Source organism: Pholis gunnellus, assembly GCF_910591455.1.
Source record: "Pholis gunnellus genome assembly, chromosome: 8".
In the NCBI taxonomy this organism is placed as follows: Eukaryota; Metazoa; Chordata; class Actinopteri; order Perciformes; family Pholidae; genus Pholis; species Pholis gunnellus.
In genome coordinates this window covers 18,815,546-19,103,903 of record NC_136534.1, presented here as the reverse complement: position 1 = coordinate 19,103,903, position 288,358 = coordinate 18,815,546, and the positions used below count along the sequence as shown (strand labels likewise).

At 41.9% G+C, this 288,358-nt stretch overlaps 16 protein-coding genes across 19 annotated transcripts; 7 read left to right on the top strand and 9 right to left on the bottom strand.

Annotated features, from left to right (window-relative positions):
• Positions 1–64,123: 64,123 nt before the first annotated feature.
• Positions 64,124–67,039, bottom strand: LOC306700266 (uncharacterized protein). The gene is made up of 3 exons (XM_079165233.1): positions 66,940–67,039; positions 66,262–66,705; positions 64,124–65,983 (listed from the first exon to the last, which is right to left on the bottom strand). The coding sequence occupies exons 2-3, from the start codon at positions 66,668–66,670 to the stop codon at positions 64,599–64,601; spliced, it is 1,794 nt and encodes a 597-aa protein (XP_079021359.1). The 5' UTR covers positions 66,671–66,705; positions 66,940–67,039; the 3' UTR covers positions 64,124–64,598.
• An 802-nt stretch (positions 67,040–67,841) lies between these two features.
• Positions 67,842–87,818, bottom strand: megf8 (multiple EGF-like-domains 8; the record flags this gene model as incomplete). The annotated part of the gene is made up of 43 exons (XM_079165535.1): positions 67,842–71,038; positions 71,701–71,833; positions 72,202–72,332; positions 72,458–72,625; positions 72,722–72,914; positions 73,044–73,212; positions 73,348–73,543; positions 73,638–73,852; positions 74,043–74,253; positions 74,350–74,476; positions 74,989–75,220; positions 75,303–75,438; positions 75,573–75,736; positions 75,901–76,072; positions 76,171–76,408; positions 76,914–77,032; positions 77,135–77,245; positions 77,521–77,771; positions 78,062–78,194; positions 78,322–78,562; positions 78,683–78,896; positions 79,024–79,208; positions 79,348–79,587; positions 80,019–80,102; positions 80,303–80,416; positions 80,656–80,787; positions 80,905–81,023; positions 81,141–81,401; positions 81,595–81,792; positions 82,004–82,207; positions 82,443–82,606; positions 82,993–83,140; positions 83,333–83,434; positions 83,575–83,726; positions 83,825–83,935; positions 84,270–84,415; positions 85,641–85,824; positions 85,918–86,131; positions 86,457–86,545; positions 86,725–86,905; positions 87,074–87,283; positions 87,365–87,528; positions 87,641–87,818. 43 exons carry the CDS (start codon positions 87,816–87,818, stop codon positions 69,533–69,535), a joined length of 8,640 nt encoding a protein of 2,879 aa, XP_079021661.1. The 3' UTR covers positions 67,842–69,532.
• A 1,409-nt stretch (positions 87,819–89,227) lies between these two features.
• On the bottom strand, positions 89,228–93,805 carry trim35-28 (tripartite motif containing 35-28). Its single transcript, XM_079163969.1, has 6 exons — positions 93,157–93,805; positions 92,055–92,150; positions 91,402–91,632; positions 91,266–91,288; positions 90,754–90,872; positions 89,228–90,535 (listed from the first exon to the last, which is right to left on the bottom strand). Exons 1-6 carry the CDS (start codon positions 93,583–93,585, stop codon positions 90,000–90,002), a joined length of 1,434 nt encoding a protein of 477 aa, XP_079020095.1. The 5' UTR covers positions 93,586–93,805; the 3' UTR covers positions 89,228–89,999.
• Positions 93,806–100,160: 6,355 nt separating this feature from the next.
• On the top strand, positions 100,161–103,775 carry cxcr3.1 (chemokine (C-X-C motif) receptor 3, tandem duplicate 1). The gene is made up of 3 exons (XM_079165087.1): positions 100,161–100,222; positions 101,886–102,281; positions 102,393–103,775. The coding sequence occupies exons 2-3, from the start codon at positions 101,895–101,897 to the stop codon at positions 103,128–103,130; spliced, it is 1,125 nt and encodes a 374-aa protein (XP_079021213.1). The 5' UTR covers positions 100,161–100,222; positions 101,886–101,894; the 3' UTR covers positions 103,131–103,775.
• A 113-nt stretch (positions 103,776–103,888) lies between these two features.
• LOC306700163 (C-X-C chemokine receptor type 3-like) lies at positions 103,889–108,997 on the bottom strand. The gene is made up of 3 exons (XM_079165088.1): positions 108,931–108,997; positions 107,460–107,813; positions 103,889–107,164 (listed from the first exon to the last, which is right to left on the bottom strand). The coding sequence occupies exons 2-3, from the start codon at positions 107,808–107,810 to the stop codon at positions 106,415–106,417; spliced, it is 1,101 nt and encodes a 366-aa protein (XP_079021214.1). The 5' UTR covers positions 107,811–107,813; positions 108,931–108,997; the 3' UTR covers positions 103,889–106,414.
• A 1,135-nt stretch (positions 108,998–110,132) lies between these two features.
• On the bottom strand, positions 110,133–112,655 carry cxcr3.2 (chemokine (C-X-C motif) receptor 3, tandem duplicate 2). Its single transcript, XM_079165077.1, has 2 exons — positions 112,290–112,655; positions 110,133–111,899 (listed from the first exon to the last, which is right to left on the bottom strand). The coding sequence occupies exons 1-2, from the start codon at positions 112,323–112,325 to the stop codon at positions 110,796–110,798; spliced, it is 1,140 nt and encodes a 379-aa protein (XP_079021203.1). The 5' UTR covers positions 112,326–112,655; the 3' UTR covers positions 110,133–110,795.
• Positions 112,656–116,855: 4,200 nt separating this feature from the next.
• On the top strand, positions 116,856–123,088 carry tlr21 (toll-like receptor 21). Of its 2 annotated transcripts, none has more exons than XM_079165200.1 (3): positions 116,856–116,923; positions 117,883–117,955; positions 119,528–123,088. In XM_079165200.1, the coding sequence occupies exon 3, from the start codon at positions 119,663–119,665 to the stop codon at positions 122,567–122,569; it is 2,907 nt and encodes a 968-aa protein (XP_079021326.1). In that variant the 5' UTR covers positions 116,856–116,923; positions 117,883–117,955; positions 119,528–119,662; the 3' UTR covers positions 122,570–123,088. The 2 variants fall into 2 exon arrangements, with proteins under 2 accessions (XP_079021326.1, XP_079021327.1); XM_079165201.1 differs by having other exon boundaries at positions 116,872–116,923; positions 117,883–118,009.
• Positions 123,089–127,266: 4,178 nt separating this feature from the next.
• Positions 127,267–130,609, top strand: pafah1b3 (platelet-activating factor acetylhydrolase, isoform Ib, gamma subunit). Of its 2 annotated transcripts, none has more exons than XM_079164750.1 (6): positions 127,267–127,334; positions 127,795–127,888; positions 128,246–128,335; positions 128,490–128,606; positions 128,773–128,895; positions 129,157–130,609. In XM_079164750.1, the coding sequence occupies exons 2-6, from the start codon at positions 127,808–127,810 to the stop codon at positions 129,415–129,417; spliced, it is 672 nt and encodes a 223-aa protein (XP_079020876.1). In that variant the 5' UTR covers positions 127,267–127,334; positions 127,795–127,807; the 3' UTR covers positions 129,418–130,609. The 2 variants fall into 2 exon arrangements, with proteins under 2 accessions (XP_079020876.1, XP_079020875.1); XM_079164749.1 differs by lacking the exon at positions 127,267–127,334 and adding an exon at positions 127,471–127,505.
• A 2,159-nt stretch (positions 130,610–132,768) lies between these two features.
• On the bottom strand, positions 132,769–140,531 carry LOC306699900 (cell adhesion molecule CEACAM5-like). The gene is made up of 13 exons (XM_079164695.1): positions 140,379–140,531; positions 139,875–140,165; positions 138,640–138,921; positions 138,256–138,519; positions 137,236–137,511; positions 136,882–137,133; positions 136,219–136,494; positions 135,680–135,931; positions 135,290–135,565; positions 134,915–135,166; positions 134,530–134,817; positions 133,842–134,093; positions 132,769–133,349 (listed from the first exon to the last, which is right to left on the bottom strand). Exons 1-13 carry the CDS (start codon positions 140,431–140,433, stop codon positions 133,261–133,263), a joined length of 3,105 nt encoding a protein of 1,034 aa, XP_079020821.1. The 5' UTR covers positions 140,434–140,531; the 3' UTR covers positions 132,769–133,260.
• Positions 140,532–149,239: 8,708 nt separating this feature from the next.
• LOC306699902 (uncharacterized protein) lies at positions 149,240–152,113 on the bottom strand. The gene is made up of 5 exons (XM_079164698.1): positions 152,043–152,113; positions 151,363–151,620; positions 150,528–150,821; positions 150,164–150,439; positions 149,240–150,057 (listed from the first exon to the last, which is right to left on the bottom strand). The coding sequence occupies exons 1-5, from the start codon at positions 152,107–152,109 to the stop codon at positions 149,966–149,968; spliced, it is 987 nt and encodes a 328-aa protein (XP_079020824.1). The 5' UTR covers positions 152,110–152,113; the 3' UTR covers positions 149,240–149,965.
• Positions 152,114–153,422: 1,309 nt separating this feature from the next.
• Positions 153,423–163,331, bottom strand: LOC306699901 (cell adhesion molecule CEACAM5-like). Of its 2 annotated transcripts, none has more exons than XM_079164696.1 (10): positions 163,234–163,331; positions 162,099–162,419; positions 161,136–161,408; positions 160,541–160,807; positions 159,313–159,585; positions 158,887–159,135; positions 158,462–158,570; positions 157,692–157,747; positions 157,086–157,126; positions 153,423–156,116 (listed from the first exon to the last, which is right to left on the bottom strand). In XM_079164696.1, exons 1-10 carry the CDS (start codon positions 163,277–163,279, stop codon positions 155,889–155,891), a joined length of 1,863 nt encoding a protein of 620 aa, XP_079020822.1. In that variant the 5' UTR covers positions 163,280–163,331; the 3' UTR covers positions 153,423–155,888. The 2 variants fall into 2 exon arrangements, with proteins under 2 accessions (XP_079020822.1, XP_079020823.1); XM_079164697.1 differs by having other exon boundaries at positions 155,914–156,116; positions 157,091–157,126.
• Positions 163,332–164,588: 1,257 nt separating this feature from the next.
• Positions 164,589–170,976, top strand: LOC306700504 (cell adhesion molecule CEACAM5-like). Its single transcript, XM_079165534.1, has 10 exons — positions 164,589–164,688; positions 165,103–165,348; positions 166,039–166,308; positions 166,545–166,811; positions 168,180–168,452; positions 168,601–168,849; positions 169,256–169,361; positions 169,748–169,785; positions 169,910–169,992; positions 170,101–170,976. The coding sequence occupies exons 1-9, from the start codon at positions 164,643–164,645 to the stop codon at positions 169,987–169,989; spliced, it is 1,575 nt and encodes a 524-aa protein (XP_079021660.1). The 5' UTR covers positions 164,589–164,642; the 3' UTR covers positions 169,990–169,992; positions 170,101–170,976.
• A 1,706-nt stretch (positions 170,977–172,682) lies between these two features.
• Positions 172,683–183,918, top strand: LOC306700502 (cell adhesion molecule CEACAM5-like). The gene is made up of 16 exons (XM_079165531.1): positions 172,683–172,832; positions 172,920–173,246; positions 173,394–173,660; positions 173,784–174,029; positions 176,792–176,935; positions 177,503–177,832; positions 178,299–178,574; positions 178,677–178,946; positions 179,125–179,403; positions 179,719–179,985; positions 180,079–180,360; positions 182,491–182,745; positions 182,857–182,977; positions 183,185–183,216; positions 183,342–183,422; positions 183,526–183,918. Exons 1-16 carry the CDS (start codon positions 172,784–172,786, stop codon positions 183,528–183,530), a joined length of 3,231 nt encoding a protein of 1,076 aa, XP_079021657.1. The 5' UTR covers positions 172,683–172,783; the 3' UTR covers positions 183,531–183,918.
• A 3,879-nt stretch (positions 183,919–187,797) lies between these two features.
• LOC306700501 (cell adhesion molecule CEACAM20-like) lies at positions 187,798–190,719 on the top strand (the record flags this gene model as incomplete). Its single annotated transcript, XM_079165530.1, has 6 exons — positions 187,798–187,805; positions 188,215–188,543; positions 189,069–189,344; positions 190,084–190,332; positions 190,502–190,588; positions 190,680–190,719. 5 exons carry the CDS (start codon positions 187,798–187,800, stop codon positions 190,573–190,575), a joined length of 936 nt encoding a protein of 311 aa, XP_079021656.1. The 3' UTR covers positions 190,576–190,588; positions 190,680–190,719.
• Positions 190,720–195,427: 4,708 nt separating this feature from the next.
• LOC306700321 (uncharacterized protein) lies at positions 195,428–197,505 on the top strand. The gene is made up of 5 exons (XM_079165313.1): positions 195,428–195,547; positions 195,773–195,875; positions 196,717–196,751; positions 196,843–196,898; positions 197,044–197,505. The coding sequence occupies exons 1-5, from the start codon at positions 195,463–195,465 to the stop codon at positions 197,218–197,220; spliced, it is 456 nt and encodes a 151-aa protein (XP_079021439.1). The 5' UTR covers positions 195,428–195,462; the 3' UTR covers positions 197,221–197,505.
• Positions 197,506–209,052: 11,547 nt separating this feature from the next.
• Positions 209,053–235,503, bottom strand: grik5 (glutamate receptor, ionotropic, kainate 5; the record flags this gene model as incomplete). Its single annotated transcript, XM_079165325.1, is given in 21 exon segments — positions 209,053–209,682; positions 210,967–211,088; positions 212,383–212,511; positions 215,214–215,439; positions 216,592–216,757; positions 217,570–217,743; positions 217,967–218,076; positions 218,673–218,786; positions 219,769–219,972; positions 221,133–221,240; positions 223,741–223,845; positions 225,110–225,229; positions 225,232–225,264; positions 225,671–225,820; positions 225,823–225,831; positions 226,608–226,661; positions 227,337–227,515; positions 231,324–231,489; positions 231,886–231,983; positions 234,502–234,666; positions 235,347–235,503. Coding segments are annotated over 21 exon segments (3,174 nt in total). The 5' UTR covers positions 235,459–235,503.
• Between the last annotated feature and the right edge of the window lie 52,855 nt (positions 235,504–288,358).

Genomic DNA, 288,358 nt, shown 5'->3' with positions numbered 1-288,358 from the left:
TGCTTTTTAGACTGTGACTCACTTTTAGTTTGTCCTCGTGTGTAGGAAGAGAGATCCAGCAAGGGACAAGTGGGCTGTACAGCAAGTAATGAGACCGCGCGGAGGAAGGAGACTGAAAAGTCTGCACTTTGTGCAGTTTTGTGCACAATAAACATTCAAATGAGTAGCTATAAACGTCGCTGTCTTTCAAGTTCGACCAACCTCAGTTTTGCTTTGTGCGCAAATGCACCCAGTTTCAGCCTTACTATTAATTAACGTAATAGGCTACTAATTAGCCTACAGGTTATTCCATTTTAAAGTGTCAAATAACTCAGACTTAAGTTGATAAATACAACAACAAAAACCTCCCTTTTACCCATCAGTTCCGTAAACAACTCTCTCTGAGAACTGAATTAAAGGTTTAATGAGGGCGAGCTGAGTTATCGCGATGTTTAAGAAAATAGCGTTTTGGAGGATGGGGGCGAAAGTGCAAAGATGGCGTGATGAATTAGTGTCTTCAACTATTCTGAAATGAGCAAAGATGTATGTTTACAGTAAAGTCGTCTCTTATGGAATTTGGCTGAAGGCTCCGCTCATTAAATAATTTCACTGTGTCTACTTGAAATAATTGGCCCTCACTCTCATTTGAACTTTGAAACATGTAGTTTTTATTACAAATGTGGGAGAATCACCCCCTCAGAAGTTAGCCTTTAGCTTAGTTGTGTTTGTAATGATAATTTGGAAAATTGCAATAATGTAATAATAATTTTAGGTTATAATACAACAGCACTCATTCAAGGGATTCTACAAAGTGGTTCTATTGTAAAATTCCAAAGATAAAAAGTTGTAGGATAGTCGAATCACATAAAAGTGTCTTATATTTTGCTAACTTCTTGTTAATGAAAAATGAATCAATAAAACCAGGAGTAAGAACTTGAGACGATCACAAACCAATAGTACTGAATCCCCTCGGAGTCGGCTTAGAGCTGGAGTTTGATGAACCGGTGGAAATGTGCAGGTGTTATATGAAGCAAAAATAAAATAAGAGAAAAAAAGTCAAGTAAATGCAGTTAGACTCATATGGTTCAGTGTGGTCTGGGCGGGACTCGAACGCGACCTGGGACTCAGCGTGGAGCATTTTGATAGTTTAAACAGTTTAAAACACTTACAGTGGTAACCGGATTTGTAGCCTTGCGGGGTTAAGACCGTGATGAAATCCTCCGTGCCCACTGGGACGACAGAGGGGAGCGCTCACATACAAATTGCCACTGATAAAGAGAGAATGGGAAGCCCCAACATCACAAACCTTAAACCCCATCCCTCTCACACTGGTTCAGACAAAAAAAAACTATCCTACAGAGAGTGCAGTGCAGCTGACACCACCCAGGGCCCTGGGGGGAGGTGAGATTATGACATTATTGCATAAAAATGTTTCTGCTTTGTAATCGTTTTCAATTGATCCATTTAGTTTTTAACTGGGGATCACCCTACCACAATGTATGCAATCAATATTGTGTGACATGGGGGAAACATTCAGCTTTGTTGAACTGCAAACGTACCGAATGTTGACCTTTGAGAGTGCAGTGCAGCCAGTGAAGGTGCCATCAATAATGGAGGACAAACTACAAGCCCGTGTCTCCGATTTTCCAGACATGCATTAAGATTAATTGTTGTCATACAGCAGCCACACAAAAAGCATTTGCGCAACAAAATGCCTTCAAATGGAACAAACAATCATGGTGACATCAGGACAGTTAATTAGGACTCAGTATAAACCATATCGTTTAACCTCAATAATATTTAAAATCAAAGGATAAGGTCATATCTATGGTAGACAGGGCAATATTCGCTTGTTGTGCGCAGAGATTTGTTTGTAAATAAATAAACAGAGACAGAGGAAGATGAAATAAGTACCTGCCTTCAGGGATCAATCTTATGGATCCAAACCTTCTGCATTCTTACCAAATCTTGAACCACCATCAACATTGTACCTAAACTCCAATTCATACCTGCACTTGACGATTTCTCATAGATTCTTATGGTTTAATCCTTTTTATCTCACGTCTAGTCACAAACTTTGGGTTTGATGGGCTCATCATGGCTCTTCTACATAACCCTGTGAGATCCATCATTTTTACATTAGAGTGCAGAAGTTAATACTCTTGCATGAAGCCCACCAAATGAAGGCACAGATTGACATTGTTTTTGTAGATTTGTTGATGAGAGTATACTGTTATACTGGTCAGTGAAACCTCCTGTTACATCCCCTAATGGTGTCTATAATTACTTTCCCTTTAGTCCATCATTATTACTGTCTCCATATGGACTAAAAATGTAATGTGGGCTAAGTGGCTTTAGGGTTTAAGATGCTGACCACAAAAACACAATGTCCCCATTGTCCTCACAAACAAGACACAGCAACATCCAACTTCCACAAACACAGATTCCTAATGAATGGATATAAAGCCTTCGTGATAATCTGCTGTTCAAAAAGAACATGCTTTTTGAAAAAAAAATCACTTCTGGCTCTCTCTAATCATGACTGTTTCCATATTTACTACGATTCCTAATGTCTTTTAATGCTATGTCTGTCTCTTCCCATTACACAAACCTCTTGGAAGTCATATGAGCACACACACACACACACCTACACACACAGACACACACACAAATTCAATCTCTCCATCTTTCTATCTGTGTTTCCATCTCCCACTCTCTTTTATATACAAACACACACACACACACACACACACACACACGTGTACACACACTCAGCGCCCGGCCCCCGTCGGCCCTCTCGCCTGTGTGTGCGTGTCAAATCGAATCTCCACCTCAGTGCGTAGTACACCTGCTGTGCCGGCATATAATGCGCTGCATACAGTGAGTGCACGATGACGGATTACTGAATTAGACCAATAATGACAAGTGACACTTCTGTTACCGCTCCTTGAGCCACTGCAGAGTCGGGGAGAGGTGTAAATAAAGAATAGATGCAGCGACAGAGAGAAGGGAGAAGGAAGAAAAAAAACAATAGATCAGAGACAAAGGAAGTCATGGAGATGGATTGGGAATTTTCAGCTTGTTCTGTAAATAAGTTCGGCTTCATTCGAGTGAAACTTCAATGTCCTGTATCTTTTTTTTTTCTTTCTCCATTTTTACAGTGACACTCAGTTGTCATGGACTCACGATGGCAGCTCAAAATAGATCCATATCACAAACACCAGGTGTGGTTTAATACCTTATTCCAGTGTAAACCTTTGTGTTTTTTCTCTCTTAATACAAATTTCAAGCCATGGTCGCACCTGGACTTGAACTGGTCTTGAAAGTGTGGTCAATGCACCAGCCAAACATTGCAGCAACTTCACATGTTGGGCCAGACCGAACTGCTCCGAGAAGTTTTGATGTGTTTTCTTGATGAATATACATGAAATGTAGAGCGAGGTAATTTGTGAGTGTCCACCAGTTGTAGACCGGGGCAGTGTATCTGCAGGATGTCTGGCCCCCCCCATGGACCCGGGTCTCCGCAGGCCTGTGTCAGGATACTAAACCATGCCAAATGAGGAAGAGGAGGTGCAATCCTCCCTGGGACCACATGAATAAATCAGCCTACCACCCGGTGCTCCTGTATCGGGGCAAAGACTGACTAGAGGAGTACGCATACAGAGAGTGAGAATGTACACAAACACATGCATTCATTCATGCGTGCGTTCATGCAGAATAGAAACTGGAAAACAGGGACCATGTAGATGTGATATAGGTGTGAAACACCAGTGGCTGTCTGCATGGTTTTGGGGTTAGAGACAGACTTTGACACGAACATCAATGAGAATATTTGCGTTGGCGCAATGTCAATGATGTCAATTTAACTGCAAGGCTCTTCGTGCTGCCTGTATTGTATCATAATGGAGACTCAGTGGGGGATATAAGCCTGCTGCCAAGCCCTCGAGTTGTTGTGCCACAGTCGTGTTTCCCTTGCAAGCGAACGCTCAGAAAGGCGCAGACGATTTCCAAAACTTACACCTTCTGTTTATCTGCACCCACTGGATAGAGGAAAGACAAACAAAGATGGACAAGGCTGCTGTGAAGAAGAAGTGAGTACTTAAGTGGGACACACACACACACACACACACACACACAAACGCATAGACAGAGGGAGTGGAAGCACAATTGGAGTTGGAAAAAGAGAGCACGGGAGCGAGAAGGCAATGGGGAGAGCACAGAGGAAGGAAGACAGAAAGAAATATTGACAAAGCCTAGATATACACATAAGTCACCCGACACGACCCGCCTGCTCCCTGTATTTTATAGAGCTGCTCTGCGCTGGCGGAACAGCGTGACAGGCCAGTTCCTTCAACGGAAAATATGGTCCCTCTCTACCCTCCCGCCTCTCGCTGCGCTATCACTCCTGTTTTCTGTCTATCCCACCTGATATCATTCTGTCACCTCTGCGCCAGGCTCTTTTTTCCATCATCCCCCTCCCTATTTCTTTCCTCCCTGTTCTCGCATTTTTATTGGTGCTCTACATTCCGCCCGTCATGTTTCACTCCTCTGTTCCTATCCATCTTCATGTCGCTCTCTTAATCCCCTCTCATTTGCTCTCCTCGGCCCTCATCCCTCCCGTTTCTCTTCCTGCTCTCCCGGAGCCGTTTCCGCGTGCTGTCCCATTTCCACCTACTCCTCTCCATTTCCCCTCATTCTTCCTGATTCATTTCCTCTCCGCTATCCTTTCCATTCATCCCTCTCCTGCTGCGTACATCACCATCCCTCTCCTCCCTAAGCTTTCCTACTTCCATCTTACACCTTTCCAACTATATTTCCTCTGACCTCCATGGTTTTCCTTATTGGTTCATCTGTCAATATGTCTCCCTGTCACCCCTGTAAACTTTATCCATCACTTCTTTAAACGGAATGCTTCAGCTTGGCCTTTTCACTTTTCCTCTTTCCTTTCTTCCTGCAGCTTATTTCACCTCCCTTATAGACATCTTTTGTCTCACCCCTCCTTGAAATGTAAGCACATGCATTCACCAAATGTCCCACTATGTTGCCGTTTACACTGTTGTCTTCTTTCTTTCTACCTTTTAATTTCTTTCCTCTCGTCTTCTCCTTTCATTCTCTCCCTCTGCATTCCAGCCGGCCCTCCCTCTCTCATCCGCAGCCCGAGCACAGAGCCCCATGTGTCGGAATCAATTAGGGCTGAGAGCCGTCGCGGCCGCTCTTTCACGGAGGTAAATATTAAACTGCACCAAGCACCGAGGAGGAAGAGAGGGAGAGAGAGGAGGGGAGAAAGGGAGCCCTCCGTCCCTAATCCACCGCATCGATCAGGCGGGGATGAGGGTAATATATTATTTTGACAAGATACGATTCTCCGACGCGCACCGCTATCCCCGGCGATCGATTTCTTTTTTCTCTCCGTTTTTTCCCTTCCCTTTTCTCCCCCTCAGCGAGTGGGACAGGGTTTGTGTGTTACCGTGTGTGTGTGTGTGTGTGTGTGTCAGAGATAGGGTGCGCACGCGCGTGTAGGCAATTTGTGTGCATTTGTGTGTTGTTGTCGGGCGTCTCGGCGTGTGCATGCGTGCACCGGAGTGTGGATGGGTGACAATAGGAACAGCATTAGGAAATGTGGGGAAGAGATGAGGATGGTGCTGCTAGTAGGTCTGCGCTTTTACAAACAAGCTCCTGTCTAAACAGCTAAATCACGCGCTCGTCCAGAGACGGATCGTTGAGAATCGCATTGTGTTTCTTATATGCACGGCGCAGCAAGGCGGGATGCCAGGGTTACAGTTAGTCAAGTAGGTAGAGCTGACCTATTGTAAACTTAAATGTCCTCCCCCGCACAGTCCCCTCTGCTCCCGTACCTCCCCTCTATATCGCTTTATAAACTGTGTCTAAATGCTAAATTCACAGATCAATTTTTTTTATTCAACCTCTCCCCCCATCAACGCGCTCCCTCTGCCCCCTGCCTCTGTCCTCCTCAAACAGCCTCACATCTTGCTGTCCTCGAGTGATGGAGAGTGTCCTACCAGCCTTATTCGTGTGTGTGTGTGTGTGTGTGTGTGTGTGTGTGTGTGTGTGTGTGTGTGTGCGGTCTGCATGTCTTTGTGTGCAACTTATTCTCATTGCTGGTCACAGAAATTACAAAAACAAAGCTGAGCTTTTCACATCACATGGAAAATGAAAGATGCTTAATTTTGGCGTACCATCAGAAAACTACAAAAAATACTGTGGAGGCTATTTCGGACATAAACCTTCACTGAAGTGAATTTGTTGTGTCAAACCCACAGAGGATCAACAGCCAACACTTTCAGCAGGTTTTAGCTCATTGTTTTGTTTCTCCCACCTACATGTACTGCATGTGGTTGAGCCTCATCGCTCATGAACACCTAAACAAAATCATCAGAAAATATCTATCATGCTTGCATAATGGTGAGTGTACCCTCCTAACATGGACCAGTAGCTAGAAAAAGAAGTACATCCCATAGGGAAAAGAGAGACGTCATTTTTTTTCAGGTGGAGACCAAAATGTAGCAAAAAGTCCTGTGAACACTGGACTGAGATTTATCGGGGGCCCAGAAACATAATTCCACTGTGATGCTCATGCATCTCTGGGTCTGCTGGATGTGTATCAAAGGTTTGCTAAAAGTTTAGCTAAAAGTTATTACGTAAGTGGCGTTAGTTAAGTTAACAAAAGTAAGGTAAAATCAGCACATTCTCACTCCCAACTCATCAAAAAACGACCGACGAGTCCATCGGTCAATGGCCATAAGCTTCAAACTATGGCGCTCTTGGTACCTCTCTTGAGTGTTGGACACGTCAGGGACAGCGTGTCAGTTTTCACTTGTTACATGCTGTCTTTTAAAACATTTAGCTAAGCTGAGGAAAAGAGCGTGATTGACATTAACTTGACTGACTAACGACTCATGTGATTGAGAGAGACACGGGACACCAACAGCGTTCTCCTGCAGGTGAAATTCTTGTATTTGTTTGACGCATCCATCCAACACTTCTTGCGTGGACTATGTTGCTCTATATTACGTCACCTGACCTCCTTATCAGCAGCCGTGCACGTCCTGGCTCATGATTATGTTCTATACCAATTACAGTGCTTTGCTTTTCATACAGGTATACGTACAAAAAGTGAACAAGGACAGCCTGTACATGAGGACACGATAATCCCGGCAGAATTACAACCCATATAGGACACTGTGTTGCAATACAGAGCACTGACTATCAAGTTTACACAATCTCTGTGAGTGTATCAAGATTATAAAAACAATTGTATTGTACGTACGTAAGAAAGCATTATTTTGTGTGTGGACGACACATTTCAGTCCCAACCTGTCCTTTTAAGTGTGTTGTGGTGATACAAACAAGTCATGTCTACATGCACACACACCCTGGCACCCAACCGGTTTCCTCTCTCAGAAAGCTCTGTCCAAACAAGCACGACACCACCCGCTGGTGTCTCCTCCAGCTCGCTCCACTCTCTCTTACTCCTCGTCTCCCACTTTCTCTGTTTCTGCCTGCCGCGACTTAGTTTTCCTCTTTCTTTCTATCCGCTCTTGCCTTTATTGTGCCATTTTCTGCCACTTTGGTCCAAGAAAGGGAGGCCGTAATGCAATCTCTCCCCCTCTCCGTCCCCTGCTGTGAGGGAGAGAAGCTTGGCCTGTGTGCTGGGCCGGGGAGAAGGGGGAGAGACGGGGTCAAGGTGAGCTCTAATACACTATTGATCCGCCCCAATTGAAAACCTGATGGAAATTTTACCCCCCTCCCCTCCCCTCCCTTCCTCCTCATCCTTCCCCTGCACCCCTCTCTTTCTCTCTCGCTCTGTTTTTCTCCCCCCTCCTTTCGTCTACCGCCCCCCTCTCCCTTCCTATCTCCCACTCTTCTCTTCCCATATGTCTTCTTTCCTTTCCTGTGTGTATCCTCCCTGGTGTCTAGAGTCTTCCTCTTTTTCTGTGTCTATCGCCGTTCACTCCAATCTGTTTTCTCTCCCAGCTGAATGTCTCTTTCAACCACTGACCACTTTCTCTCCTTTGCCATCTACCTCGGTGCCGGGCAGCACTCTGCCTCCATGTCTTTTAAACCGTGCCTCTAATCATTTCCTCTCTTCTCTTCTCCTCCTTTTGGTCTCGCCATCTCCCCTCTTTCAAGCCCGTTCCTCTCCTCTTCCTTTAAATCCCTCTCTACCCCACCCCTGCCTGCTGTTTCTGTCTCTCTCACTCGTTTTTTCCTCATCCCCCTCTCTGAGTGTGCATCAGATGGTCCATTTCTCTCTAACCCAGTGCATATTGATCCCTATGGCAGTAGCATGCAGTGTGAGGGCTGTGAAGACCACTGCTACAGTGTATTAAACGCCACAAACGCTTTGGACGTGGGGCCCGAGACACGCCTCCCCGGCAGGGCCCCGTCAATAGCTGCTCCCTCCTGTCAACAGCAGCCAAATGGCCTCTCAATCTGGGACTTGTGATGGGCTACAGATTGGTACGCAGAAACGGCAATGGATGCGCCACAGAAAAATAGACAGAGTCTTGATGGGAGAGAAAAGCCAGGACAAAACAAATGAAATAAAATAAGATGTGCGCACGGTAATTTTCCCTATAATGGTGAGCTTCTTTTGAAAAAAACATGTATTCAGCATTGATGTAAGTGAATGAAATCATGTCAAATCCTTTCCAATCAGATGCCTAACATGTTGCACAAACAAAATCTTATGACCTCAGCTTTTAATTTGCTCCATTCTTTGCCTTAACAAGGCTTCATAATAACACACTCTTGTCCCGCAGTTATGTGGAACGGCAATTATGGACGCAGTCGAGTGTGCTACACACTGTTCAAGCACATCAAACAAAAGAGGCTCAAACACGGGGAAGGCCACAACAATAGAGATGGCAGACACAGAAGTAAACCTTTCACAGCTCCCCATTACTTTCCCACTTAACAAGACTGACCACAACCTCTCCCTCTCCCTGAGTCTATGCAGAGTTTGCTGCTATCGCCGCGCCGCTTGAGTGGGAGATAAATGGAGTGAGTGCGTGCATGTGTGCGTTTGATTTATGTACTGTTGTGTACGTGTCAGACGGCCGAGCTATCGGGACCACCATCTCCCAATAGACATAAAAATGCTACAGCAGTGGAGGGACCCCTCTGTCGACCCCGAGACCTGCGATACACATCTGGAACAACAGAGCACACCGAGCGGGGATTGGAGGGGTTTGTTGGAGGAAGAGGAGGTGGAGGAGGAGGAGGAAGAGGAGGAGGAGGGGAGCTACCTACATTGCTTCTGAGCTTTTTTCCATTTTCATTCAAAGGAGATTCGCCTTTACTTTGTCCCTCACTCTCTTTTTTTCCTCCTCTCTGCCCTTCTCTGTTTCGCGTCGACGAGAGGGAAGCGGCCTCTGTGCCTTCACCTTAAACTCAACTTTACAACTTGGGTCCGCTCTCGGAGGAATAATCTCACAGGCAGCAGAGCTCCGACATGCAGACTGGAGGTCCTGGTTGGTTGCTTTCACATTAACAGTGTCAGGAGTTACTTCTGTGTGATCTTGATCTCCCGGGAAACGTCTTCTATTCAAAGGATACCAGTTTGTTAGAAAAACACGAACAAAACCGCGTGTGCAACCATTTCAAGAAATATACAGCTTTTTTTTAACCTCTCACCTTATCTTCTCTTTGACCGTCAACCGTTTCACATGTAGGTTGACTTATTTTAAGTCATATCTTGTGCATGTAATAAAATATGACAAATGTGTAAAACTACAGCATCTCTAGTTTGAAATCGGTCCTCATGTTTTCTGTATATATTTCCATGCTTCCATTATTTGTCCACTAACCGGCATTCAGAGGTCAGACACCTGTTTTATTTTCCCACTTTTCTCTTTCAATCACTCTTTTCTTCTCTCCCTCGCTGTCTCCTCTCTTTCTCCCCCCTCTCTTCAGCCTCTCCATCTATTTCTTTCTCTCTAGGAAGGAATCAGTCTCACCTTAATTGCTCTTAAATCGGATTAATGACTGACCGGGGACAACTTGACTTAATCTCTCTTCTAGTAAATCTCTTCCTCTCCGCTTTTCTCATACATCACTCCTAAACATTTTATCCTCTCTGGCTCCCTTTAGCTTTTGTCCTCTCTTTTTTCGGTCCTCGGCCCTTTCTCCCGGCTCGCTCTCTTTCACCTCCTCCTTCCTTCATTTCGTCTCCGTCCTTCTTTCTCCTCTCTCCGTCACTCTCCCTGCGAGTCAATCATTCTTTCATCTTTTTGGACGCACTCTGTCATGCTTCGGCTCTGCTCGTCATCCGGGTCCCTTCATCATTTTTCCCCTTTTCTTTTCGCACTCTTTCGACAACTTTCTATCATCCTTTAACTTCATCATATTGAGATTTTGCCAAAACCTCTTTGACTTGGCTGTCACTCTGTCTCTCCGTTCCCCACTCTGTCTCACTCTCTCTCTCTGAGTTGTTGTCTCTCTACAAGGTTGGCCAGTCGCAGGGGTGTTGTGTATGTGTTAGAGCACGTCGATGTGGTCCTGTCATTGCCTCCTAAGTGCTTTGGCAATACTAGGGATCTGCTGTCATGCCAGTGCAACTAATCTCAATCGAATTACACTGAACTTGTATTGAGATGGAGATAAAGGACACGAGCGTCTGTCTGTGTGATTGCTCAAGCAGCTCCCTCGCACCCATGTGAGAGAAAAAAGCACACGTACGTAAAGCACACATGGCCGCACACACATTCAAGAAATCAGTTTGGGGGAAAACGAGACCATTTTGATCATGAACCTAAATGAGAATAATGAGAATAACACCACGACAATAAATAAAACATGCATTACAGTTCAATACAAACCAACTGCCGCCATGTCAGTCTGGGGTGATCCTTGTTAAAGATATAAGGGCAAAGAAATTGTGCCACCTTCCAAACCCCTGCAGTTCAAAAAAAAAAAAAAAACTGAGAGAAAAAAGCGGCCAGCCTTCTGGACAAAAGCTCATTTTCCTCTTGGTTGCACACTGCTGCAGGCGGGCTAACATGCCACAGGAGAATTCAACCACTCATACACCTTTGTTTTCCTCGGGTTTTTCTCAACTTTACACACAGCAGCAGAGCCATAACTGAGAGTGAACCAGGATTTCTATGTCAACCCAGAAGGCATGTGCTTGTGCATGGCTTGTCGAGCCTGGGGCGAATTCGATGATCTGAGAGCCACAAAGTCGTCCTTTTTCTCTTATTGTGACAGTGAAAGGGGGAATCTGTCATTTCCAAATGCGGGCACATTTGTTCACCTTCCAGTTGTGCTTTGAGCCACTTCCACGTCTTTCTCACATTTCTCTCCACTCGCCAACTCCTTCCAAAGACCCCCCTACACCTCCCACCCCCTTTGCATGTCCACCTTAGCACGCTGCTTCACAGCGCTCCTGTATCTGTCCTCACTCTCTCTCACTCTCTCACAGTGCAGTCAGGATTAAGCATTTATCTCGGTGGTCCTCCTCGCGGCCCTAAACGCCCGTGAGGATGATAAGAGTCGCTGGGATTTGTCAAATTGTGCGCCATTGATTAACTGACCTTTCACGCCTGCAAGTCTCTCAGCCACTCCACTAACTGCCGACAGGCTAGATAGAGAGATAGATGGATACATCTGGCTGTTATTATTGTGTACAAGTTTGTAGTTACCAGGTGTGGCAGCGAGAGACGACAGGGGTATGAGGGCCACGGGGGGGGGGGCTTGGAGATGGGGAGAAAAGATACAGAGGAGTCCTTCAATTGCCCTATAGGCTTAGAGTGTAACAGGTAGAAGTGTGTCTACAACCAAACAGTAATGCGAGTTGAATAATGAATAATGAAACGCAAATTTTAAGGTGCGCCAAGGGGCTAATATCAGACAGGAAGGATTAGGAGAGAGCAGAGGAGCCGGAGGGAGCATGGACACTTTGACTATTCACAGGCAGGTCTGTGCTGCTTCACCGCAGACCACAAAGGGGGGTATCCAAAAAGGACAAAAACAAACCCTGAATCCAAAGCATCTGACAGAGAATATCTGGCAGCGCTCAATTTTTAAAGCTATTATATCTCAATCAAAATGTCTTTGTTCATACCAGTTTGAGAGAGAGTCTCACAGATGTCATGTTGAGCAGTAATAAATATATTACATTCCATCTGCAAGTGTCACAATTTGTTCTATCTCCACATGGACAGGCTTGTGGTCTTCAATTTTAAATCAACCACACATGACTTCCTCCCATTGAAAAAAAACATCCTGACCTCAAGTGACTTCACCTTTTTTGCGAGTTAATGAACATGGTTCTAAAAGACAAATGAAGGCAGGTGTAAAAGAAAAAGAAAAAAACAGCGAGGAAAGCAAAAAGGAGACAGATATTAGCAGGCAGGTTGAGGAAGAAGTTCACCCACCTGGACTTCTGCGTCAGCCCGCCTCAGAGATGCACCTGAGGCCGAAGCCCGATCTCCGTCTCTCGGACCGGAGTGAAGCTTGTTCGCCGCTACGCGTGTTGTTCCGACCCGGGAGGAAGGAGACGAGAGAAAGTGCCGCTATTGCACTGCACGAAGGCGTCACTAAAACAAAAATAAAAAAAGATATGAAATGAAAAATTCTCATTATGGACACACAAAAGACGAGTCCGTGGGACCCGGTGACGCGTCGGTCCCGCTGAGGAGCCGATCCTGGGGCTGGAGAGTTGTGCCGTTTCTTTTTCCCGCAGGACCGCTGCTGACACATCGACCACAGATCAATCACCTTATTTACTCTTTGCCGTGATACGGTGGCGGAGACAGCGAGAAGGAGGAGATGTCCGACCAGGATGACGAAATATCATAAAACCCCTCTAATGACTAAACTTGTGCGTCTTTTGCGAACTTAATAATCACTTTATCGCACTTAGTGGTAGTCATTCCTTGAGTTGATGTCTTACAATATACAAACACAATCCCCAGAGTGATTTATAATGTTGCTGTTTTATATTGAAGTCTTCAGCATATACGAGGTTATAGGGATTTTTTTTACGCACGGGGAGCGTCCGGGTTTATCGGCACACAGCGCGGGTAGAGAGGCCTGAATGCAGCTCTGCGAGAGGCTCTGCTGTCTTGTTATCGATATAGGAGAAGCTTGCTGGAAAGGATATTGACCGCACTAACTAGCCGCACTTTGATCATACGAAATTGCTTTCCAGATGACAACACATTAAGGATGAGAGCATTTAAAAAAAAAAAAAATCAAAACCCGCCTCTCGCACCAGTCAGAAGTTTCTCTTCCGAATGAGTTGGCGATGAGGAGAGGTGAGAGCTCCCATAAGTCGACTGCCTTAATGAATAAAAGAAAACCGATAGTCCATTTCCAAAGAGAGGAAAGGAATCCAAAAACAAAGAAAGAGAAACGTATTAGGAAGGGAGGTTACATAAAAAAATCTGAATTCCTCACCAAAGAACCACGATCATAACTCGGAAAGTAAGTTTGATTCGAGGCATTTATTGGACCTAAAAAACTCGGGTAACATCGACGAAATAGGAATCTATTGTAAGAAAATAATTACAGTTCTTTCAAAAAAGAAAGCAAAAAAATAGATACACGGGTGAAAAAGAAACAGCAATATTCATAATTTGACGGCGAGTGAATAATAAGTGAACGGCAGTGAATTAGAAAAGTATTTTTCATTTCTGAAAGTTGAAATCAAAAGCATTAATCGGAGCAAATTGAGTTGCAAAACAATTATGAATCTAATATCAAGTGGAAAATGTGGTTACAAGTTTAAACCAGGATGCTTTGAAAAATAAACTATTGATTCCAGATTATTTGTTCGATATAATAATAATAATAACAATAATAATAACATTTTAATAATACTTAGAAACGAAATAAATAGTATGACAGAAAGTCTAATGCAACCGATTATTATTATGATTTTGTTATTATTATTACCCCTGTAAATAAATCGAGCAGTGCAAATCAGTGGCTGGAGAGGTATTAATAATATCTGCCTGCATAGTGTGTGCTGAATAGCAGCAGCGTTAAAGCGCTGATATTATAACAAATGTATCTGGATGGGTTAACGAGTTCAAAGGCAGCCGTGCAGAGGTGAAGGATGAAGGGAGGGAGGGCGAGTGACGTGGGGAGAAATTTCCCCAAATGCCATTTAAAGTCGGAAATATTTCCACCATGTATTGACAGCAAAGAGACGGATGAGACGGCCGGCGAGAAGCGGCACAAAAGCAGGGGAAATAATCCAATTAAAACGGCCTGAGCTCAAAGACGAGACTGGAGAAGAGGGGTTCAACACGTTGGCCTGAAACTTCACACACACAGGAAACAAACTGTTTCCACGGAAGCAGAGAGAGAGAGAGAGGATGTCTGATAAAGTTAGCCTACGAGAAGCCAAAACGACTTTTAATGATGCCGAAAAAAAGCTATAAATTATAAATATTAGGCTGTATTTCAGTATTATTTTATTTATTCTCTGTACTTATTTAAAACAAATACATTCAGAATCGATAGAAAACATTATTTTATAATTAATGTTATTGCTATTTTTTATTATTATTAATGTATTTGTTATCAACTGTAAATTAAACAAATTAACCTTAAGCTTTCTTCTCTTGTTTTTCTGTCCGAAACACATGCACACGCACACGCAAAACTTTGTTGAGGCAGGCTGATGTGTAAAGTTAGATGTGAATAATTGACGCCAGAAAAACAACATTGGTTGGGTTTAGGGTGGATCCATTGATCGATCTCTTAATCTGCAATAGTTACATGCATGTATTGATTTACAAACACTGTTTATCTGGAAATATACTGGCCCAAATAATTGATGGAGTACACCCACGGCGCACATAAATATGCATCCAAGTGGTAAGGGGGTAAACATCTAAAAAGAAGATGAAAAATAAATCTGAGGAGCAACCACAGATTATTATTCCAAATATATATTTTTTTCCAAGTTTGGCTCCGCACTGTATCGATGCGCCCACTTCTGAAACAAACTCCCATGCGAGTCTGAAAACACACAAATCACCGGCTTCACCCCAGTTAGAGTCAACTTCGGCATTTTCCTTTGGTGAACACATTGGTTGATAGTCTAAGAGCTGGAGCTGCTTGGTTGATTATTATTATTTATTTTTTTGGAGGGGGTGGGGTTCTTGTGTAGAATTGGGAAAATAAACTTGAAAGATAAAAATGTTGGTATATATGGCTAAGAAATTATTTGAAAAACTCAGGCTCTTCAAGGCAGGAGGGTGAACTTGAGAAGTCGAGAAACTAGAACAAACAATCGATTGATTGATTCATTAAGTAATTCAAATTAAAATAACAAACCAAAATGTCAGCAGGTGCAATTACATCATACATCTGAGGACAGAGCACAAGCAGCATGACACAAAAAACAAAATGCACCAGAGTGCAAATATCTCTCTCACACACACACACACACACACACACACACACACACACACACGCACACACACGCACACACACGCGCGCGCACACACACACACACACTTTGTAAAATATTTAGAAAGGTAGATTAAACGGGGTCACTCTCACTCTCTAGAGAGAGAGGTAGACCAGTGAGAGAGAGAGAGGGAGAGAGAGAGATGCACCGGCTGAGGTCTCGTGCAGCTCGCCGTGTGTGAGTGGCTGTTTAATTGACTGATTGATACGGCGGTGTGGAGGTGAGGGCTGGACGCTTTAACAAATAGAGACACTTAAAGGCTAATCCGGGCCAACGCCGACAGCTGAAGTGCTTCGGTGTAGCCGATTCTTTCACAACTGCACAAAGCCGGGATATTTATTTCCCTCTCATACTGTGTGTGCGCGAGCGTTTGCAAAAGACTTGAACTTGCGCAAAGTTCCCGAAATGTAAGAGGAGAGCTAACAACAAAACAAAAAGCAAGCTTCCAAATAATAGCAGCGAAGACGAGGCTGCGTAAACTACGCACGGCTCAACTTTTTGTTGGTCAGGTTACACTGCAATCCTCAAAGTGGCAGTAATGCAGGCCAAACAATCGTAATAGCAACATTATTACAATAACAAACAATAATATCGCCAGCACAAATCAATCATGCCACATTTTAAAACACACTCGCTCGTGCACAACCACAACTTTTTTTTTTCTCGTGAAAAAAAACACAACTGAATCCCCCCCTCCAAAAAAAGAAAACGATTTCATGTAATGAAACGTACAAAGCGGACAACATACCTCCGGTTTCTATTTTCAGGAAGTGCAGTTAAAGCTCTCACCGGCTGAAGTGCGACCAGTCTATCCACACGCATTCACTCTGACGGCGCAGCGAGCAAGCGACCGGAGAGGCAGCACTACAACCAACCTGAACCCGGGGAGGAGAGCAGAGGGAGGGAGGGAGGGAGGAGGAGGTAGGAGAGGAGGTGTGTGTCTCTTTCTTTCTCTCTCTCTCTCTCTCTCTCTCTCACCCTGTGTGTGTTTGTGCGCGTGCGTGTGTAAGTAGTTAATTAGTAAATCCCCATTCGCTGTGCCTCGGGTCGGTTTGTTTTCCCCGGTCGACAAGCCGAGAGGAAAGAGAATTTGAAGGAGGATTCGACCCGTTTCCGCTGCTGTGTCTCATATATGAGGATTGTGTGTGTGTGTGTGAGAGAGAGTGTGTGTGTGTAATGATGTGTGTGTGTGTGTGTTTTAGGGCTCTCTTTGCCACCACCATGAAGTCTCTCCATCTTCCCTCCTGGTCACCAAGGAGTCACCAACATGTTGACCACAAAAGTTGCTCAACATGGATCAAGGAGGAATTCCCCAACGAGACAAAGGAAGTGGTCACAGGAAGGAGTTGCTGGTGCCAGAGCAACTGAGGTTCATTTTTCCTGACCGTGTTTTCTATGACAGAAAACTTCAACCTCAACCCAAAGGTGGATTTAAATTGGAGACCAGAGGAATCACTGAGATTTTGTCACTTTAATGCAACCTGGTCACAACAAAATCATCTTTTTCTTCCATGAATATAAAGGAAATCTAAAACGCCACTCACGAAAGGTCGAGCTCTACCTGTCAGTCTGGCTTTAGTAGACTACGAAGAAATTCACTGTTGTGTCAATATTTTCCGTGCTATCCCTGCAGCAAAATCCACATTACGATGCACACATTATCTGTCTTCAACTCAATAGCATCACTTCTATCAACTCATCATCACTTCTATGCATGAATGAACTCTCTCTCTCTCTCACACACACACACACACACACACACAGCGGAGAAGAGCATGCCCTGGCTCCCGTGCCAGTAAATCGACCTTGCCCTTAACAAACTTTAATTATTTAATTGATCCCCAATCAGCAACTTAATAATCAATTAGGTAAACCTATGGAGCTCACTCAGGTGCGAGAGCCCGGACTCTATGACAAGGGAATCAAAAAAAGGAAAGGAGAGAAGAGGTGATGGGAGAGTGGGATGGGGAAAATGGAACTGAAGCTGGAAGGAAGAACAGGACGCTGTGTTGTCTGGGTGTCTAGTTGAAGTAACTCTGATTTATAATGACTCTGACAGTGGAATCAGGTCAAATTCTTGCACTGATAACAGGCTATGCACCCACTGCTAAAGAGGGTAGGGGTCATATCAGCACTGAACAGGTGCTGGAGGTAAGAAGCAGCTTCGGGAGGCGATCGTTTTTTGGTATCTCTTGTTTTAGTCTTGAGCAGCAGGAATAACGTGCGGATAAGAAGTATTATATGGTATGTATTTATAATGGGTTGACTGGAAGTAGAGTTTAAATGATTAGTCAACTAATCAATTACTCAGAAAATCAATTAGCAAATATTTTGATCATAGATTGTTTTTGTTTAACTTTTTAATGCCACAGTCACTGGTTCCAGCGACTGTGGCTCAGTGGTGGCCATGGTAGCTCCCTGCCATCAGTGTATGAATGGGTGTGAATGGGTGAATGATGACATGCAGTGTTAAAGCGCTTCGAGTGGTAGGAAGACTAGAAAAGCGCTATACAAGTACAAGTCCATTTATCATTGGATCTGCTTTTTTCATTTCATATCATTGTAAATTGATTATCTTTGAGGTTTGGATGGTTTCTTGAAGACATCACCGTGGGCATTCTTCACTATTTACTGACATTTTATAAGCCAAAATGTTCGATCAATAAATCAAGGAAACAATCATCAGGTTGATCAATGATAAAAAATAATCATTAATTGCAAACCTAATTGATTAAAAAAAAAGGCAAATTCACTCTTCGGCCTTCGGCCTTCACTTGCACGCCTCATGTGTTTAAATCTGTCCTTTTTCAAAATAAAAAAATGGTACTCTAAACAGTTGGGAGCCAAAAAACGTTGAATGCATGGAGCAATATTGGTAGAACATGGCCATGGCCACAGCCATACACATACATCACCACGCACCCAGACCCAAAACATGCACCTCTATATTGCCCTCTAGCGTCGACTGCTGATCTCAGCCTTCACTGCTTGCTAACCCCTCCACCCCACACTTTCTCAAATCTTTTCCCCGGATTTTTGGGTTGACATCTATACAAAGCTGCACTGGGTGCAGCTTTGTTTATTTGTTTGTGTGTATGGCTGTTATTTTTATTTTCTTACTGTATGTGAAGCTTGAGTGTGTGTCGGGAGTATCAGACGCTCACACACTCAGCAGATGAAAGCTTTGCCAATACTGCGAGTCCCCTGAGGGTCATGGCAATATTGATGTGACCACTAGTGTGTGTGTGTGTGTGTGTGTGTGTGTGTGTGCGTGCTGCCGATGCATAACAGTATTTGCACATGTATGCAGTGTCTGTTGCATTTGTGCATGTCACCTCTAAAATCCAAAAGGGCAAAAGCAGAGGCAGACACACTGAAACGTGCCAGCAACCTATAACAACTGATCTCAGACCAGCGCAGTCCAACATCCACAGCGGGAGTGTTTTTTTCTTCCCCGCTGATCCCTGCTCAGCAGCTGGAGCGTCTGTGCCTCTGACACCTGGGAGGTATATGTGACAGAGTGGGGAGGCGCTGGAAGAGGATGAATAACTGACCTATCACATCCCCATTGACTGAGTTAATTAATATAAGTAGAGCAGGGGATTCTTAGCTCACTTTTCACTGTATGGATTTGCTGTCTCCTTACATTTGGTATGTTTTATGTCTATTCAATGCAAATCCAATGTGTTCTGTCCCGCAGCCCGATCATGACAGCTAATTTTGGCATTCGAGCTGTTCTGATAGGGCGGATTTTAATTGTGGCACAACACAGCTTGGCTATGACTGATTGATATAAAATCTCATGTGAATGGATGTCAAATTGCAGCAGAGTGAATCGGTAAAAGGCTCACATTCCGTGCGTTGTATTTCCGCTTGAGGCTTCTGTATACTTGTTGTCAGTCTTCATGCATCTTTTAGATTTGATGAAGCTAAAATGTAATGTTTTAAGAGAATAGTCTTGTCGGCGCAGAAATTAGGAGAGGGAAGCAGTGAGAGCAAGAGAGGAGGGACAGGGAGGCAGGACAAGGAAATCCTCATAGACTCTTTTAGACTCTCTTATACATGCAAACACTCTTTCTTCTTCTTTGAGGGTGTGAAAGACAAGAGAGAGGGAGCATGGGTGTGTGGGGGGGGGGGCGAGATGACACAAGCAGGACAGACAGGAAGACAGGCAGAAGAAGATGGGAAATGGAGAGAAAACGAGGGGAAAGAGAGCAAGAAAGAGCTCCACTGCCTAGTCTTAATCTGAGCTGTTCTGATCAATAGCCCATTTCCCATTGTTGCCAGAGCTGTTCGATCGCTACACCACGGAATTAACACACCCACTTTAATCTAGGGGGAGAGGAGCGAGGGGAGGGGGGGAGGGGAAAAGGGGAAGAAGGGGGTTAAGGGGGTGAGTGGGGAGCAGCTGTGGAGGCATTCTCAAATGAAATCAAATCTAATTGTTATCACTGTAGCCGCTGCACTTATTACTACCACTGTTACAATTATCCACCCACTATATAGCTCTGTTTTCTCCCTCTCATACCTTGCGTCATGTGGTGTAAACTGGATGTAAATAATCTGAATTAGTGTTTATTTGTTTCATTTTGCTGGCTGTAGATTGGATTGGGTTGGGAGGTTGAGGGAGGGAGGGAGGGGGGGAGAGAGGCTTGGCTCATTCATCTGTGACTGAGGAAGGGGTTTGTGGTCGGGTATATTGTGCCGGATACACTCTAACATCTGGGGTGTCTCAATTCTGCTGTGAGACTGTTTCAGCGAGGTTTCACGAGGTAATGCTGTTATGTTACGAGAATGTGTTCACTATCGCTGCGAAACCTTATTAAATGTAGGAGGGTTTGTTCTGGGGGCAACAATCAGCCATTTTATTTCTGCCAGTCATCTCAAATCATGTGTTTTTTTTCATGTCTTTGAAAAGTCATTTCACATAAATTACAAATATATATATATATATATATATATACACACACACAATATATATTGTACTTGTGTATTGAAAGTATACAAATATGTATGGCCATGCTATAGCGGCTTTGTAGCTTGACGGATGGTAATGTTGGCTGCTGTCACTTTGGTCCAAACTAAAATATCAGCGCTACCATCAAGTCACAGTTTTAATCTGTTGTTAATCAGCTTCTGCTGGACTTTGTGTTGAACGCTAATAAATATGTTAGCATTGTCATTGTTAAGTCAGTATTTAGCTCTAAGCACCACTGTATTTAAGTACACTGTGTGTGGCTGTAGATACTTGGTCAGATTAAATGTCATTTAAATGATGTGGGCAACAAAATTGTAATTCCATTCACCTCAACTGCTTTGGAATCGAGGCAGAAATTTCAGACACGGCTATTATTACGGTATTATTACGGTTATTTCAAAACCCTGGGCGAATGAAACCAAAAGCATTTGTATCGCTAGATACGGAAGTTACAACATTTAGTTGTTGTTGTTTTACATTTGGGTGAATTGAAGCCTTTCTAAAAAAAGTATATGTCCGTATGAAATGTGTTGCGTTGCAAAACCATGGTTTTCCAAACCCTTTGTTTATGGTCACTGGAAACAGAAACTCATCTTGGGTGCAATATTGTACATCATAAACACATTATATTTGACATCAAAAGACCATGGCATGCACAGAGACAACAGGTTGCCACTTTCAACGCATGAAATGTAATAAGCGTCAACTTGGAGACTAACCGTAATTTCATATCATACAGATTGCAGGCAATCTTTTCAAAATCCATTGGTCACACCAGCAGTATTCTGGTCATGAGACATAATGGAACATATTTCTTTAAGTGAGATATATGAAAACTTAAGATATACTGTATGTCTAGAACATAAAGAGACCAAACAGGCGACCAAAGTCGTTTCCCCGCTCACAACAAAGCTTCAAAATAACTAATTCCATTACTAAAGTGAATAATTGTGCTTTCTCAGTACCAACACTTGGCTTTAGCTGTTGAATATTGTAGTCTACAGCTTTGGGTGTTGCCAGCGGAGTCTTTGCTTACTGCCTTCCACTGAGACAGCTTGAGGGAAAACACAGCACAGAAGCTCTTCCCTGCCACCCGAGGCTATACCCAACTTTTCCTCCAATCCATTCTACTTACTCCAGTTCTTTTGAAGTCATTTCATAACAGAGCAATTTTCTCGTTAGCGTTTGGCTTTAATTGTGGGTAATTAAGCGTGCTCCAGCAGTAGAGAGAGCGCTGTTCGGAGGACTGGGGGGAAATTAGCCGTAGTTCAGCTGTGAAATATGGGGTTAAGTGGGAGACGGGGCAGGGAGAGGAGAGAGCTGAGGGGGGTCAGTGACTCCAAAACAAGGGGCGCGCTGTCTAAAAAGGAAATCTGCTTTGAGTGTAGCGGAAGATGGAAAGGTAGCAGAAAGAAAGTGGGGAACACAAATTGGTAGTTTTCGCAAGAGACACATTTCAAACAGAAGCTCAACAGGGCTGAAGGAGGCATTGTGGGGAGTGCAAGACAACAATGATGATGTAGAAGAGGAAGGAGAGAGAAATGAGTGGACACAAGAGTCCGAGAGCTTACATTTGTGCCAACAAACTGTGAGACAAGACACATACAGAAAGGAGAAGGTACTTCAGCATCATACTGGAATCTGAGCATTTTATGCATGATTTAGTGCAATAACAGCAGTGCATGTAAATGGCATGATGTTGTTAACTAACGCAGAAAATCGGAGAAACACTTGGTTTAAAGAAAAGATCCAAATTCTGCATGAGAAAAGATGTACTATTATTTCAGAGAAATTTGACAGGTGCAATGGGTCAATAAATTATTTTGGTCTTTGTGATGATACGCGATGAAGACCTTTGGACCAAATCATTAAGTACATTAAATACAAGTCATCGAGAGTGTGCAGGATTTTATTTAATTTGTTACGTTACACTAAGTAGAATGCATTTCATTTCATCGCCTCCTTTGGAGCAACAGTGTCTGTACACAAGCAAAACCCTGGGGTGGCACTAACTCTCACCAAGTGGATTATGGACTTTACACAGAGTGACCCTTGATTAAATCCATCGCCCTGCTGAATAGAGACCCTGCCCTTCACATCCATTAATGCTTTTATTTTAACCCCATAACAGCTATAAACGTCGTCGTGGCCATAAAGCAGATGAGGAATGATTCGAGTCATTGACTGTACTGTCAAATGCTCAGTGGATGGGGACGTACTCCGCCGGACCCTTCAGGAGTGCTTCATCCCTCGGAGGAGCCATCCCCACTGACTGTAATGAACCTGTTAAAGCCTCTATAAATATTGGCTCCCATGCTTAGTGATCGTTTGAATACCTCTGAAATAGAGCACCGTTTGCAAACAAGTGGCTGGGCGTTGGAGGTGGTGAAGCTAATACCTAATCAATGCAGCGACGCTCCCTTGCAGTGGGCCCTCGCGGAGCCTTGATTCATACAGAGGGTGTGGATATAATGTGGTTTAGAATAAGCACAAAATTGCCGTATTGATTAACACATTATCAGTGTCAATAGGAAAAGTTCCTTCAGGAAGAAGTGGAAACTGCTGGGCACCATGGGCAGGGCCATGCAGACAAAAAAAAACAAATCAAGACAGCAGTGGGCACTAATCATCTTCCTGCCAGTCTCAGGCAGGGTCACTCTCTGCATGTTGGGTGCCGGTGTTACAGATAAGAGTTCTGGTTCTGTGACGCCTAGAAATCCAAACATTTCCCGGTTGGCAAGAGGAAGAGCCTCTCCATGTTGAAGGGAGGTATTTAGATTGACAAGGTCTTAAGCAAGGCTACTCCGCTCCATTTCAATTACATAAAAGGAGACTAACACTGAAATTCAACGCTGATTTACGTCATATGAAAATGTAGATCTATATTAACCTGCGTTGTCCATGGGTGTATGCCGGGATGGGTCCTTTACTCTCTGCATGTAATGTCATTTTTGACATTTAAGAAAAACTGAGATTTAAGATAAACTGATAAAAGGATGTCTCTTTACATTTAGTCTAAAAATGGAAATATCTTAACAGCCTTCTCATCAGTTGCATTGTAGATGAGTGAGTAGGAGGCCTATTTAAGTAATGCAATAACTCAATAACTCATTCATGAAAGATGTCAAAAAATGAAAGGCTGCATCTCCTGTCACCGAAATATGGATGGCCTTTGACAACTCACTGTAGCTTTTGAAAAAGTAAATATTAACGTTGAAGCTGCAAAACACAGGCGGAAAAAAATCAAACCGACAAAATGAGTATGACTCTACTAAACTACAATCCATCTATACACAGGGCTCATCTTTGTCAACCTATTCACAAAGACGGTTTTGCACAGCAGTAGTGTTGCATTGTCACCAACTGACATTTGTCATCTATAACTGCATGACTAACTCAAACAGAGAAGACACTCCTCATTTCCAAGCACACTTAGAGCAGTACAATTTCATGCTGCACATTGGATTTTGATCTATAAATGAGAAATTCAGCTGGAGCCATCTCAGTTTTACAAGTTATGTTTTTGACCTCGTGTGACATCAACTTGAAATCAATGAAAAGGTCATGCTCATGCTGACAGTATCGGGGGGGGGGGGGGGGCAAAAACTGCAAATGTTTAGGTTCTTGATGGTGCAAATATATCTAGTCGGCGCTCTGCTCAAGGATCTTATCCATATGTAGTGTGTGTGGTGAAAGAAAGAGCCTATGTGACCTTGACCTCTTGAGCTGCATTCGCTTGTTCTGAAACTGACATCATAAAGATAACATGAAGCTCGCAAAGATGTACAAACTCAACCAAACATTGTATGAGTTCACAGAGTCAGTCTCCCATTCTGTATCAAAGCAACAGCTCCAGAGTGTATATATCAGCTGGACATCAAAGATTAGAGTCTCACTGCTTTCTCTGGAGTTCTTCATAATCACAAAAACTGAGCACACCACCCCAGGCCACAAGAATATGATGGTGAGATCTTAAACTGAGTGAAATTCCCTTCTTTCACAGCATCCGCAAGTTAAATATGACCCTGTTTGTTATGTTTAGATATAAAAACAGTATGTGATATAAAAGCTGTAACATATGGATTCATATTATTGCGGTTAAAGAAATATCAGCTTTAAGGATATGATTAATAATAAGAATAATTAAGTCCGTGGGAATGCATGTTCATGTATTACTGAGAACAGAGACTCCAGCTTGGTCACCTCTCTGCATATGCAGTATATTGTGTTAATCCCCCATAGCCCATACCATAAACGTGCCTACAAGTGATTTCAAACCACCCTGCGCACGCACATATGCACGGATGGCCACCTATGCCGTTTTGACTTTGACAACTTTTTTTCGAAGTGAATATCCTTATTCGCCAAGTTCGTGTTCCACTTCCCCGACCGTCTCTTATACTTTTCATCACACATTTGTGTGGCATCAGCTCCAACGTCCGTGTCCCTGAAGCCACAGTAGGATGTAAATCACAAATGCAACGCACAAACACGTTTTCAGTTTAAAGCCGACGGCTTTTAGGAATTGTTGCCGATCTATTTGGAGGGAGACGTATTGCGTACCGCGCGCTGTTCGACAACTCTCCGGCGCACAAGCGTACACAGCCCCCATCAATCAATTTCTGCAGGAGGTGCGCATGTTTCCCTCTCACCAAAGAGCATTATATGTCTCACGATAATCTTATTCCTGACGCATTTCTCAATTATTAATGCCACTTGTCCGTAACAGAATAGGGAAGTAGGGTGCTTACCTTCACCGATGCACCTTCATTGGCTTGACCAGCAGCTCCCACTTGGGTTGTTGGGAATCCTGTCGACGTGCGCAGAGGACTGATGGTAATCTTGGGAATTCAACAGATCGCACCGCGCATCCTTCCTTCTGCATTAAACTACATTGGTGAAGAGTTACACTGGCATGATCTATGAGTGGCAATGGGAGTGAGCACCGCCCGCAGGGAGAGGGGGGGGGGGAGACAGGGGGAAGCAGCGCGCAGGACTATAGCGAGAGAAAAGTTGTCCTCGGAGCAACAGAAAGTTGACAGGAAAACAAAAAGGGACTCCTCTGCCACCAGCGGCTGTCCGAAATTGGTATGATATAGTTTACATAAGAAATCTAACCCCCAAAAAAGGAAAGCAGGAAGAAACAGGCAGGTGTGAGGGGAGAGATCCGGGCGCAGGGAGAGATGAGAGGATGAAAGCGCAGAGCGACAGAGAGAGAGAGAGGGAAGGGGGGGAGGGAAAAAAAGAGAAGGTGCCGAAGCCTGACCCTCCACTTCACATCAGCCCGACTGCGTTTAAGTTTCTATCAACTGCAGACTGTGTTGTGCACGTGTTCCCGTGGACGTGTGGCAGAAAATTGACCCGCACAGTGAAAGAGACCGCACAAGGAAATATATATGTAGACGGGTGGTGGCGAGAAAGAGGATCGATCGGCTTATAATTTTGTCCGAAGTCGAGTGAAAATAAAGTTCATGGAGGAATGAAATTTGAAAACAGATGGCGAATCCCGTCGCCCCTAAATAAGATTCGATCTCTTGGAATGGAGTGTAGATACTATTTGGTTGGACGTTTGATGAAAATGACGGATTTTTCATTTTGGACAGGTGGGGGTAGCTGGAGTGAGTGGAGGAAGAGGGACAGGGTGGAGGTGAAAGGGGGTGGATATGATGTGTCTAGGGACAGAAACTAAACTTGGGAGAGGAGGACGCCGTGTCCCCCCCCCCCCCCCCCCCCCCCCCCCGCCTTCAGATTCCATCCAAGGATCTCATCCCCTTTCTCCATTTGCCCCCAGTGCGCACACAAGAAGCCCCCCCGCCCCCCACACACACACCTCCCCTCACTTTCCTCCACCTCACCCCGCAAAGAGGGGCGCCGGGTGGAAGGAGGAAAAGGAGAGAAAACAAGAATACCAAATAAATGAGAAATTTTCGTACAGGCCCCGCTTCCGTGCGTTCCATGCTAGCAATAACAATTAAATATCGACCGCTTTCCCGGCCGGAGAGAACCTGAGATACCCAGAGACTGCCAAGTACCGAGACCCCCCTCCCCTCCATTTCTCCCCATCTTCCACGTATGCACTCACTCACTCCCTCTCCTCCTTTTCTCGTCATCCCCTCCCTATATACCTCTTTTCCTTCTAATCCAAGTCCATCAAGCCAATCTCTTCTAATTTGGTGTATCTCATTTCTCTTGATTCCATCCCACAACCCATTTCGGCTCCACTTTTATCATTGCTGATTTGGGGTAGCCTCTCGGACACGCTCCCATTTTCTCTCAGCGCAAGAGGACTTCCTCGCACCATGCACGTTAGTTTATCAAAATCAATTATGGGATTGAGATTCACGTTGCTTTCCCTTTTGGACGTGAGAGCACAGGCTCGTTGGAGCTATACTGCTACTTCACTCTGACAGTTGATGTTTCATTTTTCGCACATCTGTGCGTCTGGTTCTCAACACAACATGCTTACAATGACACTCATTGACCCAGCAGTGTATTATTAAAATATGGTGTGTTTAAAAAAAAAGGAGCACAATTACAGACAAAAATGTGAGAAAAACTAGCAAAAAATGTTGCACAGGAATGTTAAAAACCAAATGGGGAAAAAAAGGTAAAGGTAATGTAGGTAAATGGCTGAGCTGCTGTGATTCAGTGATTCTTTGGGAAGCTCTGGACTGTGTTGTGTTTTCCTTTATGGCACCCTTTTCTTTTATCATGGATGAATTCATGTTGGGAAATTTATCCGTGAAACCTGCAAGACTTGTTGTAGATATGGTGAGCTATGTAATTGGATGGTTTGTTATGCAACAAAAATACACCAATGGATTAAAGTGCACACGTAAATGTTGCAGAGATCGGTCACAAGCAACCAAACTACAGAAATGAACCCGACAAATGGAATCTTTTTGGCTGTGAGTTGTTATATAATGGCAAAAAAATGATGAGCTCCTGTGAGATCCACTGACTCTTTGAAAACCTCTTGCCTCTTACTGGACTGTACGGTTTCCTTTTATGGCATTCAGTTTATGGTGGATGAATGGATTCTTGGCATTTTATTTGTGAAACCTTTGAGGATCATCGTAAAATATAGTGTGCTAATTTGGTGGGACTAGTCTGAAAGATAAAAGTGCTCATGCATTAGCAGACTATGTTGTTTCTTGACCTCTGGCTGGATTTTTCTGTGCAGTATAATTGCAACCTGTGTGGCTCCTTGTTGCAATATGATGATCTACAATCTAGTGCTCTATCCAACAGGGAACAATAGAGTCTGGGGGGGGGGGGGGGGGGGTTTCAGACTTCAGACCAAAAGACAAACAGGTAGACTCCATTCCTTTGCAACAACCCCCTTTTGTTGATTGACGGGCCCCCTGGATTTGTGCAACTCGTGACAAGACTGCCAGAGGAGTGGCATTATGTTGGACTTATAAGTCCTGAGCACGCCAATGCCAACTTTCCAAACGAATCGCATAACTATCAAAAGTTTCTCCATCATTGTCGTTGTGTCTTCTCTCACTCCTCTTTATATTTTTTTCCGCCTCAGAACTTCTCTCTGCTCGCACCCGAGCCATTCAATTTCTATTTATTTCATCCCCCCCACCCCACAACTCCTCTCAGTCTCCCTCATCCTCCTTCTCATCTCTCCTTTTTTCACACCTCTCCGCATCCCCTCGCTCGCTATTAAAACCCATTCTTCCCCTGTCGTCGCCCTAATTCTCCTCCCTCCATCCCGCCGTCTTTTCCCTTTTTCCTTATACTTCCCTCCACCTCGTTATCTCCCCCGTTTGACTTTAATTAGTTAATGCATTAATTATCTACGCCCCAATACCTGCACTATTAACATAGCCTCTCCTCCCCGTGGCTGCCTCTCTGCCTCACCCCGAGGCCTCTGGGCTGGAGATGCCGTACACGGACATGAGACTAGGCGCGCGCGCGCACACGCACGGACACACAAAACTGTTCTCTCCGTTTCCCTCCCTTTTTTACCCCATGCCTCTTTTTCACTCTATTTCTCGCTCTTCCACTCTTTGCCCCCTACCTATTTCCCCCCCAAGTCATCTCTCTCCCCCCGTCTATCTTTCTTCTGCCCCCCTTTACTCTCCTCTTTTTCTCTCTGTGCCTTGCAGTCGCCTCTGCCGGCTGGTCTCTCTCCCCGGCGACGGAATTATGAAAAATGCGCCCATCGACAGAGCGCCTCAGCTTCGATTAGCCGAGATGGGACATGACAGGCCGCGATCAATACTTATACCGTCCTATAACGTGTCAACTAATGAATCAATCTCGGCTAAATTTTCCATTTTTCAAAAGCCGACGCGAGAGACTGGAATATCCTCTTTTGTAAAGATATTATTATCGATTTCGTCGGCAATTTGACATCGGGGGTAGTTAATTCCACTCTAGAATAAAATTGAAAACACTTGAGATTGAAGTGAGAGAGGGAGAGAGAGAGAGGGAGGGGGAGGGAGGGGAGAGGAGAGGTGGGAGGCAAGGGCAGGCAGGAGGGGAGGGGGAGACGGCTGTTGACTTGATAAAAGAGAATGGGAAGATGGAAGGAAGGGGAAAGGGGATAGGAAGAATAGATACTACTGGCAGTGTTGCAGAGACAGAAGCAGTCTATCTATCTATCTATCTATCTATCTATCTGAATAAACAGAAAAACAGAAAGATAGCCTGAAGATGCTATATGTTAGACTATGATGAGGGTGGACAAAATAACAGACCTCTGCACAACACCAGCAAATATGACCTTGCACTAAAACCCACTACATTTGTGAAGCGTACACAGCTCTATTATTGTTGCAACTGTGTCACAGGGGTGTTGAATTCACTCGTTTTTGAGGTCGTAGTTCCTGTCTGCATCTATTTTTGTCTTACTCCATTGGTTAAAGCATACACTGAATAAATGCTCTTCTTGTGCATTTCAAAAAGCTGTTAGCGGTGTTTGTAATGGACTTAAGGACCATTGGACTATAAAAATGTTACGTTATATGCTTAATCCTCATTACACAGAAGTTAGTGTTCAGTCATTAAACTAGTAAGTTGGTGAACTAGTTCAAAGCTTGAGATAACTTCAATAGCACCGTAAACGTGTGCATTTTACGACATATATAAAAAAAAAACGTAAGTTATGATCACATCACCGTCCGGGAGTTTCTGTGCATGTACTTGCACGCACACGAATGAGTGTGTGTCGGGAGAGAGAGAGAGAGAGAGAGGCAGAGAGTCAGCATGTGTGTCAGAGTGAAATATAGATGGAGGAGGCCGGTGTGTGTGAGGGTCAGCGAGGTGCAGTGTAACTGTCGACAATCACAGCCTTATTTACCTGTCAAAAACACTATCATCCCACACAGCCCCAGCCAAGCAATTTCTCCTGTCTCTTCCTCCCTCCTCTCCCTCGCTCTCTTTCTCTCCCTCTCTCTCTGCCTCCAATTACAACCTAGAGGGCTATTTCTCTCCAGGACAAAAACACTCCCCACAAGCCCTCCCTCTCCTTTCCGAAAGACCCTTCTCTCTCCCCATCGTTTCTACCCTTCTCTCTTTTTTTTCCCCCCACTCTCACCCGTTCTTTTCCTCTGTTGAGAGTTGGAGAGTGGAAATGAACAAGCTGTAAACACACACCACTTATCGCAGTGTATGCTGTTGTGTATTTGTTGGCGAAGCCTGGTGAGGTGAAGGCTGTGGTATATGAGGCCAGAGGTGTGGGCTACTGTACCAGACAGAGAGATGTGAAATAAAGATGCACCACAGGTTGAGAGGCAGTTTGATCAATGCACTGTTGGCCGCTCACTACATCCTTGTGCTCAAACACTGCAACTGCTGAAATGTGCACAGTTACAGAGCACGTTGAGTTTTCAGACAGACTAGAATAAGTCCTGTGTTGTCTGCTCTCCCACACTGTTGTGAGGCCTTGCCGTCCCTAAAGGACACGGCTGTCAATATCCTAGATTTTTCCTATCGTCAACAAATCCCAAATAAAAGACAAAAAGCATAATTGAATTGATCCTACTAACGAGATTTGTTGGTGTAGCCGGATACAGCTTATTCCTGTGTGCCATAGAGCTCCATTGAGAGACACGGTCGCACTGGTGACATGACCCTTATCATAAATACATTGCAGCTTATTTGAAGTAAATCCCACCCTGCTGCCATAAATAAATGTGTATTTATCTGCAGCTAAAAATAATCTCTTACAAAAACTATAATGTTTGAGTACATTTAGCTAAAAGCTACAGTCCCCTTTATTAAAATGACAGAATAACGCATTGTGGGATTCAAGGGGTTTGTTGACAATAAGACAAATAAAGAATAAGCCTCATCCTCTAAACACATGGAAACTGCATCAATACTTTCCACATAAATGCCTATGTATTTATTATATTGGTTTATTAGTGTCTATAGTGGAGAGCATATTAGAATATCATTCTAGGATATTTCTGACTGACAAATCTAGGACACCGTTCTGTCTGTCTTAACCAGATTAAGACAGAAGGTGCCTGATTTCATACAGAGAAATAAAGGATTTCTTTTTTAAATGACCAAGAAAAAACAACAGACAATAAGCCTTCCATTTGGACGTTTTTGTAATGTCAGTGAAACACCATAATCGCTGTCCAGAAAGTAGAGCGCTGAATACTTTGAGCGTGGAGCTGTCCGTGGTGGTGGTGCTGAAGCGGTCTTCCTTCAAAAGAGAGATGCTTAATGTTCATCTAGTACAGAGCCTACAAAGTCGCAAAGATAATATCTTGTGTGAACAATATAACATTTCTGGGATGTTGGAGGCTGTATAATGTTGAAACCAGTCTCATTAGATATTATGAAGAGGTATTTATGATACCCTTTGCTTATAGCATGACCTATTAATGCTTAACTTTACAAATCATTATCTCTCCTATTGAAGGAAATACACACACATTGTGCATATGTGTGTGTGTGTGTGTGTGTATATACATGTGTTAAAGGCATTTATACCTGTGTACCCTATACACCGTATAGCAGAGATGTAAAATTGTCTTGATGCGATGTTGGTTCGTTTAGTGAATTCTTCAGGATATTGCCAGTAATCACGTTTCTATGAAACAACACATCAGACAGATTATTGAGTACGATAGCATGCTGTATGACAGACAGTGACAGATTGGAACGACTGCTCTGCTGCCTGACAAGAAAGCCACTCAGAGGAATTTCTGCTGATACATGACTGTGGCGGATACTCGGGTGGCCTTTTTATTTCCTGAACTGAGTCCTGATGCCTGTGACTGAAACATACACATGAGCACACACACACACACACACAAACACACACACAGACACACACTCTCACAGACTGATAGCAGTCCGCTGTCTGTCTTCGTGACTGGCTCTGTGAAAAGGCCATCTGACAAAGCCATTAACAGGGCGGTGTAATACCTGTGTCTGTAGTGAGCTGAGCGTCACAAAAAGACATTTATGGGCACTGCCATGACAGGAGAAGCACTGTGACATCTGACTGACTGACTGACTGACTGACTGGATTGCTAGCTGGTTGACAGATAAAGGCAGGCAGAGACACCAACACCACTGAGAGACAGTGATGGAGACAAGTAACGGGACACGAATCACGTCAGCGCGAGCGATGGAGGATTCACATGTTCTACAAGACGGTCTGATAGCTACACACGGGAATATGTCACCATAATTTCACTCACTGTGTCGACACTTCAGCCCGCGACGTTTTTTCAAAATGATCAAATAGGGCCAATATTTTACACAGCTAGGGTCAAGTTTGAGGTACACAAGCAGTACAATTAATGGAACACTGAGCATTGTATTTTGATTTCACCCCAAAAAATTGTTTTCATTATGAGTAAGTGTAGCACTCTGCTGTAAATTGTGGGGAATGGAGATGCCATTTTAGGATTCCAACCAGTGAATGGACGCACCACTGTAAAGAGTCAAAAGGAGCTAGAGTGAGTTAGAGACAGTGAGACAAAAAAGAAAGTCAGAGCAGAAATGTAAAGTGGGAGACAGAGACAAAGCATGAGACCAAGAAAGAAAGAGAAAGAGAAGAATGATGTTGAATTGAGTGTGTGTGTATTATGGTGTGTGCAGCCAGGGCAGCAGGCAGAGGCAGCTAAGCAGAACCAGCCAGCCCTCACAAACCAATCAGGCCTTCATTAGGCTGGGCGGGAGGGATCGATGGCCAGCCCGCATCAATTAAACAGCACCCGCACCACACTATATATACACACACACACACAGCTATTCTATACACTGCCATCACCTTCACATACACAGGCCGTTAACACACACACACACACACCTATTATGTTTCAGTAACACTAAACACAAACATTTATAGAAAATATCACAAAATCACGAAAAATACTATAATATGAATGTTTCATACACATGTTGCTCAATGCTACTATATCCCAAGCAGCCAGACAACATACAATAAATACAAGTGCTCTTCTTAATACACTAAACTCCACTCTGCTAATATGTGCAATAAAACATTCACTGATTTCCTTCGTCAACGTATCCATTTCTGTAGGTTTTTAAACACCTTTGCTGATGCTGTAGTCGCATAAACAAAAACTAAATAAAGGTTCTTGGTGTTAGTGATGTCTCTAACAAATTCTACGACTTAGTGAGGACAGCAAATCAAAGAGAATTAAACAGTATTAAAAAGAATTCCTGCCTTAGAAGATAGAAAAACTGTGTACTTTTGAAGGCATTTTCCAAACTGCAATCACAGTGTAACCTGTCCGTTCGCTCTTTCAACCCCGACATACACTCACAACATCGATAACACCCAATTACACACAAGCTCACACATGGAGGGTCTTGAAAACACACAATTACATGCGCTCCGGACACACTTTTTATTAACACTCAATTACACACACGCATAAATCACTGACGAGCCAGTGCATCCACGAGAGCGTAACTGGGGATGGCCGTGAGAGGGATGGATCGTTTTTCTTCTGGCCATTGCGTCCACAAAAGGCCAAAAATTATTTAGAGCTATCGCACAGACAGAACAAGGTATGCTGCAGACCGTTGACAGGGAATACTGTATGGCATGAGTTAGTCAACAACACCTTTCATATGTCTTTTTTATACAGCCTGGTCTTGGTTTTCAGATGTAATTGCAGAACCACAGACATCTAACAAGCAATTGTGTGTCTCAAATACAAAGCAAATGAGTCAGATATGTGTGTTCTACGGCGTCCACACAACAAAAAAAGTGTTGGGTTTCGATCTCCGGTAGAGGTTGTTTGTCACACGAGGAGAACAAAATTCTCTTGGATTTTAAATTGCTGTGCTCAATAAGTTACATAATTCGTTAGAGCCTTCATTAACACCTTCATTTTGTGTTTGATTATTTAGTACGACACTACAGCATCAGCAAAGGTGTTCAAAAACCTGCAGAAATGGATTTGTTTGACAAGAAAGTCAGTGCACGTGTTATTGCACATATTAGCAGAGTGGAGTGAATTAAGAAGATCACATGTAGTTATTGTATATTGTTTGCATTAAGGTCAGGTGAAAACAGACTCTAGAAACTGCCCATACAGACGGATACTGACTCACTAGCTGTCTGTAAATCCAGCACAGCATGCAGTGATACAATGTGATGTGCTGTATATTGCAGTACACGCTGAATGTAAAACACTTTTTGAAACAAGTAACAAAGTGTAGCATCACCACCTAAAGGCAAAAACACTTGGTATACATGTAATCGCTCCTATCTGTGCTTTTATGTGTAAGCCTTTGTCCGTTTAGCTGTCTGCATCGGTATCATCCCGGAGGTTCTCCTCTGCTCAGCGTTTAAATATATTGGGAGCTACTGAAAACTGGAGTCAAATTCCTTGTATGCGTCAACATACTTGGACGATAAAGTTGAATTTAAATCCTACTTTCAATTTCAAATTGAGTAAGAGGTCGCTAAATACATGAATTAACTCAAGATAACAACTAAATCATTACATACATTATATCATACATTTTCAACCATGAACAATTATAAAGGAATACAATTCAAGTTAGCTTGTAAGTCCAATTTTTCACATATGCGTGTTGACTTATAATTCATATGGTCAAAAATACTGACTAGGCTTTCAAGATAGAAGTCCTAAATGGGTGTTACAAATGTCACAATCTAATATCAACAACGCAAGACAAAGCAGAATTTGATAAGTTGTTGTTACATTATATTGATTGATCTAAAAATGACTCAATTCTGTTTCAGTACACAGAAACATCATCATGAAGTATATTGAGATCTATAGTTTAAACAATATATCTGAACAATAACCATAAGATGCATTGTTGTAATTCATAATGGCCTATTTTAGCGGTTTAGTTTGAAAGTTTACACCACCTAGATAAGATGCCTCTTCGGTGACCGGCCGACTGACGCAAGTTCCCCCCTAAATACCCGCAGGTGCTGCGGCAAAAACAGCGTGGTGAAAATATTCAACTCTAAAATAAATGTGTCTGTATTGGGGCGATTACCGGGCCACGCTTCCTGAGCCCCGCGCGTCACCTGCTCGCCGTGGCATTGACACGTCAGTCTCCCGCGGCTAACGCAATGTGACAGTGTTGAGATTATAATATCTGGCCCGTATTACCGGGCATTAACGCCATTACCGCGCCCCGCCCGCTCAGGTGGGCCACTCCTGGACTAAGAGAGAGGGAGAGAGATCAGGAAATTGAGAGAAGGCATTGTGGAAAAGGAGGGGGGGGGGGGGGATAGATGAATGAATTTGAGAAAATGGGAGAAGCTGTTTAGCTCCAGTAAAAGGCCTGTACAGTAGTGGAGAGGAGGTACAAACATCAGAAAATCAAATGAGAAACGACGGGGCGTTTCTGTCCGATTTTATGGCCTTTCAGGAGGATGCGTTCAAGGAGGAACTGTGGATTATTGTGATACTGCGAGTGGAAAGTAAACCATTTACTGAATAATGATGCTGAAATTTGCCATTTGCCACATCACCAGAGTACAACTGTGTGTGTGTGTGTGTGTGTGTGTGTGTGTGTGTGTGTGTGTGTGTGTGTGTGCACGCTCCTCGTGATAGAAGAGGGGCCGCTGTGTGATATGATAACAAAGAAAAGGGGTAAGAGGGGGCAGCCCAATTGGATAAAGCTATTCTAATAATGAACAGCTGAACAAGCGCCATCACTTCACATGATTTAATGTTTACACCACGGCACGCCTGGTTTCATATCGCTTTCCCAGGGCCTTCATTTGTTTCACCCAAAAAGAAAACACTTCTATTCCACAGCCTTGTTGTTTTAATTAGGGAAATTAATAAATAAGAATGAATTAATGTGGCCTCCTCGCCTCCTCCTGTACCCCCCACAACGATGGCAGGCACCGCCGCCTGCCTCCCTGCTCGCTCGCCTGCATGGGATGTATTTGCGTGCCATAATTAACAGTTAATAAGTAAGTGATTCATTATGATTAGCGTGCGGATTCGCCGTAATGGCCCCTCTCTGTGCTAGCAATCAACCTCACTCTGTTTATCCACACATAAGCCCCCTGATCCATCTCTGTCTGCGCTCCCCAATCTACATATCTGCCACTGTACTCCATTCCTCTGGTCCTGATGCCGGGCCATTTGTTGGGCTGCTGGTGGAGGCCTCTATCAATCTGAGTGTCATTAGGGGTGAAGAGGAAGAAGGGGCCTCGTAGTCATAAAAAGTGGGGGGATCGTCATGAGACGGGAGAATCGCTCATTTTGGTGATGGGGGAAAGATGTAGAAGTGAAAGATTTGTTTGTCTGAGAAGGAATTAATAGGTTTGTCAAGTGCAAGAATAAGTTGGTGCGAACAAGGCTTCATGTGTCAAAGGATCACTCGTTATCATTCATCAAATAAAGTATATGTTGATGGGTGCTTAGCACAAACCCCAAGAGTGAAGGAGATTCATTCATTATTGTTGTAATTTTTTGGGGGTGGGTCGGGGAAATGCTGAAGTACTGTGACTCTTGTAACTCATTTAGTTAAAAAAGTCTCTTGGGGGCAGTTTGTTTATGGCTTTGCATTGACTTACACCCCCATGAGGGTGATGTTAAATGCACCAGTGGTGGAGCGATTAGAAGAGCAATGCCTGCGATGACGCCAGAGGCCTTTGTGAAAGGAACCATTGATGACGCAAAATTAAAGTGAGAGCGTTTTGAGAGGAAAATGTACCAGTTTAGTGAATAAATTCTGTACCAATAAACTGTTTTGGAATTCAAGCAACTTTAAGGTTAGGTTAATATGTTCCATCTTAATACAAGACTATACTCAGAAGTCATATATGGACACTGAAATCAATCTGGCCGTGAAGATTTCACTTCCTGGTGCGACTCAAGGCCGTTGAATGAAGGCTGGGACTCGGTCTTGAGCTGTGGAGAGTGACACATGCGCTGTTGGAGGGTCACAGAGAATAAAGGGATGGCGTTCGCTCAGGTGCTCTTTGGTTGTGCTCGGCCTGACAGAACGTTTGGGGTGTGCTCTAAAGGATGGCGGCCGATATACAACAGAACATTTTAAATAGAAAGCGTTTGTTTATGGTCATTTTTGAAAGATATTTCCAGTAGTTGCAGAATTGTAATTCTCACCCATAAAGTAGACTACTATGACACACTCCTTACGGACGCTTCGGTGGCATGAATCAATCATCCTCACGCTCTATGATTGTGCTCGAGCTAATGACAAGTACAGAGCGGATTTCGACATCTCCTATTTTTTACTCTTCTTGGTGCGACTCTGGTGTAAAGATCGCCCACATAAAGCAAGTGTTTATAGCTGTTCCGGACCAACACACTTTAAGGCTATAAGTGAAAAGTCTGCTGTCTTAACGGAATTGAGGGATTTATAGGGTTACACTCATTTGTACATATAAAAGTGATGGAAATGTTTGTATACAAATTGGAAAGAGAGTTTGAGAGAGAAGCTTAAATCCTGCCTACTTTCTCACTCACACACCTGGCCAGTCGCTGCGTATAGAAGGTGTGATTGTCAGTTTCCGAAAGTAACAGACATCGGTGGACACAAAGCCCCCAATCCTGATGTCAGAAAGGTACTGAAGAGATATGGAACAAAAAGAAAAGTCCCCTGTTGCTCCAAAGGATTAATGATCTGCAAAACATACGATCCCATCTATGCTTGGAGACTGTCAAAAACAACAATAACATTTGTTTATGTTGAGTGACAAAGACTGCTATCGGCTGTAGGAATTAAGAGTCTTTATTCCAACCATGACCATGATTGTTGCAAAAACCCTAACCAAGCTGTTTTTGTTTCTAAACACAACCAACTTAACCATAGTGGTCATCCTGACAGTCAGGGTGTCAGATCAGAAAATTCTAATGTGTATGTTTTCTTGAGGGCATTTACAAAAGCTGTATTTTACCATTTAAATGTGTTGCAATTTAGACAACCTATATCCTTTAATTGGAGAATTTTCCAATCACACACCCCTTCGTGTATGTTTGCACCAACATGCACTAACAACCCTCAGCTGGCTCGGTGGGGATCTACCTGAAGAACAACTCAATGAGCTTTCTCACCAACAACTCCACTTGACAGCAGTCGGCTTGAGCCATTTTGTACCCTGTGAGAAGGGTTTGCACTTTCTCTCAGCTCTCTCTCTCTCTCCCTCTCCTCCCCCCCATACCTCCTAGCATGTTCATTGCCCAGAAAATAATTTCTCTAGTCATTTCAGCGCCTTTCTGAGCGGCAATCAATTTCTCTTCTCTTCATGATGGTCCCGCGTGTGGGCACAGAAGTTTGACCTTCTCTAAAAGATCTATCAATTTATCTGTCCATCCTGCAACCTATCCATTAATGTTTTCATCTTCCCCCGTTGTTTTTTTTCTCCCTTTTCTCTCATTGCTCTGACTGTTGGGTGGTAAAGTGGCTTTAAGCTTATGTGCTCTTCAAGACCCGTTTGTGCAATTATACCTCAGTCTTAGAGCTGGACCAAAATCAGCCGGGGTAGAAAATGATGGTCATTTTGAGGAGGAGAATATGCACTTGAGACAAAGGGAAGGGAAGCCCATTTTCAGCATGGTGATGGTCGTGAACCCTAGGAGGGGACAGGGTCGGGCTAAGGCTAAATGACATATCACATTACCAGCATTGGGGTCACCCAATTTCTTCCAATCTAGTAGCAGCATTTCTGTGGCAACAGCTCTGTTAAAAGCTAACCTATATCGTGTATCTGTCTGTCTCCTTCTGCTCATGCTTTCATCTGCTGCTCTGTAAAAACATATCTAATATATACTGTAGTGATTGCATTTTTTGACTTGTGTACTTATTTGGTCAAAACCATAATTACAAAAAAGACAACATTTTCAATTTAATCTATTTTTCTGCACCAATAACGCTACTAATATCCATATTTTCCAGGAGGCCAGAATTCTTAGTCGTGACTTACAGTGTCCATGCTTGTAATTGTACATGTCACTTCATGTTGTAATTCAAAGTACGCGTTAACACACAGAGCGCTGAGGTCCCAGGACTACACGTTGCTGTGAGCTTTGACACTTTGGTCATTTGCCATCAAAACAAGTGGACTGAAATGAAAGAGAGACTGCTAATGCTAGCTATAGACCGCCCTCCTTTGTTTAACTACTCAGCAGGTGTGAAATAACTGGAAAAACAAAACAAAAACTAACATCTAGTGGGAATTCATGCTAACATCAGCATGCTGGGCTAATCAACGACCACTTTCTGAGTGTGCAGCGTTGACAATGTGTGCTTAAATTGCTAACAGCTGATAGCCTTCGCTATGTGGGCTTATTTAAAAAATGGGGGGAAAAACACATTTTATCATCATGTCATGATGACGCTCACCATGGAAGTTGGCAGCACATCTTCTAGTAACACCTGCTCTTAGATGTCAGTCAAACACTGCCTAATGGGAAACACCCATCTAGAGGCATAAAACTAGACACTGATATGTTCGAAAAACAGTTTTGCTCTCTTGCAAAAAATAAGCACAATAGCTGCAGTTTCATTATAAAGAAAATTCAGTTCAACATTAAAATCAGACGACCAAGCTCTTTGAGCCAGGATTTTTTTTTCCGCACCGAACAGGCATGAACAAAAAACAGTTTGGTTTGGTTTGAAGAATCAATCATTATTATTGGGTGGGTGTTACTCATGACAATATAAAAAATGTCTAGATCTGTTTTCTCTGGCTGAGGAAAAACTACCACTAACAAATGCTGATAAATTCATCAGTCGACGCATCTGTGAGCACACAATGATGTTGTCTAAAAGGGTGCGCGCCTGGCTTTCTGTGTCAGTACCACTGGGAGCGAGCTGACAACATAAGGAGGTTCCAGGATCCGTGAGAGGGGTCACGACCCCAGGAAGTAAAACCAGCTAAAGGAAATAGTGACAACTGCCTCCTCTCTTCCCGTTTGGATCATAAAGCCACTCAACAAGGACAGACAAGTGACTTAAACCTGCATAAAAGAGATTAGTTTTTTGGCTGCATCTGTGTGAGGTTCAAAAGAGAGACGGTACGCTAATTGTTAAAGTGTTCCTCTCTTTTTAAGACTGACATAATCCTTTTAAACTGATGCTGTTTAATCATTTTGCTTTTTTCCTCCGTCGGACTGTCAGCTAAAGAGAACTTTGGCTCTGCGTAGCTTCTCTCTATGGGCCTATTCTCCTGTATCCTCTCCATCTCACTGATCCCTTTCTCTCTATTCCTCTCCCCCCCGCTAACCCTTTTCCCCTCCACCTACCCAGAGCCTTTCCATTCTCATCTCTCTCCCTCACTCGTTTTCTCTTTCCCTCATTCACACTCCTCTCTCTGTCCCTTCCAATCTCTCTCCTCCTCCCGCTTCCCCCTCTCTCTAGCTCACAGGACAGTATTATATATTCCAGTCTCATGCTTTGCATGATTTGGGCAATAGATGAAGCCATATCCCTCTCTCCTCTTCGGGCTCTCCCCTCCCTCTCTCTCTCGCCTTGTTGTTTAATGTTTCAATTTGGAGGAAGCAAACATTCAATCAGACAGATTAACTGTTTAATGCATGTCATCAGTCAAACTGTCTACGAGAGGGGGGCCCCTCGGCCTGGCGCTGCCTCCCGCCCCCCCAACTGCCGCTACGTCCTTCTCACTCCCCTGCTCTCCACGCGCACACTGTCTACTCTCATATAGATGGGCCCATCCAGGCTCGAGCCCAGACGCAGAGGCGTCTGTGCACACACACATACACAAACACAGACATATTCATGAAACGTACACTGGCAAGCACGCATGCATGGACACACGGTCATATGCACGATCATATACTCAGACAGCTATATGCATGAAAAGCCTCATGCTGATACCCATATAAATATAGTTTAAACAAAGCAGAGAATGCATTGGGACACCTGCAACCGAAGTAGAAAATGGTACGTGGATTACACGAGACATTCCATGTGATTCCAATGCCACATAAACTGATGTGCTAAAGGATGCATCCACTAACTCACTGACAATTGTGAAACTGCTTTACACAATTAAGTCATGCTCTCTTAACAGACAACACACATGCTCACGCACACACGCGGGCGCGGTCTCTTTCTCCCTCACACACACACATCCCACAGACCAGTGGATAGGGAAATCAAAGTGACACGGAGGTAGAGCAAGGGAGAGTGAGAGATTAGAGGAAATGAAAAGAGTAAAGAGGAAAGAGGGAAAGAGGGAACAGGAGGCCGAGCGTGCCGCAGATGGAGTAGACTGTAAAATAGGGAGTGACGCTCACACTGAGTTTATAAATGATGCTGTATGAATTCTGGACGAGGGTGTACAGAATGACATCTATATTGACAGGCTGAGATTGGGGTTCTCACATCTCCTCATAGAGCGCTGCATGAGTCCTAAAACCCAGAGACGAGTTTTTGACCCTCAAGTTCCCTCTTCTGAAAGTCAGTGGGTTTTTATAAATAAGGTCTGTGGTTAACACAAGCTTTTGAAGCTTTTGCTTGCCTTAAAACATTTGTTTGCTAACAAGTGGCTAAATGCGACTACACAACGTCACCAACTAGTCTGTTTGCGCAGCCTTGTTGTGTACACTTGCGTCTATGTGACCGTGGTGTAGTTTGTATGTAGCATAACATTAGCTTTTTACGTCCACCCATTTGCATTCACACTTCCAATATCATAACAGTGGTGTTCATTTGTGAAGGTTATCTTGCTGAACAAAACACGCATATATCATCAACGTTTGTTAGCCACAGAGCTTATTCTCTGCAATTATCACAAGTTCTATGGAAAAATCTGTTTGGCTTTTTGTGGAGGAAACCAGTGCTCTGATAACTTCTGGGGTTGGCCCAAAAAACGATTATCATCCCTGTCATCCCTGCAGCACTCTATCATTGTTCACCTGAGTGCACACTGTGAAGATCCAATACATCTATGTTTATCAATAAGCATGAACAACACGTATAAAGCTATCAGCACACTAATCCTAAATTTGTCATGATGCTTTTTGGCTTTTAGTTTGCGCACACACATATTTTTTCAGTATCTAAAGTTTATTTGTACTCTGACATTATGATACATGGAGCTAATTTATCAATAGAGATGTGTTTGCATGCATTGCGAAAACATGACCGTGACCCATTGTTTATAACTGAAAAAAATAGGTTATGAGATAAAAAGCTGATCAAGGGCTCCGACACCTCAAAAAGACCTTAAGTCATTCAATCATTGAATCTTGATGATAGTAGCAGGGACCAAAATCAACCTAATTATAAACCTTAGAAATACAAGACATGAACAGTCAATCAGTCCAATGAAAAGATCAGTAAAAGATGATATCATGAATAAATTGACACAATATAGTTCTAATCGTGATGATTTGATGAGTATCAATGAAACATTTTTATTTCATATTTTATTATGTTTTATGTTCTTACTTGACTGTTACTTATAAAAGCTGCTATTAACTTGTGATTTGTATATTCTAAGTTGTAACTCTTCTTATTATCACAGACATACTTGAGGATTTTGCTGTTATTGTGACTTATTACGGTCCTATGATGTTAAATGTGTTACTGTATTGTATTCTGTATTTCTATTGGTTTTAAGAACACCTTGACAAAAGACTGCCGTTGAAATTGAATGAAAAGGAAAGATATTACATCATCAAAAACATGAGGATTCACCAAGTCGATGCTTTACAAGCACCAGTGATGTAGACAGAGTTTAATGAGATAACATGATCTGATAGTAAAGTTTTATGAAGTTGAGTTTGTGCAGCAAATGTGTGTGAGCTACTGTTTATTCCTGAATAATGAGATGTAATTTAAAACTGTTCGTCTCAACTTGCAATAGCGATGAGGTAACGCTGCAGAAATGTCTTATGTTTAGTGAGAAGCTGTTAATGCAGTTACCATTAACGTTCATCATTCAAGTAAAGAAGAGTTAGAAACACAGACTGGTTAAAACAAAGAATTGTATGTGATGGCTGCAGAAATCTGGGGCAGCTAACGTTGGTGTTACACTCTTCATGAGTTCATACACTGTCGAGCTCCACATGCCCAAAACCAAGAAGGCTCTACTAAAGTGGAACAACCTCATAAGGTTGCTGACCAGCTGCTTCACACACTGCCTCCCTCCATCATTTTCTTCTCCATCCCTCTTCGTTTTACTCTCCCTCGCATTCATTTCTATTTTATCTCCCGGTGCTGTGGAGCATCTCGTGTATCTCCCTCTCTCCCCCCACTCTCTGACCACAGCACAGAGGGTGGCCAAACCTGGTAAGTATTGACAGGGAGCTCCAGTGACACGGAGAGAGCCAGTCAATGCCCAGACACCCAGGGCAGGGGTCAATGACAAAAGGTAGGCCGCCTGGAAAGAGGGAGGGAGGGAGAGAGGAGAAGAGAGAGAAGGGGAAGGCAGTTGATAGATGGCGAGGCAAGAGAGATATTTGGCGAGATAGTATAACTTTGAGGCAAGATAAATGCAAGGTGAAAGAAGAAGAAACACAAAGGCACATGCCAGAAAGAAGAACAAAGAGAGATGAAGAGGCGAAGGCGTCAGACCGACCAAAGCGAGACAGTATTTAATGATGGCTTGGTTGCGAGGTATAAGACATTCAGCGATTGTTAATATAAAATAGCCATAGATCAAACTAACGTGAACAGTAGTTGACAAATGTAAAAAAAAATAATAGAAATTGTAAACAATCAAGTCAATTTTAAGGGGTGATCGGAGAAGGCAACGTGGAAGTTTCAAGACGAACTGCGACGCAGGGAATGACTGAGATTGACATGAACGTTCCTTTGAGACCGCGGATGGGACAAGTGGGATCGGACGCTTGACTAGGATTAACAGAGCTATACCAACACACACACACACACACACACACACTCACACACACACACACACACACCTACACACACACAGCGTGTTTGTGTATTGACACAGAGAAAGAGTGTCAGTATATATTGAACGGCGGGCGGTAAGTGAGCCCTCCTCTCCCGCCCATCCCCTCCTCCATCTCTCCTTCTCTCTATCGGATATCAGTCCCTTCTCCTCTAATCATTTCCTTCCTTTTGGCCCCTCTCTTCTTTCTAATGCAATTAGCTCTCATTCCTCCTTTCCTTCCTCTTCCCTTCTCAATCCCTCTGTTTCTACTTCTTCCATCCTTCTCTGTGGTCCTTTTCTGTTTCACTTTGTAAGATTTTTTTGGTTTATTTTTTCCCCCTTTTTCGTTATCTCTCCAGTCATGTTCTGGCTAACAACACTGTGTCTACCATTGTCAGTTGTACTTATTGTTCCTCCTTGTTTGCTCTTACCTGGCTCTCTCCTTTGTTTTGATCTTCAGTGATCAGTCTCCCGTAGCCTCGGCGTGTGACAAAAAGGTTCTCATTAATCAATATCACTCTCCAAATGTGATAACATTCTTCTTCGAGACTCCGCAATATGGCAAAGACATGACAAAACATACACAATACTTGTGAACAAATACAGGGGCTGGAAAAACATAACCATTTTCTCAAGACTTTGTAGTGAAAAGGTAAGATGTATATGGTTGCATGGCCATTAGCAGCATTTGTTTAAAGCTGTAGAAATTATAGATGTCAATATGCTATCATTTCTTGATTTAATTGGTGTTTGGTATACATTTGTGCAGATTTTGAAGACTTTTCCTCTGAATTTTGCAGTTTTGTTACCTGATACTCTTGCACAAATTACTTACTATAACAAAAAACGTACTATAATAATAATAATAATAAGCTCCGCTAGTTCTCTTATGTTACTTTGAAAGCTCACAGATCAAAGCGCTAATTGCCAGACATGTTCCAAGCTGACGATTGCTGTTAATTGGCATTGTATGTAACATGATACACCTTTGTAGCAGTTTGGTTTTGTGGTAAAGTTATTTAAAGATTAAGTCCTATTCCATAATTAGTTTACTATTTTTCCTAAACCGTGTGCTTTCTAAGCTCAAAGAAAACATGCTAGAAGTGAGTACCGGTAAAATGACTTATTCCATTTGTGTATCAAACAATTTTCATTATTTTATAAATTACGTTCTGTCAGATGGTGTTCTGAAAAATGTTTTTAAAATGTCTACAATGTCAAAACAACAATTCTGCCTGTGTGCATTTTACCAATACATTTTGCAAAGCTTTCACTACACAGCTATCCACCACACGGGTGAATGTATATCATGAAGATGCAGTAAATACAATCGGGAGAACAACAAACACAATGGAGAAAGATGATGTCCTGCACACATGAACAGAGACCTCTTTCCTGAGCCTCGGGCTATGATGCTGTTAACACTCACCACTCACTGTGAAGTGTCTGCAGATTCCTTTGGTCTCAGGTGATGCATCCACAGGCCCCATCATCTCACCTTTGCAGGGGTGGGAGAAAGCACGCCCCCTATAGTGGGAGCAAGTGGAGATCTCATCAAATTTCCAGATCAGACAAAATTTAAATTTAAATTTGATTACAACTAATTTAGTAAAAGTAAAGTAGAAAGATGGAAGGAGCATATCCTCCCCACGGTGCAGTATCACAGTCTTTGCTGCAAATGCCCAGGGCACTTCTCATCAGAGAGGTGGAGATTGGTTTGTCTCTCTGCCAGTTTACCTTGACACTAACTATCTTCCCCCCCCCCCCTCCTCCTCCTCCTCCTCCCCCTCACACACACTTGCCTGAACACCTGTTATGTGTTTGCATGGACCAGCCCTAACTTCCATTAATAGTGGATTGTGATGAATGCACAGGTATAGTGAACTGTACCACAACCAGTTTCCTGCTCCCTTCATCAGTGATATCGACAACGCACACTAATTTGACACCCTCTCCACGCGCAGAATTATTAGTTTGTTGTTCCGTTCTGTTCTGTTCTGCAACACTTCATTTTCCCCCGTTAGGTACGACACGGCAGTTAAGAATTCAAGCAGAGGGGGGAGGGCGATATATCACAACAAGCGCATTGGCAGACAACCACCTTTCCTCGCAAATTTGTGAGCCTCGCTTCCTGCGTGCCCCACGCCCGGTGCTCTGCCGGAAACAGATGGTTCCCGGAATGTCCTCGAGCAGAGTTCTGAAGAGCTGCTAGTAGCCCGAGAGGCGCGTGAAGGAGGGAGGGGCGCGCGTTATCTCTCGGATAAACTTAACTTCATCTATCTCTGTAACCCCACTGTCTTCCTGTTCGATGAGGATACTTAATAATAGTTCAATATAATTACACTGTCAAGCAGTGGAGCTCTTCAGCGGCAGCTAAAGTGGCTTAATTTCACTCACTCCACGCTATCACAAAGAAAAAGTACTACATCAAAGCCTAATTGTGCCGATTTTGATGAGCGGTTCTGCTTTCTTGATTTTACAGTAGGCCAATAAGCATGATATACATAATCTGTACCAAAGCACGTTTTAACACTAAATCCCCTGAGACTGGATGACAAATTTGTCAATTGGGAATATGTGCTTGGGGGGGGTCGTTGATATGACAAAGCTTGGGAAGCCCTGAGCTGAGCGACATGGTTGCTTGTGACCTCGTCAGGATGAACTGTGGTTTTCGGGTTCCCTCGGTTATACGGATGGGCGTTTATACAAATTGTGGCTAGAACTGGTGAAATAATTGATTAAAAAAAAGTGAATTTGGCTCAGGGAGGCCTACAAAGTAATGAAAAGGGGAGTTTGGTTGGCCTTCATTGACTCAAAGCAGAGAGTGCTGCTCGGGATGGTTTCAGCACCTTGGACAGAGGACGTGGTGCTGTGGGTCAAGCAAATTCAGCACCCTGGACAGCGAGTACGAAAACACCACGGCACGTTGCTCTGGGTCAAACTGGACCACATCCAAGCTGATTTTGTATGTGATGCAAATAATACCTCATGCGTATTTAGTTAAAAGGCCAGATGAAGAGAGAGGACACAACAGTATAATGTAACATAATCTAGTTGAATCATTTGTTGAGAATATGTCAGAAATATTTGGACCTTTTCACCTTTTCAATATTATAATAAATATAATGCATTGTAGATTAATTTAGCTCCACCGCGACCAGCTATGTTGCTTATATGTTATTCCATTAACTAAATAACAATCATTCTACATAATTCATAATGGTGACTTCTATTTAAAACGTATAGTATTGAGAATACATTTGTACTTCTAGTATTTTTACAGTGTGGTATTGCCACCTTTATAAAGTAAAGTGTCTTAGTATATTTCTCCTACCATACAAATTACCCCAAAACATTTTGTGTAAAAGTAGATTATAATTCAATTAAAAATCTTGGTCAAAAGGGAGAAACAACCGTTACTTGAGGACCCATTAATGGACTGAAAGCATCCTTTCCGATTAGTCCGCAGTAATCCGCTGCTCATCCCTGTTTTACGCCCCACTTGTCCTACACCCGATACTTTGATCCAGACTTTGCAGCACCTGACGATCCGGCCCTTTGTTATGGAGCACGCCGGGGCTAATCTCACTGACCCGGCGCAACCTTGACCACCCACTCCCCCGGCCTTGAGCTTGGTTCATCGCCGTCCCGGACACACAACGCTTCCCGGGAGAGAAAGAGAGAGAGTCCCCTTGATCGTTTCATCAAACACGTCCCCGCTGCGAGAGCATGTGCGCGCCGCCGACCTCCCACTCGTCCCAGCAGCGGGGATAAGAGGGAAGTCGATGCAACAGCGCCAACACAGTCAATGATCCATAAACAGGAGCCAATAGGCGAGCGGGTAATGAGGGACTTCATTTGAACTTTATGTAAACAATCAGGAGCAATACTTGGCCTGCTGGAGAACGGGGGCAGATATGACGGTACTAACTAACCTAGATGGATGGACAGCTAAAGCGTGAAATGAACGGATCTGGGGTCTGCTTATACTCCTCGAGAGATACAGAGATTAGTAGGCATATGGTGCTGTCTCATTTGCTTATGAATGCATAAAAAAAGGAAACTGCTCGCATAAAAATAAACATCCAATTTCAAGACAGATGCTTTTACTCTGAGTCCAAAGCAATGGGTCCTCAAGCAAAAACCACACACGCACACACACACACACAAACACTTAAACTCAAACAGAGAGAAAGAGAGGAGAGGAGAGCGAGAGAGAGAAGCACCTTTCACCGCCCCCCTCCTTCCCCCTCTATCTCTCGTTTTCACCCCCCCACTCCCACCCCAAACACCCCCCCCCCCCCTTCTCTCTCTTTCTCTCTGGAAAAAAAACGGCAAGGAGGCGCGACTCGCAGGGCCGCACATAGCTGATCAATATTCGATTTAGTTGCTAATTTAGGGCCTTTCTATAGCTGTCATCCCGTGATGTATGAGTCCTAACCCGAGGTCGCCGCGGAAAAGAAGAAGAAGGAAAAAAAATAAAAATAAGAAAAAAAAAAAATCAAACACCAGTCAACTTTTCACTTAACAATAGAGCGACTTGAATATTATTTATGGGCGAAAGACCCACTTTATGGGTGAATTGCTCCTATCGCTGGTGGGATGATGAAGCGCCTTGTAAGTACATGCCACACAGGCTCTGACACCGGCGTAAACAGACGTGCAGGCAGGGGGAGAAGCATGTAAACACACGGGGAAGCAGGCTGCTTCTAAAATAGGCCAAAGCCGTGCAAAGAGGGGAAATATTCATATCAGGAGACGTCAATATCTCGGTCTCTAGGAGTTTACAATGCAATTTCAACGCATACATTTGATTAATGGCGTTTGTGTGATAAAGAGATAACCCCCCCCCCCCCCCCCCACACACACACACACACACACACACACACACACACACACACACACACACACACACACACACACACACACACACACACACACACACACGTAATTGCGCGCACACACTCACACGCACGGACCACGGACTCGCACGTGCACACAGGCAAGTTTGGAATGACACAAAATATATCCTATTTGTCAAACGGACTAATATTATGTATTATGGACCTAATTGTTTTTGCACATTGCTACACAAACAAACACACAAACACACACACACACACCCATCAAATCTGAATGCGGCTGTTTTATTTTGCCACTTAATGTCTTCACGATCGATCACTGTTCTAAGGATGTTATCAATAATGTGAAAGCTTGATTAACTTCAACGTTTCCATAACAATTCTACCGCGTAAATCCTCTCTCCATTTTTTTAATTAACGCTTGCTTAATTAGTTCGAGATCATTTGGGAGTGAGATACTTTATTTTAGGGGGAGGATGGGAGGAAATTAACATAAAAATCTCTGCTGATAAATTGATATATTATCAGGAAAGAAATGTTGTAGGAATTCCTAGGCGGAACGAGTCATAAACAGACATCCATCAAAATAAGACAGCTTGAGACAACGTATAATTCTTTGGCAGTATTTTTTAATTATTTAATGACTCTACTCTTCTAATTTCTCCAAATAATGAGGGCGTAAATTCTTTCTGCCTGAATCATTCATAGACAAAGAGACCGATTTATAACATGCAGCATAAACAGGAAACCAATTTCCTCAGGTGACAAAGTATTTTAGGGAGCAGTCAGCCTGGCAGCTCATTGTAGTCTTGAACTCGTTCAAACCAGTATCATCCTGCTTAATTAAAGAGTTAGTTGTTGTAACTTTTGGAGAAAAAAAAAGGTACATCTGTACAAATGTAAATCATTGCCAAAAACAGTAGGCAATCCACTGAAATTGTTGATGGAAAAAATTCTGTATATTTGTGTGGCAATTGATCTTTAAATGCAAGTAATAGGCTGCCATGTAAACCATTGAATGAATAAAAGGCATTTTAATTAGAGTGATTAGTTAAGGAATCAATGAGCTGGCACAGAGCAGGGAGAGGCCTGAGATCAGCTAATGGAGCAGTAGAACACTAAAGTAAGCTTTTACACCCCTGCTTTGACTTGAAACTCCTTTTGTTGTTGTCTGGTTCCTGCAAGAGTAACCTTAAAATGTTGGAAGTTTTAAGCACTCTACAAAACTAGCAATAATGGTTGACATCCTGCTCTTTGTTTCCTTTCTCTAATGTATTTGAGTTAACAGATCATGTGGCTGTTTATAGGAGCTAGATGTGTGATTCTCACTGAATTCAGAATATTTACGCAGGCCATACATCCCAGATCCAGTGTGTTTAGGAGTCTCTTTGCATATCAACTAGGACACGGGGAGTGGGAGTGTGTGTATTGGCTGCTGCCAGCTGCCATGCAGCCTCCAGGTTGTTTGGTGAAAGTGAGAGTGTGATTTCCCCAGACCCTGCTCTCCGGGGACGCCTGGCTCCCCCTGTCTTCTCCCCAGAACCCCAACGGTTAAACGGACAGGTCATTGATGCGCGCACGCACACACACACACGCACACACACAAACAAACAAACACAAACACACACACACAGACAGCCCCACACACACACACACACACACTCCGCCTGCTTTTCAATCTGCTCTCCCTATGGGCCCCCACTGCCATATAAAGGCCACATTTCCCTGGTCATTACCGGCAAGTCACAGAGAATCTCTCACCTCACTGTATACACGATAATCGGATCAAACCTGGAATTACCCGTCATTAGAATTATTGCAGGAGGCGAGTCATAAGGAAACGACCTCGTGAATAATAGCCTACACTGCCAATGAGAGTTGTAATTGTAAATCTGATTCTACCCCTCAACCACATGCTGTAATGAGCACCCGCCATTGTTTAAATGACTCAAATGAAATTGGTGCTGACTTACCAAGCATGAATGACAGCTCATATGAAGATGTGTGCCGGGAATGAGATATGATGGGGGTCTGCGAGTGTGTGCACATTCTGGTTGCGTGTGTCTGCATGTGCGGATGGTGGCGGCCCTTGAATGGGGTGTTTAACAGTGGTATTAATAATCTCCATGATCTATGAGCTCGTCTGGTGTCACTCAGCCATTAGAGACACGGTCTCTCTGTGTTCTCCACACCTCGTTTCCTCCCCCTTGCCCGTGTCGGCCCCCCAAAATAATTGTGTGTTAATGGTTGAGGAGGAGGGGTATAGGGGGGGGGAGTGGGAATGAGGGGGATTAGAGCCCGAGGAGGGAGGATATAGAAGAATTATGGGTCAGCGTTAAAAGAGGAGATGATTAGGCGTGATGACTGACCCTTCCTGGTCGCAGACAGTGCAGGAGATATGTGGCCATAATTAGTGGACAAACACTGAGCAGGTGTGGGAAGAAATTACCCAAAATAAACAAAAGCAGGAGGGGAGACCTCACAGGACAAGATGGATCTGAGTGTGTGATAATGAGAGAGTGAAGGTAATAGTTTGCCTGCATTCCTGTGAGATGGGGAGATCCAAAGCCAGGTAAGGTAGCCCAAAGCCATTTACAGGTCCTAATCTGGGTGGAATGAGCCATGAGAGGAAGAAGGAACTAAAGTACACCGACTAACAGGTCTCCCCTGACCCCTCTCCAACTCCCACTCTCCCACCTCTACTTTTCCTCTGCCTCGTTTCCTCTCTCCTTCCAACCCCGCTTTCCACCACTTCCATCTACAAAACAAAGTTGCCTGGCATTGACGGGACCCTAGAGGCCGACAGCGAGGGGAGGTGGGAGTCACCCTCATCCAAGAGAAAGAGGTAAGAAAGCGAATACGGTATAGAGAGAGCGAGCGAATGGAAAGGGGTGGGGGGGGGGGGGGGAGTGAGGAGATTGAAGCGTTTCTAATTTAAATAAACCCTTTGGCAGACTGAAACTGGCAGCGAGCTTCCCCTTTGCTCGCAAGGAAAAGAGGGAGAAGAAAGGAAAAGGGGAAAAGAGGGAGGGCAAAAGGAAAGGAGAGATAGATAGATGGATATATAGAGATGTCTCCATGCTGCTTTGCTTATCCGCATGGGAGAGTTAGAGGCCAGAGGACGGAGAATGGGGGAATATAGAGAGTGAAGTGGAATAAGATAGGGAGCTAGATGGAGGAGAAAGAGAGGGGACACAAATAATGGGGAAAACACTGACAAGATACAGAGGTTAAGGGAGGGGGGAATAGGAAAGAGCTGTGAAAGTTAGGTAACATAGAATGTGTGTGAGGTGTGATCCATATTGGGGAGAGTTCATCCATCCTCACACACAAACAAACACACCCACACACACACACACACACAAAAAGAGAGAAAGTCAAACAGCGTCTCTCAGCAGTGGGTCCGATCAGTCTCATCTCATCAAAACTTGGCTGAAGTTTTTTGGATGGATCCCAGCTCCAATCTAGTGGAGCCGCCACACTCTTCTCCGTCACACTGTCTCCCCCTGTCTGTCCCTTTGGCTCGTCACAGCAGCAGCCTGCTCACCGGTCTATACGCTCCTAATGGGCTGCCTTGGAGAGAGGAGCTGCAGCAATACAGGCTATAATCTAAAGCCTCACTATACTGAACGCCAGAGGATACCCATTTTGTTTGCCTGCTGTTTGTCATGTTGGATGGGTAAGAGGTGACAACAGCTCGGAGATTGAGAGAGGAGAAGTGGCCGAAGACGGCCCCCAAAAACACTGAAAAAACTACGAAACAACAAATCAAAACAAGTTAATCACAGCTGTGTGGAGGGCAAACCCAGCAGAGACATTTTATTTAAAAAACAACTGATTGGCCTTTTAAATCTACAAGGCATCAAACTAATTAAACTCTATACAATATAGCTCTTTTAAGGGAGGAATGGTTATAAATGCCTGACTTTATATTTATGGTTTGTCTTATGTCGTCTGAAGGTCATCAGGAGCCTTTTTTACTCCCAACACTTAACATAATGTTTGATTAGGTGCCGTGTCCATATGCATATAGACCGGCTATTACAAGTTTATTACTGAGTCAACAAAAGACTCCGGGTTTGAGAGCCTGTTGACAAAAAAAAAGTGACAAGATGCGATTACAGTGTCTGGACTAAAAGGTGCGCGTGTGCGTAAAGGCGCGACGCGCATGTTGTGTAGAGGCCCACAGGTAGGGGCAAAGTCTATAGGGTGGATGGTGAGGGGGGGGGGGGCGGGCGGAGAGAGAGCGAGCGAGAGAGAGAGAGAGAGCGAGAGAGAGAGAGAGAGAGAGAGAGAGAGAGGCGAGGGGGGAGACACTCCGACCCCCTCCTTCAAACATACGCACCGAGAACTGGCTCCGGCTTCGCTGGAGTGGAGAACCATAAATCTTCATATAGCGGCTGTTTTGATTAATGCAGCCGAGTCGAGCTAGGGGGCTGGACCTATCCCATTACGGCCTAATGGAAGATGGAGCGGCGCTGTCTCCACCACTAGGCCCCTGTCATTTGTTCCACTTTGCAGTCCATTTGGCCGAGAGACTACAAGCCACTCCATCAAAAATATTTTCAGAGTTAATTTCCGCCCGCTTAATTCGCCTTGATTCGGATTGCGTATCGAATGGCAGGATCGATTTTCGCCTGGCGTCTAAATTAAATAAAAGAGAGGGGGTATACTTTAAGTCTGCGTTTTCTTTCTTTCTTTTCTCTTTTCCATTCCATTCTTCCACCTATTTTCCAGACATCCTTTACCGTGGGCGCGCTCACTCTTTTTTTTTGGCGATGCATCTCATTTCCTCCTTTCTCACAGATTTTGATAGACCCGTGTTCAGAGGAGGAGGAGGAACAAATCTGATTGTAGTTACAGATGAAGGGAAACCGATTGAAAGAGGAGCTGAGGTGGACGGATTTATGGATTTGTCATAAATTACAAACCGATACATAAAGACTTGGACATGGGGGGGGGGGGGGGGGGGGGGGGACACCTTTTATGACAGGTGCGTTAGAAAAAACAAAGAAATAAAGTATAAGATCATATTCAACACAGACAGGTCCACAATGTGATAGTGAAGAATAGATTTGGAAAACACGGAGTGAAGAATTGGACAGGCCTACACTGGGAAAGTGGGGTAAATTAGGGGCATCGGGGTTTTGAGGGGGTGAAAAATAATAGGGGGGAAAAGTAGCAAAAAAAGAAATGAAAAGAGGCAAAGAGCACAGTGACAAATTGGTCGAGTGTGTCGCGAATTCCCTTTTAGATTTAAAGCCGCGTGTAGCCTATCGTCATATCTTTCCAGAGTAATTTATTTTCTCATTTCTCTCTCTCTCTCTCCCCTCACTACTCTCTCTCTCTCTCTCACTACTCTCCCTCTCTCTCTGTGAATGTATCTGGTAGTCACGTGGACAGAGGAGAGAGAGAGAGAGAGAGAGGGGGGGGGTCAATAAAAGTCTCTGGCGACAACTGTTTCCCCCATCGGTCTCTTGTCTCCTTCTTGCATTATCTCTCCTGCTTTGCTTTCTATTTGTTTATTCGCTGAAGCTGCTTTGCTCCTCCCTATTTCCTCCTCCATCGGCTGTGTTTCCTGTTTCGAATCCTCTCTCATATCATAGGACTACAAGCTATACTCCTCTCCAGAGAGGCCTATTGATTTTATTCTCCCACTAACAGCAAGCCCCACGCTTTGAAATTACTAAATCAGGAAGCTGTAGGATCCATCTCTTGTATCCACCTCAGAAATGCTTCGATAAGCGCCAGAAAGTTCTCAGAGGCTTACAAGTTGGAGATGAAGGCCGGCGAGCTTTGGCCCGGACGTGAAGCCACTTGTAGATTGCTCAAATCAACAAAGGCATTACATTTGAATCAATTAGATTTGATTACTCCCCCGAATCTATATCTCAGTCTAGTCCTAACAGGCACGTAGATCATACAACATATGAGCACTTAGGAAGATCTGGCTGAGGAACAAATCCTGAAACCTGGGCTCCACACTCAGCGCAGTTTCCTCTCCAATTCACTACCACACACAACATATCTTTCACAATCTCGGGATGGACAGATGCCAACCTTTATATACCAATGTGACGCTTTTAAATTTGACAATATTATTCTCGCGCAGATAATCAAAAAATTCAGAAAATGGTATCTTGCTATAACACAACCTTTAAGACCAGAGCTCCAGTATATCACAATATTAAAATGATATTCAATCATTCAGTGTCAGGAGACATATTTAAATCCTTTAGGAAAAGAAGCACAAGGGAAAGTCTTTCATTCAACCGTTTACTTGAGAAGAAGTGCATTATGTACTCAAAGAATCCAAAGTAATTAAGATAATTTACAACAAACTCCACATTTTCAGACATAATCATCAGCTGAAATTCCATTATCGGAACAACAACAATAATAAAATGTTTTCATTTAATAATCAATAATATGTTGGCCACCGACATATCGTGTATTACTGATGCATGTCATAGTAGAAATAATTTAAGCTATATCCTATAGAGAGCTATATATCCCGCTGATATTATCGTAGTGTAGCTTCGTATCAGTGCATATGTCAACTGATAGCAAATTACACAGTTTTCACAAAGATATACTTGAGGTCATTTAGAAACAGTGACGCCGTTTGTCCACCAGATCACACTTAAAACTATAAAATGTCCCACTCGATACATATATTGCTAACAATGCCTTAATAAAACTAACTTAAAACAGGTGGAATGTGTAAGATCTGCCCAGAATAAAAAAATATAGAGAAAAAAAATGGAGGGCGGGAAAAACACTTAGTAACTATATCTGTCAAATACATTAAGTGGAGTTAAAAATACAATATTGGTTCTGAAAAGTGTTAAAGTAGAACTGCAGAGTAGAAAAAAACGAAATTAAATGGCAGCACAAGTAGCTTAGTCTTAGCTAACACTCACATTTGGCAACAATACGACACAGTGGACAGCAGCTCACGGCCCGTGCTACTGAACCGTGCTACTGAACCGTGCTACTGAAGGGGTTGATCAAATTGAAGGGTCTCCGGGTATCCTTGGGGGGTTTACACTTCCACAGCAAACAGGACTGATGGCCGACCCACCCGGCAATATGACCTGTTCACTCAGCCCCTCCGATATCAGTGTCTCTATTTCAGTCGCCACATCTGTTATTGTCTGATTCTTAAGAAAAAAGTGGCTGAGCAGAGGATAATGAAATCAAAGACCAACACACACAGTCAACAAGCCCCTGGTAAGAAACACACCGTGTCAATATTAATCTCCCTGACAGAAAGTCGAAAAATGGCATCTGTCACACATCATCTTCCCTCTCTCCTGTCTTTCTGCGGAGTGGAAAAAGATGGAGAGGAGGTGGTTTTGGTGGGAGTGAAGAGGGGGAAGTTGTTGGAAATTGAGGACATGGACCGGAAAGGGCAAAGGACTTTCAAGAAATAGTTTCTTGTTGTTTTTGTCTCCTTGCATCTGGTGAGGCCCGCACCGCAACATTCCGGCCTTTAATAAATACAAAAGTACATTTCAAGGACAGTTCTAAGTGATGGCATATGAAGGGCACTTCTAACAAAACATATTTGTTTCAAAGTACTTGACAGACTGATACTGGACAAAAGTAGAGATCATTTTCATTAGTGTTTGAGCAGATATCGGAGAACCGGACTACCAATAAGTATGTAATAAATCAAAGAACATAAGCTGCAGTTTCAATGTCCATCTTTGTGACCAATCTCTGCAACTAAGACTTAGAAAAGCTAAAGTGATTTACTGGGGGTGAGTCAATAACCAATACACAGTAACAGTTTTGTTACAGACACTGGTCTGTAACAAAACTGTTCAAAACTAAATAGTGAGCCACACGGTTGCACTGGGTGACCTGTTCTTTCATTACAACATGGGCACTGTGGTGTATTTTGAGCCAATCCCACATGCACACTTGGTGCCGTAAATACTCTATACTATAGGCACAACACGCACTTTTTACTCGTGTTTGCTAATAATTACAAATTTAATATTCCGGCATTAATGGGTTCTCTGCCAGCATGTGCGGCTCTCAGCCTGTGAGTTATGAAAAGCTAACACATTGTTGGTTTTAGCCTTTTCATGGGATTCTCTAATAACCTCCAGATCCTCTGGTGTATATTCAAGGTAAAAATGCGAAAGGCAACAAGTCAGCATGAGACATGAGCTTCCTAACTGTAGAGGCAGCAAAACTAATGTCGCTCCCGTAACAAGATGCTCGAGGGCAGCGATCGCAACACAAGATCTCTTGGTGATGAGATATAAAATGTCCTCCGATATTTCATTAGTTTCCCCATGCTTGAGGTTTCTCCTCCTCATGCACATCCGCCATCCTTTATTTCTCCTTCAATCATCCATCTCTTCCCCTTTTCAGCCCGTTATCTCCTTCTCCCACTCATTTCACCCAGAACACTTTCCTTTCTTTCATCCTCTCTCCATCTGCTTCCTATTCCTCCCACCTCTCTTCATCCTCCTCTTCTTCTTCCTCCCTCCCTCCCTCTGTCTTTTGGACATTTCTCTTAGTCCTTTCTGTATCCCTCCACCCTGCCTCTCCACCCCCCCCCCCCCCCCCGCCCCTCTTTCCCCTGTGATGAATGAGTCTGTCTGCTCGGTGCAGTTCATATTTACTGAGCAGGGGAGCGCACACTGTCAGTCTCTCTCGCCCTCCACATCTCTATCCCTCCACTAAAGAGACAGAGGGAGCAAGAGGTTACGGCGGGATGAAAGGAGGAGGGAGGCCTCGGTCAAGAGATCCACTCCAGGAGTCACCACGGAAGCAGCATGGCTTGGTGGCGAACACGTTAGTCTTGGACCAGCTGAGTTTCTCAGTGCAAACATTACAGGTGGTTAAGAGAGAGAGAGAAATCTTCCTCACCTCTTGACCAACCTGTCAATGTGGTGATACTAATAGGGAATAAACAGCGTTTTTTCCATCCTTTTATGTGCAACTCGGCAGCCCACTCTCAGCACTCAATGCAACACAATTTAATGGCGTTTTCGCTCTCCTTCCTTTGTGTGAGCTATGCTTTTAGGCACATTTGGACTTGAGAGGGAGAGAAGTAAGAGCCGCTACCAGCTGCAGCTTACCAAAGGCCCACAAAATACCCGGTTTCATCTACGCCCACACACACCAGTGTGTTGTGGGGAGTCAAACGGTGTGTTTTGACCCGTGTGTTGACCCCTTCATGAATAAGAGGAGTGGATGTGGGCCTGCCGGAGCCCAAAGGGACAGGCCAAGCGCTGCTGCAAAGCCCTGCAGAGCCACCATCTCTTCCCACACACTGACCTCCGAGGCCAGCCAACACCAAAACCGCCGGAGCGTGACGACACCAGTGACACCCAGCGCCAACGCACAAAATGTGTTCCTCTGCCAAATTGACAAAAATATAGACCGTAAATACAAGGAAAATTGGATAGCTCAAATTACATCACAAAAAGAAAATCCCCTCAACTGGACTTTTATAAGATTCAATATGGGGTAATTCAATTCTCAGACTGCAACCTGAAACACTACCGACTGTCTGTCAAAGGGGGCAGATTGAAAATGTTTTTGCCATTTGGTTGTGGGATAGAGAGGGCTAAATAAATGTAAGGTTTTATGTTTCGATTTGCGGATGATTTGCAGTAGACTATCAGCCGTCGTAGAGCATCTATATCTGAGCTGATTAAACATTATGTCACAGTAAACATTCATGTGATATTGCTGTATGGCAGAATCTATGAAGAAGAGAGAAAGAGTAGCAGGGGAAAATAGAAGCAGGAGAGGAAAAGAGTAGAATGCTGAAAGAAGGGAAGGAAAGCATCATGCCACAATCATCTGAATATTAGGGAAAATTGGACACAGGAAAGGCGAAAATTGGATATGGGAAAGATTTCTGAGCAGCAGAGAAAATGCCTGAATGCATCAAAACAATGGCCAGTATCAAAACGGATGGAAACAAATGCAGGCCCCTCTGGATAAATCACTGCCGTAAAATATCCTTCAGAGGTTCTAAAAAGCCATCGTCCACAGACAAATGACAGGGTCAGAGGTCTTACAGAGGGAGCACTATCAGCTGGAACAACACTGTTTGATGGAGGAGAAGGTATGATGGGAAACTTTACAAAGCAAAAAAAAAAAAGAAAAGAAAACCATTTTCTATATGCAATGCTGACCACAGACTCATTCCATATCATAGTTCTAGCAAATTGCCCAAACTTCTGAGCGAGACAGACATTTCCTGAGCTCCCCTATTCCCCGAAGCATCCTTTTCCACAGCTATCCATTTCCCCCTGGTGCCTCAAGAGAGGAACTGCTGCTGAACCACTGCGGCCTTTCAGGGGGAGAATTCACCGGCCGACTCATGTGCTCCAACGCTGATGAAAGCCTAAAACATGCGAATTATCCCGGCTATCACCCTGCTAGACGATGAGATGCACGCACACTGCACGGAAAAGGGTAAACAGTAACCCCTTTATTTGTCAGGATGCATTCTCTGCCACCCTGTGTCTGTGTGCTGCACCCCCCCCCCCCCATACCTCCTCATCCCCGGATCATATTTGTCCATCTGCCTGCTACGCCGATGGAACATTCCAAAAACGGCTGCTGTGCAATCTATCTCAATTTTCCAAATCTATTAACTTTCTTTGTGTGGCCTGCCTCTCCTCGAGCCCGATCTTTAAAATCCGTGGTTGTTCAACAATTATGATGACTGCAACAGGGGGAATTAGAGAATCCACCCATTCATCTCTCTGCCCCTCCTCCGCACAGACATGACGCGGCTAAATGAAAAATGGACACGCTTTAAGAAGTATTGATTCCAGCTTTAAACAAAGGTACAGTCAATATTATTTACTCCTAAATATATCTTTGTTATCTGCACTGGAGTCGTAGTTACTGCTCTGTCCCCCTAATTGCGGACATAAAAATAATAGACCAATTCCCTCCGAATTGACCGAGACAGGTTTGGCTGTGGCCCTTGTCCTAGTGATGCATATCCTGGGTGTAAATGAATGTGTGAGCAAGGTTTTCCTCTGACGACTGCCCCACTAGAGGAAGATATATATTCTGATCCAAACAGAGAATGAAAGGCAAGTGACACGGTGAGATTAAAAAAAACTGAAACTACAATTCATTTCAAAGGTAATCTGAAACACTAAAAAGGCAATTATCTTCTTTCCATTGTTGCTTTTCGTGCCGTTTATTATTTAAAAAATTGTGTTTTCCTTCTCAAACACTTGTGTTATGTAGAGTTTTGGGTTTGTTTTTGTTTTGTGAGGGGAGGGGGGGGGGGGGTTCTTTTGAGAAGCCCCCTGTGGTTTCTTCTCCCATGTGGAAAATCCAAGTTTGTTTTGTTTTTTAATAGTATATTAATTGTTTCTGCCAAGCCAAACTTCTTCCAGGCAAACATGCATTTGAGTTTCTTTTGTAAGTCTGTTGTTCGTTTTGTAGACACACTACAAATACAATGACTACATTACTTTCGCATTTATTGGCAATGTTCAGAATACAATTTTACAAAGCCAAAAAGGAGTAAAGCACCACTTGCTTGTATCTCCGTTTTGACAAATCTAACAGTACAGTTTTTCATATCTGCCATATCCTACCAAAATATGATTCTCAGTACTTGTAGTGCATCGTGCTGTGCGAGCAGTAAGCACCGGTAAAAAAAAAGAAAAAGGGAAACAAACAAACAACTGAATGGATCCTCGCGTGAGCGTTCAGGGTGCACACGGCTCGCACATCAGAGTGTTTCACACTGTAGCTCATGAAGCATCCCTTCACAGATCAACCTCAAATTACAAGCTGTGCACTCACTGCGTCTTCCCCAAGTGTCTTCTCTAATGCTCGTCTCCAGATTACACGAAGCTCGCCTCACGCTGGTCGTATTTGCGCGGCCTCTCATCGGCGTGGGTGTGATAAGACCTTTCTCCAGCATGTCATCGTGCGTGCGCCTCCAGTACGTGGCCAGCTGGTACCACATCGGTACTTCTTTCGATGGATCCTCTGGTGATATTTATCCTTGCTGATGACACTCTTAACACATTCTGTACAACTGAAGCCTTCCCCAGAATGCAAATTGTTTGTTTGTGTTTGCTCTTAGATCATGGACATTATGCTGGGAGCTGCACCAAAGTCTGGCAAGCGGAGCACTGAGGATGGTTAAGTACTAGAGAGTACTTTGGGGACTGATATCTAGAGGACACTTGTCTAACTATACCATAGTGCTAGTCCCAGTGATGATACTGGACATGCTGCTGTAGGAAACCAGTGGAGGAGATGATGCAGTATGGACAAAGGTGGAACTATGGACTGTCCTGCAGGGACAAAGCTGGAGAGAGAAAGAGTGCAACGATGAATAACTTGGTATTTAGTGGCCTTGACAGAATTTGAAAGGCAGGTCATAATTAATGAACACGAGTAAATACCAGGTAGATAGCACATCGCCCAGCCACACACACACACACACACACGAGCCTTACCAAAAACTATAAAACCCTTTTATCCATGCTTTGCTGGAATCTTTCAGTGTGACTTTAATTATTTGCCCAGTAAACACATCTAACTGCAAAAAATACTATTGTATTTTTAGCATGGCGCACTGCATATTCTGACCATGTCATATTAAATATGCCTGTGAGGACTAATGAAGTGACTTGTAAGTGCCAATATAAGCACGTCGGTGTGTCATCTACAAAACTAACACAACTTGTTCTGGTGTATAACAGATATTCTGGAGCGGTGTGAGTTTTCTTTTCAATGCATGCAGTTTGTTATTTTTACACTGCAAAAATGACCCGGGAAAAACGTTTGCTTCGTTGGTCAATAACAGTTAATGGACACAGGTTCAGGACCCTGCTGGGACTTCTATCCCCCTGCAGTCATAACCAATGATGATTGGCCTGTGACCACCAGGGGCTTTAGTCAGGAAAACCAGGACTAAAGCTGTTTAGTGTGAACGAGGCATTAATCAAAACACTATTCAAATACTGAGCTCATTACCAGAAAATATATTAAATCACTTAACTGTCCTGTATAAACAATTTTGCACTGACCACTTCTAAGGTGACCACAACCAGGAACAATATACTGACGTGAGGTCTTACTGTGCATGGTTCAGTGGTGATGAAAGGTTTTGAGGTATTGATGGTGAACAACAGTCGAAAACAAATCATTTTTGGTTTCATTGTGGTGTCAGCACACAACTTACTTTACTTGAGGTCAGCAGCAGGCTAACACATGAAAGTCTGTCGCTTCAGGGATGCAGAGATTCACTGTTTATTTCAGAAGCGAAAAAAAAACAGCAGCAACTGCTTATTTATCTGCTAGAGTTGGTGCTTTTATTAACTTTGAAAAAAATGTTTAAACAACAAAGACATCCATGAAAGGTTTAATAATCAATTGCAATCCTCAAAACAAATGTGTTCTGGTCCAAAATGTACATTCTAATGAGTCAGAAATAAGCTTTAACAACTCTTCAATGAAGCATCTAGCTGCTCAGAGGAGGATTAGTAAAGATTAGATGCGAGGTGGCTTACTTGATGCGTTTGCTTTCCACGGCCTCGGCTGGTGGCGTCTCCTCGTAGTGTCCAGTTAAGGCTCAGTCTCTGCCTTCACAAATGCCTCCAGGCCTTTCAAATTCCCAAATCCCTGACTTTGTTACATGGCAGATTTCATGTGTCTCGGGTTCTGCTGGCTCCTCTTTGACTTGTTTACAGTTCAAATAATTCCATCTCGTGCTCTCCTGTTCATGTTTAAACTTTTCTCTAATGTGTGCTGTGCAGCATTTAGGGCGTCCTCATCATGTTGTTAATAAGGGACAATTACTTTTGTCTTTGGAGTGCTCTTACTCTTTTTGGTAGTTTGGCTTGTGGAACAGACAATTATAGTTTGCACACTTTGGTGTGTGGGGCCGACCAGATGACTTGGGAGAACAGATTAATCTGCCAGCCAACGATATTTGTTCCTCACCCTCAGGTGTTCAGTCCTCGGTCTGTGGGAGTCTTGTGAGGGTGTTGAAGTCATTTTACCTTCTCTTCAGTGGAGAGGACATCTATAGACAGAGAAGGGAGAAGCCAATTAAATACTTGCTGCTAATGCAAATAGGAACATCATATTATTTGTGATTTTTCATTATGCACATTTTCTAGTTTAATTTACAATATATTATACAACGTTTGATTTAGAACACCAATTAAGCAATGCGTTTGACTACATCTGTCATGTATTGTCACGGTGAATATTTACATTACTGCCAATGTTTCTAGTTCTGTGCAAACACACTCAGGCTGTTATCAGCAGCTGAAATTAATTTAAAACTTCTGGGAATACATTTCTCAGTCTCTTAACTGGACTGTTGTGATTCAAGGTCCATCTCGTCTTTAATATATCTTGTATAAATTGCCTGAATGCCACTAGAGGTCTCTGTATATTAAGTTATATCTATATCTTGCTGTAAGTGAGAAGAAGGTACTCATGCATGCAGTTATGAATGCCACTCTCCCGTGCATGCGAATTAAAAGCATTACTATACAATCAAAATGTGTCATATCCCCTCAATGCATGTTAAATACACAGAGGTTATTGATTTCATGACAAACAGCAGAGGCCAATTCACAGTAAACATGTGATGCATGACCACGTACTAGGACATACAAAAGCCTGAGACTAGTTTGTAAATAAAGCATGTAACGTTACGTTATATACACACCAGTATGTATAGACATTAGTTCCTGTTTACTTACTTACGAACCAGGCATTTGGCATTCGGTGGGAGGAGTTTAAGCTAACCGCGTGCAGTGCTGAGAACTTAAAAGGTGGCACCAGACAGTTCAGCTTGTCAACATACTAATGACTAAATGTTTGCGCTTAGCTGCTTGTGTTCATGTTGCATCAGCCCCAGTATGAGCTTCATCCTACGTCTTCATCTAAGGTGTGTGACATTAAGTTGGCCAACTGGTGTCTGCGATTTTTTAAACATTTAGAAACGTGAAGCTCATTTGACAAATTGTGGGACGCTAACTGACTTTAAGGCGACACAAACTCTGCTACCTGAACGTGCGTACGGCAACGAAAACACACGTGTGTGGTCTTCCCGCTAAAATAAGAACGAGCACGTTTTCCTCGTCCGCCTGTCCCTCGCGGGCGGAGCTTATGCGCTTAAGGCAATAATTAAAGAAACGATCCGCCTCTCCGGGATACAATGTGCATCAACACAGCGTAAACAAATAGAGCAGTATGCAAACTTTCAGAAGATTTAAACTTTTGTCTTCATATATGTCAGAGTTAAGAAACGTTGTGATATAAAGTACACTTATCTTATTATAGGTAAGATAGTAAACCAATGAAATGCAGAGTCTAATAAGGTAAATCCATAGCAGCAAGACCAACAAATGACAGCTTCTCCAGTACAACAGAATAAGGGGTTCATTCATGTTTAATGTAAGGGGGGGGGGGGGGGGGGGGTCACAGTTCATCAATCCCCAAAAAGCTCGTTTTACCGGAGTCCCCATTCCAACGTTTTACTCTTCAGTGTTACCAAGCTTAATTATTTTTATCATACTTCAAAGAACTGCCTCAGATCTCTCAAAAAACACCCATTAAAGTCCCACAAAGTACACTATCATCACACACAGTGTTCATGCATTCATCAAATAATTTATAACATTATCACAAATACTACAGCAGTGATCTATTCCGTGGGGGAACATTTCAATTCATTATTTAGTTTTCCCACTGAACTCTGCCTCATACCATGATCTCAAGCCTCCGTTACAACAGTTCAGATCTACCCTGCACAACAAAAACATACAAGGACGGGATAGTGTTTTTAAAAAAAATGTTCCATGCGATAACAAACATGAAGTTTAGAGTGTTACAGAAAGTTCATATAAATAATCATATACAGTCACAGATTTTTACTTTAGCACATTCATTAGCTTGGTAGAAGGCTGTAAAACAGCTTATTTACAGGTCTCTCATGAAAGCTCAGCGACATTTAGCCACGTGCCCAGAAAGGTGGTGCGAGCGCGCGAACCTGCGGAGGCAGTTGGGGCACGAATATGGCTTCTCCCCTGTGTGAGTTAACATATGTGTTTTCAAATGGCCTGACAAACGGAAGCTTTTCCCGCATTCCTGACACGTGTAGGGACGCAGGTTAGTGTGACTCCTCCTGTGCTTGCCCAGATCCCCGGACGAGGTGTAACAGTTGTGGCAGTCTGGGCACTCATAGGGCTTTTCCCCAGAGTGTATCCTCTTGTGCTTCACCAGGTCGCCAGACTGAGTGAAACTCTTGTCGCATTCGGTGCATTTGTAGGGTCTCTCGCCAGTGTGGGTGCGCTGGTGGTTTCGCAGATGTGCGAGGCGGATGAACCTATTGCCGCACACTGTGCAGTGGTAAGGCCTTTCTCCGGTGTGCGTGCGCAGGTGGATTTTCAAAGCCCCGAGATCCCCGATCTTCAGCCCACAGTCCCCGCACTGGTGAGCTTTCTCTTTGGTGTGGAGTTTGGTGTGAACCCTCAGGTTTCTCTGGGTGTTAAAGTTCTTCCCGCACACATTGCAGTGGAAGGGTTTCTCACTGGAGTGCGTCCTCAGGTGGAGATCCAGACTCGACTTGAATCCAAACTCCTTCCCACATTCAGAGCAAGAATATTCCTTCTTGCCGGAGTGTGTGGTTAAGTGGCACTTGAGGTGGTGCGATCTTAAAAAGGCCTTCCCGCACACCTGGCACTTGTACGGCTTCTCCCCCGTGTGTATTTTCATGTGCTGCCGCCAACCGCTGCGCTCCACGAACCTCCTGCCACAATCCTTGCAGACAAACGGCCTGTCCCCTGTATGAGTGCGCATGTGATCCTCCAGGCTTTGGGGTGTGCCCATCTTCTTGCCACATTCTGGACACTGCACGCCGACGTCCAGACAGATGGGCTTATCCTCAGGCTCCGTGCTCAGCGGTTCGTGACACAAATGAGGCCCTTGACCCCAGGTGGCTTTGAAACTCTTCGCACAGTCGGCGCAGCTGAGGAACCCCCCTCCGGTGACCACAGACATGTTGTGCCACCGCTGACAGTGGTTCTTCAGGTTCTTCAGGTACTGGAAGCTGCGTGCACAGGTCGGACAGGGGTGAAGTCTGCGGGGAGGGGCAGAAGGGTGGGCTTCACGGACATGGACCCGAAGGTGTACTTTGGATTTAAAGGTGCTGGTGCAGACGGTGCAGGCGTGTTTAGGGATCAGGCTTAGTGTGTGGCTTGAGAGGCATTTTTTCAGCTTGGCAAGATACTGTTTCTGATGGACCCACTTGACATGCTTCTCCAAGAAGTCCAAGTCCGTAAAGGAGACGGTGCAGTGAGGACACGGATAGAAGTCAGATGACGACTCTACGTAGGAGAGGAAGACACACACAGGGAGCAGAGCGCATCAAAAAAAGCTCCGTTATACAGACAATCTCAAATGTACTGATTTAAAGTTATGAGAAACAAATACAAGCTATTGCAGATACTCAAAATGCACCTTTTTATGTTGATAAGATATCAAAACATTGCTTTTCAAAAGGGGAAAACTGGCTACATTTGATATCCTGTCATTGTATTAGTGCAACGAAAAAGAAAACAGTCCATATTCTAGCTATACGTTTTCATAAGGAACTGGCTCCTACCTGTGCAGACCTCCTCTCCCTCTCCATACTCTCCCTGGATGTTGTCTGTCGCCTCCTGCTCGTCGCCCCTCTCTTCTTTAATCCATGACTCGGACTCCTCCTTCACGGCAGCTTCAGTGGACTCACATGCTGGCGGCTGCTGGTCTGAGTCACACTCCTCCTTCACGCCTCCCTGTTGATGCTCCACGTCTGACCTGAACGCAGCGGTGTCGGGCTTAGTGTCTAAACAGCTGGACGAGTCTCCATTGTGCGCCTCGCTGATCTCCTGCGAGAGTGGTTCCTCCTTGATTTGGATGTGAAGACCACCTCCACGAGAGCCCTCCTCGTCCTCCAGCTCAGTTTTAACTCCATCCACATCGTGTGGTTTCTCTCCTCTCTTGGCTCTGTTCTTGGCAGGTTTTATCTTCATATCGTCACCATTAGGTGTTTCGTCTCCTCGTTGCGCTGTGGACCAGAGGAGCACACTGTTACAGATACACACAAGGCATCGTAAGCGATACTAAAAAACAGAAACAAGCGTGCATCTCATCTGTTATCTAACGTTAGCATCGAAGCTAAGCTACACGACCACTAGCCTAGCGCTGTGGATCATTCGCTGCTTGTTTTTCTTGGTACATTCAGCGGTGCAGCTGTCGGCGTCATTCAGCCTTTAGTCTGCCGTAAAAGATAAACACATACCGGTGAAACTTCGGCGATTCAGCCCCAACGCTGCTATATAAATATGAAAGCTTTACGTTTGCACTGAACTAGCTACTTTAGTGTGTAACGTTGGTGATAACAACACAGGAAGAGCGGACCCACTTCCGGTGGTTGTGGCCAACCAGCTCAGACCACTGATCAGTCCCACGACGTCATTAAAGCGAAAGTAACTATTTAAGTTTTATTTATTTATTTATTCTCTCTCAGGGACAGCAAAACATGAACAGCCGAACAACGACTTTTTAATTACTTCATTGATTGAAACATATTTAGAATCAGATCTTGCCACAAGCTAAACCTTTCATTTCAAGAGACATAATTCATTTAATTGTTTGGGTGAAATACAACTTCTAGTAGTTAGCAATATAAGAGGTCAAGAGTATCTACAACACACTTCAAAATATTAACTGGAATCTATTGTGCTATTAATAAATTATTAATATTGATCGCATTTCATTATGATCATTTTTGTCTTGTAACCTTTGTTCAAGCTGTGACGTCTGATTGATATTGATGTACATCGGTTTTGTTCATAAAGATTAAAAACAAAACCAATATAAAACTGCCACAAGCGAACATTTTCCTTGCGTTAAGAATTGTCTTCAAAGATCTATTAAGTAGCAAACTGTCAGATTCAAATGAGATTCTTAATTATTGTTTAATTTGAAACAAGCACGCAAGGGAGATGCAGGATAATACGGGCCTACAGTACTATTGTACTCAAAAATTCACATTTCCAACACAATTTAGTATTAACATCCCAGTATGACTCAACATGTATTTCCTCAATCTCATGTAATAACTGTCCTTTTATAATGAATAAATAGTATTAATACAAATTTAGGAATAACAATTTTGTCCTCAGTACAAAACAAACTCAGTCATGTTCCACAGACTTTATTTCAGCCGACTCGGGACAGAATCTTGATACAAACTTCTGTACAACACTGTTCCCTTCTTTGAAAACGAGAAACAAACACAACTAAAGTTATGTACAAAAATATGTTAAAAAAGAACATACACAAAGATACGAGACAAAAACAGAAATGAAACAGTACTAATGCTTTTTTGTGAAGGGCTGTTATAAATAGGGACAGTATTAATTTGAGCTCTAGTTTGCTTAACTATGCCGTGAGTATTCAGTTCATGATAAAACAGTCGTGCGATCATAACTTTGTTCATTCGATAAGAAGCCAGTAGCATCACTCTAGAGTTCATCCATGACACTGTGGACGACTTCCCCTCATAGTGTTTCACGTGAACAATGGGGCTCATTGCCTCCATGCAGTGCAAAAAGGAAAACAAAGAGGAAACAAATGTCAAACAAACACCAAACAGTGAACCAGTAATTCAGTCTCATTGCAAATAAAAATGCAAAAAAAAATCTCTCACCAGGAGAACTCTTTCCATTATCATTGTAATTTCAATAGAGTAACATTTTCCATACTGTATTTTTTCTTAACCACATCCATTTTTTCCTCTAAATCAAATCATAGCTATGATTGGCTAATACAATCATCTAAGCAGACAAGTTGCCTGAAAAAAGCAGTCCAGCAAAACTAGCCAAACACCAACATACATTTCATGTCAACAAAATGTAATCAAATGTTTCAAAAAGGACACACGTCTTCATTTTGATGGACGAGTTCAGTCGTGTTACTAAAGTATTAGCGTCAGGGACTGAACACTAATAAAAACACTATCCTTCATCTTTTCTTTTCTCTTTTTTTTACAAAAACAATTCATGAAACAATATGTAATATATGTTACCGTTATTAAATGTAAGCCGGTCGACTCACAGACAAGGCAAGAAGTGAAGGCAGAAGCGCAAATAAAAGTGTAACAGAGCAGGTGAATGAATATGCAAAAACACACTCGGGAGTCTGTTCAACATCAACGTGTAGCCGAGAAGCCTGCCATACACCGAGTTACAATTATAAATCACTCATCGACGAGGATATAAAAAAACATCTCACAAGCAACTTTGACTTTTTGTTTTTTAACTGCGCTAAGCTGACAATCAAATTCTTGCACATTATGCTGAACCAATTTAAGTGTCTTTTGTTCTCGTTTGCCATTTTTGATTGTCACTTTTTGGGATATAAAGCACATGTTGGTTCCATAGAGAGCGGCTGTATTTCTTTTTTTTTTTTTAACACCTCTGTTGGTCAGCGAGAAGAGTTTTGGCAACAGTCCAGCTTCAGTCTTTTTAGGAGACTGACTATTGAATGTGCTCACACCTCTTTAGTGACCACAGACGGGATGCGACATTGTTTTGTTGATACGTAAAGCAGTTGTAGTGCATTCTAGAGACAGCTGGCTTGGTCATGTGAAGCACTGAAATACAGTACAGCAATACATAAAACAATAAAAGACACTTAATTCATGATACAGTGTATGTACAACTCTGTTCAAAATGCTCACGTTAACTGACTCAGTCACAACTCTTTCTTCTGGACTTTGTTTTTGACTTGCAGCTTTCAAAAAAAAAAGAAATCTCATATATCAAACACTTTACAGATGTATCCCATCTCTTTTATCTCTGTCCTCTTTAAATAATATTGTTGGGTCCCTACATAGCCATAGTGGTCAGGTGTTGATGCCCCAGCAGCCCCTTGCGCCCTCCTCCGGCCCCTGGGTGCCCCCCTCCATTGCCATGGCCACAGTATTCTTGCAGGTTCTGACGCAAAGTAACCAGTGCGGAGCCCAGACAGGCACGGTTTGGAGCCAAGACACCCCCGGGCAGCTGGAAGAGGACAGTGGCCACCCCAGCCATGCCGTCATCTGTGGGCTCCAGGGTGATGGGCCCGACCTTAAAGGTGGAGTAAGAGAAGCCCATGAGCTGAGAGAGGAAGGGGTCGGAGCGGCAAAAGTGCTGGTAGCCGCTGTACGTGGATGGGTGGTGGTGGTGCGAGGCCGGGGTGCCAGACGTGGTGCTGGCATAGTGGTGGGTGTTCAAGTAGTGCAGGGGCAGGTGCTGCCCACCGTTTCCCCCTCCACCCAGGGTGAGGTGGTGGTGGTGGTGGTGGGCCGTGGGTCCGGAGCTCGAGTCATGTTTGCAGGAGACAGCTCCCGCCCTGCCCCTCTGGCCCACCACCACGCCTCCTAACTTGCTTGTGCGGGCATGAGCGAGCGTTACAGTGCTGCCCCCCACCACCCCTCCACCAGCTGTAGGCAGGTAGATGAGCTGAGGCTCCTCTGGCTCAAAGTATATGGTGAGTTTAGCGAAGGGCCTCGACGCCATCTTGGTCATCTCCTGGATGTGGCGACGCTGCTCCCGACGGAAGTCCAGGAACTGCTTCACCTTCCACAGGAGGACGCAGACAGACAGGAAGAGGAAGAAGCAGGAGAAGAAAACAGAGAAGAAGACAAAAAGGTCGATGTGGGCTTGGTCTTGTCGCAAAAACAACAGGCCCTGGGATTCTCCCTGTCTGTCGTGAGTTCCCACACCTCTCAGAGCGATGTAGAAGCGGCTGGATTTCAGCGAGTGCACCTCATGGGGGAAGGTGATGACCACGCGATCTCGAACACTACGGACGATCATCACCGTCTGTGGCTTCCACACAGTGATGTAGCTGATGAGTCCTTCCGCCCGGTCCTCTGTAATTTCTCTCTCTGCCCCGGGGACTTTCGCTTGCAGCTGCAGTGGGTTATGGGAGAGCACGGGACCCCCGAGACTGGACGAGGTGTTGGCAAACACCTTTATGGGGGACGGAGGTGAATCCTTATCTACACCAGTCGTTGTCCCCCGAGTCACCGATTCCTCCTCGATCCTGATGGTGTGAATCCCTGTGTATCGGTCTACATCCACGATGAAGATGTCATGAGAGTTGGACACGTACACCTCCACCTCACCAAACGTAACATCAATGGTGACTCGAATGTCCACATTGGTGAACTTTGGCTGCGCAGAGAAAAACACAGTGCGCCCTTTGGGCAGGTTGCGAATGGTGGGATCGTGGAAGCAGTTGGTCTGGGACGTCGGGTCGAAGCAGCACTCCGTGTCCACGTTGAACTGACGGTAGCACTGACGCCCGTTCACCGGTGTGCCATTGAAGGAGTCCTTGCACTTGGCACACTGAAGAGAAGAGAACAACCAATACAGTTTGAGCAAACACGGCAATGAATAGGAGAGAGCCACAAACTTATTTCTCAGTTCAAAATGTTGCTTTTATCAACGCAGAGACAGAAAATCAATGATTATATGATGACAAAGACCACCTTCTGTGTGTAGAAGTGAAACCCTTTTTCCATATTTGATGTGCATAACTAGAACTGGGTGATACCATCAAAAAATACAACAATAGCTAGGGTTCATGCTTTTCTAAAAGACCTGGAGTCTAATTGCTTTACGCCAATATTTACGTCACTTGGACCTGTCCTGTAAAATGCATCAGACGTTTTTCATTAATTTGCTGTCCCCTTTATCTAAACACGCCTGTTTATATAAGATATATGCTAGACCTGTATTAATTTATTCTTTTCTCTATAAATTCACTTGAATCCATTTTGTCCATTTTGCCCTTAAGCTCTGAACAAAATGAGAAAATACTCAGTACAATTAATTTGTTTAATTCACACAGTACAAAATAAAAATGGGCTTTTCTATGTGGTTATTTCATGTATTTATTGAATCACCAGAAAACATGCTATATTGTGATATTTATTGTATATTGAGATATCCAATGACCTATGATCGGGACAGAATATTTTGGCCGTATCGCCCCGCCCCATGTATACCTGTTGCCTGTAGCAGTCTTTCCGGTCACTCTGAGGGCTGCTGAGGCAGGAGGACGTCTCTGTGTTGTTTTGGCAGGGGCATCCTGTACCATCGTGCTCATTACACGTGTCTGCATGGCCGTTACACTGACATCTGCAATGCAAAGGATTTATTAGAAGTCTGTTGCCTCTACAAGCATTTTTGCTGATTGTACTTCTGCAACATTTGCACATCCAATTTATCTACTTTATAGGTATGGGAACATTTCCAGCTCATTACTAGCATTTGATGTGTTACTCTAAGACCAGATAGAAAAAGAAGACTTATCATTTAGCAGTAAGCACTGTATGTTGATGCTGAAAGGTCTGGCATTGTGTGTACCCAAAAACATTAGTAATTGTGTACACTGCCCAAACAAGCAGTATAAAGGCCTTTTCTAAACATTTAAAAGCCTAACACATAAATGCTTTGTAATGTTGGTCACAGCAGCAATTGACTGCTAAGCAGAACACATTACTCACTTATCACACTTCCCCTGCAGCAGGAAGAAGCCACTGAGGCAGCTCTCACACTTGTCCCCCACGCTGTTGTTCTGGCAATTCACACAGACAGCGTTCTCTTCCGTGGGACCCTCCGTCACCCAGCTCTGAATCTGATTAAGGGACAAAGAGTGATGGACCCCAGAAAAGAACGAAGGCAGTGCCCAACAGTAAGCACACTGCTGGAGTATTTGTTTTTCCATATCAAGAGAAGGCCACAAGGCCGGCAGACACTTACGCTGTTGGGGTCCATGAGGAGCCCTGGGTTCTCAAGGGCCTTCTTGTGTTCATCTCCGGATAAACACACGGCACTGTTTCCTCGGCAAAACTCCCGGCATGGACGACAAGTGCCCCCCCCCTTGGCAGAGCCCACGAACAGAGGCTTACACTTCTCACAGTGTTTACCCTGGAAATGGAGGGGAAAAAAAAAAAAAATCGTCACCAGTGGACTTGGAAAAACGGTGTCTACAGTATGCACACGCGTTTTCCTATAAGCACTTACTATGGTGTTATTGTGGCACTCAAGGCAAACATCTGGTTTGCTGACCCCAGCGCAGTTGCTGTGTTTGTTGCAGCTGCACTGAGAGGAGCAGTTATCCCCCACAAAGCCGAAGTGACACTGGCAAACTCCTGGGGACATGCATGTCCCGTTCACACAGCCCTGTGCACACACTGGCTCACACTGACCAGAAGCACTGTATCGGAGAAAAACAAAAGAAGAAGATTTTGGTTAACATATACATTTACTATTAAAAGCAATACAGTATTTATTTAATAACTATCCTTGTGTATTAAATGCCATAATCGCTAACTCCTGATCTTGCCTGCTAAGTATGTAACCCTGTTTGCAGGTGCAGTGATATCCCTGGGGTTGGTCGTGGCAGTCCTGGGTGCTGTTACAGTGGTGATGGCCATTGGCACACTCGTCCTCCGCTGGACAGTGAAGGAAAGACCAGCTGCTGTTTCCCAGGGGGCAAACACCCTCACTCACACCTGGGAGACAAGAATGGAAGAAGGTGAGTGAAACACAGATGAGAAAAGCAAAAATGTAGATTTATTAAGTGGAATATAAAAGGGATCACTGGACTGGTTACACATTGCAATGCATCAACTGAAGATATTTCTCACCATCAAGACCTCCTTGTAGGCAGCGTCCAGCCCCATTGCCCACCCGAGTAGCACACCAACCACACTGAGGCCTGGCAATGCACTGGGAGCACTGGGTGAGCTGGGAGCATTGGGGAGAGCAAGAGTCCCCCCCAGAGAGTAGACGACCGCACTGACCCGCCTCACAACGCAGGGGCACAAAAGAAGGGCTCGTGCACTAGAGGAAGGGGAGAGGGGTTTAGCTGTGTATGAACGTGTTTGATCAAATAACGCACAGAGTACTCCGTAACGCTCACGCAGGGCAGTCTTACCTGCTGCAGAGCCATGCTCCACACACAGTGCTGCCAGCCCCCATCAGAGCCCCTGGAGCCTAGACAGAGGCTGCAGTTACTGAGACTGTGGCAGGGCGGAGGGCATGGCATAGGTGGAGAAGACTCCACCTGCATGGGTGAGACGTTGAGCAGGGCGTAGCTGAAACATGTCCAGTCATAGGTGGGGTTCACACTCAGGATGCGCCTCGTCTCACCTGGAGAAATCAAAACAGTGGAGCACTAAATATGAACCCAAAGAGCTGATTTATTGTAGCAGCACAATTGTCACCAAAATAATAATTCATAATAAATAAATCACAATTTCTAGTGTTTTTTAAATACATTTTTATCTTTAGACTGAAAATGATGAATTTCCTCAAAGCTCTTCCACACTATTGCCTCTACCTGTGCGCTTGAACTGGCGGGTCCACATGCATTTCCCAGAAGCAGTACACTTGGGGCAGTCAGAGGCCTCACAGCTGGTCTCAGTGCAGTTGCTGGACAGGAAGATCTCTCGCTGGTTGATCCGACAGTCATGTTCAGACGTACAGCTGACAGAGCTGCTGATACAGGCCCCCTCTGGACAGTTTGTGCACCACTTACACTGTAGAGCAGGCTGGGAAATTCAGTAAGGAACAGATTTTAGTTGATGGAAAGTAGTTTTCTCGCCTCGAGCTGCCGATTGTGTGAGAGAAGGGGTCTTGCATGTTACCTGTGATGCACTTGAGAATGTTTTAGGGTGTCGGGCGAGGCATTCACTGCAGGTCTTCAGTCTGCGACACTGGTCTGCCTGACGAGGGGTCGGCGAACAGGGACTCTGGCCTGTGGAGCAGCCCATTCTGATGGAGAGGGAAGGAGGGAGAGAAATGTAAGTTTGACGCATTATATTTAGTAGCTGCTGATACAGTGCCGTGCAGTAGTAGTCTCCCACATGCATTTTGGCAAACTCCAAATGTGTTTTCTTATTTTTTCCCCTGAGAGATACTCTAATCTTTGCTGTGGAGATTCAAGGTTGTGGTCTCTTTGTTGCCTCTCTGATTAATGCCCTTCTGGTCCGTGAGTATTGATCCTCTGTTGGTCGGTTTGTTGTGGTTCCATATTCTTCCCATTTTATAATAATGAATGCAATGGTGCTCCGTTAGACACTTAAGATTGCGTTTTATTTCACTTCACCAATTTTGACTATTTGTGTAGGTCCATTATATAAAATTTTAATTAAAATCTGTTTAAATTTCAGGTTGTAAAGCAACAAAATAGGAAAAACACCAAGGGGGTTAATGCTTTTGCAGGGCACTGTAACTTCAAACTAAGCTATCTATCTATTTAGAGTTGCTTTAAGCCAATGCCTCACCTCTCAGCGGTATCAGAAGAAGCACAGGTTCCTCTACACCAGACGCAGCTGCCTGTAGTGGTGTTGCAGGCCTCTGGGGTGGGCAGCAGCGCACAGGGGTCAGCGGGCACAGACAGGGTTAAGAGTCGGCCCAGCGTGACACCGTTGAAGCCTCCTGATAGGAAGAGACGGTCGCCCCAGCTTGTCATGGCAAGAGACACTGAACGATTTACTGGATCTCCGATAACTGAGACTGAAGAAAGAGATAAAAAGGGGTTATGGTAAGTTATGATTTGACCATCATCGAATCTGCAGAAAGACGTTAAGTTGGTCACCTGGTTGTATCCAGGTGTTACAGTTGATCTGGTACAGAGACACCGAGTTACTGTAGTCTTCTGCTTCCGTCCTTCCCCCGACAATGACCATGGTGTCTTTGATCATGGCCGCAGCGTGGAAGAAACGAGACAGGGGCTGCACAGCAAAGAGATGATACAGCAAAAATAGATAAGTTATCTATATGCAGCACACCGAGGATAAATGCTTGGCTTGTCAAATTGACTGGCCCGTAAGAGGAGGATAGAGACTAGATGAGGTTGGCCTCTTACCTTATTACCCTGTGAGGGGACCAGCAGAGACCAGGTGAGGTTGGGGTAGTACAGACTGTAGAGCTCGCCTGAGGGCTCCACAGTCTCCACGTGAAAGCGGTAGCCTCCGAAAACATAGATGGCGTCAGTCTGCTCATGGTAGACTGCTGAGTGGCCATATAATCCTGTTTGAGGAACACATAGGGCAAAACAGGTTTCAGCACATTTCGAAAATGTAATACTACATTTCTCTGTGGGCTTGACTATTAAATGATCTATGTTTGTACACATATAAGTGGTGCATCAGTCAAGAACAATGTTATAACACGTAAAAAAAGAACTCAGAAACCTGTAGGTGGTGTGCCAGTGTGGGGGACAACGGTCCAGTTTCCAGTGTGAGGGCTGAACTCCAGCAGATGGTGGTTGAAGCCATTGTCTGGAGAGTAACCTCCAATCAACAGCACAGAGGAGTCTCGGCGTACAGTTAGAGTGTGGCCCGCCAATGGGGGCATTAGTGAGCTCTGTCAGAGATGGAAGAACATTTTATTTTTGCTTGGAGGTAAAACACACTTCAGCTTTTAGAGATATTTTGCGTTTCCACGATAAATCGAAGCCCAACCTTGTGTTCTCTCCAGACTAAACTGCTGAGATTGAGACTCCAGGTATCCATCGCAACACCGTTTTGAATGACACCGCCCACCACCAACATGAAGTCATGAGTGGCTCCGTGGCTGCCAGAGCCAGACTCGTGACTGGTCAGCAGTGCAGAGGCGTGGTGATAGCGAGGGCCAGGAGTCAAGCCTTCTTCTACAGAACTTGTCAACATTTGGGTCCAACGGTGCTCTGACACAGAATATCTAAACAAACCAGGGACAAAATGTATTATTGCGCATATACAGGACTGTCTCAGAAAATTAGAATATTGTGATAATCCCCATACGTGTGATTTAGTTTACTGAACCAAGCTGAGTGTTTTTCAAGGCTCAGGAAACCCTTGCAGGTGTTTCGAGTTAATTAGACGATTCAAGTGATTAGTTGAATACCCTACTAGTATACTTTTTCATGATATTCTAATATTTAGAGATAGGATATTTGAGTTTTCTTAAGCTGTAAGCCATAATCAGCAATATTAAAAGAATAAAAGGCTTGCAATATTTCAGTTGATTTGTAATGAATCCAGAATGCATGACATTTTTGTTTTTTTAATTGCATTACACAAAATAAAGAACTTTATCACAATATTCTAATTTTCTGAGACAGTCCTGTATAGACAGTACATATGCTATATACATACAGTATAATTACACCTATGAAGTTTCATGACATTAAACTCAAAACAGTCCACGGTTACACAGCCCTTACCTATAGACATTTCCCAGAATGCCCTCAGACAGAGAGAGTCCTCCATACATCCAGAGGGCGCCCTGTGGTCCGGACACCAGAGTGTGTCCCATCCTGTGGAGGAACCTGTGTGCCTGGTTCTGTGGAGCAACCGCACACATCAATGCGTGTCAGCGTGTGCTGAGGTGTGAGATTCATGAATGGTGCAGAGAAACATTCTTTTGTTTATTTTCTGCCCCTACCACAGTCAGTTGTGTGTCCAGCAGTGTTTCCCAGACCAGGCTGTTGGAGTCCCGAGGAACAGAGCAGTCTGAGCCAGCCCAGCTGTGTGAGCACACACACACTCCCAGAGACTGAGACAAACAAAATATCCTGATAAGCATTTTAGGGAAATGTATAACATGCCTATCATCCCCCAAATACATCATTTGATAGCTGAAGATTATTATGAATATATCACAACAAATCAAATGGAGGATATGCAGGAGTATAAAACTATAGTTTATGGTATTCGAATGCTCGAACACATTTTGGACACAATTTTCTTTCTTTATGATTAAAGGGTAACTTGGAGAATAAAACCAAATGTGACCTTATAACTTAAAACATAAATTGTCACAACTCTTACTATATTACAAGTTCCTCTTCCTTCCGCTATTCCGCAATCCTGAGGGCACATGGGCCGGTCGCAGTGGGGTCCACCATAACCCTTAGGGCACTGACAGAGCCCCCCCTGGCACTGGGCTCCACCTGGACAAGTAGGTGACCCCTCTTCACCCTCATCAGAGCTCTGCTGACAACGTCGCACCCAGAAAGATGCGTTGAAGCCCTGAGGTTTGTTTGAGGAGACATTGGCCTCAAAGTAGACGGAGATCACACCTGGTAGTAAAAGAGAAAAGACAATATAGTTAAAGTGACGTGGCGAATTTCGACTACTGTGTTTTTAATTCCCACTATAACTCGATTACTTTAAATAATTAGATTCAGAGTTTAAATAACATGTTTCCATGGTTGACTGTAAAAGGACTTCCCTATTGCCCTGAAGTGATGCATTAACAGGGATGTGTGGTAGCCTACAAGTGGCATTTAATAGCTCAAACTTAGCTAATGATGTAAGCAGATTTCTCCAGACAAAATGTTTACTACCGAATGAATATATGGATGGATACCTGAGGTGGCCTCAACAGTGATAGGTTGAGTCCTTGTGGTGCCACAAAATGCCCCGATCAGGTTGTGATCTGAATGTACAACTCCATTGGCCAGGAAACGAGGGAGGCCATCAAACACATAGACGAAGGAGCTCTGAGAAAAACAAAACATATGGAATGTAAGGGAGACAGTTATACAGAGAGCAACACTGACAATGTTTGATGCTACAGCAGAGCTAACATGTTCATTTGCTTGGCTGTGTAATCATGTTTGTACTCACTTTACAGTAGGTATGGGAGTCTGGGTGTATGGTGAGGGCTACAGGGGGACACGGCTGTCTGGGCAGACAAGGTGCCAGGTTCTCAGTCACAGAGAGGACCCACAGGCAATGAGAAAGTCCTCCTCTCCCTTCTGTGCCACTTCGCCATCCCAGAGAAGAGGAGAGAGGCATGGCAGAGGAGGAGGTGGAGGAGAGCAGCACAGAGCGGCCCTGGCACTGGCGGTAGCATGTGCCGTTGTTCCTGTCGGAAAGAGAAAGATGTACGGATAGACGAGTCGTGATGAAAGCACGTTTTTCACACTTTCAAGAAGAAATGGAAAGTTTGCATTGCACTCAAGTTATAAGATGAAGATCTCCTTACCTGGGGTCGCCATAATAACCAGGCAGGCAGGACTCGCAGTGTGGTCCCTGAGTGTTGTGGGTGCAGTAGCACTGGCCTGTCTGGTTGTGACAGTAACCTCGGGCCGGGTCGCCATGGCCGTTACACTCGCATTGCACACAGCCGCCGCCACTAGCCAGGGCTGAGCCAAAGCTACCCGGACGGCAGTGCTCACAGTGGGGTCCTGTAGTCCAATCTGAAAGAGCAGCAGAGAGAATTTCAACAAAAACAACATATTTTTCCAAACTGTGAGAATGATCGTGGCCTGGTTCAGTAATGACAGAGAACAAGCTATTGAAATAATACACATATTAAGTCCTCACCCTGGCATTCGTCACAGATCCCCGGTGCAGTTATACAGGTGGAATGGAAGTTGCAGCCACAGTCAACGTCACATTCAACTCCACTGAGGACCAGGGTGGCGGGGTCAGATGTCCAGCCGAGGGAACATTCACACTCAAACCGCGGGCTGCCACTACATTGGCCCTCTCGGCACTCGTTGTAGCACCTGTGGTGAGGGGAACCGTTAGGGTGGGGTCAAAATGCTCCTTTTTCCAACTTTAGAAAAACAATCCTGATGACTAGGTGGTAACGCTGAAGAAGTGTTTTAGATTTGATGGATGAATCAACAGAGGAACACATCTTACGTCTGGTTGCAGTGCAGCGTGCCATCCCCTGTGTATCCTCTCTCACAGTGGCACTCGTAGGAGGTGGGAGTGTTGATGCAGGTGGCGAAGGGGTGACAGTTGTGGAGACCCAGCCGGCATTCCTCTACATCGGGGCAGGTGGGGTAGGACCAGATCGCGTCTCGCTCTTCGTCGTCTAAGTGCTCCAGCTCCAACTCCATTTCCAGGGGGCGCGGCGGGGCCGAGGTCTGGGGCTCAGGGCTGGAAGAGCAGGACAGGGAGGAGTGAAGTTGGACAGGTAAACTATATCCACTTATACATCCACCTTCTAAGTCTGTTTTAGTTTGGCAGACATTCTAAGATATGTAGAAACTAAAACCCAGCAATCATTAAGAAACAAAAGTCACTTCAACTATCTATTTTTCGAATGGATAGAACTGATAACAGTGTGACATGTTTTCTTTCAATACTGGGACTGGATTTTATATATTAAAGGGTCTTGCTTTTGCATTTATTAACTTGGAGTAATCATATTGTGAAAAGCAGGACCACCACAAATACATTTACAAACTGTGGGACACACAATATTGAAAAAGTATAATATTACCCATATAGCAAAAGCTCTTGTCTTATGAGAAAAAGTCATATGCTTACTGCAGCAAATCATGAAAGTAATAAATAGATATCTTTACTTTGCAGCCCGTGCTTCAGCCACAGCCACGCTGCAGTTATACACCAATGGGTCGTCCATTCCAGCCCAGTCTCCCCTCAAACATCTAAAAAGATGAGTGGAAAACATTGAATAAACACATATAAATCACAATAAAGACAATGACTGATAACAGATCAGCCGTTTGATTAGATAGCAGGGATTTAATAATTAGTCATTCAAATCGGGTGTGTTGCCACTGCTTGTACTTACACTGTGCAGTGTAATTGTCAAAGTATTTGTTAGTTATGAGTTTTCCATACTTACTTTCCAATAGTGGGGTTGTTGTAGTCACCACACCAGCCGCACTGGAATGTTCTCAGACAGTCTGTGCATGTGTTTAAAGCTGAACACTGCTTACACTGGGGAACCGAATGAACACTGACGAGTAAGAGAATAAGGAATGAGAATATTAGATTATTGATTTATGGTTCATTTTCAATTCACTGACTGACTGAAAAAATTACATTTTAAAAGTCTGTCAGTTTTGTGTCTTATTTTTGTGTTCAAGTTGAAATCACCAAAACAGAAAAGCAGCTAACTGTATGTGCAACTACAAATAATTATGAGTATTAACTTTCACTTGAAAATGAAAAAAGAAAAGAAATTGCTAATTTTACCTGTCATACCAGTCCCTGCACTCTCCATAGGGGTATTTTGTGAGGTAGGCAGCAAAATAGAAGCAGGCCTGGGCTGACTCACACCATGCACACTGGCTGGAGTTAGAGAGGCACTCACCACACGTCTTTCTCCTTTGCAACACAGAGAGATGTCCCGAGAGGGGAGGACAATAATGTGAGTTATAGGTTCTTGTTGAAAACATGTATGATCTGCATCATATGTGTTCAAAATATAGTTTTTCAACTCACTGGTTGCAGACTTTGGGACACCCCCCTGGGTCACGTATGGATCCATCTAGTCTTCCGCGTCGACTGCACTGGTAGTCGCCTTTTTTGCCTGAGTTTATCTGCCACTCGCAAAAAGGGTCCTGCAGGCAAAAGTCAGCTTAGCATGAGTGAGGAATACAGCATCTCCAAAATAAGCTAAATTAAAACAGCTGCATAGTGACACTCTATGTTAAAATGAGGTGTTATCTGTGAAGTACCTGAGTACAAGCGGAGCAGTCTCTGTACTCTTCACACAAGGTGCAGTGCTGGGGTGCCAACAGCAGATGGCGCAGACCCTCTCCCTTGCCCTCCCCCTTGTCTCTCTCGGGGCAGGGCTCGGTGTCTGGGCTGTCCCGCAGCAGGCAGCGGGACAAAGACGGGCACCAGCCACAAGACTGGTCGGACAGACAGGCCAGACAGGACATGTATGCTGAGCAGGAACCGGAGCGGTAAGGCTCCAAGAAAAGGAAGGAAATCTCCTAAAGGGAGAGCACGTAAAGGGAAAAAGGGGATAAAATGTCAACTTTTGTATGACTACTAAATGAAAATCATTGTGCAGACAAATGGCAGAAATGAAAATGTGCAAAGACCACCGACTACAGTTTTTTTTAACTTTCACTGCTTATGCAGGTTACATTTTTTTGAGACATGTTTAGCCATGCCAATACTCACACTCCCTCCAGGCAATGTTCTGTTCCAAATCAGGGCCATCTCACTGGTTTGCCCTGAGCCCGAGTTGTTAAGGTAGCCCTCGGCCTGAACAAGGTAATGGTTGCCCCTGGTCAGGTTAGAGAACAGTCTACTTCCATCCGTGCGAGCCAGCAGCTTCAGCTCTTTCTCTTGCTGGGCTGCCCAACGACCCACAGCCTCCTGTGAGAAGAATTAGATACAAAGAACAAGTGAACAAGAGTTAGGTGAAGGCTTTGGAATCACTACATTATGTCTTGTGAAAGTAACATTACATAACACTTGTTATATCTACAACAACTAATCTGTCGATATGTTCAAATTTCAGGTGAGAAACTTCCTTTAAAATAATGCATTAAATAAATGTCTGAGTTTGACATGCACTTTTCCTCACCAGTTGGCTGGAGTTGGGCCCCGAAGCCATCCGAGCCTCAAAGTGGAGCCTCTGGATGCGAGCCCACATGGAGACAGTCTCAGTGTGAGCGGTTGCAGGTGGAGGGGCCCCCCACAACGGGTGGACGAAGCCCCTGAACTGCAGGGCTACGTCCATTTCTGTGGTGGGGCTAAGGATGATGGTGGTGCTGCGGAGGATGGACACCTGGCGAAGAGGTGAGGAGGATGGAGGACAGTAGAGGATGGATGGAAGTGGAAACACATCAACAGAAGCACTATTCTCTACAGACTGATCCACAAGTATTGAAGTTGGGGAACTGCAGTACAGTCAATGTGTCAAAGCAATGTTGGAGGAAGGAAGGAGGGATAAGTGTAAGCAGACAGGGAAGTAGTTACAACCACAATTAGTACAGTTAGCACTTGAGATTTGGGCTCCGTACCTTGTCAGGCTGGGAGTCGTTGCGGGGGTGCTGGAAGGTGAGCAGGTGCAGTCCCGGGACATAGTTCTCGGTGCGACAGGAGTGGAGGGAGGTTAGGAAAAGGGTACGCTCCCCCCACCAGCCGTACGCCCCTGAGATCTGGTCCACACGGCACGCACTTTGCTCTGTGAGAGCGAGAGGGAGAGGTCAGCACACAAAGAACACATCTGACCTCCTAAAATCTCATAATACAGCGGTTTCCGAAAGTGTTCTACTGTACTAAAACGAGTCTGATCTGTGACTTTTGTGTGACGTGTGTTCAAAAAGAGTAAACCGAGATGACCTCACTGCACCAAAGGAAGTGTGCGATCGGACAGGCAAGTCAAATCGTGGTCCGAGTCGCTTGTCCGATCTCAGCTGGGTGTAGTCACGTCACTGTGCTCAATCTCTGAAGCACGTCCAACAAAAGTCCCTCCCATGTCAACGCCCAACATCTTTTTTTTTCTTTTTTTCTCCACTCTGAGGGTGAGCCCTTCTCTTCTGCCCTCCTTCCTCCCTCCCTGGGTCTCACCTGACACTGGTAGGCAGGACTCATTCTGAACACACCAGCCAAATTCACCAGGTGCACGGGCCAGAGAAGCTGGAGTGCCACTGAACACCAGACAAGACTGGCAATCAGACAGGAAGCGAGCCAGGCCCAGGCAACCAGTACTGCCGCACTGTGAAGACAAAGGGGATGGCTATAAATTACACTGGTAATCCTGACAGATATCCATACAGATACATCAAAGTGAAAGTTTAAGTGTCTCACACTGTGGGACTGGATACAACAATAATATGGTTTACTCTACATTTGTGTGAATCATTCAAAAACAGAGTAAGCCACAAGGATGCGCTGAGGGAAGTGTTACCTGATCAGCGGGCTGGTACTCTCTGCAGCGGCCTTCACACCAGCTGCACTCAGGGTTCTTCAGGCACATACTTTCGTCTAGGGCCTCAGCGCAAACTGCATCCTATTAAGGCAACACACACAGTTTCACAATAATTTAGTTCCCTTAATCCCTAGTTGTTCAACACAAGTTTTTCAGCCTTTCTCCCATCAGTGTTATCAATGATATGACTTCCAGCCTTGTTTTATGACACTTTCACTCACCCTGTCACCTTGATCGCTACTGACAAACAGCGGAACTTTGTAAGCCACCAGGTCCCCAAGGGCCACACCACTGTAACCCCCGGCCACCAGCAGCACTCGTCCCTCCATCACAGCAGCAACATGGGAGTAACGCCCCCTCACAGGATCCCCTCCTGAAAAAAAAAAAATTAATGTTTTGTAGTCAATGTAGGTGAAGATGCTTAAGTAACAACCACAAAGAAACAAGCTGTATGAGGCTACAGAAACTCACTGAGCGACCATCTCTCCCCTGGAGACACCCACTGGTGACAGCCCAGGTGGTAAAAGAAGATCTCCTCATCATAGCACTTCTCCTCTTGGTAATGAATATGTACATTCCCCCCTGCGAGAGAAAGGCAGGAAGAAACAGATAAATATACACAGAACGGCACTAATTAAATGGTAAATGGACTTTTACTTGTATAGCGCTTTTCTAGTCTTCCAACCACTCAAAGCACTTTAATTAACACTACATGTCATCATTCACCCATTCATACACTGATGGCAGGGGCTACCATACAAGGACTCTAACTAATCATTCATACACCCACTCATACACAAGTGTCTTGCCCAAGGACACATCGACATGGACCGCCGATCCTCTGATTGAAGGACGACCCTGCGGCACCACTGAGCCACAGTCGTGAATTACAGTTGCTCATTTCCTCAATGCTTACCGTAAACAACCATGTAGTTCCCAATGACGGTGGCTGAGTGGAAAGCTCTCTCTCTGGGGCCGGTTGCTGGGAAACGGGAACGGAAAGATGTCCAAAAACGTCTCTCCACATGGAACACGTCGGTGTTGTTCACTCTCACACTAAACCTTGGAAAAAAATACAACAAGAGTACTTTTAGTATTTATAAAGATGTCTATGTTTTTATTCATTTGCTAGATCAGGGGTGGCCAACCCGCGGCTCCCGAGCCGCATGCGGCTCTTTGCCCGGTTTCATGCGGCTCTTACGTTCATATCGAAGTTTGTATTTGTGTTTTTTTAATGTTCGTGTTCGCTTCGCTTGCGTTAAATACGGTATTTTCGTCAAACGCGCATGTGCGGCCACAGATTACGTTCCTCGTCGACCCATTTAACGCCGAGACGCTGTTTGAAAGCCCCGCTAGTCACAGATGAGGATGCGGCTGAGTTGGAGATGATCGATCTTTGTGAGGAGGACCAACTCAAACCTGCTTTAAGGGACGGGACCATTGAGTTCTGGAAAAGTGTGCCAATGAAAAAATACCCCAATGTCAAACGGGCTGCGCTTAAGATACTGTCAATGTTTGGGTCAACATACGTCTGCGAGTCTGTGTTTTCTACCCTGAAACACGTGAAATCAAAGCATCGATCTGTTCTGACTGACACCCATGTGAAAGAATTGCTTCGAGTGGCAACAACGGAATACAAGCCAGATTTGAAGAGGATTGTTCAAGGCAAGGAATGCCAGAAGTCCCACTAAGTAACATGCATAGTAAAAGAAAAACACTATTGTAAATTATTATATTTTTGTTTGTGGACATGGTTGAACTGAGAGTTTGTCTGTGTGAGACAGTGTACACAATGTTCATTGTTGAAAATGACTGGCCTGTGGTCTTAGGAGTCAATTTCTGTCATTATCATGTTGGTGTGTGACCTTTACAATAAATCTGGCTGAGCAAAGGTATGTGTGTGTGTGAGGAAGGGATAGGGTGATGTTCATGTGTGCCCATGTGTATGATGTGGCTCTTTGCAGTAACACAGTAAAAAATGTGGCTCTTGGTCTCTGACTGGTTGGCCACCCCTGTGCTAGATATTTCCCAAAATGTTGCAAATTTCTACATTTGCTATTCCTTTCTATCTTATTTCTTATATTTTAATGCTGAATTTAACAAGTCTTCCTAAAGGAATCATGTTTTATCTTACTTAATCTAATGGGATAAATAATTTACAATTCACTTGATGTAAACAATAATAAACAGAAATATCACACGTGCAATCCCCACACGAATAGAAAACAAGTGTACCAAATGTTCCCACTGGATGTGTACTGTATCTAAAGCACAATAGGGTGTGTACCTGGCAGTGGTCGGCCTGTGGCCTCCGTAGACCAGCAGTGTCCTGGATGGGCTGTGGAACACCATGGAATGGCCCGCAGTGGCCGGGGGCTTCCCACCTGTGGGCTGAACCATTTCCCACCGTCCAGAGCCATGCAGGCCGAACCGATACAGGGAAGAGGAAAACATATCGTCCTCAGTGCGACCTGGGAAATAATGATTATGATTTATTTCTCCAGGGATTTATGCATGCCTAACCAAACACAGACTGCCAAGTGAATATATCCTGTGAAACCCACCTCCAAATACATAGAGATAATTGTCTACTACGGCTGCAGCGTGATTGGCCAGTTTAGGAGACCCACGCGAATTTGAAAAGCCATGCTGTTGCCAGTCATCGTGAAGCGGCCGGTACATCCAGACATCACTGGCCAGGGAGCCGTTGGCTAGCTCTCCTCCAAAGATAACCATGTTACCCGTCCACTCTACAGCGGTGTGGGAGTGACGAGCCACCTGACAACATAGGGGGGAGATAAACAGTGCAGGCAGGAAGTGAATGAAAAGGAAACGTAAAATAATAAATTGGAGCATTTATATTGAAGTTGACTATGTTTGGATGTAAACAAAAAAACCTCCAGCAGAATACTAGCTGTGCTGTTAACAGGGTTTCTCGAAATACCTTATCCTGATTAAGGAAACCAGGTTTCTCGTTTACATGACATCTAAAAGGATCAGGTTACTGCAGAAGGCTGATAGTAAACACGTCCCTTGAATGGAAACACAGTATATGAGGCGCAAGAGCAGGAGGAAGCAAACACTGTGTGTGTGTATCACTTACAGGAGAGTGACCATAAGACCTGCTTTCCCATTGGTTGGATGTGAAGTTATATTTGATCAAGTCACCGAGAGCTCTATTCAGGTCAAACCCTGGGGGAAAAGAAGTAACAATCAAACACAAGCAGATTTTATGAATCATCAAAACACTATAAAATACTAGAGAAAGGTAAAAGTCAATGTGGGACTGCAGCTAAAACAAAGGGGGTGGAAGATGGGTTTGTTCACTAAATATAAAAAATCTGTGGAAATGAAGAACATGTCACTCTCACCGCCAAACAAGTACATGGCTCCAGTGGTGGACAGATACACGCCAGCAGAGCCCGTCCTGGCCGGTGTGTAGGGGTGTCCCTCACTCACGCGCCACCACTGCCCTGCCCCACTGTCGTTATGGAATCCCAGCATGCAGCTGTGACCCAGGAAGCCTGGGTTACACAGACAGTTCTCTCCTTTCTGAGACAAAACATGGGGAACAATAGTTTTAGACCAATCATCAACATTTTAATGAACTGCACATCTGGCTGACATAACTAAAGCGTATTCAGGGAAAGATGAGTGACCCTTTGGCTGAAGACTGGTTGCTTTGTGTGTTCATTAAACCCTCCCCAACCCTACTCTTACCTTGTCACACTGGCCATTCACAGAACAAGCCTGGGAGCACAGAGGGGTTGTACAAGCTGGTCCTCCCCAGCCCTGATGGCAGTTGCATTTTGATGTAGAGGAATCACAGCGGCCATGACCGCCACAGGCCCCGGGGCACACAGAGACGGTGTAAGTCGCATTGAAGCCCAGGAGGTTGTAATTAGCATCGCTGAAGAGATGAAGTAGCATCTGGAAATAACGGTCATAAAGTTAATATAATCAATAGTTATAAGGCTTTCGAGTTTCTTTTGTCGTGTCTTAATTGGTTACCTTGCCAGACTTGGCTTCAATGGTTTGAGGCAGAGTGTTGCCACTCAGGCTGGCTAGGAGAGGGCTCTGGTAGGAGTCTCCATCATACACAAAAAGGTAATCATAGGTACACTCTGTGTCCATGAAGGTGAAATTTAAGACAATGCGGTGACTGTTGCTGGGAGCTGGAAGACATAAAAAGATATCAGTGAGATTAACTGGCTGTCTATTGGCTGCAAGTTATTTGTTCAATTATCATTTTGTCTGTGCACAAGACAATATCTTGGCTCATTATACCTTTGATAAGCCACTCGCAGTTCCCATTGACAGAGTAGTTTCCCGGTCCATCTGTGACGTAGCCTGGAGGCCCCCTCAACACCTGCCTGTGGCCCTTACAGTCCCCTGCCTGGCACACGGGTGACTCAGCCAACAGCAGAACCACCAGGATGAAGGAGACAGGCAGGGGGGAGGCCATCACTGGCACCACCTTAATAATGGGTGGGGGAAAGAGAATAATTTGTTGTGGGTCTTGACAGACTAAGTTTCACCAGAAATGCGCAGCAGAATCATGCAGCAAATATGGACCAATCGTCTAAATGTCAGTTGGAACGACCACACACGACAAATGAACTAGAGGAGATTTCTATGGAAAACCAAGAGTCATGTAGCCTGGAGGTCCCACGAACAACTTCATGTGACCCTTGCAGTACCTTGTCCGTGTACATTATTCTCTGTTAGTGGCATAATTCCAGTTTAAGTCTACATGGCCCTTCTATAGAATATAACAGTAACAAAATATAGTGATTGTGATGAAGCTAAACCCTGTGTACAGTACCGTTAGCTCATCAATGTCTCACAAACATAACAGTAACGTTAGAGGAAGTTTTTTTTAACAAATGTGAGTTATCGTTCATTACAACGGTTGCTATTCACCAACATAGCGTTTAGTAACTGTCTTTATTAACGTTACATCCAACTAACGCGAGCTAAAGAAAAAAACAACTAGAATCAGCAACACGGGGCTCTCTCCGCAGGCTATCACAACAAAGCTAACCTAGAGGGTTGCTAACGTTAGCTGAATACCGTTAACAGCGACCGTTAGCTGGCTAGTTGGTAATGTTGCACTCACCAGTTCCCGTTTCTTTGGCCTCATGATAATTTACATTGTCGGCGACCCTTTGACGTTAGCTACGACATTAGCAAACGTATGGCTCGTGAGCGCCTCTCGATTGACAGCTAGCTGAGTTAGCTCGTAGGTACTGCTTCGCCCTGACTGCGGCTACAATACTGTGCTCTGCTAAGTTAGCTTGTTCGCTAGCTAGCGGTAGCGGCTCGGCTAAATCCAGATGCGCAATCATCAGTGGCTGCAAAATCTACAAAGAAAAAGTCATTTTTCAGAGTAATTCATTATTATGTAATGATGAAATTATGTTTCTAAAACTCGGTCGTTGCACTAGAAGGAAATGCTGCCAGCTAACAACGAAACCTTTCAACGGGCTCGACCCGATTCCTGCGGTCCATGTTAAGGACAGATGCCCGTTGTGTTGATGTTTATGGCCGGCTAGCAGAAACGTTAACCGGTGGTTGACAACACAAAAGACAGCGCCGCAAGTGGCATGTCCCACCACTGCCATCCAGCGGAGATGAGAAACAACGTGTAAACATCTGGACATGAACCACGGACAATAATGTTGTAAACCACGAATAAATAAAGCTAAACTGTCATGTAACATTCCCTCAAAATAGTAACGTTTACAAAGTTTGCTACATCAATTACCTCCATGCAATCTATCTTAAAGCAAATAATGTTTATAAAAGTGCAACATGTGATTGTAATTGGCTATGCACCGTTTATGTGGTTCTAATTAATAAAAGAAACAAATCTGATTTTAATTTTTTTTTTATTGATTAAGTGTTTATATGGACACAGAAAATTTAAATCTGGACAACTTACAGGCAACACTTTGTGTTGTAAATGATATAAAACAATTAACCAAGAAACCCATACAGATTCAGGGAGATTTTAGTCCATTATATTTAAGCAGAATCAACAAAATCATCTAAAAATACAATAAAATAAAGGGCATTTCATAAGCTTAAATGCATTTCATTCAATTTATCCCTTATAAAACTGAAATTGTGTACTGAAAAAATGTGAAGATAAAACAACAACCATAACAACCCCGCAACTTTAATTATTTTGTTTACATTCCATTGACATCTCAGATATTAAGAGCTGGATGTCCCAATTTTTCATCCAGTGCAATAATAAATCAAGAGAGACCATTTTATTCACCTCTTCAAACGTTATCGGTATTGGCTACCAGCATCAGCCAAGCTTCCAGTCTTTTTATTATTCAGGTCTGTCCCTCCACTGTAAAGTGATGACAAAAGACAATCTAATTTCCTCCAGCTAAGGCACATCAAAAAAATTGTTTTTTGCAATTTCCCATGCGCCGTCAGTGTTAAAAAAGGAATTTCTCAGCTCTAACATGTGCATCATGCAGTTTCAAGGTCATCTCTGTTTGACTGATAAAGTGTTGTTTTGTTTATCTTGCTTTTTTAAAAAGCTTTTCTATTTGAAACAGGTAAGTATAATTATTTTCAATACTACAGCTTTAGGTCAACAACCATCCCTCTGCAGTATATCGGCTCATCACGAGGTGTGAACAGCTATTTTTCCCGGAGCCAGAATCGTAGGCGTACTGTAGAGGCCAGGGCCAAAAATTGGATACATCTTCTCATCAAACTTGTGTGTTAAAGTGACAAGGTGCTTTGCTGTTCCCCCATCCCAAAATGACACCTCTCCCTTATCTAAATTAAGCTTAATGCGGATCCTTTCAGGACGCTGCTGCACCTGCACCTCTGTACGCTCAGGTGTCGAGACCGTGTACACCCCTTTGCTCAGTCCAATGGACCACACACCACGGCTTGTAGAGACCGTGAACTTCTTTTTACGGGGCACTGACTCTTTGCAAACTCCCACAATCCACCTGGGGTTGTCACCAACAATGACATCCCATCTGTATTTCCCAGAGGTGTAACCTTCGGCACCCAGCACAAAGACGCAGGGATCAAAGCGATCCGGGTTGTCAGGGGTGGTCAGCCGCTCTGCGCTTTCCTTCACAGTGGACAGGTCAGCATTCAAGGACAGCCATGGAGAGGCTGTGTTCGGGTCCAACACCACTGGATCTGCACACAGGAAGAAATGAGATGCAATTACTTCAGATCGGTAACATTTGACAAGAGACTGAAGAATGGTCTGCTCTATCACGTCAAGTCCGTGTTCCTCAAGACTTATATTTCAAGTACACCAATACAATTTTCAACACAAGTTGGTCCATTTCCGGTAAAGACTCCCAGTCCCTAAAACCACAGATCATTCCCAACTCCCATTGTAATTTACTCACTATATTTGACATGGGCCTGCATGTTCTTCCAGATTTTGAAGCTCAAAGCACCGACGTGCTTGCCCATATTCAAAAGAGATTCCTCCGGGAGGTAAGGATCTCCACGAGTCCACTTGGCTCTAAAGCAAAGATGGCAATAACTGAAGTTAACAAGAGACATTTGTAAATCCACAAAATACAGCAGAAACCTGAACGAAGCAGATCTTCAGAGTTGAATGACAAAAATGTGTAATATACAAATGATCCTCCACCCTCCACCCTCCACCCTCCATATCCGATATAGATTATTTTGTTTTCTTTCCTATGTAGCAAATTGGGACTCCAATCTAAATTTTGTTGTGCAACCCTGTCGTACTATGACAAATAAAAACCTTGTAACCTTGTAAAAATGCTAATATATGGTAAATATATGGTGAAATGTACTTCCTAGTCCTTGTGCAGTGGATATTTACACAAAGATTTTAGAGCACACAATATTTGTGATTGCTACAGTGAGTTTTGCAGTTACTTACTCTCTTTTTACCTTCTGGAAATTCTAAAACATAAAAGAAAGTAACTGAGATTAGTTTCATGTTGTTGTTTTTTTTAACATCAGAGGCAAAAGTCTTGTAAGTCTCGAAACCGTGAGGACGAGCTTCCTTCTCTCACCCGCAGGAGAGGCAGATCCTCGTTGCCCATCTCTTTCTTCAGTGTATCACTGAGCTTGTTCATAGAGGCAATGTCCTCGTTTGTGGTGTCAATCAGCTCCTGAACGGCAGCGATCTTCTCCTCCTCCTCAGCAGCCAGGGCTTTCAGACGCAGAGCTTCCTCTGTGACAAGCGCCATGCGAAGCCTCTCAAACTCCGTCTTGATCTGCTTCTCTGCCTGCCCAGCCTGATACTGCGTTAAGAGAAGAGAGATTATATATGTATAGTGAACATACACGCATGAATGAAGATGTGGGCAGTCTCTGGTGTGCTATATGTCTTGTACTATCTCTTGTCTTGTCTTGTCTTGATGAGTACCATGCATGTACTGCAATGCGTAAGGGAAGAACTGCTTCCAAATATCGAACAGATTGCATTATTCATGCATATGTCAGGGGCAAATTACTTAGCGGATCCCTGAGGCGAGCGCTTTCCTCCATAGAGGTCAAAGGTCAAGCTGAACAAGAGGTGAACCTGAAGTATCTGGTTCAAGGACTGAGGATGTCTGAGGGCAATGGACACGTTTTGCAGCTTGTATAATAATAACAACCTAGTTTAATGATTATACACAGATGAATGTAATACGAACACCGTGAGTCGTGACAGAAACTTTACCTTGATGTACTCCATTGCGTTGCTGAGTTTACGTGTGGTTTTCTTATATGTCTCTATTTTCTTTTCAAAAATCTGGACTTTGAAGCCGAGCTCCTTCTGCAGGGTGAAAAAGCAGAACATGAGGTGATCGGCTTGAGACGGCTGTTCCTTGAACCTGCATCCACACTGGTCTCATTGTTTTTACTTATTGTGGTGGGAAAAAAACAGGTTAGAAGAAAAGGCAGATTCAGATTATGTTTATTACTGGGGCCAAAAGTGGACAGGTGGACAGTTGTAGAGGTCAATGGGAATATAGATGTACAGAAAAAGGAGGGGGGGGGTTATATAATTTCCACGAGAAATCGCTGTTTAAATTGCTGCCTCGGGCTAATCCCGGATCATTTTCATTCACAGGAGACCTACATTGTACACACATAAGACACGTGAGACTTGGGAAAAGTGTAATTACTAACTTTAACAATGGCTCTGTTCAACCGGCTACTGGGGTTTGACTCAGTCATACCGGGACACATTCATGGAATTGCTATTAATTAATTAATGTTATTAAATTCATTTGTACTTTTCCTGCTATGAGAAGAAGCCACTGCCAGTATTGACTATATAGTTATAACAAGACTATAATAAACCTATAGTAACTGTGTAGTGATTCTATAGTTATTATAATCAAACAGATGATATCTGGAGTCCCAGGTCAGCAGCAAGCAGCAAAATGTTTATGGACACAGCGAATATGAATGGTAGAATTAAACTTAGAATTAGACTTGGGGTGAAATATGGTGAATTTTGGAGAAAGAATTAGTCAGAGGTCACATGGTCAGGATTGAGAGATATATCACGTATAATCTCAAATCTAGAGGAAAGTACATGTTGGAGAATTTAATAGACTAAAGATGATAAAATAACAGTGTAATGCATACTGAAATATTAAGTACAACAAGTATTGCAGTTCTAGTGTAACTTTATGGGGAAACCGTGGAGCTACAGCAATGTACTGTTGAGCATTTCTTTCATTCAATCAACAAAAGTTGAAATCAGGATGTCCTTTTTCTTTCCAGGTTTAAAACGGAGTCTAAGTGACATCAAGGAATACATATTCCTTTACCTTACACATCGGTGCCCCCTCACTCAGCGGCCACAGCGTGTGCGTGTTGTGCAGAGTGACGCAGTCCACGCACAGAGGCTCCTCGTCCTTCTCACAGTACAGCACCAGCGGCTTCAGGTGCAGGTTACAGGTGTCCTCGCCAGGTGGGGGGTGTTTCCGGCCCGACACCCAGTTCGACTGTTTGAGGAAACTCTCACACGCGCTGCTGAGCGCGCGGTTGGAGATGCCCTGCCCCTCCTCACACTCCTTCCTGCACACGGGACACTTCTTGTTGACCTGAAAACTTTTCTGGTGACACTCGCGACAGAAGCTGTGGCTGCACGGCAGCAGCACGGGGTCCTGGAAGATGCCCTGACACACGGGGCAGGTCAGGTCCTGCCGGAGGGGTATAGCCTCTTCCGGCATGTCTTCATCCATGCTATCAGCCATGGCTTCACGGGCCCGCTTCACTTTACTTTCGGTTTTGACAAAAAAAACACAGTCAAATACGCACCCACCTGACTCTGTGAGAAAGCGTCGGCAATTTGCTTACGCTCACAAGAAAAGTGGAAAAAACAATAGTCTCGTGGACGGTTTCAGAAAGTAGGAAACTCTCCCAAACTGGTCTGTCACGTCGAGTTCGCGGTCGTTCCACCAACTCTTTTTCTGTGTTTCAGAGACAGGTTTCTTCTTCCTCCTTTTCTTTGCGGTTTTCCGGCAGTTGGCATCCTTTAACTTGCATTACTGCCTCCTACTGGATTTAACCGTCCACTGTTCAAAAGGCGATATCTTTGAAAAACCTAAATATCCATTTTCTCCTCTTCACCATCAATGACCTCTTTAATCCTGGCCTCTCCTCGTCCTATCCCCTGCAATCATTGCCCGTCTTTCCTCTTCATTCTTCCCTCCTCTGTTGCTCTCCCTAAGGTTTCTTTCTTTTTTTTCTCCCGTTAAAGGTTTATTGGGGGGGAGAGTTTTTCCTGTACAGATGTGAGGGTCCTGACTCCTGGGACAGAGGATGTTGTATGTATGTGTACAGATTGTAAAACCCTCTGAGGCAAATTTGTGATTTGTCATTTTGGGCTATACAAAATAAATTGAATTGAATGAAATCAGGAAGCGCTGATGGCTACTGTCTCCATTTCTTGACACTGTTCACAATGACCATGCCAAACAGTGGACTGTTGCTGTGACTAATTCTTAATCTACTCATGATTACTTATACTATAGTTTCCCTACTTCTTACCCCTCCTGCTTTATTTTTTATTAAACTATCTTCCTTTTGTCGCACAATCCCAATACTGTTGCCACTGTTTGCTGACTTCCCTCCAAACTATTCGTTTCCCCTCTGATTATGTAAGTTGTATATGTATTTGAACATATTCCCTCCTGACTGCCTACTTCCCTATTAGTGACAGGCGGCAATCATGATACAACACCGCTCTCTAGTGGATCTTGAGGTTGTGATCATTATTATGATCAGTTGTTCTTCCTGTGGAGGTGTGCACATCTGCAGCTGTCTGCACAACTGGCAGAACCGCTCTCTCTGTTAGACAACATTATTCAGCAGCACATACGTTTACTATTCAGGTATTGGACTTTTTATTTTACATTTTTTCACAACTTTTTGTTTACTTTGCACTTTTGTTTGAACAAATGCAGCTGTTTTGAACCCATAAACTTGATGTTTTGCATTGATGTTTTTGTAAATGTTTTGTCCGATGTTTAGTCAGTTTTTGTACCCTGGTCGTGAAGAAACAAAAAGGTAATTTAGCTGTTGGAATAACAAGTGAAGGATCAAATATTTTCTGTTATCACTCCTGTTTGTGCTGAGTCAAACTAATCACACATCATAGCTCGTTACTCAATTGTTTTGCCCACAGACATGGAAGCTTCATTGCCACGACCGGAAGTGTTTTGTTTTCTAAACCTCTTTGCCATGTTTTAATATTTCAATTTTTCTAGCTGTATGTCTTCCTTCTAAAAAGACAAATCATCTCATTGAGTCGTGCACACACCAGCTCTTCATTCAAAACACTATTCTGGCGGTTAATGGTACGAGTATGTCCAACAGATGGAGCCACATTGCCATCATGTGACACCGCACTGTGAAATTGAGGGATGGGTGTCAGATGTGCTCTTTGTGTCTGTCCTTTAAATGAGACAGAAACCAAACATAGCTCAGTGTAGCCATGATCAAATGCACGTCCACTGCCTTGGGCTTCACGTCACGCACATGCGCCTGAAGAGTGGGCATAATTATTTACTAAAATGTTCAAACTAACTGAAACACCCTAATGTACTGTAAAGGACTGAAAAAGGGAACATTTTGTTCTAACCACAAACACTCTCTTGCACCCCCTCATTTTCCACGTGTTCTATGAGTTTATGTATTAGTGATGAATTTCCAGCAGATGTACAAAAACACTCTCTCTGCCCTTCTATATGTACTAATAGCAAGTTTGACTACAAACTCACTTTTTTATTTTTATATAGCAATTACTCCTGTCACAATGCAAAATGATGAATTTCGCACACTGCCAACACAAAATGCATGAAAGAAGCAACATTTCAGTCGTACATATTTGTCGTGGAGCCCACATCTGCACCGCTCAACTAAATATCAAGGGTGAAAATGTGGTTTATGACAGTCACTGCAGCAAATGCTACACAGGAAAACCACAAAGGCGCTGTGGGTGCGACTTTTTTTCTAAGAAAATGTGCACAAATAATGTTTTCGTGAAGGTTGGCTGTTTAGTGATCTTAACATTGTAAAACTTTAAGGCTTCACAAATAAATCAAACTAACATTGACGATGCATCTCAACTGAAGAAATGTCTTCTTTGTAAGAATGTAGGTATGACAATGTAGACCCAGAGACGATATAAACTTGTCAAGTTTCTGTAAGTCACAGTTTAGACTCTGTTTAGGTAGTTATCCCTTTGATATTGGTTGGTGTATTAGGCCATTGTGGGCAATGTTGCAAATCAATGAACTGTTTAAAATTCCTGTTTACCAATTGTAGTGGCCATTTGTCAAATAAATCAAAATAAAACAAACAATAATCAAACGCCACTGATGCACCGTGGTCGGTATTTTACGCAGGCAGAAGAGAGTAGATTGTCCATGCAGGATTCCGATTTTCTTATTTATTTAGTAAAGCAAACAAAACAAGCAAACAAACAAAAAGAACAAAGAAAACTCCTGTCGTACCGTCTCTCCTGTACTGGTCCCCCGGTGCATGCTGGTCCTATCTGTCTACTCATATATATAGCCACAGGTGCCCACAGTAATTAACAAAACAACAACAAATGATATAACTAAACAAATTACTATTAAAGAGAAAAAGCAATCTTAATATATCAGACATCTAGAATAACTAAATAATAGTACTTATTAATGAAATAACAAAATACTAATATAAAATAAATAGCTCCAACACCAATATTGCAATATAAAATTACAAGTTACTGTCACCCAAGGCTGGGCAAAGGAATGGAGACCACACATGAGCTGTGAGTAAGAATAAATGCATGTTATATAACATAACAAAGTACACCTCCCATCCAGCACAGACACAGAAACAACCCCATCTTGTCCACCCTCAGATGAACCTTGGTATCTGTAAGACCACGAAGGGACACACAATTATAACCTGATTCCAGTGGTCATATAAAGGTACATACATGAAATGTCACCTCTGCATTCAAACCGTCCTAAGCACTAAGGAAGCAGGTTGCTGCTGTGAAACTTGGGTTTCAGTGTCTCGCTCAAACAGCAAAAACCACGTCGAACAATATAAAAGACAATCGAGTGCGTGATGACCAGCTCCCTCACAACATGAGGAACACGTTCAAACAAAAATCTTTGATTTGAGCTTTATGCAACACAAAACCGTACTAAACGTGCATGAACAAAAAAAAAGGTTAACAAATTACATTCTGGAGTCTCCCCCCCCGTCACTGGATGAGTGCTAGTTTTAAGGCAGGTGTTGTTATCAGGACCTAAAGGGAGAAACCCCTGGTAATCTCACAGACAGCTTGAAACCAAAAGCCATATTCTAGAATGCATTTTGTCAGAGATTGTGAGCCGTATCCTCTTTCCTTCTGTTCATCAGAAAGCTTGTAAACAAACAGACTTCATGTGTCAGGACTGAAACATTTCCGTGCATCATGAGATGATGTAACCGTCGGTGCTGCCATGGATGCAGGGCCTTTAAAGCATTTGGGTTCTGATGTTTGTGACATACTAACCTACAATGTGGTTACACCACTTTCAGTCAAACCAGAAGAAGGAAGGAGATGTGCAAATGGAAGGCTATACAAAACCATTTCTGCAGGTGTTCATGGTTTTGATATTTCCTTATTAACGTCCCGAATAATTAATATATCTTCCAAAAATAGCTTATTCAACTTATGTTGTTGTGAGCGATGTATCTCACCACCATCATGACAGGAAGTGGAAAATATTGCAACACTGAATCTCGTCCAATTAGCACACTGATTACAACTGGCTGTGTAAAATGATGGTTGCTTTTCAGCAGGATGGGATTCTAGAAACTGGTATGTGGAAATGGTTTTTTAAAAGTATTTTTGTGCTTTCAGTTCCTCAACCTATCGTCATGGAAATGCTCACAACCACAAACTTAAGTTCATCACACTTCATCTCAGTTTATTCACAAACTTATAGTATAGATAGTATCGACAAAAGCCATTTAAAAATGTGAAAGAAGTGGTGCAGCATTGTTGTCCTGTCTAACATTTCCTTAGCTAAACAGAAAAAGCATATGATTGTTCTTGTGTGGATCTCAAAACGAAACACTTCAGTGTCTGAAACCACATTGAGGCAAACAACTTTTCCACATCTTATTTATGCTTTCAAAGAAATCAATCATCCCTTTCCAAACATCTGAAAACAGTAATGTCACATGAGATTTTTGTGACATATGATTTAACCCGACAAGTCCAATACACTCCATTTCACAGCTCCGCCATACAGTAAAACTTTCAGCGTGCATGCTGTATCCATGTAAAAACCTTGGTGCAAATCAAAATTATATTAGTTTCCAGCAATATTTGTCTCTGGTTGTGGCCTGTAAAAAGACCCTTCCATCAGACTCTCACTGCAAGAACTGCATAAACCCTGCAAAACAAGAGAGGAACGAAAAGGTGTGAAACAAACAGGAAAACGCTCTGAGCTTAGAGGAGATGGGCGAGGGGAAACAGACAATTGAAACCCGGTGCTGCCGCAGGTGTCTTATTTGCATGCTGGCGAGACTCCAAATGCACCGAGGAAAAAAGAAGTTGAGATTAAAATCTTGAGGTTTTGGAGTCATCTGCAGTTATGAAGTGGCAAGTGAAAGAGATTCATGGTGAGATTTTACACTGATATGTGATATATAAATAGTATCAAGCCCATTAAAGGAGCAATGTGGAGTTATTTTTACATGCACTCCTTAGAGTTTATCTTTGCAGTTTAACAAATGTGCAATTCCTTCCTGATACAACATTTGCATAGTAAATACTTCAAATCCAGCATTGCGTGGTCCAGATTAGGAACCAGGCCCTCACCAGAGTCATCCTGATAGAGGACGCTTCTCACCACGTGTATGCTGATCAACCAGAGGAGTTCAACAGAGTGGTGGAAAAGATATGCAACTCCGTTAACTGATGGCCAGTGTGTGTGTGTGTGTGTGTGTGTGTGTGTTTGTAAGTGCAATTTTTTGCGTAAAAGGACTGAAAGTATAAAATCAATTCATGTCTGTTTTAGCACTACAACCCTGTGCATGTGGAGCATGAGGGATGGTTTGGCGTTATATCAAGACATCCAGTAGCTCAACATCAGTTTGAATGTTCATAGTCCTGTCCTGCTCTCATAGTAACAGGTTGTTGATATTATTGTTGCCAAGTTCATCACTGATTACGAACTCGAGAGCTTCTTCTTCCTTGTCTTTGCTGGCACGTTGCAGCATATCCTGGCATCAGAGGAGTAGTGTGACACTGTATTAGTAGGACTGTGTGACGCATCACCTGCGTGCATCTGCGTCTTCGTGTATGTGCACGAGATGCGCAAAACACAAAAAAAAGACAAAGAAACAGCTCAATAGGCCTACTAGAAGTCTAGAACTCGTCAGGATAGACACATTAACCAACATGAAGAAGTAAATTCATTACGTTTCATTATTATTTTGTATTTGTTTAGATGTTCAGACAAGAACGAACCTCAGTTGTCTCTGTAAATTGGTGTGTGAGTTAATAATGGTGAACAGCATGACCTCTGGAAACTCATTTCACTGCATTAGATCTATCAAAGTTGCATTTAAGTACTTGAATCTGTATTTTATATAATAGCATATCTTTTTTTAAAGGTTTAATTTAATTTGTATTGCAGATTTGATTGGTCTTGTTTTAGGTGCATCATTACAGTATGATCATCCTTGTATCTATTAATTGCTCAATTACTACATCGGCTTCTAACTTGGCTAAACACTAACGTCCTCTTTGAATATGTCTAGTTTCTGTGTTAGTGTTACTACTGTAGTGGCAATTTCATATATTGTCTGCTGTGACCTTCCTTGTGTCTCCTTTGCTGTTGTCATCGTGAATAGATGACAAACCCGGGGGTGAATAAAGTTATGTAATCCAAATGTGCAGTTCATAAATATAATCAATAGCTTCAACATCTCAATTGAATGTTACATTGAAAAGCCCATTACACATGACCGTGCCAGTGTATCTGTGGGTGTAAGTTCATAGAAATGTTATTCATTGTACCAGTCTACTCACATGTGTTATTTTTAGAGACTTGTTTCTTTTAAGAGAGCATCAAAAATATTAAAAGTGTGGTTGAAATCAAAATAATTCCAATAATCAATACAACAGTTTCCTATAACAAGAGACCCTCTGCATGGTTTTGTTCCTCCTTATAAGGATAACAGTTTCATACACGGTTAGAGGTATAGCTTTTTGATGGGCTTCCCCTTTGGTGGCTCTACATGTGGTGTTTTTGATGACACTGATCATTTCAGCTGTGCGCCCTCGTTAACCTGCTCACAGAGGACAATACAATATCAAAAGATTACACTTTGGTAAGTCATGGCCGTAGCCGAATTTTTCAGACGATGGTTTGTAAGGAAGATTTGAATAAATGACATGTCATTATTCATTATTTGATCAATGCATTTTAACTGCTTTTGTACTTCTCACCTGTTTTGTGTATGTGATCTTCGCCTAATTAACTAATTACCGATAAACATGAATTAAATCTTATTTATAGTATAATATTATTATTATATTAGTTCACAGTAAGAGACTGCAGTATGTCAGACTGTGATGTGTGGCGTGATGTGTGGCGTGACAATGTGCCGTTACCGTTACGGTGCCAGTCAGTAAAAAGTTGCAGCATTTGAGTCATTCATCATGACCAAATTATAATTAATGCAACAAGGTAAAGATTAAAGCATGATTGAAGCATTGTTACTATTATGTCATTTCTTTCTTTATTCTACTCTTCTGTCACGCTTTTTTATTTCTGTTGCACTTTTCATCCACATAGTTATTTGTATTTCATTATTTTTGTTTCATGTCCGTGTTATTCTTGTATCATGCTATTTTAGTTATTTGTGTTTCAACAAAAAAACCCATTGTGATAAATATTTTAGTGCATATATTTTAGTGGATATATTTTAGTGCAGTTTCAGAAGTCTTGCTGAAACTTCTGAAACTGAAATTACACACGCTTCCTCTCCTCATGTGCATGAATTTCTCTTCCCCAATCTGCTGAAAGCAATTCTGCACAGTAACATTATGACTAATAATTTCCTCCAGATTAACGGGGAACTCAGATCATGTTGATTGGCACAAAGTCATAAAGTTTATCAGGTATCATACCATAAAACCTCACAGAACTTGGTATTGCTACACCGCGGTCAAGAAATGATGCGGTGCTTACATTTAACAAGAACGGCAAAAAGGGTATTCTTTAGCCTTCAAAGTATTTGCTCTAATGCACCCCAAAAAGTTTTGAGCACAGATACAACTTCTCCAGAATACTTCAGGATTATGTCTAATAGACAGACTACAAACCAGTTACTCAAGACCAAAACCTCTTTTGCTCAAAATGCATATGGTGACTTATTCTCTCTTTTTTTGACATAATTAATTGGTGTGTGTGTGTGTGTGTGTGTGTGTTGAATTGTTATCTTGCCCTGATCTGTCTTGTTTGTTCCTTTATTCTATTACACAGAGCATTTTAAATGAACTTCAAAAATGTGCACATAATTCAGATACAGACAATAGATAGATGGATAAATGAGTAAACAGCCCCACCGTGTGGTGCGCAAACCAAATTGATGTACACTACCGTTCAAAAGTTTGGGGTCACCCAGACAATTTCGTGACAATTTTCAGTTTCTTCGCAATTTCTCGCATTGGAATAGCCTTCATTTCTAAGAACAAGAATAGACTGGCGAGTTTCACATGAAAGTTCTCTTTTTTTGGCCATGTTGAGAGTATAATCGAACCCACAAATGTGATGCTCCAGATACTCCTATGTAGATATTTCATTAAAACCAGACGTTTCCACCTAGAATAGTCATTAACCACATTAACAATGTATAGAGTGTATTTCTGATTAATTTAATGTTATCTTCATTGAAAGAAACAGTGCTTTTCTTTGAGAAATAAGGACATTTCTAAGTGACCCCAAACTTTTGAACGGTAGTGTATAGATTTGTTCTTCTTTTTGTGCAGAGTTCACTGATGGACAACGGGGTGATCATAGCGACCGGAGACAGCCTCAATGGCTTTTTTGATGAAGAAATGTTCTACAATTACTCTGATGATGAATACGATTGCTGTGAGGACGTCATTTGCGACTCGAACAAGAGTGGGCATTTTGAGTCGTTGTTCATCCCAGCTCTGTACTCTGTGGCGTTTGTTGTGGGAGTCCTGGGGAATGGAGTGCTGCTGGGAGTTCTGGTTCAGAGCAGGAGGACCTGGAGTGTGACGGACACCTTCATCCTCCACCTTGGTGTGGCAGATGTCCTGCTGCTGGTGACTCTGCCCCTCTGGGCTGCACAGTCCGCTCAAGATCATGGATGGACCTTCGGCACTCCTCTCTGTAAGATCACCGGAGCTGTTTTCACGGTAAGAGGTGTGCAACAGCAAAGATGCACTAACTCTGCACTAGAGTGCATGATAGTAAATCGTGGTTGCAAAGAGATTTTTCACTTGTGTCGGATTTCTTTGTACCCTCAGATCAACTTCTACTGTGGAATCTTTCTGCTGGCCTGCATCAGTCTGGACCGTTACCTGTCCATCGTCCACGCTACCCAGATGTACTCCCGCAAGAAGCCCTGGGTCGTTCAGGTCAGCTGCTTGGCAGTGTGGCTCTTCTCCCTGATCCTTTCTATCCCTGACTGGGTCTTTTTGGAAGCTGTGAATGAGAATAGAACAAGCAATAAAATACAGTGTGTACGCAACTACCTCAGCCTTGCTTCTGGGGCAGTAGGTGACTGGCGACTGGCATCGCGCCTGCTCTTCCACACGGTGGGCTTCCTGCTGCCTTCAGTCATCCTGATCTTCTGCTACTCCTGCATCCTGCGTCGACTGCGGTGCGGCTCCCAGGGCCTCCAAAAGCAGAAAGCTTTCAGGATCATCGTGGCAGTCGTGGCCGTTTTCTTTCTCTGCTGGACGCCATACAACATCACACTCATGGTGGACACACTTCATTCCGGCAACAACAGCGATACCTGCGGGGTCAGGTCGTCTCTTGAAACAGCCAAGATAATCACCTCCTCCGTGGGTTTCCTCCACTGCAGCCTCAATCCCATCCTCTATGCCTTTGTGGGTGTGAAGTTCCGGCGTCAGCTGCTGGACATCCTGAGGTCTCTGGGCTGCAAGCTGAAGACAAGCGCCAAACTGCAATCTGTTACCAGCAGGAAAAGCTCCATTTGGTCCGAGTCTGCTGACACCTCCAACTCCATTGCTATTTAGAAAACTGACCAAGCTGACAAAGTTACGGAAAAGTCCAATATGGTAAAGAAAACTGTGCCTTTAAACGAGCAATCAGGATTTGATTTTATTGTATACAATATAGAGCACTCCAAAGTTTTAAGCATATACCTTGTAAATCCCAGTTTCTTTCCGGTTGCAGTGGATGGGAATGACAACAGCTGACACAAATACAGGTATATTCAGACAGTATGAGAAAAATATATATATATATTTTTTTTTATATCACCAAAGCATGTTAACCCAAAATACAAGTTTGAACCTGGAAATGAGCATAATATGTATGTGAAAAGAGACATGAACAGCAGATTGTACAATGCTTTTGTTAATTTTTGGTGTCATATAACCTGTAACATGCTATGCTTTCTTTCAGTGTCCTGTAGTTCACAGTCTTAGTAGCTAAACTTGAACATCGTCAACATGAACATGACTAAAATAATTGTGTCGGTCTGGGACTTGAGGTCAAACACCTGTCCTTGTAGGAAGCAGATCTATTTTTCTTGTTGCAGAAGTAGTCATTTCCATTTTCTGAGTGCAAGGCATTGCAACATAACATGTATATACTTCAGTGAGTATTATTACTAAGGCTATATCCTGCTTTGAAATATATTTTATACCACAATTATAGGTTACTGTATTTTGTATTTTATTTTTGTACATGGATTGTTCAGATACAGAATAAAATGATATTTGTTTTAATCAGAAACCAGTATATTTTTGACATGACAGTACAGCTCAACAGGACCCCTTAAAGGCCAATTTTACAAATTTACAGAAAATAAAACTTTACAGATAATTGAATGAATAAATACATTGTTTTAAATACTTAGAACATTTTCAAGTTTAGTTGGTGGGTAGTCAAAAACACCCATGCGCTTTATCCCTAAAAAACATTTGTTATTTGTGAGATTTTTACTTTAGTTTTCCTAAATTGTAATCTTGACAGGTAATTAACAGAAACTGATGTTTTCACATTATTCCTATACAGCTAGTAAAGAAGTTATCAAATCAGTCAAGTAAATACAGTATACCCTGTATTTCACAATTCAAACTTTAGAAGTTAGATTGTGCAACGGCCCTTTTCCATTCTCTGTTCTTTCTGTATGTATTGAGCATTTAAGCTATTTTAATGTCGTAACTTCTCTAAAAATGTTCTCTATGCTTATGATATAGTCAGGATACAGGTCATTACCTAGAAATACAAGCATGAACAACAAGTTGACTGCGAACCATCACGTAGGAGTTTCAGTGAAAATAGCTTACATCTCTTTGACAGGAAACCAAAGTCACAAAAAGCCGCCGCACATCCTCAAACATGTTGCCGAAGCAAAAAAAGACAGGTGATAGATGAGCAAAGAGCATAGGGAAATGCCGTGACTTGTGGCAGACTACTGTTTTCCATCACAGCACGTCTCATTCATAATTTACATGAGCAGCGAACATTTCACAACAGCAGGCTGGTGGCACTGGTGTTAAAAAGAGAGCATCCCTTAAAGTTTGATTCATAATAACAGGGTATCTATACTATAGATACCCTGTTATTACTCTACTGGTTCAGTCACTGAGACAAAGCGAGCGAAGGGTTCATAAACTCTTCCACAGTCTTTCAGAGTTAACAGCTTGGCTGCACGCTCATTCAAACACATCAAGATCTGTGTGGGATGTGGTCAACATGCATCTGTCTTGTTTTCAGTCATCGAGTCACGATGCTCAATTCTTTTTAACTTTTTAACTTAGACGAATAAAAAAGCCTTGAATTTTGGACGGACTCAACTCCCTTTACTGTGGACGGTACAACAAAGTTTGTGTTCGTCTACTGATAACAGGTTTGTTATTCATTAAAGAAAAGTCCTGATAAGTTTGGTGAGAAGCTCTAGCTGACACAGGAAATAACACTTCAATCTGAGGCAATGCTCAGTAATGCTATACACTTGACGTGTTGCTGCTGCCACAGATGAAAGCCGCATTTCTAACATTAGACCATAGTTCTCGATAGTTCTCGACCATAGTTCTTGGCTCGAGACAAACTGAAACACCATTAGAAAGAGGAAGGAAAATAGGCGGCCTGAGAGGAAGGAGGGTGTTTTCTTTTCTTGTGTGAACTTACTTTACACAGACTTTCTAAAAGCACACCCAGGTGTGAAAGACCACTTTATTTCAGGTCATATTTATACATATGTGTTAACGTTATCTTGCCTTGAGCGCAGAAATCAAGCATGCCTAGCAGGCCATAACCTGACCCAACAACGTGGAGGTGAAACCACAAATGTAGTGCTCAACACAACGTGCACCGTGATCTTTAGAATAAGATCTCGTCTTCTCTAACTTGTCTTCTTTCCTCCATCTGCCACCTACACCGTTTTTCCAGACAACTGTGCTCACGCGTAAAGCATGCCACTGTTCCCACTCCGCCAAACAAACAGACAAGTCTCTAGATGAGAGTAAACCGAGAGCTATGAAAGAGCTTCAGTACTGAGGTCTTTCTTCCCCTCTTCCGCCTCCTCTTCTGTCACCTGACTGATGACATCACCACCTGTTTGTGTCATCCACTGTCCTGCTGTCCACACATCCATGTTGAAACAAAGAAGTCAAAAAGAAACAAGGCTGTGGGATCCGCCAACGGGAAATGACCTCACTGCACTGTGGTCATACACACACACGCAGTCACTGGACAATTGTGGAATCCACACAGTCTTTACTGCCTGAAGATAACATAAGAAGTGAATCAGTTGTGTCATCCGATTACAAACTCTGTCGGTCTACTCGATGGAGGATCACAATGACACTGACTGAAGAATTATGTTGTATTGTTATTTACAAGAGCTTCTATATTACCATATTCCATGTAAGCATTATGGCATATATATGGCGTTAAAGCTTTATGATTATTATTTTACAGCTTAAAAACTGTTCACTGACACTTATATAAACAGTACAATAATAATAATTATAATAATAATAATACCAATAATACACAATAAAAAAGACAGATATTTACAATTGAATAAAAAAACTCATGATTTAGGGTAACAAGCTAAAATTGTGCAACAGTGATTTCAAAATACAAATACAATGTATGTCACCATGACGTGGCACGGAAACCTTCCCATTGAAGTGCAATTTCTAAGAGTCATTTTGTAAAAATATTTATTTCTCATCATAAGGTTCCCTTGAACCCATGACACGACTTCACCCGAAATTCCCCTCAGGGGTGGAGCATCATTCTGATCCCTTCTGAGTCACAGGAGGGAATTTCTGTCCATTAATCAGCACTGAATTGACTGCACCTGATGATCTGTACTTGTCACCTGTTTCAGCTCTTCCCCTTCGGGATTTTGGTCGGGATTTTGGTCCTTGCCAACACCCAAGCCCCACAGCGAGCTCTCAGATTCAACTTTAGCATGTCTAAACATGGCCAGTGTCTGTTTCCTGACGTTTCTACATAGGCCGAAATAGAGCAGAGGCCTGAGGCAGGCGTGCATGCAGCCCAAAGCAGATGTGACCGCCAGAGCTGTTTTCAGGGAACTTTCAGGCTGATGCGGCTCCTTCGAGCGGCTTCTGAAGGTGTCCACAATGAGTGTGATGTTGTACGGCAGCCAGCAGAGAAAGAAGACCCCTACCAGGGGCAGGGTGAAGGTGACGGCCCTCTGCTTCCGGAGGCCGTCAGAGCTGCGCAGCAGCCGCAGCAGGACACGGGAGCAGCAGAAGATCAGGGCGGCTGCAGGCAGCAGGAAGCCCAGCGTATGGTGGAGAACCCGTGACACCAGCTGCCAATCAATTACTGACTGGGAGTAGCTGTGAGCACACAGGGTTTTCACCTGGGCCGCATCTTTCCTTGCCACCAGGAAAACACAGTCAGGGATGGTGAGGATAAGGGAGACGATCCAGACTGACAGGCAGCTGATGTGAGCTGACCTGGGGTTCTTCTGGGAGAACAGCTGGGTGGCGTGGAAGATGGACAAGTGGCGATCCAGACTGATGCAAACCAGCAGAAAGATGCCACAGTAGAAGTTGATCTAGGAAAAAGAAGAGGAAAACTTGATTGACTGTGATCTAGTGTAAGATGGAAACTTCCAGCCAGCTTTCACTTCTCCTCTACTCTGATCCCCTCCTCTTGCCTCTTCCTAGAAATGCTGAAATGTGGATGTGTACTTGCTCAATAAAAGTATTTAAGTACAATGACCCTTGGTTGAGAGGGAAATAATGGCCGACAGCCAAACACAACTTTCTCACAGCTTCACTGAAAAGATCACCAGTTCACTTCCCAGACGCTGCCTGTTCTACACACACCACTTACAGTTACGTACTTACATTAAAAACAGCTCCACTGATCTTGCAGAGAAAACCCCCAAAGCACCATCCATACTGTCGAACCGCCTGTACTGCCCAGAAGGGCAGCGTCACCAGCAGCAGGATGTCCGCAACACACAGGTGGAGGATGAAGGTGTCTGATATGCTCCAGGATCGCCTCTTCTTAGCCAGAATGGCCAGGAGTAGTGCGTTTCCAAGCAGCCCTACAATCAGCTCCAAGAAGTACAGCACCGGGGTCAACACCGCTTTCCTGGCTCCTGGCTCGATGTCCTCTTTATACTCATAGTTGTCATCGTAGTCATAGCTGCCGTTCTGGCTAAATAATCCATCAAGCACCACCTCCATGTTCATCTACTGTGGAGGCAAAGAGAGAGAAATCTAAAATGCTGCAGAGCCTCAGAGGATGGATGTCGAAACACACCAGTTTAAATACTCCTCCCTCTCTGTGTGTGTGTGTGTGTGTGTGTGTGTGTGTGTGTGTTTGACAGTCAGCTGTGTGAGAGAGAGAGTTGAGTCTTGAAAATCTCCCTTTGGGAAGTCCAACTGACCCTCTTTAAACAAGCCTCAACCCACTCAGAACTCACATGGTGTGATGATGTCACTATATGAGGCAACAGTGGAGTTGGTTTAAACGGAAAGCACAGTTCCCCCTGGTGACGCACACACACACAAAGACACACACACACACACAGCCACCACCTATGAAGCTATTGTATGCACAGTGGCTGTGAGCTCTGGTGACTCTATTTTTACTGTTGATGAAGGTAGACACGCAAACACGTATGCCACGACACCAGAAGTACTGGTGTAAGGTACGACGCGTCAAAGAAGCTCGCGCAAATAGACATGAAGTGCTCCACAGCAAAGATCAGTTGCGAAACTGAAACTAAAGAAAGAAACAGCCGATAAAGGCTTGAATATCTGAACCGCTACAACTGACAATATGTATCAAGTCTCTAGTCTACATTTATTATAAACGGCAACATCTACTTGCTTATTCTGAGAGAACACTTGAACCGTATGTTACGCACATATTGGCTGCATAAAGGCTTCAGCCGCAGACTTTAGAGGGCAATAACCTCGCAGTGCGCAGAGGACGGATGATACTAAAAAAGGACAAACTCTTCACACCGGGGTCAAAAGGTTGGTTTAATTTACTGCCGTCGCTTTTGGGAAGGAGAGCAGACGGGACATCTTGCAGCTGTCGAGCGAACATCAAGTCCAGCAGAGAAAACGAACTAAAGTCTCTCTCCGCCTTTGAGCGTAAACTTTAACAGTGACTAAACCTAGAATTAAAGGGGAATAAATGCCGGGAAACACTCGATTACAACAGCACCCCGGGTAGAGGGAGAAAGGAAAGCAGACGATTCAGCAAAGCGCGCGCCTCACAAGCTGTTTTACAACACGGATGCAATTCGCGGAATAAAACAGTGGTTTTACAGCCTACATTATAAACTCAGAAGGAACTTACGTGCAGTTTAATTGCGTTCTCCCCGGATTGTTTTGGTTAATCAAATGTCACTTCGTCTCGCACATTGCATACTCTAATCTGCCAACACACGCAAAAAAACCGAGGGGCTCGATTTAGTTTTTCAAAATAAAACGTGTATTGGAAATCCCTGCAGCGTCAGCTGATATAATACTAAATAAAAGAGGCGGAGAAGTGGACAGTGTGCTTGTGTTTTTAGCGAGTAGCACATTAAATGATTAAAAAAATGGCACAATCCTGACTGCCGTTGCTATTATCTTGGGATTGAGGTGCTTTATTCTGAAGGCAACATTTCTCAGCTTCCGGCCGTCCGATCACTGTGCCTGACTTGATGCTACCATGAACTGCACGGGAGTGCTGAACACGAAGTACAGTCAAACAATGCGTCTCACAATGCGCCGCACAAAGAGCCGCTTTCCACGAGGTGGAGCCGTTTGTGTTTGTGTTTTCAAACCGAACAAATGTTTAAACCCGAGGCTTTAAACCTGAGTCCTGCTCCAACAGGAGGGTTTACCCGTTTAGATGAATACAATGAAGATGATTAAAATCCGCAATAGGTCTTTTAAACCATTTTTTTTACATCAGACTGTGACCGGGATGTTTTAGTGGGATCATGGTTTTACTCAAGTAAAAAAAAAATTCAGACAGAACGATGAAAACTAAAACATAACATAGTGTTTGAGGTATGCTATACAACCAAAGTATTGCTGTGGAATAAAAGACATAGTTTGATGTAGTTGTATGCTACTTTACTTGAGTAATTCCATTTTAAGCTACTTTAGAGTTAACTTTTGACATTTGTATTTTACATACAAATATTATATATTATTAAAAAATAAACTCATGAAATGCATTGATAAAGATTAAACTAGTGGTTTTGGACCTTTTTGACTTGTAAATGATGAACATTTGTAATCTCAAAAGTGACTTGGAGTTAAAAGCACAACATTTGCCTGCAATGGAGAAGTGCAAAGTTGCATTGAATCAAAATACTCAAGTACAGTACAAGTACCTCAGATTTGAACTTACATACATTAAATTCCACCACTTACATTAACCAGGAGACCTGTCAGTGCACTTGCATGTTGCAACTGCATGTTGTGCTGGATAAAAGTTGGTCAATTAAACGTGCGGAGAGAGAACCTGAGATGTTATGCATATAAGAACAGGACACTATATTTTATTACAAAATATTTATTACAAAAATCTTGGCACATCACAAACATCAAGCAAGGTTTTGATGTAATATACAAAATTCAAAATGAGTTATACTGCTGAAGAGTTTTGAAGCACAGAGAGACCAGCTTTATATGGATCACGAAAAACAAAAAACAAACAAGAAATTGAAATTTCAACACAACCATTTTCACTATTTTATAATCTGAAACTTGTTTTTCTGTAAACAGAGTGTGGAATCTGATAAGAATATATACTTACTGAGTGTGAGGATGTGAGATATGAGGCCACCGCTTCATCTCAACTGCTGAACAAGCTTTTCTAGGAGTATGAAGTAATCTAGACGTTTCACAAGATTGGATTCATGGACACACAAAAAAGTTAGATGACCGGGTCAGTGTGTTAAACATGTTGGAAGCTGCACCATACAAACTATCAGATATCAAAGCACCAGTGGAAGAAATCGTTTCCCGCTGAGAACATTTTAAAGTTGTGATTAAACTAAACTTATATTACATATTTGAATCCTTTCTTTTTCTGAATTCACTCAAGTTCATTTTCTATTTTTCTCTCACCCCCAACCCCCTCGTAACACACACACACACGCACGCACGCACGCACACACACACGCACACACGCACACACGCACCTCGCTCTTCCTGTCTCTCGTTTCACACCATCACAGAGAAGGAGGTGTTTTCGCTTTCTGCAGAGCTGAAGGATCCGGTGGTTTTCCTGAGCCTCCTCTCCCTCCACCCCTCCATCCCCAGCAAGCCTCTCTGTCCCAGCAGCCCCTTACACATTCTGACCAGCTCCCTCCTGAACTTCACCCCCACGAAGCCATACAGCAGAGGGTTCAGGGCGCAGTGCGACAGTCCCAAGCTTTCAGTGATCAGAGTCCCAATGTCCATCACATAGCCAAAGTGGCAACCTCCAGCCACCACGCCCAGCTTGTTCAGACTATCTACCAGCTGGAAGCAGCTGTACGGCGCCCAGCAGACGACAAACACAGAAACTAAGGAGACAATGAGGCTGAGAGACTTGCGCTTCTGGCGACGAGTAGCGTTGCAGAGGGACCTGAAGATGCGGATGTAGCAGTAGAGCATGATCAGTAAGGGGAGCCCAAAACCCAGAAGCACACTGATCAGCTGCAGCCCCACCTGCCACTGGGTGGAGTTCTCAGTGAACCACACCTGGCACAGGAGCGCCTTCTGTGTGCCCACAGTGTGAACCTCCGCTACCTGTTTGAAGGCTATGTCCACTCCACTCAGGCCCAGGCAGCACACCCAGATGATGGCGCACACAATCTGGGCATGGCAGGTGTTGCGCTTCCAGCCAGAGCTGACAGCATGGACGATGGCCAAGTAGCGGTCAAAGCTGATGCAGGCCAGGAAAAGGATGCCGCTGTAGCGGTTCAAGGACAAGAGGGCACCGGAGATCTTGCAGACAGTCAAGCCGAACACCCACTGGTGAGCCCACTGCACTGCAAACAGGGGCAGGGTGAAGGCCAGCAGGAGGTCAGAGATGGCCAGATGAAGGAGGAAGGTGTCTGTCAGAGAGAAGGCGCAGGCTCCACTTCTCTGAGAGTTTCGGTAGCGTCGGATCACACAAAGCACCAGCACGTTGCCCACAAAAGCCAGGAGGAACACCAGAGTGTATACAACAGGGGAGTACCTCTGTGCAAACACGTAGCTGTCCTCCTGTAGGCATGGGACGGCCTGCGACTTGCTTATGTCAGGGGAATCGGTGTAATTGTCATAGTAATCGGGATAGTCCTGTTGACAAAGAGAGGAAAAGACTTAACTCAATTTCTTGAAACAGATGGATTATAAAAGTGTGCTTCTCAGCATTTCACAAACTGTATAATCCAGAAATCCTTCATTGTATATTTTCTTTTAATTTACTGGAGCCTCAGTGATGGCAGTTTTTGACACAAAGGTCAAAAACCTGTTTCAGTATTTTATCAATAAGGAACTTTTAAAATAGCTAATGTTTGTGGAAGATACTGTACATTTGATTAACTCATCTGAAAATATCTGTTGTAAGAATATGTTCCCTACGATGGGTTAAACCTCCTCATGTTATAGAATCTATAAGGTGCAAACAGAGACTCAGTTCGTCCCCTGATGACCGATGATGCACAGATTTGAAAATGATCCACTCACCCAGTAATCATCTGTGGTTGGATGAACATGATCCATTATAGTGGTAAACAAGGAGGCAGCAGAACACCTGAAAACATCCAACAGCCAAGAGAGCACACTTACAATCACAACAAGTATTCAGATGAGAGAGGATCAGAAAGAAGAAGTCGTAATTTCAGGAACTGAATCCTCACATAAGACAGACGCAAACATAGCTGCGATAGGAATAGAAAACAGCCTCAGGGAAATTGTGACTGATGTACTCAATATGGAAAAATATTCTATTTTGTACTTAGTCTATACTGCAGATCCAATTTATCTTATTTTTATGTATACAATTCTTACATATACTATTTTGAAAGGGAACACCGTTTATGGTAATTTAACCCAAAGGAAGTAGAAACTGGTTTTACAAAACAATCCTTCACAAATAGAGGAGAAGTGAAAGTGCTTAGTTGACAGGAATCTACTATGGTGTTCTTTATGTTATGCTTGCTTTGTGGTATTACGCATTACAGAATGTTTTCTAATAACTTGGTAAAGACTTAGTATTCTGTGATTGTCACGAATTTTACAAATCCATGAAAAAATCAAAAGGATACATGTTGGAAGAATTTCTTTTACTGAAAGTTAGATTCTGATTTTAGTGATTTTTAACTCCAACAACTTTGCAAAGCTTTGGCCAAGTGAAAAGTAGAGCTCCATTTATATGCAATTAATGTTGAAAAAAACCAAATGAGTTACTTACCCCTCTGAAGTCCTGTTAAGAAGACAGGATGCAAACAAAGGGGCTGATGAAGGACATCCTGGATACTATATATGTTTAGATACAACCAAAACGAACACAACCGGAAATGAAGTAATTTGATCATCTAAGTGGTGAAGAATAACAGACTCTTAGAGAAACACATGAACATGCTCATGAGAGATGCTTTGGACAAACTGATAACAAAATGGTATCTGCAAGAATGCACTATACGCACTAAAAAGAAATACATTTAAATTTCGGTCATGCTCTGTAAAGCAACAAGTTAAAACACTATTGTGTGATAGCATTCGGACACCTTCCTGCAGATGCCTGATATGAGCAAACAGCTCCACTGAAACTACTGGTATTGTCTGTCCACATTAAAACTCATGTTGAGGTAAAGTTGTTTTTAACACATGCAGACTCAGCTCAGGACCACTCAAATGCTGATTGAGAGAGAAAATGTGGCGATGTGTCACAGAGCCCTTTGCTTTTTTTGCATAACTTCCACAAACTAGACCAGAGACAGACAGGATGGACAGAATGAGTAAAGTCCTCTTTCAGTACTCACTTTATGATTTATTTTCTTAAACAACTAAAGCATGTGAGGAACTGAACACTCTTGCGGTTGCTTCTGTCTCGACTAAGGGTCTTCTGGTAAATTAAATTATTGTGCAACATCACTGGTGTTTTGCTTCCTTCTGTCGACTTGTTTGTGTGATAAACAGAGCAATACACACCACAGAAGTATAATGTTAAAGTTCGTTATATTTACATTATGTAATCTGGTGAGCACATGGAGGAGTGTAAGTGGACCAGATTTTTTTTCTGTATATCTAAAAATAGTATTATTACTTAAGTACCAAGATGATCAAGATATGTATCAAACAGTGTAGAAAAATCACTAGTTAGGTCTCTCTAGTGGACAAACTGTGTAATGACATTGTTTCTATTTGACCTAAAGTTTATTTTGACCTTACTTATCAGCAGACAAATACAACTATTTATTGACTTTGCCAATCTACCTGTCCAAATCTGTAAGTAACATTATATCTGTGGGACATTCACTTTCTTATAAGCTTAATTGCAGGGGATGAGTCACAGAGGGCCATAACAATGTATTTCTTTGTTCTGTCTTGTCTTGGCAGGCGTTTTTGTAATCAGATTATAGTTTATCTGTTGCTCCGATCTGTTAATACAAACTGCAATGGGGTTGAAGGCCACACCTCTATAACCTACTTAGGGGGCTACAGGAGCTCAATGTGTCTGGTAGTTCATCGGTTAAATACAAAAAAAGGAAAGAACCATGATACCATCAAGTCATGATTGTGCATGTCATATTCTATCATCACGGTCTCTTCCCACATCATTGAGCCCACTTACATTGTATATTATAACACAAAAAATAAGCCATATAACAAGTGTTTGAATATTGCGTAGAGGGTTAATATGTGTGGACATTGGTTTTACTTCCTCATTGTTTGGAATCTCACAGACTCAACTGTTTCATGAGAAAAAAGAAAAGAAAAAAAAGTTTGTGAAAAAAAGTATTGAAACTCCTCCCTTTTCCACAAACTGGGATTGCAAATTGAAAGGTGACAAAATATAGAAATACCATATAAGCGTTGTTACTACACCATATAAGAAAAAAGGTCATTATGTTATATGGACTATGCATTTTGTTTGAAAAAAAAAAATGCATAGTTATTATAGTTAAAGTGTTTCTAAAACTCCAATAACAGTAATCCAAACGTATTTGGGGTTTGTGACGGCAGCGCTGTGTAAAAAGTACGGTCAACACCAAGATTTAGAGCATAATAAAATCCATTGTATCTGACCAGCTTTTACAGCAGTGCTACTTGTGAATTAAGTTGTCAGATTAAAATTATGTTTATAAGATATTGTTATGAAAGTAGGAAAAGTCATGAAGTATCAAGGTGACAAAACAATTTGAAGAATGCTTTTTAAGCTGTGAAATAGGACCTTGTGTCTCCAGTGTTCAGCAGCAACTCGTTTCTAAATGTTTAGAACAATATATACAGCTGTTTGAGCGTACTAATGACCAGCATCGGTACTACTATAGCATAGTGGTTCTTTTCATTCAATTCTGTAATGTATCACTGGGACTTCGTTGATCTTGGGCAGGCCGAGACCAACATAGAAATGAGTAAACTTGTAATGTGTTCCATCATACTATTATGCTAATTCTTTTTGCATTACATCTCGTTTGTGTTTCATACTATTTGTAGTTTGTTAAATTGTAATTAATTAATTTAACTGTGTGTGTATCTGTTTATTTTGATTTCATTATTTGTGTTAGATATTGATTCGTTGGATTTGTTTTGTGTATATTTGCAAATGTATTATTTAAATATGTTGACAACCTGAATCTTGAAAACGTAACATATGTTGTATTGTCTCTGGTTACTTTGCATTTTGTTTTGAGTCAACTCAAGTTATCTTGTGGAATTTGTATTGATTCAGTTTAATACTTCTTTAATGTTGTTGTTGTACATTAACTCAATTAAGACTGTTATAATTATGACGGGGTCTAATAGTTGTAGTTTAACTAAGGAGTCTTTTGTGTTGTTAACCAGTGTTCTCTGCAGAGCCATGTGTACATCTGGACATACTATACAAATTCAATGTGTACCAATGTCAAAAGATGCATCGTCGCACAAGAGTACAAAACCTATTTCGACTCTGCTTGAGGGTCCCAGCTCATTTTCTATTATTCTACATTATTATTACATCTACTATTATTTTCCCATTACTAGAATTGGACCCACAGTGTGTAAACACACCACGCCTGCGATAAAGATAAAACCTGGTTTACAAGTTGATGAAATACAAATATGCACGATATGCCCACTTTGTTCTTCAATTACTGAGTGCTGATTGAAAGTTGATACGCCCCAAAACTAAACACCTGGGTTTTGTCTTTACAGGATAAGATGACTGCACCTACCCAAAAGGCCATTGTTTGGCCATTTGTCATGTCATATCAGCACTGAAACTGGGCTCTGGTGCAAGAGTGATGTCAGACTGGGTATAAGAGTTGTGGCCTTGCCTTTGCCCTCCTGTTTATGGATTAAGCCCCGGACCGTCTACACCGCAAGACCACCGTTTCAGGGGCCATACACGAACCTCAGGAGGAGAGACAAAATTTGTTTTTTGTGCATGCGATAACTGATGTGTGTCACCAGTTAACTGTCCCACGTGCTTCTTCCCAGGGCTCGGTGTGTAACGACTGGGTCATCATAGCCTGCCTGCCGCAGTGTGGACTGTGTCAGATGGCACGGGAGCAGAAGAGGAGAGGATGAAAAGACTGGACGTTGATTATAACTTAAACAAATACAAATAAAGAATATGTGGAAAATAACAAGGAAGACTTTTAACAGGTTAAAAATTAAAATGGACGACAATTAAAAATTAAAAAAATCTATATATCATAGATATATTTCACCAAAACTCTTGAACACTGACACTGACTAACTGTGATTAAATTGTTACGTAACAGACCAGTGAAGAAGAAAGAAATGAAGGACAATGACATTTATCTTACAGTAAATCTGTGGTGAATTTACTCTCATTCATTTTGGAATTAAATTATACCTGAAAACTACTTTTCTTGCACACAATGTTATTCAATAATGTATATCATGTATTCATCTAGTATCATATTAAAGGAGTAATTTACTTATGTTTAATTAACTAATGTATATTTATTCAGTATACAGTATTTCAATAAAAAAAAAAACTCTTGGGATTATGATGTTGTGACTGAAAGGAACAGAATGGGTTGCACCCATGTTCCTCTTCCTGATTTAGTGTGTATCCAAGATGTCCACGGTGCAGCGCAAGCAGCTCTCGGAAGAGGCAAGGTGAACAACATTCACTTGAACAGGTGAGGCTGTCAAGGCAAAATAATGATATTAATCAACAACTGGCAAGTATTTTTCTTAACAGTGTGAAAGATTGTAACAGTTTGTGTGTGAGATTATAAGAGGGTGACTACTATCACTGTTATTTTCAGGGGACGTTTCTGGGACAACAGATGTTTAAGACTAAAGAATACCTTCTTTAAAGTGTATGTAAATGTACATATAAATGTAGGACACATAATGGGAGGATGTTTATAACATAAAATGTACGAGGATTATTGACTAATGCTGCTGTTACTCATACAACGATTGACAAAATGTCGTAATAATTTAGTTGTCTGTCGTCCATTATTTTAAAAAGTATTCTTCAGGCCAAATTATTTGGCGTTTAGCCAATAATGTCCAGAAAAGATCTGTAATATAACAAAGTAGAAGAAATGTCAGGAGGTGCACGAGGAACACAACCACAGAGGAAAAAGGGATATGAAAACATCTTAAAAGAGGAAGTTATTCTTGTACGAAGTTCAGATTTCTCGGCAATAAAACAATGCCTCAGGTTGACATTATTGGGTTCTGTGACAAGAGACTATTACAGGAACCTGGTGAAACCTTTAACCCACTTTTTAGTGTACTTTCTCACTCGTTATACTCATTGTTATGCCACGTAACTTTCAACAATGGCCGCTCGATATACTACGTCACTTGCTCTGCACGACGCTCGCTGTAATACGTCAAGCGCGCTGCCCAAATGCAAAAACAATGTAAAAAAAAGAAAAAACATTCCCACTCAACGTAATATCCGTGGTTTGCAGAAACATTCAATGCCAAAACATGCTGAGGTCTGAGGTGTGCCGTGTATGGAGAAAGCTGCTTTCAAACTGTGTATCACAACAGTGGCTTTGAGGCTGTATAGCTTGTCAAACTTGAAAAACCTGCTAATAGTCTACTGCGACTTTAATCTTTTAATCTTCCTTGTGCGCAGGTTAGTCGTGACTGTCACTGCCATGGACTGCCAAGGATCTTGTGGACTATCATAGGCTCCTTCGTGTTAAAAGGTCAGTCTTCACAAACAGATGGGGCATCATTCTATGTGACCTGCTTGCAGTGAGGTAGGGATGATGATTTTTTCCCCCTTGAATATGGTCTGTGAACGTTCATCTTAATGGTTCCAGTAGTCTGCTTGGCTCTGAGGGCACATTCTTCCCTCACCAGGAGACCCTTCCTCGATTGTCTTTCTCAGTAGCATTTCCCTTTCAGTCTCTGCTCTGGTTTTATGTTGGTCATAACGCAAATAGGGAAATTCAATGACGTTAACGGGCACTTCTTTCATTAGCAGTTTTCTTTTTGTAAATTTCCATCAGAAGCCGGTGGGAAATGATCTCTGGTCAGTAGCAAATACTGACCCTTCAACATCCCCAGTCTTTGCAAAATCTTATAGTCTTTGACAAAACATTCTGTGACTTATGACACATTGTCTTTAGATATGAAAGGGTGTCAGTCTTTTCAAAGTCCTCTAGTGTATGGTAGGCATTAGTGTCACTGAGAGGTAAGCTGCTATACTGTATGTACTTGTGTCCATGCCTTCTCTGAGGCTGTTTCTCTGGCATATTTGACTTTACTGTCCGTTAGTGATTTAGACCATACCACAAGACAGATGCAAAGTCAGATAAAGACGTTTCAGTACGTTCACATCCTGCAGGCGCAGTCTTACGAAAGACCCAAAGCTTGTTGCCTCAGCCACAAAGCGTGGGTCCTTCAAGGTTACATTTAAATTTTTAGTCATTTTCTTTTATTGTTCTGCGGAGCAGCTATATGGTGTTTTTTGTACCAAAAGACCCTGGCAGTCCATGTAGAAGGAACTCATAATTTCGCAGACACTCCAACTCTTCCAACACCACCAAAATCTGTTTCTGAACAAATTTTAGACAAAAAATTGAAATCCAGTTGTTGAATCTTCACTCATATTGGAACCTATATCAGTGAAGTCAAGGCTAGTTCAGAGATAAACTCGTTTAGCGACAGAGTGTTGAGCGAGCTATTGATAGCACGGAGTCCAGTAAACAGCAGAGAGCGACAACAGGGATAAAGCCATCATATTTTCACATCTAGCTCTGTGAATAAAGACGTTATTTTGACCAAACCAGAGTTGGTTATTGTTGGAAGTGGAAAGATTAGGCCAACCAAGACAGATGTGATGAGTTTTCATTATAAAGTTTTAATGAAGTGTGTTTAACAAATCGCCGAGGTAAAATTACTCCAGGCAATGTACTATAGCTCAAAGAACATATTTAACATACCAGTGACACACAGTTTGGCTGTCTTGCAAGAAGGCGAACTTCACACCCACTGAGATTGCACCGAAAATCTCTATCCGCATATGGACCAATCACAATCAAGCATTGTTAAGCATCCAAAAAGGGTATTTGTTATCTCATAGTTCTAACATTGTAAACAAGTCTTACCAATGTGAATATTACAACATGTACAGTATGAATGGTGATTTGAATCTAAGGGTTGTGGTAGCAGCTCTGTATTAAGATTGGTCTGCTTTGAAAGATAGAAACGTGGTTTGAAAGTGCAAGTGACCGAACATGACGAGTGATATAAATTCTGCTCTCTTTCCTCAGATTCCTGCACCTGTTCAGTTGATTAACAAGAGGCCTCCTTCACAGACATTTGCCACATCGTACTCAAACAAACCAACAAAGGAACTGATTAAAGTCATTCAGAAGGACTATCTCTCTGATCTGAAACAAGACAAGATGGCAAGTGTAACTTATCAGCTGTTGTCAGTGACAGTCGTCCTTGGCGCTGTTCAACTCATCAGTGGTTACAGCTTCAAGAACTGCATTGAAGACCCGTACTCAAATCGACACAATTTCAACTGCGTCCGTCGCAAGGAAAAGAACATGCCTGCTATTATCAAGGACCTGCCACGATCTGCCATCAATCTCACCATCTCCATTAATCCTATTTGGCACATTCCCAACAAGAGCTTTGTTCACCTACCAAACCTTCAAGACCTCAGAATAGATCATAATCACTTGAGGCTCATCGATAAATTTGCTTTTCAAGACTTGCATCAACTTAAGTCTCTCAATTTGTCCTTTAACAACATATCGGAGCTCAACCCTTCTGTGTTTAAGGACCTACGCAGCCTCACCTTTCTCTCACTGACAAACAACACTTTAAAGTGGCTCCCCAAGGGGATTTTCTCCCCTCTTCTCAATCTGACCACTTTAATCATGAGACAAAACTTTCTGTCAAATTTTTCAGGGATTGCCGAGTCTGTGTCACATCTAAGAAATCTGAGCGTACTAGATCTTTGCTTTAACAACTTGACCTCTCTCAGCCATTCAAATTTTTCACTACCCAAATCCCTCATTACATTATATATATGTAGAAATAATCTGCTTAAATTAGGGTGTAAGGATTCGTTTCTCGGGTTCATCCAGCTGCTGGATTTGTCATACAATCCCATGCTCCATACGATGGCTTTTCAAGGACTTGATCTGAAGCATATAAACTATCTGCGTTTGCGTTCAACAAGTGTCAAGGTAGTGGAGCTTTTAAACATCAGCAATGTCAACGCAGGTCACGTGGATTTCTCTGGCACAGGTCTAAACAATGACGACCTGCTCATGGAGCTATGCAGATTGTTAAGTATAAAAGTGAAACGGATTACAAAGTTAGACCTGGGTGTTAATGGGATTGAGAATCTAACAAATGACACACTGCACTATTGTCCTAACATCACAGGGACTTTGGATCTATCCCGCAACAACCTGAAAAGCACAGGTTGTCTGGAGTTCCTCAATAAACAGAAATATATAAAGAGTATCAATGTAGAGCATAACCATCTCACCTCCCTCCAATCCTGTAAAACACAAAGTATAGTACATTTGAATAATCTGGAGGAGCTGAGCTATCGTTACAACCGCATCCTCTCAGTCGGTGCTTATGCTTTCAATTATGCACCAAATGTCAAGACGCTGGAGCTTAACATAAACACAATTGCTTATCTTGATATTAAAGCTCTCAAAGGGCTAACAAGGCTTGAGACACTACGTTTGGACAATAACCTTTTAACGGATTTGTTCGAACACACCTTTGAAGATAATCACAACCTCAAAATCCTTAACCTGCGGAACAATCGCATATCTGTCATTTTTAATGGGACCTTTCTCAGTCTGAGGAATCTGACTACACTGGACCTCGGAGGTAATAAGATCACTTATTTTCAGTCATCTGGCCTTGATGGACTAAAAAGTCTGTCCAAATTCTATCTAGATGGAAACAACCTGAAACAGATTGACAGTTCCCTCTATCGTGCATTTCAAGACACACTGACAGTGCTGGATTTGCAAAGTAATCAGATTCGCTTCCTCAACAACGAGATCATTTCACCCTTCATAAACCTCAGCAGACTCAGTGATCTGAAGCTGGATGGCCAGCGGCCCTTTGGCCTCACTGTTTTACCCAGCACTTTTCTCCGTGGCCTCCACTCACTGAAATCTCTGTATCTCACCAACAATAACATCTATCATCTTGCACCCGATGCCTTCGATGATCTGACAGGCTTACACTTCATCACATTGGATAACTGCTGTGTTGGGGTGACAAACCTACAACCAGGTGTCTTTAAAAATCTGAGAAATCTGACCAAATTGATTGTAGAAAATATGGGCATTCAGAACTTCTCAAAGGAGGTTTTTGGCAATCTCACAAAGTTACGCACACTGCAGCTCAACCGTAATGTTATGCAGAGCATGCCTGTTGATGCACTACAAAGTTTACCAAACCTCAACTACCTTGACATACGCAATACTCCTTTAAGCTGCACCTGCAAGAACAGCTTACTGCAAAACTGGACAGTAGAAAACCCACGTGTCCAGGTGGTCTATCTCTACAATCTGCCGTGCCCAAACGATGCAAAACTCAAATTCTACAACTTTGACACCAAAGTTTGTTATATAGATCTAGGAAAGTACCTATTCTTAAGCACAGCAGTTGTGATCTTTCTGTTCACAGTAACTCCTTTACTTTATGTCAAACTCTACTGGAAAATGAAGTACGGCTACTATGTGTTCCGTGCCTGGTTTAGTGAGCAGTGGCGCACACTCAGAGAAAAGGACGAGAATTGCGAATATGATGCATTCATTTCCTACAATTCCTCCGATGAACAATGGGTCATGGAGCAGTTAATGCCCAACCTGGAGGGAAATGGATCGTCTTTTAAACTTTGCCTACATCACAGGGACTTTGAGCTGGGCCGTGACATTGTGGACAACATCGTCTCTGCTGTGTATAACAGCCGGAAGACTATTTGTGTGGTGAGCAGGAATTTCCTAAGAAGTGAGTGGTGCTCTCTGGAAATCCAACTGGCCAGCTACCGACTCTTTGATGAGCACCGGGACGTTCTCCTGCTCGTGTTTCTGGAGGAAATCTCTCAGAGGCAGGTGTCGTCCTATCACCGCATGAGGAAAGTCATGTTAAAAAAGACTTATCTGCAGTGGCCTGGCTCAGACTGCACTAACCCCACACAGGCCCAAGAGCTGTTTTGGAATCAGCTACGTCGGGCAGTGAGAAGCGGGAGCAGACTAGAGACAGAAGAAGAAACCGGAAACATTGAGACTCGCACAACGGATGAAACTTACTTACTACCTTAAAAAGATTTGGCAATTTCATTTGTGATTGTCAAGACATTAAATGAATAATCGCATGTTCTGCTGCTGGGAGAGGGTCATTTAATGTGGTGTAATTGTGATGAACTGTAAGACGAATAATTTTTACGAGCATGAATCAGAAATGTTATTTAAATATCTTATGCTCAGTTTAATTAAACATTTAGCACGGTTTGATTTTGCACGTCTTTTATATTATTGCACGAATTGTACAAATGTGTTTAATTGCATTTAAATGTGGCCCACATACACAATATCAAATAGCTTTCACAATAGCACATTCTTGGTTAAAACGATTGGTCTGTAAAGAAATTCCCATTATAACGCTTGTGTTAAAGAAGATATGTGTACAGTTCTGCATATACATTTTTTTTCCAAAGATGCAAACGATACATAATCATGGGTTTCTATATCTCCGCTGCACATAGGACAAAAGAAAAAGAGGTAACTCTTGAGATTCCTGCTATTACTGTTACATTTAATATTGTGTTTTTAGTCAAATATGAGCACACTACATGTCATTTCGCTGACTGTGAACAAAAAAAAAATCTTGATGGTATGAATTAAGACAGCATTGTATTTTTTAATTAATAAATGTTCACAAGCATGTTTCTATGCAGCGCTTCACAACACATTAGTACAGTCTCATAGGAGGGAAGGACCAGTGTTCAGGGCTCGGGAAAGAAGAAAGGGGGGCTGCCGGGTCTCTTTCTAGGGCGTGAGATGGTGGGTAATGGGTCATGTCAGTGTGGTGGGACCTGAGGGGAGGGTGAGTTGAAGGATGACTGAACTGGCTCAAAGGTTGCAAGCTCTGCAGAGGATGGTGAATTTGAGCAGAGAAGGAGGGAGCGTAAGAGTATCTGTCAGTTTCAAATGGGTCTTTCTCGTGGGGGAAGTGCATTGGCTCTGCTGAACGTCTCTCTGGCAGCTGTGTCTGAGAAGGAAAGAAAGGCGGGATGTTGCTGCTACTGTATTGAGACCCACTGCTCCTCTCTGGAACTGCTCTGGTGTGGTTCAAAAAGCTGTTTTCAAAGGAATCAAACATAACAGCCTTGTTGTTCTTTGGCTTGTTGAAGCCGTCTTCCCAGTGCTGAGATACTGAGGCCTTTTCTTCCCAGCAGGAGGTGGGAGAGAACAAATGGTCACTGGTTGTACCTCGAGAGGGCTCAAACTCCATGCAGAACCGAGGAGAGCTAATAGGTCTGAGGATATCATCCAACAGGCTGACAGAGGTTTCCACCGGGCTTGTGAACCAATCAGCAGTCTTTACATGAAAACCAGAACACATTTTATTACCAGAGTTATGAAATAAATTATCTGTGGATTACTAAATGGAAGGCTAAGAGCTGGACCATATGTGAAATGAACTAAACTAAGAAAGTAACTTTAAGATCTTACCTGCTCCAGGTTTTGGCGTGGCTGTGGCCTGGACTTCCGGTTTAAAGGTCTACTTCCCATCATTTTGAAAGATGTGGTTTTCTGGCTGTCATAACATGGCTGACTCGCCGTGTCAGCTTGAAATGCTATTGCACCAAAAAGGAGACACAGCTGAAAAACTGCAGAGCATGAAGAACATGCAATACACTCCTGCTATTGTGAACAATTGACAGTTTGCGGTGATACATTTATGACATTGGGCTTGTAATGCGCCAATAAAGGCAACGAAGAAGAAGACAGAAAGCTAGTGAACACAGATGGAAACGATGAACGGTTTAAAATCTGCTTTGCAAATGTTTTACACAGAAAAAAATGCATTTGTCAGGCCTTAAAGATACACTCAATGTGAATAACACTGAATGTAAACATAACTTCTTTTAAGGTATTATCAATATTGAGGTAAAGTTGTTATTAATACCAATACTGAAGAAGTCAAAAACTCATAGTAAAAGGTTTAGGTTTTTAACATCAATAATGTTGGTAAAATGTGTTATTACTATTATGAGAACTTAACTACCATATCTCAATTATGATAAAACATACAGTGACATTGAGTTATCACTTAAAAACAACCCTAATGTTTCACAAATCACTGTTTGTTATGTTTATAATGAGAATCAGAGTTGTCTAGTATTTCCGTGCCTACCTGGAGGCAACAGCTCATCCATCATAGTCGGCTCCTGATCCTGGACTTTCTTTGTTGGAGCGACACCAAAGCTGAGGCCTCGCTGCACCTCAAGGAGGTTCTCCTGAAGCCGGGGTCCGTGCCTCTCCCGTAGAGCTTTCAACAGCACCTCCCTGCTCTCTGCCACCAGGTTTCTTCTCCTCAGAAGTGGGAACTGCAGACAGTCACACAAACCTGCTGCCACTGCACTAACGGACTTAGAAGTGCAGCGAGCGTCTTGTCTCCGGCGCTGGATGTCAAAGCTGTCGACAGTGTCTGAGCTGGAGAGCAGAACTGGGCTTGGGCTGAGACCATGAGCTGGTGTTTGGTGGACCGGAGAATCCTGGTTCTTTGGGGTGTGCTCCACAGTAGAATTCATGTGTCCCTTTGCCTTCTTGTTTAATGTCTTCACATTTTCTTTGACGACAGTGGGAGTCAGCTGGGACTCTTTGCCCTTTTCAGACATGAGAGGGCTTGTCTTCTTGCTCTTGATTATCACTACATCCAATGAGCTGTGTTTAGATGGCGAGACGCTTTTAAAACTTTCAGATGAAACATCGAGCTTCTTCTGCGGTCTCTGCCCCGGTGTAAGATCTGATCCCTGACTGATTTTCTCCTCTTTCTTCCGGCAATCATCATGGGCTGTTTTTTCTTTAAATGGCAGAACCTCATAAGTATCAGCACCCAATAAATCATGAGCGACGGACGGAGAAGGAACGTGAGATGTTGACGATGGATGTGAAGTAGAATTGTTCTTTTCTTGTCCTTGCCGTCCACTTTTCCCCAGTTTCCTCTGCTCACCTAACAAGCGCTCTATGTCGATAGACTTCACCTCGTGGTTGAACAGGCCGTGGTGTCCTATCAGGCGACTGTCCGTGATTATACTCGGCTCTTGTGCTGCAGGAATGACGTTTGGAAATTTCTCATTTCTCCTTGAAGCACAATGACAGCTACTATGACAGCAGTTCTGGAAATACGCCATGTCTTCACTCCTTTGGCGACGGCAGTGATGATGGTGATGTGCTTTGGACTTGGAGGCTTCTTTCCCGCCAGCTCTCATCTGACTCCTCTCCTTGCGGCTCCTCAGTCGTTTCATTCTGTCATTTGTTGAAAACATCTTTTCTTTGTCTGAAACAGCCCTGCCACACCCGTGGCTTGTGCTGCACCGGATTCTGAAATGTTTAAGTCTGTAGGAAATAGAGAACAAGACAGCTGGGCAACTTTTTCATCGACAGTGGTTGAATACAAATGTTGAGCATTGTGTGGGCCGTGACATTTTGGATCATAGATACTTAAAGTGTGGTATTTTTCTTAATAGATGTGTGGATTGTTTACCAGAGATAGACAATAGTTGAAATGTACGGGTAAACACTTAACGTGATCATTAACTGCTTCAACTGAGGATCCTCATAATGTGAGTGATACCTGCCTCCAGGTCCTTTTCCATAGAGTGCAATGTATAACACGGCAGTGCTGATTGACCTCTTTATTGTTTATGTATCGCAGCAGCTTGTGCTCTGTGATAAGGCCCATAAAATACACACACTCCGATATTTGCTGTTCTTCAGACCCAGTTAGCCATACTTTGAGAACATAAATAAATGCTAATTTTGTAGTTCACGATATTGCACAGGTGCGGACAATAGTGCACACATATCCTTTAACTGGTGATGGCATTTAGATGAACTTGATAAAATGATATAAACTGGAACAGCTGTTGGTTTACCGCAGTCTCTGGGGATTTTTTGACTGTTGACTAGATTCATAAAAACTGGACAATATCATGATCCTTCTTACAGTGGGTCTGGGCTGATCTGTCCCCTCTCCACTGAGCACATATGTAATCAACTTCCCATGATGGACAGAGCTGATATCAGAATGTCTCTGGTCAAAATGCAGAATTCACATCTCCACAAAATATTCAAATTGGCCCGCAAACGTTTTTCAGGCATGGAAACTTTAAATAAATAACCAGAGAAACTGTCCTTAAGTTGCAGTGGATGTAAATATTTTTAAAGCCACTATTTCCAACACATATATTCCACGCGTACCGTATAAAATGGCCTTAACTAAATGAAATATTCATACTGTCACAAAAAACCCCAGATATCCACTAAATAAATATTGCACATTTTGACTAAAGGCCAACAAAACGTTTGAATCTTCTCACTTAGTCAGAGATCAAGAACAAGTCAGTTAATGTAGCCTAGCTGTTAGCTTTAATAGCTCGTTATGTGGTTAGTTAACAGGTGATAATAACGTCAATCACCAGGTGCTCTTTTAATAAGTGCAGCACAGGTGTATGACTGTGTAGTATTTAGCTGTCGCTGATAAGAAACACAGCACTAACATTAACTTTAAGTACATGTCATGCGAGACAAACAGTACATCTGTCAAGAAACATTATTTTACACAAACCTAAAAGCGTAAATTAACAGCGCTACTTACCGACACTCGCTTTTTTCCCACTTGTAAATCTGTCGTTGCTCAGCAACATGTCGTAGTATATGCGTTTCTTTGCGCAGCAGCAACTCCCGCGAACACTAACGAGCTGGGCGAGTCCACTTTCAACGACGAGTAGGTAAAGCTGTCTCATCTTTTATATTCTCCTTCACTTGAACAATGTTTGATTTGTCATTTCTTTATCAGGTATGTTCTGTAATCGGACGTTAAGCATATATTACTAATTAAGTATCGCACAATTCTAAAATACACGTAAACATATATGTTGTTGCCCATGGACAACAATGGTATTGGCAACTATAGTGAAAATGTACTTCCTGAAACTGAATTGGGAGATGACGATTTTTTGATTTCATGGTAACCTATGTTCATTAATATCTCTAAATGTAGCCGCTGTATACAGCTCGTTCTTCCCCTTTCGCATGATTTAACGTTAATAACAACCTGCGTTCCCTGTGTGTCCGGTATCTCTGTTAAACTAGCTATACATCTATCTTGTGTTTCAGCATGTAGGCTAGCTACTGAGGCTAATTCTACCAACCTCCTTAAATGTAGCTAGCAGTTACAGCTATAGTCTGTGGATTATCGGTTTGTTTCCGTTGCAAAACAGTACCAACAACCCTCCGTGATTGCTTTCCCAACACAGATAGAGCCAAGTCATGAGTGCTGAAGACCCAAACCCAGCCGCCACACCCACTCCCTGTGTAGACACCCAGGGAGATGGACGATGGATGTCTCTGGTGTGTGAAACAATATTGCTCTTGAGTTTTCTGTTACTCCTCTAGGTTTTACATAGCTACAGAATAACAGCCAGGTTTTCCCAGTCTGCACTGTCGCTAATGTTCAGTTTTGTGACTATAACAAAAGGGATACATAATGCATTTGTAGACAGTTGATAAAAAAGGTTTTTTTTTTATAGTTTTTCATTAGATTGGCATGGGGATATTAGATCCACTGATGAAATCTACTTTCTTGTATTCAAGCTAATGTTTCCAATTTCAATATCTAAATCACAACAGATACAATAGGTACTTTTGTGTGTCTGAATGTATCATGTAGTTGATTTCTAAGTCTGTATATTTGTTTTTATTTTGTAGCACAACCGCTTCGTGTCTGACAGCAAAGACAAAGAACCCGATGTCCTGTTTGTTGGGGACTCTCTTGTTCAGCTCATGCACCAGTTTGGGGTAAAACATAAATCACACATATGACTGTGTCTGGTTCTGTATACAGAGTTTTGATAGTGTGTCTTGTTCTCATCATCTATCATCTATGCACGCTTTCAAATAGTGTGAACTTTGGTTTTCAACTCGTGGACGCTTTGTTGTGGTTTGTCTACAGATATGGCGGCAGCTGTTCTCCCCTCTCCATGCCCTCAATTTTGGGGTGGGCGGTGATGCAACACAACATGTGCTGTGGAGACTGAGCAACGGCGAGCTGGATAACATCAGCCCAAAGGTGCATATCACTGCCAAATATAGAGAACACGATTGTGCTTGATTACTCGCACAGTAGACTCATTGTGCTTATATTTATGATAAAAATCAAAATTCCAAGTGTACTGACCCTAAACTATTCCTGACATGTGCTCAGTCAAGCATTCCCTTCTCCTTTTTTGTTATAGGTTGTGGTGCTGTGGGTAGGAACTAACAATCATGGTCAGACTGCTGAACACATCTGTGAAGGCATCATGGCTATTGTCCAAGTCATCAAGAACAAGCTCCCACATGCCCGGACACTTGTACTTGTAGGTCTTTTTTTCTGATTCATTCCTTAACGGAAGTGTTTACCTACTCACCTGTGTGGGCATTAAAAATGACAAATGAAGTTCACGCAACCATCAGACTGCACAGTGACGCCATCCCTTTTAGTTCCATCTCAGCTTTGTGAGATTATGTAAACAATAGGCTATTTGGGCCGTTTGTTAACATTTAAAAAACTGAAATGGAGCTACATGTCAACATGCTGTGTCTATACAAACAATAACACCCATACATCTGTTTTCCAGGGTGTATTGCCCAGAGGTAAATCGCCAAATCCTCTGCGGGAGCGAAATGCCAAGGTGAACGAGCTGGTCCAGGAGGCTGTATTGTCACTCCCCCACGCCTCTTTCCTCAACGTGGACCCGGGCTTCGTCCACTCCAATGGTAGCATCTCCCATCATGACATGTACGATTACCTTCACCTGACCCCTCAGGGCTACCAGGCTGTGTGCGGACCCCTGCACGCCCATCTCAAGTCCATGCTGGACAAGCCTGCAGAGAACTGAGCAATAAGGGCACAAAAAAATTACACTACCACAGTGGTCCTCATCCCTGTTCCCAGAGAACATCACAATCAGCTTATTAACACTTGTATGATGGATCAAATCAGTTACTTGGGGCTAAGAGCTGCTCAAATTATTAGTGCAAGTCCTCTTCATGGCCAGGGTTGATGACCACTGTTACTGATAATGGGACCATAAAGGTTATTTTTTGTGTTTATGATACAGTCAAACAATTAAATGTGCTATGGTATAGAGAGACAAAGTCTTACCTCAATTCCCCGTTATCATCTGTTCCACTAGCTTTTGGTTTTCAACGTGTTTTTCCATTTAAAGGGTTATTTCAGTCCACTGCTGATGAATATGATGAGGGGAACTCCCTGTCTGTCATCCATGTGGGTCAGAGCCAGACAGTGAAATGACACTGGATGTCAGTTATACAGCGTCTGTAGGTCAAAACTTAAGTTGCTGCACTTGATTAAAAACGTTATTTATAACTGTGCCCCAGATCTCATCCTTTTGCCTGCAGCCCTCAAGAGACTATAAAAGCCCAATTTACCTCAGAATACAGACGGATATCTTCTTTTTCTTTTCTTCGACAAAATGCATTCTCTGCCTGAGGCGACTGGAACAGGAATTACTTGGAAAAGGTTGTGAGACTTTGGCTCTTTAGGTGCTAGGATATGTCTGGTTAAAAAAAAAAAAATGAGATACAAGAACTGCCCTTACCAGAACATTGCTGTAATTCATCATTTTGGTTTCACTAAGTTACGTTTATTTGGCAATGGCTTTATTTACTCTTGTGATGTCTGGTGTCTTTTGTATATGTTAATTTGAATGACCAAATGTTTTTGATTGACCATTACTGTTTACTTGCCTTTTATCATGTCACATGTCTCATTATTGTCCTTGTACCTTTTTGCTCCACGTATTGTAACAGCAACAGATTTTGACGCGAGAGGCTGCGTTGCAAACATTGATGTATTTCAGTAGCTTGTGAAGTTGTATAGATATATCTAAAGTTGCTTGTGCTTCAAGTTTAATCTCATCTGCAACGTAATGGCCAATCAGACCATTTCCAAAGGCTTTACTTCACACTAAAATGCTTCTGAGCCTCTTATAGAAGGATTGTGCTACAGAACTTGAATTATGCTTCAGGATGGCTGATTGTGTAAGAGATGGAAGAATGCATTAAATATGAAAAAGTGTTTTAGTGTCCCTTTGATTGATTGATCAGATCTGATACTAAGTAAGATAGATTGATGCATTGTCACTGATGCGGAGCTACATTGATATGCTTCAAAACTGAACAATGAGGTTCATTATGAGTACACATACACAGATTAGGTCCACAAGAGATTTATTGCTTTTGGTTGACTGCTTTCGTTTCGGTCCCAGACATGCTTGTGAGCGAAGAGCTGCATTTCTGTCACTTTAGCAGGGTGAACAAGTCTCGCTTTGCCCATAACAGTCATTACACATAATACAATACCCTGTACTTACAGTTCTGGCAGTTGTCTAGATTATAGCAAGCATGATCGTAAATGTGATAACTGAAGACTTTGACACATCATTTTGATTAATTGTGGGCCAATCCTGTATAGCAGGACATTTATAATTCACAATACAGCAACCAAGTTAGAGCTTAAATTCAATTTTGACACCTCAGTGTCCTCGTGTTGAGTGTAACAGATACATACCGGAGACAAAATTTGATCTCGGCTGTGTCTCAACGTGAGAAAGCATTGACACACCTAACTACTCAAAGTAAGATCACATAACAAGACCATGTGAGAAAAGTTCCTCTTGAAACTCAAAACACGGGCACATCTGGCATCCAAATGTTCTTTTAGTGAAAGTCAGTGTCATGTGGGTCCTTAAACTTCTCATGTCGCTGAGCCATTACTGACAACAGCAATCAGTCTTTTTGGCAAAGGTACATGTTTCCTCTTATTCACAGTCACCCACTGTGAAAGGTGCAGGTTGGGCAGGCTTCATGCTTCATATACCTGGCAGTTGATGAATGTGCCACGGCTAAAATTTCCGACATCAACACCATCCTTTATAAAGCGCCACAACAACAACAACCATTTCATTCCCTCACTGGGGCTGAAGGTAGCGCACATGCACGATTTCTTTACCTGGACTGACTGTATTGGACTGGCTTAACTACAACATGGGCTCAAGGAGGTTTTTGCTGTTGGTTCTTGTACCGCTTGTATTTACTGATCACAGCCAAGGTATTGTATACTTTATCAGAATGAGACAATGTACAGGGTTAGAAAAGTATAAAATAACATCGTGTGCGTTTTATTTTGTGATTTGTTTTCCTCATTTCTTAAAGGTGTTCCTGAGACACATGCAGAATCATTGGTTGTCAGCAAATTCACAGATGGTTTGTGAGATTAATGTTTAAAACACATTTTTAACAAGAGTGGCTTATTCTTTTTCGAGTTTTGGCATTTGCATTACTTAATTAAATCAAATTATTATTCGTAATCTTTTTTTTTTTTATCAAGTTTGATATCAATTGTGTTGTAGTCTTTGCTGTTGGAGAACCGCTGACCACTGCAAATCCAGTCAACATCAGAAGACAGCGCACCAGACTGTGTAACTGTGAAGTTGAAAGCAGCATTATCAAAGGTGTAGAGTGAACAAAAAAGCCCCTATTACAGCATCTCATCTGTTTATATGTAATCAGAGCCTGAGTATCAGCGTGTTATCCTAACCCATTCTGCTCTTTTGTCCTTTTGTATTTGGGTCACCTAGTAAAGGGAAGCGAGATTGTGAATAATCGCTGTGTTTGTCAGCAGTCTGGCAGGCGCAACGGCAAGCATGGAAAATGTAAGTTACATATATTTTTTTTTGAAATTCATAAAATAAAGTAAAAAGTGAGATCAATCTTGCATTCAGTAAATTCCCCTGGCTTAAACTGAAAGGTGATTATAAATTGAAATACTCTTCAGAAGTGAGATTTTTAAATATTTTGGAGGGTGAACTTAATTTGTTTTTTTTCTCATCCTGTTGCTTCATCTGTCTGGATTTATTCAAACCACCATTGAAAACAGTTTGCCAGAGGAAAAAAAATAAGAATCTGAAAAGGTGCAGCTGGCTTTTGAAAAAAAGAGGGGAAAAAGGTCCGAAGGGCAGGAAGCGCGGGAGGTTCAGGACCAGTGTCCCTATATGAACAACACTAGAAGAACCGTATACACACATATCATTACACAGTATATATCGATGATAATGCAATGTTTACTGTCATACATATTTCATTTATGACAATGTTTCCCTCACGAAAGCTTGCAAAGACACTGTGTCCTCCAAAATAAAAACGTTCCCACACAATTGATTCTGTTGATTATTTATTGATTAAGAAATAAATACCGTGAATTAAAGCATGATAAGACTTACATTTACTTAGTATTATTGCGCATAACAAAAAAGCTGCTGGTGTTCAGACTGAAGAATTGCAGTTTGTACCAAAAGAGTATGCAGGTATTTTAGAGTAATACACTTGTTAAACTATGCAAATGTTAGAAATATTTGATAAAAACTACCTCAAGGGTAGTAATAACAACAACAACGATCACAATAAGACTAACAACTATTTACTACTTGCTGATAATAAAAACATTTAACAGGCAATACAATAAGAGGAAAATAAAAAGGAAATATATCTAACAACAAACTATTAAATTAATTGAAGGCTGCCTCTTTTCAGCAAAAAAACAAAAGAACTGATAAAGTGGCATCAGATTGTTGATTATACAGTACAATTGTTTTAATTTTCCAATAAGCTTTCAGAGCAAGAGGCCTTTCAATCGGACTGTATTTCTCAGTGCAGAGGACTCAGTTGAACAGCACAGGGACAGACAAAGCAAACAGACCCATCATCAGCAGACCACCTTGGGATGGGAAGCGGAGGGCGGAGGCGTGAGCTAAGAGAGAACAGAAATGATGACAAATCAATCACATGTTACATTTAATACAACATGAGATATCTTTAGTTGTATAGCACTTATTCTGGTAGTGTTTTAACTGTAGTAATTGTGTGTAAATATCTTTATTTTTCAAATATTCCACATAAAGCCAGCTTTTCCTGAAACAACGCAAATAAACAAAAACATTTTAAAGATGATCAAAAGATTGGATTTAGTTTTAATCAAAAGGTCTTTCACACCAAATGCAATAACTTTTCTGAATTAATAAATGCCAATCACACTGGAAGAATGTCTGTTATAGTTGTCTACTGTGCATATTGTGCTATTTATTGTATGTACTGTGATTTACTATGATGTGTTTTAATCAAACGTTGAAGCCAAAGGCAAATTTCAACATTTGTGGACAACAAAGAGGATTATTATTATTCATATTTTGCTTGTCAGCTAATCAAATATCATCAAATGACTTTTGAAGAAAGGCTCACTCACCAGTGATAGTAAAGGCTTTAGTTTGGTACATTGTGATATTGGTCACAGGGTTCGTCGCCTTACATGTGAAGTTTCTCTTATTCTTCGCAAGGAAAGTGATGACAGAACCCGTCATTTCAACCGCTGATGACTCATCGTTTAAGAACCAGTGGAAGTCACAATCTGGCCGAGAATCCGCAGAGCACGTCAGGGACAAGTAGAGATCATGTTTTGTTAAATATGGAACAGAGATATTCACACTCAGAGGGCCATCTGCAAACACACAGAGAGGAGGAGTTGGTCAGAGACAAGCCACATATGTTCTGAACAGCATTTCAATAACCCATTCAGGTATTTTTGGTCAAACTGAAACCACTGTACTTTTACAGTAAATATTTTGCTAAATTTCAATCACAAGCTCAGTAAATCTGTTTTTGTAAAACCCACTTCGTCCCATGATCAACAGGGTGCTCATGTGTGAGTTAATATCATTGGTAAAGATAGAGGCAGTTATTGAGGAGGTGATGTTTGTGTGTCACACCTGATCATACACCAAATTACATAAAATGATGCATTTGGTTTTTCCTTTACACTACCGTCAGGGATTTACGTTCACGTAGTTTTCATGCCACATGTGTTAGATTTTCTTAAAAACCTGTTAGAATATACTGAAAAAAAAAAAATCCCTATCTTTTTCTATAACACTCACAGTTCACCAGGAGCATGTATTTGGGGCTTTTGTGTGAACCAGCCTGATTGGTAGCCACACACTGATATGTCCCCTCATTGTGCAAGGTCACCGGAGTGAAATGCAGCGAGTTGTTTTCAATGTGGTAGGACATGTGAGGCTCTGCGACGGAGTGCGTCATGTTCAGGTGCATGTTGTCCTTCATCCAGTAGATCATGTCATAGGGCCCAGTGACGTCACAGGTGAGAGTGAAGTTTTTAGAGTTTATTGGAACTGTGTTGTTTCTGATCATCACTGACCCTATTGCCTCTGTGGACAGAAAACACAGCGGAAATCCATCAGTATTGGATCGCTTGTACAGTGACCCGACATGCATTGAAGGAGTCAAACCCATCGATATTCTTACCAATGACTGTGAGCATTTTGGATTCTGTGACGTTCTTTCCCGTCACATCATTGTAGGCCATGCAGGTGATTTCTCCACTCATATTTAGCGACAAAACGTCAGTTGTAAACATGGAAGAATTGGCCACGTTGGAGCCATTGAACCACCAGCTGAACTGACTGGGAGGCATCGACATGGCAGAACAGTGGAAGACCGCGTTTTGTCCCGTCTCAGCAAAAGCCGGCCCATGAATCATTGGTGTTTTTGGTCCAACTGCAACAACAAAGGAGTGGACAGGCTCTCTTGGTAACATATGTATTGAAATAACTTCAGATGATGCACAGTTTATGAAACTGTCAGTTACAGTGAAATAAATCATTTTTAAATGTTACTCACAGTTCACAAGAAGCATGTACGGAGGGCTGGTCATGTTCCAAAGAGCATTAATAGCCACACACTGGTAGTGTCCAGTACCATCGTGTTTGAGTGGGTTGAAAGTGACTGTCTTGTTATCCGAGGAGAAAACAGTTGTGTTGTCTTCACGCAGTGGCTCACCATTTTTCATCCAGTAAACATGCTCAACCGTTCCAGTCACATTGCATGTTAGCTTATAAGAATAACCCTCTATGGCAGGATTCATCGGTGTTTCCACATGTATATACTCTGGTAGATCTGAAAAAAATAAAATTCACAACAGTTAAATAGTTTTCGCCTGTGCCACCTTTCCTATTTGTCCGTGGCAAAAACATTTTTACAGAAACATAAAAATGGCAATCCAAGTCTCACTCAAAACAGTGAGCATCGTGTATGTAGTGCTGTTTTTGCCGGTGATGTTGTTGAAGACCATGCAGGTGTACATCCCAGTCATGTTTTTGGTAAGAGGTGGTGTGACGTAATCGGACGTATTGGCCACTAGAGAATCATTGAAGAACCATTTGTAGGAGCTAGGAGGGTTTGATGGTGCGTGGCAGCTGAATGTAGCATTCGCTCCCGTCTCTGCGGCATTTGGTCCCATGATAGTTGGCATCTTCGGTCCATCTAAACACAAAAGTATTTCCTTTAATCACCTTCATTGAAAACAGGTCACACGGCTGTCAAGACATTGAAACAATGCAGAACCGTGGATGGATGGTATTTTGTGATAAATCTACTAGATGTGGCCACATTTTCCAGAACTGAACTAAAACTGCAGTATTAAAGTATTTGGGGTGGAATTCTTCTTTGGTTTTGGTTGAAGTCATCTCTTTCTTTTTGACGGATTGAAAAAGTCCTCCCCTCATAAAGGATAATAGGGAGTTAGGGTAAACCACATGTTGAATACTCACAAATAACCTCCAGCGCGAAGATTTCACTGGATGAGTTGCTGAGTGGGTTGGAAGCTACACACTGATAGTTCCCATTGTCGGAGCTCATGACAGGATCAAAGGTCAGGGTGGCGTTGTCCATTGAGAAGTTTGTTGTATTGTCAGCATTCAGTGGGTACGAACCATTCATCCAGGTAATAGACTCAACACTTCCAGCTGTCTCACAGGTTAGAGTGAAAGTGTGGTACTGGATTGGCTGAGGTCCGACAATCTTTATTGACGCCATGGTCACTGGAGCTTTGGGAAGACAGAAATAAAATGGTGGCTCTATAATATGTATGATACACTGGCTGTTTTGTGATTTTTATTTTTGAAGTAGACTTAATGAATATCAAGGAATTGGTTTGACATGCTATTTGCTATGAGAGCATTGATAACACTCTTTCTGTTGGGTATGAATCTCTAGCCTAGAGCTTTTTAGCTTAGCATAAAGACTGGGGACAGGGGGAACAGCTAGCTTTGCTCTATCCAAAGGTAAGAAACTTTCCCTACTATCACATCTAAAGCTCACTGACCCCTGATATTTCATTTGTTTAATCTGTACAAAAACCAAAGTGCAAAAATGACACGTTGCGGTTTTGGAATGAATGAGCATATTTCCACAAAATGTCAAACTATTCTTACCCAAAACAGTGAGCATCGTGTAGGCAGTGCTGTTTTTGCCGGTGATGTTGTTGAAGGCCATGCAGATGTACTTCCCGCTCATATTTAAGGTCAGAGGTCCAATCACTAAATTTGAGGTGGTAGCCACCGGGGAACCATTGTAGTACCAGCTGATGCGGCTGGGAGGATGAGAGGTACTTGAGCAGTTGAGGGTTTCCAGTGTTCCTGTCAGAGCCATGGATTGCCCCGCGATCATCGGTTTCATTGGGCCAACTTTTAATATCAGACAATAAATGAAAGAGGTTATATTTTTTTTACGTTACTATTCTTTGTGTATCTGCAAATAAAGAGTGAGTTAGAGATTAAAATACTTACAGTTTACGTTAACTGTGTAGGGGCTGCTGGTCATGTTGCTCACAGAATTAAAAGCCTGACACTGATAATCCCCGTTATCTGAATGTTGGACTTCGGTGATAATCAATGTCTTGTTGTTCATCTCAAAGAAGGTTGTATTGTCAGCTGTAATAAGTTGACCGTTCCTCTTCCACTGAATGCTGGCAACAGATCCATCCACTTCACAATGCAGACTGAACGGCTCATGAAGTATTACAGGTCCACCTGTGTGATTCACCACAACTGCTACTATTGGCTCTATAGGAGGAGAAGGGAATTAAGTAATTGAAAGTCACACATGTACGTGGGTTGGGTGAATGACATATGACATTGACAATTTTCAAGAAACAGTTTCACATTTTGGGGAATACACTTTTTTAACCTTTTTCTTGCCAAGAGTTAAATGAGAATATTGAGAACTCTCCCATTTCTGTCCATTAAACATACTGCCACAATCAAGAGCCAGTTAGCTTAGCTTAGCATAAAGACTGGAGACAGGGGGACACAGCTAGCCTGGCTCAACCCCAAGGTAAAATAAAAATAAATCTGCACACCTGCATCTCTAAAGCTCACTAATTACCACTTTATATCTTATTTCTTTATTACATCTAAAAAAGTGTAAACATATATCTCAAATGGTTGCCTGGCAACATCGCGGTTACAACAAGAATTCTGGAAGTCACAGGCAAGAAATAGTCAAGCAGTAAATCAGCAACTATATGGTTTTACACTTCGGTATTTGCATGGATTGAGCAAAAGAGATATAATGTCTTGATTAGTGAGCTTTAGAGGTGCTGTTAGGCAGAGTCAGGCTAGCTCTGAGTCAAACTTAACTAACAGGCTGCTGTCTCCAGGGTCAATTCTATAATCTAGCTCGCTGCAAGAAAGCAAATAAGCACACACACCACAAAATCTGTTCTTTAAAATAATCTAAATGTCTTTGCTAAGGGAAACAAAAGGTGCAAAAAATGACCCTCCAAAATACCACAAATCCAACCTTACCCATAATCCTGATCATTGCACTTTTGCTGCTGCATCTCAGCGTTACTGTGTTGTGAAATACGCATTGGTAATTTCCTGAGTTGCTCTCTGTAACTGTCTCCAGTTGAAGGTGTGGGCCAGACTGATTTAGGTACATCCCATCAACCATCCACTGGATCATCGCCGGAGGGCTGGAGTCCGCTGAGCATGACAGTGTGATGTTAGATCCTGTTATGTAGGTGGACCTCATGGGCATGATCACCATCGTTGTGTTACTTGGACCATCTGATGAAACAACAAGAGGGAAATTGTGTTAGGGGTTGATGTTGAGTGATTGGAGATTTTTCAGGCCTTTATACAGTATGTATTTACTGTTTATATAAGCTCTCTTTAGTGCAAACTTACAGCTGATGTTCAGATATACAGGGAGACTGCTTTCATGGCTCAAACCGTTGGACACATTGCACCTGAACGACCCCTCGTCATAGCGGGTCACCCCGACCATGGTGAGAGTGGCACCTCCATCGCTGAGCTGTACTGCCCCGCCGGCTGTGACCACAGAGCTGCCATTCAGCCAATCATAAGACAGGGACGAGCCGTTGAGCACAGAGCACGTGAGAACTGCTGTGTCATTGAACTCCACCAGGTTGGTTGCACTTGCCCTCAGAGTCACATTTGAAATAGGCACTGCAAAGGAAGGAAATAAACAATTTAGCAAGTTTTGTGGAAACATGGGATTGCAGTGGACATGAGATGGTGTGTCCTCTTTTAATAGTGAGCAGAGGTGGAAACATGACTCTTATGACTTGAACTGAATTCTGATCCAAGCCAAAGTTATAATTAGCCTCTCTAGCGGCATCGCTGAATAGATGGCAATATTGGTCTGATGTTCTGCAAGTCCACCACTTGGGTGGGGACTGAAATATCTCAACAACTTTTGGATGGATTGCCAATGTACTTTGCACAGACATTCACATCCACCTGAGGACACATTGTAATCACTTTGATCTCTTAACATTTCCTCCAGTACCATCATCTGGTCAAAATCTTTATTTGGCGAGTATTTGGCCAAATTAATTCTAAAAATCAGTTATACTTTGCTTTAAGGTAAGTGTTTGGGATACTAATATGATAAGAAACACTGACAATAGCATTTAGTTGAAGTACAGCCTCAGAAAGCCACTAGATGTAAACTCTTAGTAATGTTTAGACTGTACTTCACTCATCTTAAATTGACTAAGAGTAGATTGGACTATTAACTTTTTGTGACAGTATTATTGGACTAACTCCAATATGTTTTAATTAATATACTGTACGTTCATGCATGTTTGGTGATTCAGAATGTTTTAATTATATCAAAACTAAAATAATTTCAGTCAAAATGTCTTACTTATTTAATTTGAAGACTGAAGCTAAAGCCATGAGACCAACGTGGGACTTGAACAAAGCTGACAAAATCTCCCAAATGTTGCAGGCAAGGTGACCGTTATAGCTCAAGACTTCCACGCTGCATTAGTCTTTTGTCTATGAGTATGCAAGTTTGAGTATATAGACTGAGCTTTAACTAATATACAATAGTGGAATGTGAGCAAATACATCAAGGAGTGAGTCAACATGAAAAGTGATAAAGTGGTCCTTACCTTGGACTGACAGCGTTAACTGGGCACTAACAGAATCCACTGAGTGTAATGTGTACAATCCAGAGTCTTCCAGCTGTACTGAACTTATAGTCAATGATGAAAAGGTTGAATTGAATGTAACTCTGTCAATCCAAGTGGGGAATATGAGTGGATTTCCTTGGAATATCAGCACAATGAGATCATTGTCGAAGACCCACGCCCCTGAGGTGACATTTTCCTGGCTGAGAAGTGTGACATTGCTGCCCACTGGTAACGGGTTCTCAGAGGCATGTATCTTCTGGATAGATGTAGCTAGAAACAGAAAGCAAGGAACACTCAGTCACCCTTAAAAGTAGTTATCATCTACATGCATATATTAAATACTAACACACCGGTCAAAGCACATAAAGTAGCACATTTAGAACTTTCTTTCAATCAGTACGATCTGTAAAATGTCTCCCTTGTCTGAACTGAATTAATATGATACAAAATGTTAAATGAATTCAAGTTCAAAATAATTCTTACCTGTTGCGAATGTTGTCGTGAACAGAATCAGGGCAAACACCAGTGGAGACTCCATTTCACTCTCAGATTTATTTTTGGTTGGAGTCTTCCTTGCCAGCTAAATGGACTTGACTCTGGCTGTGATAAAAATAAATCTGGAGGTATTGTATGGTCACAGCCGACTTTTGATCAGCAAATGTTTGCTCTGCTTTCCTCAAGCGTTCTGTTCTCATGATGTAAGCGCTTACCCCTACCATCAGTCCTATGCCACACCTTATTTTGCCCTTGTCCACACCAAGGCGTGTCCATTTACTGTAAACCTCGGCCGTTCACAGCAACTTTTAACCAACCAGAGGAGGGGATCGGGATATTTTGTAAGTGTGCTCTAAAACTATGAAGTTTAACAAAAGCGAAAACCCATTTAGTGGAGTGTTGGTTCTCTGATGCAAAATATACTGGGAGGCTACACAACACGTCTTCCCACGATGTCGGTGGAACAAAAGACTGAAGGACAAAAAGTCATTGAATAGTTGGTCTTATAAAGTCAATTAAACATTGAAATCCTGTTAAATATTCAACACCGGTCACTCCACATCTTTACCAATAAATGTCTCGTCATTGAACAATTTAGCTTTTATTTGAAAACCAGCTGCATCATGAACAACAACATTGACAGGATTTAATGGAGGAATGTCACTTTGCTAGATGTTTCTTTCTCTCTCTTAAATGTAACCAAAGAGCCATCAACATTTTATCTTTGTTCACCTAAAAAGAATATCAAAATGTTTCTATATTTTCCTTAGTTTCTTTTGAGTTCAGCCACAGGAAAATAACATTTCCTCATTGTTTAAGACTGCATTTAAATCAGCAACATGTAGGGCAATTGTTTGTTATTTTATTTTCAAACACATAATCTTACTTAAATAATGAGAGCAATTCTAGAGGAAATCATGAGTGCTATATGTACATGAATGACCAACAAAAACATAATGATACAACACTTAGTCTGTGTAGGGGCAGTTTAACTAAGCATAAGATTAGATTGGATGTTTGAGGTATGCGGTTGTGCAAAGTGTTTTATCAGCCAGAATTCGTTGTTTGATTATAGTTAACATATTACAATATATACATACCAAGCCAAACACAGAAATATTTGAAATGAGTAATGTTAATCAAATCTGCTTATAATAATATTCAAATTAAAAATGAAACATTTCAGGACACAGGAATTGGTTTTGATTATTATTTTTTTGATTATTGCTTAAAGTTTCACTGGCTTTGATATCATTGTATCGGAGTCTTTCATGGATTGGATGAGCCACTGACATCTGTGAAAGAGAGGCTGTCGGGGTTTTGGGAAAGACTGGTGGATGGACCCAAGCGCAGAGAGACACGGGAGAAGAAGGATTTGTTGGACGAGTATTTAATAAGAAAACCAAAAAATGTCCAAAGTAAAAGTGGCAGTGCAAGGAAGTCCAACAAATGTGTAACAAACAAAATCCAAGGGAAAAAACAAAGACGGGATGAGGATATCAAAAAACAATCAGGAGGGAAACATGACAAAACACAAAGCAGAGCTGAACAGGAAAAGGGGCAACACAAGGAACATACCATGAATGATCTTATTCAGGCAGCCCAGAGCACAGCAGACCAGGTAACGTAACAAATGAACCAACAATGAGACAGGGGACACACAGGGCTTAAATACACTGGGAAGGTGCAGGTGATGAGACACAGCAGGGTTCAATCAAGGGCGGGGCAGAAAATCACAAAGGCGGGAAATAGACAAGGACAGGAAGTGAAGTGAAGACAGGACAGGAGGCATGGAAAGTCAAAATAAAACCAATAGATAAATAATAAGACAATAAAATTTTATAGAACCAATAAAACCCAAAACCGTGACAGAGGCAGTCATTCGAGTTATTAGTCATGTTAGTTATATTACTTTAAGTGAGTTCGTTAAATTTAAGTAAAGCTGAATGTCAGTGTAAATCTTCATTAAGTAAATTCCTTTTCCCTCAAAACTTATTTGGCAAAACAAATTAGTTATATATATAAATAGTTCAGAACAGGATCGCTTGTATATGAATTGATTAATCAATAAAAGCAAAATCAAAAATGCCAGAATTCACTGGTTCCACTGAGATTATTGGCTCTATAGTTTGTCCTCAATAGGAAATTAAACACCTTTGGGTTTTGGACAATCGTTGAACTTGAGTTTTAAAAGATTATAATTTGTAAATTTCACTATTTTCAGGCATTTCATGAACCAAACTTTCAATTGATAAATAACTGTCATAGTAATCAATTATGAAAATATAATAAAGTTGCAGCCAGTTACATCATTGACGTCAGGTCATAATATCATGTTCAAGGCTGATCTGAATTAATGTAGAAGTGTCACCATTTTGAAGGGATAATATACCATTTTCTCTTCTAAACTATGCAGAATGTATTGTCAATCCACAAATTTGATTATTAATCTTCATTATTTTGAAGTGTATCCAAGTCATAAAGACGTTATTCTACAACTTGCCCGGTAATAGGAAGAGGAACTCAACTAATAACAGCAGCGGCAGGAGCATCACATTGACTGCCTGTTGTTCGGATCCTGACAAAGGCTCTGTGGAGACAAACCAAAGTAAGAAACAGAAGGAGAAACATGGACGCCGATGTCACTATACTAACAAACTCACCTGCTATCATGATGTGGGTGGTGATATTGCTGTTCATGTTGGTGTGATTGTTGAAGGCCAGACAGGAATATGGACCGCTTCGGTCCTTACCGACACTGAACAGCTCCAACAATGGACCCGTAGTGTTCACAAGCTCTCCTCTGAAAGCCCACTGAAGCTGAGCTGGAGGATTGGACTGTGCTGAGCAGAGCACGGTCAGATTGGATCCGATGGGAAAGGAAGTCGTGTTCTGTCCATTCACTGTTAGCGCCATGTTATCTGGACCATCTGAGAAAGAGACAAAAAGAGAGGAGACGGCATTTTTGTAGAACTGGTCGATTATAGCAAATGATGATTGAAATGACTCGGTCTTACTCACAGCTGATAGTAAAGTTTACTGCATCACTGGTTCCATTGCTGACGCGATTGAACACGCGACAACTGAACGGTCCCTGGTCATAGCGCGTCACATTAACTATGGTGAGAGTGGAGTTTTCATCAATGAGCTGAACTCTGTCACTGGCTTTAACCTCAGAGCTGCCGTTCATCCAGAGGAAAGAGAGCGAGGATCCAGAGGAGACGGAGCACGTAACGACTGCTGAACTGTTGAACTCCATCAGGTTGGTCTGATTGGTTCTCAGCGTCACATTTGAGATGGGCTCTGTGAGGATGAGACGAGGATCAACATGTTTCAACATACTGTACACCGTGAGGCTTTGTAGTAGGCAAGCATTCGAGGAAAAACATACATACAGATTATACAAATGGATGTTAGTGTTAATGTTTCATAGGCCTACGTTTTGTGGCCACTTTATTAGGAACACCAATACAATCTAATGCAGTCCAATACAACAGCCCTGCCATGATATCTATCTTTATGAAGTCGTCCTGTTTTTGGTGACATTGTGGTAAATGGGTATATTTAATTACATGTTTATTTGTGATATCACAGTTAAAAGTGTGAGGTGTTTCTATTATTTTGTCCTACACAAGGGGGGGGGGGGGGGGGGGGGGGGGGATATTGTTATTTTTCATGCTAAACCACTTTCTAAAAATACTATATTTGTTAAAAGAAACTTTACGATCCTTTCTTAATGACATACATTATTGACCACAGACTTGATAGCTTATTCAGAAGTCATTAATAAAGGATTCTTTCAATATCGTAATGTTAAGAAGAGGGCAATTTTTTTTGTCTGCATACTATGCATCTTTTTCCAAGAGGGTCCTCCTATGTGCTATTAAAAGATAATTACTGATCTATAAAGTATTAAAAAAATGTATTTACCATAAATAAAGTTATCTGTTACAAGCTAAAAAGTGTTTCATTCGAAGGTCATTTAATAACGTATTACTTCATCTGGTGTAACTTTGTATGAACTCTATATTTAAGAGACCCTAATTATGTGAGGTAAAATGTAAAACATGCTACGGCCTTTACATACACAACACGCTGATATAATTCTTATAGTTTGTATCGTATGGGGAGGCAGTGACATGTTGGGAGCTATTGACCCAGCAGAAACAGGCTCCGTGAAACTGAAGGAACGAGAAGACAAAAGGACAAGTCCAAAGGTGAGTGTTGACAGACACAGACACGCACAGAAACTATCCAGAGGACACGACCATGTGAGCAAAAAGGGCAGCAAAACCAAAACACAGGCAGGCTCTCACAGCGTTCGCTGGTTGTCAGTCCAAATATCACGAGGGAGGAACACGAATTCCTTTAAGTCTCTTGTTCTCTTTTCCTCACAACAGGAACCTGTTCCAGTAAGAAGGGTAGTGTAAACAACTCATCAGCACATTTTTCTCTGCCTCTCCCCCTCTACGTGTCTACCTGCACTTGTTCACTGCAGTCAATTGATGTTCACTTTCTAACATGCTTCAGTATGTTTGTTCGTATGTTCTGATTACCTTTAATTCTCGTTTTTTGACAATCTTACTGTTGTCTGTCAGCAATTCTTTATTTGCTCATAAGATTGATGCTTTGCTGTCTCTGTCTACACCACATCTTTTATTACATTTTCTGTGGGCCACTAAAACTGGTTTCTTTGTTGACTGTACATATTCTTCATGTAACTGCCTGTGTCATTCAGGTGGAATACATAATATTTAAAAAAATATCATTTATTTAAAGTGACAGCATCCAAAGCGACATTACTTTGACATTATAATAGCATGACAATCTTTAAAAAACTAATATTTTTTGTGAATGGTTTATGTTGATTAAACGGTAAACAATACAACACCTACATTTTTTGGTGATTTATTTTATAGAGTTTATTTACTCAACAATCCTGAAGTTTATTCAAAGGCTTTTTCAAAGCAATAACCCAATTGAAAGTCAGAAAAGGGGGATGGATATAATGAAGGAAATGCAAATGAATAATATTCAATCTGCACCATATACTAATAAAAATAACAAATCTTTATAATGGAAATAAGTCCCAAAATATCCTACTCATATTACCTTCTGAAATATTACACAAACCAGTACTATTTTAACTTTCTAAAGCTCTGAAGTGAGTTGATTCAACATTGCTGGATTTGATCCTTTCCATGCAGTTCAATAAGGCAGAGAAGACTGTGTTGTGAGTATTTCAGTTTGAAACACTTCTCGTTGCTGCCAACCAGACTCTTACCTTGAATGCCATTTGGGCAGTTTACATTGGGCTGGTTTCTAATGCAATGGTTAGGAGAGGCTACAGAGCTTCTAAATTGTTGAACTATTGAATGCAGTTATTGAACAAAGCCATTCGTTTAGTCTCACCGAAAACAGTGATGGAAGCATTGGCCTTCAGCCGGGGCTCACTGCTCTGCACTGCGTAGACTCCCGAGTCAGCCACCGTGACGGAGCTCAGGGTGAGAGCTCCAGTGAGGACGTTGACCGACGCCCTGCCCCTGTGACTGGGGAAGACTGTCTGCTGGTCCCCCAGCCAGGTGAGGATGAGGGACGCTCCCACTGCCCAGCTTCCACTCCCCAGAGTCGTCGAAGGAGACAGAGACAGCGTCACGGAGTCCCCAACTTCAGCAGGGTTGATGGAGGGCTGGACCTCCACAGCACCAGAGGCCAGAACACCTGAAGAAGAGAACATTTGTTACTAACTGTTATATCAATTACACCTTGCAGTATAGTTAAGTATGAAAGACACTACCTTGTATTAAAGCCAGCAATGCAATAGCCAGGGTTCCTTCACTTATCTTCTCCATTTTGGGTCGATGGTCTGAGGAAGTCTTCACTATTTCTCTTCTATTATACTTGTACATGCGTCCAGCCCCCTACCCACAAATACCTAAAGCATCAACCCCAGTTCTTATCTGCAGACGGCTTCTGGTTTTTTGGTGTTTACTCTTGTCAAACTTACAAAGGGTGCATTGCGCTTTCCGCTTACTATCTTTAGTAAGTTCTGTCAATGGCTAATGAGCAAAATGACAAATTATGACAGAAGGTATGTGAGGCAGGATTAGGGGGTGCGGTTGTGGGTAGTTATCCATTTGTATTCATTAGTTTTTTGTTGTTTTTGGACAAATACATTTTCTTTGTGGGAGGATTATGCTATATTTCTCCCCATCAGTCTATCTCTGCCCTGACCCTCATTGGATAAGTGTTAGTTTTTGGGGAGGTTTTTTTTATCTTCTTCCCACCCCCCTGAAGTTTCGGTGTACCCATATGTCACTCTCAGCTCAGTTTTTTTTCCTGTATGTCAAAGACAAAGACTTTGCTTCGATTCCACTCATGTTTTCAGCAGCTTTACACTCGTAATGAAAACACCTGCAGCAGCTTTGTGGAGAACATGTTTGCTGATAATGTCCATCTGTTGTCCTCTGTGTACTCAGTGTTCTGAATCTTGCAAGCAGCGATACGTCAACAACCATCTAGTTTTCATTTATGAGAGAGACCATACACTGGATTATATGACCGACCAGCTGATAAATTTGTATTTTCACAATCAGTGCACGTCTCTCTTTCAGTCATTAAGAAGTGCTGTCTTTTCTCTCATTACACATTGAGTAGGCAAACCATTATGACTTTCACAATACCACTCAGTAAACACCTGTGGCATTATTTGAGCTGCGGCGGTGCAAAGTTCAGTATCTGAGCACACCTGTGTTGTGTAGCAGACACACAAGAGATGAGATTGATGACTGGTCAACAGTATTTGTCGAGCATCAATTTGAGTAGGAGCAGCAGCATTGAAAGGATAGATTCTAATTATTTAACTGAACGGTACATATGTATAGTAGTATTTATTACTTGTCTTTTTAGATGAATAGGCTGTTGCATTTAAGTTTGACACATGGTGTTGTCTGCTTGGCAGAATTTCTTAAAAAACAAACAAATTACGTTTACATTCATCCTCACTGAAACACAGTGTGCGTCTCCTTGAGATTTAACAGATCTACCAAGTTCTAACAAGTTACTGAAGTAAAAGTACATAAATAAACTATAAGTACCAAAGTAAAGGTACTCACTTTGGCCAATTTCAGGAATATTACAGGAATATAATTCAAGCTGTATCATCTATAAACACCTCTAATGTTGATAGAAAAGGGGGGACTAATTTCAATACTTTATAAACTACTAGGTATGATTTATTAGTTGATTTTATGTTTATATTACATGTTTATTAATAACCAGAGTCTGAAAAGTAACTAGTAACTATAGCTGTTAAATAATTGGAGTGAAAAGTATAATATTTGGAGCAACATAAAGTGTTTAGTGTGCAAAATAGAACTTAATTTTTCCACCACTGGTCAGGGTATTATTACGTTTCATGTAGTCCGAACTGCCTGAGCAGCATTTCCACACATCCAAAGATTATAGTTTGAATAACGCTTCCATGTTAATTTCCTTCATTACTGACCTCAAGTTAGTGTGAGAGGTCGTTTTTTCTGAGACCGTATACAGAAAAAAAACGTCATCATTCCACAGAATGCTCCGGATAACATCTGACTCAGTTTCTGCCCTGAAGTGATGCTTAATGCCCTCATGTCCTGGCTTTGTAATCCAACACCCGGACCAGAGGAAACACATTTACAAAAAAGAGAGCAGAATCAAGAAAGGTGTGGTGAATGCTCGGGCGGCATGACTAATCAGAATCCACATTTGTTTGTTGTTAATCCTTTCAGATTGAATTATTGTTTATGGGAAACTTAGAAGTGTAAGATTACCTGCCTAGTTATGATTTCCATGTCATTTTGTATAATTGGAGTCATTTCTATAATTACGACACAAGTATTTATTATGTTGGTTTGCTGATGGATTGATGCCCAATCACCTTGAGTGACTCTTGGTATTCACATTAAGGAACACAATGGAAAGATGCCTTTGCACATCATATTATCATTGTATTATAATTGTACAGTTTTACTGTATCAACTAAGAAAAATAAACTAAAGCTTAAAATAGTAAATAATAAAATAAATAGCTCAATACGGACTTTATTTTGTTGTTTGTTATGTCACTGAGAGCACAGCACCACTTTTTGGAAAGCAAACAGCAGTCCATGACTAAAACTGAAAAATGAGCAAAGTAAAGAAAACACAAGAAAAGGCCTAGAAAAGAAAAGAAAAGAAAACTTTGATGAACACAGTGTCAGTAACAGATCAAGCAAGTCAGTTTTGGGGGGTTTATTATAACATACGCCTTGTAAATAATGCCCTTGTATTTGTTTGTACCACCACCATTTTCAAAACAAACGCAGAGTTTCAACTGAAACTTGAACGGAGGCCACTTCTCCAATCCAACTAAACCACAGGGCCAAAATAATTTGCAACAGGTGAGACAACATCCTGAGAAAAAAAGACAAAAGAACAAAAAGGACGGATAATATAAAATGGAAAAGCAAAATACACAAGAGGCCTCTGTCTCCCTCATCTGTTAGTTGTGATTGATTATCTTATCTGTCTTATTTGTTCAGTTTAAGGGAGGTTAAAAATGACTTTCTTGAGTCACTAACCTCGTGTATTTCAACACATCACTATAAAGGAGTCGGTTATTTTTTCGACAGAAATTGACTTCACAAAAACCTCTTTTCAGCATGCGTGTGAATCAGTAACACATCCAGGTCAGAGGTCAACTTCAAGTCAAACTCTGCGTTCCTATATCCATACTACTGTGCTATTAATTATATCAGGAACATATTTAGTTGACATGTCCTAATACATAGTATGTCAAATACAGTGTGCCCAAAACCCGTAGTATGACCCAGTGTGTGCACACTGCATGCAACAGTACGTACTTTGTAAGAGCAGCTGCAGTACACTGAAGTAAAAAATGTTCAGAATTGCAAAAGGATTTGATGACAGCTGATTGCTGAATCCCAGAGTCTCAGTAAAAGTCATACAAATTACAACTGTGAGCAACTATGTCACTGTAGCTTCCAAAAAAAACTGATTCTGTATGTGTATACGATGGGTAAAAATGGAAAACCCAATTACACTGCAGTAAAAGAAAATCCTAAATAACACCATAACTTTGACCTGAATTTAAATGAACTCAGAAGTCATTTATCAGATAGGCTTCATTGTCAAACGTAACCAGGTGAAAACAACAGAGAATGTATTTTCTCTATTATTGCAGTCCTGCTGTTCTCACACATTTCGGACGCTGCTGCTAACGGTGAGAAACATAGATACTAGTCTTTTGTAAAGGAAATATACTGTTGAGCTATTTTAATTTTGGGGTTTGTATGGATATTTTACATTTTTTAACATTTCCTAAAAGTTATTCTATTTTACTTCATTTTGCTTCCATGGCTTCATAAACATATTTGTTCGTATTAGGAGGATTTATGGTATACAATAATTGATGAACAACTACATTTGGTGTGTTAAAATGGGTGAACCAGTGTATTTTAACATGAAAAGCTTAAAAGATAAAAGGCAAAGAAAAACATTCCCAAAAGTGCAAATAAATACACTCAATAAAGCTTAAAAAGCTAAAAGCAGCAGCAGTCCCAGGCTGACGATTATTGAAGGAAGTCCGTTTAGCTGCACCGCCTCTGATCCAGAGAGAGGAATACCTGTGTGAGTGTGAAGATGACAAATCAAGTCATTAAACTGGATTGAACATGTAACTTGACGCTGATGTGATAGCAGACACAGGAGCAAGTAGAGAGTTGTCCATACCTAAAACTTCTACCAACTTGGTGGCCTCAGCAGAGCGTCCAACTGCTGCATTTTCTGCAACACAGGTGAAGTTTTGGGAAGTACCCGGTATGGAAGGGGTCCACTTGAGCTCATTTTCATGGACTGAAAAGTAGGTTCCAATGGGGAAACCCTGCCTGAACGGCCATCTGACAGTACAGTCCACATTTAAGGTACAGCTCGTCAGGCAGGTGAATGTACTCAATATGCCAGGAAACACGGTGTCAGGTCCGCTGATGCTGACGTTCCAAGGATCAACTATACAAAACAAAAGAAAGTTCACTCCAGTATGTGAATAATACTGTAATAAATACTTTGAATTATTCGTCACTCAATGACCACTTACAGCTGAGTAGGTAGCCCAGGCTGAAAACTCTTGTCTGTTGAAACGTCGCCGCAGAAGTCTCACACATGTAGAATCCAGCATCAGAAGGAAGCGGTGAGTCAAAGTGAAGTGTGAGGTTGTTTTGCAGCAGCTGCATATTTTCACGCAGGCTCACCTTCTGTCCATCTTTGTGCCAGACCACCTGGTTCACCAGCTGCGAAGGGTCACCTGCTGGAGCACCGTGGCAGACCAGATCCAGGGGCTGGTTGAGAGATGGGACAGTGTTCGGTGGACTGATTTGCACGGACACTTGATCTGTAACAGGGGATTTTAAAATCATGAACAAAAGAAGAAGTACACACATCAGAGATAATGCATGTCAGTTGTGTGTCACTTAAACTCTGTATGTTGTGCGTATAATAATGAAGTCATTGTTTTGAAGGTACAATATACGGGATTCAGAGCATTGATATAGCAGCAAACAACTATTTGCTATGAAAAGATCTGGAGGAGTTATGTCTACCTGAGCAGAGAATTAAGTTGTTCTTCCTCTGCGTGTGGCAGCCGCACGTGCTCTTAGTGCATCTTTTGTTGAGAGGCAATAGAAATGCTCCCAATTTTGTATATAGTACCTTTAAAATATCCAAGCAAAAGTACTTGTTCTGCATAAAAATTGACCCTGCGACTGACAAATTATTATAAAACATTATTAGATTGCAAATACAGATGCATCAATGTGGAAGTAGCCTGTCAAGGTGGAGCTAATTTGAACTACTTTATATATTTTTAGGTAAAGTATTAATAGTTATTTTCCACCTCGGCACACCTGATACAGTGATAAACGTGCTTTACTTACTCTTAATTTCTACAATGGAGGTAATACCGCTGGAGACTCCCGTTTCCGGATTGAGCACATTGCATTGTAAATCTATTATGTTGTCCAGTCCATTTGGTGTCCAGGTGAATTTGCTCCCGTTGACCGTGCGGCCCATAAAGGACCAGGTGTAGATGCAGTTTGGTTGGCATGAAGAGGAACAGGTGAAAGTGGTACTGAAACCAGCTGTGACCTGACCGGTCCAGGAAATCTGCTCCCAGGCCTCCAAACCTGGTGCACCTGAGGAGAGCAGGAGTCAGTATCAGACGATGATGATGTAATATTAAGTTCTTATTTCCTATCAATTACAGTATGTTCTTAATATAAGTAAATGGCCATTTCAGAGGCCTTGCTAAAAAAAAATTAGATATATACTGTATATTCTTGTGAAGACCACCTCAGAAAAGATAAGTCATATTTAAAATCATAGCAGTGAGTCAAGGCTAGTCTAAACTTTAAACACCTTACACCGTCGGAAACATGAAGAGCAGATTCAGTGCAGAATAAAAAATTAAACAAATGTTTAATTTTTTTATCCTCCGAAACATCACCAGCTTTCTCAATATCACAAACTGTCTAAACACTCATATATATGGTTTTTAAATCAGAACCTGGAGAAGCTACTGTTTATCGAAATCTGCCAGTAAATGAAGTGCTCTTACCCATCAGTGCCACCAGCAAAACATAGTGAAGACCCCTCCAGTAGCATATCATAGTAATGTTTCTCATGGCAGACTCCTGTGTGTGTTTGAAAAAAAGAACTACGGAGTCTCCTTTTTTATATCACTAAAGCGTTGCTCATTTCAGTCACACCCAGCATCTTGCTCAACATCAGAATTTACTTGATAACGAAATCTTTTAGCAAAGGAAATGTCCCTAAACTATGACAGGACATCTGCAATTACAGTACAAAGGTTCAGTTAGCTTTTGTGACTTTTGTAAATTGTGGGATGATGTGACCTTTTTCTTTTTTATTCCGTGAATATGGATTCGTCTAAATCTGAAGAAAACTGTGACAAGACAAGTAGAAACAGATGTGTTGAAATCGCTGTTGTCCTGGACAGTTATGTCAGAGCTTTGTATCAAACAGTAGATGGCATTGTTTCACCAGAGTTTGTCATTACTTGTGGTTCCCTCCTCTTTTAAGCCTTTATATAAAGTACAGTACATGACCTGAATTGTTTTTTTTTTACTGCAGCAGTCTCTCAGCAGGCCAAGAAATTGGTGCCAATATAATAATAAAGCAGCTTTACAGTGTAGGATCTGTTCATCAAATATAAAACATGTGATTTCTCTGATCACTGCATTGCATTATCTGCATTATTTAGCCTGAGGGAGGTGAAAACAGTCCTGTCATTACAACATTTATTTTAGTAATGATGAGTTTTTTTACATTAAAGTTCATTACCACTCATCATAGATGACTCGTCCAACTAAACACCGTCTGTGTACAAAGAGGTGGGGCTTTTCTGGTGACAAGCTTTCAACAGCAAAACAGTGTAAACATTGGTGTGTGAAAACTGTTTACTGTTTCTCAAGTCTGAAGTTTATTAAGTTTTGTATTGATTAAGAGATTTAAGAGCACAAAGGAGAATACAGTCATTCATTCATGGCTTTCACTCTTTCACATCCGTGCTGCACTTTTAATGCACTGTTCTTTGAGTAGATTGCATTGCTGTGGTGAGGTTATTATTCATACTTAACTTTGAATTTATTGCAGTAATTAAACCGATTACACAATGATTTCTTGATAAACTGATTACTCTGTGCTCAGTAAAATCATTTCAGATTTTCACTGCACTGAATTTCCCTTCAACATTAATGATCCACTATTGACCTTAGGCATTGTAAATAACAGACAACCACAAGCTATTGTGGCTGTCTGTTATTTGCCTGTTATATTTATAGAATGTACCTTGAACTTTGCAAATGTGAAAACAAAGACAATTGTAGAATCAGACTCGGTGTATTCAATGTGATGTGTTTGGATTTTCATGTGCAAAGTCGGCAAAAGCACAAAGGTCACACATGCTTCACAAATGTCAAAAATAAAATAGTTTAATCATCTGAATGAGCAATGACATTATTACAAATACAACCTGAGTCACAATCACTGCATTCTATCTTTGGTCAAACGTTAATCACATGTTCAGTTTGGTGTGGCATTAAATTAAATGGCATTCAATGACAAAGTCAAAATTAAAGTTAGGTTGAACAAAAACATATATGATAATAAGAGTGGACAGAGGATTCTGCTCGACAAATCATGATACACAATTCACTATGAAACAAGAATGAGAATTAAACATACCAAAGCTTTAATATTAGTTTAAGGTGTTTAGTATGGTAGCCAGAGTCAATTCATTTGAAAAAGCAAAACCCCAAACAATAAAACACCTGGATTCAAAAAGCCCTGTCAGGGCACATTATTAACACACAGTTAACAGAGAGTCTGAAAATTAAACAAAAGCCATAAAAACAACCCTTTAATTCAAAAACTACAACCTTTTAAGCTGTAAATTAACAGGTGATTTTGGTCAGCTTCAACTTTGTTTTTTTTACCCATTAAACGATGCGTATAATCCATTAAAAATACCATGATATATTACAATCCATTCATTTGTCCACCAATTATCTCAATAATCTAAATTGTATCATTATTAAAGGGTAAATTGATTGACTTTCAAAGTAAAAAATAAAAGTGGGATTCCGTTTGACATTGATTAAAGTGTGGGAGACGTTTAGTTTGCAAAACAATACTTCATTACAATGCAGGTGAAATCAACCATGCGTGTAGCTCACATGGAGTTTGAGCTTTACTGATGAGTAACTAATGAGGGAGGGGAAACTCCCATTCACTCATTAGCTCAGGTTGGGGGACTTCACTCTCTTCATCTAAAAAAATGGTGCAACTAAAACAGAACTTGTGTATATAATGTCTGATGGCATTGATCTGGCTGTTAATGTGAAGCCAGGCTGAAGACAAATGACTTTCTGCCTTCATCCGAAGCCAAATACACATTTACAACTGAGAAAGACACTTGTCATACTTGTAATTTCATGCATTTGTTGTGTTAACGGATACAATTTATCTTACTCTGCAACTATAATCACTATTTCTATACTAAATCTATTAAATAACAATGTGAAAACAATGTGTAAGGGGTTGCTCCTGATGAAGCTACAGAGAACAATCACCTGAATCTGCTGCTCCCCTCGGGTTTATGGATCTTTATAGTGAGTTACAGCTCGTTGTTTAACTGTCCGACCTGAATCTCACTGCTCTCATAGTGTCATGTTTTCAACGGGTTTGGATTTACTTATTAGTTTAGTTTGTTTCCAATCTAAAGGTGGCACTCATGACTTAGTTCTTGCTGATGGCCTTACCATCTCCAATACTATCATAATTCAGACATAACTACTTAACCTCAAAGTGAACCCCATCACACAGTGTGTTCGGCCTTATTGACAAATGAAACCCCTCTGTGTGCAAACATACTGCATTTAATGCCTTAGAATAAAGATACAATCAACAACTTGTAATGTGGGATTTACAAATGTCTTCATAAAAGTAAAGTTTTGTACAGGATTGAGAAGTCACACCGTGTCAAGTGTATGCAGATATGTATATTAACTTCTGCTTCTTTCTTGCAATGTTTCACTTCTTTGAATTACTTCCCTGTTGGCTTGAGGCCTTTGAGGGCGATATACTAAGAGATAATGCACCATATAATTTTATCACATAGGAATTTTTACTGACATGTACCGTAAACATGATCTGGATTACTCTGATGATCACTTGCGGGAAAAGTTTCCAATAGCCTTTTATAGGGCCCTCAAGACTTAAGGTCATTAGCGTAGGGGTAGCATTTTGGATTATTGTGAGATAAGAAAGTTAAACTTTATCACTATGGAATTAAATTATAAAGATGTATTTATCTATTGATCTTTCAACTGTTCCTTTGGACCAGCGTAAATCTTTCCACCATGGCAAGGTCATTATAGTTCACTATTGTACTATCAAATGAACACGTTTGGGGTGTGTCCATAACCTGACAGATACCACTGGTAGGTAAATTAGATATTGTTAAATAACCAATATGTTTTGTTTTTGTAAGATGCTAAATAAATATGAAAACAAATCCATAACTCATAAACTGGAATCTAAACTGGAATCACACATGTGGAGTCAAACATGACACAAAGCCAGTGTCAAACATTATGCTCAAGCTCAGAGATTTGTACTTTGCATTGACTGTACATATAAAAACACAGAAAGCTATTATGTGGTAAGCTTATAGGCCAACATTGTGCCGCCTGACCTCAGTCATGGCAACAACCGAGATGGAGGTGGATTATTAACCACTGCTAAAGTGCTTTGACACAAGTCAACATTAGTCCTCTATAAAAAAGGAACTGAGAGGGAAGTGCAGGTTTCTCTGACCACATGTCAGCTGCTTCTCTCCTCCAGTCTAACCTTACCATATAATCCATCACATCCAGTGCGGTCATTTCTTGTGAACTTGTGCGTAAACTTCTGTGGCATTAGAACGAGGCTGAGGAGCTGGCCTCTTTATTCGCTGCTGGTGAGCCTCATAGGTAGGAGGGGAGGGAGCTGCAGGAGGATTGTTGTTCACTACGATCTGGGCATATTCTGATGAGTTACTTTGTAACCCTAGGTGCACTGTCCCACCGTCTTTCTTCTGGAAAATACTGATATCTGCATAGTTCAACTCCTACAAACGACAAAGCCAGGGAGAAAATATGAGATTACATTTACTGTTATCTATTTAACAGCTAGATGAAATACTAGCTGTTAAATGGATATCTGACTAATATTGTCCAAAACAAGCATAAACAATAAAAGCTGCATCAAACTGCTGATGTTAAGACACATACACACTTCCACTCCATTTTGTCAACTGAATATCTACTTCCTGGTTCATAGTCTGATGTTGGACGCTGTGGTAAACACAGATCCCAGATGAGTGTGATAGAAGCCTCTTTTGAATCAACATAAACAAGCCAGAACACAAACTGTCCACATACAGTATATACATATCACAGAAAAATAATCTCATATTTTAAGACTTTGCACATCACTTGAAACTCACCATTCTATATGATTATCTACTATTTCTGTGTGTGATAAAATAATTTGTTTTCATCAAAACCATGTATGTGGACCATCAAGACTTGTGACAGTATTTGACAGTATGTGTCCTGACTTATTTATTCCTTCAGAAATTAATTTTTTTTGTTTCACTGATGTCTCATTACTTGTATCAAACAAAAGTACAATGAAGATTTTTCCATAATTATTTGTATTCACATACATGTAAGAAAGGTTATACTACAATTTGTCTGAGCAATATGGGGTTACAGTTTGGTGGCATTGAGTTTGACATGTAAACTCATTCCCAGATAACCTGCGTAACCTAAGGCCTGTACTACAAAGCAGGATTTGGGGTTAGCGAGGAAACCTCACAGCGGGTTTTCAGTCCTACGACGGTGGTTCACGTCTTACTTCACTTATAGTTCTGTACCGAAGTGATCCCCACTGTCATAGGACCGCTTAGCGGGATTGCAATGTTAGGGCTAGTTAAGCCAGATAATTCAAAGATACTCCGGGTATGTTGGATTCGCTTTGAAGTACAGGCCTCAGGTTTATATCAGTAATCTTTTTTTCACTGGTTGACTTGTACCTGACCTCCTGTGTATGCTTTGTTGTCCTGGCCTTCAGCTCCTTTAAAATATAAGAAATAAACAATGTTTAGGATAATTTATAGGCATACTATGCATTTAAAGTCACATTTAAAGACCCCTCCCTCCCCACGGCTCAGCGACACCAGAAGCTCACGCCCCCTGACCTCGGTCGCCAGAAGCAGGTTTACCACCTGCAGCATCACATACGGGGTCCACTCTTGTTTTGGAATGAGCTTGAATGCCACCTTTCTTTATCGGTGTTTTATCGATGCTGTGTCTGCTTCTTCTTAGATGTGTGATTGCGCATGTGTAGGGGCTGCACACCCAGTGCCCAAAGGTTGACGCCCAGAAACGTGCCAATGGCAAAACAGGAAGAAAATAAGAAAATACAGACAGAAGGCCGGGTCTCTGCAGATACAGACACCGCTACACACTTCTATTGGGTCATAAGTGATGATTGAGAGAGATTCATTTTGTTCGAGTCTTGCATTGTTTTTGTTTTTTTGGGAGGGGGGATTCTGCATAGTATAACTTTAATGAAGGGAGTAAATAATGCTATATAAAGTCATATAAAATACACACACACACACACACAATACACATACCTCTTCCTGTGGTAGGGTTTCTTTTAGGAGTAGTAGAGAGTTTACTTGTCCGTTTTCTGTTGAGAGAGGAAATGAATCATTATTATGTAAATAAGACATTAGACCAGCATTATATGTCATTTTGCCACGAAAAAATATTATATTGACATTATTTGGTTCAAATCAAATATATCTATTCATTGGAAATAACATGTAGGAAAACGTAGTTCTTTCACGATGAGATTTTAGTCCAAAATGTACTTTTTAGGAGTAATTTACAAATAATGATTTTTCGTTTTTACCGGCGAACATTTCAAAAACTTTTAAACAGATTTATGTACTTAAAGAGTTTCGAAACCCTGATGACAAAGTTTTAACTCCTGGGGAGCCACATAATCCATCACAGGTTAATATTTATACCTGACAAGAACAAAATGCTAAACTATGAAGTTGTACAGTGCCAAGGTGAAGTCAGGCTTAGCATTTACTATATGGAAAATGTATAACAAAAGCAGCACATAGGCAAGTGACCCTTTGTTGAACATCAACCTTTTGTAGGTTGAGTAAACAAAGTATACGGTCTCAATGTCTACCTGAATCTAGTTCCACATTTTCTCTTCCTTTGCCAAGTACTGACTCTCCTGTCATTGCAGATCCTGCCTGGTCTTTGAGTCGTGCTTTTGGGTCCTAACTTGATAATGCTGAGCAGTCACCTTACCATAATTATGATAGATTCTTATTAATAAAAAAAAAGTCTCTCTGGTAATATCTTAAAGCTCTTTTCCACTTACTTTTTGTTATACATGTAGTACCCTCCTCCACCAACTACTACACAGACTAAAACTGCGATTACTATTCCAACGATGGCACCAGTCGGAAATGGTTTAGGTCCTGGTGGTGCTGGGCAGGCAGAAATACAACAGGGAATAAGAACATCATTTTTACACCATTATGTATACAGAAACCACAGTAACTGTCTTATCGTCTCATTACGCCCGTGGATACAAAGCATACAACCACTTCTCCCTTTATGTGATTTCCCAGTTGGCCAGTTACAAATACTGGTTTGTTTTACGTTAAGAGTAAGGCCTTCACAACTGCAAGAAACATCTTTAGGAAGCCTGCCACTCTTCAGATTATCAGACGTATAACACTGTGTGCTGAATTCAATATTCAAGACAATCAACAAAATCTGTAATCAACACCATGTTGGTACCTGTTACAGACAATCCATGGACCGCTGATGATGCTCTCCCAGTTATGTTATTCATCACTTCACAGATGTAGTCACCACTATCAGAATAATCAGTGTTGTCTTTTGTAAAAACAGCAGAATTGTGTATCTTTGTCCCGTTCAGTTTCCAGGTGTAAATAGCAGGTTCGGCCTCAGCAATGCAGTTTAATGTCAAGGTCTTTTCCAAATGTATCTCACTTGGACCACTGATTTGAACATGTTCTGGTCCATCTGAAAAAACAGATATTTGTAAAAGCTCTTAAAGCAGCATAGATTATAAAGAATATAACACTTATTCAATAATTGATTTAAAAATCTTGTGTTACAGACCTACAAACTAAAATATTTCAACACTGTTATTTAAGGCAGTCATCATTTTGAACAGTAATTGTATAGTTTGTTACCTACAGATAACAACCATGGTGTATGTAGCGTCATCGTGGCTGAGGGGGTTGCTGACTTTACACAAATAATCTCCAGTGTCTTTTTTACTTAGACTGTTAAAAGACAGCACTCTGTTGTTGTCATAAAGTGCCATGTTGTTATCCGGAGTCAGATTTAAGCCACCCTTCATCCACTCTCTGGTAAACACAGAGCCAGCGGCATCACAGGATAAGTTGAAAGAGTTCCCTTCAATCAACGAGTTTGTTTTCGGTGTGATAGAAGCACCTGATATTCTCTCTGTTGGGCAAAAGATGTGTGAAAAATACGAGAACAGGAACAAAAGTAACTGTTACTGTGAATTGACGGAGTAAATCAATTTAAAGGAACTTGCTAGATGCAGACATAACTACTGATCCCTTAATCAGGTACAGTATATAACATGCCAAGTGTCAGACTGTCCATACTCAGAGACTGTAATCTATACTTTAGAAAAATCATCCATTTGAGTGCAACATACCATTGATTTTTTAGAACCATAGTGTGTCACTTCACATGTTGAATAATGGAGAAGCACCAGATTTTTTAACAATTGATGCAAAACAGTGGACAGATGCAGTTTGACCAAATGTCATTGTTTCAATGTTTTGACCACAAATCTCTATATACTGTAGCATGTCATCCATAAACACAACACTGACACATTATCAGTGTTTAAGTTGGTATAGCAAACATTTAGGTTCGACATGCAGAACATACAGAGCAACATTTGGAGTTGTGTTTCTGTCCACCTGGTCAATGTAAGTCCAATATTCACTCTCCTTTTACCTTTGCTTTTTTTCTCCACCAACTCCTGAGGGAAAAATGTCGCTTTAGCTGCGGAATGATCTACTATGTTCACCAGCTAATATCTAACACGGTCTGTCAGCTGTCAGGTGTAGGGCAGTTAGTGTACAGTTGATATTGCAGAAAAGGATTCCATAAAAGTGAACCAAAAATGTCAAGCTTCAAAACAATGAAAAAATAAAAGATACTATCTATATAGGTTGATAGAGCATTGATTATAGAATCCTGCAGTAAAAGTTGCTAATCCAGCATTTGCAACAACGGTCTACACTGCAAAGCTACCCAATAAAAAGGAAGACGGACTTCTCAAAAATAGTCTAAAAGAAAGCTTCATCTGATAACATCACAGGTACATCCCTTCATTTTTTAATCCATATTTCTTTGAACAAAACATTTCATTGGAACTTACTCAGTACAGAGACGGCTGCAGGCTGAGATTTTATAGATCTCAGAGTTTTTAGGTTATAGGCTTGACAGCTGTAGTTCCCACTCTTACTCTCCTGAATGTTCATCAGACTGAGCTCTGGTCCAGTATCAGACAGCGGAACTCCATTCAGAAGCCATATAAATAGGGCAACAGGTCTGGAGTCAGCTGAACAGGACAGGATGATGTTTGATCCTTCCTCATAGTATTCTTGTGACGGAGATATTTTCAGAATAATATTTTCTGGCCCATCTGCATGTAGGGGAAAACCACAGCAAAAATATAGTATACACAACTGCATTATCATATATCAAGTCACCAGAAATGTAACAGAACAAGCCTGCAATGAACTATTTCTAAATGAAACCGTCTGTACAATAGTTTTGTTGGCATTGTGCTGTAGTTTGATTGATTCCATAAGGTTGAAAAATATGTTTCTAATACTTTGGACAATACAATGTTGACAAAATACACAACACAAAGCCACTCCTCACTAAACTGTTATAATCTAAACTTTCTATCTCTGTTTGCATCCAGATGTTGTCAGATACAGAACTGAGCATGTAGGTTAGTAACTCACAGCTGATGAGGAGGTTTATTAGACCACTTGTGGCACTGCTGGCAGGGTTGGACACATTACACCTGAATGGTCCCTGGTCGTAGCGCGTCACATTAATAGTGACATTGGCGCCTCCATCAGTGAGCTGAACTCTGTCACTGGCTGTAACCTCAGAGCTGCCGTTGAACCAGCGGAAAGAGGGAGTGGACCCAGAGGAGGAGCAGGACAGACGGACAGAGCCGTCCTCCAGTAAGTCTGTGCTGCTGGCAGTTGTCATGACATCGGACACTCGCACTGTGGATGAAAAATAAAATGATTTTGCATTGGCCACCACATAAAGGTACCGTAGAAGGAAACATTGAGAATGAATCTGTAATATTATAATGAGATGTTGAGTGGCTGCACATTCAAGTACTGACATTAAATGAACTCAGAGGTATTTTAGGTGGTTGTTCTTTCGAATACATTTTCAATATCATGTGGTCCAATTTATCATCCTATGACCTTAACACAGTATGACCAGTAAACGTCCCTCAATGTCTTGCTGATTGTCTCAACAAGAGCTACATATGAAAAGCAAATTAAGGCAGGACAGTTGTGCAGGAATTCATTTGAATAAACAGGAGTCATAGCTGTATGACTTATAGACTTTAAATTTCATTATGAGTGAGAAAACATCCCCAAATTTGGATCGAGAAGCAAATTGAGCATAAAAGTTCATTCTTGACCGTAAAAACAGTGGTTTTACAAAAAAAGAAATGTTATTTAAAGTAGAATTAATTGCTTTTTCCTTGCTTGTTTTGTCTTGGTATCAAATCATTATCATGTCATTATGTAATAACAATCTGAATTCTGTTTTAGCAGGTATGTTTTGAACCTTTTTATAGATCAAATTTCAAACCACTCGACACCTAAACACTTTTTATTCATCAATCATGTGTCATGCATAGTCTACACTAAGACTTGAAATTGAAATTTGCCCACCATGTATGGCCAGTCTTGTGATCCCTTCCTTCGGTCGTTCTCCAACTATACCAATGGCAACTTTGTATTCTCCACTGTCATTGTGAGCCAGATTCCTGAGCTCCAGAGATCCAGTATATATGAAGAGGGTGATCCTGCCTTCGTACTCTGGTTCAGTGAAGTTGTTAAAATTGAAAAATATAATATTTCTATCACCAAATGTCCATTCCACCGATTGAAATGGTGTTTCTGATGGAGTCAGTGTTGTGGTGAACATCACTGTCTCTCCAACAGCTGCATTCACAGTAGCGTCTGGCAACACACCATCTCCTTTGGTCAAACCTGGAGGAGACATTTACAGGTCTGAGAGGAACTACGATAAATTGTGGAGATTGAAAAATTGGCATAATCCGAAAGGAAAAACCCCAAAACAATTGTTTCCATAATATATTAGTATAGTATCGTAGTCTATCTATTGAAAACAAACAAGCAATGAGAGGCGACTGTAGCTAAGTGGAGAGCAGGGCCGTCCTTCAATCAGTGGGTTAGCGGTTTGATCACCAGCTCCGCTAGTCGCATATCGATGTGTCCTTGAGCAAGTCACTTAACCCCTAACTTGCTCCGGTATATCTGTGCCTACGGTGTATGAATGTGATATAATCTGAATTGTAAAGCGTCTGCTAAATGACTGTAATGTAATGAAGTTACAGTGGTTGGTTTCAATCCTCAGTTTGATTTTAATTATATGACATTTTTAGACCACATTATGGAACTGAAGTCAAACAAAGGGAACTATTTAGCGAGACTAGTGGGTTGATTATCAATCAGAACAGCCAGTATAATATTAGGCATTTTAATCTATCATACACTTTCCAATAAAGCTACACTTTTTTATCTAATTTTTATTTATAATCATATTTCCTAGAGCACAGAGACAACTATAAAAACAATATTTGTCACAGCAATTAAGTTCCTTTTAGTAGTTATGCGTATGGTCTGCTGTCCATGCTGCGATCGATAAAAGCATGACAGCAGACCTCAAGATCAGGGCACCAACAACATCAACTCAACAATCCAACGATTTACAAAGTTTAGAAAATGCATTTTGAACACTGACAGCAGAAGACAATGAAACTTTTAAAATAAAGAGTCTTACCTGTGAAAGTCACAGCGACTGCACAAAGTAAAGGAAAGATATCCATTGATCGACCTCTGTGAGATAGAATCAGCTGAGGGAAATGTCACTCATCAAACTTTGACTGTCGTAATGAATGAGCGCCTCCGGCAGCTCTAATTATACGAGTCAGTCAACGCTACGTGTTGAGTTACAAAGTGTCTGCATAATGAGATAAACACACCAAGCTGCAGTCATGACCCAAAGCTGCTAGACGTCACCCTCTAGTGGTGACAATGTGTTTTTAAATTGACAAACTGAAGTGAAATGAGGAGACGTGAATACTACTGTTTATTTAATAGTATAATTCATATATACTAATAATTCATTAAACTATTAATACATGAATACTCAGTTTGTGTCAACAATAATATTACACGTGCTGTCTGTCAGACAGGGTGGAATAAGACAACTTTTAAGTAACTAAAGGAGAAATTAAAAACAAAATGTTAAGGAGCAGCAGGCATCATTAAATACATGCATGAATGTTTGAATCATTGTGAGACATCATGAACAGACAAACCTAGTTTCTCCAGATTAATTCAGCTTTTATGACCTTTTTCTTTCCTTTTTGTTATCTGCTTGTGCTTTATGTTTATTTGCATTTGAGAATGTTTTATTAGCGAGTTGTTTGAGTCCCTATACAATTATAGAAGAGTGGTAACGAAATAAAGATGTCAGAATAATAACCATGAATTTCAACCTAATTGTGTTGCAATGCATCATGTAGAATAGATCTTGAGATATTTCACAGGATACGTGAAACGATTGACCTGCAGGTGGCGCAAGAGGAAGGTCAGAGGATCACCCAGTCTCCGTGTAGGTTTACATTCTGTGGGTTCCATTAATGTCCGTCTAAAGTACAAACTGTCAATTTTATAGCAAATCAATTTTTTTGCCATAGAGACTCAAGTATGGCTAACAATACCTAAAACAGAACTACGACACTGTCTATGACTTCATCTATTGCAGTACAGCATACTGTGTTAACTAATCAAATCATCTGTGAACAATGATTCTGTCTTGCCATCAGCAACCTGACGGGACTAAAGTATCAGTTGTAAAATATGCAAAACAGGACGTCTCTGAACAAAACCCATGACTGTTTAATGACGTGAAACTGTTGTGGTTGTTGCCATTTGGACATAATAAATTCAAACTACTTCACAGTTGTGTTTTGTGTACATTGTCAATGATCAACTACAGTGCAGGGAAGTGAACCTTTTAGAGGTATCATGATGTGGCAAAACCCCCACTGCACAGTATACTTCCTTGTACTACCTTCATATATTATATTGAAATCAGCACACGTTATTTTGAAATTAGCAAAGCAAAGAGAAGGAGTGTGATCCCTCTTTTCTCTTGTCATATTTAATGGTACTGAAGAAGAAATGGAAATAGCTGTGATACACTTCATCATCCTGGTGGCCATCTCAGGTGAGCTTTTACCACATGATACAGCAGATAGAAGTGATAATTAACTTATTTATTGAAGTTCCCCTGTTGCTGTATTCTACATTTCTGTGGGAAGACACACATTTTCCTAACATAAGGGGTCAAAGAGGAGTTTCTATGGGGCTGACAATCTGCTCTGTAAACATGTCAGCTACATTAGCTTGTTAGCAATTTGATGATCACTTTAACTTTATTCAGAAGCTTTATTTCTGTATGCAGCAAAGATAAAATGTTGAAAAATACCTCAAAGCTACAACTGAGCAATGAAAATACTCACGATGCTTCTCATACCCAGAGGTGTACTGTATATAAGCTTCTTCAGGGAGAGCTGGTGTATTGTCTGCTGCAGATTTGTGTTTCGGGTAGTTTTTAGACCTCTGTAAATATCTCCTCCAGGTTTGACCAAAGGAGCTGGTGTGTTGCCAGACGCTCCTCTGAATGCAGCTGTGGGAGAGACAGTGATGTTCACCACAACACTGACTCCATCAGAAACACCATTTCAATCGGTGCTATGGAAATTTGAGGGTAGAAATATTATATTTTTCAATGTTAACAACTTCACTGAACCAGAGTACGAAGGCAGGATCACCCTCTTCACATCTACTGGATCTCTGGAGCTCAGGAATCTGACTCGCGATGACAGTGGAGAATACAGCGTTTCCATTTGTTTTTTTGGAGTACAACTAAAGGAAGGGAACACAAGACTGAACGTACATGGTGGGAAAATTCCACACATCTCACAAGTTTCTTCTCTTTCAATAATCAATGCATGGATATTGAGAAGGAAATATATTTTGTTTCTGTTCAAATAATTGTGTTTAGGTGTTCAGTGTTTTCAGGTAAAATCTATACGGAGACAAGAATTCAGATTATGTTATTACATTAATCATTGCATAATACTAATATAAAACAAGAAGTGAAAAATCTGAGAGGTGGTTGAAAGCTAGGGAAAATGCAAGTAGTGAGATCAAAAGATCTTAATACTTATTTGTTAAACTATTGTTTCCAAGGTCAAGAATAAACTTTCACACTGAAATTAAATGTAAATTTGAGGATGGTTTCTCACTGATTATAACATCTAAAGTCTCAAAGTCTTACAATAACTGCATCATAACTTACATTTGAATCATTTCACTTGAACCATTTAAAAGTACTTTTTGGTCTAAAGATTTGTGAGAAAATGTCATTTATTGTAGTGGCAGGAGCTTGTGTAAACTTTCCATGTGCAGCCATACATCTCATTATAAGATTAATGATTAATTCTCAGTGCTTCCTTCTACTGTACTTGTTATGTGGTGGCAAATGTAAAACCATTTTGTTTTTCATCCACAGTGCCAGTTTCTGATGTCATGGCAACTGCCAGCAGCACAGACTTACTGGAGGACGGCTCTGTCCGTCTGTCCTGCTCCTCCTCTGGGTCCTCTCTCTCTTTCCGCTGGTTCAACGGCAGCTCTGAGGTTACAGCCAGTGACAGAGTTCAGCTCACTGATGGAGGCGCCAATGTCACTATTAATGTGACGCGCTATGACAAGGGACCATTCAGGTGTCATGTGTCCAACCCTGTCAGTAGTGCCGGAAGTGGTCTAATAAACCTCATCAGCTGTGAGTTACTAACTTACATGCTCAGTTCTGTATCTGACAACATCTGGATGCAAACAGAGATAGACAGTTTAGATTATAACAGCTTAGTGAGGAGTGGCCTTGTGTTGTCTTGTCTTCATTGCAGGCTTGTTCTGTTACATTTCATTGTACAGATGTTTCTTTTTTTCTGGTGACTTGATATATGATAATGTAGTTGTGCATACTAACTTTTTGCTGTGGTTTTCCCCAACATGCAGATGGCCCAGATCATATTAATCTGACAATATCTCCGTCACAAGAATACTATGAGGAAGGATCAAACATCAGCCTGATGTGCTCAGCTGACTCCAGACCGTATGCCCTGTATAAGTGGTTTCTGAATGGAGACCGGCTCTCTGATACTGGACCAGAGCTCAGACTGATGAACATTCAGATGAATCAGAGTGGACGCTACATCTGTCTGGTCTTTAACAACAAAACCCTGAGAAATGAAATGTCTCAGCCCTCAGTTGTCTCTGTATTGGGTAAGTTTGAATTAAGAGGTTTACAATTATTACTATTACAAATGTTGTTATTGCTATTGTTGTAAAACATAAATACCTTTGAATTTAACATTTTATTGCTTCATCTTGCAGGTGAAGTTTTGTTTCAAAAAGGCCATTTTAAAAACTTGATCATTTGCTATTTTTTTAAAGCAGCTATGATCAAAGCTCTATCAATCTTTTAAGTATCTTTCAGCTCATTGTTTTGGTTTTGCAGTCTGCAGCTTGAATGTTTTGATTCACTTTCATAGTTCTTGATATCATTTTCAGCAAAAACAACTGTAGACTACCTGCCCTGCACCGAACAGCTGACAGACACAGTTAGAAATTAGCTGGCGAGTTTAGTCGATCATTATTCAGCTAGAGACATTTTTCCCTCAGGAGTTGGTGGAGACAAAAGAGGTAAAAGAACAGTGAATATTGGACTTTCAACATTCAACAGGTGGACAGAAACACTTCAAATGTTGCTCTGTGTTCTCTGCATATGTGTAACCTTAATGTTTGCTATATCAACTTTAACAGGGATTACATGTCAATGTTGTGTTTATGGATGACATGCTCCATTAAGACTTGTGGTCTAAACATTGAAACAATATTTAGTCAAATGGAAAGCACATTCCAGAACAAAGGTCTCGAGTCTTGCAACCTTCCACTGTTTTGAGTCAATTGTTGTGGTTTTAATGACAGTTTCCTTCTCAGCTATTCATTGTGTGACCCGACACACTAACTAAGAACTCATACACTGTAGATGATATTTGTGAGGTTTAGGTTGTTCAACAATGTAAATGTTGAAATAACTGTGAAGACACTTGTTATACACATGATTAAGAGAACAATTGTTTTGGGTTTTGTATTTCTAGGATAATCACAGGCTGGTGAAACTTTACAACCACAAATAAGAGACTTAAGGCATTCAGAGCGTGTATGACTTTCCTCAATATATTAACGATCTGAGCAGTTTCCATATTATAAGTGCTCGCCATCTAATCGTCAATCTTCAATGTCCACATTTGTTTTCAAACCAAATCAAAGAATGGATTTTTCCAGAAAATTGATTACTTCATTAATTTCTGATCAGATTTCTGATCAGACCTCTGATTAATGACTAGAAAAACTTGACTCACACGGCTGAGCTGCATCTCAAATTAATCTTCAGGTTCCCAGCTTTCAGAAGACATTTACAACTTCTATAAGGCATATACTGTTGACATATCTCCCCTAAAGATCTCACATCCCCCTCTAAAAAAAGACAAAGACGGGTCTGTGTGTGTCTCTATGGGTTGACTCAGTAAACCCTCAGTAATTCAGATACTTTTTTCTCCCATTTTTCACACATCTGTTGCCCAACAGAGAGAATATCAGGTGCTTCTATCACATCGAAAACAAACCCGTTGATTGAAGGGAACTCTTTCAACTTATCCTGTGATGCCGCTGGCTCTGTGTTTACCAGAGAGTGGATGAAGGGTGGCTTCAATCTGACTCCGGATGACAACATGGCACTTTACGACAACAACAGAGTGCTGTCTTTTAACAGTCTGAGTAAAAACGACACTGGAGAATATTTTTGTAAAGTCAGCAACCCCGTCAGCCACGATGAAGCTACATACCCCATGGTGGTTTTCTGTAGGTAACAAACTATACAATTACTGTTCAAAATGATGGCTGGCTTAAATAACAGTGTGCTACTGAAATATTTTAGATTTTTTGAATAAGTTCTATATTCTTTATTATCTATGCTGCTTCATGAACTTTTACAAATATTCTTTTTCAGATGGACCAGAACATGTTCAAATCTGTGGTCCAAGTGAGATACATTTGGAAGAGACCTTGACGTTAATCTGCTTTGCTGAGTCCGTACCTGCTAGTTACACCTGGAAACTGAACGGGAAAAAGATACACAATTCTGCTGTTTTTACTAAAAACATCATTGAATCTTCTGATAATGGCGACTACATCTGTGAAGTGATGAATCTTTTGACTGGGAGAACATCGTCAGTGGTCCATGGATTGTCTGTAATAGGTACCAACATGGTGTTGATTTTGTTGATAATCTTGAATATTGAAGCCTACACACAGTGTTATACATCTGATTATCTGAAGTGTACTAGATTTGCTATGCTAGTAGCTAATGTAGCGTCACGATGCTAGCTTCAAGCAGAGATGAGGAGCGGGCTACAGAAGTCCGGTAACATCTTCTAGCTCCACACCCCCAGATTTTGTTTGTCATTTCCAAACTTGTTATCCTCGTTTTACTTGTTATCTTTATCATTTTTGCTTTGACCAGATCATTTTACTTTTAGGAGTCAGGACCATATATTCAGACATATTTTTCATTCACCTCACTTGTGATTCTTTTTAATAGTTTACAAATAGCTAATATTGCAAAATTGAATGTTTGTGTGATTTTGTATTTTGTTCTGGTAAAGACGGGTCTGGAGGTCTTTCAGCTGGTGCCATTGCTGGAATAGTTATTGTATGTTTAGTGGCTTCTTCTGCAGGAGCTGCTGGAGGGTACTGTCTTTACAAAAAAAAGTAAGTTAAAGAATAGCCTTTATTAATAGTCAGACAATTCTCCCTTTTATAATGTAGTAATAGATGACTGACATTAGATTAATCCTAATTTAACACTGACCTTACCCTAATCTCTTGTAATTAGATTTATAGGAGTTTATATAATGAACAGAAAGGATTTTATGTATGACATCAATGACATTCTTAACTTGTAATTGTGGTTTTGCATTTTTAGTGCTTCAATTTAATCAGTAAACAATCTTGTATTAAAGTTTAGAAATCCCTTATATAATAAGGGAATCATTTTGGAAAAGTCTACCCAAAGGCAACACAGGTTACAGTTTGAATTTTGAGTTGCATCTTGTGGTACGGCCACATTTTAACAATGCTTTATTTCTAATATTTAGAATCAACAAGAAAACTCCACCACATTCTGAAAGTAAAGGTTTGTATTTATCTGATCTAATTCATCTCTCTCTCTATATATATAACAACAAAGCAAAATAAACTAGAGTATATCACATCTGGGCATATGAATAATAAGATGTAACAAATCTTTTTTTGCCCAGAACCAGAAGAACAAGATGTGTATGAGAACACATCAGAGGTATATGAAAACATATCAAATCAACGATCATCTTTCCCTTAAAAGGTGAGTTTTTAATTAAATGATTTGGTAAAAAATTGATGAATGTATTTTGTAGGAAGATGCACCTAGAGTTGAATGACATTTCCCTTTATTTTCACTTATGTCGAGCAGAAACTTGGAGGACGAAGAGCTCCACAACAAGATAAGAAATTTAGCAGCCATGACACAATCATCACCTTATTGATCTTTACAGGTAATGTGTCAGCAAACCTTTGCCATTTACTCATTCAGTGGAGAGCAACAGTAGCACTTCTGCTGCATATCCTGTCAAAAGCAAGTCCAATACTCACTCTCCTTTAAGGTAGCGTACACTGGGTTTACCAGAGCTCTTTCGCTGAGACCTTCTAACGGAAAGATTGTTATGATTGTGAAAGGACTGAAGTAGAATAGAAAGCTCCACTGGGCTGAAGAGTTGAGAGATAATTCTCTAAGGTTTTACACTCTGACGTCTTTTACATTTAATGTATCATTAGTCTGAAAGACATCTTTTTTGAAAATAGCTATGATGACTTTTTTGCACACATTTCTTAATCTGCCATTACTAATGTGTTTGCATTTGTATGTGTTTGCATGTATTTTGTGTACTTTGTGCATTTCTATATTGAATATCTAATGCTGGCTTTTATTCTCATGTTTTCCTATTGTGTCAACATTGAACAATATTGGGTTGGGATAAGAGATTATGCAAAAAATACATACAAATAATTGCAACACAAAATATTAAATTTTTTCTAGTGCTGGGCAAGTTAACGCATTAATTAATTAACGCCGCCAATTATTTTATCGCGTGTTAACGCAGTTTCTTTTTAATTATTAAGCGGACATTTTTAACTCAAGAACCGGTCAACAGCAACTGAATATGTAACAGTCTTTTATTTATAATGGTCAGACACTGGCAACTGTGGAATTTATGTACCTATTGTTTATTTGAATTTATACATTTGACATTGGTGTACTGCTAACAAACTATGAATAAAACAATTAAGTTGTGCCTCTGAGGTTTATTCTTGATTGTTGACTAAGCTTCGTGGACAAGTCAAAGCTGATCATCAGACATTGAAAGTGCTCTTTATGAATGTAATCCTATGGCAGCTGTAATTATATGACAATTGTTCAAGTTAACACTGATAATCTAACAAAACGCTGAATTGCAAAAAGTCTGAATAATGAGACAAATCCGTTGAATCTGCAGATTACTTGTATGCCAAAAGCTGCAGAATGCCGCCCTCCTGTGATGGACTGTAGTAATTGTGGAATAATGCAATCTGGTAAATAAATAATCTCTACAAACAAGATTTCAGTATAGGAAGAATAAAAAAAAAAGAAAATCTAATTTTGATTATCATATTGCAATGATGTGATTTTTTGCTGGCATCTGTATCAAACAAAGATATTTTTAAGCCCTTTGAATACGTCTAGGTCAGCACATCTTTGCAGCAGACAATATTACATTTGAAATGGTATTTTGACATACATTTCGCCTTTAAAAATATTGTGCCTCTTGCGATTTGAAAATTGCAGTAGGCCATATTGAGATTTTGATTTAATTTTGATTAATTGTGCAGCCCTAATGGGAAGCATTTGCGTTTCCATTTGTAATCTGTGTAGTATAAACCAATCACGTTTGAGCATAAAAACAGTCCGAGCAGAGAGCAAAAGAAGCTGAAGTATTATCTGAAATGTAATATGGAACCCATCGGCAAACGATTTTTCTTTTTATCAGCTTCAAATTAGCTTGTTAAATAGATACTTTTGAACTCAGACTGCAAATAATAAACAACGCACGGAAGAAAAAGTCTTGGCCCTGATATCCACTGACTATACTGGAACAGAAATCTTGCACCCTGCCCCCAGAGGCTTATCGTCGTCAGATCGAGGTTGGTGAGTAAAAGACGTTGAGCAAAGTGGTATTGATGCAATTTACTGATGATGATGATGATGATGATGATGATGATGATGATGATGATGATGATGATTAACTCTCCCTGAGGATCTTTTAAGCTCACGTTAGACTGTCGCTCAGTCATCCTGTGGTCCAGACTGTCATCCAACAACTATTGGATGAACTGCCATGGCATTGGATTTAGACATTCACATCCCCCTTGGGATGAATTTAGATAAATCTCTTAGTTTTTCCTCATCAGGTATGAATTAACATGGTAAACTTTTAACGTTAGGACCCTCTTTTGTTTCCAATATGTGTTATCTGTTTTAGTATAACTGTTGAAATTGGTATCATTGTTGAGCATCTTATTCTATTTCATTTTTGTATTATTTCAAACTGCCCGATTTTATAATTTCCTCATTCCAGTCCTAACACTTTGTATCTCTGTTTTAAAAAGTGCTGAATAGAAAAAGCTTATTATTCTACTGTTATAAGCATCACCATGTTTACATTGTTACTGCATGTTAGCATGCTGATGTCAGCATTTGGCGCCCTGTTATGCCTAAATGCAGTAGAGCTGCGTCACAGAGCTGCTAGTGTGGCCGAAGACTCTCGTTCCAGAAGCTTCTGTCATGATCAAGTTAGTAACAAGTAACTAAGAGGTAAACATGAATAACAATCATAATCTCTGGTGTTCAGAACACGCAGTTGTCTTTTATTAGCTTGTTATGCAAGTTTGGAGAGCAACAAGAAATGTTTAATTGAGTTAATAATTAAGCTTGCCCAGAGCCTGTGGACGTCTTTATGACATGTTTCATTGATTGCAGATTATCTGAGACACTTTTTCCGTTGTTGCACAAAGTCAGACGGCAGACAACATTAGAAGAGGACCAAACTGAGTAATACACCATGAGCTATACATTTCTCAGGTCAACCATAGTTGTGTTCCTCTCCGCAGGTAAGAAATGCTAAAGAAATTATTTTTACATTCATCAAAAATACAACTAGAGGTTGACAAATGTTGGCTGACCGGTAAACGTTTCAGCAGGTCTCTGCTATGGAGCCGGTGTACTCCCTGTCGACTTACTTCGTGGAGCAACGGGGGAGAGTGTGACCTTCACAACATCTGTAAAACCACCAGCCAAACCATTTATGGCATTGACTTGGAGTTTCAATCGTACCACCAACGTAATAACCTCAACCAGTGCAGATGTAGTGGGACCAGGCTATGAGAACAGGATCACTCTGGATAAATTCACTGGCTCTCTGGTGCTAAGAAACCTGACAGAAAAAGACAGCGGGCAATACGAGTTAATCATCATCCCCTACGGAGCAGAGCAGATTCAAGGAGCTGCTAAACTGGAGGTGCTGAGTAAGTTAGACTTCATTAATCTGACGGTTTATTTAAAATAATGCTTGTGTAATATCAACGTTTTTGGGCTGAAAATACCATCTACTGTTAACAAGATGTCCGTTTTGAGAATGTCTCTTTCTATTCAATTTTTGTGCACAATTAAAGTGTCGAAGCCCACCATGGCCTGCCCCACAGAGGACTTAATGGAAGGTCAAACCTCCCTGAACCTAACCTGCCATGCTGACGGCCCCGTGTCTCGCGTGTGGCTGAAGGACGGCAAACCTCTGGTTCCCGGAGACAGATTCAGCTTTCACGATGGCAACAGAGTGTTGTCCATCAGCCCCTTGAACAGGAAAGATACTGGAGAGTTTCTTTGTAATGTCAGCAATCATTTCAGTTTTGATACGGCCAAATGCAGACTTAAAGTCTACTGTAAGTACTTTCTATTGTACTTTAATATGCTACAGCACTTTTTTTACATGTATTTGCTTATAAGTAATTATACGATTTTTTTCTTCCTTCTCATTATAATCATTATCTTCCTCGTCTTTTCAGGGGGACCTGACCAACCAAGAATTGTTCAGACTCCAAATGGAGCAGAACTTGAAGAGAGTGTGTCTCTGAGGTGCTCTGCTGACTCCCTACCAAAGGCAACTTTCTCCTGGACGTTCAAACACAAGACGATGAAGGGACCTGAACATGACATCGATGAGATGGAAGAGAAGCACCTGGGGGAGTACACCTGCATGGCCCGTAACCCTATCACTGGTCTGGAAGCCTCTGTGATCCACACACTGCGTGGTATTTAAGCTCTCATTCATTACTCTATATAGTAACATATTGATACTGATATGTGATGGCAAATGGAAAAGACAGAGTAATTCTTTTTTCTTCTGCTCCAGACTCCTCTACTCCTATCACTGGTTCTATGTCCATGATGTGTTGCACTGTCCTGACCACGCTGGCACTCATATCGGTCTAAAGACTGCATTTAATCTGGGGAAATTTGGATAATTTCTCTGTGTTAAGCATATTGCTGTGTCTCTTTAAATGTTATGTTCACATAAAACATGACAAAAGACAAATAAACCAGTGATCCTTCACATTTAACAGCTGTCTCAGTTTTTCTATTAATTGTATATTAAGCCAATAAAAGTGTCGCTAATTATTGTAATAGCGCCTTTCAGAGAACAAAGTACAACTTCCAGCCATGGTCTCATTACTGCTGACAGATTCAGCTTTAATACTGTAAATAACTCTTGACACTACAACGTTTCAGGTGCTGTAAATAGACCAACTTTATATACTTTAGTCTTCAGTCATTCAGCCTTTAAACTAATAATAAAAGTTTTTGATGTTCTAAAAAGATAACTGAAGCCTGATTACGTCTGATCAAATTGCCACTGTAATAAACTTTTATTAAAACTCTATATCAGATTCTGTTGTGTTAATGACCACCATCATGTACATTCCATTCATTTGTTTTTGTTCCACAAGGTAGCGCCTGCATGCTGCTGCCATAAACCTACTTTTAGGTATTCTAAAAAAGTTGCTATGAAGTCCACATTAGGAGCATGTTTTGGGCTAGTTACCTTTTGACCACTGAGTCCTGCACTAACATTGACTTGTGTTGGTTTTATTGAGGGTGGTGCATAAAGCAATGAAGCTTAAGGCTGGGACTAAATCCAGGACTTGAAACTCTAGTCATAAAATAAGAAAAACAAGTAAAAGGATTGGAAAATTATAGTCGAAAACTAAGAACAATTTGCTTTTCAAGATAATATAATCTGTATAATCCACACAATGATGCAAATGTAGCAATTTTATTGCTTGATTTTGCAACTTTCCTGAATACCCAGGGACATTTCTTTCAAACAGCACTTTTGGCTTGAACGGATAAGTACCGCCCAAGCGTGACACTGCTAATGCTTAAGTGTTTTTAGATATAAGCAAAGATGCATGTGTTTGGGAAGTAGCAAGCATCCATTGATTTATATTCATTATGAATATGCATAATGTCATAATGGTGTGACGACACCTGCCCTTCCATGCCAATATGTTGTTCCTCTACTTGTTTTTTATTAGCCTGGTGGCAGGGGGTCGTTAGTGCCAAATGGGAACAACTGGGCCAGTTGTTTTACTACTAAATCAAGAATAAAATTAAATATTCTTCTCCTCCCCTACAAAGCCCAAAATGGTCACCACCAATCATATCTTAAAGAGATCATAGTACCCCATTACCCCACTAAGGCACTGCACTCACAGAATGCAATGAATATATATATATATATAGTTATGTATTTAACTAATAACTTACATATACATTTTGAAAATGGTGTCTTCAAAATCTGACTTCTTATCAAATTACAACCCGTATAAATAGTAGAAGTAGACAGTAGAGTTGACAAACATTTTCTGAATGCAGAAGCCAAATTTGTCACCACATGGATAATTGCCAATGCGTAATACCTCTAAAACAAACAGTCATATTGTGATATCATCACACCAGCACAGCATGTCCAGAATGTGGTTTTATTAATTTATCATCACTGTGTTATAGATTGATCATATCAGTGTTGTCCAGGCTGCAACACACCCAAGGGAGTAAAAGTTCGACTGCATGAGAAAACGTCAGAGTGCAGGAACTTTATGCCATATTTCATGCTAGCATCAACATAAATTATATAAAACTCTTATGTATTCAAAAGACCTGCTGTTAAAATTGTTACACTACAGACGTAATTAAATCAATACATGACACTCTAAGTAGATAAAGGAAAAAGGAGCAAGAGAATCAACTTTTACCTTCGTCATTACTGCAAGATACATTGGTATAAAAATGTATAAAAAACTATCCCACAATACGTTTCATCTACTGTATAACAGCATCATATATATAGTTCATCTTTTCAGCTTAACAGTGTGAATTATCTCACGTTACCTCTCTTCTGCTCTGTGGTATCAGAAATAACTTTTTGTCTCAGGCTCAAAGCTAAATCTAACAATAAAAACAAGGCTGATGCTGTTCTTAATCAAAGTTCAACCAATAATCTATATGTTGGACGTAAACTGCAGTTTATCTGCATTGACAAATAATACAATATAATAATATCAAATAATGAAGCAAAAACACTGACAGTGTGAGTTTAAATGCTGCGCATTAAAGCATTACAGGTGACGGAAACAGATGAGATAAACAATATGACCATAATGTCCAAATATTTTAATTCCTAAAGAAAACTTCTTTAGATTACGCAGGAACATGGCTTTGCCTTTTCTCCTCCATTTCATTTCAAGTACAGTTCATGTTAAGCACTTTATTTCACTTTTAAAAACTTTTGTCCTGTTTTAATTATTCAACAAAAAAACAGCCTGTCCTGGATGTTATCAGAAAGTTGTTGTCGAGTTATACGAGTGTACATGAAGTTTGTTTATCAATCTGATTCCTAACAAATCACATAAGAATATGAAAAACACCCTCCAAGAACTTTGCACATACATTGCATGGGTCTTACTCATTGGTTGTCACTGCAAAAGCACCAAGAAATAAAGGCTGTAACGAGTGAAGAGGTCCATTGCCCCTCCCCTCAAACACGCACACTGTACTCACTGCACCTCCTCTGTGAAAACACTTTGTATGCACCCGGAGGCTGCAGGAGATATGGAAACATCTGTGAAACTGTTAGTCATCTTGGGAGCAATCTCAGGTGAGAAATGAACACTTTCATATACAACTCCTCCATCACGTCATGATTATTCAAGTTATCTCAATTGAATTTGAAGAGCGGACTCTAAATAATATTTGAACACGGTTGATTGTTATTACTGGTCATAGTTTTATTGGTTATTATAGTTTTACATGTTAAAAGTGTGATTCTGTTCAGCTATACTGTTTTTTACTTTTAGGTCAGGTCTAAAAGACTTCAACATAAAGAGAGAAGTCTTTTAATGCACCTGTATATGTTTATTTTTATTATAAAAAAAATTGGCATAGCATAGGAAAAACTATTCTCTGTTGCTTTTTTGATATCAATATTTTAGTGTTCACGTGGTCTTCGTTGCATAACATTTTCATGTAAATATGACTCTAGATTACACAGATAAGATTTAAAAAAAACAACCTTATTATATATAGTTTTGTTGGCTGGATTTGATTTGATGCATGTTTCAAATCGGCTAGTTTTTAATTTGATGTTATTCCCCCCAGTGATCCACAGTGCGTTGTCATACAGTCTCAGTAACCTTTATCCTAATAATGTAACCGTCTTCTCCAGGTTTATGCTACGGAGATGGTTTGCTACCAGACAGTCTTAATGCAGCTGTTGGAGGGAAGGTGACATTTACCACAACAGTGACTCCACCAGAAACACCATTCCTGTCAGTAAGCTGGAGTTTCACTGATATCCATGGTACTTCCAATATAATAACCTCATCTAATACAGACATAACTGGACCAGCGTATACAGACAGGATCACCCTCTTCAGATCTAATGGATCTCTGGAGTTATGGAATCTGACCGATAGCGACAGTGGAGAATACAGCGTCCTCATTATACCAAATGGTGCAGGACTGCAGATCGGAAAATGCAGACTTGTCATACATGGTAGGTTGATGCAACGCCGTTGAACACTTCAACACACCTGCAATGACCACAGAATCAAATATAAAGTCATCATTTCAAAACTGATGAAATGCCAGAAGTCAAAAGAATTTAACTTTTCAACATCAACTTCTTGTGTTCGCCTACTCTGAAAAGTCAAATACTAAAAGTTTCCACTGATCATATCAATATCAAATAATTGGAGGAGCTAAATCTTTCCATAACTATTCTTTATGACTTTGACCTATATCATATCTTTCCCGCAGCCATTTTCTTATGCAATACTGTTATCAGTTCAATAAAACCTGACTTTGATTGACATACAAGTGTATACCAGGTCACAACTGTCCATCATGGATGTTTAGGGTCAGGGTTATTTTACATTATGCATTGTTTTTAGTGGATGCCCTGCTACAGCAACAGCTTTGCCTCCCTTTGTGACTTGTTCTTTGTTCATCTCAACCCACAGCACCAGTCTCTAATGTGGTGGTGACCATCAGCAACACAGACTTGGTGGAGTTCAGCAGCGTCCGTCTGTCCTGCTCCTCCTCTGGGTCCTCTCTCTCTTTCCTCTGGCTGAACGGCAGCTCTGAGGTTACAGCCAGCGACAGAGTTCAGCTCACTGATGGAGGCGCCACTCTCTCTATAATGACTGTGGCCCGCTACGACCAGGGACCGTTCAGGTGCAGTGTGTCTAATCCTGTCAGTAATGGCTCCAGTGATCCAGTAAACCTCCTCATCATATGTGAGTGACTAACCGGAATGTTCACAAACATCTGTGATGTTCTTTTTGCTCCCTCCGTGTATTTTATTGGTGACCATATCTTCTTGCGTTTTCTTGCCTCAGTCGGCCCAGAAAATATCAATCTGACAATATCTCCGTCTGAAGAATACTATGACGAAGGTTCAGACGTCACCCTGACCTGCTCAGCTCTCTCGAGACCTCCAGCCACGACTCGGTGGTTTCTGAATGGAGACCTGCTCTCTGATTCTGAACCAGAGCTCAGACTGGTGAACATTCAGATCAGTCAGAGTGGAAACTACAGCTGTCAGGTCTTCAACAACAGAACGATGAGAAATCAAACATCTCAGCCGTCAGTTGTCTCTGTACTAAAGTGTAAGTTGGGGGGAAAGGGACTTCTTGTAGCTCAGAGCCTAAATAAGTAGGTTTAATTGTGTTGTTCGACATGGAAGTGGTACACAATTCAATATGCTTATCTGAACATAATCTTGCTGCAGAAACAGAGTCGGAACCATTGATCTGTGCCAACATTTCTTTTCTTTTCTACCCATAGCACAAATCTCCAATGTTGTAATAACTCCCAGCACCACAGATTTGACAGAGCTCAGCAGCTCCGTCAGTCTGTCCTGCTCCTCCTCTGGGTCCTCTCCCTCTTTCCTCTGGCTGAACAGCAGCTCTGAGGTTACAGCCGGCGACAGAGTTCAGCTCACTGATGGAGGCTCCACTCTCACTATAATTAACGTGACCCGCTACGACCAAGGACCGTTCATTTGTCATGTGTTCAATAATTTCAGTAATTACACCAGCGATCCAGTGAAACTCGACATCAGCTGTGAGTACTCTCCGATGTCACAGCATCTGCATGCATACGCCACACAGACCTTTACGTAATTATTACAACCGTCATGTCAGGAGTGGGTTTGTCTAAATGACTTATTGTGCTCCTTGCTGTTTGATTGCTGCTGTGTTTGGCTGCCGCTGAGTAAATGACAGCTGCTTTTAGCTTAATGATGCAGTTTGGCATTGGATCGACATAATTACCAGTAATGACCCCTTCACACTGAGCCAAGCAAGAAGCAATATGAACCTTTTCTCAAGCAACTGTTATTTTATTGTCGACTATACTCTTTTATATCTTTTTCCCCAGATGGTCCAGAAAATATTCATTTGAAAATATCTCCGTCACAAGAATACTATGATGAAGGATCAAACATCAGCATGAAGTGCTCAGCTGACTCCAGACCTCCTGCCCTGTTTCAGTGGTTTCTGAATGGAGACCTGCTGTCTGATACTGGACCAGAGCTCAGACTGATGAACATTCAGATGAGTCAGAGTGGACGCTACATCTGTCTGGCCTTTAACAACAAAACTCTGAGAAATCAAACATCTCAGCCTGCAGCTGTCTCTGTACCGAGTGAGTTAGAATCGGTTAAACGGTTCCAACACAATGGCTTTGAGTTTTGAATTCTTGACTTGCCGCTAGTCTCTTTTTACCTATTTTTCACAGCACCGGTCTCCAATGTGGTGGTGGCTTCAAACAACACAGCCTTGGTGGAGTTCAGCAGCTCCGTCAGTCTGTCCTGCTCAGTCTCCTCTGGATCCATTCTCTCTTTCATCTGGCTGAACGGCAGCGCTGAGGTTAAAGAAAGTGAGAGAGTTCGGCTCACTAATGGAGGCGCCACTCTCACTATAATTAACGTGACCCGCTACGACCAGGGACCGTTCAGGTGCAGAGTGTCGAATGGTGCCACTATTGAAACCAGCCAACCGGTGAATCTTTTCATCCAGTGTGAGTTTATGACAAAGGGACTTGTGCTACAAACCTACCATGACTTAAAATGACAATTACTCTCAAGCTCCATATTGATCCCAGTTGTTTCAGTAGGATTTGCAGACTCAAACCACTAATATGGATCTAATGCTCAAAAGAAATGTCTACCCTAAAGGGTGCAAAGGCTCCAAATGCCATATGAGAAGCAGGACTTTATAAAAATAGGTTACCATGACCAATGTAGTATTGTGTGAGACTTATATTTCATATGTAAAATCAGTGTTAGTCCCTCGTTTCTGAATGCAACTATAGCACTTATAATCACATATTATTGAAATCTTTACTTAGGTAGAAGAAACTATACCACAGTGAAGAAATACTCTGTTATATATAAAAGTACAAAAGTATCAGTAAAAAAACATGCGCAAAAGTACTCACTATGCAGAATATCCCATTTCAGAACAATATATATTATATTACTGGATACAAATTATTGATACATTTTTTGCATCATTGCAGCTGGTAAAGATGGAGCTAATTTAAATTAATTCTTTATTTCCTCAGAGAAACAGTCCTGTTTTCAGCTGATCCAAGAGAGGGTTTGAAAGTAGTTCTAGCAGCATTTCATCACAAGCATTGAAAATCACTAAATCACCAAAATTGTAATCGTAAAAGTAATTAAAGCTGTCAGACAAATGTAATCAAGTAGAAAGTGCAATATTTGCCTGTGAGATGAAGTGGTGTAGAAGTATAAAGCTGTAGTAGGCCTACTTCGAAGTACAGTCGCCTACTTGATTAATTACTTGATCTACTTCATATGGGACATGAGCTGGCGCACAATTCAACAATGACAAAACACACAAAAAGTCCTTAATTGACAGCCAACAGTCAATTAAATAGAAACGTGTACTTACCACCGGTCACAGAAGCTGCGGCTGATGTCAAAGAGATGTACTTTGAATAAATCCGGTCCGACGTCCTGATACGACTTTAATCACAGGCTCCACGCGCATGTAATCCCATTTCCTTCCAATATCGGAACGTGCAGGTACAATTCAGTAGACAGATTATCGTCACTTAATCCACAATGTTGTGACAATTTCTGCATCACAATCGACTTCCACTCGCTCGTTTGAACGAATCGATCCAAAACATACTAACGTGTATTTTAGCTAATTCACCCGAACTAGGCCAAAACAAATCCGTCGTGACCTAACGTCTCCCTCTGACACGTGAGCTTTCAGCAATCAATCAAAACCGGGGTCACCGACGGCCTATTAATTCATATCATTGTTACAATTATTCATATTTTTAAAGGAATACATCTTGTTGGATTCACTTTCATACACACCTTCCATTAAAAAAAACAATAACAATGTAAGTAAACTATTTTATCATATATTAATAATTCATTTTTCGGCACCCATATATTATAGTGTCCAAATCTGTAAAGGTAGGCCTAACCATTTTGGAAAGTAACTAAGTAAATTGAATTAAGCACTTTAATTAAGCACTGTACTTAAGTACAATTCTGATGTACTTGTGCCTTACTTTACTACGTGTATTTTATTCCTTCAGTTACTAGTTAGTCTACTTTGCAGATTCAGATTAACAATACAACATATAATCAACTCATTATTTATTTGTACTAGTATAGGTTAAGTAAATACATTATTGATCCCCTCAGGGAAATTCACAAGTTAACAAGCAGTATGTAAAGTAATTAAAACGAGGCCCACCTTTGACAGCTGCAACATTAAAGTGATAAAAACAGGAATACATCAAATTATAATACAATAATATAATAAATCATTTTGTCTGAAATTAGCCATTCTGCATAATGAGTACTTTTACTTTTGGTAGGTCTACTTTAAGTATGTTTTAATATTTTTGTACTTTAATTTAAGTCAAATGTTGATTAAACAGAGTATTTCCCACACTGAAGTATTGCTACTTTTACTTTACTTTATAATTGTGATTCTCAGTTGTTATGCATGATGTCCCCAGCATATTGTTCAAAGACTGATTCTAAAGACTGAAAGACAAATATAAAACACAGAAAAAGGATCATGGACACATCAGACGCCTCTACACGAATACAGCCAAACTACAGTATCTTCAATCTGACTCTTTGTTGTTTTTTTACAGTTGGACCTGACATCATGGCCATCAAAGCACCTAAAATAGTGCGTGTTGGAGATTTCACAATGCTTTACTGCTCCACTATGTCCGTACCAGCTCCAACGTTCACATGGCTTTACGACGGAAAGCCAACCAGCATGCAGGAGCCTGTGTACATTATCCCCTCCATCAGAAGCTTTGACGGTGGGACGTACACCTGCACTGCTGTGAATGCTGCCACAGGGCTGAGTCAAACAGTGAGCCACAAGCTAACTGTTGGCGGTATGTGTAAAAAATAGTAAACTGACAAAGAAACATATACTAATGAGACATGTATTCTTCTCTGTGTTGAGGAGAAATGCATTTAGGATATTCTTCATGTTTATTTTCCAGATTTTTCAGTCTGTGACTGCTCAGTTGCTGCTGGGAGGGCTACAATCATAACAGCTGGATGTCTTCTACTTATTGCAATTGTGTGTGGAACAATTGTTTATTGTGTGATAAGAAGGAATAGGTAAGCATAAACTGTAAGCAAGTACATTTACTCATACGTCAAACTTTTACTCGAGTATTTCCATTTTTACTTTACACTTCTATTTCAATACATTTCAGGGGAAATGTACCGCAGGAACGCAGGGCTTAATTGTAATGGAGTATTTTACTTTTACTTGAGTAAAACACATGACTGACAGCTTAACAAGCCCTTGTTTTAATTTTTCAGAGTCAAAAGCAATTATGAAGCACGTCGGAAAGGTAAGTGTTCACCTGATCTAACGTCTCCTTTCTTATCTTTTAAGACAATGGAAATACTTATTCCTCAATCATAAAAGTGACCTAATGAATCATAAGATTTAACAAACTTCTGCTTTGAACCTCAGAAAAATTAAGTGTGAGGGAGAACCGTTCAGACGTGTATAAGATCTCAGGAACAGCATCACATGGCCTGAACTCTTTTGAGGGTGAGTTGAATGTGATTGAATGATATTTATTTTGAACGAGAGAACATTCACATTTCTTTGAGTCCACATTTCCGTATCTCTCTAATCATTGCACCTCTTGCAGCATAAATAAAATGAGGAAACAAACACAAGCAAGAAGCCTTCCCACATTTCCAAAACCAACAGTCTCAAAGAAAAACAGCAGTTTTATTTTTTGTATTTTTGTATTTATTCAACCCAACCGTCTTCTGCCTCACACTACTCTTCACTGTGCTGAGTTTAATGTTGGATGCATCTTCATTGCAACTTTTGTGTAACCTGGTTTTAACACCTGATGGTTTTGCAAAAATGTGTTCAAAATAGATACTAACTGTATGCATATGTAATACAATACAAACACTGTAAATAATTAGAATAATAGTAACCATTGAAACAAAGTAAAGGAATGTGTCTATTATTATACATGACATGTTACGTAAATATATGTGTGTATTCAATAAACACTATCTGGATCCAGTGTCTCCTGTATCAATGCCTCTGAATGCAACAGAAAACATCCGGTTTTACCATCATAAATCCACAACAACGTTAAGACAGGCAGCACTATTACCTGGATTACATCCATCTCTGCAGATGCAGCCATGCACTGCTGTCACTTTAGAGTTGCTGTTTGTTGGCTTGCTGTGTCCCCCTGCTTCCATTCTTTATGCTAAGCTAAGCTATTGGCCTGCTGATTCTAGCTCTATACATAGAGATTTTTAACAATGACCAAAAGCTTTTACAAACCTTAACTAAGCAGTTATAGTTGCCCAAACGTAAACATTCTTTGACCAAAGAGCTGGCAGATTTTATATATAGTGTATATAAACCCATATTACAACGTGCTTCATATTTAGATGTTTAAACACACATATACATGTATATATACATACCGTATATACATGCATGTTTAAACATCTAAATATGAAGCACTTTGTAACATGAGTTCTGACAAGTCTTTTGTAAATTAAGTTATACTGAAACCATGACTTATTCTATAATGGCATACACAGTTAGTTCACTGTGCACTACAATTTAATCTTGGCTTTTTGACAATGCTCAGTCTATCAAGTAATAAAATACTTTGAGTTAATCTTTCAAATGTGTGGGTTGAGGATTTATTTGGCAACAGGTATGAATTATTATACGAGTGTTTATCAATCGGTGAACTGTGACATGTCCTCTTCTGCCCAGCGTAATCTGAGAAAGAGAAAACAAATGACTGTCTCCTCAGTTATTGTGGCCTTGAAGATGAAACAATTTTATAATTCAAGTGACACAAAAATATGTATGTAGTGTAATTGAAATCCTCTTTTCTTTCATCATCAAAAGTGATGTTAGTCTCTTCTGTCACAACAGGCATGTCATGTAGACAACTGTAGCATTTAGGTACTTTTACTAAATTAAAGGGTTAGAGTAACATATGGTTTGTCTAATTAGTATCTTTCTGACAATATGTGAAATGTTCATTAAAGGTTAAGTGCTTTGTAGATCATCACACCATCAGTCTTGTTAATTATTATAACTGAACTCTATAGAGCACTGTTTATAAATTCATAATTTATGTCTATAATAAATATTTTACGTCACACGTTGTGTAAAAATAAATGGACTTTGTTATTTATTACGGACAACATGAAGTTATGCATTTGACCCTACAGATGTGCACATGTGTATCGAGCCGGTCAGGTCCAACACAAAGGAATTTATGGAGCCCTCTTTAATAGCAGCTCTCCCCTGTTGTCAGGTCAAATCTTATCTTTATTATCATCGGATTATTACTATTGCAAACACAAATCATTAATCTACAAATCATTAAGGTACGGGCAGATCAGGACAACGACAGAAGAATGTCACATGCTTGTCAGGCTACGGAACTCAGTCAACTTGTTGTATTGCTTTTGAAAATCAGTCTCTATGAAATGTAAGTTTTGTATTGAGACACACCTGGATACAGCCAGGGACATTGGATTATTTCAGTGAAAACACAAAAAAAACATTTCTATCTCTTCAGAGCTCATGTTCAGAGGGCTGGAAGCACAACTCAGAAACACGTTGCATGTTTTGTTGAGAGGGTAAAGTTTGCACAATGAGGATGCAGTCACTCATTGTACCAACCAGGCTAATACTGTATGTCATCTCTGCAGTAACCTAGAGTAACCCTAAAATATGGTGACTTTGTGTGATCTCATAGGAGCAGGAGGCACATCACAGAGCATAGAAATATATACTAACGGTTTCTTTGCAGCATTCTGGCACCATTGAGTCTGCATCCATCTTTCTATCTGACTTTATCTTTATACCAAATTATAAAACGTGCAAATAGCAGATATGAAACAAAGACTTGTCTCACGTAAAAAGAAAAAACATTTAAATAATCTATCTCAACACAGAGTTCCTGAAAGTGACTGCAAGAAAAAGCAGAAGTGGAAAAACACACACAGTGTTACTCTGTATACAGGTTCCTACATCAGTTACTGATTATTGGATACAATGACGTCCTCTCAACATTCAAGAGTAGTACTACTAGTAGTAGTAGTAGTAGTAGTATCATTTAACATTTTGAAATGAAATGACCTGATCGATTAGCTTTCTTATTCTATTGCTTAAAATGGTATGGGAAATAAAAGTTTTAAAATTGTGCTCATCTTTTACAATAAAACATGGCACTGTATTTACTCAGAAACCGGAGTCACAGCACAATGGACTATATCAGACAGTCCGTCTTATGTGGAAGTTATACAATTGTAAGGAATGCATTATTTCAGCTGAATAGCTTTCAAAAGCAGAACACTGACTCTATTGACGTGGTTATCGTATTGAACAAGAGGGGTTTGGTTTTGATTGTAAACTGTGTCCGTCTGTTAAACTGTGGTCTTCTCGTTTACATTACAGTAAACTTCCCAGACTTGGAAAATGGCCAAAGCATCCATTCAGAGCTCATAAAAACCTGGAGATGTAGCGTGATGACATATGTTAAGAACGCATTTTGCATCACATAAAACTTTGGTTTCTGTACTAAACTATAGTTGTGAAATTCAGCTTTGTAAGAAATGAGTTTGTGGAACAGTTACACTTGATTCTGTTTTGACTGTAGGGACATGGTTTTATAATAAAGCATCAGTTAATAATTTGTCCATGGAGAGTAATTCCTTTTGGGTTTTTTTAGACATTGAGAACCATTTCTAGAAGGATAAGTTCTCAATCCGTCAGCACCTAATGAGCCACATTAACTCCATCGCTCCCAGTGTGACAGCAGAGGTTGAGTGACATTATAGTTACACTATGAGTGCCACTTACCAAGACACATTGTTATTGAGAGGCCACAGTGACGCGTTCTGACATTTCACCTCCCGTTCTGTACATTCACAGGTCAGGAGTTATGGACACATGTGACACATTTTGAATGCCTCATTGTTTCCGCTGTTTCAATGGTTGGGTCTCAGTATTTGGACTGCCACTTGTCAGACTGGGATTTATTCTGTATAGAGGTTTGTAAAAATGGCAATAATAAACACAAACATACATAGAGACACTGAATGAAATGTCCCCATTTTTAATAAATTAAAAATTCAGTCTATCTGCAAATATTGAACCAAGAGACGTGTTTGTAAAGCTGTCTGAAGGAGGTTAAGTGTCTCCTGGACGTCTTTGATCCTCCTTCTCAAGGAATGCTACGCCTGACTGCTGCTCCTCAAACACCATCCTGTAAGAGACCCAAAAGCACTCACTGAAGAGCTCATAAAACGGATGCACAACAGGCCTCCACCACCATGACTCAGACTTCCGATACACATTGTGAAAGGACTAGTCGTTATTCATTTGAGTAACTTCACTGAAATTGGTTGGATTTTGGAAAATCTACTAACACAAAAACAATATATCCACAAAGTATGAAGATAGTCCAATTGTTGTCGTTTCATGTTTCATTTTTTAAATAAAATATAGTCTTGTTTGAACAAGTTGAAAATGTCAATGAATTAGTCTAAATGCAGAGTCTGAATTTACAAATATAGCTGAGCATAACCAGTCTGACTCGTTTCATTTATCTTCACAACTTTTGAATTCGATCATTATTGATCATAATTGTGCATTTGGACATTTAATTGTGGGCCTTCTTTAAAAAAAAACTTTTTATTAAGCTTTTAACTGCTTTAAGATTAACTTGAATTATAAGAATTGTTTTATTGATGAGACCTCCGGCAGGATAAAATCAGCAGAAAACCATTCATTTAAGATTTTTATTTCAGTGGCTATAGTTAATTGTTAGAAGATTACATCCCTTCATACTTTATTGTGTTGAAATTACAGTAAAAAGGTGCAAATCTGTTTACGGAAAGCACCGATTACCAAGACCATGTCAAGGTTTCTTTAATTAAACAATGCTGACCTGTATTTCTCTGGTCAATGGACATTTCTACACAAAACAAATGTGTCCATCCAGCCGAGTCTTTCGTTAACTTCTGACTGAACTCGTACCCACAGGCATTTCGGTGTGTTTACACAGTGGTATCGTAAATGTGTTTGTGCTTTTCATTACTGAGTGTGTGGGGGGGGGGACGTCTGTGGGACGTTATAAGAGCAGAAGCACCTGTGACTCCATGTTTTAGATTTCGAAGAGGACCGTGAGACAACGTTACGTTAGTCTTCATGGACATCAAGATGCTCAGGACTGCCGTTTGTTTGGCGCTTGCTTTATCAGGTAAATTAAATCCTGATGATGTTTCGATGGGTTTGTGTCATGATTGTTTGATATGTTGTATTAAAAAAAAAGAAAATTAGGTTTGTGTGTAGGTGAGGGTATCTTACCCCCGGGGCCTCTGAGCGGAGCTGTGGCGGACAAAGTGAAGTTCACCACTACCCTCACACCTCCTGAGAGTCCGTTCCTCTCAGTCAGCTGGAGCTTCAAAGGGATGAACATCATCACCTCCACCAGCATCAACATCACTGAGCCCGGACATGCCAACAGGATCTCATTAGACCGAGCCACGGGGGGCCTGGAGCTCAGGAACCTGGTGCTGGAGGACAGCGGGGAGTACACCGTCACCATCATACCAGACAGAGGGCTGCAGAAACAGGGAATCATCATACTGAATGTGTATGGTGGGTGTAAAGTTGTGAAGTTTAGAATATCACTTGAAAACAATTCTTCTGAAATAAGTGCCATCTTCAAAAGGACATTAATTGATTCATCATTCATATCATTTTAATCCATATATATTGATACTGCAAGACCTGGTGGACACTGCTGGAATATCTAATTCAATCCAATACAGCAATCCTGCGAAGAATGCAACCTTTTCCAAGCTGATTGTATTACATTTTGTAATTTAAAAATCTAATTTCAGACAAAGGTGTTGAAGCCCTTAATGTAAAGCAATAAATCAGTTATTCTATTCACTCCTTTTCCTGTAAATGCATCACGTTCCTGCAAGGATTCAAGGATTTATAGGTTATATTTGTCACGTTCACAAACAATGCTTGGCATGAAATGCAGTGCAGCTTCTCTCAAGACTAGTGTGAAAAATAGCAATAAAAAAAAAAAAAAAAGTTAAAAAATCAAAAATCAGTACAATTGTAGATAGAGAGCAGACATTCCTTGTATTGACACTCTTTATGTTCTGCCAGCGCTGATCACTGGAGCCATCATCCGCAGCCCCGCAGCCATCTTGATAGAAGACAAAAGCTCCACCAACATCAGCTGCGATGCCTCCGGCTCCATCAGCACCAGAGTGTGGACGAAGGACAATCAGCCGCTCCACCCGAGTGGCAGAGTCACCTTCTCCATGGACAACAAGACGCTGTTCCTGCATCCTGTTCACAGCTCCAGCCACGGCACCTACCAGTGTCGAGTCAGCAACCCAGTCAGCACCATGACTGTGACCTATGACCTCACTGTCAACTGTGAGTACTGCTCACTCAACACTTCCAGAAACTATTTAGTAGGAAAAGAAAAAGAAACTGAAGACTGTATGCTTTTGTTAAAATCTTTGAAAATGTGCTCTTAATTATTTGCTGTTGCAGGAGAAGGTATGCACTTTATAGCTCTAATGACGTACAGATTACAGTGGTGGAATGTAAGTTAGTATATTCAAGTAAAAACAGAAGAGTACTGTATTCAAGTACAAGTTTGAGGCACTTGTACATTTTCTTATAATATCACTTTGTACCTCTACTCCATTGAATTCAGAGCGAAATACTGTACATTTTACTTCACTACAATTATCTGACAGCTTTAGATTCTTGTTAGTATATTTTGTTTGTACAGCTGAAACAATTAATTGATAGAAAATGTATTTTCTGTATTGACAGGCTTTTTTCATGATTTTCTGAGTTTTTACAAATTAAACAATCGAGAAAATAAACAGCACATTAATCCATATAAGATTAAAAGCCAGTTTTTACATCGATGCATGAATAAGAATAGTCTCATGATAGGCAAAATTGACAAAATTTCAACACGTACATGTTCTTGATTACTTATTTTTACTGATGTAACATTATAAATGAAGGACTTTACTTGTAATGGGGTATTATGCCAGTGTGGTATTAGTACTTTTACTTATGTAAAGGACCTTAATACTTATATATTTATATCATATTTATAATAATAATACTTGTAATATTTCTCTTTTCTGTGCAGTTGGACCACATAACATATCGATTGCTGGTCCGTCAGCAGCAGCCTCTGGCCAGAGAGTCACACTGGAGTGCACAGCAGACTCCGTCCCACCAGCAAACTTCAGCTGGATGTTGAACGGCAATGACACGCATGTAAATGACTCCATGTACATCATAGAGAGGTTGGAGGCAGAAAGCATCGGGATGTACACCTGCACCGCCACAAATATGGTGACCATGATGGAAAACTCCACGGTTCTGAATCTGAGAGGTGAGACATTTATTTTTCCAATAGTCAGGAAAGTGATGCATTCATTTAGTTGTCAAAAACGTCTGCATTTTTGCTTAAATGTCAAGGTTGTTTTGACCGTGTTTTCTACATTTTAAAGCAAGCTGGCGATTCCAAGTGGTGATGATTGTTTGTTTTTTACTCCATAAAGCATCCTGCAGTGCTCCCTGCTGGTCGTTTGTATTGCTGCTCTTCAGCACACTGATTCTGAGAGGGTTAATGTAAGAGGACGTAGCAGGTGAGATTAATCTAAAAAAAGATGATAGATCTGTCTTATCCATTTGTTCTTTCTCACCGTCGTTCTAATTTACATTTTATTTTTTCCTCAGTTTCTTGCTTCCCTGATGCATTTTTCTCATGACCAAGGACAAAATCAATACAAATGTGCTGCACATGAAATGTTTATTTGACTCAAGAGACATTAATGTTACAGCTCGTCATTTGTGAGACAAAGTGGAAACTCTCACATTTGAAAAACAACTATCCCGTGTGTTCATTAAACAGACTTTGAGAGATGTCAAAGTACAAATAAACCCCTGTGCCCTCATGTGGTTTCACAAAGAATAGCACCAGATGCATTTTCCCCAAGTAACTACTGCAGATATTATCACCAGCTTAAAACCAAATGACACAGAGCGTTAGGGTGAAAAGAAAAGAAAAAAGAAAGTTATTCATTCACCGGAGATGTGAAATGCTTGTGGAGTTACTTAGGAAGAAGCTGATCACCTTGATAAGTCAGAACATGAGGAATACTTGGATTTTATGTCTTTATACCCCTGCTCACAGATAACAAGAACACTGTGTGGATATGTTTATACGGTTCCTCTCAGCATTGTCCATGTTCGGGCAGCCATATGTCAATTAAAGGACTTTTGTTTAATCTTTCTTCAAGGAAACTGTTGCATAAAACTAGATTCAGATTTCCCCTTCTGGGTGACAAAAAGTGTTACTTCACAGTTGCAAACATTGTGATCTAATTCTGACCCAGTTTATAATCACAGCCTTGCGTATCAGCGCATTAAAGACTTTACATAAAGCAAGAGAGTTTTGAAGTAGAGTTTGTGTGGGAGATATGCAAGTGTGATTGTTCCATGTTATTTTTTCCTCGTATATCAAACTGTATAATGTATACTTGCATCCTGTATTAATGAAAAATGATCGATATATACTGTAAATGCATAATTTGCCCAATGAATGTATGATGACGTTGCTGAAAGAAGTGACATTTAAAAGACAAAGCTAGTTTGTGCCAAATATTATTCCTGTTTACAACGTGAAATAAATCTTAACATTTGAATTAAAGAAAATCAAAACCTGTTAAGGAATTAGGCGACATTTTATTTACTGGCATTTTAACTGTAGCGCTACATATCGACTCTACTTTCAGGTGCTGTGAATTAAGCAGTGAGATGAAGTGTTACATTGACAAAAAAGTTTTTAGATCCTTTACTTGAAGTGGTAATCCTTCAGATTTCAGTCCTGTCGGATAATAAAGTACAATTCCTTGGTTTTCACTCAGATAAATTAAGTGTAGCAATCTGGAGTCTAAAAAAATCTGAAAGATAAGCTTCAAGTTTTCTGAATTGTGACACTGTTCCTTTGTGTGTATAAAATAGAGAAAAACATGAGTACCAGTTTGTGATACTGCAAATATATAAATATTGCAATATTTTCCGATATTTTCACCAGTGGGCCGTAGGCTCAGTCACCATTGTGTGCCATAGATAGTGACTTAAATTACATTTATTAAAAGGTAGATCTTCAAGATTGACACTTTCAGTAAAAGGTAGTAATACTTCAATGCCAAAATACTTCACAGCAGGTAAAGGTCCTGCATCCAAAATCGTCCTGAGGTAAAAAATAAATAAATACACAAGTATTATTGCCAAAATGTACCAAAAGTAATATATTAGTGAGTTATGTCTCTTGGAGACGCTAAGCTGTATTTGCTGTAATTCTTGCTATTGATAGTGTACCAACACATTCACAATGTTAATGCTCCACAGTCTCCAAGAAGGAAACATATTGTGTGCTTTGACTTGGAGGATTGTAACTCAGGTTGCAGAGCTGTGCCTGTTGCAGTTGTTATTCCTGTCTTGCCCCGAAAGGCCAGTAATTTACATGCAGGCAACAAGCTGAGTTCCACCAACTGAAACAGGCAAAGCTTTGCATCCCTGACCCCGATTACTCTTGAACACCTGGGGCTAATTTATCCAGGGACTCTGATTGGTGGAGATAATTATACATCAATTTTGTGAGATGCAGGTCCTACCAGGAGGCTTGACACGGGGTCACTGGTGAGCAGCTCTACAAGTAACACAGTGTTCTGCTTTATGCTCTTTTGTTTCCTCACACTGTTATCATGCAGCATCTCAACTAAAACTGTCAAGCAAAGCGAAACAAACAAGAGTGCATGGGGTGAAATCTGCACAAAGTACGCAGAATTGAAGAGGACATTAGACATTACATAACATTATCAGTCTTTGGAATTAAATAACATGAGCACGTTTGATATCAAATTGTGAATGTGTGACTGCACATCAAGTTTTCAATCAAAATGAAAGAAGATGTTGGGTATTTATAATCATAGTGGGTTATATACAAGTGAGGAATATTTGATAGACAAATGAAAATGTCCTGTGTGTGTTAGGTGTTTTGTATCTCTATTCTATTTCATTACGATTTACCAGTAGTGCGTTTTATATCACAACATAATATGAAATACTAGATTATTGACATGAAAAGAGTCGGAGGGATTCTGAAGATTTACTGCAAAATCAGGAAATGTTGCTTCAGATATTTAACTAATTAAGGAGCAAACATGCAGAGTCTACGATGGAAGGTAAAACTGAACAAATTACACTTGCATAAATTACATTTGTCATATCGCTACGTTCAACTTCTCCTTGGCAAATTGAAGAACTACGATGAGGAGGTATTTTGGATCTTGCAATAACATGGTTCCTCTTTAAATGACACTTTCCATAGATTGTACAGAGTGTACATCTGCTGACATGCTTTCAATACAGTAGTGTCACAGTTCATGATCGTCTTGTTTCCCCTCTCTTCGATTTAAACTTTTGACTTCATATTGATTCTGTTTTTATAAATTAACTGTACAAACTCATTGCAAGCTTTCCCCGCACTATACTTGTATATGTTTATATGGATTCACCATCAGAGGCATCAATAACAAAGGACCAAATCTGACTCAAGGTCTGCTCTGTTCAGCACCAAGTCTTGCAAATTTACTCCTCATATATAAGGAGAACACAAGCATGAGCCTTATTGCAAATTTGACATCAAACTGCAGGGTAGATGCTACATTTATGGAATATAAAAATACATACCACAAGGACTACACGTACAAACAGAATATCCAATCAATCCTTATTATTACACTTTGTGAGGCCAGTTCGGCTCCATTTCTCCTTTCATCTCCAGGAAAGATGAACGCCACAACAATGTAGAAAATCATGTTTTGATTTTGCTATGACACTTTAAAAACAGCTTATATAAAGCAAAATATGTTTTTTGCTTTTTGGCTGACAGCACAAGGAAAAAGATCTGAGAATTTGATCAACCATAAAAAGGGAGATCTGAATACTTTTTAAAATCAGTGAGCGATGATGCAAAGCTTCTCATATCGATACAAATCCCCAAAGTATAACTCAGTCCTGCTTATCTGGGAATTGCTGTGTTCAAATAGTAAACTATTAGTTTCTCAAGAAAAAATATATATAATGCGTCAACGTGACATTAGTGTTTCTCTCAACGGCATTAGCATCTTTTCACCACACGAGGTCGCTGTTTCACTGGTGGATACTTTGAGGGTGGAAGAGAGGAATAAACTAGGAAATCGTGCTCAATGCTTACTGTGAAATTACAGCCTTGATCACTCAAAAGTGAAACAATCGGCCTGTAAGAGTTGCGTTTTGTAAAAGTGCTGAGAGATGGAAAAAAGCTTCCTACCGTTGTAATGGCCATATCCTCTTCTCTTTCTTTGGTGAGTTATTTTAATATAAGAAAGGTTTTAAGGAAGATGTTGATGCCTCTGGATGTTCCATCATGTAACTTTAAGCTTGAGGAATCTACAGGTAGTTGACAAAACACTGCATACACCTTACGGTACTTTTTATTTATAGTATGTGTGTCATGTTGAGGCTGTGGTTTTGCAGCACTGTGTTGTAAGCACAGTCTGTAGAAACCGCACATCTATCAGTCTGTGATGGTGATGGACCGGTTGAGTGTATGTTCCTCTTTGCTTATGCTTTTTGTTCTCTGTATACATGCAATCATTCTCTGAGACCTTTCTGACGCAGCTTTACTTCATGTTTTTTCAGAGTTTTCTACTGAAGCACCAACTCGACGGATCTGCCTCTTCGTCACTGTAAGTTTCCTTCATGTTGATTTGACTTAAAAGCTGATTTTTAAAAAAAGCACTATCGTGTTGAATTGTAATGTGTTTATGTAATTTTGTCCACCGCCTGTAGTTATGAACAATGAAAACTTGCAGCAAATCACCTTTCACACTTCTGAAGGTGATTTTCATTACATTACTCCGAGGTAAGAGAAAACTTTTAAAACTTTTTAAAAGTTATGATACATAATAATAAGATAATATTGGTTTAAATAATTTAAAATGTTTCTGTTTAAGATAGTTCTATAAATAGTATAGTTTTTTAAATACTCAGTAATGTGAATAAGTTTGTTAGCAGCCTCTAAAAAGTGAACAGTAATTAACACTTGTCATACGATATGTTAGAAACCACAGAGGGACTCCATACATGTCTAAAATAAGGGGAAATAATTAAGTTTTTGTTTGATTGATGAATCAAATCTCCTGCTACCATATCACCTTATTTGTTGGCAGTTCTTGAAGCACAAGAAGTCAAAGTGACGGGATACCGCGGACACGATGTCACCTTACCATGTCAATTCATCAAAGGACCAGAAGATATCATTCAACAGGTTCAGTGGGAGCTCGAACAACCAGATGGAAAGAAAATCACCATTATTGTTTCCAATAGTCAACATGGAAATGTTTCAAAATCGTTTCTAAAGGAGAGAGTGGAGATGAAAGACCAATCTTTGATAATTCGAGATGTGGAAATGAGCGATAAAGGGTCTTACATCTGCAGCGTTACAGTCTATCCCAGTGGGTCATTTAAAGGAACCACCAACCTTCATGTTCAAGGTGAGTAAGAAATATTAATCACCAATACTCCAAGCCAGAAACTAAATTTGAAAACAATATTTTGTTTTATATTTTCTAATCTTACTGTCCATCACTTGTCCGTCCCTCTTAGTGAATATGTTGTTTGTCTGAACGATACCAATCAATGATAAATGAATTGGGATTATATGAACTCCATTAATTTAAGACACTCTGGGATAATCACGGTCATATTTCTTCTATCAGAACAGGAGCCGTTATCACCAGGGTTGGTGTCGGCTATAGTGATTGCTGTCATTGTGCTGTTAGTGATCATGGCTGCCATTGTATACCTGATCTTCATCAGGAGGTGAGTGTGTGCGAGTGCGAGTGCGAGTGCGAGTGCGTGCGTGCGTGCGTGCGTGCGTGTGTGTGATAGAAATATAGAAGCTGTAGAAAAGAAACTTAGACATCCTCTAAATACTGTTTAACAGCCATCAAGTGGACGGTAATATTTATGAGGATCTTGAACTTCTTGTTCTTTATTTTGGAAGACAGACAGACGGTAAATTACATTAGTGCCTGCATAGGATAACTATGCATTGTGTTTTTTTGTATTTATTGTCAGGCAGCCATTCTTTTCTTTTTCTTTGATTATTTTTCAATATTCTACTGTATTCTATTTGATTTTCTGGATTGTTCCATAGATTTACTCCTTTTCCTGAGATGCATTTCCCCATTTGTCCTAACCCTTCATTTTTAAACATATCTTTAAGATAGATGTTCTCTCGTGTTTAGAATATTTTTTCTTGAGAGATTCAGTTTAAATTAATAGGATGATCATTTTCTATTCAGTTCACTCAAAACACGTGTTTTTTGTTGGTTTGTTTTGTCATTTAAAAAATATATACAAAAAACAATTTTCCCCACCTGTTTCACAGAAGTAAAAAATTAAATAAAAATTAAGGAACCAAGAAAGAAAATCTAAATAGTTTTCTCTTGTGTTTATCACTTAAGGTGAAAAAAAAGTTTTGCCAGGATAGATTTAAAGGAATGATCAGATTTGTTCTCACTTGCATCTCAGGGCTTCTGTAAATATATAATTTCTACAAAAAGTTTTTAGGATTAGAGAGAAAAGTCACTTCAGATCTAAAGTCAAACCAGGTCAATCTCATGCAACTAATCACAGGACTCTTGATTCCTTCACTCAGACGTGTTCCTACGGTCCGGCAACAAGTCTACATTGGTGAGAACAGAAGCGCGCTCCACAACCGATTGATTTATATCTTTTACGTGTTTCAGTTCCCTTGACTTCAGTTCCCTTGTCTGTCTTTCAGATACAGGTGGTCCCGTGATGGATGTGGCCAGGCCATCTGTTCTTGTAAGAGACGAGGTGAGCTGGTTTGAAACCACGTCTGAACTCAAGTTCGATACATTTTGGTTGAATTAAATAGTTATGCTGCTGTTTCACCAAAGCAACATAATGATACAACTGAGCAGGCCTCCACCTAAACACTCTTTCTCACACTTGTTCATAGGATGTGGTCTATTCTGACGTGACGCTCAAGCGATCAAGAGATTCTGCACTGTCATCCAATGAGAAACACACAGCCGATGACGTCGCGTACTCCGAGGTCTTAATTTTTCGCCATCAGCCCAAATATGATGAAATGTACGCCCAAGTAAAGAGAGCAAAAAAAACCCCAACAACTTAAAGCTGGTGTCTGCAAGTTGCATTTAGCACAATGTTGGTATCATTTAGTGAAATCAGCAGATCAACCGCTTATAAAATAAAACCTAACCTTTGTGACTGCTCCAGAACTTCTGTACATGCTCTCATATATTGTTTTCCCACGGACCTGTGTTCCCCCTACAGCCTCACAGCAGGTGATGCAGAAAAAAAAAAGGAAACGTGTTTTTCACCAAGTCCGCAGCGCTTTTATTAGCAGCGGTATTCTTAAAAGAGTCTATAACCATGCCATTAGTTCAGTGAGGCTGTACTGTGCTAAACATCGGCATGCTAACATGACAATGCTAGCATGTTGATGTTTAGCAGGTTTACCATCTTCATCGTAGCGGTTTAACATTTTAGCATGCAATCATTTTCTAATTAGCACTAAACACAAAGTACAGCTGAGGATTATTGGGACAATAGAAATCAGATGATGCCACAAAATGAAAAAGTCAGGAGATCAAAGTTATTCCAATACATCCTCTGGGAACCATGAATCCATTCAGAAATAAGTTAGATAATCTAATAAAGAACTAAAAAGTAAATCGCATGGTGGCGCTACTGGAAAAGTAAAAGTATTACTAAAGTCAGCAGGGTACATCGTATGGGCACAATGGATATTTGTACCACATTTCGTACCAATACATATGTGAGAATGTATCTTCTAGGGAGCTTGAATATCTGTTACAAATGTCACGACCGCCCATCGAATAGGTGTCGAGCTGATCGGGTAGACATTACTCCATATCTTTCTATCGGTAATAGTCGTTTGGTGCTATATTAATGCTCTGAATGTTGTATATTGCAGGTAGGAATAGTGGAAACTGGCACACCGCCAACACTTTATCAAGGTGAACTATTTCTTTTAAAAGCCAAGCTGTGCAGAGGAAAAACACTTGAACCGTGCCAACATGACTGAGTGGTCACAATAGATCTCATTACACAAAGTTCCTATTCCCCCATTGATTAACAAAGAAAAAAAAGGAAGACAAGAAAAAGGAAGTAAAAAATGAATTGCACGCTCAATAGGGAACCAACTTAACAATACAACACCAGTGTAGCGTGAGCTGAAGGTGCAGAGGGACTTCAAAAGGTTGCTCAATTTCTGCAGTGGTATTAACTTTCTAGATTGCCCTTTTGTTGTGATTCAACTACATCTGACATCATGATTTTTAGAGACTGATGTGACTGATGGGAGAGGAAGGCTGGAGTTGTTGTGGTTTTACTTACACATTCTTACTTATTAGTTTCTAACCCAGCGTATTTTTTTAAAACTTGCAGCAGCTTTGAACCAAAAACAATTGCATATTATGATACAATACTCGATATATTCCAACAGCATCGATACTGGTAATAGTTGTAGTAGTATTTGACCCGATACAATATTCTGTCTGCTTTAAGTCTGTTGTGCAGAACAATGTTCAATGTCAGAGTCCTGTCTGCAGATGTTGCAATCTGAGCGTGCCTGAAGTAAGAAGGTGACAAAATATGGTTTTTACAGTTGCTCAACATTACCAACAGTCGTTTTATGGTACCAGCATTTCCTGACAGTGGTGTTTTGTGGGTGTGAGATCATATCTGTTATGTACTTACCCTCACTTTGTGTTGTCATAACATTAGAAAACTAACAGTGGAAGCTCTGCAAATTGTCCCTATTTTAAAAAAATAGGCTACTGTTGCTGAATAACTTTTTTTTTTTTTTTAAATGTACAGCAGAGTTCTTTCATGGCAGGAAATGGATAAAGATTAGACAAATGCAGTTTAAAGGAAATGCATTGTGAAAATATTTGTTATTTTTGTCATGTTATTCAGACTGAATCAGACATGGGAAGAAGAAATGCAGACACACGTCACTGTGGTACAAGTGAGATTGAATTAGCCACACATTTTTGTCAGCTGTTGAGAAATGAAACTCTGAGGACAAACAATCAGCAGAAATGGACACTGTGGAAGGGATGATGTGCAAAATGGCAGTTGTGTAACAGGCTGCTCAAAACACTCAACGCGCCATTTGTCGTTTTGTGTCTCAGTGTAATCTAACGCAGATCATTTCACTTTGAGTCTCGGTTGAGTCTTTATGGTTTTTTTTATTCATCTGTGGTCTTTTTGTGTCTCTTTGTAGTCGTTCTGTGTCTCTTTGTAGCAACTTAATTTGATTATATTTCCAACAAGAAATCTTAACAGCCACTTCTTACAGAGCCCCTGGGCCCGGTAGGCCTGTTCAGTAAATCCATCCATGAAACTAAAAAGCCAACTAAGTCACCTGCTGACTCTGGTGGGTGGGTGGGTGGGTGGGTGGGTGGGGGGGGGGGGGGGGGGGGGGGGGGGGGGGGGCACCAGGTCTGACCTACATTCCGACACAGACGACATGAATTGTTTTATGTCGTCATGTAAAAGTGTGTTTGTGTCTCAGTGGGTCAGTTGTCCATCAGATGTGGTGATGAATGGCTGAAGCCTCCTTGATGATAACTTGATGTAAATTGTTTGATTCTTGAATAAAAAAAGGAATTGAAAATGAAAGATTTTATGATGGAACACTTTATGGCACAACGTGTTAAAATACTTGCGATGGTGAATATGTGTGAAGCACATCAGCTGTGAGAGTGTCGGGAAGAGGAGATTTGTTTCCACACGTTAAACCGGTTTCGATAAACTCTAAAACTGCAGCGGTAAAGGAAGTATTGCCATTGTTGCTGTTATGAACTTAACTGGAAATTAATTAGATTCAAATTTGTAATTCATAAGAATCATTGCCGCTTGGAGACCTGAACGTTTTATAAAACATACAGTGAAAGCATATTGTTGCTGTTGATTTACATTGTAGGTTTTACCCAAGATCTAAAAAACCTATACAGTCTTCCCTTCGCATTAATCCTGAGCTTGTTGTGTGCACAAGTTTGAATCCTAGTGATGTTTAGTTTCACCTCAGACAGTTCATTTCCTCCGAAGGCTTTCTATGAAAGCTTAAGGAAATGATCTCCCATCCATAATGGAGCGTTAAGGAAACACCACCCTGATAAAAGGCAAGATAGCTGAAAACGTTTGGGGAATAAAACATAGTTTACATGGAAAAGAGTTGAGCCACTTATTTAACTTTGACATTCTGGTCTGCAGAGCTTCAGTGCATTTTCTAAATTAGCCAAGAGGAAAACATATTAGTAACTTCAACATATTCCACATTTATAAATATATATATTTTCATAAACATTGTCTGGTGTTACCCCTGAATTGTATTCAACACAGGAGCACTTCTCTGCACATCATCATCATCATCATCATCATCATCATCATCATCAGTTGGCCACATGAGGTCACTGTGCTACTGAAGGTTATTAATGGCAGCAGGGAGGAAAGAAATACAGCAAATCAGACGGCTATATGTTGCAGTTGGAAGACGAGGAAACGCAGTTTGTGTTATTTCGTCGACCTGAAAATGTTCACAGAGACAATTTGCAGCATATCACCGCTTGTTCTTCCGTGGCTCATTTACATCATGATCCCAGGTAAGTCAAAAGGTTTAAGTAAAAGTGCAGTATATATATATATATATATATATATATATATATATATATATATATATATATATATATATATATATATGTGTATATATATATATATATATATATATATATATATATATATATATATATATATATATATATATATATATATATATATATATATATATACACATATATACATATATATATATATATATAGGTAGCAAAATGTGAAAATTGCTTAAGAAATGGCTAGTGTTATATCACTGCTTTATTATTAATGCATTAAATTGCATATTAATGTTCCACTAATATTTAAGCTGGTTGAGGCGGAGAATATTTTAAGTTTAATCGATAGCAATGAATTTTACAAGGTGCTTATAAGGACATAGCTACATAATGTTCTGTACGTACAATCTTCTTCATTTTAACTAACTTCAACCAACACACCGATTCTTGTAGTGGAATAAAATTGTTTACCAAAAATAAAGTAGCCTACTCCAAACTTGTAGCTTACTTGAGTAGGCTACAGTACTTGAATAAATGTACTTAAGAATTATTTCTGTGAAAACGGGAGAGTGTGATGCCTGGAGGTAGAAGAGCCTTTAAAAAGATTAGATTAAAAAAAAGAAGCTGTGTTATGTTAACACAACATGTGTTGAGTAATTATTTAGAAACAGGAGGACTCCATACATGTCTAAATATAAAAAAGATGAAATTACAAATAATTAAGTTTTTAGTTTGATTGATGAATCAAATCTCCTTCTACCATATCACCTTATTTTTTGACAGTTCTTGAAGCACAAGAAGTCAAAGTGACGGGATACCGCGGAGATGATGTCACCTTACCATGTCAATTCATCAAAGGACCAGAAGATATCATTCAACAGGTTCATTGGGAGCTCGAACAACCAGATGGAAAGAAAATCACCATTATTGTTTCCAATAGTCAACTTGGAAATGTTTCAAAATCGTTTCTAAAGGAGAGAGTGGAGATGAAAGACCAATCTTTGATAATTCGAGATGTGGAAATGAGCGATGCAGGGTCTTACATCTGCAGCGTTACAGTCTATCCCAGTGGCACATTTAAAGGAACCACCAACCTTCATGTTCAAGGTGAGTATCACAAATACCACTCTGACAACATGAGAGTGGTATCACTCCTCTCATCTGATCTTGACAAGAAAGTAAAATATTTTGAAACTGACCTCTTGGCCAAGTCTCTCTTGAAAATAAATAAATGAAACAAATGTGTGTAAAATCTAACTAATCCTTTAACACATCACTGAAGAAAGACTCCCTGAAGCGATGCCGATATTACCCAGAATGATTGCTGCTGGAGTATTCGTGCTGATAGTAGCGACCATGTTGGTCACAACTTACTCCATCATCAGAATAAGGTGTGTGTGTATTACGAGTATACAGTATGAGCTGCTGAAAGTAAACTCCTTGAACAAGAGGTTGCAACATGAGATATTACTATTATATTCGTGTTTTAACATTTTCGATTAATAACTACATTTTTATCCTCTACTACTGTATCACTGCAGACAATGGATTTAGCTCATTTTACATTCAGTCCATTCAAAATTGTAAAGAGAAGCTGTGATTTTGTTAAAGCACTTTAAAGGGTCTTAATGAATTGGAAGAAAACGTACTTCCGTGTCAAGTGCAAAAGAACTAATAACTATTTCCTTTCCTCAGACGTAAGGCTTTGGTCAGGCACCGTGTCTGCACTGGTGAGAAACAACAGCACCATATTGAGCCACATCTCGTGTTTTCAGTTCCCCTAACAAAAGCCCGTCTGTGTTTCAGATGCAGTGATGTGTGATTGAAAGAGACATGGTGAGCTCGGAGTTGGTTTGAAGCGACATTTTTTAATTGTAGTTGAATTGATTTGATTTTTTAGATAGTTTTTTTGCCTTTGATAAAAAAAATGCATTTGTTTTTAACAATTCGACTTGATGGGAATCACATAGCACTAAAGTATCATCCTTAAAACACTCTCTCTCTCATATACATAAGGTCTACTCTGAGTTCAAGCTCAAACATCCAGAGATGGTAAACCTCCATCCAATGATGAACACAGCATCCGGAAGATGTCAAGCGCTTCAAAGGGATGGTTGGCATTCACTGTACTTACTCTTAAAGCTGCTTTATGCAACTTGCATTTAACTTCCTTTTGATAACATTTAGTAAACTTATTGTCACATCATGATACAAGTTATTCAACTGCTCCTAAATTAATAATAAGGCCTGTGTTATTCTATATTTTTGTGATTGTCAACAAACCAAAAGACCCAAAACAAGTTTTGTTTTTTTAAGCAAACGTTACTCAAACATAAGTAAACACTGCATTTGTTGGTAAAGTATTTTCAGCTGAGGATTAATACACATTAACGAGTATTTACAGCAGCCTGTCTCTCTCTGTGTGTCTGTGTGTGTGTGTGTGTGTGTATGTGTGTGTTAGTGTGTGTGTGTTATTATTAGCTTTTGGACAAACTGGATCAATGTTGGTTTTGGCCTTTTAATGAGATTTGTGGACAACAAGAAAAATATAGAATATCGTCAGCCCTTATTCTTTCAATAAAACCCCAAATTTATCAGCCAATCATGACACAAACTTTGTCTGACATAAACAATGGATGAGAAATCAAAACATGAGGCCGTTTATTCCAGTGAAAGATGAATGTACGTTACACTCAGGACATTTATTACAGCTGTAATTCAATTCTGTTTTCAATGTGCGAGACAAAAAGTCTGTACGAGTCTCAGGCTGTTCACCCAAACCCCAGCACAAACAAACGCTGTACTGAGAGCTTGACATTACATAAGGTGCCTCATTTTATTGGAAAAATACAAAGTTGTGTCACACAGTAGAGCAAAAGAGTATTCCAATCCAACATATCCTCATACATCTGTTCATATGATATCCCCCGAAAAGTGATTTCTTTTTACGTTTTTTTTATTTATTTTAGATTATAGTTACCAGCGTATCCTGATTTTAAGAGAGATTTAAACAAAGAAGCACAGTCGGCCTACCTGATCTCCAGCAGGTCGTTCCTTAGTTGAGGGGCCCCGCCACTGATTATGCTTGTTATGGATTATGTCACGAGTAAGAAGTCCAAACAGAAGTAATTGATGATCCACAGGAAACTGGTATAAGGCAGGAAAAAGGGGGAGGCCAGGTACAAGTTTCAGGTTGCACAGGAGATGTAAACAAAAATCCCAGGAAAAGGGACGCAAACGTATGAAGCACAACACAGACAAACTAGCAACTGTCTGGGGAAAAGGGGCTGGTATATGTACTGCAGGGCTGATTAGGGAAAGTGGAAACAGGTGAGCAGGTGAATGAGCGTCAGGTGACTGGGACCGGTGGGATGGTCCGAGGGCATCTGGTGGACAGGTAGGGAATGGCAGGTCTGGGGAGCTGGGGGAGAGTACGTGGCCTGCAGGGGGAGATGAGCCGGGCCTGGAGAGAGGCACAGAGAGCCAGTCAGTAGGACTCCCTCTGTGCTGTCAGAACATGTGAGAACAACATCAGTTTTTTGCTGTGTAAAAACACAGCATTTTTTTATTTTTCATGGTTTGTGTTGTTTCATATTTTATGTTGAAATTCAGTGCATTTGATTGCAATTACCATGTGTGCCGTCAGGACTCGAGAGAACAAAAGTTCATTTTGTCTGATGTGTAAAAAACTAAAATAAGGGCTTGTATCACCTTTTTTAATTTATTGTTCAGTTACATCTGTTTTCTGTTGTAAGTCAGTCCTTAAGATGTGTTTAAAATTGCTGTAATGCTTTGTGAGATTATTCATGCTTGTGGCAAAACATGCAGAAAAAACAGTACACAGTTCTGTAAACTATCTTTACATTTGCTTTAAAGCAGAACTTGATTTTGTTAGCGGCTATTGCTCAATAAAGTTGCACATTTTCACAGAGCTCACCAAATGTTTGGTTTCTCACTTTCCGTATGTGCTGTAGAGCTCTATCATGACAGGAAACAGACAAGAAAGATGCGACAAATTGAAAAAAAAGTTGTTACCTCTACGCTTTCACTTAAGTAGCTGTCACATTATTGAGGTGGCACTTTCACTTGAGTAAAAGATCGGAGTACTTCCTCCACACCTGGCATTAACGGCAGCGTTTTCATATCAGTAAGAAAGAGGAAAAGTGCTGTTTGAATATTTTTATTCCAAAAGAAGTTTGTGTCTATAGGTTTGAACAACAGGGCGATCTCACTGAAGAACATCATTGCACCTTCGTCCCAATACATCCCATCCCCCACCCTTCACCCACCCTTCACCCACAATCACACCATAGAACCTCTTGGTCTTCAATAGGAATAGTAACAATTTAATCATAATATTCATCATCAGTTTTGATAATCCATTTAGCACTAGTATAGAAATGTGAAAAAATACCAAAGAAAAAAAAACATAAAATTGAACAAAAAGGTTTGTTTTATGGAGTGACTGCTCAGACTGATTTGTTTTGTGACCCTCCCTTCCCTTCATGATAGCAATTATTCACACGAGCAATATCTTGCTTTCTTAGGGTTTGTACCCTCCTCATTGCCTCTCTACAATAATGCTTTTGGCAGCTAATAAATGCTTTCAGCTGGTGGCTTAAAGCTGTTGACCTGTTGTTATTGGCTCTGTGGTGCTGTCACATTTGTGAATTTTTGTGAATTCACACAGAGAACCAACCGAAGAAGACGCATAAAGGAGACACAATTTAAAAACAACCAGAGGGTTTCACAACCTTTAGACAACGAGGGAATAAGAAAGGAAGATGTTGCGGACGGTCGTGTTTGTTTGTGTGAGTGTGTGCGAGTGTACTGTGACTTCTTGTGGTAAGGGGCTCGCTCCTGTTGCCTTGTCAGCATTCTGAACACAGAGGCAGATGTAAACAGAGAGAAAGAGACGCATCAAATCCAGGCCTGCGTCTGCTGACAGCAGTCATTCAGAGACACAGCATAATGCGTGCAAACAATGTTATCATTCATTATCTGGAGCAAAACTGTGTCGACAAATCTGTTTCACTGCAAAATGCATAACTTTATACAGCAATGCAATGTTTGCCCTGACAACAATGCCGGTATATATCTGTTTTTCGCAGGATTTGTAAAGAGGTGAACTGGTTTGTTTGCATGTTATGTCACACACTTTGTATTACTGCTGAATATGGATGGGTGGGAAGCCAGTGAGGGATTGTTTTCCTGCTATTTGGTGAAATCTGAGCTGAGAGCATGTAGCTCCTGGTAGCAGACTCATAGGAGTCAAAAAGGCTTTAGGAGACGGGGACTGTGGTACAAATTCATTTTACATGTAATACTCAGGGGCAAAAAAAATATTGATACGCACAGGAACACTGACTTTTGAGAATCAGCTGCCGGAAAGTATTACATTCATACAATCAGCTGTGAACAGTAAGAAAACACTGACACTGAACAGGATGATGGGTTATATCTTATTGAAAACATTGCACCAGCCAACACTTGAATCTTGGATTTCAGCCCCAGAAAGACGTTTTTAGAGCAAGGTACCAAAGGGTGCTTGTAAACCCCCCCCCCCAACCGGGTTCAGTAAGTAGTGAATCACTATTAGACAGATGATTCAATAAACACTGAGACACTGATGAGTCTACGACCTGCATTGCAGAAAATGCTTTGATAATGATTTCATATAAAAAATATATATATAATCTATGCAATGAATGCAAAAAAATCAGGACATTTACTTTTGAGGGGACCGTTTCACAGAGAGGTTGTACGACAGAGAACACAGCTGCAGCACACGAACGTGATCACATTTGATTAGAGTAAACTAAAGGGAAAGAATTCTGCAGCAACAAATCACAGCTTGATCTTTTACTCCGGACCTAATACTGATCTGTTGCGTTGTGATTCTAAACAATCAATGGAAGCAAGAAGCTGAATTTAATTTGGATTAATAAAATTGCTGTGGAGGTGATGGTGCAGCCGGGTGGTTTCATCACATTCAGTTGTTTTCTTCTTCAAGGATAAGGCTGCCAATATTGTATTATTTTCTTCTTCTCAACAAATCTCATGAAAAGACCAAAACCACTGCTGTGTTGATGTGTCTCTGCAACACATTCATCACTCCCAACTCCTCAAACGCAGACGTTTAATCAGTGCTGCTAAGCTTCAAACTACGGCGCTCTGGGTACCCCTCTAGCGACACTTCTCAACGTGCCAGCGCCACTTGTGACATGCAAGGTGTCTTTTCAAAATAAACTTCCATCTTCACAGGAAGTCCCGTGACAAACGACTCACGTGACAAAATTGTCGACGTTTTGTTTCACATAGACATGAACAGCTGTGTGACTCACACAGACGCTAAAGCGTGCCTCTGTGCGTCGGTATCAGGCTCCCTAACCAACTGTCGTTATCTGACGAGTTGGGAGTGAGAACTTGTCGGTCTCTCAATGCTTTTTGACTTCCGCAGCCTGTTTGTGGCACTCAGCCACTTTGGTCTCATCAATGAGGCAACAAATATATACTTTTTATGAGGCTTTGGCTACTTCTCAGTCAGATCAGCTCATCAATTCATCGTTGCTTTTGGTCTTTTCATCGGATTTGTTGCCAGTAAGAAACATTTAGAATGTATGCCTCATTCTTAATGCTATTTGTAATTATACTACAATTGCTTGCTGTGAAAGCAGTGGGGAGATGAGAGATAAAGCGTCCACAATTTGAAAATGAAAGGCCTAAATTAAGCAAAGTGTATTCCCTTTATGCACCATAGCGAATATACTGTGGTGTTTAGTTTTAGTTGGGAGTTTCACACAGTAGGGCTGTAGCATTACCAACATAATTAAAAGAGACCAGGTTCCCTTCTGAGCCAGAGCGAAAAACATTTCTTCTCAATCTTTTTATCAGCATGTTTCCCTGTGTTCAACCCCCTCCTGAATGAGCCCCCAGACACCGAGGGGAGTAATTAGGCGATCAAAAGCTTGAGACGGTATTGACGAGGCTGTGTTGAGTCTATCACTCTGGCAGGAGCCTCTTCTGCGGACGGCCAAGTCTGTCTGTTAAACAGAGAGACGGGAAGAAGCTGTAGCTACAGTCTGCTGGCGCATTAACAAGCCCCCTAAAAGATGCCCAGAATTAACAGATCAGGACAGATCTAATCATGGAAGTAGTTCAGTTCGGGATTTCTTATTCAAATTCAGTAGTGTCCTTTTCACTCTCTGCCTCTTTCTATCTCCTCTGTCTCTGTTCTTGCCTCTTTGTCTCGGCCTCGCCCTGTCTTTCTATCTCTTCTACGCTGTGTGAACAGAGGTGAAAAAAGAAGTAAAAGGCTTGGCAAGGGTTACTCAGGATAACGAGGGACATTAATTTCACATTTCACGTCCTCTTGCTCTTTCTCCTCTTTTTGTGGCTGCCTGATCATTTAACATTTGTAGAAGAGTGCTGTTTCTGGGAACATGATTCTCCTCACTTGAGTAATTACAGACTTACAGGAAGGACACATTTTTACAAACGCACAGACGCACAGTGTAAAGGAAGGGAGACAGTTTCCTCTGCTACCGTTTTTCATTATGTTGTCTTGAAGTAGCTCCATCCACCTTCCCTGATACCATCCAAAAAGCAGCTATGGGTCACAGGGAGGGACACAAAACTCTTGAACACAATTAGCCGCAAGTCAAGTGTCATTATTATGTTATAATTCACCATATTGTCACACGTAGTCTGTATTTAACTCTGTAATTCCCACTCAGAACAATGGTAACAAAACAAGAAAGACAATAAAAGAAAAAGAAAAAACTGGAAATAATTCTCTGAAAGTCTTTACGGCTGCAGTATGTCCTCCAACAAGGCTTCATTTTACCAGAGGCGTAGTGGAGGGAAGTGTCTGTGGAAGAAAAACCAGCGCACTCCAATCTAAAGGTGAAGTGAGAGCGAGAGCGAGGAAGGAAAAGGAGGCCAGTAGAAACCATCATCTTGGTAATGTGCATTTCCACTCAGATTTGTCCGAACTGAACTGATCTTCAGAGTTGAGTACAGAAGCCTAACAGACGAACATCTCACAGCGTGCTTGTAGCCAGTTCTGTATCTGTAGGCCTCAAGCCCAATCTGGAGGTCACGGTTTTACCTCTTTTATTCTCCTTTTAAAGGTTGCTTCATTTTCTATTGGCTGACCTTGCAGAGTTTTTTTCCCCTCCAACTCTCCAATGAATTTCACCTGTGGAAACAAGCAGCGTCTCTCTCAGCAGCACAAATGTTCCTCAGTAACATCACCGTCACAGTCACTCTCTGCAGCCCACTCACCCCGCCCATTGCTTCTGGTCTCAGTCCTGCTCACCCAGTAGGTCTGTGGTGTTGCTGTTCTGTGGAGGTGGAATGGGTCGAGAGGTATGAGGTGGTGGACTGTGGTGTAGCCGCCTTGGGCTGGGCCCCCCTCCGCCCTCACTGTCTGTGTTGGATGAGGATGGGGGTGGGGGTGGGGGTAGCCTTGGCAGGGGTGCTGATGAAGGTGGTATTCTTGTTGTGGTTGATCCTATACTGCTGCCTGATCGCAGGCTCTGGATCCTCCGGCACTCCTGGCAGATCCGCACGTGGGTGCAGCTGCGGGCGGGCAGCATCACAGGGGTGGGGGCTGGTGGAGGAGGGGTGGTGTTGGCCCCCAGGGGATCATCTAGGATCCGCTGGGGCCCCGGGCCTAGATCGGGAGGCCCCGTCCCTCCTGCTCCACCTCCTCCAGCTCCACCTGTCAGCGGGCCAGCTCCACTGTAGAGCTTGCCGTTGCTGAGGCGCATCTCCCGGACCAGGCGCAGGGGCCGAGGGGCCCCCAGAGCGATGCGGGTGGGATGGCGCAGCGCTGCTGAGCTGCTGAGGGGCCGACGGCGGCGCATACGGGAGCTCTTCTTACAGGAGACGGCGTTTCTGAACTCTGTGATCATCTCCTGACAAACAGACACCTAAAGGAGAAAGGAAAGGAGGGAAGAAAGAGGGAAAGGCGGAAGGGAAGGAGGCAAAGGTAGGAGGGGCGCCACAGACACAAAGTAGGCAGGCAGCCGAACAAGACGGTGGTAAAGCAGTACATAAATAAGAGAACGGAGGGACAAGAAGAAAATTGAAAAGGAAAAAAGCAAAAAAAGAAGGCGGGAACAAGGCAGAAAGAACACACGGTAAAGCATGGTAAAAGAAAAAGTCACAGGAGAAGCGAGGGCACAGAGACCAACAAATGGTGGGATGGTTTTAAAACAGAGATGAGGAGGCGATGGGGAGATGAATAGAGATGGGAGAACATCCAAGGAGCAGAGAGAGTTATTACAATCCAAACACACAAAACACCAAAATGTTGTTTAGTTTATGGGCACTTCATTATGGCACTATGCACTATGAACGGACAGGCAGGCCTGCAAACTCAGGTGTACATATACAAAGGCACACTCACGCACACCCTCACACACACACACACACACACATACAGTAAAGCCACCCACCAATCAATTAATCATTCCAACAGCACATTCCAACTACTGTAATTTGCACACACAACGATCAAAATGCATCAACACGTCCACTACAGACAAACAGCATTCTCATTGAAATCATAATAAAAATTCATGTGCTCACATAAACAGAAGCAATACTCGTTATCGGAGAACAGACACTGATGACAGGAGGTGTGTGTGTTTGAGAGAGAGAGGAAGGCACGCAGTGAAATGGGTGAGTAAGTAATCCAAGAATGGAAACGAAGAATACCAGCGTACATGTGAGGCGTGTAAAAGAAGATACATCGTGACATTTAATGCCAGGGAATAAGATCACACTAATTTTTTTTTATGCAAGCAGATATTGGCATTTCTCAATATTGCTTATCAGTACCATCAAGTTTAGCTCACAAACACTTGCCGCCATACTGGTAAACACCAACCACTACAAGGGCACAATGACTTCAAAACAGGCAGGACATGCAAAGTGAAATCAAATTCTCTATTTGTTTTGTACATTTTGGACACTACAGCAGTTCAGTGCCACATACTTGAACATTCCTCTCATCTCACATGCGCATTCATTGAACCTCAGGTGTTAGAGCACACACACAAACAAACCAACATACAAATGGATGCAAAAAGCTGAGAGAAATCTACCCACTCTCACACACAGAAGAAAATAATCAAAAAGGGTTGGCGGGATGCCTGGTAACCTACTGGGGTGTGTCTGTGGGGTCGGCGTGGGCAGGTATGGGGGCATACCTCATCGGCCTCTGCAGAGCGGCGTGTGGACCACACAAACTCCATAATGGCCACAAACACGGCAATGATGAGACCACAGATCAGCACCACAAAGATGCCCCCAATGTTCTCCATGCCCAGACCTGAGAGTGGGCCACAGGAGACAAACATTAGCACACGGATGCAGAAACACACCAACACTGGCATGGTTTTAAACGTTTGACTTTGCTGTTAAATGTACTCGTCATGGAGAGTACTACACAGCCTGTGAAAACAGTTGTGTAATGTCTTCTGTGGCTCTGGAAGAGCTCTGTGAAAGCACAATGTTTCAGGAAATACATGGTTTCCTGTCTTTCCGAGAGTTAGGTGAGAGCGTAGATATCACACTCATGTCTGTACGATAAATATGAAGCTAATGCAACGTAGCTTATTTTAACACAATTTCAATTATATTTGAATGGCCCGATATCACAAATTGCAAATTGGGCTTTACAATCTGTATAATATACGACATCCTCTGTCCTTTGGCTCTTACTGTGGCCAGTTAAAAAATACCCCCGATAGATTCAATACTGGTCGTTCTTACACTTGATTTTTGTACGGATGAAAACAAACAAGATATGACAGGATAAGTTGGTGTTGACTTTACAGTCTTAATGCTAAGCTAATTTAATCAGCCGGTATCGCTCTTCTCATCTAACTGTTGGCAAGAAAGCAAATAAGCAAATATTCTCTCAAAAATGTCAAACTATTTATTTATGTCTGAGAAAATCACGTGATCTCACTTTTGTAATCTCAGGTTATGGACTGAAGAGCACAGACTTTTAATTGACAGCCTGTGTAACAAACTGCAGGGAGTTCGAAAGACATGGACCGTATCACTTAGCCACTTAAAAATAGATTTTTCAGCCTCAGTAACTCCAATTTTGACCACTCTTATTAAAAAAAGTGTCTGCAAGTATCTGAATGTTATCTAAGTGCAACACTAAATAGCTGGCTCTTTCAATTGAATTAAAAAGTTGAAATGGCCCATGATGTGCGAAGTTGAGATAGACTGTACAGATGAAGTTTAATGATGCTGAAAGGTAAAGGACAAACATTCTCAAAATAGATTTTGATCTGACAGCAGTGGTACGAATACTGAGGCATTGTCATTGTCTTGGTCATTTCTATACACACACACACACACACACACACACACACACACATTAACATTCACATGTGAACAGACAGACTCACTCTAATTAAACTCCCATTACACACCACCTGAGACAAACAGACAACATTTGGGAAGTAAAGTAGATTGTGCTAAGCACCCTTCACAAGGACATTAGGTTAGTCATAAGCCATTAGCTGGACTGCAAAGAGTGAGGAGACTATTACTGGGGAAATTCGAGGGAACGAGGGAGAGGAGACAGACAGCTGCGGTCGACTGACCCTTGACGCGGTGGTCCCCCTCTTTGGGGCATTGGCCTGCCTCCCACCACCGCCTCTTCAGTATCTCCAGCCTGTTATTCTCCTGCAGCTGGAGGATGGCCAGCGTGAGCTCATCTCTGAACGGAGACCCTGGGAAATGACAGGAAAGCAGGATAAGAGAAAGTGGTCGAGGAGGGAAAAGAGGTGCAGCAGAAGAGCCCAGAACAAGAGCTCGGGTTTCTTTCACAAGAGGGCAAAAACATGAAACGTGGAGAGAAAAAGGAGAAGGAATCACAGGCATAGAATTGCTGTTGCAGCCTCGAGATGGCTAAGAGTGATCTGACTTTGAGAATAAAGAGAGGATTAGTGAGAGATAAAGAGCGAGATTACAACCAGACAGAGCCAGTGGTACAGCTGCTAGTCAGACCGCATACAAAGCATGTCATGAACTAGATAACAGTAAAACAGAATGGGCGGGTTTAATGGGTCAGCCAGTTACCCAAAGTGTTGTCGAGTCGTGAAGATATCTGAACTGCTTTCTGCAAAACTGTTGACAGTGTGTGCTTTGAATTGTGACAGGAATATTGTTTCTAGATCACCTGTTCTAGCCGTTATTCTCTGGGAGGCGATACAAGTCACTTCCCACCATGACAAACCACTTGAAAAACACAACACAATTATCCCCCACTGCAATACAGAGCCTGAGCTCCTCCCTCCACAAGCATGTGTTGCCCTCTGAGTGAGACTGTTGTTGCAGTGCAGTGATGTTGACAGAAATGTGCTTCTACACACGGAACCAACGTCCACCAGCACGTCTGTGTGCTCATCAAAGAGAATTATATGGAATTTGTTGCCGAGAGTTAGATGAGAAGATTTTCCGGTAAATATTAAGCTGCAGCCAATTAGCTGAGACTGGTTCTGTCCAACTACAATAAAGCCAACTCATTAACATTTTGATATCCTTTGTTTATCTTTTGAAAAAAAACAAAATGGGAAAACAATTAGTTACGCTTTTGCGGGGTTTTAGTGCCGGACAATCTCCTCCTGAATGCTTGTCGACTTCGGAAAGGCACGAAATAGTCCAGAACATAACTCCCCGAAAAAACGCATTTTATTAACGTCTGGACAGAGCCAGGCAAGCTGTTTCTACCTGTTTCCAGGATTTATGCTAAGCTAAGCTAAACATCTCCTGGCTGTAGCTTCATATTTAGCGTACAGACTTCGGAGTGGTATCCATCATTTAACTTCTGGAAAGAAAGCAATCAATTGTATTTACAAATATATCCAACTATTCATTTAAATTGAACTCTGCCTCGAGGTACGTGAGAAAACGTGTTGTTTTATTTCTAAATATCTGCCTCAAGACCTCTTTCTCCTCTTCTGTCTCTCCATCATGATGTAAAGTAACTCTGCTTCATCTTCCTCCACACCTTTGTTCCGTTAAATCTTACTTTCTGTCCTTTTCCTCCCTCTCTCTCTCGTCGTTCATTTTCCCTCTTTGCTAGAACGGATCACTGTGATACAACGACACCGCCTCTTAATGCCAGAAAAAAAAGGAGCTTCAGAAGAGCCGGACGTGTGTGGAAAAGCAATTAACTGCAAGTTCATTACTTCCAGTTGAAATACTTACAAATCCCTTTGATAAAAAATTAATCAAGCACGTACAAGACATTTTTCAGATCTAATCTCTTACCAATCAGTACTACTACATGTTTCTATTTAGCATTAATTGATCTCATGCAGGTGCTTCTGCCTCTCCAACAGTAAGTTTGTATTTGTATATTGCAAGAACATTACAATGATTCCCAATCTAGGGGTCGGAACCCCAACAAGGGGCTGCAAACTAATGAGGCATGATATGATTAAATTAAATCTAAACTCTGCTACATAATATTATGTTTAATTTCTTTAGAATTTTCTCTAATTTTTTCTCTTTTTTGTGAAATGTGCAGTCTAGTTTTATCTCTCTGGCACTCAGAAAAAGGAAAATCTGTTATTGACTGAACTTACTCACAGTTCAAACACATGCGCTCTGTGACGGTGGGCAAGTAGATGTTGCTTCGTATTAAAAGCTTACCAGCACAAAGGTTGAGAAACATCCCAAAGCTGTTGTTCTGTTAATGATTTCTAACTGAACTGAATTATACTTATATCTGTTTGGTACTATATTTAGGTAGAACTCAGAGGACCATACATTACTTAATATATATATGTTGTTGTGACAACACCCTATTCTTTTGAATTAATCCACAAGCTGTAAAATACAGTTGCAGTTTGTAACAGGACCAAAACAAGGATCAGTGTGGCATCCCTAGTGGCTTCCCTGCACTTGTTATCAGTTGTCCAAGATTGATTTCAGGCCTTTATGGATAAATTATAGGTCTAATCAAAGATATGACAGCTTTATTTGTGACCCTCCGTGACTTTAAACCTTAAAGCATGACTGAGTGTTTGCTGCAGGCTTGTAGGCTTTGAAATGCTCCAACTGAAAATGACACTGACTAAATCAATTTTGATGCCTTCAAAACCTATATATAGGCTTCAAAGGCCTGTGATGATTTCATTAACATGTTTTAAACTCTATCTATCTATCTATCTATCAATTTTATTGGTGATTTTATATCAATCATAAATCATACTAGCAGCTCATAATTTTGAGTGCTACGGCACATCCATCAAAATCCTCAACAAACATCCAGAACTCAGCTGCCAGCGATCACATCATCCCAGACCTTCAAAACAGATCCGCTGACGCCAACCTCCTTATTACCTGGTAGTTATTGCATTATCAGCTGCTACAGGCACTTTGTAACAGATGTCTTGTTTGAAAAAGTATAGATCAGTATTATTACCCAGTGGCATGCCGATGCCGTAACCCTTGGTGTCCAGTAGGCCTCCTATCTTTGTGAGGTTACAGTTGAGGCCGCGGTAGTACTCGTTCATGGTGCTCTCCATCAGGAAGGCGTACTTAGAGTTGACCACGCGGGCGATGCCCTCCTCTGTGCTTTTCACGAATACACTGGGCTGCTTGGAGTTCATGTAGTTCCACATCCGCTGGTAGGTCTGGTAACGCGAGTTCTGCAGAGGAATGAGAACGCAACAATGAGAATTAAACACTGATTACAGATGTGTTGTACACTCGCGGTTCCCACCATGTCCTATCGTCTCACTTTAAGGCAGGAATGAAATGGAGATCGAAAAAAATGAAATATGGAAGACAGAGAAAAAGAGAAAGAAAGATGCGTCCTCGATGAACAGGGGAGTGTGAATAATGACAAGCAAAGTAAAACATCAATGGCAAATAAACATAAAGACGAGTGAGGATAGTAGAGGGGGGAAAAGCAACATGACTAAAGGCAACAAATGATTCGCTCATGGCGTAGCTGATGCATCATCTTTCATACTGATGGAGGTAAAAAAGCACACAGGAGGTGGTTCAGCACAAAGCAAAATATGGTAAGCTCTAAAAAAGGATTAAGTGTTTAAGTGCACAATTATATGTTGCATCACTGTGTGTGAGAAGAGAGGAAAACAGTAGAGAGGGCCGCATCTGTGTGTGATAATGTGTATTGTATGTGTGTGTTTGTGTGGATTAGCCATTGAGTGGGGTAATGTATTGTAGCATTGAAACTGGCTTATGTAGGCAAACATACACCACTATTTCTTATATCCTCAATATGGACAAAAACCACGAGACTACAAAAGCACACACTCGCAATTTGGCATGAAGCCATTTCCCATGCATGCACACAAACAAACAAACAAATGTTTTTTTTGATACACTCACCTACACATACTCCCACATGCAAACACACCTACACGCGGAGACAAAACACACACACTCTTTGACAAACACAGATGCCGACACAGAGGCCGCAAGCGCTCTCATAAGCAAACACAGGCAGTCAGCCACTTAATACAAACAGCCATAAAGAAAACAACAGAGCAACTCAGAGACATGGTAGCAAATATGGGGACAACAACTTACTCTCGGCACAGCAACAAACAGTGCACTAAATCACAAATGTACACACAATCGCAAACATTTTGTGAAAAATGTACGCTATAAAGACAACTCAGGGAATCGTCATAATCTAGAGTAAATCCAACTTCCCACACAATCAACACCATTTAACATGTAAGCACGGACGCAAAAACAAACACATGAGCCCGTTCAAACAGCCCAAACACAAAGCCGACCAGAGCCATGGCTGCTGCAGCGGGTCGTACCATGAAAAACGTCATGGTGCTCCCTCCGTGGATGGTGCCATACTCGATGTTGGTCTGGTCGGCCAAGTCGTCCGGAGACTCGATGGGAACCTCCATCCTCTGGACGGTCAGGAAGGCGGCCAGGTTGGCCGTGTAGGAGGAGATGATGATCAGGGTGAACGCCCACCTGTGAAGTGGAGAGAAGGGGAGGAAACATGTGAAAAGGGTGAGTCAGGAAGGGTGGTATGGACACAATCATCTATCACGGTATGTCCTTTCTGCATCACAACATGTATATATATATAATGGTGGAGTAAATTGTCTGGAAAATGTCTGGAATATAAGATATTCTCTCACACTGAAAATCAGATACAAATCTAATTTAACTATAAATCATAAAAAGCCCACAACGGACTAATGTAACCAGAGAGGCTAAAGGGAGCGATACCTCAGAAAAAACAATATCGCAAAAATTCCCAAATATACATTGTCTTACAGTATTTATCATCACATTACCAGGCTTTAACCTTCAGGTTTCCAGGACTACTCTACCCCCTCAAATGCGAAGATGGGACTTTCTTATGACCCTTCTTGTCTAAAAACTTTCTTCGAGCACATGATGTACTCACTATACTCAATAATATACCATATCTTGCTCGACTCAGTGTAATTTGGTCGTTCTGTCTTCCTCTACCCTTTATCTCTTTAGCTCTTAGCGATTATTACTTCAGTGTGTGTGTGTGTGTGTGTGTGTCTCTTTCACAGTCACTCTGTTGCCACAGGAATATCGTCGAGCTACTGTAGCCTTTCTGTGAACTTAGCATTTCTGTACTGTTTGCTTGGTGCTCAGGGACTAACATTTGTATGTGATATGTAAAATGTAAAAGCTGTTATCTGTCAAACTCTGAGCTTACACCACTCTGCACAGTAACCTAAAACACATTCTCGAGTGGAAGGGACTTTAAACTGGCACAGAAACGTAACCATTCAGTAACTTACCACACCCCACTAACACATCTGGTGGACAGGGCTCTGGGCATTATCTCTGATCCCTGCTGCATGAAGCCTCCAATAGGGAACCACAGGCTGTTTCCTAGCGTGTACTGGTTCTCCAACATATCCTTGCGCTCTCTCAGACACGGGTGAGGGTTGTACCACTCATAGGGGCTCAGCCTGGTGGGGAAACAAAGGCAAAGTGGAATGACCTTGGGGTCTAATGCATCTCTGTCATATCATACGAGCCAACGCCAATCAGTCATTTGATCCCTGTCAATCTGTCTGTGGGCGGATGTTTAAAGTAAAAAACTATGAAATGTGTCAGGCAACTCGTGTTCAACAAGATAAATGGCGATGGAGCTGCAGACTATGGGTACAGTGTGTGATGTAATGTATTGACCTTGCAGCCAGGAAGAGCACACAGCTGACAGCCAGGTAGGCGAGCAGCATGAAGAGCCAGACGGCTGGAGAGAAGGGATCGAGGAAGGAGAAGTAACCCGGCTTCCGACCCTGGTGCAGGGAGAAAGAAGGAGAGGAGAAAGAGAGGTGGAGAGATGGATAGAGCAACAGAGACAGACAGACGGGAAGTTAGAGAGTGTTAGAAAACAAGGTGTCATGTCTCAGCAGTCAGGGACCGGCCCCTCTGCACCACAGGAGGGCAGTGTCCTTCACTGCACGCTGATAGTAAGTCTGCAGTGCTCTGATACGCTAATGCTCCAATCCATAAATGCTCGGTTTCACAATGCCTGCTGCTGAAGCATACTTGGCTCAGACCCAAAACCTCATTAGCAATGTAAAGCCGCCACTGTTACCGAGTTACAGAGCACTGACTTATTGAGCAATTTAAATTACGACGATAAATTTCACTGTGGACACAGTGGATGCAGCATACTACGTAAACACACGCCTCGGCTTCAAAGATGAGATCAGCTGTTATGTAATATTCAGTCTGATTCCATAAGAATCATCAAACAAGTGAAGCCCGTCGCCTTCTGTGTGACCCTGCCAGCTTAAAAGCGGCGCAAATAAAAGAAATGAAATCTAAAACGAGATCTGTAGTGAGCATCGTGCAGCGGGCGCCCTGCAGCCCCGGATGACACCCTCACCAGTTGAACTCTGTACAAGATGCTGATCCCCAGGGTCATGAAAGGCTTCGAGAAGTCGATAACTTTCTCTCTCTCTGACGTGATGGTGAAGCCTGCTACGGCCAGGTCTGCTTTCTGTAGAATTGACAAAGATAGATAGGTGGATTGATAGTAGTGGGGGCGAGAGAAAGGTAGAGGTGGTGGAGGAGAGAAAACCGACAAGTGGTCAGGTAACTGCTTAAAAATAGAAAAACACTCAACGCTGCACTGGGTAGATGAGAGAGAGCTCTGTTTGAAATGACTTGCCAAATGAAAAATGAAAAGTTTTGACTACGGCACTTGAAAACACATTTGGAAAAACATATAGACGTGCACTCTCTTTCCCTCTTGCACACACACACACACACACACACACATTATCCACCATCCAAATTAGGCTAATTGCAAGTAAGCACTGGGTGACTGGTCTTTCCACCTGTATAAAACCCTGCAGGTCTCTGGTCGCTCTGCCTCCACTCCATCTCTTCCATTAAAAGCTAATTGATGAACATGGGCTGCTAATTAGAGCTGAGTGATCAGGCAGTGGGGAGGGCAATGGGGGGAGAGGAAGCGTGGAGAGCTGGGGGAGCACCAGTGTGGCAGGTCCCACACAGGGACCATAGTCTGGTAATTGAAGTATACCGTATGGTAATTAAGCAGAGAGGGGCTCTCATTAGCCTGCTTCAACCACAGTGTCTGTCAGAGGCACACTAGGCCTGGACAGGGAGGGAAAGACGGGGGACAGGAATAGAGGAGGGCTACTGTGAGGAAAGATGGTGCAGACAATTTTAGGGAACGCTACCACTCTCTTTTGGGGAATTATCAAGTCAGCTTTTGTCCTAGATAAGAGTCCTGCTCCCCTCTGAGGGCAATTTGAAACATGGGAAGTTACAGCGGAGTCGTGGTTTGGGGCTACAGCGTGAGTGAGTGTGTGGGTGTGTGCGTGCACGCGTGTGTGTTCAGCCTAAGTTTCTGTTTGTAAAGACACTGGATAGAGCATTTTGAGCTTGTTTCTGTGTTTCTGGTTTGTTTGTGAGACAGAGAGAGACTGAGGGAGGGAGAGGGAGAGCATACTCACCCTGTTGATTAGCTCTCCGACCATGCCAGTCCAAGAGCCGTTGGGCTCTGGAGCGCCGTACAGGCCATCATCCACCAGCTTGATCTTGAAGGAGAATTTCAAGATGTCTGCCAGCTCCTTCAGCATGTCGACACAGAAGCCCTCGTACTGGTCGTTGCCCTGGAAGTCCTGGTAGTTGTCTCTGCGCATCACATATGGGTTCTCCTGAACACGAGGGGAAAAGAGGGGTTTCAGTCCAAAACTGAGAGTATCCTGTTTGAGCAGGGATTAGTGACTGACATGTAAGGCTCAGTGTTTCAAAAACAGGGATTTATATTGAATTGTAAAAAATGTACTGTTATGTCAATGATAGATGGTTTAACGTTTTGAGAAATTTGAGTGATGAGAAGATTAATTCTACTCTCATACTTTGTCTGAAACATTGAGTTTTAGAGACATAGTACTTTACCAGGCAGGTAGAGTCTTTACAAAAACAAATATATACGGTTGCATTATGGGAATAGTAGGATTCAGCTTTTTTGGAGCTTGAGCAATACTTTGGACTGAAAGAATCAATTTAGACCATTCTTTTTTAAAATCTGTCACCTGTGAGCCCCCAAACATGATGGAAGTCCAATACTAAATTGCTGGAGAACTCCTTTAAAATACATGAAATGGCTTCCAATCACTGGATCTGTCGACCTCCAAATCTCATATTTCATTTGCAGGTCTTACAACAGCAAAAAAAAGGGGAGCTGGGAGGGGGGGAGGTCCTAGCGGGGAGTAATTACTGTGCACTCTGATATTTCATGTTTTCTATGGCTATTATTCTACTTTTTGATATCGATAACAATTGATAACAAAACGAAAATGGCTTCCAAGAGAATGCAGACTGTGTTCTCATTGATTTCCTTTATTTCTTGTCCTGTATATTTATCTATTGTTAAATTTAATTTTGTATTTAATTCTTTGGTAATAACTTAACATCAACATTCATGCCAACAAAGCTGATTTGATGTTACATCATAGCATAATCTGTTGCATGGGATTTACTGTATCAGGTGTTTTTACACATGTACACTGACCTTAAGATGATGGAGCACCATCATGTAAGGGATTTATTGATTTTCTGATATGACATTACTCACATGGAAACCAAAAAGAGACAACTTGTATTTTTCGAACATTACACACAGAACACCAGGATTTTGGCAGTTTGAATTCAGTCACACACACTCTGTCAGTTTCTATGACAGCTACAGCGACGGCAAAATTAGCAGAAACAGACCACAGCACAGCATGAGCTGCAGCACAGCCTGCACAGCAAAACAAAAACAACTCTGACCTCACCAGCGTGATGGTCCAGCAGATAGCTGGGATCTTACCAGTATGGTGGTGACAGTGAGCGTCTTGTTTGCCAGCGTCTCTGAGACATTGATATCTAGACTGGTGGAGTTCATTGCCAGAGTGTTGTTGGAGTACCAGACCCCGATCTAACAGAGAAGAGAAAGCAAGAAGAAATCAATGGCTATTGTGGGATAAATAATGTACTATTAAGCTCTTACTTTACTGCAACTGTTTTACTGTTGCGGCAGGCTACACACCATCTATGACAATCTGCTACTGCTACATACTGTATATGCGTATTGATTTAATTGCACCCATTGGAGCCATACACATACCGGCAACTAGCATGCATTGTAAAAAAATAAAAAATAAACACTTTACAAGCAGAGCAATGAGCTGGGAGAAGATGAAAAGCATTCTTGATCAGGAGTTTTATTGCCATGTCTATTATTTTACACTTTTTTTAAATTGCATAAAAAAAGGTCACATATTTCCTTTTTATGGAGACAGTAAAGTCACTTATGTACATAAGTATGTGATTATGACCTAACTCGTGTGCAGGGGTGGAACCGAAGCTCACAGAGGCATTTCTTTGGGAGATGTTGTACATTTTTCAATAAGTCAGAGGAGAGGTAATGACTCCTCAGACAGAATCACAGGTTTTCTTTAACACTCTTTATCCTGCCCTGACATTTAAGAGTGGTCTTTTCTCTGTGAACCACCACTGCCTGCCGACAGTGTGGGTGCTGTTGTGCAGAGAAGTCGGCTGTGTTAAAATGTTAATTATTGCAACATAACTCTCCCGTAGAGTTGAAGTCTAGATTTAGGAATGGTTATCAGGTGGTATTTAGCGTTAGCATGGGTGGCAGTTGGCCTATAAAAAAAACAAGCAAGACGTATTAAGGGAAGGTGAGGAGAAAGTGTTTCCTCCAGTCAATGAACCGCAACGTAATTCCCTCAGACTGGATCTGCAGTGATGTGTGTACTTATGCTTCATTTAATCTCGACTTTGAAATGCTGGTGAAATGCATTTTGATCTTTATCTTTCAAATGCTCACTGGAGGAGTCTGCATTGACAGAATAATGGCAACAAAATGCTCCTAAACACCTCATTGGCTGGGTCTGCCAACATGTTATTTTGGTTCCCCACACTGTTCAACTACCCTTAACAAATTTGTTGTGGCATATAACTGTATATCAAAGAGATAGAATGCCCAGACTGACAGGAGAGGTCTGGTTCAGGAAAAATGAATGAAAAGGAATTCATGTGTAGAACAAAAAGTGAGACTATGTCTTTTTTCAAAGAAGTCTTAAGCAAGAAAACGCCCTCTTTAGAGAGTGTATTCAATACACTGTGGTTTTGCTGCTGCGGCCTTAATTGTTCTGGTATGAATTCAGACGGATAGTGATTTGTAACTGACATTATTGAGAAGGTTTGCAAACTTGCCTCTTCACCGATTGTATTATTGTTACACTATATTTTAACATTTACAATTATCCTGTAATTGCCATAGTGGAAGTTGTTCAGCAAAAGTCATATCGTCACATTTTTAACACTTGGTTGTTTTTATTCTAAGTTTGGTTGGAATCATTCATATAGTTGTTGTGAACACAATATGATCATATTGTCACCATACAATTCCACTGAAAGGCAGTAGATCATAATATGGATTTAATGCCCAGCCCTAAATGCAACTCAAACCCAAATGATTATTTGAATCGGGCATACTGCTCAAATCCTTGAAACAAACATGCACAATAACAGTGTGAAGAAACTGCAGGGCATTGCTTGGAAAAATCTTTCCAACGTAATACAATTTAAATGTTTTAGAATCGTGGTTTCAAAACATATTCAAGAGGAAAATGTCGTCATGACCACTTAAGTCTACAGCATGTCAAGCAAGACCTGATCCAGTAGAGTCCAAGTGAAAACCCCCAAAACCCTAAACCAATACAAACTAAGCCTGAACAAATCCAGTTCTATAAAAAACAAAGAGCAAATAAAACTCCATTAAGCTTCCATATAAATAGTATATGTATTATAGATACAGTCGGATGAGCACGAGGAGCAGATTTATCTGCACATCCACTCTGTACTAAGCTTGAATGAATGTCATTGTTTGTAGGCAGGGGAAGAAAATAAACCAAACACTAGTAAAATACAATGTTTGCATGTTTTTAGATCAGAAACATCAAGTCAACATCCAACAAACAAACAACAACAAACAAAGCGCCTGGGACAAGGTCAGTCCAAACATCAGAAGACATTCATAAGACATAAAAAAACACTGGACTTGACACTACAGATCTGTTTATCAAATTTAGCAACCGTTTGAAATGCAGTTGATGAACAAAACAAGAAGCTAATGTATTCCAGTAGCCGTCAGATGAAATGAAAGTTTACTCGTATTTGGAGCTACAACATGACCCACGTCTGATGGCAGGTGACACTACAGTGTCGTCACGTGAACCGCATCAAACCAACTTCATAAAGATATTTGACGACTGTCATGGCAGCCTGCAACAGCTGACGTCTGTGGTAAACCGCTCCTCCGGCATAGTGAAGTCAGACGGCTGACCTGTGTCTAACCCAAAGCCTAAGGGCGGTGTGACCTGGCTGCTGCACGATAACAGGTGACTCCTGACCTCTTTGTGGCCTCCTCTGTGTTTCTCCAGAATCCGCAGGGTATAGTTGGTCCTCTGACCTTTGCTGTTGAACTCCACACGCCCTGTCAGACCATCGTACTCCACCTGGCAGGCAGACGGAGAGAGTGACATGAGAAAGCATAAAAGAGGAAGGGAAAGGAAGACAAGAAAGGATGGAGAACATTAAAAGAAAGTTGGTAGAAATAATGAGGAGACTAAAATACAGGCAATCTTCTACATAACATCATATATACAGACTTTCTACAGTGATGAGGAAGAAAGAGAGGGTGAAAGACTAAAAGAAAGAAAGAGCAAGAGAGACAGAGGAAGTGTCTGAGACTGGACAAGACAAGGGTGATTAGTTTTGGATCAACGAGGAGAAAGTGACTGACTGAGCGAGGGGCTCAGATAGAGCAGCAGAGAGAGTCAACAGCTCCCTAATAAGACTCGGGACTGCACCTCACAGCTCAGCTCTGCCTCTCCAAAACCCAGGTGCTGGCACAGTTAGCAAGATCTATGATGAATGGCACGGTGCTGAAGATGGAGCACACCATGATGTTGACTAACAAAGGCAGATGTCGGGCCGGTGGGGAGGACGCAATGAGAGATGGGGCTCAGGCTGCCTTGACAACAGGTAGTCGATGAGAGGAGCACACAGACGACCGGAGATGGGAGATGACAAAGAGTAACAAGACAGATTGTTGCTGTACCTGTAGTCATTAATCAATCAGCCAATCAGAGGAGAACAATTTATCATCCACAGTTCTGATTAGTGATAATCTTAAGAGGCATTTTTCATGACAGAAATGACAAACATTTGCTCGTTGTACATTCTCAGAACGCTTTTCTCTGACTCATATCATTATAATTTGAAAATATATGGGCTTTGGGCTGTTGGTGCGACAAGACAGGGCAGCAATGATTGTTTTCATTGTCAATTATTCTGCAATTAATCATTTTGTCAATAAAATACCATAAAATACCAAATAATACCATCACACTATCTTTGAGTCCAAGGTTTTTCAAATGTGTTGTTTTATCCGACCAACAGTCCAAAACACGACGTTTCAAATGAATGTCACATACATCAAAGAAAAGAAGCAAAATCTTGAATTTTTAGAGTCTGAAAAAAGCAAATATATATCATTTTTCATTGAAAAATGACTGAAACGATTATTATTATTTATACAATTTTATTTTAATTATTAATTATATTTTAATTTATTTATAAAAAACATTTCATATGAATATCACAAGCGTTGACCTCTAAAGAATTCAACCAAACTGAGACCATACTCTAAACTCATATCATATTTGAATGCATGTACTGTATATCAGCAGGTGATTTTATAATACTTTAAGCATTTACCATGCGCAGGTAGTTCATCAGACTGGTCCCATGTTGCCAGATCTGGGGTGAGGTGCAGCTGAGTGGCTTCACTCCAATTTCCTGACTGCGGTTCAATTCCCTTACCGCCCCCGACCACCACCATGCACCGCATCAAACATCAGCGCTGACGAGAGCTGTGGAAGGGGGAGAGGAAACAAGAGAGAAACGGAGGGGGAGAAAGGCAAAGGGGGAGGGATGGAAACACAGTGAGGAGAGACAAGGAGCCAAGGGAGAAGATGCAATGAGAGAAGATGTGCCAGCAGAGATGATTGAATGGTTAACAGGGATGGAGGGAGGGAGGCAGGGAAAAGAAGAGAGAGAAGAGATGTGAGGTATGAGTAAACCAGTGGGGAGGAAACACAGATGGATACATCAATACCCATTAAGTACAAGCAAAAGACTAGCTGAATCTCTTTAACTTGCTCCATGAATCAGTGTGAGGAATAAAGTAGCTTAATGTTACATGGCGTACAGACAAAGCTTTGAAAATCCCTCTTGAATGTGCACGTGCATGAGTACTCGAGTGTCCGTGAGACTGACCGCGGGGCCGGGGTATGTTAGGTCACAACCCTCCCTCCAAGAGAGGTTCAGGCTCCTGATGAACTCCAGATAGAAGGGGTGGGTGGTGTTAAACATGGAGAAACCCACAATATTTGACTGCTCGTCCACTATGTCATCCAGCCTCAGGAAGTCGGGAAGTCCTAAAAGGAAGAGGAGGAGCATCGCAGAGAGACACAGAAAATTCAGGTGAGTGACAATGTTGACAGTGTATCAAATCTTAGCACAGACGAAGAATACTTGTGCAAAGGAGAGAGAGATAAAGAAAAAGAGAGGCAACCGGGGGTGACAACATATAAACGTCAGATGGAGAGAGAAAACGGATATAGACATCTAGAGAAATGGGAAAGCAGTGATACAGGGGGAAAGAGAGGTTGATGGAATGGTAGATTTGTCACAAAGATATATACACACACACAAGATGTGGCATCTAAAGCACAAGAGCACGTCATGTAGAGAAGAAAAAAATAAAAATAAATCAGGCGCACAGCATAATGTGACACATTAATTTGAATGGTAGAAGGGGAGGTGAGTGTATCAAAAGGGGGCAGATGAAAAACACCGGAAGCGTAGAGAAGGTGGCGGGTAGCAGAAGAAAAAGGGCAGTCACGTCTGTCATCACCTTCACCTCAGACGCCCTTTGTCCTTCAGTTTCCTTTGCCAACCTCATCTGCACTCCCACATCTTTGTACAGTGCGTTCATTTCTCAGATCCCTCTCTCTCGCACCCTCTCCCCACCCTCCATCTCCTCTCTCTTTCTGTCACCTCTCTCTCCTCCCTTTATCTTATACCTCCTCCGCCTTAGCACCTTTGCTCGCTCATAAAAGAGACAGAAGAGGAGGAGCAGGAGAGAGGAACAGGTGAAAATGGAGGGATAGAAGACAGAAGAGCGGAAGGGGTAGAATTGGTAAGCTCTTACCATTGTGGTGAGTATGTACTTGTAAAACGCTGATGTCATCCCCAGCTCAGACGCCTGTGGGACAAAGAGAAAGAGAGATTAAGATGACAAAGTAAAAGTAGGGGTGATGGAGGGAGAGAGATGGAGGGCAAAGGGGGTGAGTTATTGAGAAGCAGGGAGGCAAAGAAGAGAGTTCTACAAAGTATAAGGGACTATGGGGGAGGAGAGGGAGCATACGTAAATCACAGTTTTACATCATCAGGCTAACGCTAGGACATTTCGCTGAGGGCAGACAGCCGCTCCAATGTGCCCAGTGAAAACATCCCATACACATTCAAACTATGACTCACTGCGCTGGCTATCGGCATCACAGGCCGTACTATGAATCAGAAGAAGCCTGGGTTACAGCTGCACCGCATCCCCAGCAAAAGATGTTCTTTTGTCAAATATCTTCTCAAGAGCACAAGTGATTGTTGCTGGCAGACATACATACATACTGTTCCCTATTGCAGAGAAGGTACACATGCATGTTAATTCTGTTAAGGCGGCAAACATGCCAGCCACTGAGAGAGTTGTTTTTATCTTTCTGACAGATAGTAGCTCTGCATCTCCTTCATGACAGTAACCTGAATTTCCCAAATGGGTACATTGAAGAGAAAAAAAAGCAAACGGCAGTGTGTGTACTGTATATAACCTCACATCCTGCACGTATGTGCAGCCGTGAAGAACTCGGATTGCTTCAGAACTGACCTTCTTGAGGATGAGATAGGAGACAGAAGCGTTGGCGTCAATGATGATGGTGGCCACTTTGTCGTCACGGATCTCCTTCAGAAGCGGGGTAGGGTCCAGGTTGTCATCCAGCATTCTGATTGACAGCGTCTCCCGGGAGATGAGAAAGCGGCGGACCAGTTCCTCCAATCTCAGCAGGCCTGAGGCAGAGCCAGAGCACAGATGAGCTGCATATCAACGTCTGTATCAGTAGACACAAACTCATATTTCCAAAATGTAAGCTTTGAGGGACCAGTGAAAATCTTGATTTATCCTCGGGTGGTCGTGTATTTGTGTCACCGTGCATAGCATGATCGATGGTTTGTCTAAATCTCCAGGAAATTATACATCATTTGATGTGGAGGCTACAATATGTCTGCATTCACTGTTTGAAGGATTTATTTTCATCTATTATAACCTTCACCAAGGAAAGTTTGAATTCAGTCCCAGATGTTTGTTTCTCAGCTAATTAACAGTGTATCTGAAAATTAACCTGAACTTGAAAATGAACTTGACGAAAAAATACTCTAAAAAGCCGCACACCTTTTCGCTGCATAGAAAGTATTCATGACAAAAACTGTTTTAAATAAATGCATTGATGTGCAAAATAATCGCACGAAGAAGAAGAAAAAAAACACTGGTGTGTAAAGGCCTTTGAGCCAATGAACAACTTTTAGTTTACGCAGTAAAAAACTCCACCATGTGGCCATTTATAAAGCACTTTACATTTTGCATTTAACACCTGAACAGTAAAGAAACATTCTTCCTCTGGATTCTTTGACGATACATGATTCTTTCAGGCTACATCCATTTACATGTATCTTCATCACTCCTCCTACAGACACACTGATGAAAGCAAAGGTACAGATACATGTTGGTGTGACTTTAATGGGTTCAGACCAATACTTGAATTGCAACTTGTGTCCGGTAGGTTTTTTTCCTCAAACGTTTGAGCAGAAGTTTAACTACTTCAGTCCACTCAGTGTTAAGTTGCTAATTGGAATATGACTGCCTTTTAAACTAGATATGATGTCACAAAAGCTTTCCTGTAGGTCAACATTTTACTTGGTTTGCCATAAACATATGTCAATATATTTAAATGCAGTGTGCAAACGCAACAAGATAATAAATGTACATATGAAGCCCTAGTGTTACATCAAAACATTTTAGCCATATGGCGCCACATCAACATGACAAAATATAACTATAACTCAGGGCTTAGGAGTCTGACTCAACTGAAATTCATCTTTGTACAAAGCCCTAATACTCCCAGAGAGGTTTGAGGTATCCTCCAAAATTGATGGGGGCCATCAGCCAATCAGTATGACAAATTTCTAAACATGTTCTATTAATAGAATAATAATTCTAGAGAGTTGTTCAGCCTTGGCAGAGGTATGCGCTCTTTGAGTGCTTTGTAATTCACTCTGTTGTCCCATCCGTCAAGCAGTGCTTTTCAATTCTTTGAGTGATTCACTATGAGCAAAATAGTATGTGTTCAAAAAACTGATCCTGAAAAGAAAATTGGAAAAGAAACTGAAGACTCAAGGAGTAGAAAAGATGCACAGAAATAGCAGCAGGAAGATGGAAATACAGTATTTGAGACAATTCACACACAAGCGAATTCCTCTTCAAAACGAGTTTAATGACTCACTTGACATTGTGTGTGGAATGAGCCTTTACCATGAAGTCTACTCTGATGTTTCCTAATTGTAATTCCATAGTAAAGCACCCCTAGCTATGTAAATAAGTGGTGGGGCAGGCATCTGGGGGACGGAGGGGAAGGGGAGAGGGAGGAGAGGAAGAGGGGAGAGGTAGCGCACAGAGCCCTTCAGCAGGAGAAAGCCTCTGTAAGCAGTGGGGTAATCACTGAACCAGGCCAAAACTTTAATTAGTTTGAAGAAGGAGGGGAAAAAATCAATGTGCTTTACAGCTTCCTCTCCTCCTCTCTCCCACTTTCACACATTCTCTCTCACACACATAAGCTCTAACCTCTCTATCTCTCTCGTCTTCGCCCTGTGCTCTAGTTACCTCACTCTGTCTTTATCCATCTCGCTCTTACGCCGCCACCATCTCCTCCTCCTTGTGCTCAGTCTCTCCCTCTCGCTGTCCTTTCACCTCATCCATCTCATAAAAACTGCATAATGGTATTAGGCTCAGATAGCACGTTGTGACCCAGGCATCGAGAACGATACGTCTGAAATGACCCAGAATCTCTGACTCGATCTCATCCAACAGAATATCTATTCTACTTCCCCGGGCCGAAGAGGGAATAATGTAAATAATGCAGTCGACATGGTGTTACCAAAATGCGTGCATGGCGTCAATGAAAATGTGTGACTTCACATGTTACTCGCGTCACTGACAAAAAAGAGAGAATGTCTGCTTCACTTGAACACACGACTCTACACTGGGGTAAACAAGATGAATAAAACAAGTGGGCTGGTGGTAAACATTGTCTGATGTTGAACCTCTGCAGTGCCTCTACACACAAATCATACGAGTACCCCGAAACCCCCACTCACACCTCACACGCACAGGACGCTCAATACACACACACACACACGTGCACTCAAACACACGCACACGTACGGACAAAGTGAACCAAGCACTCAAAAATATAAAAAACACACACACACACACACACACATCGTGCCGCACACACCCACACGGTCGTTCACAGTGTGGAACAAGCCTGTTGAGTGGCAGTTAGCACCTATTCTGCAGCCATGGCAACCAGCTCCATGGCGATAGATAGCGCGGCCAAGTGGGTCAGAGTCTGTGAGTGTGATAACCTTGTAAAGATCACCTTCAAGCTAAAGATATTAAAACACACGCAGCCCTCCTCGTCTCTCCACCGGTACAAGCTGTCGTCTTTTGACCCGGACAGTAACTATGATGCTGTTGTGTTGCCTCTAGTGACAGACAGGACTCTTATACACATTCAACCGATGATCAAAACGAGAAATCTGACGCCATTTCAAAGCTCTTTTTGTGCAGCGAAATGACGAGTCGCCAAGGAATTCAGCTTACTTTCTGGAAAGCACGAGGCGTCGGGGCTACCTGCTGGGGAGATAGTGAAAGCGTCTCAATGACTGAATACATTTTTCATAATGTCACAGCTCTTTGTTTGTCAAAATCCGCCCTTTTCACTTTGCTATGAGAAGCGTTCACAGACTTCAATGGTGCCACTTATTCTTTATGTAATTGCCCTTCAGTTCTTGCACGGTTCAACTTGGCTGGTGTCAGCAGTCAACAGCTGCACAACAGCTCAGCATCACTCGCGCGAAAAGTTAGGCGACCATCCAGTGGGGAAAAAATAGGATTTTGCCACCTCCTACAACACATAGTGTATTATTTCATCTATTCACAAAAGTTTAGTTTGAATACTACAGCCACCATCCGACCAAGCCCTTTAATTCCTGCGACTCTCAATGGGGCATTGCATAATGAATCAATAACGCACTTTTTCAAAGTGAAAATAAAAAGTGCTAGTGACTAAGCCCTGAATCCCCTGTGATTTCTAAAGCTCTCAGAGTGCCTGGCAAGTTAAATCAAATGTCCCTTAAGTTCTTCCAATGCTGGAAAGCATTTCAAACACTAATATTTATTAAATTGGTTTGGCCTAAAACCCTTTTGAGGTGGATAAGAGACGGTGAGCAAGAGTGCATGAGTAAAGAAGAAGAAAAAGGAGGCTGCAGCAGGAGCCATGTTCTGAACTCTGACAACAGACAGAACTTTATGACCAGACTGTCAAAATGAGTGTCCAACAGTGCAAAACAGTCATATCCGCCCAAGCAGTGTGATTGTGCCAACACTCCCACAGACAGACACACACACACACACACACACACACACACACACACACTAGATGAATAAACTCACAAGAACACCCACCTAAACAACAAACACAGCCACGCAGTCACACATAAATTACTGTATGTCTCTAAAAGAGGCTGCACGAGTACTCACACTCAGCCTTGGCACAGACCAGGCTGGCTGAGGGGTAGCTGAACGAGCGCAAGATGGCTCCTATGGCCAGGCTCAGGTCCTCGTTGCTAGGGTACAGAGTGACAGAGGCAAAGCGCAGGTACGGCAAGCGGGGAGTTTCCTCCGGACCGATCTTGACATGAGGGATCTGACAGAAGGAGAGAGGAGAGGACAGGAGAGGATAGAGAAACATTAAGGGAGGCAAATGCATCCTGATTAGCTCCCCTCCAAGCACACACAGCAGGAAAAAAAACGGAATATTGAAGCTCCATTAGAGAGGCTACAGGGGGAAAAGAGAGAGACTTTAAGGATAAAAGGCTACGGGAAGAAAGGAGAAAACAGCTGGAACAGGTGGATGATGGTTAATTATATGAGAAGTCCTAAAAGCAAGGGAAAGCAAATGTAGATAAATTCATCACGACGCATGTGAGTAGGAGGCGTAGTAAGTCAGAGAGAATGAGGTAGGAGCTGTCTGTACGCACACGAGACACCGATACACACAGATTTGTACAGATTTGTGTGCTTGTTTATCTTCCACACTCACCTCCTTTTCTCCACATATATGACTGACAGTAGAGCCAGAGGCGGGGCTGGAGGCGGGACCTATCACAGAGACGACGCCTTTGGGTAGAATCTGACACACTGAAAGGGAAAAGGGAAAGTAAACATTGGATATGCAGACACATACCTTTCGCTCTGATCCATTTTGATGGCAGCACAGAGTTGGCATACAGTAAAGGCTGTAGTCCGGGGAAAGTGTTAAAATGCAGCAAAAAAAGAGGATGAATTAGGGTTTCACTTTACCCGCTGATTCTTTTGTAGCAGCACAATCCGTCTCATTATAATCTGATTTATTTTGCGATAAATACTCCAAGGACTACAGCAGGGCAGGCCAGGCGTTGCCTGCTGCTATAATTCACTTCTTTAGACAGCTGCGTTTAATGATTTTTAGGATTTCTTTGCTTTAATTATATCTCTGGCATCAGAATAATACTAACAGATTGTTGGGTTGCCTTCGATTAACAAATGCCATTTTGTATCATGATCCTTTTTGCAGGAAGACATTGATGTGGGGGTAACTGTGTTACACATTTGTCTGTTAAAATAAGATCTTTGCTCAAGTAGTGCTGAAGTAAACTCTATGATTCAGTTCAAGCATAGATTTCAGTCTTCGAAACCTCCACATGATCAAAGTCTTGATATCCATGATCCAAGGATATGTGAAGAAACTGATTTCAGACCTTTTCATGATACATTTCTGTCGGCACAGAAAAGCTTTATGTTAGCTCGTATAATTGATGAATGACACTCATTATCTCACACCTTTTGTCCCAAATGCCCAACGAATCAATGCATAAAAAGATGAGACTCGGGTATTGTCTATTCTTTTGAACCATGAGGAAGATCAGTTACGGTTATTTAATCGTTTCATTAGAGAAAGTCATGTGACTAAACGTACCCGAAAATAGTTGCCACATACGTCTCCACTCGGTTAAATAGAGACATTCATGATTAAAAGTAAGTAACAGACAAGCCGTGTTCATCGTCTGTCTGACACTTGACAAATTGACCAGCCTGCAGTCTGTGTTACTGATCGATACACTGATTCACTTTCTTTCTCAGGAATCAGATAAGAAGGCCAACGTCTCATGTCCGTACAATAAATATAAAGCCTGTAGTTTTGGATTTAGCCTACAGACACGAAAGGGATCTCATCTAACTCTCGGTAAGAAAGAGCATCAAAGAGCACATATGGTAGAAAGCATATGCCTCATCTGTGTTACGATAAATAAGGGGGTCCTTAGAAAATCTTCTCCCCTGTAAGAGGACCCCGGCCCAAAAAAAGTTTGAGAACCCCTGCTTTAGAGAATACTTCCCTGTTTTTGTACAGTATATTTTGTTTGTGCGGTAAGTTCATTTTTGTTCAAGTTTTCTGTCTACTCACCTAAAAGTTGCTTTCACAGATACAGCAGCCATGAGTCTGGTGACTTAACTGTGTTATTCTGATGGTCATAAGCTCTTTTCTTGCTGGCATATTTGGTTGGTATTTTAATTCATCCCAATTAGTCCTCTTCAGTCCCTGCCACTGTCTGTTTGTGTGTGTGTGTGTGTGTGTGTCCCTGTATATGTGTGAGCGTGTATGCCCAAACTGTGACCGTGTGTGAATGTGCATGCGTGTCTGCAGAAAAGGGATGTGTGTGCATGCATGTGTAAATGCCTGTGTATGCTTGTGTGTGTGTGCGTGCGTGCAAGCCTGCCTCAGAGAGCCGTAGCTGTAAGATGATGAGCTCTCTGATCCAGAGACGAAAAAATGCTGCGAGCAAACAAGCCTATCAGAGTCTCCTGCCCATCGGTCAAGGGCACACACACACACACACACACACACACAATTCATGCATGCACATATGTACACGACCCCTCTCAAGCACACATAGACATTTTGCCAGTAGCTTGTGGCAGGGTTATTGACCTATTAGAATAGGAGCAGAGTGCCTTGTCTCCTCTGTGACTGGATTCAACAGTACTGCTTCTGTCTTCACAGACTCCATACATTTTGTTTTAACTCAGTACATCAATACAAATTTCACGGAGCGGCTGTGCTCTGTGCTTTCTGCTGTCCTGCACTGCTGATCTGTATTAGTATTTGATGATTTGTTTTTGTCGTGGCAGACACAGTAGGAAGTGCCAGCATGTTACTGGAGGGCACTGGTCCACTGTTTTTAATGAGACAGGCTTACTGGCCCATTACTGGTCTCCAATGACGTGTAAACTAATCAGCACAAGCCCTCTCTGGCTCCTAATCACATGAAAGTGGTGGAGGTTTATCGTTCTGGTCATCATTTGAGGATTTTGCTCACAAAAAAACAGCTCTTCAGGAAATGTAATTGTCATTTTATTTTGTCTGCCCTTTTTAAGTGGAATAAAACCTGTAGTATTCTGCAGACTAATGTTCTTTTACACTCTATAACGGTCACTATTAATATTAATAGTCCACATTAATAATAAGATCTACTGGTATTTCCAGTGGTCACTCTCTGCCTGTGCTAATTAGAGACTCTGCCCTACTGGACTATAATGGATTTAGCAGGACTTAATCACTCTGATGGGTTGGGTGAATCTGCTCTACTGGTTCTCTGTGGCATGCATCGGCTCCACTCACTGGTGTCCGTAGTGTCGTACTGGGAGTCTTTTTGCAGCTCGTATATGTCCACCTCCACTCGGGCTCTGGACGGACCCTCCATCACGCTGTTGATGTTCTCCCTGGCAAGGGCCAGCGCCAGCCGCTCCCCACGCCCACAAACAGACTGGTCATCCAGGATTGCCGCTAGAAAGGCAGAGAGGGAAGGAGAGGTTGGTGACGGCCTTCTCATCTAACTCACCATCAGAGAGCAAACAAGTGTATATTCCAAAATATCAAACATTTTCTTTCATGTTTATAATTGTGATTAGGTTGCTGCAAAGCACAAGTCGTTAAGTCTGTGATATGTTTATAATGTTTTGTCTAGCCTCTGTGTACATGAGTTGTTTGGTCAGACAAAACATTTTTGTGTTTACAGAAAAGGTCTAATTTGCATACTGGGTTTAAGAATCCAGTATGCAAATTGCAATAACTCTGGAAAATGCACTGCTATTAAAACATTGAAGAGTATTGTTGCAGGTGTCAGCTCTTCCTGCTCCTGTTGGAAGCTTTTTTTGGAGTAAGCACTTTTATTCTTAATACTGCAGTAGAGCAAAATGACTTAAATAATTCCAATAAGATCTATCAATCTCTCTTTGCATGGGGAATTATTATTTGTGCTGTGTAAGGACAGTATGGACACCAATAGGTATATTATTAATGCTCATTTGGCAAAGTGCTTTGATGTCACTTTATCTCTTACTGCCCAGGCCAAAGTGACAAAAACCCACTTTGAGGCACCAGAGCAAAAAACAAACCATGACAAGTATGTTGAGAAACGTTTTGATCCAGGTGTAGTAAGGATGGATGGACGGCTGGCCACTCACCCATTCGGACGGAGGAGAGCAAAGGGGCCTGACTGAGGGAGCTTGGCAGCATGGTGACTAACAGGAAGGGGAGGAAGTGTATTGACAGCAGCAGTGCTGGCAGAGCCGGCATCTTCTACTGCTCCTCATGGAGAATGTTCTGCTGGCTGCCTGTACCACCACCTTCAGGATCGGAGGACACACTGCACGTTACTGGACACACACTCATTCTCCTGGTACAAGATGTCTCTCTTTAAATTGTCATCCTGCTGCTTATCTTCAGTTTGCTTTGTCACATTTCCATGTCGTGGGAGCACCTGTAATTTGACAGCACATACAATAGACTTTCATATTGAGCTATGAAGATGTTCCCTGTCGTATCACAGAGGCAGCCGAGTCCCGTGCACACTCTCTGTCTAATAATAAAATACAGTACACACATCTCTACACACGTCTGGAGAGTCTGCCGCTTAAAAGTGACAGGACTCAGCCTTGAAGAAATCTCCAAGGCGTTCAAAGACGACATCACAACAGCTGGCACACACGTCGCCGCACATTCATTCATACACATCTACACTGTGCGGACACACACACACACACACGTACATAAACTAAGCCATACAAACAGATACACAGTCACAAACAACAAACACTTTGTACAAACGTACAAAGAGACTCCCAAGTACAAAGGCAACAGCCTTGAATACACATACAGCCATGTACTATACACCCACACACGGTGAAATCCACTTGCATGTTTTCCCTAAAACTAGCCCCCTACCCCCGCTTCCAAACAGACACGCAACCACCAAAAAGAAGGACTCAAAGAGAGCTCAGCTGAGCCTCACTGGTGCTCAGCAGCCCTCTTGAGGAGTGACAAGGCCTTGCTCTGACAGACATGTTGACAAGGCAGTGCGAAAGGATGGAGAGCTGTGTGACAGACAGACAACAGTGAGGTTGAGGTGGTGTTGGTGGGGGCTGTTGACCTGGGAATGTTGCAAAAGTCTGGTTCACCAATTAGAGCTTTAGACAGATCAGACAGACAGCTGAAAGACTCAGTTCATGACCTCCAATTGGCCCTTGCAGCTGTAAACACAGCGATGCTGGAGTGGCAGAAGGCTGACCTTTGACCCTGACAAGTACATGAGGGAAAGGAAATGAGTTGGCGTTGTGGGTTTGTTCACACACTTGCGTATACATCAAAGAGGAAGATGATGCGGGTTGTCAATCACTGTGTTGAACGCCCCTCCCATCTCCATTCTTCCTTTTTTTCTATACAGCCTTTTCACTTTCAGATCTTCATTTAGTCTGTTTTCTCCCCGCTCACCTTTCCAGCACGTCTTTAGGCTTTGATGTTTAAAAGCACATAAAAAAAAAAAAAATCTGCAACCATCTGCTTTAAATCCCTTTTCACGTCTCATAAACCAACCATACTTCCCCTTTTCTTCTCCTTTGCTTTCTATGCAATTACTGCCTCCCTTTCTTCCTGTCTAACTATACTTGTCTCTCTCATTCTTGGGTTTGCTGTGTCAAAGGGTGGGCAAGCGTGTGCACAAACATGTCTGTAATACTAATAGCATGCGCCATACTGTGCAGATGGCTGTGTTGCTCTCATTATGGTTACAGCAGCTCTAAGTGAGCAGAGGCAGAGCTTATGCGAGGCCATTTTCATGTGAGACACAACATAGAATAACTGGCCCACAGTGGGAGTATTTTTCTATAATATAAATAAATAAATCAACAGTTATACGCTGTTGTCATATTTGTGTGCATATTTATAATGGTGTACATGTACAACAGAGACAGTCATGCAACAGCTGATTATTATGACCACACAGGGAGACGACTACGTCACACTGCTGTCACAAAGTACTCCATTGTGCCGGCTGTTGCTACTGTATTCTGTTTGCTCCCCACATCAGTGGTCTCTTTCTCAATTTACTCTTCATCAAAGTGTGTCTGCATGCATGTGTGTGTGTGTGTGTGTGTGTGTGTGTGTGTGTGTGTGTGTGTGTGTGTGTGTGTGTGTGTGTGTGTTAGTATGTGTGAGTGTGATGGTGTATTGATCGAGCCCAGCTGAAGTGGCGGGCTTTCAGGTGCAGTCGATCAAAACAACGGGGAGCCTATCATGGGAGCACTGCATTTCACAGGAGCTATCTGATTGGCTATTACCAAGAAGCAGATTGCCATGATGATAAATAAGATCCTAACTGAGAATATGCCTTCATCAATGATGGGATGGAAGTGGTGGTATTTCATTGTTATTGAGAGCTATTGACAGCATTAGACAGAGAAGATTAAAGCACCTATACTCCAAGCAGAAGAACGGGGGGGGGGGGGGGGGGGGGGCGTGATAGAAGTAAGGAGAATGAGAAGCAGAGGGAACGGTGGTGGGGACGACGGGGGAATTAAAGAACTAAATTGAATACAGAGAGAAGAGATTGGAAAGTGTTTCTGCAAAAAGGGGATGCGGAGCAGGATGGAGATAGAAAGACGGAGAGTAACCTAGTACATTTACTGAAGCGCTGCACTCAGGTATACTCGCTACATTTCAGAGGGAACATTTTTTGTTCATACTCAACCAGTATTTATTGGACGGCTACTAGTTACTTTGCAGAAATAAGATGAACCTACAAAATACATGATTCATTCATAAAATAGGATGCATCGTTATAGCAGTATATTAAGTCATTAAAATTAGCTCCACCTCACCAAGTCGCCACACTAAAATGCTGCTTTTACATTACAGTAATTCACAGGGATCAATAATGAAAGGTAGTATAATGGGAACACTCAGAACAGTCACAGTGCGCCATCTTTACTTCAGCAGCTAAACCCTGTTCATCACGATGTGTTACGCTTTAAGATCAATCACAAATTTCATACCCGTCACTGCTGTGTAACTAATTTGTATGCACTCTCTTACCGACAAGAAGAAATAAGCATCACATTGTGTTCATTTCTCAAAGCACTACAGCTAAAGCTTCTGAACTCCCTCACATCTCTCCTCTCTCCGCAACTTCATTTAAGTCTTGCAACTACAGTGCATGATCCACTTACTACTTAAAATCGAATGGCTATGGGAAGGCTGCGTGAGTCCGAGGTTCATTTTATGCTATTTAAAATTCTTTGTAGATTTCTTCATAAGTCTGTTTGTGTGTGTGTGTGTGTGTGTGTGTGTGTGTGCGTGTGTGTGTGTGTGTGTGTGGTTGAAGCTCTGCAAAGCCATAACAACACTATTAACATTAAATACAAGGCAGCACATATAGCCTCTCGTTGTGGTGAAGTGATTGCAGGGGATGAGGGGGGCGTGTCGCTCTCAGGTGAGATCATGTGACCTCTTGATGGGGACTTCTGACACTAACGTAGATACTTATACATCCCATACATACCATACAGCGCGCACTAACGTATATGCACCATTTGAATGGAATATACTGCAAAACTGCAGTCAGGCTAAATTCTCTTTATTCCCTTTTTAAAAAGGATTTCCTATCCAATCATTTTGAACGACTCTTTTAAGATTCAATATTGTTTTGGTTCTATTTGTTGTTTGATTTAACTTTAGATCATGTGCTGTTATTGAACAGTGATTACCTGTTCTCAGGTCTCTCTTGAAAAAAAGGGGGCTCTTTTGTGTAATGAGGCCTTTTGATGAATTACTGTTAGAATAATGCACCTCTAATACTTCTTTACTTTGGTAACATTTTTAAAGCAGGGCTATTTTTACATTGTGGCATTAGTGGTTTTGCTTAAGGATCGAAGAACTTCATCCACCACTGCAGGAGAGAGGCCAGTATACCGTGTTAGTGAAGGGGGGAGGGAGTCAGAGGTAACTCAGTCAGAGAGACAGAGAGAGCAAACGGTGAGATGCTATTGCCGTGTTTAATCTGCGAGGACTGCGTGTCTGGCTGATGTACGTGCTCTGTTGCTGTAGTAGTACACGGCCGAGTCCCCGTAGCAGTTGGGTGTCAGTCTGCAGGGGGCTGGAACAGCGAGAGGGCCAAGCGGAGCCAGACTAGTTTGAGCTGTACAAAAGAATACTGCTTTTAGCCCCCCTCGCTCGCTTTCATTCTGCACCCTGCTGTAAATCACCTGGCACGCTGGCACCACTGACAAATACACAAAAGCAAAAATACATAAATATCCGGACTCGCTGTGTGCGAGAGAGAGAGAGAGAAAGAGTGTGTGTGTGTGTGTGTGTGTGTACAAGAGAGAGAGAGAGAATTGAGAGTGTGAGAGGGGACATTCATCCTAGTTGGAGATTTAGTTGTTTGGTGCATGTATTCATCTTAGTGTGCATATAAAGGCATATGCATTTGTGTGTGTGTGTGTGTGTGTGTCTGTGTGTGTATGCGCGCACAGGAGACTTGGCGTCTTGCTTATAGTGTCTGCAGTGCCTATTATGAAAGAGAAAACCGTAAAATCAGAGATCTTAATTATCTAGAGAGAGCGTGAGGGAGAAGGGGGGAGTGTGTGGTAGGAGAGGGAGGGGAAGCAAAGGGAGGGCCAGAGTGGGATGAAGTGAAGCAGGGAGGGGGGGGGGGGCATGGAGAAAATCGGAAAACGAGGGAACGCTATCTCGCCTCACACCCCCAGGCAGATGAGGAGAGGATGAACAGAGACTAAGGCATGAGGAAGCAGGATGAGGGATAGCAAGGGGAGAAGAGAGGGATGCAGAGAAAGACAAAAAGAACTGAGATGGAGAAAAGCAGCTTGGGGGGGTGAGATGAAGGAGAGAAGGGTGTCGGTGGGGGGGCTGGCAAATCTTTTGTTTTTCCCCTTCTGCCTTATTGTATGACACAAGAAAATCTGACAGTTATCATAATGGAAGGATGAATCATTCCCATAATTGAATTTGCAAGTGGAACGGTTACAGAGGCTATGGATTTAAGACGACAGTACCGCCGGCCATTACGGGACAGAAGTGTTATATTTGTGCTCATTCTTCTCACAATTAAAAGTCATTGTTGACGAGAGAGCGCCTGCTGCAGACAACTGGGCTGCTGTCCCTGAATGAGCACGGTCAGGCCATTTCAGAGCATTTGTCTTCCCCCCCAAACAATATGGATGAGCAGGGAGGTCGGGTTGGCGTGTGTGTGTCAGTGGTAGAGGAAAAAATACCGAGGACCTTTTGTTCACCCCTTTTGGCTTTTTGTAGGATTAAGTGTTTCGTACTTTGTGTCTGCATCTAGTATCAAAGCGGCAGCACATGTTCTTGGTCGCATTGACTCAGCATTTTCACTTTGCACCCATTCAAACGTCCTCCCTCTCCTCTCCTCTTACATGTACCTGTCTAATCTCACCATCTCTGCCTTTTACTTTTTATCTTACCATTGTCCTCCACGCTATACCACCATCTCCCTGTTCCTCTTATCCCTTTCGTTTCAGTCTTTCCAATTCTCTCTGAGGATTTTTACTCTCACCTCTCCTTCTTGTTGCCATTCTCAGTGATAGGGGCTTTTGAGAATTTGTATTTGAGGCATACCTGTAAGGGGAGGTTAAACATTTTGAGCAAATATGGTTTATTCATGTGATGTTGCCTGCCAGGAAGCTGGTATGTATATCTTAAATAGGATTTTTGAAAATGGTTACTTGACAGCAGAATGCTGGGTAAAAGGTATAATATTAGCTCGTCCATACGGAATAAGAAACAACAATAACAGGAACAGCTATTACATATAATGCAATTCAATACAAGTACTGCAATGAACACAACCTTGTGAAGCATATAGTGTTGAATGTTTGTTTCTGAGAAGAGTCCCTAGTAAGGGACAGTAAAATAAGGACAGGAAAATGAAAATCTAACAATGTAGTGAAATCGAATACAAGCAACATCACAAACTCCTGCAGTCTTCTGCACAAAACTATAGGCACTATTAGGCACTGCCACATTAGGGGGCGCACCACTTCCTGCAATGCTACTATATTATTGGCACCGAACACTGGCAACGGAGATAAATTATGCACCACAGAACTCCACAATGTGAACAGAGATACTGGGCTGAGACAATTTGATAGTTGTTAAATGTTTAAATCATTTATGAAGCAAAAATTGGCAACTCATATATGAGCAGATGTTGCATAACTTTTTCAAACCATTGGAAATTGAGTTTCTTTGAGTTTTGGGATGTCTGTCGGACAAGACGAGCAGTCTGAAAGCGTCACCTTGGTTTCTGGGAGAGTGCATTTTTGACAATATATGCTAGTGATGAAAAGAGTTGTGCTTGCAAACTCACTCCAAACCACACATTTATCTATTTAAGTAGACAATGTTTCGATCCCAGTTGGATTTGGTCAATAACAAAAGAAGTCAAACGCACGTCCGACTGGGATCGAAACATTGTCTACTTAAATAAATTGTCTTTGCAAAAGCCTTGCACCAACTTATGATGCGCACACAACTACATGCCTTCTAATTGTAAAATAAGCATTAGTTCAAACCTTAATTATAAGCATCACAACCTTTATTTCATGGCAGTCATGTTGTGGGTTGCATTAGGTGTTTGTGTAATTGTGTCCAACCCAAATATCTCCGGCTTTCTGTCTCACTGTTACTCCCCCCAACTTCCTATATGTTTTCACCTTGTCCTCCCCTCAGCAGGGCTGCGGAGACTTTGATCTCTCATTTTCAGCCTCTCTTTCTCTCTCTCTCTCTCTGTCTCACTCTCATCTCACACAGCCTCTATCTATTTTGTCTCAGGAACACTCTATACCCCTGTCTCTTTACTGACCTCTCTCTCTTCTCTCTCCCTATCTTAGCTCTCACTGGTCTCTTCAATCTCGACAGTGCACTTTCTCTGTTACAGTCCCAAGCTATCTCTCTCTCTCTCTCTCTCTCTCTCTCTCTCTCTCTCTCTCTCTCTCTCTCTCTCTCTCTCTCTCCCCCCCCCCCGTTCATTGGACATGGATAAATTCTTCCCCAGTGTTCTCCTTGACAAAGAGGCCCTCAGTCAGTGACACAGCCTGCTTGGGGAACCACCGTGCTCCTCTGACACTGTCACATCCGAGCATGTCACGCACAAACATACACACACAAACGCACACACACACGCATCCGCTAGCTGCACATACGTACACCAACTCTCGAGGAAGGTTCAAAGAACATTGTGCGTGTGCTTGCTTATGTGTAAGCGTGCGTCTTTTTGTTTCATCCACGTCTGCATGCCTGCGTATTATGTGTTTGTACGTGCCAGCAGTGAGTTTGCATTTCCGCCTTCCTGCATGCATATTTACCACCCGCTGTTCAGATCAGTGCAGCTGGGGGTCGGTTGAGGGGGTGAAGCTCGGTGCACTGCTTTCCCCAGGAGCTGTTTGAAAAAGATGTACTGTTCAGTGTCACTAGCTGTCGACGCAGGTCCAACTTGTTGCAGCTGTGGCTTATGTAAGCACAGCAGTTTAATCACAATTAGGAAGCTCTCCTTGAACTCACTCGCCCTCTGGCTTGTTTGGAGAGCTAACATTTGCATTCAGAACAAAGCCTTGGAAATACAGGAATGATATTATTACACACGGCACTGAAAAGTATTCTGAGTGAGAATAGAGTGCTGTCAATTAAAATCAGTGTTTGCTATCAGTGAACTTTCATCATGGTATGGGTTTAGTTATTGGATTTTTTTTTATAATAGTATTGCTATTTCATTTATTATAATCCCATTGTTGGACTATAAACCCCTTATGATTTCAACTGTTACAATTTCTTGCATTTCTTTTTTTCCCCAAATGCTGCTCCTGCTGAAGAGGCGGCCATCCGAGGAGGGATGTTTTTTTGAATTGCTTCTCTCTATTTTGCGTATGTGCTAAAAGGTTTTTGTGTGTTAATATTAGTTTCCTTTTAGAGAGCTTAGCACCATTGGTGTGAGCCTGTGAAGCCCATTGAGAAAAATGGGTTTACTTAGCAATAAAAAATAAATCAGACTTTATTTGACTTGATTTGGTGCAGTGGCGTCAGGACCTCGTATCAACACAAACATCTTCAGTTACGTTTCAGCTGACTGTTGACGCTGCATATTTAAATAACGTCTGTTACTGTACGGTAAGAGAAGCTTTGTTTAATCAAGAAAGTGCTTCAGTCGGGACTTGACTTTGTTCTCTCTGTCAGAGCACAAAGGCTTCACAAAAGAGATGTTTGTGAATCACTCAGAGGGCAGATTGCTTTAAAATAACCAGAGATTTGCAGTGAACATGAAATAGAAAACGGAAACAGCACTGCTATATGCAGTAAGACAGACAAAGGTAGTGTTTGCCTTCGCACTGCCATAGCTCTGTGATGAACCGATGAACCGACTCCACGCAGCTTCCCACTTAGACACCCACGCGCCATACACACACACACACTCACACAAATACACATCAGATACACACACACTCAACAGATACATAGAGATGTACACAAACATATCCAGCATATTCACCCGCTCTCACACACACACACACACACACACACACACACACACACACACACACACACACAGGTTGTAGATTAAATGACTCAGATGGCACTTGCTCACTCTGTCTCTCTCTCCTGCTCTCTCTCTCAATGTCAGGTTTTGCTGCCGTGGCAACAGAGTCGAGGGTGAGAGGAGGAGGGAGTGGGAGTGGGGAGAAGAGGGAGGGAGACGGAGAGGGAAGAGAGGAGCCAGTGGTGGAACAGGTAAATGAGAGATCGGGAGGGTCAGAGCTTACTGGTCATCTGAGGCGGGGCTTTGTCGCTGCTGCAGTTTTTTGGTTTTTTTTCTGTGTGTGTGATTGACTCTAGAAGCGAGAGGCCGAAACACAAGGAATGTGTTTGTGCCTCGTGGCTGGAAACAAGTGTGCACACTGCCCACGACTCGAGTGTGTGTGCCGTATGACTAGGACATGTTGCATGTCCACTCAGGAAATTGGTCATCTGAGATCGAGCCATCACACTCTCAGTGCAGACAGAGAGCGACTGGGAGTGGGAGAGAGAGAGAAAAAACACGCCCCCAAAAACATGAAAAGGGGCAACTGAGTGTTGTAAAAGTGCTCTTGTGATTCAAGTTTACATATGGGGCTTCTGGTTTATGTTTTCGTCTGTACTAATTTGCTCTGCAGAAAGCAGCATGCTTAAATTTGGTTTGTTTTCAGCTGCTGCGGGCAAGAGACAAATTCTCTCTGACTGCACTTCTCAGACTCAGTTCAACATCTAAAAAGGATTCACTTGCAACTATGCAAAGTAACTATGCAAAGACCAAAGTATGTAGGGCAAGCCTCTGTTGCTCATTCAGGAGAGGAATGATCACGCTTTCTCAGAGTGAAATAGTCGAGTATTCATGTAGAATGCCAAATCTTACATCATGCTTTCTTTCCCCCCGAGGATTTGTATCAGATCTTTCATTTGAGACATTTCGCTATGAAATGTATGTAATGTGTAACAGATGAGCAAGACTTGAATCATCTCCGAGTTATATGAGGTGTGTTTGTATGATCGCTACAGGTATCAAGGAAGGCTTTCATCATTATGACAAAATGAAAACATCATTATGAGTTTCCAGTAAATGTCCTTCTGTGAACAGACGTTGAACTTGATCATTAAAATCAGACACGGTGATGATTTCAATTTAACAACAGCACAAGGACAGTGAGTTAAAAGTAATTGCCATTTGTAAGTACTTGCCGTAAGTAGCTTTCTTAATATTATTCACTTCTGTTACTGTAATACATGTTTTTAAGTTGAGTAGGCACCAGGCGTTGGATGGAAGAAATAATTTCATTTAATGAGCACAAATGTAGTAATTATCTTGTTTACTCCACGTTTCTTAGTCTGACATTGTTTTCTGGGTGTGTTTAGGATTGTGCCTTGGGATTGATGCATGAAAAATACATTTTTACTTTTGCTGCTGCTAAAATAGCTGAGACCTTTGCATTGGTGCCAGATGGTAAATATAAGCCCTGAATAATGCCATGCGACTCGAGACAGCGCCAGGCTGTGTTGACTCAGCGACAATCTTAAGTCTGCGTCTTAATAGATAATACTGACTTTGGCCTTCATGTCACTATAGCAGGAAAACAAATTCTAAATATGGTATCCACAATTAAAGGAATAAATAACTATTTACTATCCCTAAACGTGCATGTGCACAGATAAAAGAACACAAACTGTGAGCACTCCTGCTGGCTCTATTGTATTACATAATTGATCACATTATTTATGAGCAATTTCATTGCAACAGAAAGAAACAGCACCATCCATTTTAAAAAGGTCACAGAAGCGATAGGATAACACAATGAAGCCCTGAGGGATTTATTTTCATCGTGTCTCATGTTGAAAACAACATGGGTATGAATATAGCTCATGACCTTGGTTGATGTCGTTCCCTCTCTTCCATGTTGTCTTTCATTTTGCACTCTGCAATATCCAGCACACTGGAAATGCCAGAAGAATAATTTTTAATAATGTCCTTTGTCAGATGGTGGAGTTGCTTTAATGCATAGAAAATGCAATGTTGCTGGAGGATGCAACAAAATGACTTTCAGTATTCTATTTGTGTTAAGTCATAAATTATAATTTTAATCAAATGATTTCATCAGTGTTAGTCTCTGTTACTCAATTTTACTGCAAAAGCCTACGGACCATAAACACGTTCATATCTGTACTGTAATAATAGTGACCGTAAAAAGCTGCTGTTATCCGACCATATTTTATCAGACTAATCCTAAGGCTGTGCATATGTTCTATCATGGCTGCTTGTTACTGAGTATAATTATATATTATGAAATAAAAGTTTCATTTATTGGTATTTATGTAAATTGCCGAGAGACAGTTTGTCTGATGGATGTCAGCCTGGTTGAGCTATTTTACCGGCTGCGATACATATTAATCTGATCAAATTAGTCGTATAACTTTGTTTTTAGATTTGTGGTCTAACCAGGGGCTAATGGTCGATACTTATCTGAAAGTTATTCCCTTATAAGTATTTCACAGTTTTCCTCAATATGTTGCATGACATCATGACTCCTCAGGATGTTGTGTAATTCTGTCACCCATGACTGAGTCTAAAATTGGTCATCTCCACTCAACACGAGACATCACACTATTAGGCCTGATGGGGACTGACTGGAGAGGGGAAAGGGAGGAGCAGCGAGATTCAGCAAAATACACAAAAGTGGAGTGACTGGGCAATTTCCAAAAATATTGTTGTGCATCAGTTTTGCATAAAAAGCTTTTTATTTGTGTATCCATCTGTGCTAAATGCATTACCGACAGCAGCATTCTCAAATTGTTTCCAGATGCCCCGGGCATGAGGCATTTTTCTCCTTTTCTGTACCTCTCAGGCCGAGTTAAGAAACAAACAAAAAAGGGACGTCATGCATGAATCAGTGACAATGTTTTTTAAGGATTTAACCACTTTGTGTGATTAATGATCAAACGTTTTTCATCCATGTTTGTGAAAAGAGGAATGATTTTAGCTGTCGTTAAATCAAATCCCTTTTTTCAGTGTAATACAACAGTTTTGGAACAAACTTCCAAAGAAGTCTTTTTTACAACATGACACACATTGCTGTTCTGTACATTACTAAATATTCAAGGAAGGATTTAAAGGAATGCAAAAAAACTCTCAGCTACCAACAGTAATTACAAGCAATTGATTTAGAAATCGTAAATGTATTACAAAAATACAACTATCTTCTGTAAACAAGTATAAATAAAAGTAAAAGACTGTTTTGTTGTGAGTAAAATCAGCAATATTCTCCTAGCGCACCGGATGAGTTTATTATCAACTTTTGTAGCTGCTTAGATTAAAGAAGTAAGCTGTTAACTTTAATATGTATTTCATCTTAACATGGGCATGATGGGATCCAGTTCAAGGTCAGCAGCACTGGAGGCCAGAGGTCTGAAACATAACAACGGCTAAAATGATCAAAAACATCGTATCAGACAAATGATGAATCATTTCTTGTCATTTGGGCCTCAATTAGATCGGTGAGTCAATATTTAATGTCCCTCACCAGCAGGACAGATTGGCTCTTCAACCATCTCCACGAACCAGCTTAGTAGGAGAGCTGCTCGCTGTAGAAAATATAAAACTAAAACAAAGTGCCATAGTGTTTGTGGTCAAACACTGCTGCACTACATTCAGTTCGGCTTTCTCATCCTAAATTGTTGGTTATCCCTCCGCCGGCTTTATGCTAATAGATGGTAGCATATGCTAAAAGCGATGTCTGTTAGAATATTTATGCAACAGCGCCGTATTTAAGGAGGATTAGCATTTGTTTGCTCCATTGTTCAGTAAATCAGTACCAGGCACTGGTGAATAAATGCATACTCAGTTAGTTAGCCCATGGTACATTAGCCTTAGAAGTTCCACAACTTACTACAGAATTATGAATATCCACATTCATTTTTTATATGTCGTACTAGTATCTCAAATTAGAATCTCTCATTCACGTTACTCAGTCAAAGTCAGGTTTGAATTAATTCTGAATGAGAGATGTGTGTTTATTTAATTGCTTATTTATGTGAATTACTATTTGTAGTGTAGTATCACCTTTTTTCATGCCTGACAGCTGTATTTTTCCACTTTTGGATACAGTCTGCATGAAATATATTAAAATGACATGGTTTAAGAGTGATATAATATGCACTGTATAATGTCCCATCACACAATGTGATTTCATGTCTATTAGCATGCATTTATGTATTTGTGCTGCAAATTATGCAGGAATGATGATAACACTTATGTGTGCTATGTTAGTAATGATACACACTGCACTGCATTGCACTTTTTTATGGAAAGCACCTAATTAGGTAGTTGGCATGCAGCACATGTACCAGAATTAGGTTTATATATATATACAGTATTCATAATAGCATCCGGCCTGAATCCAAATGTCAAAGGCTCCCTGTATTAGATCAGCTCCATGACACAAAAGCTATTCCACTGTCAAAGGACCTGCTGCAAAAAGCTCTGTAGTCATTATGACAATGTCCAAAAACTGCCTGAGAGAAGAGACAACAACTCTATGTTTTCATAATAATCCATAAAAGAGTGGACACAAAACACTACAAAACGGTGTTATGGGCGATGGAAAAGAGATTGTTTTAATTGAATCGCCCATATTAGCATTTTAACTGGGGTGTATGTCTACAGTGTGTTGCTGTCCATGCTGCAGTGGTGATTATTGAGGAGCAAGGCTCAGGATTTGGCAACAACAAAGCAAGCTGGGGGTTTTTTTTCTCTAAAAAAAACGGCACAATTGATATCCTACATGTCTGAGATAAATGTAAAACAATATAATATGATGGCAAGGGAGACTAGTCCCAGCAGTAACTGAATTTACTCGTCTGTGTTATTGCCGGTGTTCTCTCATGGTCAAAAACACATTCCCCGGGGAAGAAAAAGGGCGTGATTTGAAAGTTGCCCTATATTTGGCTCAGATGCTTTCAAATACAGCCTGTCAAGTTGCCCTGCGTTATGCAGCACCTTTCCATCCGCCTGCCCGCATGCCCGGCGGCCGTCCGCTTGGTCAGGTGAGTTATTGCCAGGACTGTTCCTTAAACACCCCCAACAACCACACACGCGCGTGCACTCCATGCCGTCCATTACTGTGCCTGTCAGCCAAGCGTGCAATCAATACTCCCCCTCCGACAGCGTGCACACATGTGATGGAAGGCAAAAAGCGAGCAGAGGAAGAAGACAGCCAGGGTACCGAAGGGATGTTGGAGGGAGGAGACGGGGTAGAAAGGCTGAGCAGGAGGGGAGTGTTAGTGATGGGGAGTGCAGGGCTCGGGGGCAGCGGGTAAAGGAACAGGGGGGGAAAAAAGAGAAATGACAAGAAAAATGTCCAGAGACCGGAGACAAACAACATAGAGCGGTAATATATAACAAAACAGAGAGATAGAATGAGTGTGGGAGTAGGAGATGGAGGACAGAGATGAGGAGTGGCAGAGGAGAGACGGAAAATAGAGGCAAAAAAAAAAAGAGAGAATGTGTATGTGAGAATGAGAAATGGAGAGAGGTTGTGGGTGGATGAGAAGAATGCTATATATGATGCTAGAGATTCAGGAATAGACCAGAGTGATTGTGTTTTGTGATTACCTAACACTCACGTCTGCAAACAGTAGCAGCCAACAGCTGACATCAAAGACCACACACACAAATACTCTACATACACACACGCACTCGTTGACACACGTGCGCGCAGGAATACGGTCGACAAAGTAGCGCTGGCACGCGCGGGCCGGCAAACCTCATCTTCATGCTGAACTGAACTAACTAAAGAGCTTCTGTCGTCTGGCCTGCATTGATAACAGAAGCAAACAAACACAAACTCTCGGACACAAACACACGCTTGTCGTGCTATGAACACATCTCATACACATAAAAAGATTCATAATCACATATAAACACATTGTAAATACTCCACCCAAGCGGCCACGCTACTCTTTGGCCACAAACAGGCAGACACAAAACACACACAATGAGCCAGGAAGGGGCTTAATTGTTCATTTTCAGCTCTGCAAGAACTCTAACCTTTTTCTTCTGTGGTTTGAACGGAGGGCTAACAAGAAGGGTTGGATACTGACAGTTGAGCTCCCGTTATTACCTGAAATTCAATGTTTTAAGGAAATGAAAAGCTGTGGGAACTCACTGTGCTTGTTCGTATTTGTTGAAACAAAGAAAAGAGGTATTGAAACTGGTAACAGGTTTTATTGAAAAGCATAGCATCAAATGATTCAGTACGATTGGAACTGTGCTTTTTAGCTCAAAGATAGTGTAATTTTAGGATAAATAGTTTTTCAACTAAATGTATTATCACATAATCTAATAAATATGAATTAGTACCATAAAAAAAGATACAGTATCTGCAGTTGTGTGTTTAAAATCGAACTAAAATCAGAACTGATATACTCCCGGAGAGCAATCATTTAAAAATCAAGGAAAAACTTTCAACCCTAGTGGGGGGGGGGGGGGTGCATGATTGTGTGTGTGTGTGTGTGTCTGGATGCCAAACAGCTTCCTTCAGTCTTCCTCCTCCTTTGATTCCCAGCGATTGGGGAAATTAAATAGTATCTGCGTGTGTGTGTGTGTGTGTGTGTGTGCGCTTGCTTGTGTGCGTTCGAGCCTTTACGGTATGCCCCCGTTTGTGTGTGTGAGTGTGAACCATTTGTGTGTGTGTGTGTGTGTGTTTTTCCTTCCAGTCTGAGGTGGTGAGAGGGAAGGCTGAGGGCTCAGAGGGAATGCTACAGCCGGGGCACAGGAGGAGCCTCTTTCCTCTCTACTTAAGACAACAAATTACTAACAAAAGTCAGCTATCCCAGTGTGTCTCCTTACCAAGCAGTGGAGTGCAAGAATATCTGAGTGGGGAGATAGGTATGGAGGTGCTCCAGTTTCATGCCTGCACAGAGCAGGCGGTGAGTTGCACGCAGCCAAGGTGATCCCTGCCAGCCATTTTGCCCTGCATTTAGTATTCATTTTCCAGGCGATCAAACCCGCTGCCAGGAGGTAGAGAGAGTATGTGTGTGCGTGAGAGAGTATTAACACGCACACACATACTGAGTGTGTGTGAGAGCGCGCCTACATTAACAAACACATGGGTGTGGGCGTGCAGATGTAGGCTTAACACCCTCACGGACTCATGTACAACAGAAGTGTTGGTGCACATGCGTGAGGATGTGCGTAAGTTAATGAATTTGCAAACACGTGTGCATCGTGCAGCAGAGCTGATTAGGAACACGGGGATGGAGCCAGAATAGGCCAGGGGCCAGCAGACCCCGGCTCCCTGTTCACAGCCAGTGGAGTAAACCTGGATGCACACAGCTTCCTGCTGGGGAAGGATAAGGCAGAAAGAGGGGGAACACGGGAAGTAATGAGAAGGGAAAGAACAAAGGAAGCAGTAAAGAGGGGTGAAGCGGGGAGAAGGAGGATGAGCGGAGGAAGCGGGTTTGGGGAGAAAAGACAAAACAGAGCAGTAACAGGATGAGCAGGAGAGGGGAGCAGGGAGCAGGGGAAACGAGTGATAAGGGGCAGAGTGGGCAGAAAGAGAAACCAAGAGGGGGATGAAACGTGCTCTGTTCTGGTGGTGCAGAAGGAGAAGAAGGAGGAGGAGGAGAACACAGAAGAAACGGGGATAGACGACAAGAGGGAAGGAGCAGAGCAGCAGTGCCCTGGCAGCATGCAGTGGAGGCAGGCAAGATGGCTGCAGGGGACAGAGCACCCGGCCAAATACGGTCATCGGGACCCAGCTCTGTCCTACTTTCTCTAATGGGCTAAACCAAAGATTTGATGATGCAGGAAGAACCATGTATGGTCAGCGGGCGGCAGCGTTCGCTCCTGCCTCTCTGATGTGTCGTGCTACAATGAGTGATGCAGGACTTGGGCCTAATATACAAACAGAGCCCTACAGCGTGATTACACACACTCACACACGCACACACACACACACACACACACACACACACACACACACACACACACACACACACACACACACACACACACACATTCACAAACTCATTTCTCTAATTCCCTTGATTTCATGGCGAGCAAATTGACATGCCGACCCCATCTAGAAAACGGTGGTGAGTGACGGTTCGAGAGTGCGTGAGGGTGACTGAGCAGGTGGTGAATACATTGGGCCTGTCTATTTGTGTTTGTGCGTGAATGTGTGTTGCCTGCTGGCTTTTGTGTGACTGTGGTCACGCCATCCAGGGCTCCACCAAGCTGTGTGGAACGCCCATCAACCTATGAAGGCTACCCTCAGGTTTCACTTCAGGCTCTGCGGTGTGTTAGACCGGAGACAGGTACCGTTCCCACACCATGTGGCCAGGTCAACAACCCTCAGCTGTAACAGCTGTATGCATGGCGGGCAATCAGGGATGTACAAATACAGATTGACCAAGGGCATCGCCGCAAGTGGCTCTCCTTCTGTCGTTGTTTTGTGTCCTCTCTAGCTTTAGAAGTGAAGGCAGTGCTCTCAGATAAACGCTTCAGTGTATCTATGTTGTAAACATTTGTTTTCTTTTGAATTATTCCCACTCCTAATTAGCTAATTGTATCCACAGTGTTTTTCTCGGCACTGTTGTCTACCCCAGAATGTGGGGACAAATTGACCAACACTGATTACAAAGGCGTTGCCGTGGCCAGGAGATAAAGCATGCCAACAGTAAAGCACAGCTACTGATTCAGCTCATCTATTTGAGTTGTCCTACGCAGGGCTTGTTGCTATGTGAGTTGCTATGATTGACCAGCGGGTCTCACATCCATTTATGCACAGTGAATTCCATTGCTGCCTGAATTAAGTCATTATATGAGAAGCAGTGCTTTAAAAAGGGGTCTCTTTCATTACGGCTTCTGTGTCAGGAGCTGCAGAAACAATCACAACGCTGCAGCTGTGGAAACGACTTACACAATTCAAATACTGTACGGCAAAGCCAGTCAGGCTGCAAGAAGTGCCTTTAAAGAATGAGGCTTCTAGGTGAGATGGCTCTAAATGTGACAAAGTGAAGTCCCTTTACACTGCTCCATATATGGACACATAAAGGGAGGTGTCACTCTTCCTGTCATTGAAGCGAATAAGTCTTAAACGATCCCATCACAGGGGCCTGCAGGCTAAAACAACAACAGCTGAAAAAGTATATACACGCTGTTGGGGCAGTCAGGAAGGCAGCATATGTATTTAAAGAATTGTGACTTTATTATTAAGATTCAGAGGAGTAAACATACATTCTAGGGGGAAACTGAAATATACACCTACGATGTATCTGCCAGCATACTGTAAACACTGGAACACCAAAGAGATGCTGCATACAGTGTGTTTTACAGCCCACACACAAATGTACCCATTATCATCACAACATATGCGCAATAACAGCACATTTTCAAATCCCTCCCCTCCGCCGCCGAGGAACTGTTTTCAACAACAACCCTGGGAATTGTACAAGTGTTGAAATGTCACTTGCGTCCTTCTGCAAGGCACCGTCTTCTTCATCAACCGCGCACCTGGTGTGCACTTGAATCAAGCCCCAGTGTGGGGCTTATTCCTGTTCTTCCTGACAGCTACACTTACAATGAGGTCTGTTGGCATCACAGTATCGGTTAACATTCAGCCACAATGCTGCTTAACAACTCCGCTGTGGCTGCTAAGCCTCGTATTAAAGCATAGATAGCACGCCAAAATACTTCTCAGCATGCCATGTTAGACAGACACGCTTCCATTCAGAGTCCTGCTGAGCTGGAAAAGAAATTACAGACACTCTGAAAACTCTCAAAAAACACCAATCTCAAGTAAATAATTATATGTACAGTGTGTCCTGGCAACTGCAGTTTTTTAAAAATGATGATTAAAACCCCACCAGTGGTCAGAGACAGAAACTAGAAATGTGACAGTGTTAAGTGAGTATATGTCAACTTCAGTTGAATTTAAGTGCCGAGGTTAAGACTCTGCCTCAGGTTAAATGAGGTTGGACTGAAGGAAAATGGGATAGCGAGGGAGGAAGACAGCCCTGAGTTCCTGTCAGGTGAGCTGACACACACTCACAGATTCTGACAGTGTTTTGTTACGAGTTTGCATAACATGGACACTCACCGACGGCCAGTGGGAGAACTGACAGAGCAGGAAGCATGTGCGCGCACGTGGGAGCACGCGCGTGTCCTGTATTTGTCTATGCTCGCAGAATGCCTAATAAGGAGTACATTACACACGCCACTGTGTGTGTGTGTGTGTGCGGCGTGTGTGTGTTTGTGCACATTTAAATATGTGTGCGTTTGTGAAGGTGTGTCCATCTCTGTCAAGTGTTCAGAATGTAGCCAGCAGTGCGCTGATGGCTGCGCTGCGTGGATGACACCTCCCGTTGACAGCGGGCTCGGAGCAAGGACGCTAGTCATAACATAACAGCAGGAAGGTGGGAGGACATCACCTCCAAGCACACACACACACACACACACACACACACACAGTGACACACTATGACACAGTGTTAAAGTCATATCAAGGTCCTTATTTAGATTGGCTATCATCTCTGACCTCTCTCTCCATCCTCATTAGTCGGACTAGACAGCCTCTGCAGGCCTGACGCTGCCACAGGCCCACACACAAGATGTCACATTGCTTCATCAGTGGCACAGTAACTAACGCCCGGAGGTTTCATCCTGCTCGTTTGTTGTGCCACTATTGACTGTTTGATTGACACGTCTGGTTGCTATGATAGCCTTTTTGCTAATCTGGAACCAGGTCCCAAATAAACTCAACATTAAGAATCAAAACCAGCATTTTCACAGTGACTATTATACAACACCAGGGCGGTGAAATGTGAAGACTCCCGTTGTCATTGGAGGAACAGTTAGAGGTGCAGAATGACTGGAGAGCAGGGTACTGACATGAGAGCCAGAAATGGGTTTAAATCAGGCCAGTGTCACATTTCTCTCTCTCTTCACATTTTAGCTTCAATGTACTGAGCAAAAGAAGAAAAAAAAACACTAATAAAATGCCAAAGTGAAGTCCACTGACTACTCCTTTTAAATGTCAGATGTCAAAATGTCAAATGCCCCTCGAGTACGACCTTAAAAATCAAAATGAAGGTTGAAACAAGCATTATCTAAGGACGTCATCTGCCCTTATCGAGGGACCCCATCCATCCAGCCTAGTCTTTCATTATTAATGTTAGCATGGGTGGCAGAAAGAAATGGCAGGTCTTCACCTGGAGGACAAAACCTTTCATTATCTCCTGCTTTCGTCTGGTCTTTGTTCCTAATTCCATTTCTCTTTCTCTTTTTTCTTCTCCTCCCCCTTTTCTCCGCATGTCTCAAGTCGATTCGGTTCAGTTCAAAGGGTCTTTATTAGCGTGACCGACCCTGTGGCGTAGTGCCAGCTCACTCAGAGGGATCGCTACGATGGAACATCAACAAACCACAGGAATCTCAGCACCGCTACGTATCAGGTGAAGCACAATCAACATAGATATGAGAAAACCCATGTGTGTGTGTGTGTGTGTGCGCGCACGCAGTGTGAGGTCTGTGCACGCGATCCTGTATCGTATGTTATAATCCAGGATTAAGTATATTTAGCAAATGAAATTACTTCATCAAGCACACACAACAGGTAAATGTGGGAATGCTCTCGCCCACACACGTCTAGCTTGCTTTGACTGGCAGGTATATTGTGTGTTCCATGCATTAGTCATGTCTGCAAAAGAGGACACATCCACAGCATGCCAAGCAGCTACTGCTGGAATCACAGAGAGAGAGAGAGAGAGAGAGAGAGAGACAGAGAGAGAGAGAGACAGAGGAGGTAGTGATTGGAGGGACTCATTGACTGTAGGAGAACAGGGGATTAGCATCAGTGACATCACTTTAAGGTGTCTGATGGGAGGTTTTAAACCCTAAAGTTAGATTAATTGCCTCAGATACCAAAGCCAGAAATTCCAAACTTTGGCAAAGGCCCAGCGGCTGTGTGGAGCTGACATGGTTTAAGCAAGCAGAAACCACCACAGCACAGAGTTCAGTAGAAACCTACTTCAATTTAAACTTTCACATCCCCTTAATGGAGCAATCATGTTCTAAATCACCACCAGCAAACACTTAGGATGAAGCACAATTAGCTATTGAGACTGACTTACAGTGTACTAACATTGGAATTCTAAACAGGAGTTCAATAGGGAGTCGAATGTGACACTGTTTCACTAGCTTCTGTAATTCGGTGCCATGTCTTTCATTCATTTTGTGTGTACTATACGTTCATTATCATAATTGTTTCCTCTTGTTTCTTTATGCTTTTTGGACCATCGCTGGCGTGTGGTTGTTGCAGTCATGTCTCCACTGGAGAAGTCCATTAGCTCGCCACTCCACTGTCCTCAGTCTGTCAAGCTGGTGACCTTTAAAAAAACAGTTTGATGTTTTGGGAAACAACTTGTCATTTATAATTCAGTTGGTGCACGGACCTAAGATACACAAACAAGTGACGACGTCTTAACTCCAGGCTTTAGCTCCATAATAAGCATACAGTATCGATCTTCTCGTTCAACTTTCCGCAGAAACGCGTCGAAGCGTATTTCCCAAAATGTTGAACGATTCCTTCATCCGACAACAAGCTTCGGCATGTGGGACAGAGAAATGTTTTTAAATGAAGGCCAGTCTTTTTTTTCCTTTCTTTTTTAATGACCACCCTGTCTACACAGATGGAGGGCTGCACAACATCTAAGTTTGGTTATGTTCGGTTACATTGGGCAAGATTATTAATGTGGTTACAAATGTCAGTATGATTTTGAATCAGGTTTTCTCATCAGTAGAGCAGGAATCATACGTTCTGGTTGAACTTCAGCTCTCTATGCAGTGGCCATTATATAAATATAGGAATAAAGAAACTCTTATCTTCAGAGCCTTCAGAGGCAGTTGCAGCATAGTTCAACTTGTGCAGTTAATGTTTTTTTTTTATCTCAATATGCGTTTCAACCGCATGCACTCACGGTACAAGAGGACAAATCATGTGCGGCATATTCTACGTTACCTTCCTCGGTGACCTTATGTAGGACACTATGGCGGCTCTTGTGAATCGTAACTTAGTAATGAGCACATAGCGTCCACATAATAGCCTAACGAGCTCAACCAAGGGCGAACGCAGCTACACACTCTCACACACACACACACACACACACACACACACACACACACACCGCTGTCAAACTGGCCATGAAACACGTGTGCACGTGCAGACACCCAGGTGGTCCCATATACTCGGTGTGTCTCAAGCCACCTTACCTATTAGAAAACCAATCATGTTGTGCACCTGGGCCTATCAACCGTTTAGAGAATTGGAGCAACTTGTTTTCCAGCAATCTGCTTATTTCTTGTCCTACAAATGCTCCATTTGTCATAGAAGGAAAATCATGAATACTACCGGAAAACCTGAGCAGCATTTGTTAAACTGTTTGTAAATTGGAATAAATGGTTTGTGTCAGGCAGGTACGTGTTTGTGTGTTTGTGCGAGTGAGAGAGAAGGTAATAGAGAGAGAAAGGGAGGCTAAACAGGGCAGGGAAAGAGCACACAAGTGTATGTGTACAGAATCACTTTAAACTCATAAAGGATAACAACGGAGATGGTCAACAAAGGGCAAAATGGTCAACACCCTCTCGGTGTTGTCACATTATTTTGTATAACAATATAAAGGAGGGGAGAGGGAGAAGAGTTGGTAAGTGACTGATTCAAACATAATGGCAAATACAGGGGTCAACACAATAGCATGAACTCCTGTATAGCATAATATCATTCTGAGGGTGTTTATGAAAAACACCTTTCTGGCAGAATCAACACAACGGCATCACAACGGCAGTGATTGCAGAGCTTACGACCTAAACAGACACATTATTATTTCCCTCACACGACTTTGTTTTCTGGTTTATAATGAGCATCACAACCTCAAGGAATTCAACACTACACACTAGCGCTGTCATTTTATATTCCAAGTTCAAATTACCTTTCAAGTAAATATTGGATCTGGTAGGCCGTGCCTTCTACTCTAGAAGGGAGCTTTGCTAAAATGCTTTCGTACCAACAGGATACGATGCAATATGTACTCAACTCCTCGATTTTCCTTTTCGTATTGCACTGAGCAGAATGTAAATCACATGGATATGCGAAGGAGAACTGGATAACAAGTTCAAAGATAATACCAATTAAAGTTGCTAACTTTCTGCAGGCCGAGCTGGCCAACTTCCTGTTGGCTCCACCACACATATTAATGGGATAAAACAATTATATTAAATGGCTCCCTCTCGACTTTCTAAATGTTACTGGGCCAAATGGATCATTTCGGGGGGGGGGGGGGGGGGGGATGCTCAGAAAAATGTAGTCACTGTTTTACAGCTGCTCCTTTTCCAATGATTGTGCAGCTTTTTAAGACAGAGTGCGTGTTGAGATGATCCTCGACGCTGGTACTTGGTACATCAAAAGGACACTCGAAAATCAAGCAATCTTTGATTGTTGACATGTTTTTAATAATGGAACAGGGACACAGCTTCAGTCTTGCTAAACCTCTAAATATTAAAGTCTGACTAAATTCAGAAAAGAGACTTAAGTGTGCCCGTGTCCTCTGTGACACTGTGTTGGCAAACTGCAGCCCTGTAATCATCCCGGGGTGTAAATATTGTATAATTACATATTGAGCACATAGGGGCAACACATCCGGTACTAAATACCACTGATAAGAGATGACACTCCAACGCCTCCACCTGTAGCCGCGCCCCCTGCCTCACCTTTCACCTGTCTCTCAACATGCATGATCATCATTCCTCCCACACACACACACACAAACCACCCAGTGTGCCATCCACCACAATCACTTTCACACCACAGAGGGACAGAGAGAGGGAAGAGAAGCAGTGATTAGCTTGACATCACACAAAATGCGGGTGTGATAGAGGAGGGAGCAGTGAGTGTAAGAGAACAATAAACAGGTGAGATGCAGGGAATGACAACAAAGCTAATGAGACTGTGAGACAGAACAGAAGCATAGAAATGAGAGAGAGAGGAAAAAGAGATGGGCAGTTGGCGCTGAAATAGAGATACAGTGAAGGCAGACAAGGAACATCGACACTGTTTCATTTCTATTCAAAAGAGAGAGGCAGCGGAGAGAGAGAATAATTCCTTAATGGTCGAGGAAAAACGAGCGATAGATGGAACATGCCTGAAGGACATCACTATATTTATACTCTACTATGCCATTATTTATTTATTTCTCTCCCTCTCTCCCCTACTCCGTTGCTCCCTTTGACAGACCTGATATTTAAAAACATGCACATCTTTGTTCTTCTTCTTGATTAAGGGATAGAGATCGGGATGACAATGCCGCAGGGGCCAGTAGAGACCACACTCCTGCTGGATGGAGGACAACCCCCCCCCCCCCCCCCCCCCCCCCCCCGCCTTATGTATCTTCATCCGATCATCAGCATTCCCTCTGGCTTGACTTCTCTTCCCTCCCTCATCCTGGGTAGCCTCCTTCTGCCCCCCCCCCCCCCCCCCCCCGACTCCCTCTCGCCCCCGTTTCCCCGTCTACACACCCCTCATCTTCATCTCATCATCCACTTTCTGCCTCCACGATCATTTGGCCTCTATTCCACTTATCTGTTGATTCATTTTGTGGGAACACATCGCGCACTGAAGTTGGTCCTTCTATATTAGAGCTGGAAAATATATTTTAAATCAATAACAGGATATTAATTACAGTATTTTTCGCATGTTAATATGTATCACAATATCTATGCAAAATCAAATATGAAATAGTCAATGATGTCCAGCAATGGTCCACAGAGGACTATGACCAAAAAAAGTAACTAATGATTAAGTACTTAGTAATAAATGAGTCGTTACAAGTTTGTGCCGCTCTGCTGGTTTAATAGAGTTCCTGATTAATCAGGAGTTAATCAGGAACAAAATGATTAACGTCATTCTGATTCACAGATGCATATGAACTGATTCATTATTATCTTCCAGTCTCTCCTCTAGTAACTCATAATTATCTGTTATATAGTCTCAAACCAGAGTTATTCAGGGTCTACTCATTAAAGGTGCGTTAATCACTCTTTCTGGCTTTGTTTCCACCCTACACAACCCCCCTTCTCCTCTCCTCTCCTCTGCTCTTCTTTACTCCTCCAACTCATCCTGCTGGTAACAACCCAGTCCTCCAGCCTCCCCGGCATATTAACATGACAGCCGTCAGCACCTCTGTGCGCCGCGGCCTTTGCGCTGGGAGTCTGTAAGGAGGCGTGGATGCCAGTGTATCTGCAAGATGTGTCACGGCACATGTGGTTCAGTCAAGTGTGCGGGAGTTGTGAGCGCGAGCACCCATGGCATGCATGAATACTTGATCATAGTTGAGAGTTGTGTATTTTGAGCTGTTTGGTGCTCTTTGGTTTATTGTAGCTTTTACTCCATCACTTTAATGTGACAGCTATAGTTACCTATGATATAATATCTAACAATTTTGCATCGTACTGAGTTCTGGTAACTATCTTAGTTTTGATAGTTTGGGCTTTAGCTGGTTGGAACTTGCTGTCATTGGTTTTAATTGTGACTATTTCTTGGTCAGTAAAATGGTTTCAATGAAAACGGTTCACTGTAAAGTCTGTGGATCATCCAGAGTAATTGGGACATTGTTTCTGGAAGGACACGATGCTGCTGAATTTTTAAAAGGTAATAATTCATTGCTGTGAGCGCCACACCAACATAGGGGAGAGGAAGCGGTAATCTCAGGGACGGATGTCTTGGGTGATCAAACTATCTTAAGCAGCGGATCTTAACACTTCCTCCATCACTGCTTTCTGCCTTGGCAAGCATCACAACAGCAACCAGCCCCAGACAGGCCTCTGCCTGCTATTATTTTATTGGTCCAATAAAGCTTGAACAGCGCGCCGTTGCCTGCAATCAGTTGCTGTAACTAAATATGTGGGTGCGTGGCACTGCATTTGTCTTCTGTGAATGACTGTAGAGCACTTTGTGTGTCTACAGAATGTATGTGGCCGTGTCGTATATCACATTTAACGCATCGCTTCACTCACCACCCGTTGTGGCAAATCTCTTACTACCATGATGATGATCTCTCATCTATCACTCGGTTCTTTTTGCCATTTTGCGTTATCTTTCTCAATGTGACGCATTTTTCTCCCCCCCCCCCCCCCTAAGCCTGTAATGCACGCGTGTGTACACACACACACACACACACACACGGATTGCAGATTTGCTGACACAAGGATATTCTTCCTTCCGCATGAGCCTTCTCCTCTAAGCTTCTGGTCAGAGCATCCACACACCAGTAACAGCTTCAAGACTAGATTGCATTCTCTGAAACCGACTACACAAACACATGTGCAGAGAAACAACTACATACACACACGCACACACACGCGCACACACACGCACACATATGTTTTTTTTTATTATCCTTCACCTTTTCTGGAAAACAACACTTGCCTTTAGCCGTCTTTCCCTCCCACGTTCCCTCCTGGAACAAAGGTGAAGGGCACAGAAAAGAGCAGAAGAGGGAGGGAAAGAGAGGGAGACTATAATGTTGATGTTTTTCAATTGGGTTGATTTATGGCTGGCTGTTACCATTATTTCACCATTTGCTCCAGCGAGCTGGAGGAACCAGCCTGGACAGCTCAAGCCGGAGGGGGGGGGGGGGACAGGGAGCGGAAGAGGGAAAAGGCAAATACCACAGCAACAGGAAACATACTGTATAGGTGGGACACAACGAAGAAGAATGCAGCCAGGCTTCTAAAGGCGAAGACAACTCGGGCAGTGAAAGATAGGAGAGCATGAAGGAATAAAGAAGTGAGAGGGAGAAAGATAAAGAGGGGCAGAGGGGAGAGCAGAGGGGGCTTAATGAATGTAAAGGCTGTAACAATGAGGTGAGGTAAATTGTCCATTAACTCAAGAGTTTCTCATGCGTGTGTGTTGCCTCACCATAACATTCCAATTTAGCAGGTTACACTCTGATGCTTCCTGGCCAGAGACATGCAAAGCGTCTTTAGGATACGGAGTTTGGCTGAAGTGTGAGAGAAGAGAGCGATTTGAGGTGGACAGGTGGTGAGAAAAGAAAAGGTATAGTGAGACAGAGAGAGCAAGATGAAGGAAATGTAGTGGTGAAGCAGAGATAAAGGGAGAGGATGGTGAAGCCAGAGAGGGAATATTGAAAGTTGAGAAAGAGAGCCATAGGGGACGAATGGTTAATTCAGCTGGAGAGGAGGAAATTCACAGGGGGAGGGAGATACCATCAGTTCTTCAGATACGGAGGGAGACAGCCACTGCAGAGGGACGGGATCGAGATTTCAATACAGACTCGAAAGGAACGGAGAGCACCGCATTATCACACAGCGAGAAACACAATTATTAGTTTCGACAGCCCCCTGAGAGAGAGAGAGGAACAAAAAACAAAGATTGAGCCCGGGCAGCCATGATGCTCAACAAATGACACAACAATTTGGTGGCAGAAAGAGGCAAACTGGATGGGAGGTTAATCCGTTTTAATTGGTCTGTGCAATCACAGGGTGCGATGAGGAAGATAATGACGGGAGGGACAAAATGACTTCTCACTCGGATGTGGCCTAACTGGCTAAATTGAGTCTGTCACATCAATGTCATTAAAGTGATTCAACAATGGATATCAAATGTCAGATATCAATTAATTTTTAATGAGTTGAACAAGTGCGCAGCACTAGATAAGGCACCTCGTAGCTGCAGAATATTTGCACACCGAAGCGTTTGACGCTAGTGATGGCAGGAATTTGGCAACGTTTCCATCCCGCAAACCAAACACAAAGGGACACCTGTCATTAGCACTTATAATGAGTCAATTTGGATTCTAAGTAGCTTGTAGTGCCGTGCCAGGAAAAGCCCCACACACACACACACACACACACACTTCTTTAGCACCGTAGTCGCTAGCATGAGCGGAGCAATGCTTTCCGGCGATGGTCTTTGTAGGCGGACGACATTTATGGGGCTACGGCTGCCTGAGCAATTTTGACAGATGTCAAGTTGAAATGATGAAACACGTCGAGATGTTATCAGCAGTTCAAATGCCTCTCCATTCATCAGTTCAGCCAAGACTACTACAATGTGTGTTGATGCACTTATGTTTAGTGTTCATGAATGCATGCGTCTGTGCCTGTGTGTATACATCTGTGAATGCTCTTGGATGTTGCCAATGTGTGTAGGAAAGGAACACAGACACACACACACACACTGTATAAAAAGGATTAGCTCACTATTATGGAGGAGCTGTCAAATGCCTTTAAGACCAAAACACATTCCCCCTCCCGTCTCCCTTTAACCGATGTTGCTTAATCTCCGCCCGGATCCGCCTCAGAAAGACTTACGGGCTGTTACTGATTCCTCTAATGCTTTCAGATGAACCTTATGCTCTGACATGTATTCAGTTAGCAGGAAAGAAAAACTGAAAGTGCAGAGAAAAATAACACTGAAAGAAAGGCAGTGAAAACTGTGTGTTTCACCCTGAGTGATGTGGGGGAGGGTCAGTTATGCGGCAGGTTATTCATAACCAGCAGCCTGCCATGCTGGAGGCTATCAAACTCCAGTGAGTGTATTAGCTGTTCACCGGGCAGGGTTTCTAATCACACCACCGCTGCACAGGGCTGCATGGGCTCATAAGGTGCTGGTTGATATTCTCAGCCTTGGGGGAGTACTGGGTTAATATTACAACTGCCTATGGATGAGTTATGATTTGGAGTGGAAGTGCAGGGAGAGTTATGTAAGTAGCGCTGTCGTTAACAACAGTACTAGACATTATCATCAGTTTGTTTCCGTCAACCTACCTATCCCTACAAAATGGCATTACAGCGAAACTCCAGAGAGATTAATGTCTTTCTTAATACATGTTCTGACAAAAAAAAGTATCATTAGGGTAATCTACAACATAATTGGTGGGTTATTTTGAAATACTGAGCAAGGAATGGATAATACAGTCGAGGCGATGATCTCTGATGTTTGCATGTCTGCATGGTTCACTTCAGCTTTGAGGAATTTACTTTTTAATTAGTGCCTCTATTTCCTTTCATCAGTGCACGCGCGATTAGAAGAACACAATGGGGTTAAAATGATAAATACGAGCGGGTAAACTTGCAGGGCCTTTCGGTGCAGTAAATGATCGCAGCCACGGCCCTTTACATCAACATGGCCTCTTGGTCTCTAATGAGCTTCACACTCGAAAGCAAACATAGCTCATGTGTATTCATGATATGCCAATATGTGCCACATCAAAAGATTGTCCGGTTGGCACTTTCAAGAGAGTTGCTCTCCTCCTCTCTCTCCTCTCTCCCCCCCCCCCCCCCCCCCCGAGTTACAGTAGCTCCCCTTTGGCCCAGCTTGCTGCACCTGTCTCCTTGCCAGGATTCGAGCTTTATTTACCGTAAAGATTTCACACAGATAAACACAGCAACTCAGCAGCTGCCGTGCGCACACACACACACACACACACACACACACACACACACACACACACACACACACACACACACACACACACATACACACACACTGGTACGCTCTCCGATTTTGGCTTGCGATCAGAGCAAAACAAAACACAACTGTTCTGGCCTCGCCTGTTTGTTTGAGTCCTGTCTTTCCTTTTTGTCAATTGTTCTCGCTCAACACACTCATTTTTGATTGATTTCCCTCCGTCTTCAGTCGTCTCTCTGCCACACCTGGACGTTCCCGTGAGAAAGCGGCGGCCTGAGCTGCAAGAGGTGGTCGGGGGTGGAGGGTAAAAGGGAGGATAGGGAGAGAGTTAGCCGGTCCCTCCCTCTCTCTGTCTCCCCCACGTTCCTGACGGCTAATCAATGTGTTTGGGTTTCCCCCTGAGGCTGTGGCCCAGGCGCCTTGAAAGGTGAGCCCAGCAGAGCTTTCGCCTTCCTCCATGAGGGCACGGAGAAAGCCGGCCGCCCTAAGCCTGGCAGATTAGCTAGCCACTGGAGGACTTTACACCTTTCTGCTGAGCTATCGCTTCCTATCTCCTCTCCCCCCACACCTTCCTCCCCTCCTGCCTCCAACATCCCCTTACTAAAGAAGCCTCGGAGGATACGGTTGTACACACACACACTTCCTATTAGCATATTTCTGAATTTGGGTTTTCTCTTCAAATTAATTATTGTACAACAGTGTTTCAATATCAAAGCCTTGGTGGGAGAATAAATCAGGTTGCTGTTGCAATGGCAGGAGCCCCACGTTATCTGCTTCAGAGCAACACTGAGTGAGATGGATACGTGGCGGCAGCATTGATGATGGCCCACAGGTAAGCATTTAGGTGACTTACACACACATATGCAGACAGTCACACACTTTACAAACATCCAAATGATGCATCGATCTCTGCAGCAGCTTGGCTCGACGGGCCAGATTGCCGAATGAAAACAAAGGCTGCATGTACAGTGCTGACACACACCATCAGTCACAGATAGCCTGCGGTCACAATGATTACCTCCTGTATGTAAATTGAGCAATAAGGCAGGTTATCCCCTTAAGAGACACAGTTGTTATTATCGTGGACGGGATATCACCGGCAAGTGCCAATGGCCAACTGCTCGCCGCTGATTATGTCCCGTTGAGACTCGATGGCAAAATTGGAAAACGGTTTTATCAGGGGGCCGAGGTTACACAAGTCTTCAGGCAGTGCAAATGATGGCTGTGCCTTTTGTCCTCATTTGTCAGAGTGGGCAAAGGTCTGACATTGTCGGGTAAACAATGAATCTTCTCTGGGGAACCATATAAACTGGTAATTAGCTACCTGGGATGTATTTTCACCAGGATACAATCAGCCTGACATCTTATTTTCTGCATCTTATGCAGATCATTCCTAACTGTACCGTTAAATCTGCTTTATGTGATGTGAACGGAGTCATTTGTAGTTCTGACACAATTATCATCAGACTCTGCAGCTCCCCTCAGCCTCAAAGAGCGTTTTAGCATCTTTGAGCTCATTGCTTCCGCTTTACTGGTGTGGTGGGGAACAAAAACAGATCTGAAATCAGGCGGCAAGATGACTGCTTGTGTTTCTCCGTATCTGCTGGGTGTTTAAACACGCCACTGTTTGCTAACGAGGCCGCCATATAAACTTTATGAGGAGATAATAAGTCAGTGTTTTGTTTCAAGCTTGTTTCCCCAGTTATTGTTGGTTTAGATGCCATTAAATGAAATTAAAGTCGACATAGCGCCTGGTGTATAATATCTCAAATCTATTCCTGATCCACAATCTGCTCACTAACCCCAACTCTTAACTGCTTTATTAATCTAGCATCTTTTAAGTAAGACACACAATATGTTGCGTCCCACGTTATCCCTCTGACTTTCTTATAACATCTTCTTCGACTGACCTGCAGGCAGCAGAGCCGAGGCTGATTGCAGGTGCTGATAAGCTGGTATCACCTGTGTGGATCAGCAGATTATGTGCACTCTCTCACAGTCTGCTGTGCTTTCAGATCCAAGACCGTCTCGTGATGAGCAGTCTGGAATCGCCTGTGCCTCTCAGCATCGATTCATTGATTCTGGCATCTACCAGACACCAGCGTAAACAGAATGCACAGATGAATCCTCCCTCCCCTCCCTCCCTCCCTCCCTCCTCCTCTTCCATAGGATTTGATGTATGAAGTTCAAAGAAATTACAAACACACGGCAGCACAATACGTCTCTTGAGAGATCTTGACACAGACGCAACATTTATATTTACACATATGAGCATGTGCATAAACATGGCACACACGTGCCACATCTTATGGGCACGTATATAACCAGACAGACAACACGCTCACGCAAAAAGACAAGCTCCTCCTCAAACCACTCACCACGTATTTTTGTATTCTTGCGATACAATTTTTGGGGGTTTGGTGAAGGTGAAAAATCCCAGCAACGCAGTGAAGAGCACAAGATAAATTGCTCGGGCTTGAGACTTTGATTCCTCAGCAGGTGAATAGCTCAGGAGGACTTGAAATGAACACTGGTCAAACAACTCTGTGGATTACATCAAGTACCACTGAAGCAGAGACCAACATTGTTTTCTCATTTTAACTGAGCTTCTTGGATGATGTGCTGCTATTGTTCAGCTTAAGTGAAGCGGAGAAGTATCGCCCTCAGGAAGGTGTCAAGCCGTTTCAAGAGTTACTTTGCTTTAGCGAAGCATTTTTACTTTACGCCACGCACACCTCCATATGAGCTTAATTACAGTGAACACTTCTTTCCCTGGGAGATTGATTTAACATTATACACCGTTCATCTGAAAGTTACACCCCCGAAAAGCAAATGATGCAGATAATATTGTACTATTTTGTCACATCTCTGTATGTGGTGGCAGCAGGGAGCGGTGGTGGTGGGGGGGGGGGGGGGCGTCATCGCAGCCAAGTTTTGATTGGAAAAACAAATGCTGCCACATTTTCCAGTCCCAACGCACGTCAGCGGATAATCTAAAACCCATAAAACCCAAATGTGTAAATGAATCACATCTGTTGTATATATATTTTTTAAATTCAGTTATAAGGACATGGCTTCAGCCCATTTGGAGTATTATGTTTCATTGAGCCAATTAAATATTCAGCGGTTTAAAATCAAGCAGTAGCTCATAATCAACTGCTGCATTCACCATTTGGACCGAGGCAGCTGAGCTGGAACGGACTCGTGTGTTAATACTTCTGATTGGTGGAGCTGATTACAAGCTCTTGACTCACAATCCCAAATACCAGCGCGCTGGAGACAAAGAGGCACAGGGCAAAACATGGGAGTGGTGAGGAAATTTGGCCTCAGATTATATTTTAAGAACAGAAAGCAGAGATGTATTTAAGACACTAAATCAAGCTATATTGATATACACTGATGCAATATGTACATATCACTGGCAAATAAATCTAAGCTGCTGTACATACTGATTGTACGGTAAATTGACATGTTTACAGGCACATACTGTACATATCCACCGACATCATGTACATAAAGACACATGTTACATTAGTCATTTAATATTAATTCCAGCATATTTGCACCATTGGACTACTGTATTATCATTCACAATTGACAGAAATAGCCTGACTTATAGACACTAATTGAATGTTATTATTATTGTTTGTGTTGTTAATATTATTATTATTATTAATTTTGTTATTATCTAATTTTTTTGTATATAACTGAAACTGTACTGGACTAAGATAACAGTGCAGCAGTTCTTATAACTTTAGTTTTATGATTTTTGAGTTGTCTTTAGACACATGAAGAAGAAGAAGAATTGAAAGTGCTAACCTCTGATCGCTAATGTTAAAGACCTCAAACAGAGTCAGAAATCATGCACATTAAGAAAATTACAAAAACCTGCCAAAAACCTCACCTTAAGAATAAATCAAGAATTAAAGCACTTTTGTCCCAGCAGGGTTCAGAAAGACCAGGAGATCACATCCCTCTTGTTTACTGGCTTCCTGATTTTCAAAGATTTAATTTTCAAATATAACTGTGGGGTTATAAAGCACTGAATGGTTTCGGGCCAAAATATATGCTGTGAACCGTCCAGACGAGCAGCGTTCAGTTGTTATGCATCACGTATTTGGAACAAAATTCCCCAGAAAACCTGCGATGTGCTCTTCTATTTCATTTTGTTTCATTATTCTTTTTAAATCTTGTTGCGTTTTTATTTAAAAAGCCGTTTATATCCTGTTTTAATGCCTTATGTAAAGCATATTTAATTACCGTGTTGTTGAAAGGTTCTCTAGAAACGTGCCTTGCCTTTAAGTGCTATATATCAGTCGACTGCAGTTTTGGCTGTTCACAGTTTTAATTAAGAAATTGTTGAAAGACCCGGGTGACTAATTGAAGAGTCCAAAGTCCCATATGGGGGACAACTTCTTGGTAATGAAATTAACATTCTGCTGATTATTTAACAGAGGACGATGCATCTGCTGTGCTTTCCTCAACCTCACTTTTTGTCCAAATTGTTTGTGAAATATGTGGAAATTCTATCTACTCCACCATGGAGTCCTTTTCCTCTGGGGACCCACTTTTTAAAAATTACAAACCATCACAACCCAGTTCACAAAAGGCCTCATCTATAAATCCTGAGAGTGAATTTGTGTGTAAATGAACGTCCCTGATCATTTTCTTCCGCATCAGCTTCTATTTTCTTGAAAAAATAAACCAGCAATTTTGAAAAGATATACGTTGGATAAATCACAACTTTGTTTGATGCACGTGTTATTGAAAACATGGACACATGTTAGATACTTTATAAATGAGATAGAATAAATGCATTTTGGCGAAGTTTGTCAGGCTCAGGTTTTTTTCCTGACATCATTTTTAAACAAAGAACATGAATTCAAGTCTTTTATGTTAGATTAAATGGAATAAGTAGGTTACAATTATCAGGAATAATACAAACACGATCGCTCATGTGACCAACAGTATACTGCAGATTTAAATGTAGAATAAGACGAAGGAAGATGTTCTGCAAATGTATTTGGCGACCCTTAATAAATCTCCTGCAACCCACCTGCGGGTCCTGATCCACTGTTCTAGGGTCTAGCAGAGCTGATATTATATGATATACTAATGATCGGCTTCAGAGAGAGGCGATACCTGTAGATATCATGATGAGTGCTATTATTACACTGTCAGGAAAACTGTTGCTCGGCAGGAGCCACAGTGAAACATTAAAATGCAAAATAGACTCACTAGACCAAGGCTGACAATGCTGTTACCGGAATGATTTTGGAAAGAACTTTCACACGAAAGCAATTATATAAAATTGGACAAGAGTGGATGAACAGTGCAGGACTGTTTGCTGAGTTTATACATCTGTAAGAAAAGACATTCTACTGTGGCTACACTAACTAAATATGGGGTTTTCAAACATCTTCACAAACATCTTCACCAAACAGATGCACTATTGTTTACAATGGTTTATACTGTTGACTAACCACAATGAAATCGCTGGTCACAGCAGTCACTCCTGTAATATGCCCTCACTATCCTATCGCAAATTAAAATGACAAGGAAATTGAACCAGTTTTCCTTATTTTGCAGCACGACCCCCTGACACCTCCTCGGGGGTCTGCAGACGGGTTTGATCAGTGATTGCAGTATGACACCCCCTGCTGAGTCGCCATTTTCCAGCTACGGACTTCGCCTGCTCAGTAACTGATTAGATTAAAAGGTGCGCTCTGCATCCATGGTGACCATTTGACAGATAAATATGGTTATTACCCAGTGCGTGTTAAACAGTGTAGTGAAATACGCCTCTATTTTGAATTAAGAGCTTTGCAAAGTTGTGTGTTGGTCAAACTATTGACCCTCTGTCTGGGCTCAATATAAAGATTGCTCTTTCCTGTTTAATTACTTTATCCTGCGATTGAATGTTAGGTCTGCCTACAAACTAGCTTCCCCTTGTGGTGCAATGATGGCTGCATTTTATTGAATACAACACGTGAACGAGACAAGCTAGACCGCAGCTGAAGCTTAAAAAACATGATGAGCACAGTGACATGAGCAAACCCTCCGGTAAGAATCAAGAAATTGACATAGAATTAATGAGCAGTCATGCCACCATGAAAACAACACGCAACACTACCCAGTATGCCTTTCGCCGGCCTTGCCACATTCTCTCGGGGACGCGTCCTGACATGACCTCAAATCAAGCCTTCCAGCCTTTGTCACGACGCTCACACGCTCACAATAAGGCAGCGGCGCTCTAGCGGTGAGACCTTGTAGCTGTGACTTTCTGAGCCTCCGCCAGACGGCCGATTAGGACGAGCCAGGTCAGAACTGAGCCTCAGACCGTATTACAATGATAGAATACTGACCTTTTCTGCTGAAGCTAATGCAAAAGAGTGTTCACTTGCCTCCTTTAGTGTTGTCCTGGATGTATCTCCTGGCTGTATCTACTGACGCACTAAATAACTAGAAACACACAAAAGCGGTTCCAGCAACAGTACACGTATATACAAACGATCACACTTCCACCCGGTTCACACACATTATACACATTTCTTTTATCTTCTTGCAATCCAATCTTAATGACTCCATTAACCCGAGAGGCCATTAGCGGAGTTCGCTTTATGGCCATCCAAACTGCCCAGCCGGGAGCACATTATGGAAAGGGCATGTGTGTCCTAATGTCCATTTGTTGTCATCCTCCTCGCTCACACACACACACACACACATTCACACACTCACTCACTCACTCACTCACTCAATCTTTCCCTCCAAGGCCAGCTAGCCTGAAGCAGGCAGGAGTGGACAAACGACTACGCAAACAGGGCCATTTTTTGTGCTCCATTAGGCAATGAGGAGCAAAGGTTTAGTGCGGGCTGCAGTGCCTCGCGCTGGTGGTCAAGCGGGCGGAGGATTGAAGGCAGAGGAAACTGAAGTGCTGCTCAGTGTTAGAACAGATCTCACATCCCAAATTAGCCCTGCTCTCCTCGGAGCAGAGGCTGCCTGAGACACTTCAGGGGTGAACTACCACACGAGATGGAGCATGGGGCACGATAGCAGACGCCAGTCACAGAAAATGATGGATGCAGCGTTGATCACAGTCTTGCAGTTATCTTTCCCTGCGATAACACCATAAATATACACGTACCGTTACAGCTCAGTTAAAGAAACAACAGCTGCTGATCACCTTTAAGGAAACAACAGATGTTCCCACCAAAGAACTGCAAAATGATTAATGATGCAGACAAATGAGGAAATGTGTTTTTGCCTCAACAGTATGTAGTAGAGAATCATCAAGGAACGCTGTTGTGAATTGGAAACCAGCAAATACAAATCTGCAATATGCAATTAGAAAATCCAACCCTGAGGGATGATGGGACCACTGATCTGAAAGGACCTCACTGGTAACAAACAGGGGCACTGGGAAGCTCTGAAACCCAACGCGGAAGAATATCTCATGAACCGTGTGACTCTCTGCTAGGATTTGGATCAGGTCGAGTGAAACGATTGGCGCATACTGTACCAACACGGTATACTGGTGCGGTGAAAAGCACTTAAACAAGGGGAGACCAAATGACAGGAACACACAGCTGATCATTTGACACATCATGTCCATATTGCCCTTCTGTTTCTGCACGTCTGGACACAGAGTGCATGTGATTCAACATGGATGCTTTTTGACTGGAGCTGTACTGGTTCTGCTGAATGACTCACACGGTTACTTTGTGACTGTGGGGCTCAGCTGGGGAGGGTCCGGTGTCAAAGTTCATTCGATGTCACCGAAGCAAATATACTCCGTGACATGTACATGAAACCTCCATTAGATGACAAATGTGCTGCACAGGAACAGAAAACGGAAATGAACGGTTGCCAACGTGCTGTGGTTTGGGGCTGTTTGAAGCTGCATGTTTGTGCCGTGTGTCATATTTCATTGATTTTGTTTTGTGCCCTCCACTCCGGTTTGTTATTTGTTACTTTGGTACTATAACATCGCATGCTAAATTCATTTTTTCTATTTCCTGCTCCCAGCTAATCTTAAGCTCTGCAGGCAAATGGTTGCTCCTGCTGAGAGGAGCGCGGAGGTACTTTTTATCTCGTAAAAGGTTTGAAATGAGCCCAGCCCTGATATTAGCTCGCTACTCTGAGAGCAGTGGGTTTCAGACGGTTGTACTTTACCTCCGCTGAGCAGAACTGGACAGCGGATTCCGTTGCCTGCCTGCTTGTTTTTCCACTCTCCAGAGGGGTGTGAGACCCATTTATCAGCTACCAGAAGAACAACATATCGATGTGCAACACAGCCTGGGAATTCAGCTTTTATTACACTTTAAACTGCAAGGTCAACTTGGCAGGAATCTGTGTCAAAGCTGTCAAGCGTGGAAACATGAAACAAATAGCCCACGCAGAGGGTGCGGTGTAAAACATCGAGATAAGGGGCCGACGTCTCCCCGTGAGAGCCTTGGTTTATGTTTACACATGTGGAATCGGGTCATATACTGAGAGGTTCCTCTGTTTACTTGCTTTTTAGCCCCTTTTGGAGATGACAGCGCAACATTAACAACCGGAGAAAATATAAGGCGAGTCAAGATCTATGTCACATGATTGAAACCCGGGCTAACATTATTTCTGCCTCGGCATCCCTTTGTATATGGCCACTTGTCGTATTAAAAGTCACACCGTGTCTTTCCACTTTCACTCAGCGGCGAGCGGAGAAGGGATGTTGTGCAGCATGGGCCCTTTGTGACAGTGTAATGCAGTCAGTGCTGTCATGCCTTTGATGTCATCATATGCCAGTCCTCCTCTCTTCTCTGGGTTTTCTGACAGTGACAAAAGGGGGATCGGCGGCAGTGTGTTATCAGCGTGCAGCTGCAGTAATCGTATTATTTTGTAATCTTAATTCTGAGAGGCTGACCAACAGTGTGAACAAAGCGGGGTCTTGCTAAGCCCATCAGAGCGCTCCCATGGAGCAGAGGTCTTTTCCTGCTCCGCGGCCCCTCTAGACCCACACCCTCCCTTCTCCCCTCTCCGTTTCTCACCCTCCCTCCTCTATGTGTCCTCCTCTCTGTTGCTTTCTGTCTCAGTCTCTCTCATTCCCCTTCTGTTCTTGCTCTTCAATCTCCAGCATGTTTCTCATTCTCCCTCTCTCGCTTTTTTCCTTCCTTCCTTCCTTCTTTTTTTTTTTTCCACCCTCCCAATCTTTCTGTCCCTGTTACGCTCTGAGCTGGGAGTTTGTGTAATGGCGTTATTCACAGTTCATTGGTCTGTTTGAAGGGACTATCTTGATTGAGCGTTTCCCGGTGCAGGGCCTGGTGACTGTGGCAGTGTATAAAGATGTGGATGTGTCCACGGAGATAGATGGGCTTAGTAATATGCAGGACATTGCAGAGGCCGGGTTTCAGTATATGGTTTCATCCAAGGCAACACATAAGGAGATAAAAGGAGGCTGAAATTATCTGCAGCCGGGGTGTAATGCTCAGGGCATTAGACGTGAAATGGAGGCAACAAAGAACTAGTCAGGGAATCACAGTCACATTCCCATTAGCTGGTTCACCCTCTTCAGTTTTAGCCCCTTTCCATCTCGCCCTAATGAATGCAAGAACTGCTCAAAACTGCTCTGAGAAGCAAAAATACTCACCACTAATTAGTTCAAATTAACCTCAGGACCAATATGTAGGCATGCACACACACACACACACACAGACAGATCCACACACACAGGGAAAGGCACCTCCTTCGCCTCTTTCTGACACTACTCTGATGCTGTTGTAAGCTTGGCTGTAAGATCAAAATCTCTTTCTTTGGCACACACACACACACACAAACACACACACACACACACACACACACACACACACGCACATGCTCAAATTGCCTGGAGCAGAGGAAGCACAAGAAAGCAAATCCGCTGTGAAGACACCACAAAACCAACACTGCAGAAAGACGGACCACGCCGGTGTTTCTGCATACATGAGCTAAATACACGCTAATGACATCTGAACACACACACACACATAAAAAGAGAGAGAGTCCTACTTACAGAATGAATCAGACGGTATCAGAAGCGCTGTGCCATATTATCGCTGTAGTAGTGAGTCAACACAGGCATGGAGATCTGAGACCACAGGGTTTTAGCACTTCAGCCGAGGGGGTGGGGGGGTTGGGGGGGGGGCACCGTGGGAGTCAGAGGGGTTCACACTGTGTCATTGGGGGTGAGGACAGGACACATAGAGGGGGAACCTGGAGGAGTCCAGTGTTTGTACTCGGGTAGAGAAAATAATCCCTTTTGAGCAAGGCAAGAAAAATCAACAATTGATGAAAGAAGAGGTTCAGTTCTGTGCACAAAGAAAACGAGGGATTGATTGGTCCGCAGTTTTTCTTTTTCCTCTCTCTAACTTCAAGAAAAAAAGGGAAAAATACAATTTGACAATTTAGAAAAGGAAGAGGGGAGAAACTAGTCTCTTGAAAAGGGGCCCCACCTTTCCTTTTATGCTGTCTGTTTTTTGCTTTCTTCTGTCTGCCCACCTCTTGTTTTTCTCTGGAATGCAGAGGGCCTATGAGCAGAGGAACGCCGGCATCAGAAAACCAATCACCTCGCCAGACGACGAGAAAACATAAAGGAGTAAATGACAAGCAGATGAAGGGGAGGATTTCCGACACCTGCTCTCTCTCTCTCCCTCTGTTTCTCTGCCTTCCTCTATCTCTCTCTATCTCTATCCAGCCTGTATTTCCTTTCTAGTAACAGCCTCCTCACTCCCGGCCTGTTCGCTTTAGTGCATGGGCTTGCCACAGTACTCACTGAGGTGGATGCAGAGGAGGTGAGATTCTCCAGTAGCTACAAACACAGGGATGTTCCCCTTCTTTCTTTCTTTACTTCACTCTGTCTCTCCCTCACACACTGCATAGAATGACAATGAATGCAAGCTGTCTACTGTGCTGGCACTGGGTGTCTTGTCTGGCTCCTTGCCTGACACTTGGAATAGGCTGTGTACCCTTCTTCCTGGCTGTCTATCTTCCTGTCTGTCTGTCTTACCAGCCTCAGAGCTTGTCTGTCAGTATAGCTGTCTGTTCACCGGGCCATATTTCAGTCTGTCTTCCTGCCAAACACCAAGATACAGACCAGGAAGGTGCAGGGGGGGACATAACCCGACTCTCCTGCTCAAGTGCCCCCCCTGGTGTAAATCCTGACCCTGCCCATCGCGCTAACTAGCCCTCACCAAGGCACAGGCGAATTAGAAAGAGGCTTTGAGTCTCCAACGGGATTTGGAACAATCCTAGTTAATTCTCTATTTGTCTTTTCTTGCCACCTCTTCTTCTGTCTCCTTCTACCGGTTTCCTTCTATTTTCTGCCTCTTTTCCACCGTCTCCTCTCCTCAGTGCCAGTCTCCTTACTCGTTATCTATTCTGGACAGTCTGTCCCTTCTCGCTCGCCGTCACCGAGGAAGGATGAAGAAGAATGGTGCTGCTTCATAATGTATTTCTCCGCAATGTGTGAGAAAGATGGTGAAAAATAAAAAAATCGGAAAGTGTGGGATGAAAGGGAGGGTTTCTTTTTAGATTGTTCCTTTAAAAAAAAGAGAAAGAAATCCCTCCTCCCCCACAACAAATCAGAATAGAGACCCTCTCGAGGGGGGATTTTCAATTACTCGCTTTTGCCCACAAGCCAATCTGTAAAAGTGGCCCAGCTCTGAGGTGTGAACGAAAATGTCGTAATCTTGATAGGATATCCGGGCGGTAAATCCAGACATGTCTGAAAGCTTCATACCTTTGCTCAAGCATCACTGCAGCCTATTTCATTTCAGATGAAGCCTAAGAAGCTCAATCGTATGCTCAACAGGTTGATTAGTTTGTTGTAGGTCAACTCCTCCGAGGCCTGCCGCCCTCCGCCTTTCTCCGCTTCCTGTAGACGGCTTCTGGTATCTCAGTCTAGCTTGACCAGCCTCAACCCTGCAGGTTCAGTCCTCGCTGGGAAGGTTCGAGCTGATGGCTGGAGATGGTGGAGGCGGTTAGGTGTGGAAAGCTAGTCGCTGGAGGGTGTATGTTGGCTTCCATGATGCCCATTTGTTGTCCATCTCTGCAGGGCTTTCGATCTGGAAGGAGAGGAAAGAGGAGAGGCAAAGTAGAGGGGTGAGAGAGCGTGAGAGTGCATGAAAGGTTAGTATGGTGACATTTATGTCACTCTGCCTTATCACGTACGTCATTCTCCTCCTCGTCACACTCCACCCTGCCTGTCGTCCTGCTGTCTATTCCGTCCTTGTCACTCTTCCTCCGACTTTGCTGCTTGTTTGCTCCTTCCTCCTCTCCACTCACTCTATGATTTGATCCTTTCACTCTCTCCCAAACAAGCCCCATCTTCAAACACTCCCATCTGTCACGTCTCTCCTCTACGCCCCATATCCCATCCTATATCTACAGCTCGCCTGCTTTCATTATATCATTTTCTCCTGTCTTTTTCTATAATTCCAGTTTGGCTGTCCATCACACTCCACAGTATCCAAGATGGATGTGATGGAGCCCACTGAGGGCCGGGGAAGGACCTCTGACTGGTAAATGTGCCTGAGGCTGCTGGAGGACGGCAGACCAGGCTCAAAGCATCGGTCGGGTACAAGAAGTCACACTTGAGGGGTGAAGACAGCCTGGAATTTTAATTCGAAATACAAACTAGCATATGAACTTGGGAAAACATAAAATATTTGATCTGCTAGGACGTATGCAGAAGTGCAATGGGATGTGCCTTGTAATCCGGTCCTAAAACAAACTGTTCCTCTGATCCACTGCATGCCCTGCCCTGAACTGCCTTTGCTCTCATCGCTGGAGTAAAAAAAGGAAATGAGCGACACGAGAGCTGTGCTGAATGTTTAATCATGACACCATCGCAGAGGTAATTGGAGGAAGCATTTCGGATTCAACACCATTGATAGATAAATGCTTGTGGGTGTTTGCAAACTTTGTTAACTGCCTTCTAGCTACGCTAGCTTGTCACTGAAGTGAGGCGGCTGAGACGCCGCGAATGAATGAAAGAGAGTTCATTCTACGGTGTATTTTATGAGAAGGGTACATGTGTTGCGTTCAAGTTAATTACATGTCAGTTAGAATTTGTTCAACCTGAACTGACAGGCATCATTATGTATCTTAAACTAATAGGGAGGCAGGTGTAGTCAGCTGATGTTTCGGTATAATACACAAAACCGGCATCATGTAAACATTGTTGGATTTGTGCTTTTGAGTTTTACTTTTCACACTATTTCTTTTATGGCAAATGCAAATATTGGAATCTCTTATATTCGTCATCGAGCAGCACTGAATCGTTCGAGAAGTTTTATTCTACATATAAATAAACAGAAGAATAAAATTGCAAAGATGAAAGAAATGTCCTCATTAAGATAACTTGCAAATGTCTGAACTCATTTCCATGTTGTTACACAAACAGATTTTAGATTTGGAAATAACACAGAAGATTTTCAGGCAGCATTTGAGACCTCTGTCATAACGTTGGAATTTGATTGTGCTCACTTGCATTTAATGGATGCAAATATAGATTGTTCATCTCCATGATTCACGTTGTCACATTTGTGTTCCTCTTTATTGTGCCAAAACATTCTAAGCTTTTAATTCCTCTCCATTCCTTCAGACTAACAATGTTCCAAGCAGACAGGTATGCACGCAGAGACGACAGATGGCACAACTAACATTGGCCTGAGCTTAGACTGACGGTTGAATTTCTTCTTTTATCATTTCCTCATAATTGTACCGCCTTTTGTTAAATAAAGATTGCCTAAATCTGAAAATAGCAGCAGGGTGACAAATCCTAACAGGTAGTCTCCCTTCTGTTACTATGCAACAGTTTGCATCTGTTGAATGTATAAAAGTAGGTTTTAAAATCGAATCAGAAAGCTCACAGCTGAATACCTTCTTAATTTAAAACACATTGCTTTAAACGTACAGCCATGTATTGACTAAATGGACTCTTTTAACAGAAACTAAATAAAATCATGAAACAGGTTTAGTGAACCCTTCCTTCATCCAGAGTCTAGTGAGATGATGGTCCATTGAAAAAGAAAAAATAGAGGTGTATCGGCTCCAATCAATAATGCTGTGTGGATAGATGTGACCCTCCTGTGACACCTACATCCCCCAAGAACCATTTAGTATGAGACCATATGTGTGTTTGTGTGTGTGTGTGTGTGTGTGTGTGTGTGTGTGTGTGTGTGTGTGTTCGCTCACTGGTTCGTCAGGGCTCAGTGTCTGTATGCGTGTGTGTGTGTGTCACACGTGTGAAAAGACGTAGGTGGGTGTCAATTGGTGTGCAGAAGGTAGATCAGCAAAGAGTGCAAAGAGGAAGGTGCGTGTCAAGCGAGAGACAGCGTGTCTGTGTGTGTGTGTGTGTGTGTGTGTGTGTGCGTGTGTGTGCATGTAAATGTCTCAGCTGTCATGCTTGCAGCAATTAATCACATTGATCCACTTCATAAGCGTTTGTTCTGCGGATCCCACACACTGAGGCTAAACACACACCTCTGCCCTCTCTGCATTGTGGCTCAGATGCGCACACATGAAAACGCTGTGGAAATGATTGACACAGACGCAGAAATAGCAATCCTTTCACTCACACATACACACACAGCATCTCCATTCATTGCCTGTGTCAGGAAAGAGACTCAAACGTCTTCGGTGTGTCTGAATTCAAACAGAATGTGGAGAGGAGCTTGAAGAGACCGAGAGAGGGTTTGAGGCGAGGAGGGGGGAGGGGAGGGGAGACACAGCTGAAGACGGGAGGAGAGAGGCCAGCGGAGAGGGAATGGGGGGGAGAAGCAACAAATAGAAGTGAGCTATTCAGATTTCTTCCAAATGCATCAAACTGGACAGCCAGGTTTGATGGATTTTCAGAGGACAGGCGGTGGGACGGGGGGGACACAGGTGGGGGGAGTGGTGGGGAAGTGGGCTGGACTGCGTGAGTGGGTGAGAAACACAAGGAATCGAAGGGAAGACCCATCAGTGGTGAAAATGCTCTGAACAGAACTGCACGCTGAAGACGAGGAAACAGACGGAGAGGTACAAGAAACGAGAAAATGAGAGGTGATGGAGAATGGAAAGAGGGAGGAGGGAAAAAAAGGGAAGAGGAGGACGGACACTCACTCATTTCAGCGGGCTCTCAACAGGCGAGCACAATCCCCGCTCTGTGATCCCATCCTGGGGAAAAGGCGCAGCGTGATCCTGGAGCTCCCTCCGCTGAATACCAATGGGGCTGCTAATATCAGCTCACACCAGCGCTGTGGAGGGAAAGGCACAAACACACAGAGTCAAGTCTGGGGTAGTTGTTTAAATCAGAAGGAGAGAGAAGAAAAAAAAAAAAGCTGTTCAGTGATGCAAACGGCAGATCACAATAGAAGAGACATTGCAGCACAACTGCCTTTGCATTCCTTTCTTCCTCTCTTATTTTCTTTCTTCCCAAAAAAAAGAAGCATCAGAGGCAGTGCACAAGCTAGAGGCATCCACACACACACACACAGATATTTGCAGCCTATACAAATACTTACTGAGCATATATTCAATCCCAGCGAGTCCCAAAGTCGACTCTATTCTGGCTCACAGCTCCGCGGCTTCCGAGGGTGTTGGAGAGAAATGAGTTGTCCGCTATTTTCCCCTTCCCTCCCCGAGGGTTCCTCACAGCAGTATCTGATGCAAAGATCAAAGGATGTGAAGGCAGACTCTTCTTCCTCCCCGATTGTCTCCTCATATGCAGTGTACATCCAGTTTTCCTGTATCCATTTGTTGATTCAGGTCCAATCCGCCCGCCTGCCCGTGGACTTCACTGTGATTCCACGACACGCGACGGCAAACTGCATTCACTTAGTCACCCTCCCTCCTGCCTCTCTCCTCTCTGTCTCTCCCCCTTGCTCAATAGTATGCCCGTACCCCCTTGGCTTTCTCCAATCTAATCAGCGCTCTCTCTCTCTCTCTCTCTCTCTCTGCACCCTCCCACTCTCTCACCTCCCTCCCTCCTCCTTCCCAGCACCCACTCCTCTACTCTATCTCTCTCCTAGGTATTTTTTCTCAAAGATGAATATCAACCCCCCCCCCCATTCTCTCTCTTCTCTCTGTCAGTCTCAGCGATAAGCATTTGAAATAAGGGGAAAGGCAAAAAAACTGGCCATGAAGGAAACACACACACACACACACACCAACAGAGAGCGTAATCATGGGGATGTGTTACATCCCTAGCCAGGGTAAACTACCCTGACAGAGTTTGACATGGCTACATGCTCGAGGTGACAAACACTATCACACCACCACGCCACTGGCCTCATACCCTATGACACACATCACGCACTGACACACACGCATATCTACACACACACACACACAGCCGGATCAGATGTAAACACACAATTGGCCTCACATACTGGGGCACATATTGACATAATGTCACTTATATGCACAAACACAAGCGGGGAAAGTCGAGGTAAACACACACACACACGCACGCATAAATTCTATCAGAGTTAGAGGTTAGATCAAACATGTATGCAGTCGTACACAGTGGTGCAAAGCAACTCTGTATATTTACACAAGTACTGTACAATTATTAAGTATTCCGCGTGCTTCCCCGAGTACTTTACCAACATGAGTAGTTCCATTTTTTGCCACTTAATACTGTATTTCAGAGGGAAAATATCGTCTTTATTCTACAACATTAATTTGACAATAATAGTTACTTTGTAGATTAAGAAAGATATTGTTTCCTATTTGGTTGGTTTTTGGCCTTTCTTGTCTGTATTGGACAGCCGACAGTCGTGAGATGACAAAGAACCAGCGATGATTACCATACAGCTGTACAGTTTATATACTATACAGTATATAAAGTATTAATAATGATCTCCTCTTTAATTGTTAACACATAAATGCTTTTATAATAGTAATGCACTATACTCTGGAAAGGCTCTTACTGCACAGTGAGGACATAGTCAGTACACGTTGTATAGTTGTACTCCTACTTTCGCTTAAATGAAATAAATTATTTGAATACTTCTTCTACCACTGGGCAAACACAAATACTGTACACTCACACAATGCTGAAAATCCTTTCTCCTCTCACCAGAGCCCCCTGACACTTCATGTGGATTGTGGGACTCCCTTGAATGGAGCTGACATCCTCCTCACTATTTATAATGTTCACTCATATAAGGCACAACTCTACAACAGTGTGAGCCCACTGCAAGCAGACAGCAGTCTCCAGAGAAGCCACTCACACTATATGATGTCACTGCCGAACTCCCATATGCCGCTTCTATCACGGCACGCTGTCTCGATCCCTCCTAACGAGACCGGGACGTTGGTCTTATGAAGCCTTTGTCCCTCTCTGGTACCCTGGTCGGTCCAAATAGCCTTTTCAATATAGATCTTTTTCATAACCTTGCAGCCTCGATGCTCCTTTAGCAATTCATGTTCTCCAAGGCCATTAAACTCACCGCAGTGTGTTGAATCATTGATTTTGTCACTCTCTGCATTAGGTGGCTCTCTAATTGCTAGTGACAACACTGTGTTGGCCTACTGTGATATTTCTAAGTTAAGATTTTAGAAGAGATGTTCAGTTGGAAGATTGCTGTTAGATCTTAAATGTGCGACTAAATCTGTTATGTGTCCATTACTAATTAATCCACATTGCTCCAGTACAACCAAAAAAACCACAGTGACGTGATGTAAAGAAAGGGCCTATTTGTGTCTCCCATATTGACTAATACCCTCTGATTTGAGCCTTTGGATGCATCAACTCTGGTTCGTCCACTAAGCTGTCCCCTAATCAAACAGGGAAGCAAATATAGTATGTGACAATGCTGAGCTGTCTCTTCTGCTTTGGTCTCAAACAGCCACCACCCCCTCCTCACCCAATGCTTCATCATGTTTTCACCTATTCACTTTGCATCTCATAAAATAATCCGCATTTCAAGATGTCTTTGTCTAGTGGGCGGACAGTGCTGGAACACCTATTACTCACTCATGCTTGGGCCTATTTGACTGCAGCCATGTCACGCCAGAGGTTCCCTTAGGCTTCTTCTTTTTTTTTCAGTGTGTGTGTTTGTGTGGACATTTGGATATGACTGTTTCTGCATCCGTCCGACTTGCAAATTCAAAATTCTTTATTTGGCTCTGTGCACGTGTTTTGTGTGCGTGTGCGTGTGTGTGTGTGTGTGCGTGTGTGTGTGTGTGTGTGTGTGTGTGTGTTTTGTGTGCGTGTGCATGTGTGTGTTAGGGTTGTGCGGGTTGCCTACACAGCTTACCCCTGGCTGTGACCCACAGTTGTAGTTTTTAGGAAGTCAGGAGGAGTCTCCATGCGCTGTCTCTACCATTCCATCACACACACTGACACACGCCCCGCAGTCCCAGTGTGTGTGTGTGTGTGTGTGTGTGTGTGTGTGTGTGTATGTTGTCTAATTTACCCCTCTCTTGGTTTTCAGCACGACTAGGTAACACTGAAACTGCTCTGTGAGATTGACTGCCTGTGTATTATACCTCAGTCTTTTCATGTTTGAACTATAAATTAATAATCCAACATGCAAAAACAATTCAGGACATACAACTTGAACGTTACTGGAGATTTAGGCCTGACTGCTCTGTTGTTTTAGTCTCCCTCCTTTCTCTAAATATGCATTTAACAGCTGTCTCTCTCTCATCTCCATCCCACACCACTTTGCTCTTGACAAATTGATGTGGAGCACTTTTACATAACAACTACGTATCACGCACACATACACTCCAAATACCATCCGCAGCACAAATGTAAACCTTGCTCAACCATTACACTTCGCTGCAGGTGTTAGGAGCCCAGTGTTTACCAGTGTCTTTACTTTTCTCCTTGTAGAACACAAATGGGGCTCCCGTATTAACTATTGCTTGGAAAGCATGCAAAAGAGGGGAGGGAGAGGAAGACAGAGGGAGGGGGGAGAATTTACATTCTGCCCGAGCACTGCGCTCTGCTCGTGGAATAATGATTAGCTCCTCAGCATTCTAGTCACAAATACTTCACTATCAATGAGAGAGAGAGGGGGGGGGGGGGGGGGGGGTAACATGAGGGAGGGGACAGAGAGGGAGGAGACAAGCAGCAGGGGGGGAGGAGTGAAGGGGGAGAGAGGATGGAGCGTGAAAGAAGAGGAGCACACGGGGAGATACAAGGTGATCAAGGGAGTGAGGAAGGAAAAAAGTGAGGAGTAATGGAGGACAGAACAGATGAGTATATAGTATGACATAAGCAGTGGACGTAGGTGCTAGTATGCTGCAGTATGCTCACACACACACACACACACACACACACAGAGGCTCGCTGCGTGTGTTCAATGTGCACATTTAAACAAATCAAGTCAGACAAATTTGCAAGCTAAAAATGAAGCTATAGTGCAAATCAGTGTACGCACACAAACACTGCTGTGCACCCTTGCAATGCATTCACACACACAGAGAGAGAGAGAGAGAAATACACCATTACATGCGTGGAGACTACTTTGTCAAAGTCACAGCAGGTACAGCCACCTCAGCAAAGAGAGAGACAGAGACTATGTCGCAGGGGGGGGAGAGAGAGGGAGAGACAGAGAGAAAGAACAGGGGAGAGATGATGAAAAAGGAGAGGACAGAGGGTGCAGAGGAAGCATGTGCAAGATATAAATATGTAACCACAAAGCATAGAGAATGATAAATGTAAACCATTACTTAAATAGGTCAATCATACATTAATAACTATGATATGTTAATAGAGTCGGGAAGTCAGCTGTAGCCGACTGAGTAAGTTTGCATAAGTGTGCTCACTTAGTCAAATACAAAGAACTACATCATGTTTTTGCACGCCCCCCTAACTCAGACTTTATTTTTTTAAGATGGATTATCATAAAGAAGTGAAATGTTTTTTAATTAAGATGGAAGGTCTTGAGATGCGGTGTTATAATTTAATAACGTCACTTGTAGAGCAGAGCAAATGATATCAATCACTGTAATAGATAACATTAATATTGAATGGGATAAACAATAGATGGAACAAATGTTGATGGTTTGATTTTTAGACCGCCATAACATTGTTAAATATACATCAGTTCCACTAAAGTGCATCTACAGCTTCATGATGTTGCACATGGGATTGCATCTTAATCATCCCAATGTCTCTGGGCAGCATGTGTAAAAGAGACAGCAATAGTAAAGTAGAGCCACTAAGGTTATCTGGATGCGTGATTTTGACTAACATATATAACACCCCCCAAGCAGAGGTCACTGTTGTCCTTTGAGATTCTATTTGTACATCTTTGGGAGTGTATAGAACCTAATAAAAGATGTCTCACTCTCATATAAAAACAGTATTATTTCTCTCGTCGGATATATTGTGTAGCACTGCACACAGTGCATTGACCTTAACGTGATTTATGATATTTTCCTTCTCCTTTAGCATTACCGCTATATGTGATTTTCACTGGTAATGCTTTTGACCTTTAATGGATGATAGTTTTGCTGCTATACGAATATTGCGTCCCTTAGAAACGCAGTATATTGCAGTGTTACGTATAGTTGCCTCTCTATCAGGCCTAACTGCTGAGGGCAACAATTACTAGTGTGCATAAATGCATCAATCAATCCATTGAGAATGATCACACAGCACATGAAGACATCACAACACACATGTCACTTTAAAGACAACACAGCAACACCGCAATTACTATAAAGACAAAAGGGAAAACCGAATTTTAAATCGTGTTACCTTGGAAACAAAGAAGCGACTGCATCTCCAATTTGCCAAGATGTCAATAAAAATGTCATCATCAAAACATGAATTCAACACTGCAGGGACTTCAGCATCTCCAGGGTGGTTAGTGGGTTTACGGAGACTGCACAGACTTTTACTGTTGGTCTATATTTCTTATTTCCAATGATTTACTGGAACACACCTCCAGGATATTGTAGCCTAATCTTGCACTTACATTTGTAGCGTATCCTTTTTAGACAGATCATTATATCATTACTGTGTAGACTGTTGTACTAGAGGCCCATATTTCAGACTTAAATATATATTTAACAGGAAGTCAAGAGTACTGATAATGCAGTAGTATTCACTCATTTGTTAGTTGTTTTTTTGTTACGAAACGTTACCTTTAGGACGAGGAGAAATGTAGCAACACTACAGTATTAAAACACTCACAAATAAAACAATTCCTGCATTGAAAAGTAAAAGTACTCATAATACAGAATGGCCCATTTCCGAATAGTATCCGTTATATTACTGGATCATAAATGTGGACATCACTACAATTTATGTTACTTGATTTTAGTCTTTTTTTATTGATAATCTAAAAAGTAACTAGTAACAAGACCAGTGATTTTAAACCACTGTGCACAGCTCACCTCCTGTCTTCGTGGCGGAGGAAGGCGGCACACCAGTGTGCCGTGAGAGATCGTCAGGTGTGCCGTGGGAAAATGTCCAATTTCACGTAATCGGCCCAAAAAATATTATTTAGTTGCTGCAAATAATTGTGCATTGTTGAGCGTCTGAGCTTGCAATGTAGTGGCTGGCTAAGTAATAAATACTCTGCCATGCCAGTGGTTGGCAGTAGGTAGTGCAATAATGACCGTGTTCATATAAGACTTAAGAATTAAATGATGCGTGGGAGAGGTTGCGGTGACAAGACGAACAGCGATGGAGAAATATTTGAAAAGGAAAAATGCAGACTCTGAACTGGGCCCTGGACAACATTCTAACCCAGATGAAAAGCCTCGTGTGAGTGGTGGTCAAAAGAAAGAAGAAACGGTGAGCTTGAGGCAATACAGCGAAAGGTATCTTTGTGTGAGGGGAAAAGCTATCCAACAGTGCCATGGTCCCAAGCAAGCTTAAACGTCATCTCCAAACGAAACACCCGTCAACAAGAACACAGACTATTTTGTTCGCCTGCGTACACAAACTGAGAAACAGGTAACTTTTCTGAGAAAAACCATAAGGTGTCTTGAGAGAGCTCTCAAAGCTAGCTACATAGTAGCTGAACTGGTAGCCAAATCAAAAAACTGTACCGCAGCTCAGAAAAGGTAGGAAAAAAAACAGAACTAGACTTTAAAATAACTTCATTGCAGTAAAAAGTACAATAACCTCCTCGAAAGTGAAGTAGAAGTAAAGTAAAGTAACAGTACAAGGTCAAACTTGTTCCTTCCTACAGCTAGTTAGCTACATTCTACCCGCGCACACAGCTAGCCTAATGCTAGCTAAAAGTAATGGATGGATCCAGTTGAGTTAACGGAGTTATTTCCCAATCCGGACTGTTTTTAGCTAACGTTCCAATGAAAATTCACTTAAAATATTGATAAAAATTATCGCATAATGTTTTCAGGTGATTTAATGGTGTTAAATTAAAGTTTAACTGCTTACCTTTTGAATTAAATATTGTTTTAATTATTAAAGTTAGCTTTACCTTTACCAGAGTCGTTAAAAGGTAACGGACTTGTCCTAGTCCGGCCTAACTTCTATCCTCGTTAGAGGACACTGAGTGCTGCTGGTTTTTCTGGGATATTTGCTTGTTCCAGGGTCACATATATATATCATATATATTCATGAAATTTGACACATATATTCTTTGATATGTATGAATTATTACTACTTACACTTTGATGGAACTCGGCGAAGAAACTGACAGCGAAAAGACCGGAAAGTGCGTCACCATGGAAGCGTTCAAGACAGGCGCTGTCCAAGACAGGATATATCAATGCTAAACGAAGAGGATATACAGCTGAAAACGCTAAAAGTAGAGGATATATGGTTAAAAACAAACACTGACACACGCCCCGCAGTCCCAGTGTGTGTGTGTGTGTGTGTGTGTGTGTGTGTGTTGTCTAATTTACCCTTCTCTTGGTTTCAGCATGACTAGGTAACACTGAAACTGCTCTGTGAGATTGACTGCCTGTGTATTATGCCTCAGTCTTTTCATGTTTAAACTATAAATTGATAATCCAACATGCAAAAACAATTCAGGTAATACAACTTAACGTTACTGGAGATTTAGGCCTCACTGCATCCACTAAAAGTCTGCTGCCACTCTCTGTTTTAGTCTCCCTCCTTTCTCTAAATATGCATTTAACAGCTGTCTCTCTCTCATCTCCGAGACAGGATATCTTGACAACGCTAAAATTAGAGCATAGCTGAAAACGCTAAAAGTAGGAATATAGCTAAATAAACACTAAAAGTAGAGAATATACATAGCTAAAAAAGCGCTAAATGTAGAGCATATATATAGCTTAAAAAGCTCTAAAAGTAGAGCATATATATAGCTTAAAAAGCGCTTAAAGTAGAGCATATATATACACTACCGTTCAAAAGTTTGGGGTCACTTAGAAATGTCCTTATTTCTCAAAGAAAAGCACTGTTTCTTTCAATGAAGATAACATTAAATTAATCAGAAATACACTCTATACATTGTTAATGTGGTTAATGACTATTCTAGGTGGAAACGTCTGGTTTTTAATGAAATATCTACATAGGTGGATAGAAGCCCATTTCCAGCAACTATCACTCCAGTGTTCTAATGGTTCATTGTGTTTGCTAATCGCCTTAGAAGACTAATTGATGATTAGAAAACCCTTGAAAACAGTTATGCTGGTGAGAGAAGCTATAAAACTGGCCTTCCTTTGAGCTAGTTGGGTATCTGGAGCATCACATTTGTGGGTTCGATTATACTCTCAACATGGCCAGAAAAAGAGAACTTTCATGTGAAACTCGCCAGTCTATTCTTGTTCTTAGAAATGAAGGCTATTCCATGCGAGAAATTGCGAAGAAACTGAAAATTTACACGAAATTGTCTGGGTGACCCCAAACTTTTGAACGGTAGTGTAGCTAAAAAATCACGAAAAGTAGAGAATGTATATAGCTGAAAATGCTAAAAGTAGCCCGCTACTTGACTTAAAACCTACCTGACGTTAGCTAAAAGCTAATGGATAAACAGTTGAAACGTCTTTTGCATTGAACATAAAGGGTCACATAGACCAGAGGAAAAATATTAGCTGTTTTTTTTTTTTAAAGTCACGCAAAGCAATGTTTAACAGTTGACATCCGCTCTAATGTCACCACTACTTCTACCTGGAGGTGCAACATAAGGCAGCACCAG

Bases quoted from the DNA above. Each gene is read 5' to 3' on its own strand.
- LOC306700266 (XM_079165233.1), bottom strand. From the start codon at position 66,670: ATGAAGATAAAACCTGCCAAGAACAGAGCCAAGAGAGGAGAGAAACCA. The intron at 65,984-66,261 runs GTAGGAGCCAGT...TCTCCTACGTAG, and splicing joins GGGAGAGGAGGTCTGCACAG to AGTCGTCATCTGACTTCTAT.
- trim35-28 (XM_079163969.1), bottom strand. From the start codon at position 93,585: ATGGCTGATAGCATGGATGAAGACATGCCGGAAGAGGCTATACCCCTC. The intron at 92,151-93,156 runs GTAAAGGAATAT...TTCACCCTGCAG, and splicing joins AGGGGGCACCGATGTGTAAG to AAGGAGCTCGGCTTCAAAGT. The intron at 90,873-91,265 runs GTAAGTAACTGC...TCTTTGCTTTAG, and splicing joins TTCCAGAAGGTAAAAAGAGA to AGCCAAGTGGACTCGTGGAG.
- cxcr3.1 (XM_079165087.1), top strand. From the start codon at position 101,895: ATGGACAACGGGGTGATCATAGCGACCGGAGACAGCCTCAATGGCTTT. The intron at 102,282-102,392 runs GTAAGAGGTGTG...TTGTACCCTCAG, and splicing joins TCACCGGAGCTGTTTTCACG to ATCAACTTCTACTGTGGAAT.
- LOC306700163 (XM_079165088.1), bottom strand. From the start codon at position 107,810: ATGAACATGGAGGTGGTGCTTGATGGATTATTTAGCCAGAACGGCAGC. The intron at 107,165-107,459 runs GTAAGTACGTAA...TCTTTTTCCTAG, and splicing joins TCAGTGGAGCTGTTTTTAAT to ATCAACTTCTACTGTGGCAT.
- cxcr3.2 (XM_079165077.1), bottom strand. From the start codon at position 112,325: ATGGATCATGTTCATCCAACCACAGATGATTACTGG. The intron at 111,900-112,289 runs GTGAGTGGATCA...CTTTGTCAACAG, and splicing joins CAACCACAGATGATTACTGG to GACTATCCCGATTACTATGA.
- tlr21 (XM_079165200.1), top strand. From the start codon at position 119,663: ATGGCAAGTGTAACTTATCAGCTGTTGTCAGTGACAGTCGTCCTTGGC.
- pafah1b3 (XM_079164750.1), top strand. From the start codon at position 127,808: ATGAGTGCTGAAGACCCAAACCCAGCCGCCACACCCACTCCCTGTGTA. The intron at 128,607-128,772 runs GTGCATATCACT...TTTTTGTTATAG, and splicing joins TGGATAACATCAGCCCAAAG to GTTGTGGTGCTGTGGGTAGG. The intron at 128,896-129,156 runs GTAGGTCTTTTT...TCTGTTTTCCAG, and splicing joins ATGCCCGGACACTTGTACTT to GGTGTATTGCCCAGAGGTAA.
- LOC306699900 (XM_079164695.1), bottom strand. From the start codon at position 140,433: ATGGAGTCTCCACTGGTGTTTGCCCTGATTCTGTTCACGACAACATTC. The intron at 138,922-139,874 runs GTAAGGACCACT...CTTCCTTTGCAG, and splicing joins GTTAACGCTGTCAGTCCAAG to TGCCTATTTCAAATGTGACT. The intron at 133,350-133,841 runs GTGAGTGAGCCT...GTTCTCTCTTAG, and splicing joins TAAAGCCTTTACTATCACTG to CTCACGCCTCCGCCCTCCGC.
- LOC306699902 (XM_079164698.1), bottom strand. From the start codon at position 152,109: ATGAGAAACATTACTATGATATGCTACTGGAGGGGTCTTCACTATGTT. The intron at 150,822-151,362 runs GTAAGTAAAGCA...CCCCTGTTACAG, and splicing joins CTCCATTGTAGAAATTAAGA to ATCAAGTGTCCGTGCAAATC. The intron at 150,058-150,163 runs GTATGGACAACT...ACACTCACACAG, and splicing joins CAAGTTGGTAGAAGTTTTAG to GTATTCCTCTCTCTGGATCA.
- LOC306699901 (XM_079164696.1), bottom strand. From the start codon at position 163,279: ATGGATATCTTTCCTTTACTTTGTGCAGTCGCTGTGACTTTCACAG. The intron at 157,127-157,691 runs GTATGTGTATTG...TATATTTTAAAG, and splicing joins AAACCCTACCACAGGAAGAG to GAGCTGAAGGCCAGGACAAC. The intron at 156,117-157,085 runs GTACAAGTCAAC...TGTCGTTTGTAG, and splicing joins AAGCATACACAGGAGGTCAG to GAGTTGAACTATGCAGATAT.
- LOC306700504 (XM_079165534.1), top strand. From the start codon at position 164,643: ATGGAAATAGCTGTGATACACTTCATCATCCTGGTGGCCATCTCAG. The intron at 164,689-165,102 runs GTGAGCTTTTAC...TATCTCCTCCAG, and splicing joins CATCCTGGTGGCCATCTCAG to GTTTGACCAAAGGAGCTGGT. The intron at 166,309-166,544 runs GTGAGTTACTAA...CCCAACATGCAG, and splicing joins TCTAATAAACCTCATCAGCT to ATGGCCCAGATCATATTAAT.
- LOC306700502 (XM_079165531.1), top strand. From the start codon at position 172,784: ATGAGCTATACATTTCTCAGGTCAACCATAGTTGTGTTCCTCTCCGCA. The intron at 172,833-172,919 runs GTAAGAAATGCT...TAAACGTTTCAG, and splicing joins AGTTGTGTTCCTCTCCGCAG to CAGGTCTCTGCTATGGAGCC. The intron at 178,947-179,124 runs GTAAGTTGGGGG...TTCTACCCATAG, and splicing joins AGTTGTCTCTGTACTAAAGT to CACAAATCTCCAATGTTGTA.
- LOC306700321 (XM_079165313.1), top strand. From the start codon at position 195,463: ATGAGCGATAAAGGGTCTTACATCTGCAGCGTTACAGTCTATCCCAGT. The intron at 195,876-196,716 runs GTGAGTGTGTGC...TCCTTCACTCAG, and splicing joins TACCTGATCTTCATCAGGAG to ACGTGTTCCTACGGTCCGGC. The intron at 196,899-197,043 runs GTGAGCTGGTTT...ACTTGTTCATAG, and splicing joins CTGTTCTTGTAAGAGACGAG to GATGTGGTCTATTCTGACGT.